At 44.8% G+C, this 203,609-nt stretch overlaps 2 protein-coding genes across 5 annotated transcripts; both read left to right on the top strand.

Annotated features, from left to right (window-relative positions):
* Window positions 1-43,132: 43,132 nt before the first annotated feature.
* On the top strand, window positions 43,133-174,188 carry LOC146833596 (short-chain dehydrogenase/reductase family 42E member 1-like). Of its 3 annotated transcripts, none has more exons than XM_085601467.1 (5): window positions 43,136-43,356; window positions 75,638-75,718; window positions 76,501-76,535; window positions 166,997-167,098; window positions 168,238-174,188. In XM_085601467.1, the coding sequence occupies exons 4-5, from the start codon at window positions 167,031-167,033 to the stop codon at window positions 169,331-169,333; spliced, it is 1,164 nt and encodes a 387-aa protein (XP_085457593.1). In that variant the 5' UTR covers window positions 43,136-43,356; window positions 75,638-75,718; window positions 76,501-76,535; window positions 166,997-167,030; the 3' UTR covers window positions 169,334-174,188. The 3 variants fall into 3 exon arrangements, with proteins under 3 accessions (XP_085457592.1, XP_085457593.1, XP_085457594.1); XM_085601468.1 differs by lacking the exon at window positions 76,501-76,535 and adding an exon at window positions 159,808-159,875 and having other exon boundaries at window positions 43,321-43,356; XM_085601466.1 differs by lacking the exon at window positions 76,501-76,535 and having other exon boundaries at window positions 43,133-43,356.
* On the top strand, window positions 43,301-92,274 carry MOCS3 (molybdenum cofactor synthesis 3). 2 transcript variants are annotated; one of them, XM_085601464.1, is made up of 3 exons: window positions 43,301-43,356; window positions 75,638-75,718; window positions 90,345-92,274. In XM_085601464.1, exon 3 carries the CDS (start codon window positions 90,374-90,376, stop codon window positions 91,799-91,801), a length of 1,428 nt encoding a protein of 475 aa, XP_085457590.1. In that variant the 5' UTR covers window positions 43,301-43,356; window positions 75,638-75,718; window positions 90,345-90,373; the 3' UTR covers window positions 91,802-92,274. The 2 variants fall into 2 exon arrangements, with proteins under 2 accessions (XP_085457590.1, XP_085457591.1); XM_085601465.1 differs by lacking the exon at window positions 43,301-43,356 and adding an exon at window positions 76,501-76,535.
* Window positions 174,189-203,609: the final 29,421 nt, after the last annotated feature.

Consider the following 203,609-nt stretch of genomic DNA (forward strand, 5'->3'; position numbering starts at 1 on the left):
CACATTTATTATTATTTTGTTGTAATTGAGCGTAAGAGATCATGATCATCAATCGTAAGTAGCTGCCAAGATTCCCTGGGCCATGAGTTACTAGTGCGTCCATTTTTTTCTTAGAGTTCTGGGACTTGTAGTTCTGGATTTGAACTGGATTGTATAAATTCCCAGTCTCGGAATTAAAAGAAAACAAGCTTTGGCATAGCCAATAGATCTCGCCTCTGGGACCGTATAAGTGTTTTGCCAGAGACTAGCACAGAAGTAAAGAGTGGCATACAAGCAGAAAGCCCACACTTGGGAATGGGGGGAGGATATATCCAAAACAGGCAGGATGGGGGGGAGGTATATATAGGGTGACTGTTGCTGCGTGGAGCATCAAATTCCCCCCTTCGTTGCAGCCCAAATACCTCAATAGCAAATTCACTCAAATACATTCATTGGTGGGGCCCATAACACCAACACTCATACTTCGTTAATCTGCTTCCCTAGAGGAATAAGCTTCCAAACGCTGACATGAAAGGAATATCTTTACCTAACTCTAAATGCATTGACTCCAACCTCGTGATATTCCCCTCATTAGGAGATGAATCATTTAGTTTTTTTTGTAGTTTAGTGAACCACTTCATTTATCTATACACTACTCTTTATCCTAGTTTTTCTTCTTCAAATAATCGACACAACACATTTATCAATTAATCAAATATCATTTATCTAAGAAAATTGCAAATTCTTAGAAATCATCATCAACACCGTAGAACATCATATTTACCTAATCTGGCTAATAGTCGTCCTCTTAAGTCAGTCAAGTCGTGGAAAAACCTTTAAAATTCATCAAAGTCAGGCCGCAATTCAGTCTCTCAAAGATTCAGGATAACAGCTGTCCAGCAGTGTCACCGTCCTCTCCGTCAGCATAACGTCAGGAAATCGAGTTTGTCAAAGAAGAAGAGTTTTTTAGTTCAATTCCCTACCTACTTTTATAATGAAATAAATGTCAAAATGTATCAAGATTGGGGTTTTGGAAAGTTCTCATTGGTGGACTTGGGGTCGTCCGGTAAAGTTCTCACATAGTCCGCAAAATGAAGTCATCGCACTTGCTGGTTCCGGTTTTAAGACCGTTCTTTGTATTGTCGTTGGCGAAGCTCCCAGAGTGTCCTTGATAAGAACATCTTCTCCTGGGGTCAGGACTAGGCCATTGTTGCTGGCGGTGACGTATGCGCACTTCACCCAGAACCTCGTGTGTCAGGAGCAGTCACGTTAAACGTCTCGTTCAGACATCTTGGATTAGGCCGAGATAGTCAACTTAAGCAAAACAAACACAAAAACATAATTAAAACATGGAAATGGCTAATAAAATGTTAAACCCTCACTAATACCCTTATGTGTAAGTAATTATCTAGCAGAATAGCAACATCCAAAGCGTTTATACTCACTCAATGATGCGCAACTTACAATTACATCACAAAAGCAACATATATCATGCAATATTCTAAATTTTCTACTATTAGTATGCATACAAATGTTAGTTTACAATTAGTTTAGCCATGCAAAGTGCAATTCCCACTTGTAATTCTTTTGTTAATATAATTGGTAAGTCTTTCACTGCAAACAAATTAATAAGATTACTATTAGTTGATTATTCAGATTAATATAAACATGCAGAATGGGGGGGGTATACAAAATTTTGTACTACCCGCTCCAGCAATCCCCCCTTTGGTGATTATATCACCACACCAACAAAAAATGTTGTATCCCCTTAGACGGAATTTCAAAGTGATTTCTTGTTTCATTCATATTTCAGTTTCCCCTGTTTCTTCTCTTTTTGCTGTTTTATACATACTCTCCTTGCTTTCTTCTAATTCTATTTCTTCAAATTCTCTTTCTTGTTTCTTATCTCTTCTCCTTAAGTTTTCTCTTTTTAATCCTTTCTGATTTTTATCCTTTCTACGACAAATACATCCTAGTCTAATTATTAATACTAAGAAAATCACACATGTTAATGGAAATAATATCTTACCTAAGAATGTACTACCTAATTTAACTACAAAGTCTTTAATAGCTGATATTTTCTTACCAATCTTCTCCCAAACACCTTCAACCTCCAGTGGTGCAATTTCGTCATGCAATTCTGTAATATTCTTAATATAACTTTTCAAATCTCTACTTTCGTCAGGAATGTAAGTACAACAATGTTGAACTCTCAGCATTCCACAGACTCCACCCTCTTTTGCCAATAAAATATCAAGGGCAAGTCGATTTTGCATTACCATAGCGCGCATGGCAACCATTTCAGTATTTACCAATAAGAATCCTCCAGCGGTGCTTGTGGACAAGCGATCCACTACTGTTGAAAGTCTTCTAATTTTGTTTGCATTCAGAGATATTCCCACTGCGGGTATTAGTGCTCCAAAAATGTCACCCACAATTTCAGTCCAAGATTCTCTCTTACTTCGTGCTAAATAACTACCTAAACTATGTACACCATCTTCTCCTCTATCCATATGAAAAATCTTTGGAAACACCAGGCCAACATAACATGTGCCATACCAATGGTCTGGCAAACGATAATACGCCCTGTTCCCACAAATGAAATACAGTCCTGGAAAAACTGAATCTTTTCCACCTTTAAATCCCCATCCTCCCATGATTCGGTATGTATCATGGCACTCACTATTCCCTACAAAATAATTATCATACGCTGTTTGATTCCTTCTTATACACAATTTCCCTTTCTGAGGCCAATCTAAAGCCATAGTTGGACTTGTTTCCCCTTTCAAGTGTTTCTCCATTTCTACATCCCAAACTGTTTTCTCCACTTTCTCTTCTGAAGCCTTTCTTTGCATTTTCAATCTCCTTTCTTCAACCATATCTAAAAATGTCTTCTCTTTCTTTAAACTGCCAGGCAAGTTATTTCTAAATATGTATTCTAATGTTAGTTCTTTAGTCTCTAAGAACAATTCACCTAATACCTTTGCAGGTTTTACCTTGTTTAGTTAGTTAATTGCTGGTACTTGTGAAAATATAGTATCTACATCTGAAAAATAATATTCTAATTTACCTGTTTGATAAAATAAACTAGCTATTACACTACATGTTATTCCATAAGTTACGGGAAAGTGATGATAAGTCACTCCTTCAGATACAGATGCAGCTAACTGCATACATACGTAGCAATCCTTTACGTCCATTGTTTTTACATATTCATACAGCAATTTTGAAAACACATTGTTAGAAAAATCTGTTATAGACCTGTCTTTATGCAAATAATTTTTTTTGAATCTTCCCTATATTAGTTATGTTATCACTATGTCCTTCTAAGGTATCTATAGTAACTTTAAATGAAATTAGTAGAGAAAGTATACTCCAAAGAAGCATTAATAATCCTGTACAACAACAACACATTTTACACCATCTTCTAAAGAATTTACATCTATCTTTGCTACTATCTATGTTTGCCATCTTTGCTAAAATGGACTGTGTCTTTTGACTTAGGCTCTTCTACTTCACAACTAGTTTTCTAACCCAAGGCTCTAAGCACCTACGTGGTTCTATCAGTTTTTGTCTTTCAGTATTTTATTGTCTTTCCATCAGTAGTTTTCTTGTCTCATTCCGTTTGGCATCTCATCATCTTTCACTTTTCATTCGTTTTCGGTGTACAGAATGTCCTGAACATCCGCTTCTTCTGCAATATCGGACAATTTAACTCTAAGGATTTCCAATTCTTCGTCTTCATCAATCACTTCCGGTACAACCACCTCTGGATTTCCTTGGCTATCCGCCTCTTCTTTTACTTCAGGCAGGGCCCCATATGTCCATTCCGGTGATTTATACTTCTGGTTAGGTTTCCTTGTTGTTTTGCTTTCTTTAACCACACTCGTTTCTTCTCCTTTCAATTTCTCCTGACTCGTTACTTCATTCACCTGTTCAGCCCTTGGCGAATTTACACGTGTCAGTCGATATCTCAATCTTTTTATTTTATTCGGCCAAACATCGTCTTTTGCCGCCCTTTTCAATTTACACCTTTTATCGTTCTTTTCAGTCCTCCAAGCTCTCTTTCTCAGAACTCGGCCTTCTGGTACTTCATCTTCGCTTTCCTCTGACTCTGTTTCAACTTGCTTTTTACTCTCAACAGTTTCTTTTTCCACCACGTCTTTTGTTTTCCCTACTTCTGTCCCTCCTCGAATCTCCGGCACGCAATCTTCCTGCTGACTACTTGTCCCTGCTTCTAACTGGATGTTGGAGTTCCCTACACCTCCTCGGGGGTCTTCCGCAATAATCTTTCCCTCTCTCTCTGTATCTGGCACCTGTTCATCTAAGTGTGTTATTTCAGGTGGAATTTCTCTCAATCTTTCATCTGGCACTTCTTTCTCATGAATCTCTTTTATTGTCTCTCCACTGTCCTTTTCTTTGTTCTTCCCTTGTTCTTTCCTGGAAGAGTGTGCTCTTTGTTCTGTCTCTGAGTCTGAACTGGTATCAGAAATCTGTAACCTTCTCCTCAGGGAATTACTTCTGGGGACAAAAGTTAAACTCGGCTCTGTTTCCCCCCTTTCAGGGTTTTCTTTGTCTTTTGGCTCTCCGTCATCCGACTCAGTACTGGATTCTGATTCGTCAAAATACTCCTTTTCTTTGCTGTCGACTGGATTTGGAATTCTCAACGTATGGCTTGCATGGATCCAATTCTTTAATCCAGCACACTTCTCAGCTATCGTTGTCGTCAAGATGACTTGTCTTGGTTTTCCCCACCTGGGAACCAAACAGTTTCTTCTTCTGTGGACTTTTATCCTTACTCAGTCCCCTGGGCTTAGTTCATGGGCTGGCTTCTTTTCAAGGGTGGTGGCATCCGCCTCAACCTGATGAAACACAGAATGAACTGCGTCAGCCAGGCTTTTACAGTATTCCAACACCATGTCATCAGTTATAGTCATCAGCTTGTTGACTGGTATAAAAACATGACGCATGGCTCGTCCCATGATGATTTCATGTGGACTCAACCCTGTAGTTCTGTCTGGAATTGATCTAATAGTCATGAGTACTAGAGGCAAGACATCAGGCCATTTCATACCTGTGGCTAAACACATTTTCCCTATCCTGTTTTTGATAGTACTATTCATTTGTTCTACTACACCAGAAGCCTCTGGTCGATAGGCACAATGCAGTTTTTGTCGTACATTCAATGCTTCACATATCAGTTTTATGATCTCATTATGGAAATGTCCTCCTCGGTCTGATTCAATTGTCACTGGGAACCCACATCTAGGAATAAATTCCCTCAAAAGTAATTTTGCCACTGTCATTCCATCATTTCTTCTTGTTGGGAACGCCTCTACCTACCTGGAAAATAGACATACCATGACCAAAACATACCTCAACCTGTTACAGGGAGGCATTTCAATGAAATCCACTTGCATTCTAGTAAAAGGCCCTCCTTCTCGACCTATTGTTCCTAGACTCACTACCGTCTATCTTCCTGGATTGTATTGCTGACAAATTAGACATCTCTGACAAAGACTTTCTGCTACAAGTCAGAATTTTGCATTATACCAAGTCTGTTTAAAGGACCTAATTATAGCGTCTCTGTCTATGTGTCCCTGTCCATGATACATCCGTGCCATGGCAGACATCATGCTATCAGGCATGACTGGTCTTCCATCTCGATAGACCCACACATGATCTTTCTCTCTTGGTGCACATCCTGCTTTTACCCACTGTTTAATTTCTTCCTCTCCTGCTTCTTCCTGCAATTGACTTACTTCTTCCCATGTTCCCACAGTGTAAGTAAACATTGGGAAACAAGAAATCAACTCCTTTTCCTTTGCCCGATTGATTGAATTCTGATTTCGTGCACAGTATTGCGCCATGTCATTTGCAAATTTGTTACCAGTGGCAATGTAATCACCACTGCGACTATGGGCAGCACATTTTACAACAGCCAATTGCCTAGGCAACTGTATCGCCTCAAGCAACTTTCCAACCACTTCAGCATTCTTAATGGGAGTTCCACTCGAGGTTAGGAAACCTCTCTGCAGCCATATTTGGCCGAAGTCATGGACTACCCCATAGCCATACTGGCTATCAGTTATCACAGTCACTCTCGCACTTTTCCCAATCTTGCATGCTCTTGTCAAGGCAACAAGTTCAGCTACTTGGGCTGATTTGACTCCTTTCAAATAGGATGCTTCCATCACTGCTGCAACTGTACATACCGCATATGCTGCACTCAACACTCCATCATCTGTCCTCAAACAGGATCCATCAACAAACATGACATAATCACTTTCTGGTAAGGGTTCATCTTTTATGTCAGGTCGTGGTTTTGTACAAAAATCAAGTACATCCAAACAGTCATGATCTGCTTCATCTCTTACTTCCACATTCTCTGCATCTGGCAACAATGTTGAATGATTCACATTCACACATCTCACAAGACTCACATTCGTTGCACCCAATATGACCTTTTCATACTTAGCCGACTGTGTGTCATATACTGAGTACGACTCCTTGTTAAAAGGATCGCCACATCATGGGGTACAAACACTTTCACAGGATATCCCATCACAATTCTCTCACTCTGTTCCAAACTTCGACATGTAGCAGCTACTGCTTTCAAACACCCAGGAAGGGCTACAGCTACTGGGTCCAACATGGATGAAAAATATGCAATTGGTTTCCTCAGTTTTCCATGCTTCTGTACTAGAACAGAGAGTGCACATCCATTTCTCTCACTGCAATACAACTCGAACTCCTTCTCATAATCAGGCATTCCTAATGCAGGTGCTTCACACAATCCTTCTCTCAATCTTTTGAATGCTGTCAATGCCTCTTTGTTCAAATCAATTGGATCTCTCACATCACTTCTTGCCAATCGTACCAAAGGTTTTGCAAGCAATGAGAAATTGCTAATCCACTGACGACAATATCCAACCATTCCCAGAAACATTCTCACTTCTCTTTGGGTCATTGGTGGACTCATTCTCTTTATGATCCTGATTCTGTCTGTGGTTATTCTTCTCAGTCCTTTTTCAATGTTATGTCCTAGATATTGTACTTCCGTCTTACAAAATTGTAATTTCGATGGTGACACTTTTAGTCCTCCATCTGCCAAGTGATCCAGCAAGGCTACTGTATCTACCTCACATGCTTCACGAGTTTTTTCGATGCCACAAGCAGGTCATCGATGTATTGAACTAATACATAATTTTCAGGCATTTCTAGACTTTCCAAAGACTTCCTCAATAGCTGATGAAATATTGAGGGGCTTTCTGTATACACCTGTGGAATTCGGCACCATGCCAAAATACGCTCACCGAAATGCAAAAATCTGCTGACTGTCATGATGCAAAGGGATGGAAAAGAAAGCATGGCATAGATTAATTACTGTATACCATTCTGCGTCATGAGGGATCTGATATAAAATCACAGATGGATTCGGTACAATGGGACAACACGGTACAACAATTTTGTTTATCTTTCTCAGATCTTGCACTATCCTGAACTTCCCACTAGGCTTTTTCAGTCCCATTATTGGTGAATTACTTGGGCTTCTCATTATTTCTCTCAAAATTCCTTGTTTTATCATTTTCTCAATCACAGGAGTAACTCCTTCAATTATTTCAGGTGTCAATTTATATTGTGGGACATTTGGGTAACTTACTCCTTCTTTTACAGTTATTTTTACTGGGTCTACATTTTTCATCAATCCTACGTCTTCTCCTGTGAAATCCCACACTTCTGCTTTAACTGATTGTTTTAATTATTTTGGTAATTTATCAGGGTTAAATACAGCATAGGTTCATGTAACCTCTCTCTCCCTGTTTGCCATTGTCATTTTATACAGCACATCATCATCTGGTGTTTCAAAGGCTATTCCATCTGGAGTACAAAATATAGTGCAGTTCATCTTGCACAATAAATCTCTACCTAACAAGTTCACAGGACTGGTGTCGCACACGACAAACCGGTGCATTTCAGAGAATTTCCCTATACTAACTTTCACTGGTTCTGTAAGGTAAGTTTTAATCTGTCTGTTGGATACACCAACTACTTGGATTGTTTCATCAGAGAGAGGGAGATTCTTGACATCAGCTGATCTAACAGGTGATCGAGTAGCACCAGTATCAACTAGGAAAGTAATATTTTCATTATGAACTTTTCCATCTACAAATGGGCCTGTCTGGTCTACTTCTAGAGTTGCGCCAAGCACGCACTCTTCTTCCTCCCTTCGGCACCGTCAATAACCCTCTTCTGAATCGCTTTCATCGCGTTGCAGCCAATACTGCGAAGCAGCGCTAGCGCGTGGCGGCTTATTTACCTGTCCTTCGTTGTAGAATCCATTCTCTTTACTATACTTCTGGCAATTTTTGTTCTGTGGAAAAGGTGGTTTTGGCACCTGATTCTGTTGTGTTACAACCTGCTGTTGTCACTGCTGTTGACCACTCACCTCATTCTGCACCTGTGGATTCAATGATGAATTTTCATCGTTAGTACTCGGAGGAAATTTAAATAACACTCGGATTTCCAATGCCCTATCCTACTGCAATTATGACACGGAAATTTCTTTTTAGCTTCCTCTATATTTCCTTTACCTTTTCCAGGATTAAATTTTGGTCTTGACCCTGCTTGTTCTGCTAATTGAGCTTCCTGTCTCTCTGCTACCTTTACTTGTGCCCACATAGCCTTTTCTTTCAATTTTCGCTGTTTTGCTTCAATTTCATCACTGAAATATTTAGCATGTCTCAATACTTCGTCTATTTTCTTATTTTGCCAATCTACGGTATGCTGCTTTATCATCTCACTAATTTCTGGACGAAGACCATATATAAATCTGTATACCAAATGACTCAAATCCTTGTCACTTAGATTTTCATCTCCACTGAATTGTTTAAAGGCCAAGATTAACCTCTCATAATAGGCATGTACTGATTCTTTGCTTACCTGATGTGTTCTGTCAATTTTTACCCAGTCTGTCTCTTAAGGAGGTACCTTGTTTTTCAAAAATGCCATAACCTGTTCGTATTTCTTCATTACCTCGGGGTCTGGAGCCCCTGTTTTTGGATCCCTTGGGTATTCCTGTGTCGGCCAATCTATCATGATTTTGCACTCTGTCCATAGATCTGCTGGTACTATTATGTCAAACAAGCTATTTAGATCAATCCACAATACTTTGGATAATTTTACAAATCTGTCCACCTGTCAATACCACTCGACGGGTTTTTCACGAAGTCGAGGGAAGTCATTCGTAAATGACAAAATATCCTGTCTAGTCCATGGGACATGTACATATCCTCCTCCTGGAATCTCTCTCATAGGGCATTCTGTAAAAACCTTCTCTTTCTCTCTGACAGGGAAAGGTAAAAAAGTTTTGTCTGAAACTTCATCTCGTTTACGATACCATCTACTTTTCCATTTGTCCACATCTCCCCATTTTCTCAACAAAATAATTATCTCTTTAATCTGACCTATTCGTCCTGTGGTATTCATGTTTTCAATGTCTTTTGCAGTGAAATCTACTCGATAGGGCTTCTGTAGTGCTTTTACCTTTTCAATATCAATACCCATTTCATTCGCCACTTCTTCTAATCTTTCATGGAGACTTTTTGCTCTCCATGTTACGCTTTTACACAGAAATAACAACTCCTCATCTTGGTAAGTTTTTTATTTTTCCGTAGGGATAGTTCCTACTATTAATTCTTCCAGTACCATTCGTAGTTTGGCCACAACTATTGACTGCGATTCTTTCTTTCTTCTGCATGCTTCTCAACCATTGACTCAATTCCTCTGTAGATGGTCCTACTGGCTTCTCTACATTTCCTTGTCCAAAATCCTTTTGTGTTCCTGATATTGACTCTACTATCATCATACGCTTTTCTGCACAGTTTTGACCTACAAACGAGTTATTTGAAAAATTCGGTTCAATCATACTCATTGTCTGTCTCCATGGATTCTCATTCTGACTTATTCTTGGTTGTTCAACTGGTTTATTACTTTTATAAGGGACCGTCAAACACTGTTCACTATCTTTCCGTTTATCAAAAATAGGCATTACTGGACCTATCGTTACTGGAACGGTTACCGCTTCCAGATTTTTAGTCAATTCTCTTATTTTCTCTGTTAATTCTAGGGTTGTTTTTGCTAATTCTGCTGAATTTTCATCGTTTACTTTACCTCCGGACTTCTTCTCTACCTCTCTAATAGAATTGTTTCTTCCCAAATATTGGAACTCTGGTTCCGATTTTATGATTCGTACTGTTTCTTTCACTGGGGCACTTGGGGTTAATATTTCTGGTTCTGGTCGATATGGAGGTGGATTTTTATAGAGCATGTCATCAAGAACATCATCTTCTGATTCAGTCACTCCATACCCTCTCGGTTCTACATTATGCCTCTTTTCTACACACTTTCTTCCTTCATTCTCTCCTGCAGTTCTTACGGGAAACAAACCCTCAGTCATACTCGCATTCCGCCACCTTCTCATTCGGTCATCATGCGTCTCATGTCCGTATGACCTACCAAACATGTACCTATATCCTCTACCATTTCTCGGTCTTTCTCGGTCATGCATCTCGTCTTCCCACTCCGTCAATGCTTCAAATTGAGTCGGTCTAGGTCTTGGTTTTAAATTCATCATTTTCTCTCTTAAATTTCTCAACACTGCCAAATTAAATGAACCATGTTCTGGAAAAGCCAACACTCCATCCTTTTCGGTATACTTGACCCAATTATCTAACCAAATGCAGGTGTGATATCCATATTTCGCGACCATAAAGGATGCAGGGGTTTTCGGTGGAGGAAGTAACTGTCCTTCCCTAGTTACAATCGGTTTGTCCTTTTTAAACAACTTTTTAATTCTACCAAACCAAGACTTTTTCTCCTTCTCTGGTGGATCGTAATACATTTTCCTGTATCACTAGTCTCTCCTTACAACTGTACTGCTATTCTGTCCAATCGTAGCGCGACTCACACTAACGCACCAATACGGAGCGTCTATGTCACTTTTGCAATTCTAAAATCCCAGCGCGACTCACACTAACGCACCAATACGGAGCGACTACGTCACCCTGTACTTCGCCACTCCTAGCGCGGCGCACACTAACGCACCAATCCGGAGCGTTTTACGTTTCTGACCGACTGTCCAAACCCAGCACGGTCGTTCTGACGTCAGCAGCCGCTGCCGCAGCTCCTGCTCCTGTCTACCCCTCCTTTACAAAATCCACTCAGTAAGTTTTTGTTTCAAATTTACAATTCTGTTAGTAACAACATAAAAACACCACCATTGTCTGCTTCGCTAAGCAAGGAATAGCAATAGACCTTTCTCACGAGAATTCTGTCTTTCCCGAGAGCAGCGCTTACCTCTGCCCTACTACGGAATCGTTACTTCCGTTGATAAAGTAGCACATCCCTCTACCTTACCCTTCTAACAAGCATTAGCTAACCGTTTCTCCAGAAATAAGACACATAGTTGGAGACCCAATGCTCCTGAGAAATAAAACTAGAGTTTCACAATTAACCCGATTGCCTTTACATTCACGCACTTTCACACAAGAAAAATGTAGTACATTCACACAGAATCCCGAGAACAGCGAACAGTCTTTCCTACTTCAGAATTATAACATATGTTAACAAAGCAGCGCTTCCGTCTACTTTGTCCTTCTAGCAAGCTCAGAGAACACCTGTTACCTTTCCAGTGATAAGCGTTATCGGAATGCCATTTGGACTCCTGGTACCTAAGACCAAAATTTCACAGGTGACCTTCGCTATCATACACACTTCGCTCACACAGAAAATGTCTCTAATGGCAACACACGGCGATGTCACCGAATCGAACCCAGACAATGCGTCGTGCAACTTCAATCGTTACACGTTTCTCCCTGTGTACCTACAGGGCAACAACAATTCCGTCTTTCCCGAGAGCAGCGCTTACCTCTGCTCTACTACGGAACCGTTACAAACTTCCGACTTCCTACATCCCAGAAGCCGTGCAAACAACATAAAACTCAACGCGACTCACATAGAGTGTTAGTACATCAACCAATAATCAATAAGCAATTTACAAGCAATAATCACCAAACTAAAACAATAAAAACCATAACTCTGCTACCAGAAAAACTGTTGCAGCGTGGAACATCAAATTCCCCCCTTCTTTGCAGACCAAATACCTCAATAGCAAATTCACTCAAATACATTCATTGATGGGGCCCATAACACCAACACTCATACTTCGTTGATCTGCTTCCCTAGAGGAATAAGCTTCCAAACACTGACATGAAAGGAATATCTTTACCTAACCCTAAATGCGTTGACTCCAACCTTGTGATATTCCCCTCATTAGGAGATGAATCATTTAGTTGTTTTGTAGTTTAGTGAACCACTTAATTTATCTATACACTACTCTTTATCCTAGTTTTTCTTCTTCAAATAATCGACACAACACATTTATCAATTAATCAAATATCATTTATCTAAGAAAATTGCAAATTGTTAGAAATCATCATCAACACCGCAGAACATCATATTTACCTAATCTGGCTAATAGTCGTCCTCTAAGTCAGTCAAGTCGTGGAAAAACCTTTAAAATTCATCAAAGTCAGGCCACAATTCAGTCTCTCAAAGATTCAGGATAACAGCTGTCCAGCAGTGTCACCGTCCTCTCCGTCAGCATAACGTCAGGAAATCGAGTTCGTCAAAGAAGAAGAGTTTTTTTAGTTCAATTCCCTACCTACTTTTATGATGAAATGAATGTCAAAATGTATCAAGATTGGGGTTTTGGAAAGTTCTCATTGGTGGACTTGGGGTCGTCCGGTAAAGTTCTCACATAGTCTGCAAAATGAAGTCATCGCACTTGCTGGTTCCGGTTTTAAGACAGTTCTTTGTATTGTCGTTGGCGAAGCTCCCAGAGTGTCCTTCATAAGAACATCTTCTCCTGGGGTCAGGACTAGGCCATTGTTGCTGGCGGTGACGTATGCGCACTTCACCCAGAACCTCGTGTGTCAGGAGCAGTCACGTTAAACGTCTCGTTCAGCCATCTTGGATTAGGCCGAAATGGTCAACTTAAGCAAAACAAACACAAAAACGTAATTAAAACATGGAAATGGCTAATAAAATGTTAAACCATCACTAATACCCTTATGTGTAAGTAATTATCTAGCAGAATAGCAACATCCAAAGCGTTTATACTCACTCAATGATGCGCAACTTACAATTAAATCACAAAAGCAACATATATCATGCACTAGTCTAAATTTTCTACTATTAGTATGCGTACATATGTTAGTTTACAATTAGTTTAGCCATGCAAAGTGCAATTCCAACGTTTAATTATTTTGTTAATATAATTGGTAAGTTTTTCACTGCAAACAAATTAATAAGATTACTATTAGTTGATTATTCAGATTAATATAAACATGCAGAATGGGGGGGTATAGAAAATGTTGTATTTCCCGCTCCAGCATGACCAGGCGTCCCGGATTTGCCCGGACCGTCCCAGTTTTTCAACAGTTGTCCCGGCAGATTTCGGTAAAAGTGGCTCCTGTCCCGGTTTTTTGAGAGGGTAAACTGAAAACAGTGAGAGTCCGTTTTTTAGGTGTTCCAAAGCAGGGCTAGTAAGCAGTTGTTATCAGTAAGCAATGTAATTAACGGGTATGATGCTGGTTTTAAAATGTTTATTTTCTTAGTGCCTTTTCTGTGTTTCTATGAGGATGAGGGCTGTCATTCTTTGCCACTTTATTGATGTACATTTGTAGTCCTTCCTCTATTTTTGTGAAATGTCCCGGTTTTTGGGTCACACGATCTGGTTACCCTATGGATATACCTAAAACAGACAGTGGGATGTAGGGTTTTAGCCACAGCAGTGGGTGGGATGGAGGGTTTTAGCCACAGCAGTGGGTGGGATGGGGGCTAAAGCCACAGTAGAGGGTAGGGGGAGCGGATATAGCACACCTTGTTTGGGGGGGGGAAGGTGCCACCCTCTACCAATCTTGGGGGAAGAGATGTTGCAAACATCACCTCTGTGCTGTGAATGTGAGTCACAAAGGAGTATATGCGAAGGTAATATATTGTTTTGGAATTATCCCCTATGAGGGAAATACAATTTTTCCGGCTGATCTGAATCAGCGTGGAGCATAAGTAAGTTCTAGACTACATATGACCTCCTGAAACAAAGGCAGTGTGACTAAAACATGGCACATGTCTGAGAAAGCTATTATGCGAGTAAATAATGGATATAGGATTTCTTGTACATCAGATAAGGAACGTGTGCCCGCACTTATACAGGTTAGCGCCAACCCAAGGCAGACTGCTTGATGGTGGAGGGAGGGTAAATATAAAATACATGGGATATGTTGCTACATGTGTCATTTCGTAACAGGGAGCTTCCCTCGTGACGGTCTTTTAAACCTTGGAACATCGGCTGCTATCACATTTGAATACTTGCGTTTGTAAAGTTCATTGCAAGCTGCAGCTTTTTTCCGTGAAAGAAATGAGCCATACAGCTTCACGGACTCTAAACTCGTTACAATGGAATTTAGTCAGATATTAATCTGCGTTATCTACTACCAAGTAAGGGAAGGTTACGGATTCTAGGAAGGGTAAATATAAACTACATGGGAAATGTTGCTACATGTGCCATTTCGTAACGGGGACATTTTCACCAAAAGAAACTGTCGTGCATATATGTTCTTCAAGGTAACTGTGCGACCTCCGAATAGTCTGGAATTGTGCTCCAGAGGTATGAAGGCGGATTGAACAACAAGTAACTTCGTCTGCCACTTGCAAATCATGGCCAAACTTGTCAGTATAAGCCGTTATATTCAAAGGGTGGCGGCAATCATAAGCTTCCCTCGTGACGGTCTTTTAAAACTTCGAACATCTGCTGCTATCACATTTGAATACTTGCGTTTGTAAAGTTCATTGCAAGCTGCAGCTTTTTTCCGTGAAAGAAACGAGCCAAACAGCTTCATGGACTCTAAACTCGTTACAATGGAAGTTAGTCAGATATTAATCTGCATTAGCCACTACCAAGTAAAGCATGTAATGCATGGCATATAAAATGCGGGTTGCAGATTTGTATTTTATATAAATAGCTCAAACGGCTAATGCATCGAATACTTACAGGTAATCTTCATTACTCTTAGTTCTACTCGTCCTCAACCCATTCCTTTGTTGCCCAACCCCAGGACAGGAAACAAAACAGCAAATGCTATCTAACCCCTCCCATCCTGCAGTGAGTACTAATGGAGAGTTACCTTCCCCCAGTACTTCCTGTAATACCACGCCTCTTATCAAAGGCAAAGATACGGAGAGGGTGGGTGGGAACGAATGACTGGGTCGAGGACTAGTAGGACTAAGAGTAATGAAGATTACCAGTAAGTAATCGGAGCATTACCTCTATGTCCCTCATCCATGACCCAGTCCTTACCAGTAGGTATAGCAGTAGGTATAGCAAATCCCAGGAGACCAAGACATAATGCAACACCACGTGATTTAATGCCAAAATCGCCTGACCATCAATCAATAAAACAAAAACATCCCTCATGGTAATACTGAGGGCAAAACACCAGAGCCAAAATTCTATTGGACACCCAGACGTTTGTGCAGCTTGTAATGTTTCATAAAGGTGTGTTCTCAGGGCCAATGTTCCAGCTCTACAGATTCCATCTAACGCACCACCTAAGAGGCAGCCACTTCTCTTGTGGAGCAACCCTGCAGGCCTGGAGGTTTTAGAAGACCAGAGCTGGTATAGGCCAAGGCAACAATCTCTTTTATCCAGCTGCTCAGCGTGACCTTGCACGCCTTCTTACCTTTCCTTGCCATGCCAAAAGTGACATACCGAGAACTAGATTTTCTGTATTCCTTGGATCTTTTACATGGAATGCCTTAATGGCATACCATTGTGATCTTAAACTAGAAGGGGAAAGATTTTTCTGAAAGCAGTCGAAGAGAAATTGTAGAATAGAAAACACAGAGCATTCTACCAAAGAAGACCCTTGTGCAGTACCCCAAGAACCAATAGCTTTCCAGTGTTTACAACAGGCAGCAAGAGTGGAAGTTCTTCTTGCTTTCTGAACCACATCAATAATACGAAGGGGGTAAACCTTGCTCCTACAAACAAATGTTTTCAACCTCCAGACCGAGAGGGAAAGACAAAGAAGTTGTAGCAGGGTGCAAACCCGCAGTGGAGCAGGAGAACAATGGAGGAACCACAGAGAGAAACATGCCATGTGTTTCAGGAGTGAGAACCATGTTTTTCTGGGCGAATATGGGACCACCACAATTACCTGGGCCCCCTCCTGCTGAATCTTGCATAGGAAGCAAAAGACACACAGTTGATGAACGGAATGCAGAACAAATCAAAACATTCTCCCCCAGTCAAAAGATCTGGGTTAAATCCATCATTCTTTTGTTCACCATGCCACCGCAGTTTAGACCTGGCCATATGCAAATCAGTCTTGATCCTGTGCCTCATGGGAACAGTCCAGCCCGAATTGCCAAGCCAGGTCCTCCCTGGACCGGAAACAAGCATCCTAGGACCGGTTTCGTGGTTTCACCCCTCATAAGCCAGGATAGCTTGATTTCAGTAGCACAGTGAGCCCGGGACCCACGTCTGGGCATACCCGGCGCACTTAGGGCGAGGAAGCAAAAGACATACAATTGATGGATGGAATGCAGAACCAATTAAAACATTCTCCCCCAGTCAAAAGATCTGGGTTAAATCCATCATTCCTTTGCTCACCATGCCACCCCAGTTCAGACCTGGCCATATGCAAATCAGTCTTGACCCTGTGCCTCATGGGAACAGTCCAGCCCGAACTGTCAAGCCAGGTCCTCCCTGGACCGGAAACAAGCATCCTAGGACCGGTTTCGGGGTTTCACCCCTCATCGGCCAGGATAGCTTGATTCCAGTGGCACAGTGAGCCCGGGACACACGTCTGGGCATACCCGGCACACTTAGGGCGAGGAAGCAAAAGACATACAATTGATGGGTGGAATGCAGAACAAATCAAAACATTCTCCCCCAGTGAAAAGATCTGGGTTAAATCCGTCATTTTCTTGCTCACCGTGCCACCCCAGTTTAGACGCGGGTCCCGTGCTCTCCATGCCACTGGAGTCAAGCTATCCTGGCTGATGAGGGGTGAAACCCCGAAACCGGTCCTAGGATGCTTGTTTCCAGTCCAGGGAGGACCTGGCCTGGCAGTTTGGGCTGCACTGTTCCTCTTGGGCACAGGGTCAAGACTGATTTGCATATGGCTGGGTTCAAACTGGAATGGCATTGTGAGCAAAACAATGATGGATTTAGGCCCAGATCTCTGTACTGGGTGAATGTATGACATTGTTTTGCATTCTGTCCATCAATTGTTCTTTTTGTGAATCTTGCATAAGAGTCTTTGAATCAGAGGAACTGGAGGAAAGTCAAAGTGGAGTCTTCCAGGCAATACCAGGGTCAAGGCATCCACACCCCAGGCTTCCCGTTCGAGAAACCTTAAGCAAAACCTCAGAAGAAGAGCACTGTTCTTGGAGGCAAACAGGTCCAGAAAGTGAGTGCCGAACCTCCTGTAAATGGCTTTGAATATGGACCTGGTCAGTTTCGAGACCTGAGATTAGGGACATTTCAAACTCAAGTTGTCTGCTGCCACATTTTCCAGACCCTTGATGTTAACTGCTGATAAGGAAACTAGATGAGTCTCTGCCCACACTCCCAGACTTGTGGCCAACTCGTTCAGTGATCGGCAATTGGTACTTTCTTGATGGTTAATGTATGCCACTGACACTGTGTTGTCGGACCTTATCAACACATTGCGGTGGTAGAAATATTGACAGAAGTGCTAGTGGACTCGGAAGACTGTCACCAATTTTCTCCAGCTCAATTATCTCCATCCCTCTGTCATAGATAACTTTGCACGGGTTGTCAAGCTTCCCAATGAAGCACCCCAGCCCAATGCACTCACATCTGTTGTCAATGTTTCCGGAGGGTCTGGACACATCATTACCCCTTTGCAGATGTTGTCCATGTTCATCTACGACGGCAGAGCGTGCTTGATGTCTAGGGAGACAAGAACCACATAGTTAATATTCCTCACTGAAAGGGCACTATAGCTTTGCAGATGATACAGCAGAGATCTCATATGTAGTCTCGCCTATGGTACCATGAAAACTGCACCTCCATCCACTTGAACAGGGAAGCCTCCTTGTTCAGAAGTAGATGCTTTAGCAGATTCTGGAGACGGATCACCTTTTCCAGCTTGAGAAACTCCTTGACCAATCGATTAATGAATCGTGCTTCAAGAACTGAAAGTCCCTGGAAGGAAGAACATGGCACTTCAGTAGATTCAACAGGAACCCATGATGGCTTAGAGAAGCAATGGTCAAGGAGAGCTGTTGCTTTAGAATCAAGATTGTTTGAACTTGAACCAACCAGTCATTGAAACCCCATTGAGCCATGGGAGCCATAAACAGAATTGAGTATGTGGCTTTTTCCTCCTCTTCTATTTGGACTGGAATGATAGCCTTATATGGACCACTGAAAGAATGCCCTCCTTCAGTTTTACCTGCTTCTGTTGAGACCTGGGTAATGAGGTAGTGATGTTCCCCGAACAAACTGGCGGAGAGAGAAACTTGATCTTGTAACCTCTCTTGAGTATTTTCAAAACCCACCTGTCCGAAGTTGTTGCCATGCCTGTTGAAAGTAATGGATCCTGCCACCAACTTCATACTTGAAACTATCTACTTCCTTTTTTCCAAGATAGTCAGGAGTGCTGATTGGGGTTTTGTAGATCCTGTTTAACTTCTCTCACGAATTTCCTGGAGTAGGATCTGACTTGGAATCTTGACCCCTGCTCCACATTCTGCTGACTTTGAGAAGACTGTCTGAAGGATTTAGATTTATAAGGAACACATTTTTTAGACTGTTCTGTCTGCAAAAGGAAAAGGAATGTTTTTGCTCCTTAAAAATCGTATGCAATTTTTCTTCTAATTAAGAACCAAATAGCCGATCACCTTTGAAAGGCATTCTCAAAGCAGCAGCCTTTTAAGTAGTGTGTGTGTTCCAGTTTTTAAATAAAAGATTCCGTCTTTCAGCCACGGATACTCCACATGATAATGCAACTGTGCGGACAGCATCAAGGGAAATATCTGATAACAGTTCGACCTGCTTCTCCATGCGTGAGAGGGAAGGGCGGAAAAAGAAGCGAGGAGGCTGAATGTGTTTTTTAATGATGGCTTATTTTCTTAGTAAGACGGTTAAGGCTGATATCTGGATGTTTAATTGTGAAAAAAATAAACTCCTTTTTGATTCTTCTTTTTTTTCTAGGTCGTCCACGCTGCCCAGAGGGGAATCACCCAGAGCATTGAGGCAAAGGAACAAGAAGGTAGCGGTAGGTAAATGTACTTCTTATAATTTTCATCAGGATAGGTACCTTCACCACATCAAGAGATAGTGAACATCTTGTCTATTTGTCTAATATGGAGGCTTAAAATAAGCTTATGGCTGGAGGAGAAGAGAGGATAGGTTATTTCACTTTTATTCATCTCATTAGCTATTCCCAGTGTCTTCCTGGGTTTCACTCGTTTCGGTGGGAAAAGAAAGACAAAACTACCGAAAATAGGACTATCAACTATGCCCTATGGACTGTATCTGTTGCCCTATGCCCTATGGATTGTATCCGTTTCTAGTACGATATTTGGTTAGATGTCTTCCTTTTTTAAGTAACTGAAAACACGAAGGCAATTACAGTTTTATACTGCAAATATTGCAGGATAGTGTAGGAATACAGAAGAAAACAAAGGAGGGAGTGGAGAGTTGGTGTTCTTCACGAACACCTCGGTGGATACGGCCTCCCCTTGCAAATATTAGTACACAAAAAGATCCACCCAAAGAAAATTGCAATTAAATGAAGGTTGATCAAAGGACAAGTGTGTTTCCTACATTGGTAGGGAGCACATTGTGTTTCTAAAATACCCCTCACACACCAAAAGGGCCCTTTTGCTTCATCATAGGGGTCTTCACATCCCTCTACGGGACGCGGCGTGCTACTACCAACGAATACGTGAGAGCACTGATGTAAACTCTATGTGTGATGTGAGAGAGGTGGTGAGAGGTAGGGTCAGGAGTGAATGGTAAGTGAATGTTAAAAAATACGTAGCAACATAGGAGTAACATTTTTTTAATTAAGCCTTGGTTCCGGTATTATTAAAAGGTGTGGAGTGGAGGTGTGTTTGTATTAATGTACAAAACCTCCTGCGTGTGTCTGTGTCAACATGTTTCGAAGCCTGCTGCTTCTTCTTCAGGACGGGTACACAGATCCCTACTCTACTCACATATATGGTGTGACAATGTCAAATGTACCAATATTATGTGTAGCCAGAGGCTGCAAAAATGGACACAATGGTCTCAGCACTTAACAAGGAAATTCCTTAGTCGCAATCTGAAAAGAAACACAATGTAGGAAAAATTCAGGTGTATAAGTTATATTACAGATGTAGTATTCGTGAAATGTATGAGTGAAAAATACAGTGTCTATACCTGAAGCAAAACTACAAGTTATCCGTGCTAGTGCAGTGTCCTGTAAAAAAGGGAACACATACTCACATATAACAAAAAACACACACACTAAATGAGTATTGTCTTAGGGTTATTTCCATAGTGCCTAGAGATTGTTATGAAAAGTAAAACATCAGTTTAAGAAAGAGAAGGACCACATACTTGTTGTTTTTGAAGCCACTGGCCTCATGGGCCTTTAGAACGAAAGGGACCCTGTGCACATTGCACTCTGTGAAATAAAAATGATCTTCAGTACTGCAGTAACTGGTCGATGCATCCTGTCAGGGGAACAGATCTGGCCAGTCTAAAGCAGCTGTGCCGTACTCACATATACCGGTTTGCTGCCTCGCCTGGAAGTCCCCTTGCAGCCCCGTCGATACAATCATGCCGACTGGGTTTTTTTTTATACTCTGCTTAATTGGCCTTATCGTTCCCGCCATTGACGGTGTGTACGTGTCTTGCGGGAGTGCTCCATTCCTGAGCAAACGGAGGGTTTGTCTACACCCCGGAAGTGTAAACGGAATCGCCCGGAAATGTCTTTAGAACTAGAACGCTCACTTACACGCTAAAGTTAACATGGAGCGCTTCACACTAAGTGCATTACGTAGCGTTCGGTAGCAAAAGGCGGAGTGGCAAAAATGGGGGTGATTACCATGAGCGTTGTTAACTAGTGGTTAACCCGGATAGGCAAATCAACGCCTGCATTTGTTTCAATGGAAATGTTGGAAACACAATTCTTTTTTTTTTTAAAGTCCATACTATTTGTGGGATGCACTTATCCCAGTGTAACTGAACAGAAAAAAGAGAGGTCCTTTCTTTGGCAAAAATTGACTAATAATACTCTCATAGGCCCTAATTAGTAGTTGCAAAAGTGCAAAGAACAAAAGACATAAAAACCACAAGGCCATCGTGGTGGTGGTAAATGTAATAGAAAGTGAGGCTATCTTAGTCCCCATTAACTGCAGTACCAGAATTGTAGTGAATAAAGATCATGAACACGCCTCCACTCCACACCTTTTTCATAATACCGGCACTAAGGCTTAATTAAAAAAATGTTACTCCTATGTTGCTACGTATTTTTTAACATTCACTTACCATTCACTCCTGACCCTACCTCTCACCACCTCTCTCACATCACACATAGAGTTTACATCAGTGCTCTCACGTATTCGTTGGTAGTAGCACGCCGCGTCCCGTAGAGGGATGTGAAGACCCCTAGGATGAAGCATGACACCAAGGGCCCTTTTGGTGTGTGAGGGGTATTTTAGAAACACGATGTGCTCCCTACCAATGTAGGAAACACACTTGTCCTTTGATCAACCTTCATTTAATTGCAATTTTCTTTGGGTGGATCTTTTTGTTTACTAATAGTGTAGGAATACAGCGGGTGTGCAGCAAGAAAAAGGGGGGGGGGGAGAAAGGTGCCAGAAAACAACCAGAAATCAAGAAAACCTCACCTGGTTAGTTCCCTGTCCCGACCTCCCTATATTACTGTAATCTACCCGCCCCACGCCCTTTCAGTTTCCCCTTTCGTGTCCACATACTGCTTCTGTCGCAACTTTCCTGAGTTTCGGCAGCTTGTGTGCATCCTCAGATGGTGTCCACCACTCCTCAGGAATCTCGTCTGGTCCGGTGTCTTTAGTCCTTCGATCGACTGGATAGCAGTTCTTGGCGTCCTCCTGCCACTCCGACACGGGCTTCTTGCACTCCGCGTCTTCCGGGGTCCTCTGGCCACTCCCACGATCCTCGTCTTTCGTTCTCCCCTTCCCGTGATTGGCAGCCTCATTTTCTTCCCCATCCATACCCCTCGCTCCTTGACTCGCCTGCTACCGCCTTCAAAGGACAATGACAGTCCTCCTTTAGTTTTCCTAATTTTGTTGTATTTCCTCCCCTTTTCCAGCTTTTTCAGGATTGAGTGGAGCAGGGCAGTGACTGGGGTGGTAAGGGGGATCCCTTCAGAGATTTCCCGTGGTATCTCACACCATGTTTTCTAATAACTCAGTACACTGCATACCCTCTGGCGTTGTTTTTAAAAGTTCTTTAAAATCAGACAACAAGGACTGGACAGTGTAGGCTCCTTATATTCACAACTTATCAGTAACCAACCTAAAGTCCCAAATGTAGTAAGCTGGGGAGTGCTTGCCCTCACTTAGATACCACCTATCTAGATGTGGGAAAGGAAAGACTTCCTGTCCTTTAAATAACTCTGACACACACTATTAGTGTCATGCTTCATCATTGGGTTCACCCCGACTCCTTAGGGTCAAAGTAGGCTCAACCATCTGTCTGGGGATGCTGGGCAGAGGTCTTTAAATGTTTGATATTGAGTTGCTTGCAAACCTGTATCATCAGATTAGATACAAAGGGTGTACCTTGGTCCCTTAGAACTTCTGGGGGGAACTTCATACTTGAAAAACCCTTGATTAGATGTTGTACAATGATGTTGTACTTTTGTGGTGGTATCCCGTAGGGGAACAGCTTTGGGGTAACGGGTAGCATACGTATTGGAACCCTTTTGATGAGCGAGATAAAGGTCCTATAAGGAGCATTCCTATTCGATCAAAGGGTTTCCCTACAAAAGGAAGGGGTTGCAATGGCACTCTTGGTGATGGATAAGAATTTGTTTTTGACATATTTAACTTGTCTGGCAGTACTGTTTAATTTGGTGTATATACCCGACCAAAAGAAATGTCACAATATGGATTGGCTGGTCTTTTCCACCCCACAGTGGCCATCAAGTAGATGTGACAAGAACTGGTCTCTAAAATCTACTGGTACCATGAGTGGGGGGGGTTCTTCGTTTATTTTACCTACTCAATATAGCAAACCATTTTTTATAATGAATTGAGCGTAAGTGGTACTAGAATTGTCTTGGTTATCCTGTGCCGTTTGCCAGGCATTCTGTAACAACCTGTCATTTAACTGGGTCGCTCTGAATTGTTTGTCTAAAACCCAGGGTTCAGGAGTAAGGAGTGCGCCTTGGGGAAGGACCTTCCTAATGTCTCAGGCTTCTGTTTTCAATCAATCAATCAGGATTTATAGAGCAATACTTATCACCCGTGAGGGTATCCGGGTGCTGGGGGGAGGGGGGTGCCACTGCTCCGGGCTATCTAATGAATAGCCAAGATTTCCCTGAACCCATGAAGGGTTGGGGCTGTTCGGAGTGGAAAAAGGAGATTGTTCCAGTGTTTTGCAGCCACGTGGGAGAAGGAACGGCCACTGCTTCTGCTTCTGCTTCTGAGTATGGCAGGCGTATGGGCAAGGTAGAGAGACAAGGAGCATAGTTGTCTGGTGGGTTGGTGGAAGTTTACTCTGTGGTTCAGGTAAGCGGGGCAGTGTTATGCAAGGCTTTGTAGGTGTGGGTGAGGAGTTTCAACTGGCACCATTTGTTAACGGGAGCCGGTGCAGCGCTTTGAGGTGGGGTGTTATGTGGGTTCATCTTGAGAGGTTGTGAACGAGCTTTGCTGCTGCATTCTGTATGATCTGGAGCCGTTTAGTAGTTGGGTGGTGATTCCTAATTGTACGGTGTTGCCATAGTCCAGGCGGCTGGTGACTAGGGTTTGGATGATGGGGCTTCTAGTGTCGATGGGGAGCCATTTGAAGATTTTCTTAAGCATGCAGAGTATGTGGAAGCATGCCAAAGAGATGGCATTTACCAGTTTTCTCATTGAGAGCTTGCTGTTGAGTATGATGCCTAGGTTTTTGACGTGGTCTGTGGGTGTGGGCGGGGGGCTGTGTTCGGTTGGCCACCAGGTGTCGTTTCAGGGGGAGGTGGTGCTTCCGAAGATGAGTACCTCGGTTTTGTCGGTGTTGTACTTGAGGCACTTGCTTTGCATCCAACTGGCGAAGCTGGTCATGCATCTTTTAAAGTTAGCTTTGGTGTTGTTGGCGTCTGAGGATAGGGACAGAATGAGCTGAGTGTCATCTGCGTAGGATATGATGTTCATATTGCGTCATCTGACCAGGGCGGCTAGCGGGGCCATGTAGGTGTTGAAGAGAATTAGGTTTAAAGATGATCCTTAGAGATGCGCAGATAATGTCCTTGGGCGCCGAGGAGTAAGGTGGGAGGAGGATGATCTGTGAGAAAGGAAGCAATCCACTTGAGGCCGTGTTGAATGCTGCAGAGAGGTTGAGAAGGATAAGGGCAGTGTTCTCTCTCTTGTGTATGAGGGCTCTGATATTGTCTGTGGCTGTGATAAGTGCTGTTTCCGTGCTGTGGTTAGCGCAGAATCCTGTCTGAGAGGGGTTCAGGAGTTTGATGGTTTCCAGGTGGTTGGTAAATTGTATGTTTATTGCTTTTTCCAGGACTTTTGGCTGGAAAGGGGAGTAGGGAGATTGGTCAGTAGTTTTTTAGATCTTTCGAATCTACAGGTCTTTAGGAGAGGTTTGACCTCTGCATGCTTCCAGCCTGCTTGGAAGTATGCGGAGGAGATGGAGGTGTTGAGGATGGTGGTGAGCTCCTGGCTTATAGTGTTGATTCCCTTGTTGAACATATGGTGGGGGCAGGGGGTCCCTGGGTGTTCCTGCATGTATGGAGCTCATGAATAGTGGCAGTGGTCTGCTTTGGGAGAGTGTCCCATGTAGTGATTGTTGCTGGGTTGTGGTCCTTGTTGGTGGGGAGTGTGTTGATGCTGTCTTGCGGTGGTTAGGGGTCAAAGTGTTTGTAGATGGTTGCAATTTTGTTGTGGAAGAAATCTATGAGGGAGTCGCAGAGGTCCTGGGAGGAAGTGATGGCATTCTCTGTTGCTGTGGGGTTGGAAAACTCCTCGGCAATGCAGAAGAGTTCCTTGCTGCAGTTGGAGCTGGCTTCAAGATGGGTGTTGAGGGCGTCTTTCTCGACATTCCTTAGTTGAGTGTAGTGGTAGTTTAAAGCTAGTTTGAATTTTCCTCTGCTGGAGGGAAGTCTTGCTGGTGCACTAGATCCTTTTGAATTTTTTGCAGTTGCATTTTGAGTTTAGGAGTTCATCTCTGAACCAGTTGGCATGGCAGGGAGGTCTAATATGGTTGGGAGGATTGAGGAGTGAGACTTTGTCAGCGTAGTTGGTAATCCTTGTCTTTGATGGCTTCATTTGGGTTGGAGGAAGAGTGCGGTGGTGATGTGTTGAGGGTGTGAGTATCAAAGTCCTCTTTTACCTTACACCAGCTCCTAAAGGGGATGCTGGAGGGGTCGTTAGGAGGGCTGTTCGTGCAGGAGATGTAGAAATGTACTATTGAATGGTTGGACCAGGTGACTTCGTTGGCATGGCAGTATCTGACAGTGAAGAAGACCGAGACCGATCCCGGTACTTACCTCTTCAGCACATACAGGCTCACCATAAACAAGAAAGAATCCCCAGGCTGAAAAATCAAACCGAAACAAAACCAAACACCAACTATATTAAAGAATCCTGTTTCCTTAAACAGGAAGGCGGACCCTCCAAACAAAATAACTAATCTCTACTAAGGAGTGGAGGAGAAAAAGGCCCCATCAACATAGACGAAATACTATATGTCCGGAAGTAGGACGCCAGAAGAAGGAAGAGCGTTCCCAGATCCCGGGAGTCGGAGAAGACATCGTGGACCAAGAGGACACTTTGGACCAGGTGGACACCACGGAACAGGAAGACAGTGCGGAGGAGTGGAGTGAGGAGTGAGGACTGGTGGCTACCCCCGAAGGATGCTGACAAGCCCGCCGCAACTCAGGAAGTTGTGGCACAGCGGGTGAGTCCTGTTAACAGGAGTTGGAGAGGGAATGTTTTTCTTTTCTTAGTGATTCGGGTGTGGTCACATGTGGTTATTTTGCACATTGAACATAGAGCTTGAAAACATGTTTCCCCATTCTTTCACTCTTCCCCCCCCCCTTGCTATAACAAAAGAAGACAGTCATATCTATATGAGCGATAAGGCTCAGAAACAACCCTCATTCACTAACAATATCTGTGCTACCAAACTGTATATAATAGTTTTTTTTTCTATCACCAATACACATTATGATCATACGTTCATGTGAGAAAGCCCAAAAGTAAGGGATTGAGTCCACTATCAGGGGAAGTCATCCCTGTATAGGTCAGACTCCTCATCAAAGGAGGGAAGAAAGTACCGAATTGCAGTTGTTTTATATAATTTGTGCACATTTAGACACGGTGAAGGGACAGCCAGAGAAATCAAATAAACCCCATACTTACCGCTATTGTTTCTCTTTTTCCCGAGACTTCAGGCTCGTACCACCTCATGGAAATCCATTAAACCAAGAAAGAAGAAGAAGGGATCGCAAATCACACCGCTATTCTCCTGGGTGTTGATCGGAAGAATCATCCTTGATATTAATTTCTTTAAGACCGGAACCTTGAATAAAACAATCATTGACAACAAACAGCTGCCTTCTCGTCTATATATCCACCCACACACTGGCCCTGTTGCTGGCAGAGAATATGGGGTCCAGTGTGTGTCCGGCTATGTGTGTGGGGTCAGTGACTAGCTAGGAGTGTCCGAGGACGTCCATGATTTTGAGGAGGTTGGATGAGTTGGCTTTGGTGGGGTCTTCCAGGTAGTAGTTGAGGTCCCCTAGGAAGAGGAAGTCTTTTGAGTGGAAGGATAGGGGGGTGATGAAGTCTGAGATGGCTTCGCAGAAAGGTGGGGCTGGGACTGGGGGATAAGAGTATTTTTAGGGTTTTTAGGGTTTAGGGATGGGTAAAGGTATTGGGTAGTAAGGGTATTTTTATGATTTAGGGGTGGGTAGGGGTATTAGGTTGGAAGGGTAAATAAAAAGGGGGTAATTGGGTGGTCTCTCCTCCCAAAAAAAAAATATATATATATATTCACAACGAAATCCCGAAGGTACGACCAACCACAGGAACGGCGCAACACCAGGACGCAGACTCCGTAGGCAAAGTTCAATAGAGAGTGTTATTTATTCACACACATCAGATGTCCATATGACGCGTTTCGGCCACCAGACATGCTGATGCTATATATATATATATCCATATATCCATCCAAAGGACTCGAACTCCCTATATATATATATATATATATATATATATATATATATATCCATATATCCATCCAAAGGACTCGAACTCCCGCAACCTCCAGGCGGCGATGAAGGAGACACAGACCTCGCAGTATCAGGCAAGATGTTGATTTATTAAAACCTGTTACCCACGAACGATGACGCGTTTCGGGCTCTAAAAGCCCATGTTCCCATATACACTCCTTCCAGGATCAGTGGCCCGAGGCAGATGGCGGCGGAGCCAGCCGTCCAACGATCACACACAAAAGGAAAGGATGTCCGCACACTCAGGTCGTGCCGCATATATATTTATATGTTTTATCGTAAAATAAAAATGTGTATATATAAACTTACCTTATTAATACTTATCTTAAAAAGACTGTCAATTTCGTGGTAAAGGTATGCTTTGTAAAAGTATATGCGTGGTAAAAAAAATGCTGTGTAAAAAATGTGTGATAAAGTCCTGCTATGTGTTTTAACGCATTGTAATGTCATACAACGGTCCCAGGTAGACCTCCCAGGCTAGACTGCTCAACTTTAGGGACAGAGATCACATTCTGCAGGTATCTCAAATACACAGTCCTTGGTACATGGAAGGAAGCAAAGTGAACATTTTTCCAGTCTATACCAACACATCGCAGAAGCAAGGTGGAGCCTTTATCAACATCAAGAAGTAACTACGTCAAGTACATTTTAAGTATGCATTATTTTATCATGTAAAACTGCGAGTGACAGCATATGGCATCTCACAATTTTTCTCTTCCGCTACTGAGGTATGGGCGTGGCTGGAATCATAAGAACATCCCATACCAGCAAATTTGGCAAAATATGAAAAGGCAGGGTGGCAGCAACAAGGCACTAAAATGTGTCCCAAGAAAAACGAATAAAAAAATGACGACAGAGCACGCAGAGCAAGAAAGAGCGCATATAGTGCAGGTATTACTGTAATCTGAAAGGAATTAATAATTGTACTGCGCTTGGAACTGAAACTAGAAAAAATGGAACAGGCGCTACTAGGTCTGAAGCTCAAGTTGAAGAACTTGCTCCAGTGATTACCACCATGACCTTGGACTGCATTATTTGATGAGCACACTGGTGGGACTAGCAACCATTGTATAATATTAGGAGAGAGTGAGCAGTAAGGAGAGTGGGGCTGATGTCTTTCTGGGGGAGAGGGGTTCCTGTACTAAGTAGGGCTGTTTCCCGAAATTATATATTTAGAGCACCCCCCTATATGATATGGTGTGTAGGGTCCAACCAGATGAATGTAAAGTAATTGTTTGTTCCTTATGTTAATGAGGAGGGGATCTGTTGTGATCAGCTTCTTGGTTGAGTAAGTTTTTTTATTGTTTTAAAGGTCCTGGGATGCATATTAATTGTTATACTGGAGGAGTGTAATGTTATGTTGGTGTGATGCATTGATAAGTAAGTCTAGAGGATATCAGTGGCGGGAGAGGAAGCTTCTGTCAAAATGTGATTGTTGTACAAAGTACCTAGTAATGGGCTAGTGCACAACAACGTTATACTGACTTGGAATATGAAGGGAATAGGTGCAGCTACCAAACAGCATCAGACACAGAGCAACTGCATCAGTAGGCACCTGGACACCACGCTTGCCGCTTGCTGTAGCCGCCAGTTCCTGCTTGTTCCAGCCTGATCCAGTGACACCGCTGCTGCCCAGGTCTTCCCACTCACTGTTCTTCCGGCCAAAAGAAGCTCCACCCACGCCAGGACCTACTAAATGCAGGGCGCATGCGACCGCGCAGCGGGTGCGCTGCTAGTGCACCAAAGGCAAGCCTGTCTGTGCTTGTCAGTGCCTGGACCGTGCCCAGCAACATGACCCTGGTCCTACCACCCCGAAGATACACCATTGCAGAACTCTACACCCTCGACCCTGGACTCCGCAACAAAATATGCCACCGTACCAACCCACACTCCACTGTAGGACCTTTCACCTGCACCCACTGCCACTTTACCTGCCACAGCGCACACACCAACCCACTGACAAGCCACACCCCGAACACACCATAACCCGAACTCACCAAAGACACCACCTGAGCAGGAACACCTGCTTACATGTGCCTTTCTCAAAACATGCTCACTATACAAACACACCACTGAGATTTTGGACCTCATCTTCACCCTTACACCTCTTCCTCACTGAGACCTGGCTCAACCCTACTTCCGTGCCCAACATCGCCACTGCGATACCCAAAGGATACAAGATCACCCACTGCTACTGCATCAACAAGCCTGGTGGAGGGATTGCCATCATACACAAGAAATCCATCCACTGCACCACCACAAATGATGACATAACCCCAGCCATGGAACACCTCATCTTCTGACTCCAGACAGACAGCAGACCCACCATCAGTGGCACCCTCGCGTACCATCCTCCAGGACCGCGTCCAGCCTTCTTCAACTTCATCGCCCCCTCGCCATAGACTCCAACACCTAAATTTTTCTCAGCAAACTCAACTTCCGTCTTGAAGATCACAATGGCTACTCCTACTAAACGGTCACACTTGCACGCTCTTGATTTACTCTGCTGAGACTGTTTTTAACTTGTTCCTTACTCGTTTTAACGGATTGCCTTCTTATCTGTCTGTCTCTTGATTGCGAATTAATTGCTGTCTTTAGCCACTTATTTTAAATTTTGCATCGCACTGTTTGAATCTGAATATGAACAAACGATAATTAATCTGCTTACCGGCTGGGAAGCAGTATTCGCATTCTCACTTTCCTAGGGGTGGGATCTCAGTGTTCTGAGCCTACATTACTTCCGGGAGCGCCGGAAATACTCTAGGGTGAGAAAGCCGGTCAGCACTCCAGATGATGACTTCCGGGGGCTTCATAAGCTCAGGTGCAGCGTGAGCCTAGTGACAGCTACTCCTACTAAATGGTCACACTTGCACGCTCTTGATTTACTCTGCTGAGACTGTTTTTAACTTGTTCCTTACTCATTTTTAACTGATTGCCTTTTTATCTGTCTGTCTCTTGATTGCTAATTAATTGCTGTTTTTAGCCACTCATTTTAAATTTTGTATCACACTGTTTGAATCTGAATATGAACAAATGATAATTGATCTGCTTACTGGCTGGGAAGCAGTATTTGCACTCGCACTTTCCTAGGGGTAGGATCTCTGTGTTCTGAGCCTACATTACTTCCGGGAGCGCCGGAAATACTCTAGGGTGAGAAAGCCAGTCAGCGCTCTAGATGCTGACTTCCGGGGGCTTCATAAGCACGGCCGCCGGTGCGCCAGAGGCGCGCCAAAGGCAGGCCCATTTGCGCCCAGCCACGCACAGCACTAGCCATGCTGCCGGTTTTGGTCCACAATCCCCGAGAATGCTCGCCAGAGTTATACTAGGGAGCAACTCATGTTGATTGGTGAGGGTAGGGGTGTTGCCCCCCTCCACACCTATTCCCCACAGGTGAGAGCACCACCGGAGAAAAGTGGACTGGACAGTCTCAATTGTGGTCTTATCAACGCTAGATTCCTAGTGAAGCATCACCAGGAGATATATATTCTGATTGATTCCCTCAACCTAGATGCACTTTTTCTTACGGAAACCTGGACATGCCCTGATTCAGAGGTCGAATTAGGACTCGCGTGTCAACCAGGCTATAAGGTGCTACATAAACCACGGGCAAATGGGAAAGGAGGGGGAGTTGGTTTGATCTTTAAAGACAGTTGGAACTTTATGCAAATCTCCATTGATGAAGCAGAGGGCATCGGGCTCATGGGGTTCTCCTTGTTGGATCCCATGGGGCACCTGCTCTCTGGCATGGTATGTTATTGTCCCCCCCGGTGCAGTCAAACCTCAATTTCAGACTTTTATTAATATTCTTTACGATATGTCCCTCACTTATTCATGTATGTTATTTTGGGAATTTTAATCTCTGGGCCAATGAGAGCATAGGGTCGACACATAAAGATTTCCTTCAATTCTATGAGAATCTGAACCTGCAGCAACTGGTCAAGGACCCTACTCACCAGGGTGGTCAGATTTTAGATGTAATTTTCGCTGAGGAAAACGTGGCCAAAGTGGAAGCAGTCTCTCCTCTTTGTTGGACTGACCACTTCCTTGTCACTTTTTTGGTGGCCATCCCCAACAAGAGCTCACACTCCACATTCACGCTTAACTACCGCCGATGCAGGGAATGGAACAAATTGCCTGAAACATCCAAACAACTGCCAGTATTCACTAATGACGCAAATAAACCTGTGGAAATAAATTACTCAGAATTCTGTAATCAGATTACTAAGGTCCTTGATCTGATCATTCCAACAAAAATTCTTAAGAATAAGCGCACGTTATCTGCCCCCTGGTTTAACAAGAACCTAAAAGACTTTAAAAAGGGCAGTAAACAGGTGGAAAGAAAATGGAGGAAATGTTATGATGAAGTCGATAAATTAGCTCTGAAGGTTATATTGGGCAACTATAATAGGGAAATGCAAAAGCCGAGTTTTTTGCCAACACAATTCTAGAGGCGTTCAACAAAGCTCGAAGTGTTTTTAAAATAGTTAATGATTTGTCTAAACCTGACTGCCTAAAAAAGAAGACTATTGCGACTCGAGACCTATGCGATAGCCTTGTTACTTTTTTTGAGGAAAAAATCTCTAATATAATCAGTAGTCTTACAGTGAACCAGGAACATATGAGTGATAATGAATCCAGTGTGTTGACACAACTGCTAGTCTATCAGAAAGAGGATGGGGCAAGCGAGGACAAGCTAGTAACTCTAGATCGTTTCAAAACCCCTATTGAGGAACAATTCTTCAAACTTGCTATGAGCACTGCTTTTGGGTCCCTTCTGGACCCCCTCCCTCATAGTGTTTGGAAGGAGTATGGTGGGGAGCTATTTCCACAGCTCCGTCAGATCTGCGGCCAATCCTTGAGCAGTGGGACAGTCACTTCCTGTTGGAAACAGGCAATAGTGACACCCCTGCTGAAAAAAGTCACTATTGACCCTCAGTGTCCAAATAACTACCAACCTATTTCCCTTCTTCCTTATCCTGTGAAAATTTTAGAACGCCTGGTCGGCAAAACCCTTTCGCAATTCTTGGAAACTAACCTGGGGCTTGAAGACGTGCAATTTGGTTTTCGCCTGGGTCACGGTACGGAGACTGCCCTAGTAACGGTCCTAGACGAGCTTAAAATGCGGGCAGACAGGGGTCAGTCGGCTATTTTGATCCTACTGGACATGTCTGCCGCGTTCGACACGGTCAACCACAAAATCTTATTGAGGCGGCTTGCTGAAATAGGGTTTGAGGACCTGGCACTGAAATGGCTTCAGTCTGATCATGAGAACAGGCAGCAAGCAGTGGCCCTTTCCCCCTTTCTATCGAAATTCTGAACCATTCAGCATGGTGTCCCCGAAAGTTCGTCAATCAGTCCGATCCGCTTTAATATTTATATGAGACCGTTGATCCCCATCATCAAATCTTATAATATCAAGCTGGTGAATTATGCAGATGACACGCAGCTTATTCTGTCTCTAGAGGGGAATCAGTATATTCCACTTAGTGACTTTCATGAACGCATGCAAAAGACTACTAGATGGCGTACGGACAATTCCCTACAGTTCAATGGGGGGGGGGGGGGGGGAACGGAAATCCTGTACTGCACGGCTAAGAAAGTCCCTCGCCCGCTTCTGGCCAATTTCTGGCCTATTTCGGCAGACACACCTCCTACACCGGCTGTAGCAGTGCGCTATCTGGGGGTAGTTTTTGACAATAAGATGAGTCTAGAAAACCATGTAAACAAAACGGTTGGAACGTGCTTCTCCCTTATCAAAGCATTGTGGAAAATTCTCCCTATGCTACCCATGTCAGCTAGGGCTCTCGTGGTGAGAAGTGTTATTCTGAGCAGTCTGGACTACTGCAATGCCCTGCTACTCGGTGTGCCTAATTTCTTGATTATGAAACTTCAAAGAATACAGACGATAGCCGCAAAGTTAGCCTTAAAGAAGCCACATAGTGCTTCTGCCTCTGCGGCTCATAATGAGCTCCACTGGCTTCCTCTAGCACAGAGAATACAGTTTAAATCACTATGAATTGTTTACAAGGCTCTGCATGGACTTGGACCAGTGCCACTGCAGGAAAAATTTGTCTGGCATTCCCCCGTAAGGAATCTTTGATCCTCTACTGCTCATCTGGTCTGTACTGCCAGAATTAGAACCTCTAGGTTTGGAGGTAGAGCGTTTAGCTGTGCGGCCGCTCATCTATGAAACAATCTCCTGCCCATCCTCCGGCAAACAGAAGAGTTCCTTCACTTTAGGAAGAAGCTTAAAACCTGGCTCTTCCCTAGGATGTAGTGCGGGACAGTCATCTGGTTGGTAAATATGTGCATTTAGGGGAGCTCTGTAACCTCAGCGCCAGGATACCCGTGGGGTGATAGTTGCACTTTATACGTTTGCTTTACATTACATTACATGGCATCAATACTACCAACCTCCTTGACAGCATGAACAACATCAGACTCACCCAACCCGTCCATGACCCCACTCACACCGCAGGCCACATGTTAGACCCCATCTTTAGATGAGATTAGATTAGCAGTTTATAAAGTGCTTGGTTACTCCAACGGAGTGCTCTGCGCTAAGAATTCTTCCTCCTGGTCAGTAAGCAACCCCTATCCGCTGCCTCAAACACTAATCAGCCTGGGATGACTTAAAAAAACAAGTTTTTAACTTCCTACAGAACAGCACTTCTGTAGGCTGTATCATAAGATCCAGTGGTGGCTGGTTCCACATTTTTGCTTCTAAAAAGCCAAAAGATCTACCTCCCAACCGGGCTCTTTGCACTTTTGGAATTATCAGCCTAGCGGTTCCTGCAGACCTGAGATTCCTGATAGGTCTACAAGGAGTAATTAGGGGAAACAGATCGCGAGGGCCTTTCTCATTTAAGATTCTATGACAGAAGCTTAGGGCTTTAAAAGTCACTCTGTCCTGCACCAGGGGCCAATGCAGTTCTGCGAGAGCCGCCCCAACAGGGGCATGCCTTGAGATGTTTAGTAACAAATGAGCTGTGGCATTCAGCACTCTCTGAAGCATTCTCATTCTGCCTTTAGTAGCCCGTAGATATAAAACATTGCCGTAATCCAATCGGTAGATAATCACTGCCTGGATGAAGGCTTTTTTTTGCTGCCAGAGGCAACCGATCTAAGATTTTATGTAGCATTTTCAATAAGCCAAAGCATGTACCGGCCTAGCCTGATATCTGTTCATCAAACATTAGCGTGGTATCAAACCACACCCCTAAGTGTTTAATCTTGGATTTAGGGACTGGAGTTGGACCTAATTCAGACAGCCACCAAACATGAGACCAGATGGAAGGTTGTTTGCCAACTACCACAATGTCGGTTTTACCTGCATTTAATTGCAGACAATTGAAATTCAAACAATTGGCCAGATCTAGTAGACAACCTCTAAGTTTAGGAGCGACTTCAGCTTAATTCTGTTGCAGTGTGATAATCAGCTGAGTATCATCTGCATAAGATACTAGCTTCACCCCGTGTTTAGCTACTACAGCCTCTAAAGGGCGTATGTGAACATTGAACAAAGTTGGGCTTAAAGTTGAGCTCTGTGGAACCCCTAGCAGCAGCGATCACGTTTCAGAATTAAACGGCCGCTGGAAGACTTGGAAGGACCGGTCTTGAAGAAAATTAGTAATCCAATCCAAAGTACCACCCGTGACTCCAATATCCCATAGTTGTTCCAAAAGAAATCTGTTGGATACTGTATCAAAGGCAGCACTCAGGTCCAGCAAGATCAAGTCTACCATCTTACCTTCGTTTGCGGCCATTTTCAGCGATTCGGAAGCTAAAAGCAATGCTGATTCCGTGCTATACCAGGGTCTAAAACCAGATTGAGTCTCATATAGCACATGATTTTCTTCAATGAATTTGGTCAGTTGGAGATTAAGACATTTTTCTGCTATTTTAGCAGAAAAAGGAAGCAAGAATACAGGTCTCAGATTTTCTGGGAGCGCGGGATCCAAGGAAGGTTTCTTCACCAGAGGAATCACCATAGCATGCTTCCAGTCACTTGGGATTAGCCCCGAGTGGAAAGAAAGATTCATCAGACATGTAAGCACAGAAGCACTAGCTTCCTTTCCTTGTAACAGCATGTTAGGGGGAAATTATATCTGTGGGAGAGCCAGATTTTATAGCTGAAAGAAGCTGAAATGTATCCCCCCGCAGTAGGCACTTGGAGATTAAATAGCCCTTCATGTGCTAATTCATCATTTGGGGGGGAAAATGTCAAGTTTCTGCTGGCCTCTGGAAAAGTGGCATAGATTGTATCTATTTTACAGGCAAAAAAGCTGGCCACTTGATTACAGTATTCTGTGGAAAAAGGCATCGATGCCGTAACACGCTTAAGGGAGGTGAGCTCTTTTACAATACAGAAAATCTCTTTAGGAGCACCCCTAGAAGATTCAATGTTATGCGCGTAAAATTCTCCACGTGTTCCCCTAATCTGCTTGTTATCATTTTTTTAGAGCTTCTAGGTAGCTTATTTTGTCCTCTGGCTGATATTTTCTCCTCTAAAGATGATCAAGACATTTACAGTCTTTTTTTAAAAACGAATAACTCCTTTGTAAACAATTCCGCTGAAGGATTGCGGCAAGAACAGGGTTTCAATGGCGCTTAGGAGTCTAGTACTTCCGTGATCCAGGATGTTATTTGTTTGCTGGCTGTCTGAGGACAGGCATCAAGCATCAGAGTACTTGATGTCAATTTAGCCTTAAAAGCATCTGGAGATAGTTGCGACCATTTCCGGGTCATTTTAGGCAGAGTATGTTGTTTCAATGGGTCTGCGCCATTCCAGGATTCCATGACCTGAAAAGGAAGGATGGAATGGTCAGACCACGCAACAGGAATCGGGGGCCTTCAGCGACTCCATCAGGTACAGCCACACCAATGAACTCACCTGGACTGACCACTCTATCGTCCACTTCAAATCACCAGCTCGTATAGGTCCGCCCCCAGTTCCAATAACAGCAAAGTACTCTTCAACATCATCATAGATTCTCCAACCCCTTAGCTGCAACAAACATTACCCCATCACAGGAACTCTGCGACAACCTTGCAAACATTTTCCACGACAAGATCGCCAACATGTACTGAAACTTCAAATCTCAGCCCAAGGCCACAACTTCTTCAACAAACCCATTTTGAGCCCGCTACCACCACAGACATCCGACTAACTGAATGGGGACAGCTCATCCCACAGAACAGCACCTCCAACATGAATTCAGTCCACTCCAGGGCCCCAACCGACCCATGCCCTTACCACATCTTCTACCTCAGTCACGTACTCACCACCTTGTTCAACCTCTCAATTGTCACGGCCACCTTTCCAGAGGGATTAAAACATGGAGAAGTCAACTCCCTACTAAAGAAACAATCAGCAGACCCTAGCAAACTCAACAACTACCGACCGATCTACATACTCCCATTCCCGGCCATGAAGTAGAAAAAGCCATCAACCAACAACTCTCCTGACATCAGGAATGGAACCGTCTACTCGACTTCTCCCAATCTGGAGTCTGCAGCAACCACAGCACCGAGACAGCCCTCATTGCGCCTACCGACGATATCCGAGCCCTACTTGATTAAGGAGAGACTGGAGCTCTGATCCACAGACCTCTTGGCAGCCTTTCATGTGGTTTCCCACCACACACTTGTCACAAGGCTGCACAACATAGGCATCCAAGGAGCCACTCTCAGATGGATCGCCTCTTTCCTCGCCGGAAGAATGCAAAAAGTCCACCTTCCCCCTTCAGCTCCGAACCCAAGGAAATCATCATTTGAGTACCATGAGGATCCTCCCTCAGCCACACTCTCTTCAACACTTATATGACACCTCTGGCCAGCATCACCGAAATCTACGGACTCAACGTCATATCCTACACAATCACACTCAAGTTTTCCTCTCCCTCTTCGAAGACACCACTATCACCAAGAGCAACTTCCAGTAACTGCATGCCAGACTTCGCCAATAGGATAAAGGACCACTGCCTGAAGCTCAACATGGGCAAGACAGAGGTACTGATTTTCAGAAACAGAAGCTCCCCATGGAAGCATTCTGGTGGCCTTCAGAACTCGGACCTACCTCTACCCCCACTGACCACTCTAGGAACGTTGTCATCATTCTGGACAACAAGCTAACCATGACGACTCAGGTCAACTCTGTCTCCTCCTGGTGCTTCTTCATCCTCTACGTACTTCGTAAGATATTCAAATGGCTCCCGCAAAGCTCAAGATGTACCATCACCCAGGCCCTCATTTCCAGCCGACTGGACTACGGCAACGGTCCCTACGCAGGGATCCTAGCTCACCTTCTCCGATGACTACAGACCAAAGGTACATTAGATAAAGAACCGCTGGCACTGGTTTGAATTTACACCCCCAAATCTAACCATTCCTCGTACGAATTGCATGAGGGAGGGAGACTTCAACTCTGCTCATGATTTAGACCTAAATCAATCATTCCCACCACTACAAAGAGCAGAGTGTTGTAGCAGTATAATTCATTTTAACACATAAAGGGGGGGACAGAGGCAACTGATGGACATTTGGCGAAATATGTACCCAATAGCAAGAGAGTATTCTTTCTTCTCCCCAGTATACCAATTACACACTTAATGTACACCAATTGCACACAAGAATAGATATGTTTCTGATTACACAGAGCCAAATATTTGGGTCATACAATATAAGACCACATCACTCTCATAATGACTTTGGGTTGGGAGGTTGTGCTTACCATTCCCACTTGGCAGTTTCAAGAAGAAGCACTGTTGAACCCTCTTTATCGAGAGACCGTCTATCAAAGCATTCACCAATACTTCAACGAAAATAGGTGTACGTCCTCGGATGATAAAATAGAATGGGAAGCTGACAAGTTGGTCTTGAGGGGCATGCAAAGAAAGGGCCGTGCCTGTGGTGCCCTGCTCAAGTAAAAGTCATCCCAAAGCCCCAGACAGAAGAGGTGAACTCCAAGAGTCATGTTACAACCCAAGGGCCACAAAAGCTAAAGAAGCCGTCTCAGCAGAGTTGGAAGCCACAACTACTTGTTCCCTTCTGCCCGCTGAAGTTCAACCTGGGAGACTGAACCCTGAAATTCAAAGGTTGAACTTGAGTCTTCCGGGTTTGGGAGAGTCGTCAAAGTGCAGTAGGGTCGCCCCAGACAGACACTAACCGCAGTTAATTGGAACTGCTAGTTTTGATGTGACAGGGGACTAGTAGACCACTGGCAACAGGTTTTTGTCTGGACTTCTCGTGGACTTCGAAGGACATTGACCTCAAGGGCCAAAGTTGTCCCACTGTGTTTGTGGACCGAAGGGTGATTCCAGGAAAGCTCAAGTCGACCGGTTCAGCAACCTCAGCATAATCAGCATCCTGTATCCCTTGCATTAGGACCACTCCATTGATGTCAATGGGAATGTTCCCATAGAGCCTGGAACTGGACTGGAGACTGCTTTGACTGTAAAGTAACTGTTCTGCTAAGACTTACTAGCCCCCTTGACTTGCTCCATGTTGAAGTTGGTTACCCAAAGCGGGAAGAAGTACCCAAACACCACTTCCTATAAAGGATTCAAAGGTTTTCAAAGTAACCGTGGTAGTTGCAAATGATTATTTTCATTTTTAGTGAAAGGCTGTGATTTACGATTTACTTAATAATTCATCGCTGTGGAACCTTTCAGTGGATTTTGCTCACTTTGGTGTCTATAATTCATAAAATTAAAATACATTTTTATACATTAGTGTTGAATTTCAATTGTGTCTCGGTCCCTGCTTATTCAATTGTTTTGAAACTTCTAAATACTTAACACTAGCCCCTTTGTTAAAACCTGGCTGCTCAAAGCCACAGCTACGGTTTTATAAACGAGCATGAATAGACCAAAAAGGGTTAGTGAGTTTATTAGTTAGTGAGCACTCACAGCCATGTCATATAATAAACTGCATTTTCTCACACTAACTCCTTCCCAAATTGCATGACTCTTAATAAGTTTTCTACATACATTGCTGTAAATGAGAAGACGTGGCAGGAGCTGAAAACTCAGATTGCAAGATCACATTCTCATGAGAAAAGTGCAAAAGGACATTGAAAGAGACACAAAATATGTAAACTTCCAGACGCAGAGCAAGTAATTTTTATAAATCCTCACTTATTAGTGGCAAGAATGAAAGGGGGGCTAAATACTTCAGAAGCAAAAGAGAAGAACAAGTTGTATATAACATACGAAAAGCCAGATTATTATGATGATTTAAAGCAATTGGTGTGTGATTCCTCAAGGAGATAAAACCATAAATGAATCAAAATATTCACTCATCCAATATCATTATATGGTATGTCCTATTTCATGGGCCTTGTGAAAATGTATAGTTATTATTCTGATATCTTTCTGTGAAAATGAATTGCTTTAGGTGACCTGAGGTCCTGATATCTTCTGCTATGTAAACACTCATGCAGCAATTTTTACTTTTGTATTTCATCAGTGCCAACTATTCGGTACCTCAAACAGATTGTTTATTTCAAGTTTCTTACACTCAAGACCATTTTGGTACTATTCCATTCTGGAGTTCATTTTGAATTGGTTTCCTTTTTTTGGCTATTGGTAAGACTGGTCAGCAGCCATCAGTCATAAGACTAAAAAACACAAATGAAGGATGGAATGCTGAACAAATCAAACATTTACCCCAGTCACAGATCTGGGTTTAATCCATCATTTTTTGCTCAACACACCACCTCAGTTTGGACCCAGCCACATGCAAATCAGTCTTGACCCTGCTCCCCGTGGGAACAGTGCAGCCCGAACTGCTAGGCTAGATCCTCCCTGGCCTGGAAACAAGCATCCTGGGACCAGTTTCAGGGTATAACCTCTCATCATCCAAGCTAGCTTGAATCCAGTGTCACAGTGAGTACGGGACCATATCTGGGCATACCCTTTCCCATGGGAAGCAGGGTCAAGACTTATTTACAAATGACTGGGGCCAAACTGGAATGACGTGGCGAGCAAAATAAACAATGTATTTAACCCAGATCTGTGACTGGGGGTGAATGTTGGATTTGTTCTGCATTCCACCCACCATCTGTTATTATTGCATTTGACACCCTAAGTGGGGAGAGTATGCCCAATCATGGGTCCTGTGCTTGCCGTGCCATCAGAATCATGCTAGCATTTCTGATGAGGGGTGATACCCTGAAACCAGTCCTAGGATGCCTATTTCTGGGAGGACCTGGCCTGGCAGTTCGGGCTGGACTGTTCCCATGGGGAGAAGGGTCAAGACTGATTTGCATATGGCTGGGGCCAAACTGGAATGGCTTGGCGAGCAAAAAGAATGATGGGTTTAACCCAGATTTGGGACTGGGGTGAATGTTCGATTTGTTCTGCATTCTGTCCATATTCTGTTCTTTTTGCAGTTGTCGCCTTAAGTGGGGAGGGTATGCCCAGATGTGGGTCCCGTGCTCGCTGTGCCACTGGAATCAAGCTAGCCTGGCTGATGAAGGGTGATACCCCAATACCGGTCCCAGGATACTGGTTTCTAGTCCAGGGAGGACCTGGCTTGGCAGTTCCGGCTGGACTGTTCTCATGGGGAGCAGAGTCAAGACTGATATGTATATGGCTAGGGCCAAACTGGAATAGAATGGTGGGCAAAAAAACGATGGATTTAACCCAGATCTGTGACTGGTGGTGAATGTTGGATTTGTTCTGCATTCCGTTCATCATCTGTTCTTTTTGCGTCGGTCATAAGACTGGCAAGCAGTCTCTCCAGCACCTATCCCCTAAGCCAATGAGGTGAAGTTTGTATTGGTAAGAATTGAGGATGAAATGTGTAACTTATTAGTATGATGGGAAACCAAAGAAAGTGCAAGTAGAAAGTTTACTTCCAACCTCAGCTGTGAAAAAGTGCATGGACATAACTTCACCAAAATGCCAGGTATAGCGGAAGTGATATCACATGTCATTTGACCCCAATGACATCACAGGAAGCGATGTAATGTGGCATTTGACTCACTGTTATACTCCCCTCAACTGTTTATCAACTGTCTTTATTATCATTTCTCTCTCACCTGTTGCTGTCTCTTTCTCGCCCTCCTATCTCTATCTCAGCTGTCTTTCTCACTGATCTCCTTAAATCTCATTTCATCTTTTTCACCTGTCCCTCACCTCTCCAACTTCTTTGTCTGTGTCATTCTCACTTGTCTCCGTCTCAAGATCACCTCCATATCGCTCACCATTCCTCCTCCCCTCCTCTTCCTCAGCTGTTTTCTAAAATGTCTTTGTGTTCTTGTCACCACTATGTTTCTCTCTCTCTTTAAACTGTATATACCCATACTATTTCCCATTGAGCTCTTTCACATTATCACCACTCCCTCAATAACCTCCCATCTAACTAACACTTTTTCATCTGTCTCTATCTCACATCTTTCATACTGTCATCTCCTCTCAACTGCCCTCCCCTCTCTCTGTAACACAGCTGTCTCTTTGTCCCCTTTCGGAGTCTACCATCTATCGCTTTACCCGGTTTCACATTTTTTTTGCACCGGTTTATATCTCTTCCCCACCTTGATCCTCTCCCTGGTGTCTCTTTAATCCCTCTTTCAGTGTCTCTCATGAAAACACACCCATCTTTGTCTCTCGATTTTCAACCGTCTCACTGTAGTGGCATCTTCTTCCACTTCCTTTCATTGCCCCTCACAACCTTTCCCCTCTAAACCCCTCCACCCCCCTACTCTCGCCAGTATATCGTGTTCCATTCACATACTCAGGGGCAACAGGAGACACATGCACCGTTTTACTGGGGTCTACTCTACTAGCAAAAATAAATCATTGTTTTGCAACTTTGTTACATTCCTTAGATCAGCTGCCACTGCTGATAGTTTTATTGCCTTCTCATGCATAGGAAGTAAACAAGCCTTGTTTAACTTCTGTTTCTGACAGTGCCTTTACCACCTCTCAGGCCAGGGGGTAAAAATGACATGTCAGGTTTTGCAGGAGGCAAGCCAGGGATCACAGTTGTAACCCCTGGGGACCCCTAAATGACGTCCATGAGAAGGAGGCCAGCACAATTAATTACCTTGGTACTTCATGATGTAACATCTCAAGTTAATGTTTTACGGTTAAATTGGACAACTTTTCTTGTCTATCTATCTGAAGATGGTATCCTGATGTCAGTGATCCTATTGTGTACATTTTACGCCGTGCCTGTAGGGTTTCTTGGTTACAGCACTTTGTCCTTTGGGATGCTTTTTCGCAAAGTGATGTCCTGGGGCCCCTTTTAGCATAGGCCTTCATTGTGCTTAAATCTGTCCTTGTGTACAGTCCACCTTCTGCGCATGGTTCCCTCGTGCACACTGCTGTCACATCGCGCATTTACGCTTTTTCTCTGGGTCCTCGTGCACTATGCTACTTTCCTCCAGGGTGCCCTTGTGTACGGAAAGAAGCCTGTGATTTGTGCTGTTTTCCTTCTAAGATCTCTTTCGCACAGTGCTGAACGTGCACAGGGTGCTGTCCTCGTGCACGGTGCTTGTGTGCTGCTTAGTACAAAGTCTAAGATCGGGCACTAGGACCCGACTCCGAGCGAGCTCGCTTTATGTAAGGTGCGGGAAAAGGGAAGTGACGCGACTGCGGGGAGTTGACAGTTGAGTGAAGAAGCGAATGAAGTTTTGAAGCCTGTATGCCAAGCAAATCCAGCAGATACACCAGTGAGATAACAGGCCTGCAGTAAGGCGCCCCGATTTCCAAACAGAGCTGCCAGTGGGAAAGGGGCCTGGAGTGCGTGCCACGGTTGTCTCCCGGAGAAGCCCCTCCCATGTCAGCACAAGCGGGTGAGCTACCGTAACCGAGTGCACCACGTTGCTCAGTCCAAGGGCGCCCGGTGCACGGGTTTGACCTGCTAGGGCCCCCTTGTGCTCAGTGCAGATTTTCCCCGAGAGCTCCCGGTGTGCTACGGACTCCTTGTTTGCAGTCCCTGAAATGGAAAATTCGAAGTGCAGATTCTCTGTATCAGAGTACCTGCTCGTTCCTGGGAAGTGCCGGTACTCTCCACAGAGCTTTAAGTGGGATGAAAAAACGGGACGGGGGTGGGTCTCTCAAAGGGGCGTGGCCAATACAATTAAGGACGTGGCTTAAAACACATAAACTAAAAATCTGTGCTTAGCATAGTGTGCCGCCCGATATATATTTTGCTGTTTCTGTCATTGCATCCAGATATATGATACAAGAAGTAACATCAAACCTACAACAAGTGAGGACTATTGGCTTCGTCAATGGTTGTTAGTTGCACAAGATAAATAAGCATCAACTATGGCTTGTATATAATATTGAAAAAGCTTCCACTTAAAGCCCTGGTGACACCACGACAAAGTTGCTGCTCCTGAATTTCAAGAAGAGAAGCAGCAATGTGCAGTGTGCGCTATTCAATAGGGCCCCCTCATCGCAACAGCGCTCGGAGTCTTGTGTTTTAAAAAGCAGACACATGGGAGATGTAAGAAGCAAGGATTTCTCTTCCCCCTACAAAGCTCACCTGGCATGAGGTCATGCCATAACCTCTCCACTAGTGAGAAGTGAGCAGAGCGAGCTCGAGCACATCGCTGTGCCTGCTGTCACTGCATTCCGAAAAAAACGGACCGCCTGTGCCAGGGCACAAAACAGAGCCCCCTTTAAAAAACTGCCAATACTCAGACCCGGTGAGACCTGGCCCACTTGCAGCCCTGACTCTCCAATTAAAAGTATTACGTTTCCTTTGAGACATGCAGGTACTCTCCTTCTCAAAATAAAAACAAAATGCCGGTAATCAGTACCGAACAGTACCAGCCCATTAACAGCACTGCTTGTGTGCAGTGCTGTATTTGTGCACAGTGCTATTTTTGTTGTTCCTTGTAGACAGTGCTAAAGACTTCTGAACCCCCATGCCCAGAATTGTCCTTGTGATTAACACTGCAGTTTCCAAGTATATTGTTCCACACACTGCTGTCCTTGTGCAAAGTGATGTTTTCCCCATAGATGTCTTAGTGCACAATGATGCTTTTCTTCCTTGGTCTTTTGTGCGAAGATGTACTTGAGTATAATACTGCATTTTTGTTCCTCCTTGGAGGATAAGAAATGCTGTTGAACCCAGGGATACACACGTACAGACTTGATGCACTTGCGCACACCTCTGCTCAGTAATATTTACCTGCGGCTTCCTGTGTTGTAGTTAGTCCTGTTCTCGGTGTACAATGCTGTTTTTAGGTCTCTGCTCTAGACAGCGCATGCACTGTATCTAAGAGACCTGTTGTATATACTTTGTGGGCTTCAGCCTGCCCATAAGCTTCCCATTTACTGGCTCCATAGTCGCTCTCCTATTCTTTCTCCCCATTTGTCCATGCCATCGATGCGTCATGCCTCTTGCTGTGTTAAGCCCTCCCCGAGCCAGCCCCAGCACCCATTTAAGCAAATGTTTTTGGAAGTACTTTTTTCTTTTATTTGAAGACCTTTACACGGGCGCTCGTTTTTTTCAATCACCCCGTTCTATAAACAGGGCTGTAAATCTTGTTCTTATCTCGTCACAAACAATAATGCTCCTCTTGCCCCATGCACAGATTACCCCATCACTGCTTTTCCCATTGTTGCTGCTCGGTGTTTTCACTGAGGCTGCTGCTCCCTCTGTTACGCTTACGAGAACGCTATAGGGGTGGAAAAACTGGCTTTTTTTGTAGTATATGATATAAAATGGAAAATTCAGAAGACAATGATAACTGTAAAATATGATGTGTGTTGAATGAAATTTGCTGAAATTGAGAACTTTTACTAAAGCGAGTAGGGCTCGGATTAACGGCACAATTCCTCCCTCCCTCACATCAGGTTGGATCCTGCCACCACATTTACACACAACAAAGAGCGACGTTCCGTAAAGCATTTTTCTGTTTCTATTAGCTCGTACATTTCAGAAACTTCACTGTGCTCCTCCTACATCCTCTTTCACCAAGGCTGCTGCTCCCCCGTAGCGCTTACGAAGACGCCATATGGGTGGAAAAACTATGACTTTCTTGAAGTATATGATATAAACTGGACAATTCAGAAGACAATGAAAATTTTAAAATATGATGCATGTTCAATGACTATCTTATTCCTTGTATTAAGAAATTTGCATAAATTGTGACCTTTTTCTTAAGTGCAATTACTCCCTCCCATCAGGTTGGACGCTGTCTTTACTGCTACAACTTTTAAAGATGATCACAATATTTACAAACAACAACAAGGAACGTTTCTTAACACCTTCTTCTGTTTCTGTTAGCTTGTACGTTTCAGAGTCGTCACTGTGCTCCTTCCACATCTTCTTATCTTCTAAAATATGCTGCAGCTGCCGCCTACTGCTTGTTTCGCCGGTTATTACGGGGCTGCTTTCCACTACTGTGCCAGTGGAGCTGCCAGCGTGGTGAGCCCGCTTGGGAGAGGCAACCATTGCAATGCATCTTCCCTCTTACCAAATCTGTAGGATTATCGGCCTCTTGAGTGGCGATCAGGTGCTGTCACAAATACATTAACATTGACAGTGTCAATAGTGCTCGGATTGTGGAGACCTATTCACTTTGCCAGTGGTTGTTTCCCTTGGATCGGTTCATTCATTGGTGATTTACCCAAGGGCTCTCTTTCTGTACAGGGCTGCAGTCTGTGACTGTCTGGAATAAAGAGATACCCCTGCTTTGATGCATTGGGCAGGACTCGGCCCACTTGCGGGGTCCGCACTCCAACTCTGACGGGTTTTCAGTGCAGCATCTGCGGGGGGGCAGGGAGTGGGAAACCGGCAAGGTCGGATTTGGATCAAAATTCGGCCCAGGCACCCAACAAAAAGTGCCCCACATTTATGAATAATGCCCTTTCATGAAACATTGCTTAATTAGTATCAGAGGAGTCATTTTGGGAGACATCAGTGATAAGTTAAGCTTTTTAAGCTTGTAGGGAAAGTAGCATTCGCCAAACCTAGGACCAGCATCATTCCCCTGCAACTCACTCACTGCTCTTCACTGCTTATCTTCCGGCTTTTACGTTTCTAAACCTCACGTCCCTGAATATGTTAGTCACCTTCGGTTCCTTAGCACCTGATTTCCCTGTTTGCCATGAGTCAGAGGACCATCTGCATCCTTGTGTCTGGATGCTACTGTTTACCCTCCAGTAATAAGGGCCCCGGCTCATCCTAAGGCCTTGAGACTCTTGCTCATCATTAGTTAGTGTTAAAGCTTCTCACACCCCAACAGGACCCTTAAACTAATTTCCATTCTCCGGCGTCTTATGCTCCTGCTTACACTGAGGTCTCCTTCTCACTCTCGGATGCCTATGAAATTCAGCTCATCTGATTCCCCTCTTCTCTCTTATCCAGACACTCCAACTTACTCTCAGGATACTTAGAACCATGTTCACCTGAGATGCTCTGATTCGTATGTGTACCCTTTGGGTCAAATCACCAGGTGCTCTGCTCTGCTCACCCTAAGGACCTGAGGCCCCTGTTCTCTCCTATTTCCTACAAAGGAATGTGGGCCGAGCCGGAGCTTCAAGGGTATTGATCAGTCTAGCTCCCCAAATTCCAGGTTACCTTCAAGTCCCAAAAACAATTGCTCATTCTCGTGTCCCTGACGTTCCTGCTTTTACTCAGCCCTCTGCTCATCATCTGGCTCCTGGTCACCTTCAGGTAAGCAAGGTTCCTGCTCGCCTTTGTTTCTCTGAGGCTGTTGGGCACCCTCGGGTCTCTTAGAGGTTTCTACTCAGGACATACGTCCTGTAAGCTCTTGCTCACACATATTAACACATTGCATCTCTATACTAATGTTCCAGCACAAACACAACATGAGTTGGACGGAGAGGGTCAAGCAGATACATAGATGTAAAGTAAAGAAGACAATGAGTCCAATATGCCACAAACTTCACCGCAGAGGCAAAATAGCAGCCCTGAACATAACAGTCACACACTGCTCTTTGAAGAAGTATATGATGCAGGGAGTCCAAGTGTCACGGTGGAACCTGCAGTGAGGCGCAAACAACTGCACAGGGGTACCAGTGTCCGACATCGGAGTGTCGTTAGGCAGCCTAATTCCAGTTCAGGGTCCACATAAGACAATGGGCGATACCATACAGGTGTTTGGTGGTCTTGAATCCTCTATGATGAAGGCACAGCACCTATAACGTAAGCAGATGTGCAGTATAACCAAAAAGGTATTTGGATAGAAAGAAGCATCATAACTGTCTTCCAACATGCAGCAACAGCCATTGAAGGCTCCCACAAGCCTCTAGAGGCAAAAGTGGACTCTTTGACAGAGGCCATGAACAATCTATGTGGCCAAATGCAACAGGACAATGCAACGCGCAGACATAGTCAACATCATTTATTCCTCCTTATGGCTGTTGAGTCGATCAATAATAGACTTGCACAGACCACTTCAACACTTGCTCGCCATACTGTAGGTCGAAATGGGTCACTGTAGTGACCGTGTCGCACTTGGCCTTGTGCAAGTAGCCACTGCAGTAGAGAGCTTATAGACCATTCAGATAGCACGAAGTGGAGCATCTGGGCATGCCGAAAATGAGGACCCCTCCTGTATTAGCAGTCTGTCTGTGAATGAGGCAATGAATGTGCTTCACAGTAGATCAAGAGGTGGTGGTGTTAGTACTGATGATTCCACTACACCTGTGCAACAAAGTTCAGTTCGTAGTCGACGCAAACAGTAATAACTCGTATATTTGCACCACATATTGTTTTGTCATCTTTGCTATTTGAGTAACGCGTGTATTGATGTATTACTTTTCATTTGAACATTCTGGGAAGTGAAATGGATTTTTCAACTCCCTTTACAACCTGAAAAAGAAAGGTACATTTGTATTGCACTGCACTTCTTGTGTTTGGCTTTTTTCAAAATGTAATACACAACATCAATTAAATAACTTGACAGTAATTGTTGGCAATGGCCGTACGTCTGGCTTTTCCTTCTGCCGCCAGAATAACTTCCTGTGTTGCCTGTTCTGATGGTTTTGGGGTTCATCAGCATCAGATTTGCAATCTGACATGATTTCTGGCACTCCTTTCCGCACTGCAACATTGTGGAGAATTGCACAAGTTGCGAATATCTTGCAACTTGTCTCTGGTGAATTTTGTAGGGCACCCCCACTTTCATGGAGACAGCGAAATCTCCTCTTCCATAGATCAGATGTCCTCTCAGTGAGAGACTAGGTCTGTTTGTGGGCTGCATTGTAGCGTACCTCACTTTGGTTGGATGGATGTAGATAATGTCCATAATTTCATGTCATATGCGCTTTCACCTACAAAACAATTTGGAAATGAGGTTGTAATATATAACATTTATGTATTTAGGACATTTATGTCCCATACGTAGGCGGTATTTACCAAGTAGCTAGCCATCTTTCAACTCTCCTCTGAAAAGACGTGAGTAAATCACGCTTTGCCTGAGCATAAAGTCATGTCTACTGCCATGTTACTTTAATACGAGATCTGTTATGATATATTTTGCATCACACACCACTTGTATATTAAATGAATGGCTGTTTTTTTTCTAAATATGTACTCATTGTAAGACATATGGGAGCACGAGTGCCATCAAAACATCCAATTATATTTAGAAATTGGGCAGTATGGTAAAAATTTGATTTGGCTAATAGCAACTGCTGTGCTTGGGAAGGTTATATGATGATGTCCTCTCTGTATCATTGCATAAAGGAAAGCCTTAAAAAAATATAGAAGGGCATTCTGTGATAACCCACCAACAGTAGCAATGTCACCTTGGTAACTTGCAGAGGCTAAAACTAGAGTGAGCATAGTACCTGCACATGGGTGGGTATGGAATTGTTTCTCTCAAGCTGAGGCCTTATTTCTTTAATTAGGTCTAAATTAACTGGACTACTCAGCCTATATCTATCAAATATTTCCTCTTCATTTTATCCGTTCCTGTCTCCTCCTTCTCTGAAGGCCATTTAGAATCTGCATCCTCCTCACAATCATGTACAGCGGTGCCATTCTGGAACACCCTGATGCATTTTGGGCCTTTTATGTTGTTGCACCTGGTTACTACCTGATCAGAGTTGGTGGTAATTTGCACATGCAAAATCTACAATTTGCGACTCGTGGCAGAACAGTTAGTAGAGACAAATGGAACACTAACCTGGTATGACTTGCCGGCAGGGATGATGGCGTGAAGATAGTCCGACCACTCTCCTTGGTGTTACGATTGGAGTTCAGATAGCACTATTCTCCAAAACGTGCACCCAATGGAATGGGGGAGTGGATAAAATAATAAACAGACTGGTAGCCCACTGTAACTGGGAGGAACCTCCCTTGCTGTCTCTTCAGGGTTCTGTCCTCGGAGCTACCACCACCCATGTGATAGCTGCAACGAACGGAGAGAGAGGATGGATTAGCTAAAATGTTCCCCTGGCCACTCACTCTGTGTAAGCGAAGAAACACTCCTGTGTAAAGAATCATTAACATGCACAGTAGAGACCTGTTAACACTAATCCAAAAGCCATGATGGAGTGAATAATTGTCACTCCATTTTCATAGTATGAAGTAGCAATGATACATCTCATTGTTTTCCTTGAAAGTGCCTTAGTTTCTATAGCCTCAGAAATCCATGAAGCAACATGAAACGCCAATAACGAATAAACCACAAAGGTAGATCAGCATCCGGCACAATCAATGTGGCGAAATACATAAAGATTATTCAGATGGCATTCATACTGCCAGTACACTTAGCTGTGGTCTTTTATGGAGATATAGAGGACCACACCTCCACGCACTCTGTCGTCAGTGCAGAGCGGCGTCCATTACACCCAACAGGGTCTCAGGAACCATCCGCAGACTCTAGTTCGTTGCCGATAAGTCACAAGAGACCAAGCAGTTAAGCCTCCACAAGCGGCAATCCCCTTGATCGACTAGCGATGATGAACTGTTTCCAGATACGGGGAACACAGCCATTACCACGCCCCCTCAGGATGCTGGAGCGCTGTGGCCTTCAGGACGCGAAAGGTAGCAGGGGCTTGCTAGAAGTATGCTTAAATAGTTCAGGAATCTAATATTTCTCCCGCGGTATGAAGGGGGTCGATTCACCACTGCTCTCCCGTGATGGTTCCTTGTGCTTGTAGTTGTGACATGAGTCGTTCTCTTCTGCCACATGGAGGTCTCAGGCAGAGGTAAGTGACCCTTCATTCAAACGGTGTGCGATGAAGCCATACATTATATCACTGCCCTCAGGAGGAACTATACTAGGTCGGATAGTGCTGTGTATATATAGTGTCATGACACTAGTCGGTATTTGCAAATGGTTGATGCATACTATTTGCAAATCAGTATTTTACAATCTGTAACTGGGACTCACAAACTCTGGTCGCTAAAATACAGATTCAGTACCTTGTTGGATATGGAAAATGGAGCAAGAAATACTTTTGGTACTTTCGAAAACACAATTTTCGCTGTTTGTAAATAATTTGCGACTGGTTACCGATTTGGTAATGCTTTGTACCTCTAGCCTTTAGTCTCTTCTTCCCCTGACTTGAAACTTTCCTTCAGGCATACCCAATCTCACCTCTTCAGTCACACCAGTTATCTCCTGTGTCCCCTGCCCTCTGTCCAGTCATCACACTATGAGGGTGACTCCACACTCTGGACACAGGAGAGTTCTAGTAAGTCCTTCTCGCCCTTCTGGGTGCTGTACAATGAATAGCTTACCCGGAATTCTCCTGTTTGTTTTTTCAGTCCTCTGGGAGAAGGAATTTAGGATTAGAGGTATTTTCAGGGAAAGTGTGGCTTGCCTGCAGGACTTGTGAGCCTCACTCCCTCTGCAGAGTGGGATAGTGTGGTGGACTTACCACACTGGGCAGCAGTGCATGTCCTCTATCTTGACTCATTCTCCCAGTGTTGGGTATCAGTGGCGCTGAGTTTGAGAAGTTTTGTTTGGTTGTGTGTTTGTCCCCCACCCCATTCCAGGCCGTATCCTTTTCCTGGTTGACATGAGCAGAGAGTGGAGCAATGCTGGCAGTGTTTTGCGGCTGATGGCGGGAAGTATGCATGCACAGAACAGCAGAGTTCTGACTGTGCGTCCTTTCGATTCCTTTCCAGCTTGAGGATATTTCTCAGGGGGCAGTATCAAAGAACGCCTGACACAGGTAAGGTGTATTGTGGCTGATTTATTGATTCCTTGTAATCTGGGAGTATTTGCCTTTGTTGCTGGCACTTCCTGTATTTTCTTGGACTCCTGGTAGTTTACCTATCTTTCTGTGTGCGACGGGTAAGCACATATCCAAGAGGTGCCATACCTCTCTAACCAGGTCCCCTTTGTCCTACAGTTTGGAAGGAGCATCTTCTCCCGCCCCCATAAGGCATAGGAAGGGTGGAGAGAAGGAGAGTATTTGATTCGTAATCCTAGAGACTTTAAAGGCCCTGAAGGATGATTCCGTGGAGGGAAGCAGCAAAGGGCTCTGTTCAAAGCTTCTGGAGTACCCTCTTTCAGTATTAAATGTTTTCTCCAACAGCAGAGAATGCCCTCCTTCCCCAGATCTCAAGAGAAAATTTGTCTCAAAGAACGTGATGCAAGAGATCCTTTGTCAGATAATATGGGGTTTCCTGCTGTGTAGAGAGTTTCCTCTTCTCAGGACAATATGTTGCCGCAATTTAGCAAATCTCTTAATCAGGGACTTCCTATTCGTTTATATATTTTGGATTGAAGGATCCTGAAAAGTTCTTGTGCCAAGGTTCATGACTAAACGATATCCTTTGGAAGACTTGGAAACTGTTCTGCCTTATTCTATTCAAGTGAATTCAGTGATGGCCAGTTTGAGACGTTCCTCCTTGACGGAAGAGACACATTCTTAAAGACTTTGCGGAGCAGAAGGTGGAGTATTAACCCGTTCGAGGCATGTGGGCTGCTGAATTCATATCTGTGCATAGATCGCCGCCTAGTGTTGGGTCCGGATGTTTGCACGTTGTTGTCCTGGAAGAGTCTTCGAAGTATCCTTGGATAGGTGACTCCTCCCCTGGACTACAGTGCGCATGGGCATCCTCTCCATCCTCAGATTGTTTTTTTCCGCCATTGGGTTCGGATGTGCTTATCTTGACTCAAGTTAGGAAAAACTCTTTTCAGGCCAAAAGGCCTCTAGTTCGCGTCGGTACTGTTCCCGATCGGGATCGATAGTATCTTTGTTAGTTTACTAACTTCCAGAACCAACTTTTTCGCATCTTACCCGACATCGACGATGGAATCGAGGACACCATTCAAGCGGTGCCCTGTATGCAATGCGAAATATCCACACATCGACGTCCATCCGGTGTGCAACAAATGCCTTTCACCGGATCACGACGAATCTACATGTATGGCCTGTGCCCGATTTCGATCCAAGAAGACTCTCCGGAATCGACGAGCGGCGAGACTCGAGGCGCAGCAAGCGGCACCGGCCCCGGCCGACATCTTCAGCGCCGAGACCGAAGATGTCGAAGAAGTGGAGAACCTACCCTCCAGCCCCGCTTCCGAACATGACTCCGGATCGGAAGACGTCGACGAAACACTCTTTCGCAGAGATGAAGACGACACCGAGGTAGGAGACTACAATGAGGCCTTAGGGGCCGAAGAGAGTAGCTCCGATGACGAGCAAGGCCTACCCATTCAGACTGAGGAAATCCCAGTGCAACAGTCTATGGCACCGGTCGAGGGATCGCCTTCGGCCCTTACCCAAGACCTATCCCGCAGTTCTTCGGCCCCGACCTCGGGCCCGGCCTCGGACATTCAGCGGCAGCCATTAATGCCCAAACCGGCTGGTTTCCCGTCTTCGAAACCGAAACCAAAAGCTGTATTGGTTCAACTGAAACCGAAACCGAAAATGGCGCTGGTCGGATCGAGGCCCTCCACACCTTCGACGCCAGCAAAACCCGTCGGCACCGAGCGCAACAAACGAGACTTCGGTGCCGAGCTCGAAGCGGCCGACGTCGGAGTCGACATACGGAAAAAGACCTTCGGTGCCACCAAACCTACTCGGCTCCCGGCACCGACGCAATCGGCTCCAACCCCAAAGGTCAAACTACCTGCCGCGTCTCACACCGCTTCGACGGCACCACCAAAGCCACACTCATCGAAGGCGTCGACGGCCATTCCCGCCCCTCGACTCCACGACTCACCGGCGCCGAAAAAGTCCACGCCCGCCTCCACAGAACCGGTCGGCGCAAAGGAATCAAGGGCGCTCCAGGTGCCACCCGTTGCTGCGCAGCGCACCAAAAAAAAAAATGTCCTCCAGGACACGTCGGGCTCCAAGCCAATAAAAGCTCCAACAGCCTCTTCGGCACCAGCCAACATTACTTTTGGCCTGCCACCATCCACGGCCCCGTAACTGTTCCAAATCAGGACACGGGTCACCCACACCACGATCACGCCTGCCGAACACTCTGCGGAGACGTCTCCATCGCATATCATCGACGCCGACACCGGCAGGATGATTATCCACAAAAGGAGAATAACTTCTGAGCCAGCTTTGGACTCCTTCCGGATCCCACTTAAGAGAAAGCTGCCAGTGGCTTCAGAACCAGCTCTTTACGAACCTTTCCATTCACCCTACCAGGATCCACAATCCTTCTCTCCCACACACTCCGACACGGATGCGTTGGAGGACTACATGGGTGACCAAGTCCCCTACCCCGGAGGGATGGACCCTGATGGCCAACAGGACCCTGATCAAGCTTGGGATGACCCTGTAGACCCAGGTGCACCTATGGATGCACAGGACCCGCAACTCTATGGAGCAAAAACATCTCCCACAGAGGACGCTGCCGCGTTCAACGCTCTAATTGAATGTGCTGCGGCCAATCATGGGGTGCAACTTCACTCGGACACCATCGAGGACGACTTTCTCATGGATACTTTCGCATCCTCAGAAAGGAATATAAAGACTCTGCCCATGTTAAAGGGGGTCCTCAAGCCAGCAAAGGACATCTTCAAGGAACCCACCAGGGCAAGAGTGATAAACCCCAGGATCGACAAGAAATACAGATCGGCGCCTGGGGACCCTACTTACATTAGAGGCCAATTACCTCTGGATTCCATTGTCGTTGCGAATGCTCGCAAGAGGGCACACTCGCAAACAACAGGTGATGCTCCTCCCCCGGACAAAGAGTCCAAGGTGCTAGAGACCTCTGGCAAACGGGTTGCCGCCCAAGCAGCTAACATATGGCGCATTGCCAATACTCAAGCGCTCCTCGCTCGCTATGATCGAGCGCACTACGACACATTAGAGCAACTACTCCAACATCTCCCTGACCAATACAAAGAAGGTGCAGAGATACTCATCAGGGAGGGACAACTGCTCACAAATGCATCCATTAAGTGTGCACTGGATGCCGCGGATACAGCTGCCAGAGCCATAAACACTAGCGTCATGTTGCGGCGACACGCCTGGTTGCGAATCTCCGGATTCAAACCTGAGGTACAAAATAACATCCTCAACCAACCTGTCAACCCCGACTACTTATTCGGGCCGGAGGTTGACACTACCCTAGAGAAAATAAAAAAGGACACGGACACTGCAAAGTCCATGGGGGCCCTACAGACGCAGTCCTTTCGGAGAGGCTCCTTTCGTCGCCCCGGGAATAGAGGAGCAGGTAGAGGACAGGGGTCACAGCAAACATACAACAAGGGCAACACACAAAACACCTACGATAAAAACACCCGGGGTGGATATCGTGGCTCCAGCACAAAGGGCAGAGGACGCGGCTACGGCAACACCAGGTCCTCTCCCAAGAACAAGCAGTGACGCCCTCTCCCTTCCTCCTGACCACATAACACCTGTCGGGGGAAGGCTACAAAGGTTCCTGTCCACGTGGAACTCCATCACCACGGACAGGTGGGTCAAAGATATTGTCAAATACGGTTACTGTCTAGAACTAACCTCCACTCCACCCACCATACCTCCAAAAAACCGTCCTATGTCCTCAGAGCACTTAACGCTCTTACAGCAGGAGGTGCAAAGCATGCTTCTAAAAGGCGCAATCGAGGTCGTACCCATCCACGAGCAAGGTACGGGGGTGTACTCCCTGTACTTTTTAATACCGAAATGCACCAGCAGACTTTCTGATCTATCTGCCCACAATGTTGATAATGCCCCTGGAATATTGAATGAGCCAGCATTTGTGGAGAACGGCTCCAGTGGACTTTTCGAATCATTGGTCCCTACTGTTGGTAATGTGTTAGAATTCCCGATTGCAGTAGAGTCTGGAACCATTTCCTCTGACCCCTCTGGCACGGCAACTAATACCCTTGAACACTTGAGGCTAATTTACTGGAATGTTGCTGGACTGGCTAATAAACTGGGGGACCCGGACTGGGCAAATTACATTGAGACCGGAGATGTTTGTATGTTCCAGGAAACATGGGTCAGAGAGGACTATGGTCATCAAGGCTACATGTCATTCTTCATTCCAGCGAGGTGGGAAGGCAAAGGCCGCCCGTCAGGAGGGCTTACGATCTGGGTCGCATCTCATCTGGGCTGTGTGGCAACGCGGCTGTCGGCTAACTCTGAAGATATCCTTGTGGTTTCATTACTATGGCCTAACCAAGCTAAACTTATGTTTATTAACATTTATTCTAGGCCAATGGGTATTGCAAAGGAATCACCGACCATAGATGAACTCTCCAACTTTATATCTGACCTACCGAGTGATTCATTCTATGTAGTAGGAGGGGATTTTAATTCTCATTTTGAGCCACTTCCTGGCCTTCTGGACGGGTTATCACCGGAAGAAGAGGCCAGATGGGCCTTTAGTGGAAGCTCCACCCCCAAAGGCTTGGACCCCACTGGCACTACAAATTACAGCCCTCACCCTAAAGTTCGGAATCAGAGCTTGTAATGGGCGAATGAAATCCGACATACCCAGTAAAACCACTTACAACAGGCCGGGAAGAGAGTCCCGTCTGGACTATGTCTTGGCCCAAATAGTCAAGTGGCCGACAATCCAGGATTTTAGGGTGACGGACAGGACCGATAGTGACCATAATGCACTTGAGCTTGACCTTGTTCACCCTGGCCCCCAAGCTCTCGTGACTAACACGGAAGGGAACAACCCTGCGCTCCTCCTTGACAATAGTAGGAGAAGAATCAGGTGGGAGCACCTGGTTACAAGCAAGAATAAACTCCCCATGCTCTATGATGGGATAACTCCCATCTTGGAAACTGTGGGGAGCTTGGACACCGAAGCAAACAACAAAGACTCCCAGGGCAAACTGTACAAGGCTCATGAGGACCTGATAAAAGCTGCGGCACCTCATCTCACCAGTAGTTCACGAAAACTAAAAGGGGGGCGGCAAGGCAAAACCTCATGGTATAATCTAGCATGCAGAAGGGCAAAAACAGAACTCCTTAGACTAATCAAGGAGGGTCTAGGGGGGGATAGCCTTAAGCAAAGCAGGCGAGCTTACAAGAAACTTATTGCCCACGCTAAGGCAGAATGGGAGGAAAATCAGTGGGAAGAACTCGCCAAGGCCCTAGCGACCCAAAACCAACGCCTGTTTTGGAGGATAGTGAACGGGGGGGTCGGGGAATTTACAATCGGCACTAGAGCCCAACATTACCCCAGGGGTGTGGCAGGCTCACTTCCAGACCCTATACAGTTCTGAGCCGGGAGAATCTCCTGCTGTTGTTGAGGTGGGCTGGCCGGACTGTGAAGGGGAGCCAATAACGTTGGGCGAGGTCACCGCAGCCATCTCAGGACTGGCTTCTGGAAAGGCGCCGGGACTGGATGGACTACCAGGGGATATGTTTAAACAGGAGCCCATTGTTTGGGCCCCTTACCTTGCCGCCCTTTTCAATGGAGTTCTTGGGGGCATGGAAATCCCTAGTACTTGGCTGGGGGCAGAGGTGGTCCCCATCTTTAAAAAGGGCTCACCTCTCCTCCCAGCCAACTACAGACCAATCAGTTTAATAGACGTGGCACAGAAACTGTTTGGTAGGGTTTTGCTGAATAGGCTCCAGGACTGGATGGAGGAGGTGGGCGCCCTTAGTCCCTACCAGGCGGGATTTAGGAAGGGGGTATCCACAGTGGACCAGGTTTTCAGACTGAACCTGATCTATTGGAGGACAGCAAAATTCGAGGGCGGTAGTCTGTACACAATTTTTGTGGACTTACGGGCCGCCTTCGATCTGGTGCCCAGGGGGAAACTTTGGAGCGTCCTGGCAGAGATGGGCGTTCCCCCGGACATCCTATTGATCTTACAGAGGCTGCACCACAATAATTACGCCCGAGTGAGGTGCGGGAGGTCGGGGGAACTGACTGATAGATTCCCCGTTGGCCGGGGGGTAAGACAGGGTTGTGTGCTAGCACCAACCCTGTTTTGCCTCTTCGTCAACGGGGTAATCGCCCATCTGAATGCCACTGACTATACCGACGCCCCCAAATTAAATGGCAGCAGGGTGCCCGCAATTATGTTTGCGGACGACACCCTGCTGCTATCCAAAACCCCTATGGGTATACAGAGGATTCTCGACTCCTTCGTGGCCTTCTGTACTGATAGGGGGCTGGAAATTAATGCGGCAAAAACCAAATTCATGGTTTTGAATCCGAGCCAAAAACTGCGGCCAAATCCGCAATTGGGAACCGTACGGCTCGAGAGAGTAGCCACCTTTGAATACCTTGGTGTGACTCTCAACGAAACCATGACTTGGGGATCTCATCAGAGCAGGGCTAACCTCAAACTCATTCAAACTACTGGGGGTATCGCCCGGATGATGACTGGTTCATCATACCGTCCGTTGGGGGCACTAATCCAGATAAACAAGGCCCAGGCCAGGGGAGCAATAATGTATGGGGCGCAACTATGGGGTCACACGTCTTGCCGGAGTCTGTCATTAACGGAAAACAAGTTTATAAGACAGATAGCCGCACTCCCGCCACTGCACCCCGCTCCTCCCCCTGAGGCTTGATTTGGGTTTGCGACCGTTAGCTGATGAAATAAGCCTGAGACCCATAGCCTTCTGGCGTAGGCTATGGAGTAGCAATGATCTTGCAGAATACCGGGCGGAACTGGTCGAACTTCTGAATCACCCAAAAGTGCTTAATATCCCTTGGGTTAAAAACATCCTAGCCACCTGCATGGAAATAGGGCTCCCTGAAGAGACACTGGCATCTGCTTCAACAAACACCAAACCTTAATCAAGACCTTAAAACATATCCAGAGATAACATTCAGACGCGCCCCTAATCTGAAAGACCTCCTGTGCAAATCAGAATTTGTGGACAAAAGGAACTTGGTCAGCACCTTCCTGGACAGACCCCCAGGATTCCACATCTGTAGAAATTGCAATATTTGCAAGCTTAGCAACAACAAAACAACAAAAGTCCAACTAACTGAAGGAAGAGAATTTTCCATAAAAGAATGGATTGATTGTAACAGCAAATTCTGTGTCTATGTGATTATCTGTCCCTGCAATCTTCCATACATCGGAAGTACAATTAGACCACTACGGACCAGGATTCAGGAACATTACCGAAACATTCACAAACATCATTCAGGCCATCCACTTACTGAACACTTTGAAGACCATCATCCTCACAAAAAAGACTTTCGCTTCTATGGTTTGGAGATTGTACACCAAGCCAAAAGAGGGGGGGGACCGCGAACTTAAACTCCGAAGACGCGAAAGTGAACTTATAATGAACTATAAAACCACCAACCTGGGGCTCAACAAGGATGCCGAAATGCATGTATGGTTGGGAGAGGATTGATGCCCCAACATACTCTTACAACCGCACCACCTACTACCCAAGACTTAACACAACCTTTCTGTTGTTTACAATAACCCCTAATTAGTTCCCCCAAATACCATCAAAGAACTTACAGCATACCCTCCTGATTTTTTGCCGTTTTTTCAGTTGATATAAAAACATGTAGAAATATGTGATAACAATTTTTGGTGCTAAAAGGTCGCCCCAGTGTGACTCAACACGACCTTGTTCATCGATATGTGATAGTACCCTTTGTGCTTTAAGGGCGCCTCAGTGTGACCTAACACGATTCAGCTCTTTGCCCAGTTTTATTGATTTAGCTTCTTGTAGGCCTAGAGATATGTATGTTATTATTAATTACAAACTCCAATTTTGCACCGTAGTGTGACCCAACACAACTCTGCTCTACGCCGAGTTTATTGGCACAGCTTCTTCGAGCCTGGAGATATGTGTGCCATTCTTAATTGCATTCTAAATTATGCAGCAACTCATGTTCAGGTGATTTTTTTACCTGATACATTTACTCAATCTTGATTTTGGCTTTCCACTCCTCCCCGCCAAATTTTTCATCTTTACTCAGTTCCTACAAAAAACAACTGATCGTTATCTTTACATTAATACACACGGATACCTATTAGCATACTTTGGACACATGCTTGCGTCCACAAAACGTGAATGTATGTATTTAAGTATTGTTAATAAGTTGTTATACTAATGTTCAAATGTATTGCTTTAGGTAATTTAAATGTCCGACAATTTCGCTCACTCTCTCCTATTATTGATCTCTAAAACCCTTCTACCATCCCCTTGCACCTCACTCGGTTCATATCAATACTGATGATCGTCACCGTCTAACTTCACCAATCTCGATTTACCCCCAACCTAAAATGGCTCCCAGCAAAAAGCACCCGTTCACTTCCGGGTTTTGAACCGGAAGTGCTCATATGACTCCTTTATAACTTGCTCGCAACCACGCGTTGTTATTATCATCACGACCTTGGAAACTGCAATACCTGGCATTAGCCGAGACTTAAGGTAAGGGACTCCTTCCCACGCTCCCCCTCCCTGTAACCCAGCATTTAACAATGCCTTCCTCTTACATTTTCCTCTTCCACTTCCTTCCCCTTGTGTTTTCTCCACTTTTAGAAATCTTCGGGTTATCAAACCCTTGTCACTAAATACTGAATTACCTAACAACCCGGTAAGGAAGCATATCCAAATTCTTTTTCACTTAAACTTGCACAATTGATCGCCTAGAGCATGCGTATTCCCTACTCCATTACCTACACGATTCTGGACTCCGTATAGATTATACCCCCGAGTGCGGCTTAGAACTTCTAAAAAGATTTAAAAACATGCGCAAGCACTCCTCGCATTCGGCAATTACTGCACAGCCAAATAGTTCCCACCGATATTTTTACAAATTTCACCATCAACACACCGTTATTTACACCGCCCGAATCTACACTTGAGAAGTAATTGCCTCCCTTTCTCTACCCGCTAAAATATCCAAACTTTTCACATATGGCATGATACAGCAGTACCTCACACTTCACGAGGTTACTGATTCACAATTTTTGACACAATATACTAGTCATATGCCTTGACACAACTCCGATATTAAGAATTAACAATTAATATACGATGTGACCTAGAAAGCACCAGCACTTTATAAATATATGAATTCACGCAGTCACCCTGGCAAAAGAATCCCAAATCGTTCCTAGACTAATGCGAACTCTTCCTCCCTCTTCCTCGCGCTTGACCCGGTACCCGGATGCGGCCTCCTCATTAATGGAAACTGTAACTATAAATTCATTCTAATCGTCGATAACACTATACGCCCAAACATTATTTTCCTTGGGTTATGCATTACTGTCTCTAAAAATGTAAATAACAAAATCATGTAACCTACCTCTAATTTAATCTCACAATGTCATGCAAATACTTATAAATGCCAAATTCTAATTGCATATCATACTATTATACGATCCGCAATTCCCCTTGTATTCTTTATATATATGAACGGTTATTTTTCTTAATGCAACTCATTTTTGTTCTCACCGGCTTATATTCATACCGGGCAATGTTTATGACTGTAATATGTACTTTCATTTGAAACTTGTGCTAATACTCGCCACTAATTATATTGACCTTTGTACTCTAAACTCTTACTATTTTATCACAATTACTTATTCTCTCCCTCCAACTCGACAAAACACTCTGTACCATATTATTATCTATTTCTCTGTGTCCCTCAATGACATCACATCTTGATTCTTTCTACCTTCCATACCTGCCGCACGCTTACTTTGACCCCTTCCTCAATTTACTATTTTTCTCTGTTCCCTCACTTACTAATTGCCGTTCAATGCTACGTGTCACTATAACTTTACTACTCTTCCCAAAATTCACCCTCACTATATATGTATATATTATACACATGCCTTATGACACCATGTACTTTTTCTACCTTGGGTTAACATTGTCTGTATACAGCCCTGAGGAAGCCCCAGGCCTGATGGCCGATTAGGGGGCGAAACACGTGTTGGCTGTGCCATCCTTTTTCTTGCAGCTACCCAAAAAAGAATAAAAAATACTTATCTCACCCGGATCTGCATGTCGCAATTGGAATTTATTCCCAAAAACTGAAACTAAAACTCTAGCCCGGACACACCTTTTCAAAACCAGTTTCATTTTAGGGGGAAAGGGGTATCTCCCCCTGTCTCTGGGCAAGAACCATTACTTGAAAGCTTCATGCTTATTAGATGATGAGTAAGGGATGAGGATCTCTTTCCCCTCACACTCTTTCAACCTCCCTGAATTATGGACTGAGCCAGCGAATGCCGCATCAAACATCTCCAAAAAGTCCCTGGCTAATGCATACCACGAACACAAATTAGCCAGGGCCCAAGCCACCCAGGTAGAAGGGTCCTTATCCTCCGTGTTTTTGCAAAGCAAGGATCTCTATAGGTTTGAGAAGGTACTGGATCCTATTTCCCCTGTACTGGCCCGAAAGCTGTTTCTCCAATGGAGATACGGCACACTGCCCTTCCGGACTTTTACAAGCACCTGGTCACCGGCTTCCACTACAAAGCAGTGTCCGGTTTGCGATGCTGCGGAGGAAACTGACCTGCATGTGGCTTTCTTCTACCCAGCCTATAAGGTAGCACGAAAATACTGGCTCCTCCCGCTGATAAGGAATATGGGTTGCAAGGAATACGCACCAATGTACAGGATTTTAAAATCGGATGTCTCTGGCCCAACTGTCTTTGCATTAACAAAATTTCTTACCAATGTTTGGCACACGCGTAATCGCATTTTAAAGGCGTTGGGTCCCTCTTAAAAATTTGTTAGTCTTTTTTAGTATATACATTTCAATGGTTTTATCTTTTTATGAAATGATTTATTTGTGATTGTATATGTGTATTGTGTATCTTTTATAGCCAAATGGCCGAAATAAAGATTGGAATAATAATACCGAAAAAGGACGGGTCACTGAGACCTATATTAGACCTGAGACCCCTGAACCAGTACATTCTTTCCGAGCATTTTCACATGCTCACTCTACAGCAAGTCCTCCCGCTGCTCAAGCAGGGAGACTTTCTGGCCACACTGGACCTCAAGGATGCGTATTTCCACATACCCATTCACCCCTCACACAAGAAATACCTCAGGTTCACTGTTCAAGGGCAGCACTACCAATTCAAAGTCCTTCCCTTCGGCGTGACAACAGCACCCAGGGTTTTCACAAAGTGCCTAGCTACTGTGGCGGCACATCTACGGAGGCAGCACATACACGTCTACCCTTACCTGGACGACTGGCTCGTTCAAGCGAAGTCAGCCCAGCAATGTGCCAGCCACATGTCCCGCACCATCCACCTCCATCACAGTCTGGGGTTCTCACTAAATTACCCAAAATCCCATCTCCAGCCCGCACACGTACAACAGTACCTCGGTGCGACTATAGACACTCTGGCGGCCACAGCTCAGCCAAATTTAGTGAGAATCAACAGCATGCAAATGCTGATTTCCAAGTTTAAACCACAACACTCCCTTCCCGCGCGAGTGTTCATGCAGTTGATAGGCATGATGGCCTCCTGCATCTTCATAGTCCCACACGCGAGACTACATATGCGCCCGCTTCAGGAGTGCTTAGCACGTCAGTGGAATCAGGCTCAAGGACAGTTGAAAGACCTAGTGTTGGTGAGCGGTCGGGCATACAACTCTCTGCATTGGTGGAATCCACAAAACCTTTGCAAGGGCCGACCATTCCAAGAGCCTGTCCCACAGATAATACTGACGGCGGACGCGTCTCTCCAGGGATGGGGAGCTCATGTACTCCATTACACAGTGCAGGGACTATGGACACAACAACAAAAGAAGATGCACATCAACCTTCTAGAGCTGATGGCAATCTTCCTCGCTATGAAAGCATTCAAAGTACACTTGTGCAACAAAGTCGTGTTGATCCGGACGGACAACATGACTGCAATGTACTACATACAGAGGCAGGGAGGAACACACTCTCCACAGTTGTCTCATCTGGCTCAGAGCCTGTGGAAGTGGGCCATTCAGAGGAACATGTTCCTCATGGCAGAACACCTCCCCGGCAAGGACAACCAGATGGCGGATCTGCTCAGCAGACACAGCCACCAGATGCACGAGTGGGAGTTACACCCATCAGTACTCCAACCGTACTTCCAGCAGTGGGGTCATCCAGAGATAGACCTATTTGCGACAAGCGAAAACGCAAAATGCCAAAGCTTTGCCGCCAGGTTCCCACATCCGCAGTCGCAGGGCAATGCGATATGGATGAACTGGTCCGGCAGATTTGCGTACGCTTTTCCCCCAGTACCACTGATACCGCTGGTGGCACGTAAACTCAGACAACACTCACTGACACTCGTCCTGGTTGCTCCAACGTGGGCACGCCACCCATGGTACACCACCTTTCTCGAACTTTCCGTGGTGCCGCATCAAAGGCTGCGGATCAAACCCGCGCATTTGACGCAGAACCATGGAGAGATTCAGCACCCAGATCCGCAACAGCTGAACCTGGCAATCTGGCTCCTGAAATCCTAGAGTTTGGCTACCTAAACCTGCCACCTGACTGTATGGACATCATTAAGGAGGCCAGGAGACCCACTACCAGAGCTTGCTATGCAGCCAAATGGAAGAGGTTCGTCATTTATTGCAATAATAATGACATTAACCCGCTAGACGCATCCATCCAAAACATTATTTGTTACCTATTACACCTATACCGATGCACTCTGGCGTACACCTCTATACGTGTCCATTTGACCGCAATCTCAGCCTATCTACAAACCAGGCAGCACCTCTCTCTATTCAGAGTGCCTGCCATCAAAGCATTCTTGGAAGGACTCAAACGAGTCATTCCACCTACCCACCCACCAGCCCCAATGTGGAACCTCAACTTGGTCCTCACACGCCTGATGGGTCCACCCTTTGAACCTCTACACTCATGTGAGATTCAATTCCTTACCTGGAAAGTAGCTTTCCTAGTAGCGATAACTTCTTTACGAAGAGTTAGTGAACTCCAGGCACTAACCGTCCAAGAGCCATTCATATAGGTTCACGCCAACAGGGTCGTACTACGTACCAACCCTAAATTCATGCCTAAGGTGGTATCGCAGTTCCATATGAATCAAACTATTGAACTGCCTGTTTTCTTTCAAAACCCACAAACTGTCGCAGAAAGGGCACTCCATACACTAGATGTAAAAAGGGCCCTCATGTATTATATCGACAGGACCAAACCCTTTAGAAAAACAAATCAACTTTTCGTTGCCTTTGCCCCACACCACAAAGGTAACGCTATCTCCAAAGCAGGAATAGCCAGATGGATCGTTAAATGTATTCAAATTTGCTATCAAAAGGCTAAACGCACTTTAACGATTCCCCCTCGAGCCCACTCAACACGTAAGTTAGGGGCCTCCATGGCTTTCCTAGGAAACATTCCTTTGCATGACATATGTAGAGCAGCCACCTGGTCCACTACACATACATTTACCAAACACTATTGTGTAGATGTGCAATCAAAACAGCAGGCAGCTGTAGGACAGGCTGTTCTCAAAACTCTTTTTCAGACCGCTGCAGCTGGCACGGGTAGCCGCCGCTAATAAGAGGGCACTGCTATATATTCTATGCACAGATATGAATTCAGCAGCCCACATGCCTCGAACTGAATATGCTACTTACCAGTATGCATCTGTTCTTGGCATGTAGGGCTGCTGACATTCATATCGCCCTCACTCCTCCCCGGCGCCTGTAGCAGCTGCAGCTCTCAGAATTACTGTAAGCATGGTCATCACTTTCTGTATCTACTCCATCACGGCCACAATGGCGAAAAACAATCTGAGGATGGAGAGGATGCCCATGCGCACTGTAGTCCAGGGGAGGAGTCACCTATCCAAGGATACTTCGAAGACTCTTCCAGGACAACAACGTGCAAACATCCGGACCCAACACTAGGCGGCGATCTATGCACAGATATGAATGTCAGCAGCCCTACATGCCAAGAACAGATGCATACTGGTAAGTAGCATATTCAGTTCGACGCGCATGACGGAACGGTTTCGTCATGCACGTCGGTTGCGTTGTGCGCATGACGGAACCGTTCCGTCATGGCCCCGCCCGCGCACGGAACCTTCAGCGTGGCGCGGAAATCCGCGCCGCGCTGAAGGGGTTAAAGAAGGTTTTTTTTACTGGTTCTCAGAGCTGAGTTTTATGGGGTATACACAACACAATCTTTGCTTACAGACTTTAAGTCTGTATTTCAAGCCATTCAAGAGGAATTGAAGCATCAGATTTGTTTCTCTTTTGATGTGGTCAGATCCTCAGCCCTTGCAAATGGAGCATCTGTATCAACCAGGCGGAATTTGTATTTGAAAGACTGGAACTCTGATGCAAGCCAGAAGGCAATTGCCCTTAAGATAGCATTTAAGGGCCAGAAACTGTTTGGAGGATAAACATCTTTGTCTCTTCATGGAGAGTTAACATTCCTCGTCTTTTAAGAAGTAGATGTGTAAGTCTTCCAGGTCTTCTCCAGGCCTCAAGAAATCTATTCTCCCACTAGCTATGGTGTTACCGATTTATATCAGGGCAGGCTGTTCTTTGCTTTCAGAAAGTGAGTGAGCAATACAAATGCCTCTAGGTCATGTTTTTGTCTCGTCACATTTGCTCTGTGTTCAGAGACAGGTCAAACGTCAGCCTAAGTCTTACAATTTCTAGTTGGAGGAAGAAAAGTAAACGCAGGATAAAATAAGCAGCAAAGTTAAAGGGTTTTGTAAAGTGAACTGTCTGACAAGTGTTCTGTACAAAGAGAATGAAATGAAAGGCTGTAAGATGTCAGGTTTGTTTTCTTACACACCACATTTAAATATCTTGTAAATGAACTGTACAGACATTTCAAAATGTATTTTAGTAGTTATGAAAACACTTAATAGTTCTGTGTGAGGGGAAGTTTTTAATAGGATGAAAACAGATCAGAACACTTTACTGGATGATGTAAAAATGCTAACAATGTTTTGCTGAAAACCAATTTCCACAGATTGTTTATACAAGCTATAGTTTTTATCCGTATATCTGCATGCTAGTGAGAAAGTATTTGACCATTTCAATGGAAAATGTGCTGTTTGTAAATGACCGTGTTGTACCAAGTCATTCTTTAGCAGTACACTTATTAAAAGTGAGCATGAACTGAGAAACATTCTTGCCCCGCCCTAATGGCAATGCTATTAGTGAACTAAGTGGCAGGTAAGGGTTTATATGTGGGCTAGATTCTTGTTATACATGGAGCAAAGGTTTAGTCCATTAACTCAAACAAAATAGTTTTTTTGTACAACAGAAATGCTGACCCGGCATATTTGAAGATGCTCTCACATGTAATAATGAAGAAAAAGGCGCTCTGTAAAATAAATGCTAGGATCCGATTACGTCTCAAGTACATTAGAGTTAGGTCAAGTAGATTTTTCAAGTCACTAGACCTGCAGGTCTAGTAACATTTTTATGATTTGTTTCTTTTTTTTTTCTTTAGGCCTGTTCTCGATGGAATTTTTTTTAGGCAACCTTAAAGCAGACAAGATTCTGATCCTTCCTTCAGGCTCCAGGGCAAATCTTCTATTCGTTTTGTTATTTCAGCAAACAAATTGGACACATGATCCAAAACACAGAATTTCTGACTATGCCAGGTTTCAGGCTCCAGGTAGACAAGGGAGTTCTTCTGCGAATAGAATTCAATAATGCCAGACAAATTGGTTCTCAGCATTGTCAGAAGAGGTTTCCAGATTGAATTCTGGACTCCTCTGGATCCGTCAGGGATAATGCACACCACTATTCAGCTTACCTTTACCTCAATGACTGGCTTCTTCATGCTTCTTCAATTCAGGAGCACTTGGACATTTTGAATGCGCACAAAGGGAGTGTTGAACAGATTGAGCCTTCTCCTAAACCTACTCGGGTGTCGGAAGATTCCCTCTCAGGAGATCAGGTTCATAGGAGCCATTTTCAGGATGGATTTGGTCAAAATGTTCCTTCCCCAAGACAGCCTCATACATATGCAAAATTTGGCCAGGGCTCTCCTATCCTGTTCAGAGGTTTCAGCACGTTTTTGTATAAAGGTCTAGGGTCATATGGCTGCCTTTGTGTTCACAGTTCCTTGAGCATGTCTACACCTGTGTCCTTTCCTATGGCACCTGCACAATTTCTACTCTCAGATGACTCCCTCTTTAGACCGCTTGGGTCCTCTATGCGATAAGGTCAAGCAGGGGCTGGAGTGGTGGTTATATAAACACAATCTTTCCAAGGCATGCATATGCATCCAGAACAACCCGTCATATTAATCACAGATGCCAGCATGATCAGTTGGGGAGCCACCTGTCTCAATCAGTCATGCCAGCAGAAATGGTCATGGTCATAGCAGAGGAAGTCATCGAACAGGAGGGAGCTCATGCTGATCTACAGAGTACTCTTAAACTTCAAGGATCTCATCAGGCAGACGGATGTATTGGTCAGATCGGACAATACTGTCTCCATTTGCCTTCATAAACCATCAGGGTAGCCCTAGATCCAGGGTTTTCAGTCAAGTGGCGACATAGACTGGTCTTTGGACAGAGTCCAGTCTTCTGAATCTGGCAACATCTTGTATCAAAGGAATACACAACACTCTGGCAGATCAACTGAGCAGATAGTTTCCCTCGTCAATGAATCTGTTGTTGTCTCCCAGAATCTTCTGCCTGATATGCAGGAGATTTGGACCTCTGTTTCTGGACCTGTTCACTTCAGGGAGCAAATGAAAGGTCCCGAGGTTCAGCTTGAGGTTTCTGGAGGAGGGAGCATGGGGAATGGACGCTCTGCTCGTGAATTGGCCCAGAAATTGTCTCTCTTTTTTCCCCCTTTTCAACTAATCACAAGAACTTTGGCAAATATTCAACGGGGCGAAGGCAGAAGTGATATTGATAGTCCCTTATTGTCCTGGACGATCCTGGTTACCTCTTCTAAAGCAACTGGCGACTTGTCCTCCCCGACTTCTCCCATCAACCCCATCTCCCTTCAAGACTTCTTGCCCTCCTCATCTACTTCTCGTTCTCTCGGCTTGGAGGTTGAGAAGGTGTACCTTTTTAAGTAAGTGTCTCTGGGAAGTCTTGATCGAGACCATTCAGAATCCTTGAAGCCCTTCGACTCTCAAAGCCTCCTCTAGACATTGGTGTCCCCAGCATGATCTATTGGCTTCTTTCTGTCCCTTTTGTGCAGCTTTGCAATTTTTTGGTGAATGGCTATCTTTTGTTATCTACTCTTAAAACTCACTGGTTCTCTATCAAAGCCTTTAGAACTCAGGATGAAATTGATACTCTGATTAACAGTCTTTAGAAGTTTCTCTAGCCCAAGACCTATGGGGAAATCCTCTCTATCATGGGATTTTCCCACTGTTCTCAAGTCTTTGCAGGACCCTCGTTTCTAGCTTTTAGAGGAGTTTGACTTGAAATTTCTCTCCTTCAATGTTCTTTTTCTGGTGGCTATCACTTCTACACAAAGGACTGGTGAACTTTCTACTTTAGTCTGTTGACCTGACTTTCCTCAGATTTTTTGAGGCTTGGTTTATTCTCCGTCCGGATCCTTGTTTCCTACCAAAAGTCAACGCTTTTTTTGTAGTTTTTTGTTTTTCACAACTCTCAAGGTGATTATCCCTACTTTCTTTACCTCTCCTACCTTGGAGGAGGAAAAGTCTCTTCAGTCTTTGGATGTTATACATGCTTGCTCCGTTTATGTACACACATCTCAAGCATTCAGGAAGACAGATCTACTGTTTGTGACTTTTGGGGTAGTAGGTCAAGGCAGGAATGCAACAATGTTAAGTAGGTGGTTGAAGGCTACTATTATGCAAGCCCAGCGGGGCTCTTCTAGAAGTGGCTTAGCTCAGGGACGATCTACCAAGGGTGTGGCTGCCCCTTCTACAGAGTTCCAGGAAGTTTCTCTTCTAGAGGCTTGTAGAGCAGCTACATGGTCTTCAGACTCTACTTTTGTGGATCAATACAGACTAAATAATATTCCGGACTAGTAGGAATTTCAGTTTGGGGGTGCTAAGTTCAGTTCTTGATTAAGCTACTTGACTTATGCATTGTTATTTTATAGATTCAGTGTGCATTAAATCATTGGCTGTGCATACTTTGTGGTATGTGTTTTTATCAAGGTCTTCTAATTTGGTATGTCTCATTATGTAATGACTGAGACGAGGGATGTAGAGGTAATGCCCCAATTACTTACTGACAATCTTCATTCCTCTCAGTCTTGCTCGTCCTCGGCATTACAATCCCTCCCTCTGATCCTTTGAATTTTGCATGGATATTACAGGAGGATTCCGGGTAAGCCATTCCTTATATAGCACCCAGGAGGATGGGAAGGGCTTACTAGAATTCTCCTGCATTTTTCTGTCCAGAGGGTTGAGTCACCCTCCTAGTGTAATGTCTGTGACGAGGGCAAGTAGTATTAAGAGTAATGAAGGTTATTGGTAAGTAATTGGGTCATTCTCTCACATGCACCGACGCACCCACCAGTGAACAAGAAGCGAATTGGACACCAGCTGCTGTTATACTTGCATAGCTAAACAAGTATTAAATCAGTTCAGATGTGAATTCAAGATTCAGCGGTGGAACTACAAAACCCATTACCTCTTTCTGTAAATTCATGCATCTTTCCCTCCCTAACCCAACCCTTCTATAATAATGTGCATAGATGCAACTATAATCATATATTGTATTGTTTTATCTTTGAGTTACATTACGTATTGTTAATGTCTACCCACCCATCTGGAATAAGGTTTTTTACTACTTTTATCAGTAACTATAAAATAACGAATCACAATCGCGCTAACGTCCCAGGTTTGTTAAAACAAAGAGGTCAAACCCTCTACATATACGTGTGCTTAATACCAACTTTCAAATTGCTCTACACATTGCTAGTGCTTACAAGACTAATAATAGTCATCCCATAGCGATGCAGACTCGTCTGCTTTGGTTGGCTGATTGGTCCCGCTTAGATGTGTTACCACCTTATCCTGTGATAGACTGAAGGGCCAGTCTGACATGTCTAGCTGCTAATATGTGATCCTGTTACATGCTCCGCCCTGTGTTGTGCACTGAATGTCTGTGCTCTGATGGTTGTACCTTGAACCACATTCGCGGACCTACACATTGTGCTTGATTATCGTGCTAGTATTGGTGCACAAAGGTGACTCTTTGGGCTGGAGGCAGCCCTGAGAAAATAGGTATTAGCACAAAAAGATGGAAGTGGAGCCTCTTTCCCTTCATCCATGTCATCTGAATGTGGCAAACAGCCTTAAAAATGGGATTGCTCTACAACATGTAAGTTTGTTGACGTACGTAGCGCAGCGCCTAGCAGTTTATCAGCTCCAGGACCACCCAGAGCCTCGCAACTACTTTTCAGTATGAGGGACAGTGTGTTCTCCAGGGTTGTGTTCCCACTGCTTTAAGGGAGGTAGCAAAGCGTGGGATACATGGCTTGCCGGAGCTTGTTTTAAGACCCCTCAGGACAAAGGCGCTCAGTTTTTCTGTAAGCGAGGTATCTTAATCTTAAGAATGTACGGGGCCTTGGGCAAAGACACATTTTGGTGCCTCCTGTGCAGAACATTGAGACTTAATACAAGATAGAAATTGAAATTATAGGGATACGGAAGACAGACTTGAGCTGTCAGCTAACATACATAACATAAAGGCGGGAATGGCAAAATATTTAGCAGTTGCATTTGATTTGTTTCTCAAATGTTGAGTATATGGATTTTTGGAGCTACAGCAGTAAATTCAACTTGGTTACAGTAATAGTTTGAGGCTGTCCATAATTGCAGTAATCAAGCTAATTATGTGCTAATTCACCTAACAGCACTGACACTTCAAGAAGCAATGCTCGGCCTTCCTGTTCATGATAAAATCGTATCACTGGCACGCACGCGCATGCACAAAGTATACCGCAAAAAGTCTATGTAGGATCAAACACCTCATATGCCACTTAACAAATTCTAACCTTAAATAAACAATACCTCGAACCGATCAGCCCCATATTATGTTACATAGGGACCTCCGCCTTCCTTGAATCTGTCTGAGGAATCCCAGAAACAATACGGATAGGTGGCAGACTTTAAAAAACACTCCAGGGGTCATACCAATGACAGACGTGTGTTAATCAAACGTTAGTAACAGATAAAAAATACAAAGGACATGATACATGCAGACTTAATTTCATTTTATAGAGTGGTTTTAAGGCAGGCATGAGTCATGGAGTGGTACTTTCTATAGTGCTGGTTACTAGTTCCTACTTCCCTGCAGGGATTCTTGTGTTAGGTGGAGGTTAACAGATACACACAGGCCCTCATTTAGACCATCCCTTGATACCACCACAGACCTGCTATGGCTCCCTACAGAATTTGTTTGTCCTTGATGATATGGGCGCCTGGAAGATGGCGTTTGACAGCATGGCTTTTCTCACGGATGCACAAGTCTTATGAGTCAGTTGTATAGGCGTCCTGAACCTTATTGACAGTTGCGTTGTTGAACTTAATAAATAACGTTTCTAAAGTCACAGAGGTCTTCCAGGCTTAGGCTTCTGGGAGAGTTACCACTGGTTAAATTCACCAACAGGCATCGGAGCATCCTTTACGTTGCAGAGGCCTTCACGCATTGGCATATGACTGCAAGTTATCTTCCAGGTTAAGCACTTCTTGCATTGTTAACTAAGTAATGGCAACGCAACTCCTGTACTGGGCACAGACTTAACCCGTGCAAGGCAAATTCAACTTTTCTAAAGAAAACAGATGTTGTTAACTTTGTGTAAAATATAGCTCCTGGTGTCACATAACCTACGTACAGAACTGACAGAATAAATGGAATAACTCTGCAAGCTCATTTCACTTGCAGAACGCTGGGCAATGACAGACGTCTGACCACTGTAAGCAACAGGGCTTGTGGAAGGCTGAGTTTGTGGGACAACACATCATTTGCCTGTCCCTCAAGGCACCCCTGCTTAATACAGCCCCTAAAATATATTGGAGTTTGAAGTATCCTTTATGTCCACATTTTTGGGACATGTTTCTGTTAGCTAAAGTATTTTGTGTGCGTCCCAATGAAGTTTGTCTTGGGTTTTAAAATAGCACTAGTTTTTAACTATTTTAGATTTGTATAGTTTATATTTCAGCCACCACAAATTTTAGTCTTCTGTAGGTATTTGACAGTTAGGTGAAACTAATGTGGCTGTGCTCGGATTGTCTAGGTTAAGGAGGAATTGTCTACAAAAAACTGTGCTTGTTACCCATTCCCTTCTGTTTCCTCGCTTGATTTCACACTAGGCAGTGTGTTGTGCATACATGTCTATCTGGATAGCAAGCTCTCAAAGCATAGGCTGCAGAGGGTCTGTATCCCTATACCCTAAGATGGAACCGTTGCGTGTGGTTGAGAGGATGAGTTGTCTCCATGAACGGGTGTTGGTGGCTGGGATTGTTGTCTTTGTTGGGAAGGAACATCTGCAATTAACAGTGGCAGTCATTCCCTAAAGTTGCAAACCTGCTGATGCATCCGCCCCATTGATAATAAGCATGTATTATACAGATGTAGCTGCATGTGTAACTGAAAAAAGTACTATCGCCAAGATGTACAACACAATTAGGGCTCCCAGTCTCATGGTATTTATTTTTTTGACATTTCCATCTGTATGTATCCATATTTATTTTGGGTTTTATAGAAAAATTAAGCTGAAATTAGTACATTTCCACATTTATTTAAGCGGTAAATATGCGCTCATGCTTAAATGCCTACCAGGTTTCAATGCTGTAAACACCCACAGAAGATCAATCAATGCGCTTAGAAGAATACATGCAAATTTCAGTATCAACCTTGCGCACATCTACTGCTGATAAAGCCACTTTAATAAAATGTCTTTCTTTTTTTAGCCCCCTTATCTATCAATTCAGATAGCTATTGGTCTGGCAGTCATGGCAGACAGCATTTAGAATTACTCCAAAAGCAACCCAATTTGCGATATTTTTAACCAATTTAAAAATAAATACAGACCAGAAAATAGATTTTATTTCTGTATTTATCTATAAAAAGTAGTAAAAACTGAAAACAGGGAGCCTTAAACATAATTAAACCTACCCCAAAGTTTTTATTTTTATTTTACAAAATGACAAATGGAAAGCTACAATATTCCACACTTATTTATCTCCTGAACTTAGGAAATACGCATGTAATTGTCGCATCTTATCCTAGCTTGTGTGCAAAATAATAAGACTAACCTTGACAGACTGGTTTTCCACAACTCTGAGCGTATGCCGCAAGGAATTGATGAGCCAAAGAAAATGCCTTTGGTCTAGACACTGAACGGGCTCAACCTTTTTGATTTTTCTCTAAACATTAATACTGTTATGTTTCCAGAATGGAGCTGCCAGACTGGCACTTGTACATCAGCCATGATGCCATCCTGCAAGGCAACGCTCACCATAGGACAAACTGCACCATTGCCAACTAAGAGAAGGATATAGCCCGCTGCCAACAACACAAAACTCCAGTTCTGTTTGCCTCATACAGCCCAAACTCCTTATTAGGTCTCGCCTGAGACAGCGCTTTAGCGCTGCTCTCGTGAGAGCTTTTGTAAATGGGGGATCTGGAAGTGCAAACGAGTGCTTTCAGGCCTCCAAATAAAGTGCATGTGCGCCGGCCGGGCACGCGCACCATTTGGAGGCCTGAAAGCACTCGTTTGCTTTCACTTTCACGGGCCGCAGGGCAGTAAAGATCGGCAGTAAAGATTGCAATCTCTTTGTTCCCAGCATCAGTGAGATGCAAATGAACAAACAGCGTGAGGCCAAAGGTCTTATTTTTTTAAAAACAACCCAGGTCACTGCTACAGTGAAAGGAACAACAAGCATTTACAATGCAATAGGTCTCGCATTTACGCGAGTTTGAGCTATTCACATTGCAAATAACAATGCCTTTTATTAGTGTTTTCGTTTTTCAAACATAAATAAAAGGCATCGTCATTTACAATGCCAATAGCTTAAACTCGCGTAAATGCGAGACCTATTGCATTGCAAATGCTTGTTAACAGCTGCTTCCAGTAGGTACAGCAGTAAGGCTGCCTGGTTTGGTCGTATGGATGTCAGCAGGCACTTTGGGTTGGAATCTTATGCTACTGCTGGGTTCACTTTTGCGATTGGAGGGTTACCCTTGGAGTTCTTTTCCCTATGACTTCACTGGCTGCTATTTTTGTTTTGTAGTGCTTTATACCTTAGACTTGCAGTTTATAAGCGCAGTAGTTGAGTGTTGGTATTACTGAGCCAGAACACTTGCAGCACAAAACTGTGTAATGTCATAGGTGTAAATCTCTACAAGGCCACTCTCTCTCTACCTTTTGTTGAAATGAGTACTCTCGATCTAAACAATTTATACCATTAATTATCAAACCTACCTAGTCTACTTAGATTGTTTCGATTTGTATATGGTCAAATGAAATTAGTGTTTGCTTTAGCTTTTTACCCCCCCCCACCCACCACCACCAGTTTCCATCTGTTCTATTTTGACGTCTCTTTATCGGATCTTTGAGTAATTTGATGCTCCTGTCCTGCATCAACGCAGTAGCGAGACGGGTCACTTTTTACGTACAATAGAAGAAAGTTTATGATTTCGTAGAAAAGAGGTAGGTTGCTCTTGAAGCGAGATCAATTGTCCTATCAATTTCATTCGTAAATACCCAACTTTTCAAATTGAAACTGATTTTTTATTAGCTAGTTCTGACTACAGTTATGTATTTACATATTTATCAACTAACTGATTGTATTTTATCTAGGCTGCCGGCAAAGAAGCCAGACCAAAACCTGCCTGACTGCCAACTGCACCACGCAGCAAGGGTTCACATTATTGCCATAAGGTAAATCTCCGGATTCATTACTGTCTGCTACGCTTTGAATCAACCTATTAGAATGTCCTCGCCTTTGCTTTTGAAATCTCACAGAGGTTAACAAAGAGGATGGTAGACCTCTTTTGATGTCTTTTTAGCAACATACCCTTCCACCCAAGTGTCAGGTCACTTTGGAAGTGGACCCTTATGCTGCAGACAGCGTTTGCCCCTGATTGTTTGTGGGTAGACTATCAGTCAGTAAGGGTGCGCACAATCTCCTAACAATAACTGCACATTTACATTTTCTGTCTTTGGGTTGTTTTCAAGAAAATCTGCAATTTTTCTTTCACCGTTCACAAAGTTTAAATGTGCTTTTTCTTTTTAACTCTCAACTTTTCAACTCTCTCTAAGCTTCTGAATGTTATAGTGGCTAACTGCAACCTTAATGTCATATTGTGTTGTGTGCATTTGTCTAAATTTATATTTGCTGCAGCATGTCTGGACTGCCTCCCAGCTTTTATTTTTTATTTAAATTCTACTGGGGCTTCTGCATGCTTTCTTGTATTTAGAACAGACAGGTGTTGGAACTAGCAGTGACATTAAAATATGAAAAATTTGGCCGATGAGATGTGGCACTGAAACAGTATATAATTTCGGTAGTCCATTTTGTTTTCAGTTCCAATGTGCAAGTTCGCATTTGTGGTATTTTATAGACTATTTTCTGAATAGCAAATTGACAGCTGATGTGGAGGTGTGGGCAGAGTCTTGTCTCTCCCTTTTATACCTAATAGTTTATTATAATTATTTTTTAGGGTCGTGCTATTTATTTGCTTGAGAATTAGTAAAGGTAAGTTGCACTGGCTAAAGAAAAATGTTGTTTATTTAAAATAAAGTCATAGCAGCACAGGTTGGTGTACTGCATGGGGCAACATATCTTCTACTGGAGTGTGGTTCAAGCTGTTAAGTCATTTACCATGAATAGTAACCTGCACTGCAAGCCTCCAGCATCACCAAAATGTGGTTTGTGCCTCTATCTGTCAAGCAGGCACATAAACTCCTGCACGAAAAAAAGACATCTGTGTGTTTGTAAAAATGCATGTAACCACGGAAAGGTAAAACTATACTCATTTTGGTCCAGATGCTTTAATTTCTAGAGTGACATATATTTTAAGTATATATTTTTTTTAATAATACACCTGAGACAAGTCTTTATTTAGAGCAAGAACCATTGTGGACTGACCCTAAATAAATAGTTATAACATGGCTGCTAAAATTGTCACACTGGCTAACTTTTTTTTTTTAAACTGTTTTTTCAAGAAGATAATGTAGAAACAACATCACGGATGCAGTGCGATTAAACTTGGGTGCAGAAAAAAAATGTATAGAAGTACCATTTTACATTGTCAGCCATTACAATTCACATCAATCAAGGCACAGTACTTTACATAGGAAATACATCTTCAATTATGTAACAGAAAGTAAAGAACACACAATGATATTGGAGTAGCAGGGAGGCACACCCTCAAGACAAGCAAGAAACTGGATTACATTGGGTGAGACCTACCACAGGTCTATTTGTCAGAATCTACATCCTCTTCACTGAGGTCTCCCTCCGGAGCCATAAATCGGTCACACAATGATACCCATACATCCACATCATCCTGGAGCTTTTAGTCAGTTCTACTATTCTTCATATGTAGCTCCTCCGCCATTGACCACTCCACCACATCCTTTTCCCAGTGAGCCACTGCCGGTGACCTCTTTCACACAATCTCAACGCGCCTTCTGGCCAACACCAGCGCTAATTTCAGAAACTCATAAGCCATTTCTTCCCCTTGGGTCTCCCTAAGCTTCCCAGAAGGCAAAACTCGAGCATAAGGACACCCTGTAGTGTTGTGGTGCGTACAAGTCTCCACAACTTGTGTCCAATAAGCATGCCTCAGTGGGCATCCCCAACCCAGTTGTATTAAGTCTGCCCCTTCAAAACGACAGGAGCAGGTAGGAGCTCGATCTGGTAATATATGGCTCAATGAAAAGGGCATCATGTAAGTGCAGTGGAGGAAGTTAAAATGAATGAGCTTAAACTGCACATTACTAGAGACCGTACTAGTCAGTGCACAGACTCTCGCACAGACCTCATCCGCCATATGCTTTCCAAAGTCCGACTCCCAGGGCTCTCAACACCTCAAGAGCCCATCGACCATATGTGCCCTCATGGCTTTGTAGAGCAGCGATACCAAGTTTCTCCCCAGTCTGCAGGACAACACGACCCCCAGGGTGCCTAACACAGGAGAGACTGACGGGAAGGCCTCCCAGGTCTGTTGGGCAAACTCAGCCAGGCCCACATCATGTAGTGTCCAGGTCCCACTCCAAATGCCATGTGTACATCCTTGAAGGAGATACAGGATGCATCGGGGTAAAAGTCACCCCAATTATTGCAACACCCCTCCCACGACGCCTGAAAGGTCATGTTGGTTTCCATACAGTGTATCAGAGCAAGAGTCCTTATCAGCGGTTCTCGATAAAATGGCGCCCTCTGAAGCACCACGTGTACCAACCTCTGCCACACTCTGCCCATCTGCCTGACCACATATGGCCAGTCAGGTGACACCCCCGAATCCCTCCCACGGTCCCCTCCAACTGTTGTTTATCCCAATTACTTCCTTCTGCCAGCCATCGAGCCACGTGCTGCATTACTCCTGCAAAATAATAGAGCTCCATGCACAGTACCGCCAACCCTCCCTCATAGCTTCTCATCAGCGTAGCCCTGGCTACCCTACTGTGCTTGCCCGTCCATAACAGTGAAGTAAGCAGAGAATCCAACTGCCTAAAAACCCAAGAGGGCAGGGGGCAAAGGGAAGTCTATATCTTATAAAGACAATGCGGTAGGAGCACCATCTTGGAGACCTCTATCCAGCCCATAAGCTGCACATATCATATTGCATCTGGGCCTTCTTTGACTGAGCAACCACAATTCCCAGGTAGCGAAACCTACCCAGCTCCCGCCAGAGACCTAAGGACGGAAGGTCCTCTTGCAGGGTTCCCACCAGCGACACCATTGGAAACTACGGCAATTTCCTTTGGTTCAGTCGCAGCCCCAAAACCGCCTCAAATTTGTCTGAAATATTGAAAAGCTCTCCAAGCGACTCCCTAGGTGCCCTGATATAAAATAAGATTACACCCAACAAAGGGAGCCCTATTACCTAGAACCTGGGGACATTAAACAATGTGAAAACCTTAATGGTTCAGGAAAGATAGATATTCCATAAACAGCAAATATAACCCGAAAATTGAAAACAAGGTACTCACAAAATAAATGTTTTCATACAACAAATCTTATTGAAAAATGTGTACAAAAATAACACCACAATACAATATAGACAAACAATCTGTGCTCACAATGTTACACTAGACAAACACATAACTGACACGAAACAGTGGAAGAAACGGTCACAATGGCAAAGGGTTATTGACGCAAATGAAGTTAGTCCCTATCGAAAACAGGCACATGAGTGTTCATGCTTTCCCTGCCAGCATGAAAATTAAGGGTGTCATGTACCTGTTTTCTTCATGAAAGCATAATTAATTGAAACAGGCCAGGCTACGCATGTACAAGTGTAACGGGAAAAAAAGTAAAACGAGACCCCCGTGAAATTAAATTTAAAAAGTGAATACACAAGCTTTTTTTTATCAGCGAACAGCAATGTAGCTGTATCTAGTAAAGTGCACAATGTCTGTGCCCGGGTGGGGTATATGTGTCACACATTCTAATACCAACGCGGGCGAAAGTGGGGGTTCTTTACAGCCAGGGGTGCCGCACGGATTTTGTAACTGAGGAGTTATGTTCGTGTTTTGGCAGCGGCTCAACATTCTGTGATTTTGGGCAAAATACCTAAACTCTGTGCGCCTCCCCCCCCCCCACCCCCAAAAAATTGTGACCTAGTATAATGTAACTAGTTTCCATGCAAAGTGCTTCAGTACCTTCGGTCCAGTTCACGCTGTATAAAACTGAAAAAAAAAAGCCCTGGCTCCTATCTCATCTGTGCTTTGAGGCGCTCATAGGCAGGCCTACATTCAAAATACCACAAGGTTGCAAACGGTTCACCTGAAAGAAAACTAACCAAGTTGTTCAACGACGCTTTGCAGCTATAGGTTGAGCAATGGCATGGGCATTAAGAAATATATTCAGCATTTAGTCGAATTTCTAAAAATCTGTTTTCATCTAGGTGTTTGCAGCAGAGGAGCAAGTGAGACTGAAATGTTTCTTTTTCGTTGTTTGAAAAACTGTTCGAATCATGCTACGGCCAAGCACAGATGCTGTTACATTCCGTTTAATTTAGGGACAGCTCAGTGAGTGGGTCCCAGCAGGTGTTGGAAGGACATTTGGTAGAGTAGTCCATAAATCGGATCCAATCTCCCGATTAACCTTCAGGTCCCTATCATAAGGAGAGGATGTGGTATTGGCAGGGCCATTTCTACGTGTTTTGCCGCCCTAGGCGACAATTGAAAAATGCTGCCCCCTCCCTTTTACTACCATAACTCTCTCCCCCCTGTCATCCAGGCTAGAAGAATTAATCCATTAGATATTCCCAAACTCATCTTTTTTGCTGCCCTCCCCCTATTGCCACCCTAGGCGGCCGCCTAGTCTTGCCTAATGATAGAAACGGCCCTGGGTATTGGGTCCAGAGCTGCAGACTTTGGGACTTGGGAACCATGTTCGACTCCCGGCTCCGGCTCAACATCCTGTGATTTTGGGCACATCACTTAATCTCTGTGTGCCTCAATAATGAATGTGAGCTTGTGAATGTAACTGTTGGTCAGGCATACTATCCTGTCAAACTGTCATCTTGCATGTTTTTTTAACAATATTGATTTGAAGTCGACAAGCTGGTAAACAAAACCTGTAGAGACTGCTGCATACAAATGAAAGTAGAATTTGGTATATTCAGGCCCCTTAAATCATAACAAATGATACCAGAGCTACACGTCCAGTTACTTGAATAATCTATTCGACCTAACTGTAATGCTCTGGACCCATAAACTCGTCACAAGTTGTGTGATGCTAGGCAACCTTTTCCTTCTTTATCACATATGTGAGCGCCTTCGAATATGTAAGTTCAGCAGGCCGGATGTATAAAAACTCTTTTGTTTGATTTAATATACTAAACTTTTGCTTCATGTGTTCTAAATCAAGCCCCCATATGGTGTACACATGACTCCTAACTTGCCTCTTAGGTCACAACAGCATTGTCAGGGCAGGAATGTTTCTCCCCTCATGTTTAAAAACTGCCACTCTTAATGAATATACCACCTAAAGCATGATGTTCTTGTGCACTGTAACTTACAGTCTGCATATTACCCACTGAAATGGACCTGAAATTTCCAAATCCGTACCTGCCAACTCACATGGTTCTCCCAGTGAGAAGCCAATATCAGACAGTGGCAGGGAAAATAAGCTGAAACCCCTGTAGATGGTGGTTTTTCCAGCTCATTTTCAGAGGCTTTGTACTGCCAACGCCCATTAGGAGGAGTGAAAACACCCCAGTACATCGGCACCAGCCTCAGCAAGCTTTTTTATCTGAGGATGGAAGCAGTGGTGTAACGAAAGTTGAGGGGGCTCCCCTGCCACGTACACGGAGGGGCCCCACTCCAGATTTATTCTGGAGCTCTTGGCCCCGAGTATTGTGCTGAGGGGGCTCCCTGCAGCTCGGGGGCCCCCCACCCCGCACCGCGGGGGCTGCAGGGGCCTGTGTTATGCCCCTGGATGGAAGGAGGTGGCTTGGGGGCAGGGTGGGGTTCAAAAGCGCCTTCTAGGTACTTCTGGGCACGAGGCCTCGCCCCTCCTCACACGGTGAGATTGTTCTTCAAGTTGGCAGGTATGCAATTGATATGCAGTTTTATTGCTAATACTATAAAGCGTACAAACTATCATTTATATAAATCGCGTTTCTGCAAATATTTATCATTTGCACATCACCATAGCAAATGGGCAAGTAGATTTTCCGAGGCTTGATTTTCATTTTTAAAATGAGGGTGTTGTGTGTGTTCCATTGTAAGGGGACGATTCCAAGCTGCATTGCCTGGCACCTATCCCCCCTTGGCGGCCAGACTTGCTGGACAAATCAGAAATTCAATGAAATCCTTTGAGTGTTCCTTTATAAATTCTCATAAGAACTGTATATTTGGTCCATTTATCACTGAAACAATGCTGAAAATTGTACCAATATATTCCAATTTGTAAATATTCTCTTGGAGGTGGGAACTCCCCCTCCCCCCCTTTCTTCCATCCCCCAGGCAAAGTTTTTTTCCAGACACCTATAAACTTCTCTGGCTGATTGCCTAATCCAGCAAAATTATAGAGCTGAAAAATATTTGCTTTCCAAGTCCAAATAAAAATGAAAATCTTTAAAGAAATGTACAGTGCAGCAAAATAAAATTGTAATCACATAGTCTGCATTCTATGTATTTTTTTGTTTAAGCGGAGGAAATTTATGGAGTTGGAGGTATATGCTGAGCCCCTTCCAAATGCAATTGAAATCCTGAGTTTGCAAATATATTTCACGTATTTGTTAGTATTCAAGCAGTTTATTGTAAGCATTTCTCTCTTATTTTTGGAGGGGCACACATTTTCTTTTTCTCATCCCACCAACCTAAAATGCAGGAGGGCCCATTGTTTACAATTCTTGCAATATCCATTTTAAACATTATGCCCATGCATGTTTACAAGTCAGCCGGGCTAATGGACATAAGGGGAACAAAATGTATCTGATAGAGACTTCTGGCTGCAGATTCCTTGCCTTAGAATTATCCCCAGGCCTCAGACTGAACTCTGCAAATTTTTCGTGAGCAGTACCCCCTGTGCACCTGTAGGTGATGTCGTTCGGCTACTCATGGCGTCGTCCACTCCAGAAGTGACGTTTGTGGTGCCTATCGAGGCACCACCCCGCTGCGCTAATTTCAATCTTTGGTTTCCATGCCAGTCTGCGCACATCCGGGGAAGAGCTACCACCAGTCACCTTTTCACTGACCCTCTTTTCAGCCCTTTTATCCAAGATGTTTGTGACTTCGTCTCCTGGTGTGACTGGGATGTCCACAAAGGAGGCTGGTTTCAAGGCCCTGTGGAGGCTGTCATCGGGAAATGTTGGTAACTGGTCCACACCTAGTCTTCCTATAATGCCTTGAGGGTGACCATGGCGCCAATACCTGCGTTGATCATCTGGCCATGCACCCCAAGGCCTTGCGGGAGGGGTCCCCCAAGCTCCTTGCTGCTTGACGTGTGATGCCGCAACAGTCTCGATCCTGGTAGAGAGGAAGGTCCCGGGATTGGTTGCAGAGCTACTCAAGCGCTCATCGTCGTAATCGAAACCGTCTGGGCATTTGGGTAATTTTCACAAACTGAAGAAGAGCAAGAAAACAAAGTGGACTTCGCCCCGTCCGTCAAAGTCATCAGACGAGACAAGGGAGCATAGGTATTAGAGGCCTGGCTCTGCAGTTGAGCCTGAGCCATCTCCGTGCCTCTCCCAAGTCTCCAGGAGCTGGAGCAACCCCAGCCCAACTTTGTCAGTTTTAGGAGGCATGCATCTAATGTTTAGGTAGCCTATCTCTACTGGAGTGCCTTCTGGTCCGGCAAGCTGGGGGGTTGGGGTGTCCCTACTAGTCTTCCACTGACTGGTTTGCCACAGCACCACTCCAGGGCAACTTCCCTGGTGCCGCAGTCTCCATACTCATCCCTGACTCCGATACGGAGCCAGATGGCCATCTTCCAACTCCGACTGGGGGCAGACCACCCAGGTCAGAGCCTGTGCCCTATTCCTTTGGGCTAGGACTTGGGGATGACTAGGAGGGGCCACTGGACCTTGATGAATATCAGTCCCTAGATGTCACAGAGAACACCTGGTGTGAGGATCTGGCAGATGCCAGTGGATAAAATACTTCCCCAGATACTGGCTTGGTTTCTCCTCCTACTGAGGCTACAGAGGAAGGAGCCCCCTTTGCTATGGTGGTGATTAGGGCGGCTGAGGTCTTAGACCTTCAGCTAGTCACTGTAGCTGTCAAGACAAATGCCTTGACTGAGGTGCTTCAGCCAGGAGTCACCACATCTGAACCGCTTCTTCCGCTTAATGATTCCCTCACCGATGTCCTATTCGGGGCCCTTGTCCAAGCCCTGCACAGGAGCTCCTGTGAATAGGTTGATTGCCTGCTTCCATTGCCCTGCCCCAATGGATCCCAGTTTCCTTCCAACACACCCCTCCCTGGCGAGCTTGGTGGTCCAAGCCTCGCCTTCCAAAGTAGATCCTGGTGCATTCCCTACCGCTCCCCCCAGACAGGAAATCCAAGAGGCAGGATACCTTGGGGAAGATGTTCTCTTCCACCAGCCTGCCAGTGCAGTTGGGGAACACCATGTTCCTTTTGTGTGTATACTCTCACTCGCTCTGGGACTCGGTTGCGCAGGAGCTGCCTATGGTCTCGGAGAAGGCCCAAACCGTGCTCTCTCAAGCTATTGCTGACTGGAGAGATGCATCCATGTTTGCCATATGCTGTGGGGTGGACACAACCGACTGACTAGACAGAGCCATTTCATCGTCTGTGGTCTTACAAAGCCACGCCTGGCTGAGGGCGACTAGCTTTTCTGGGGATGTCTAGGCCTCACTCAGGGACATGCCCCTTGATGGCGCCCGTCTCTTTTGAGATGAAGTGACTTAGAGCTGGGGTGCTTCAAGAACAGTAATCATACGGCAAGGTCCTTGGGCCTTTCCATGGCCCTTAGTAAAAAACTGTCTGCCTTCCTCTCCATTCGTGGCCACGGACGGGGCTTTTAGCCACATCTCCAAATGTCCAGCAACCACGGGCACTAGACTTCAGTACTTACGTGGCTGAGGATGCAGCACCCATGGACCTCCTGGATTAGGTAGCCATAGCCCACGCCAGGGCACCACTCCCTCGGCAGCCAAAGCCTCCAAGCCCCTTTAATTTGCCTTTTGACCCTCATAGGCACCCTGTGGGGGGCAGGTTACGCCATCACCTGCACCACTGGAGGTCAATAACATCCGACCACTGGGTTCTCCAGATTGTCCAAACGGGCTGTTCCCTCCCCTTTGTGACTACCCCTCCACCCATGCCACACACATAATATTGGCTGACGTAGAACCACGTCCCATTACTCCGCCAGGAAGTGCAGGCTGCCTTGTCCAAGTGTGCCATAGAGAGGGTGCCGGCATCAGAAGTTGGATTGTGGTTGTTATTTATGCTACTTTCTGGTGCCCTAAAACGACAGAGGCCTTTGTCCTATCCTAGTCTAGCACCCTCTCAATTTATTCATCAAAAAGGAGAAATTCAGAAAACTCATGTTTGCTAGAATACTGTCTACCCTGGAACTGGTAGCTGGATGGTAGTGTTGGACTTGCAGGACGCATACTTTCCACATTCCCATCCTGCCTGCCCACAGACGTTACATGTGGTTCATGGTGGGCCACAAGCACTTTCAATTTGCTGTGCTCTCTTTTGGCTTTACCAGCACCCCACGGTTGTTCACCAAGGTGATGGCATTGGTTGCAGCTCATCTGCGGAGATCAGGGGTTTCAGTCTTCCCCTATCTCGACAACTGGCTGTTAAAGGCGGGCTCGCGCAAGGCAGCCATCTCCCACCTCCAGGCTACGGCGGACCTCCCACACTCGCAGGGGTTCACTATCAATGTGCCAATCACACCTGATCCCTTCTCAGATGCTCCCTTTCATCAGAGCCATTCTGGACACAGTGCATTTTCAGACTTATCCTCCCGAGCGGCGTGTCCAAGATATTCAGGCTATTTTTTTTTATCTTGAGCGTTTTATATAGCGCGAACAAGACCCTTGCGGGTATCAGAGCGCTTTACAAGGTAAATGTCGAAGACACATAGGCATATAGTAAAAAACATAAAGTTCCATACACATCAAGAGTCATATAATCGTAATAACCCTGGCTCAAGTGAATTTGTTTTATATAGCGCGAACAAGACCCTTGCGGGTATCAGAGAGCTTTACAAGGTAAATGTCGAAGACACATAGGCATATAGTAAAAAACATAAAGTTCCATACACATCAAGAGTCATATAACCGTAATAACCCTGGCTCAAGTGAATTTATCCATGAGAAGAGATGTCACTTCTTTTTTTTAAAGATGCAGTAGAGGGATTCAGTTTCTGGGGGCAGAGCATTCCAGATCCTGGGTGCCATCCCAGAGAAGGCTCGGTTGTATGTTTTTTTCTTGATGAATCTTTGTGGTTTCAGTAGGAGGTTACTGGAACTTCTGGATGCTCTATTACCACATGAAGGCACCAGAGTGTTGTGGTGAATGGCTTTATGGGTCATGCATGCGTTTTTTTTTTTTAATGAATTCTGGCTTCGAAAGGTAGCCAGTTAAGGGATCTTAGGTCCGGGGATATGTAGGAGTTTCTTCGGAGGCAGTAATAAGTCTAGCTGCTGCATTGATTGAAGCTCTTAGAGGGGCCGTTGAGGATCTGGGAAGACCGCAGAGAGAGACACTACCATATTCCACTCTTGGGATAACTAGAGCTTGTACTGCCAGTTTGAGGTCCTTTTCAGGCAGGAAAGGTTTTAGTTTTCTCAATTTGTTCATCTGAAAGTCTGCTCCTTTTGTTGTGGTGCTGATGTGTTTCTGCATATTTAGATTTCTGTCCAGAGTTATTCCCAGTGATTTCGCTGAGTCGACGGTAAGAGGTTGGCAGTCGAGTGCTGTTATGTGTTTGATCCAGTCTTGAATTATGGTTACTTGGGAGGGAGGAGCGATTAGGAGGAATTCGGTTTTCAGGGTATTCAGTTTTAGATGGTTTTCGGCCAGCCAGGTCTGAGTTTTTTCTAGAGTTGTGTTGAGAGACATGATGTCTTCTAGAGAATGGATCTTTAATTATAGTTGTGTATCGTCTGCGTACATATGATACGGCTCGTTAGAGGCATTGAGAATTTCGGTGAGTGATTCCATGAATGAATTGAAAAGTGTCGGAGAGAGTGATGATCCTTGTGGGACTCCTAAGGTGACAGGGGCGGGTTAGGACAGGGACTGATTAACCTTGAATCGTTGGAATCTGTTTTGGAGGAACGAGGTGCACCAATTTAGAACGGATCCCAATAATCCCATTCTGTTTCAGAGGGTCTAGCAGGTTGTCGCGTCTGACGGTGTCGAAGGCCGAAGAAAGGTCGAGCAGGATAAGTAAGCAGGCTTCGTTTTGGTCTAGGATTTGTAGTGCATCGTCTGTTATGTGGGTCATAGCTGATTTGGTACTGTGTCCTGCACGGAAGCCGGATTGGAATTGGTTGAGGAGATTGAACTGGTCTATGTGTTTTTCAAGCTGAAGGTGTACACATTTTTCTAAGAGTTTGGCCAGGGTAGGGATGTTGGATATTGGGCGGTAATTGTTTAAGTCTGCATGGTCAACCGTTGGTTTCTTTAGGATGGGGAATACCTGCCCAGATTTAAGGATTTCCGGGATGGTTCCTTGAAGGAGAGAGGTATTTATTATCTTGGTCCAAAGAGGCAGTAGCAGTGGGATGAAGTCTGTTAAGCAGTTAGCGGGAAGAGGGTCAGTGAAGTGATTGGCGGGATTCAGGGCCATGAGAATTTTGATTATAGCTTCTTCACTGTAGGTCTTGAAGGAGGACCAAGATGCATTATTTTTGAGGTCGAGCATTGGTGAGCTCCGGTGTGGGACTCCTGGAAGGGATGATGAAGATTCAATACATGAGTCCGTATGTGTGATTAAATCGTTAAGTAGGTCCTTCTTTACATTTTCGGTCTTTAGAGAGAAGGAGGAGGCAAACGCTTCGCAGTTGGGTAATGAACCTGTGTTAGTTTGGGTGGGGGGAGGTGCATCCTTAGATTGTGTTTTGATTAGCTCAGAGGTTATTGGGAGGCTATGATATTGATGTTTCAGCCTCTATCCTGGATTTTTGTGAAACAGACTCTGAGGCTGCTAGGCCTCATGGCCTCCTGTATCCTGCTTGTGGTGCATGCCCGCCGGTATATGGGGACTCTGCAGTGGGATCTGAAGTTCCTGTGGGCACAGCATCAGGGGAATCTCTCCAACATGGTCCAGATCTCGGAGGACACTGCATAAGATCTGTAGTGGTGGCTGATGAACCACAATTGGATCAGCGGCAGACCCCTGGACTCTAGTCTCCGGCGGAATCCGGACTCCACATCAAGCTGTTGAAGCTCCGAGCGATCTGTTTAGCATTGAAAGCCTTTCTGCCCTCTATCAAGGGAAGGCTAGTACAGGTATTCACATACAACACCACAGCCATGTGGTACAGCAACAAGCAGAGCAGGTTGAGGCCATGTATTCTGTCAAGAGGCCCTGTGCCTCTGGACATAGCTGGAATTTCAGGGTATTACCCTGACGGTTAAACACCTGGCGGTCTCTCTGAATGCCACAGCAGACAAACTTAGCTGAACGTGCATAGCGGATCACGAATGGCGTCTCCAACCAGAGGTGGTGCAAGGTCCCTTTCAGTAGTGGGGAGAGCCTTGGTTTGATTTGTTCGCCACCTCCAAGAACACGCAATGTCATCAGTTTTGAATGATGGAATTTCCAAGGCGGTTCTGCCTCGGAGATGCTTTTCATCTTGAGTGAAGCTCTGGCTTCCAGTACGCTTTTCCGCCAATACCACTCCTGCCCAGAGTTCTCGAGAACAGCAGGAACAACTAGGCCCAAGTCCTTCTTGTGGCTCCAGACTGGGCTTGGACAGTTTGGTATCCTGGGCTGTTGAGCATGTCCATCGGTCCTCCGATCAGGCTGCCCCTTTGGTAGGAGGCAGCTGCAGGGGAGTGTTCTCCACCCAAAACTGTCAATGCTCTACTTTTGTGTGTGGAGATTGAGCGGCGACAGTTGACAACTTTTGTCATTCCGCCCAAATTCTGTAATTTATTGTAGCAGCTCGACGTCCCTCCAACAAGATGGCATACGCCGGCCATTTGAGCAAGTTTGTGGCAAGGTGGACAAATAAGTTGACCCCTTAGCTGCACCCCTTTCTCAAATTCTTTTGTGCCTGTCCCAGCAGGGCTCAGAATTGGGCACATTGAAAGGTTATTTATCTGCTATCTCAGCCTTTCTGCAGCTGTCAGATCAGCCCTCCCTTTTCAAGTCCCCTATTGTAATTAGGTTCCTTAAAGGTCTTCAGCACATGTTTTTATGTTTCCTCCAGCTTCCTTCATTAGGCCTCAAAGGGACCTCAATTTGGTTCTTACTTGCTAATGTGCGCTCCCTATGAGCTGCTTCATAACTGCCCTCTTAAGCTCTTCACCATCAAGCTGCATTTCTTGTGACAATTACATCTGCCGAGGGTAAGTTAACTGCAGGTGCTGATATCTCCGCCTCTGTACATCTCTTTTTACACAGACAAAATGGTTCCTCGCACGAGAGTATCCTCCTTGCCGAAGGTAGTCACCTTTTTCCACATAGGCTAGTCCATCTCCTTGCTTACCTTTTAGGTTCTGCCTCATCCCTCTAAGGAAGTGGAGAGACTCCACTGGCTGGACCTAAAAAGATTGTTGTCCTTTTAACTTGACTGTACACAACCATTCCGGGTGGACAATCGGCTCTTCATGAATTATGTCCGAGTCAAGAAAGGGAAGGACATGCAGAAACTAACCATCTCCCGATGGATTGTGATCTGTATTAAGATCTACTATACAATGGCAAAGAAGCAACCCACCGAGGGCTTGCTTGCTCATTCCATCAGATCATTGGTTGCGACCACTGTATTAGCACACTGAGTTCCGGTCCTGAACATCTGTCAGGCTGCAACGTGGGCTTCCCTGCACACCTTCACCTAGCACAACTGCCTGGACAGTCAGGTCCGTCGGGATGGGCACTTTGCCTGTTCGGTCCTGCAGGACTTTCTAGTCTAAATCAGGTTTGCAGACCCTCCTTCGGAGAGGTGTGATCGGATATCGATTTTAAGGTAAGGAATCTGCGGCTAGAAGTTTCTATCAGATGAACAAGTTACTTACCTTTGGTAACACTTTATGTGACAGAGACTCTATCTAGCTGCACATTCCTTACTGACCCACCCTTCCTCCCCTCTCTTCAAACTGATTTTTAAGTTCCAAGGCCCTAGTTTCATACACCATCGGTCATTATTCTTCCTGGCTCCTCGCTCCTGGGGTGGAATGTCACGAAAAACGAATGTCAGCGTGCTGGAGTGGTTCCTATATAGGAATCCCACTCATCACTTCCAGAATGGACACCACCACGTGGGGCTGAACAACGCATAAAAATTACGGTTCAAGTTTGAGGTCTGGGGGTAATTCTAAGGCAAGGAAACTGTGGTTAGATCATTTCTACCAGATAAAGCTTTACCGAAGGTAAGTACATTATTATTGCATACACTATTTTAGATCCCCTTCTGTTTTTAAGAGTTGACTCCACCCCCCAAACAATCTTTATGGCATCACAACAGGTCTGTTATATATTTTTTTTTTCCACAAATATTTGCAGTGTATTTAATATTATTTGTGCATACTAACCATAAATCAGCATGCTAGTGACTGTCCAATACAGCAGGAACAGTGTGGCTATAGATGTTAACTAAGAAAGGGGGAATGCACGCAAAAAGGTGCATGTGCAACAAGAACTTAACATTTTATTTCCCTTGTACTGCAGGAAGTTTTTGAGGACTTTGATTTTGCCATATGCTGCCTGTGGGGAAGGAATCTTGTGTAACTGCAATGAACTTGACCGACATTGTCAAACTCAGGGAAGAGCTCTTGGCGAAAGAGGAAGAGGTGAATGCACTTAGAGAGAGACTTGTGCAGTTGCAAGAGGAGTCCACCCGCAGTTCGTATCTGCCATTTGTATGCCATCCACTGACAGAACTGTCCTCTTTAAAAGCGAAGTCCAGCCTAACGAATGAGGATATATTGCGGTATAGTAGACAGCTGGTTCTTCCAGAGATTGGTGTTAAAGGACAGCTCTGTCTTGCAAACTCTTCTGTTCTAGTGATTGGCTGTGGAGGCCTTGGCTGCCCTCTTGCCCAGTACCTGGCTGCTTCAGGCATTGGCCGACTAGGACTTGTGGATCACGATGTTGTTGAATTGAGCAATCTGCACAGGCAGATTTTGCATTCAGAGAACAAGCAAGGCATATCTAAATCTGTGTCTGCCGCATCCGCACTAAAACTATTGAATTCCTCTGTAGAATACATTCCTTACCATACGACTTTAAATTCCCAGACTGCACTAGAGCTTGTTAAACAGTATGACATCATTGCTGATTGTTCAGATAATGTGCCCACCAGGTATCTCATTAATGACGCATGTGTTCTAATGGGCAAGCCACTAGTCTCTGCCAGTGCTCTTAGACTCGAGGGACAGCTCACTGTGTATAATTATAATGGGGGTCCTTGCTACCGATGCATTTTTCCAAAACCACCTCCAGCTGAGACAGTGACTAATTGTGCAGACGGTGGAGTCCTTGGGGTCGTCCCTGGAATTCTGGGCCTGATGCAGGCTCTGGAAATTTTAAAGATTCTTTCGGGAATGGGCTCCTCCTTCAGCCAGGCTTTGATGATGTTTGATGCTGTCGATGGGCGATTTCGTAATATCAAGATGCGTCCTAAGAAAAGTGACTGTGCTGTCTGTGGAGAGAATCCATCTGTGCAAGTTCTACAAGATTACGAGGCATTTTGTGGATCCTCAGCATCCGATAAGTGCAGATCTTTGTGTTTGCTGTCCCCACAAGAAAGAATATCACCACAAGAATACAAGAAGATAATGGACAACCAGGTCGCTCATTTACTTTTGGACGTTCGGCCACAAACCGAGGTGGACATCTGCCACCTCTCTCATTCAGTCCACATTCCCTTGAGTAAGTTGGAAGAAAAAAATAATCAATATGTCCATCTTCTAAGGCAAGCAATGAAACAACAAAAAGAGTTGGCCAATGGAGTAGAACCTTTTCCAGTGTATGTTATTTGCAAATTAGGGAATGACTCGCAGAAAGCAGTTAAAATTCTGGAGGAATTCTCTGGAAATGAGCTGGATTACTTGATCGCAAAAGACATCATTGGTGGATTAATGGCTTGGGCAAATAAAGTAGATGCAACATTTCCTCAATATTGATAATCTAAGAAAATCGTGGCCGTATCCTGCAAAATGAAAGACTGGGAAAAGAAAAATGCTGCTAAATTTTGTTTTCCTGAAGATTAATGTTGTTGTCTGTATTCTGATACTGTCTACTTGAACATGTTTTAGAATGGGTTTTTAATCTACATTTTGCATTCATTTTATTGATTAAAATTCTATTGTTACTATGTTAAGATCCCTTAAATCAGTTGTCTTCAAAAGTTTTCAGATCAAATCCCGCGCTTTGTAAAATCATTTGGTTAGGGCCCCCAAAATTTCACACTATTTTCTCACATTCATTATGCACAATATTCATAATTAGTTTTCAATGTATCACAATACATATATACTTTAAAACCTTACAAGCGTACCCAACGGTTCAAGTGGTTGGTGAATCAAAGTCCAAACACTGTTTCTTTTTATGATAAATCTATGTTATGTGAAATAAAAATTAAGTGGCTAAACCAAAACCTCTAATGGTCGTTTGATTGGAAAATGGGAGCACAGGAAATATCCAGCGGCCAGAGCTTTTTAGGAGCAGTTAAATTTGTTTAGACTCGGTGCATAAAAAAGTAACTTCCTTAGAAAGCTTCAATACAATATATGTAAGGCCCACGTTTATCCCCAATTATTGGCTAATCTTATCTTCTTTTTTAGTTCTCTTTTGTTCAGTACCAACTCGTTAACTTTGACTCGTGGTCTATCATAATATCATAAATATCTACCTCAACCTAGGCTGAACACTCCCTAGTTCATTTAAGAAGATGTGGGGTAGTTCTCATTCTTGAGAAACATTTGAAAAAGAAACTGGGCCAGATGGTGTATTTCGTAGCACAATATTTATAGATATTTTCTTAAATTCCAGAGCTTTTGAAGACGCAGTAATGCATTTCTGCAATAACTTTGAGGTTTGCCAGGCAAGCTTTTCCCTTGATTTTTTGGGGGGCTTGTTTTTATTAGAAAATAGTGACAAACAGTGAATTTTCAGCAATTTCCTGAAATGCTATAAATAACTATAAGGAGTCTGAAGCAGTTTAAAAAAAGCAGATTGTGCAATTTCACGTTGTGTATCTTTAAAAAATGTTTTTTATTTAAAAATATATATATATGAAATCTTTCTTTGCTTCGTTTGTCCATCCTGCCCTTTCCAAGTAGATTCCAAGAAGTGTGTTGAGACTGAGTCAACTTGGAAGGACATGGAGCAAAATTGGAAAGTTATACAAATCTTTCAATTGCAGACCACAAACAGTAGAGATGGACAAATCCTACAGGCTTGAATAGTGAATCTCATGGACGTCATTTAGGGGCCGCAGTTGCGTCCCCTGCCTTACTCCCTGAGGCCCTAGCCACTGCCTTTGCAGCCCCAAAAAACAGGGGCGGCTTCATCCTCCTACGTTTCAGCTTGTTTTTAATTACCCTAACAGTCAATAATTGTATATTGGTGGAGCACGTCCATGGCCGTCCGATTGCGAGAGGTCACAGATATGGTTAACAATATCTGAGAAGCATTCATGCTAGTGTAGCAGCTAGCAGAACGCTAAAACGCATGCGATACATGCTTTGGATTCATTATATTAGAGTATTACTTTGGATTTGGCCAATACCGCACGGAAGTCCATGAGTTTACCCTGATGAAGGGCTATCCGGAAATGCATTGGGTTTTGGATATGACTGTTTAAATAAGATTTGTGCATAGTCAGTCTTTTGCCTGTTTAAATGTAGAGCAACATTTTGTTCAAACTACTGAAAACATCAGTGCCTTCATTAAAGCATTTGAAGTGCTGAAGAATATAAATTTTGATTCAATGAACGGTTTAATTATTATTGTTTTGTTATATATTAAAGCCGGAGAGCTAGAAAGCTGTGCACTTTGGAACTGGTCCTCCGTTTGGTGTCCAGCTATTTACCGTTGCTCAACACAAGCACTGGGCAGACCTTGTACTATTGTTGTACACTAAAGATTGGTTGAAGGCTGCCAGAGGCCCCAACCCGCACCGGATTCTTGCAGCATCCATCTGGGGTGGGACCCGGTGCCCCCGGCATTCCACCAGAGGCAGGGGAGGCGGAGCCAGCCCTCCCAACGCCACTAAGGCTCCCTTGCAACCCCACAGCGCGGCCCCATCTGCGCCTGTCAGAGGCTGGGCTGGGCCACCCCTCTAAGCCCTTGAATCTGAAGGTACTGTACTATTTTATACATGTCCTAGAACTGTGCTTGTTGCTTCGTGATTTTTTAGCTGGGGATCTCCATATAATCTACCTAATCGGTCATGGAGAAGAGTAAAGCGACAAAGTGGTTCCGGGTAGACACACCCAAAATTTAAAAGTAAAAAAGAAGGGCCTGAAGCATGCGGGGGGAACTGTGTTCTTGATGGAATAGACAATCTTGTGTCTGAATGTGCGGAAATATCGGAGTCCCCAGTCAATACTAGCGCTATCAGCCCTAAGTCCTCACCGGCATCAGTAAATACCAGACCACCCAAACATATTCTTCATATTCCTCACATCTTCAAAAAACTTACTAAATGTGTGGCAGGGCCAGAGTCACCTAAATCGCAAATGAGCAAGAAGGCTTGGCCAGAAATTCCAGCCACCACAAAGTCACGTGACCAGATAGGTTTAGTTGCCATCTGTAGCAACAGATTCGCACCCCTTACCGCCCTGGCAGATAATCTCCAAGATGACATGGTTGGCTGGACTGCAGAGGGTGAAAGTATAGGAGCGAAGGCAGAGTTGGGGGCCGAATATGGGCCCGAACACACTGACCAGAGGGAGCCAGTCATGCCAGATAATGTTTTATCAATCCTCAGCAATCTAAGAGCAGAAGTAGACTCCTCTAATTTATTAATCCTTGGGTTGAAAGACCAGGTCAGCTTTCTCTTGGCCAAGAATGGGAACCCTTCCATTAAACCATCTGTCCCAGCTCTTCAGCCTGTCAGACTTGGAGAGGTAGACTCAGTCCTGCCTCACCAGTGCTCGACCAGATTTAGCAGCATAGTCTACAGGCACAATAAGAGCGAGCTAAGGAGTAATAAGCTTCTGGATGGTCAGGGGGGGAGGCATACTGAATGCAACCAAACTGTTTCCTGGCTGGGGCGGAAAGCCTTATTGTAATGATACCCAGCCCAGGTGCAACCGTAATAATACTGTAGCAAGTGAGGAGAATAAAGCCCCTCACACCCCTAATAGGATATAAATGACAAATATCCCAAAAAGCAACACCACCCAGAAGTGGGAAGGCGAAGATTCACTCAAGAACAAAGTAAATACACTGGATTAGGCACACAGAGGCTGTTGGTCAATAATTAGGGAGGACATCTTACGAGTAAGAAGGTTTACCCCCCCCACCCCCCATTCAGCCCCAGTGACTGTATTGAATTGATCTTGATGGATGACCGGTTGGTCCATAATCTGATAGCCCTGGAAGCCAGAACGAGCTCCCCTGTGAATACTAGCATTCAGTTTAAAGACCAACTCTCCTCCGCCCCCCTTCACTTTGCCCAAGACTCAAGCCTAGCCACCATCAACTGACTAAATCGGACAATCCTAACTTCCCACCCACACTTGAGAAGATTCATACCCCTCTAAGCTGTGTAAGTTCAGGATTGCCCTGGGGCTCACTTTTCTCTCCTCCTAGGGCACAGCCAGTGGGGGGTGTTTTGCCTCCTGTAATTAGTATCCATCAGCTCCACCCAGATTACTTGATCTTGAGACCTAGCCCTTCCAACTCCCCAACGCCCCAGGCCATGCGCCAGCTAAAGCTGGCATCTTGTAATGTGGCAGGGGTAAAGAATAAAATGACACTCCCGCATTGGATTCACTTCATGGAAACCTTCAATATCTGTCTACTCCAGAAAACCTGGAGCACCCCTCCAACTTTAATGCCTGGGTTTCTAGCATACCATCGCTCAGCGATTCAGGTTAAAGTTGGTCGCCCTGCAGGGGGATTATTAGTTTGAGTGAAGGTAGAGCTCAATTGCCAGATCCAAGAGCTTCCTTTTAATGACCCTGATATCCTCGGCATACGTCTAAAGGGCAAAACAGGCAGGCCCCTGGACATCCTTAATGTCTATGCGAGAGCAACTGAGGGGGGCGGTAGATATACCACCTTGCAAGATCTCGAGGAGCATCTTGAGACAAGAGACTCCTCGTACCCTCTGATCTTAGCGGGGGACTTTAATGTCACCTTTGAATCCCTGGTAAAGGAGGACAACACTGAGGAAATGGACTTGTGTCGCATTACAGCTAAAATCCATTACATTGGGGTACGGACTGAGGGCTACAAATGGGCGGAGCAAGTCGGACAAAAAGGGTGCTAACACTTTTAATAGATCCAAGGAAATTCGTTGCATAGACTGCTTCTTTCGTGACCTAAGGCTTTGGCCTCTGCTTATAGATATGGTTGTGGGATCAAGTGTAGACAGCGACCATAAACCCTTAAGCATGAGTCTTACATCACCCTGGGAGGTGACTTTGATTATGCCTAGATCTTTCAGAGTGACTAAAGAACTTCTTCCCTCGAATGACAACCACCGCTTAAAGTGGCAAAAGGTGATCCTATATGAGTCCAAGCTTCAAGCCCTTAATCACCAACTAGCTGGTCTGATGGATTTCAAAGCTATGCTTGGGGTCCCAGATGGTATGGAGGTTATCTCCCGTAGACATTCTTGTCTTTTTAAACAACTGGCAGCCCAATTTGGTGAACCAAAACCACACCAACGGCACAGCCGTCGGGCTCCACCGCAGACCACTTGGTTTAATCATGAGTGTAGGCAACTTAAATGACAACAAGCATCTGCCCTTAGATCCCACACGCCCAAGACAGTAAGGGATACAAGAAGGGCCTATAAAAAAGCCCAAGCTAAAGCAAAATCGGAGTGGGATGAGAATAGGTGGAGGGCATACGGTGAGGCTTGTGCCGCCAAAGACTCTAAACTGTTATGGCAGATTGTATTGTGAGGCTACGCCCAGAGGGCCCCCCAACCAGCAATATAGCAATCTCCGACTGGCAAGATCATTTTAAATTTTTGTATACCAACTCCGTGTCCTCAGATATAGACCTGTCCCAACTTGCCCTGCCCTTCACTTATAACAAGGAGCTTTTTACTAATGCCGAAATACTGACCTCTGTTAATGCAATTGTTCAGGCAAAGGCCCCCGGACCTGATTGCATTTCCAGTGACTTATTTCTATATAATAATGAGAAATGGTCGGCCTATATCACGATCCTATCAAATGCAATCGCAGTAGGAGCTTCAGTTCCCCCGTGATGGAAAGGTGCTGAAGTGATACCGATCTTCAAAAATGGCAATGGATCATCTCCAAGTAACTACAGACCGATAAGCCTTATTGGTTCTATTCAGAAAGTGGTTAGTCGAGCACTACTGAATAAGATACAGATCTGGATTAATGAGAACAACATCCTTTCTCCCTTTCAAGCTGGCTTCAGAGCCAAAACGGGAACAATTGATAGGTTTTCCGCCTAACTCTCGTGGAAGACCATGGTCATTGGCTGGGGAAGCCTATACGTGGCCTTCATTGACCTCAAAACAGCGTTTTATCTGGTCCCCAGACATAATTTGTGGCAATGTGTAGCGGACATGGGGATGCCACCGGAGATATTGTTCATAATTCGCCTCCACGAAGCAAATTATGCAAAAGTCCACTGGGGCAACCAAGGGCATCGCACAAACAACATAGTCGTTAATAGGGGCGTCCGTAAAGGATGCATGCTAGCCCCTACACTTTTTGTAATTATATATGAATAGTGTAGTTCAATTCTTGCAGCAGGATCCTTCAGATGCCCCATTGCTGGGGGGTGACAGAATAGTGACACTCCTGTTTGCGGATGATACCCTGCTGGTGTCTAAAACACCTGGGGATTTACAGAAACTACTCTCTTGCGTCAAGGACTTCTGCGACATGAGTGGTCACGAGATCAACAACTCTTAAACTAAGTTTCTAATGATCAACCCTCATAAATCTTACAAGGGCAGACCTTCCTTGGGTGGGACCTTGCTAGAGAGGGCAACCACCGTAGAATATTTGGGAATTACTCTTTCTGAAATCATGTCATGGAAGCCCCAAGTGGCTAAATCCACTCTGAAACTTTCTCAAATAGCGGGGGCTATAAGTAAAGAGCAGTGCTCCTCCCATAGTAAATCAGTGGTGGCACTTCTACAGCTCTATAAAATGAAAGCGGTGAGCGCCGCGCTTTACAGAGCTGGGCTGTGAGGCTTCGACAGGATGGATGATCTTTATAGGGCAGAGAACAAATTCCTAAGGAACTTAGTTCAACTTCTTCAGAGTACCCCCTCTTCGTCCCTAAAAGCTAGACTTGGGAAAGAAATCAATTGTCGATAAGGTAAAGCTCCGCCCAGTTATTCTGGCGGAGAATATGGACAACCCCCGAGTTAAGCTCCTACGCCAAGTCCCTGGAAGAAGTTATTTCCCTAGATAAACAGAACAAACTAGAGTGGCTAAAGAACTTAAAGCATGTGTTAGCTCATATAGGGCTTGGGGATCATTTGGAGAATAGGGACCCTGCATCATTCCCTTCTAAAAATCTGATAAAACTACAGTAGTGGGGTTGGATTTCCCAGCAAGCCGCCGTTAGGACTAGTGATGGCCGGTTAAGCAACAAATTTGCAGACTTTAAGTCTGACACACTCCTAGAACCCTTTTTTAGACATTATTATAACCCCACTAGATAGGAAGCTGTACATGGAGTTTGGGTTCAGCACGCTTCCACTTAGCGCTAATACTGGTTTATGGCACAACACCAGCGTCGCTACACGGTCCTGTCCATTCTGCACTGCATCTCCCGAATCCTCAGGGCATGTCTCTCTGCCTGCCCTACCCATTCGCCCCAGGACTAAGTGGCTTACACTCCTATGCAAATAATTGGGGACTCGCGTCCACACTGAAGCAATGTGCATATTAAGAGCAGACTCTCGACAAGTCCACGCTTGCTCAGTTACAAAATGTTTGGGCCACATGTGGGACATAAGGAGGAAACTACTGCAAAGAGGTGGAGGTTGACAAGTTCCTACCACATTGTATAAACCTACTGCATGAAGTAGCGGTACAGTATTTCTCGTTGGAACTATACATGTTTGCGATGCTGGCTATCCTACAGTTCTGAGGCTTAACAAGTAACATGGATAACTTGATTTTTAACAGCGTGGTCCATGTGATTTGTGGATAACTTGCTAGAGGCCCTTCGAATTGTAAATAATGATCAAGTTTTAATTGGTCCCATGCACAAGCCCCATTTTTACAATGTTATCTTTTTTAACTTTTTAAAAAAATTGTATGAAATCAATTAGGAAATGTATTTAATGAACTTGCAATTTATGTCCATCCAATCATGGGATTTGTTGTGTGTGTAGATGTGCACATTGTACTTTTATGGTCCGTGACCGAATAAAGTTGATGATGACGGATATTATTCATTGATCGTTTAAGAAAAACTGGAGCATCAAGTAAGTTTAAAATATTTATGAATGTATTGTGCATGCTTTCGGGTGAGTGTGTTTATTTGAAAGAGGGAGTGTTTGTGTGAGAATGTGTGTATGTGAGTGTGTGTGTGTGTGAAAGTAAGTCCGTGAGAGGAGTGGCAATAAATGAGATTAAATGTCAGTAAGTGGTTGAGTGAGTCGGTGAGTGAGAATTATGAAGTGAAAGTAAGAGTGAGTACAAGTCAGTGTGAGTAGATGTGAAATATTCAGTGTGAGAATGAGTGACAAATGTGTGAGTGAGTGCAAGACTGCACACAAGAGAGTGAGAATGAATGAGTGCAAGGGGGCAGAAATGATTGATTAAGAGGGAGTAGGTGAGAATAAGTGTGAGTTAGTGTACTGCTTGATTTTCCCGGCCCTATTGTGTTGACGGGTGATTTTTTGTGACTTCAGTCTCTTACCATCCAAGTCTAAGGGTTAGAGTAGTGAATGGAGCCTATTTACTAGGCACTTCGACATGATCCTGTGTTCTTCCCCATAGATTAGGGCTTGTACACATATCCTAGGGGATACATTCGTTAGTATGAGGGATAACCTGTCCTGTAGTGAGGGTATTTCATGGAGCCGTGCTGAATTCAGGCCTGGTAGGCCTCAAACGGGAGAGACTCCATCTTTCTTTCTGCTCCGGCAGCTTGAGATGCTTCTAGGTTAAGGGTGATGTTTTAGTTATGAGGTGTTATTCGCTTGGAGAGAACCGGTTCAGGCCAGCCCTTATCGAAGGATTGTATTTTTCTTCATGCCGAAGACACTACATCAGGCCGGCCGGCTGGGAACGTGTCCTTGGTACGGGGAGGTACAAGAATTTGGTGGGCGGCAGGTTACGGGCCGGAATTTTCCATGAGGAAATGCACCTCTATATTAGTAAAAGTCTGAGGCAGATACGGGGCACTTACTTCAGCCCGTAGGCGGCATCTAGCCGTTAGCAGTAAAGCTACTACTTATTCCAGGGAAGACAGACGACAAACTGGAAGGCGGAATAACCAGAGAGGAGAGAGTAGCCGATGAGGACGAGGTCCCAGTGACTCGGAGAAGGGAGGAGGGAATAGATCCGTGACTGCGGAGGTGTGACTTCCAGACGAGCCGAGGCACAGACGAGAAGGGAACCTAGATGACCATTGAGTGCAGGCTACACACGACTAAGGTGATGTCGACCCCTTTCTTATTAGAGTGTACAACCTAATCTTTCACTTTTCTTTGCAGGTTATGTGTTACATAGTAATGTTATGTGATTGCGTATGTAATGAATAATAAAATACCCAGTTTGTAGTGAATCAACATGTGCTGCGTGTTCTTGTATAAGAGGGTAGCCTATTCTTCTAGTCAGCTGTGACTTGACATGAACAGATGTTAACCCTGATCAGGTAAGTGGTAACTGAATAAGGGAGAGAGGAGCCCCTCGAACCAGAGAACAGGTTGTGCTCAAACTGGCAGTTCTTGTGTGATCTGATAAATAGTCCCTTGTTGTATGTTATGGTAATCATAGGATGAACTTGTGCTGAGGCTGCCGTCTGGGTAGGAAGTCCTGGGTCCGTCTGGGACCGTGAGGCTGAGGCTGCCGTCTGGGTAGGAAGTCCTGGGTCCGTCTGGGACCGCGAGGCTGAGGCTGCCGTCTGGGTAGGAAGTCCTGGGTCCGTCTGGGACCGCGAGGCTGAGGCTGCCGTCTGGGTAGGAAGTCCTGGGTCCGTCTGGGACCGTGAGGCTGAGGCTGCCGTCTGGGTAGGAAGTCCTGGGTCCGTCTGGGACCGCGAGGCTGAGGCTGCCGTCTGGGTAGGAAGTCCTGGGTCCGTCTGGGACCGCGAGGCTGAGGCTGCCGTCTGGGTAGGAAGTCCTGGGTCCGTCTGGGACCGTGAGGCTGAGGCTGCCGTCTGGGTAGGAAGTCCTGGGTCCGTTTGGGACCGTGAGGCTGAGGCTGCCGTCTGGGTAGGAAGTCCTGGGTCCGTCTGGGACCGCGAGGCTGAGGCTGCCGTCTGGGTAGGAAGTCCTGGGTCCGTCTGGGACCGCGAGGCTGAGGCTGCCGTCTGGGTAGGAAGTCCTGGGTCCGTCTGGGACCGCGAGGCCGCCACTTGTATTGTAAGAGGTCTAGATATATATATATATATATATATATATATATATGTATATATATATATATATATATATATGTGTATATATATATATATATATATATATATATATATATATATATATATATATATATATATATTAGGAATTCCCTGTCCTTAGGTGGTATACTTGTTGTGAATGGGCCCTAGGGAGAGGGTAACGTTCTGACTGGGTTAGAGAGGCTCTGATGAGCGGGTTCTATCTGATCCGAAAACCCAAGCAGAACATTTGGCGTCACGAACCGTTTTCGAAACCTGTGTGCGTCGTATTGTCTCGTGTTTGCTTTCGGCGTGTCCGTGGTTTTGTTTGTATATTATTTGTGTTATAATTGTGTGTATAATTTTGCTTCTTCTTTCTTTTCTTCTTTCTTTTTCACGATGTTTTCTAGAAAATCTAAATCTACTTTTAAGTTGCCCGTTGATATTCCCGGCTGGGATTCAACGCCTTATGAAGCCTTAGCCCGGGAGTGGGCTGATTCTACTGGTTTGAGTGAGAATTGGAATTCTTTTTTGGAGCTGGCGGAGCCGGCTAATGTGATTACTTGCTTACAGAAGGCGCCGGTATCTAAGGGTGATGAGCTTCCCATTTTAGGGCGCAGAGGTTGGATTGTTCTGTCTGCGTACAGGCTTCTCCATGAGCGGTTGTTGAAGTTGCAGAACTTGCATAAGGATTTGGAAGTGAACTTTGTTGAGATTCAGAATGCTCATACCTTGTTACGGTGTCAAAATAAGTTGCTTGCTGACAAACTTGAGACGTACCAAACTATTGCCGAGAGAGCGGCTGTGCGAATTGCTCGTTATAAATACAAGAATCGGCGTGGTCGGGTTTCGACGCGAAAGGTGCGTCTGGTTGTGGCGAAAGCCGGACTGGATTGGAATCCTGATGAATGGGATGGTAATATTTGGATCTCGAGTGATTCTCCCTCTTCGGGTGAGGAGTCTGCCAAGCGCGAGTCCCCTCGCTCTGGCCGTGCTTGTAAATCTGCTTCTTGCGCCTCTGATGGTGCACCCCGTGATTGCGCTCGTCCTTCGAGCGGGGTCGATGCTTCTTCCACTGATTGTTCCTCTACGTGTACTGGTCGAGCTCCTTGTGATGCTCATCCCGCAGTCTCGGCGCATCCAGTTTTTCGTCGGAAGTTGCAGCAGTCTCCCGCTGCTCCGCAGGGTGTTTCTTTAGACTCTTTAGAGGACTTTACTCAACAAGAAATTAGTGATATTTTGCAGCGATTTCGGCAGCGAGCTGGGGAGACCTTGCTCACATGGATGGTGCGCCTTTATGAACTGGGCGCTGCGGGCATTATGTTAGATAATGGCGATTGTTTGAAGTTTTGTTCCTTGAGTTCGGATTCTACTGTACAGGATCATTTTCGTAACTATAATGGTGGTGGTCAAATTTCTTTACTTCAATTGGCGACTGAGGGTTGTAATCAAAAGTATCCTACTGAGTCTGATTGGCCTGTGAATGACAAACCGTGGTATACTTTGCGCGACGCTGCACAACGTCTCAAAGAGGAGGTGATGAAAACGGCAATTTTTCTAAATACTGCCGACAGGTTGCTTGATGGTTTCTTGACATCTTCTGTGCGGAATCGCATCATTCGTTCTTCCCCTGTTGCCTATAAGCAGGTCATGATGACTTTATTGATTAATCAGACTGGTAACGTGTTATCTACGGTACTGGAATCGGTACGCCAACTCGGTGAGTTGGGTGACTGGTTTAAACCTGAACGTCAGTCCCGGCCTGACACTCGTACTCCTGGTGACAATAAACTTACTAGACGTGATATCTTTTCTGGTCTTCTGGCCGATGGTGTGCGGAGGGAGGACATTGACGGTGAGACTACTGCTCGTTTGTGGGAGTTGTTTCGCAAACGTGGCTTGGATCGGAAGGAGGGTGCCCGGCGTGTTCGGACGACTGAGTGTGATCGTGGTAGTTCTGACGGTAGCGGTGATGACGACCGCCGTGGGCGCTCTGTTCGTCGTGATGATCGACGTTATGTACGTGATATGTTCCCCCGTCGTGAGAGAGACAGAGAGGGAGAGGAGGAAAGAGAAAGGGGGAGACATGATTATGTTTACAGCAGACGTAGAGATGATAGGGATCAATCCCCTGAGTTGAGGAGGAGAGAGGATCGCCATAGTTTGGCCGATCGAAACCAGCAGTGCAATGCAGAAGACACAAATCCATTTCGTACTGGGAATGGATATGAACAGGAGGCACCGATACCTAAGAAACGTGAGAGTCTTTATCCTGATTTATCCTGGTACACAGAATGCAGTAAGCATGACTAGGAAATAGGTCAAGCTCCTGTACACAGATGGGCTCACAGAGATAATAGACCCTATGTAGATATTGATATTTATTGGAGACATCGTAATATCCAAAGGGCCCGAGCATTGGTAGATACAGGAGCGGAGGCCACTCTTATTCATGGAAAATCAAAGAAGTTTACAGGTCAGCCTTTTACAATTACCGGATTGGGTGGAAAGGAAACTCCTGCCGTTCAAACTTTACTTGAATTGAGAATAGGTAGAATCCCTAGAAAAGAATACTCTGTACTAGTGGTACCACTCTTAGAATTCATAATTGGAATTGATATTTTGAAAGGAATGACTTTGCATTTAGATGATGGATGTTACCAATTTGGAACTACGCATTATATATCGTCCAGGCCTATACGGGTTGGTCGTTTAAGAATGCCCCCCATAAAAGTTCCTCAGGCGACAAAAGTGGTTTGTCGGAAGCAGTATCGTATTCCAGGTGGTCATGAGGAGATTAGTACCACTATTCAGGAGTTGGTGGATGCAGGTGTTATAACCCCAGTTACTTCTGCTTGGAATAATCCTGTTTGGCCTGTACGTAAGAGTGATAATTCTTGGCGTATGACTGTTGATTATCGAGAATTGAACAAACACACACCCTCGTTGACCGTTGCAGTACCGGATGTCATTACTCTAATTGAAAGAATCCAAAAACATCCAGGTACATGGTATGCGTCCATTGATATTGCTAATGCTTTCTTTTCAATTCCGATTGCCCCTGAGTGTCAGGAACAGTTCAGTTTTACATGGAATGGACGTCAGATGACGTTTAGAAGTCTTCCTCAGGGCTATGTGCATAGTCCTACGATATGTCACCGGCTGGTGGCAGAGCATTTGGCTGAGGTACCGGTTCATCCACAAATTCAGATGTGTCACTATATTGATGATGTTTTGATCCAAGGCGAAACACAAGAGGAAGTTCAGACCCAATTGGACAGAGTCATTGAGTGCCTGCGTGAGAAAGGTTGGGAAATCAACCCGGATAAATTACAAGGTCCGTCCCAGGCTGTAAAATTTTTGGTTATTAATTGGCATGAAGGGCACCGTGAAGTGATCCCTCAGGTTAAACAGAAAATCCTTGATTTTGCAGTTCCGAGGAATAAGAAAGAAGCCCAAAGCTTCATTGGTTTGTTTGGTTTTTGGCGTCAGCATATTCCTCATTTGAGTCAAATATTGGCCCCCTTGTACCGTGTCACTCGTAAAAAGAATGCATTTGAATGGGATAAACCACAGCAAGATGCGTTCAACCTAGCAAAAGAGGCAATTCAGCATGCTTTGGATTTATGGCCCGTACGTGATGGTGAGGTGGATTTGAATGTGTCTGTACAGGGCCTTTATGCGAATTGGAGTTTGTGGCAGAAGCAAGGCAGGAGTAGAGTGCCGTTGGGTTTCTGGACCAAAAAGTTACCTGATGCTGGTGAGCGTTATACACCTTTTGAGAAACAGTTACTTGCATGCTATTGGGCTCTGGTGGATACCGAGCAACTGACTTTGGGACATGATATAGTTTTACGACCTGAAATTCCTATCATGCAGTGGGTTATGAGTTCGCCGAAAACTCACCGAATTGGACATGCTCAAGAGGCGAGTGTGATTAAATGGAAATGGTATATACAAGACAGGGCACGTGTGGGACAAAAAGGAGTTGCATCCTTACATGAGCAGGTGGCGCGAGCGCCATCGACTGAGACTGAGAGTGAATGTTCCGTACCTTTAGTACAGGAGTCTCCTGTCAAGTGGGGTAGACCTTTTGATGATTTGTCCGCAGAGGACAGAAACCATGTCTGGTTTACGGATGGTTCAGCAAGGTTCATAGGGACGAAACGGCACTGGAAAGCGGTGTCCTATAATCCGATCACACAAAAACTGCTGAGCACAACTGGTGAAGGTAAGAGCAGTCAATTTGCCGAACTTTATGCTGTTTATCAAGTTCTGAAACAAGAGTTACCTGGCACATGTCATATTTTCACTGATTCTTGGTCTACTGCCAATGGACTGCCGGTTTGGTTACCGACTTGGCATTCCCATAATTGGACACTGCATTCAAAAGAATTGTGGGGAAAAGAATTATGGCAGGAGATTTGGGAGATGCTCCCACAGAGTACTGTTACAATCTTCCATGTGGATGCTCACACCCCGATAGATTCTCTTGACAAATTTTTTCATAACATTGCAGATGAGAAATCTAAAATTGCTGAGGCAGTGGTGGACAGGCAAGATTCTGATATTGCGGGATTGGCGAAATGGGCCCACCAGAAGGCAGGACATTTTGGAGAGAAAGCCACTAGCAGGTGGGCTGCTGATCGAGGAATTTATATTCCCCTAGATTTAATCAAAAATGTTATTTTACATTGTCCCATTTGTCAGCATATCAGACAGCGCAAAGTGCCCCAAATTGTTAAAGGTCATTTACATCGCGGGAAACTGCCCGCTCAAATTTGGCAGATTGATTACATCGGTCCACTTCCCATGAGTAGGAATTGTCAATATGTTTGCACTATTGTTGATACATACAGTGGCCTGTTGGTAGCCCTTCCCTGTAAGCAAGCTACCCAATTGAATACCATTAAAACATTGGAATTGATTATGATGTATTATGGTGTGCCATTCCAAATTCAATCTGATAATGCATCCCATTTTCGTGGAAGATTGGTACAGGAATTCTGTGTGGAAAACAATATTGACTGGGTATTTCATATACCTTATTATCCACAGGCCTCGGGTCTTGTGGAGAGATTGAATGGTCTGCTGAAGGAGCAACTGCGTAAATTGACAGATGACAAGTATAAGAATTGGCGAGACTTTTTGCCCCAAGCGCTAGTAATCTTGAATAATCGTCCTTTTCTAAATGCTGAATCTCCACTTATGCGTTTGTTTCCTCCGAATGTTAATGCTCAGCCAAATGAAATCAGAGAGACTGTGATGTACTGGGAAATTACTCCCGGAGCTTTGGCTCCATGTAGAGCGACCCCAGGGTCGGCAGGTTTAGACTTGCATGCCATGGATGACACCGTTATAAAAGGTAAAGATCGGGTCATCATCGCGACCGGTGTTGGTGTTCATATACCACCCGGGAATTTTGGATTAATCGCCCCTAGATCTGGGCTGGCTGTAAAAGGCATTCAAGTGCTTGGAGGGATCATTGACAGTGATTATCAGGGAGAGATTAAGGTGCTCCTGCTGAATAGCAGTGAGGCTGACTTACTGATACATCAAACTGACCGAGTGGCTCAATTACTCCTAATGCCTGTCTTCAGCGGTGAGATGGTAAAAGGCACTGCCCCAACTTTGCTAACTGTACGAGGCCAGAAAGGTTTTGGCTCCACAGACAACCCTGGGGCCAGGGTTTGGGTGCAGTCGCCTAAGAATCCCCCTGAACAAGCAGAGGTCATCGCCACCGGTCATGACAATACCATTTTAGTTATGAGACCAGGGAAAGATAGCTGGGAAACGGTCCCGGCTGACAAATGTTACTTACGAGAATGAATAATGCCTGTATTTGATTCTCTTTCAGATCATTCTTTGGACTGTTGCTGCAGGATGTGTCGGCGTCGGACTATTTTCGGGTTGGTTCGACGAGAGAGGAGGGATCCCGTCAACCCGGGATGATTTACGCACCCGAGTGTCGCGCTCCTTCGCTGCGTGGGATTCGTCATCGAACTTTTGGACCTCACTGGCGAAAAGGGTGACTGATGCCCCTCACTTCTGTTTGACGCCGATGAGATCTGTACACGACATCTTGGCGACCTGCCTGGTTGCTGTCCCTGCTTCACTAGAAACTTTGACTCATATTTTCAACATTTCAAAGGCTCGCCCCAATGTTCTTCTGGGCGATTTTGCCACCCATGCGTATTGCCCCTTATGTACTGAACTACCGGACCAGATACCCCCCATCCAGTCCCAAATAGTTACCTATAATATCACACAAGGAGATTTATGTTTTTTCCTTACGTGTAATCCTAGTGCAATTTCTGAATGTCTGCGTCTAAAATTGAAAGGTGCTACTTCCTTTACCCTGCATGAGCGAACTTTGTGCTTTCAAAGGACACCGAAAACATGTGCTTCTGTCCAAAACGATATGACTTGCAAGAGTTTGGTAGTTACCCCCAGTCATTATCGCACGATGTTACTACCTGCTGGATGGCTTTTCTCATGTGGTAATACTTCCTGGCCATATGTCCCCGCAAATATTTCTGGAGGCCCTTGTGCCATTACGAGACTCAGTTTACTGATGTTCTCGTCACATCCGAATGCCAATTCTCGTGTGATTCGAGATACAGTGATGTTACAGGAGGATTGTGACTCGTCTTTGCATTTATATTCCAAGTCTGAATACCTTAGCCTGGCTATTTCAATTATTGGTGTTCCTGCTTTGGCGGTTTATAATGCCAAATCTATTGGGAAAATGGCCTGCTGGATGGTAAAATCCATTAATCATACTTCTACAGTCCTGTCTGACATGTTAGACGCCCAGGGTGAACGCAGAGCCATCTTGCAAAATCGAGCGGCCATTGATTATCTTTTGCTTAAACATGGGCACGATTGTTCTGCTTTTGAGGGTCTTTGTTGTTTTAACTTGTCTGATCATACACAATCCATTCGCGCTCACATTGACAAGCTACATGACTTGACAGAAGAAGTTAGAAAACACATTGACCAGGGCTGGTTTGACTGGCTCTTTAATTGGTTACCTGATTTATATCTGTTACGTCAAATATTAGGAGGTATTCTGATTACCATCGCTGTTTTGATTTCTATCTGTTGCTTTATTCAGTGTATTCCTTCACTACTTCAATTCTGCACATTTGGTTCTAGACATAGATCAGTTAGCTTTGTTTCATATTATTCTTCCACAGATGTTAGTTCTGTTTAATTAATGTATAATAGACTGAAGTCAAGGGTGAAATGTACTGCTTGATTTTCCCGGCCCTATTGTGTTGACGGGTGATTTTTTGTGACTTCAGTCTCTTACCATCCAAGTCTAAGGGTTAGAGTAGTGAATGGAGCCTATTTACTAGGCACTTCGACATGATCCTGTGTTCTTCCCCATAGATTAGGGCTTGCACACATATCCTAGGGGATAGATTCGTTAGTATTAGGGATAACCTGTCCTGTAGTGAGGGTATTTCATGGAGCCGTGCTGAATTCAGGCCTGGTAGGCCTCAAACGGGAGAGACTCCATCTTTCTTTCTGCTCCGGCAGCTTGAGATGCTTCTAGGTTAAGGGTGATGTTTTAGTTATGAGGTGTTATTCGCTTGGAGAGAACCGGTTCAGGCCAGCCCTTATCGAAGGATTGTATTTTTCTTCATGCCGAAGACACTACATCAGGCCGGCCGGCTGGGAACGTGTCCTTGGTACGGGGAGGTACAAGAATTTGGTGGGCGGCAGGTTACGGGCCGGAATTTTCCATGAGGAAATGCACCTCTATATTAGTAAAAGTCTGAGGCAGATACGGGGCACTTACTTCAGCCCGTAGGCGGCATCTAGCCGTTAGCAGTAAAGCTACTACTTATTCCAGGGAAGACAGACGACAAACTGGAAGGCGGAATAACCAGAGAGGAGAGAGTAGCCGATGAGGAAGAGGTCCCAGTGACTCGGAGAAGGGAGGAGGGAATAGATCCGTGACTGCGGAGGTGTGACTTCCAGACGAGCCGAGGCACAGACGAGAAGGGAACCTAGATGACCATTGAGTGCAGGCTACACACGACTAAGGTGATGTCGACCCCTTTCTTATTAGAGTGTACAACCTAATCTTTCACTTTTCTTTGCAGGTTATGTGTTACATAGTAATGTTATGTGATTGCGTATGTAATGAATAATAAAATACCCAGTTTGTAGTGAATCAACATGTGCTGCGTGTTCTTGTATAAGAGGGTAGCCTATTCTTCTAGTCAGCTGTGACTTGACATGAACAGATGTTAACCCTGATCAGGTAAGTGGTAACTGAATAAGGGAGAGAGGAGCCCCTCGAACCAGAGAACAGGTTGTGCTCAAACTGGCAGTTCTTATGTGATCTGATAAATAGTCCCTTGTTGTATGTTATGGTAATCATAGGATGAACTTGTGCTGAGGCTGCCGTCTGGGTAGGAAGTCCTGGGTCAGTCTGGGACCGTGAGGCTGAGGCTGCCGTCTGGGTAGGAAGTCCTGGGTCCGTCTGGGACCGCGAGGCTGAGGCTGCCGTCTGGGTAGGAAGTCCTGGGTCCGTCTGGGACCGCGAGGCTGAGGCTGCCGTCTGGGTAGGAAGTCCTGGGTCCGTCTGGGACCGCGAGGCTGAGGCTGCCGTCTGGGTAGGAAGTCCTGGGTCCGTCTGGGACCGCGAGGCTGAGGCTGCCGTCTGGGTAGGAAGTCCTGGGTCCGTCTGGGACCGCGAGGCTGAGGCTGCCGTCTGGGTAGGAAGTCCTGGGTCCGTCTGGGACCGTGAGGCTGAGGCTGCCGTCTGGGTAGGAAGTCCTGGGTCCGTTTGGGACCGTGAGGCTGAGGCTGACGTCTGGGTAGGAAGTCCTGGGTCCGTCTGGGACCGCGAGGCTGAGGCTGCCGTCTGGGTAGGAAGTCCTGGGTCCGTCTGGGACCGCGAGGCTGAGGCTGCCGTCTGGGTAGGAAGTCCTGGGTCCGTCTGGGACCGCGAGGCCGCCACTTGTATTGTAAGAGGTCTAGATATATATATATATATATATATATATATATATATATATATATATATATATATATATATATATATATATATATATTAGGAATTCCCTGTCCTTAGGTGGTATACTTGTTGTGAATGGGCCCTAGGGAGAGGGTAACGTTCTGACTGGGTTAGAGAGGCTCTGATGAGCGGGTTCTATCTGATCCGAAAACCCAAGCAGAACAGTTAGTGAATGTAAATCAGCATGATTGAGAATGTGTTGTTATGCTTGCGAGTCTGCTTCTGGCACTGGCAAAATACTGGTGTTAGCATGCTGGAGGCTATTATTTACAGACATCGACCGGGAATAGTACATCCTTGAAAAAAGGCTGGCATAGGCATACTAGCAGTAATTCTTGGTCTGGGACGACCATGGCTAAATTCTAGTGCTAGCACGTTGGACGTGATTCTTGGCATAAAGGATGAAAGCTGTGGCACAGAGGAGGGGGACAGACATGACAAAATGCTGGCCATATCATACAAAAGGTAAAGTTTGACATAATGGTCACCCATGGTGCTTGCATAACATGAATAGCAAAATGTTAGGAGTGGCATATTTATTATATGTAATTGGCATAAGAGGACACCCACTGCAAAATGCTGACATTGGCACAATGGAGTTATTTTTGGTATATGGGGGCTCTTGTAGCACATTTTGAAAAAAGAAAAGGGGGTCAACTCCTGTGGAACGGTAGGATTAATTTGCATGAAGGGTCTTATATCTTTAACGAGTGCCCTTTCGTTGCCCATGGCTTTTAACAGATTTTTGCAAAAGGTTTACTGTAAAATACACTACTTGACCCAGTTGTGTGCAAACGTTTCCTGTGGAGAGTATCGCTTGCCCTCCGAAACCCATTCAGAAAGAGCTCTGGCTCATTTGCTTTGCTCAGTACAATTTAGGGCAAGTATTGTATTACACCCGATCACTTTTAAAGATTATGGCAGCACCCTAAGATAGGTGTATCCAAGAGAGGCGTTTGTGTTGTATTTTTATTAATGACAGTTATAATGTAACTTCAGTGATGTCAATTAAAGGAATATCATCCAGGTTAAGGTCAAGCAACATCACTTTCTGGGAAGAATCGGGGGTCAAAGGTCATATGATTTCACTTCCTTTGATGTGAATACGGTCAAATGGTATGTGATGTTACTTCTGCTGCCCTTGACATTTTGGTGAATCAATGTTCGTGGTAAATCTACTGCTCACTATAACCAAGCTTACAGGGCCAGAGAGCAGACAGAGCATACCAATATGAAATGCTAAGGCCAAAGAGAGCATTAGTGTTCATATCTTATTAAGCATCAATTTAGATGATGAAACGCCTCCACTCAAGTGAGCCAATAACTGTTGCAGAAGTAAGTTAATTCTGGTAGAAAAGTACCAAAATCTGCATAAATCCTCCTGAGCTCTGCATCTGTATCCCTCAACTATCCGCTTTAAATATACTTCAGAAATGTAACAGTTCTATCTGAATTATATGCCTGTTAGTTTCTGAAAATGTAGATATTCCACCATGAATCAAAAAGGTTCAATTTGGGCAAATATGCTTAATTATCGCAGAAAAAACCCCAATGTAATTGTCAGGAGAGAAAAGGGCTCCAAAATGCTAGATTTTCATTTTTAGCAAATACATGTTCGGCCACCAAACAAGAACTTGTCATTTTCACCAAGCACTGATTCTGCTTTTCATGCCAATTTATCATCATTTCAGTAACCAGTACCAGGGATGTCGTTGATGTGGCAAGGATTTTTACCACCACTGTTGGAGGCACAGCTAGAATTTAATGCTCGTTCAGATTCAAGATTGATATGTTACTAATTCTGCCCCATACCAACAGCCTTACATATGGGATTTTGAAATTTGACTGACTGCCCACCTGCTTCTAATTCAGTCACCGATCAGATGTGTTTGATACGTGGCCATAGTTGTCTTCTGGTATCGCACATGACATGGGGGCCACCATTCAGATATGTAATTCACTGCTCCCCAGCCTTACCAACCTTTCAGAAAAAGCTTATTGTATAATAAAATTCAAATTGTGATAGGCACTGTTGCGTGCCTAAAATAGTATAGGCACCTCAATGACAACTTTAAGCATTTAATTTCCATGCTTTTCATCGCTGGACTGATTCACTTCATTAACACAAGCAAAAGCGGTCAGTATCTGGTCACTGACAGCTGGCTTTCAAAGGTACCAGACCTACAGAATTTCAAAAGCTTCAAAGGGAAACTGGGTCAGATGTATAAACATTAGTTGTACCAATTTCCTAACGGATATTCTCTCTGAATCGCAATTTGGAAATGGGTATTCCTAATGCATGAAACTCATTAAGTTTCATTAAGGGATTCCTTGTGGGTCGCTAATCACCTACCTCATGAATATTAATGAGGTAGATAGATCGCACTTTGCGGCACATTAGAAATACGCCATCACAAGGATGGTGGCCTGCTGACATCGGCAGACCACCATGTCTGTGATTGCTTTTTAATAAAGCAATCCTTTTTTAGGTCTCGCGACCTGCCTTGCACTGCGCAGCAGTGCTCGCGCAAGCGAGAGTCCTTTTGTCCGGGGTCCAGAAATCGGCCCTGGAATCGCACACGCTCGTGATTTGCCTTTGCGTGCGTCTTTTAATGTGAGACTGCACGCAATTGGTCAAAGGCGGGCGCATTGCTCCGCCCACAGCCTATCGGTGTCTATTACGCACTTGGTGCGCGTAATAGACACCAATAGGCCATGTGGTTTCAATTATCGTGCGCCGACACGGGCGCTATCATTGAAATCACATGCTTGGCTAAGGTGGGAGCGCACGCACCCCTTGTTTTGCATCGTCTGTTTGCAGGTGAGTTTTTTCTAGTTTGGAATTGCAGCGGACTAACTTCCTGGGAGACATTGCTGCAAAGCAGGTGAGCTGTGGTACGAGAGAAAAATCTAATTGTGATTGCACTGCGAACTTGCTTATGCATATGGAATTCAAGATGCTTTTCCATGGGTTGCTCGATGTATTAGTGTCTGGTTAGAAAGATTAAGGCTACCGATCCACTCACTTAACAGGTCTCACTGCCTCAGCCAAGGAGGCTGCCATGTTTGTTTGTTGCGTGACGTCACACGGTGTGACGGATGCGGAAAGGTGGAGTTACAGCGGAAACCAGAGCATAAGCGCATGCGCAATCCCAGGCAACCGAAACAGAGAGCTCTGAAAAAGTCTGGCAACACTGCTGGGAGGGTGCGGGCAGTTGTCCAACTTTTAGCAGTGATTAACTTATACCTAATTAGCACGTAGGACAAAGAGACCATAGTTTTTGTTCCAGCCGTTGGCTTTCACGGCACGCGGAAGCACCCTCTATGTAAACACATACCATTAGACCCGATTCAGGTGGTCAATATCCATGGATTCCGCGGCCGTGTATGCCTTGACCAGCGTACTGGCTGACAGGATAGAACAAGCATTTGCAATGCAGTAGGTCTCATTTGCGAGAGTTTAAGCTATTGCCATTGTAAATGACTGCCTTTTATTTATGTTTTAAAACCAACACGTAAATAAAAGGCATTGTCATTTACAATGCCAACAGCTCAAACTCTTGCAAATGCGAGACCTATTGCATTGCAAATGCTTGTTTTTCTTTAATTCAGACCATTTTCCTTAAAGGAAAACGGGATTTATTTAAAAAGAAGAATAAATGTAACCTTGCAGTTAAATTTTTTTAAGAGTAGGCAGTGGTCCGGAGGACTACTGTCTGCTCTTAAAAATATTATTTAAATTCCCAAAAGGGAAGGGGTCGGGGACCCCTTGTTACCGCCAGTTATAAACTCGTGGTAAAGTATTAGTTTTTGCAACCAGAATTCAGCCGCTAAACAGTAATACATACGGTACTGATTCAGTATTTGTAAGTGATGCCCTAAATACATCCCTTCCAAATACCAAATCGTAAATGCAAAATTCGATTCGGTAACAAGTTACCGAATTGCATTTTGTACATTTTGTAAGAGCAATTTTCCGGTCGCAAATGGCCAAATTCTGCAAATTGCCCCGTTTACGACCAGAAAAATGTTCTGTACATCTGGCCCACTGTTCTTGGCAAACCTGCAAAGCCCAGTGGCCCAGTTGCCCAGTTGCCGATCAGTATGGTCTAACTAATAGGAAGGATAATTTTTGATTGGTTGTTTAATGGACACCCAATTTGGTTGGAATAAACAGCAGGTTGTTATAGCAATTCGCACTGACCACTTTTCAACCAATCAGAATTGGCCACTATGTGTAGACCATTTAGATTTAAACTGAGAAACTTCACCCTACTATGTAGGATAACGATACTGCTGTGGGTCTGTATTCCACTGCATGATTCAGTCTACTATTTGTCTGCCATTTTCCTGTTCGTGGATGCAAATCACATATATGTCTGCTCCACCTGGTGGCTCATGTCTTGAATCTCTGTACATCAAAATGTGTCTTGCCTTCTGACCTACTACTAAATCTGGATTTCTGTGGTCATTTGTGCCGGTACACCAAAACACGAGTCTGGAGGAGGTGTTGAGACTTATTCCATAGTAAAGAGCCAGATTTTGAGAGCTTTCCTAAAGGGCTGGTGCCGGTCTATAGAGTGGATGTGTGTCTGAGGATACCTGAACATAGTGTAATGTTTTTTCTCTGGAGAATTACTGTCCTATTAGGTCATGCTGATGGTGAGGGACATACAGATGTTGAACATTACGTTATATTTAACAAACTAGCAGTGTAGCCGTTCATCCCCAGGCCATGTATGGCTGTATTTGTAATGCTAAGTGCCAGATTTAGCATGTAAGTGGTACTGAAGTGATGTGTTCAACGGTTCTAATTTGAAGAGTAATTGAGCCGCTAGCCTAGTCCAGTCTTGGTTCCTAACTTGTAGATCGTGACTCACTTTAAAGCCTTGTGGATGCACTCTGACCCTTTAGAGACACTTCACACCCTCCCTGTGGAGCCAGGACAGGAGACAAAGAATATCTTCCTAAGGGGAGATATGCAAATTAAAAGTAGGAGAAATATTCATGGGTAATATTGGCAAACTTACAAAATGATAAGCGAAAACTAAGAAAGAGACTGGAATGAAACCCTCACAATACAATCCCATACAAGAAGCACACTGGTGGATCGTATTTAGGATTCAAACCCCCTTGCATCCATATGCCCTATTATTAAAGATTATCAGACCCAGTGGTGTCCCTGAAACATACAATTCATATAACTGATAATTTATTGGACACCATAAATGTCTGTGTGGCGAGTTATGCTGTCCATAAGCAGTTGAAAAGACTTCGAACCCAGTGGCTAGTGGACTTTTATAACCCGGCTTCCATTATCCCTAGCTGAAAATGAAAAGTTCCTCATTCTGGGATGCTTTTCTTTTCATCTGGTGGCTTTGGGATGTTGCTGGCCATCTGACACTGTGGACATATTGATTAAACTTACATTTACTTTGCTGGGAAGGGCCATTTTTAATAGGATCTTTCACTTCTATGTCCAGGGATTCTTGTGCCTTCTAGGTATGATAAACATAAACTTTATCAAAATCCCTTCTGTGACCTTTGATTGCTGTGACTCCAGCCATAATGTTGCATTAATGTTAGTCGCCTCAGAGACCAGTCTTCCTGGGGATGAGCCATTTTCCTGACAAAGGTGAGTGTCTAGTAAAGTTCTTGGAGGTAGGTCCTGGGACCCTAGGAGTTTCTTTCCTTTTCAACTTCTTTAATCTCTCAAAGGGACAAAGTTTGTAGATATGTCAAGTTTGAAGGCAAAACATTAGTAAACGGGCAAATCTGTTCTTAGCAGATAGCCATGTGTAGTCATCTCAGTCATACCCTTCCCAATATGCCAATGTGTTTTACAGAGGGTAAATCGTATCAGAGAAGACAGAATGTTGGGAGAAGGGGGTCTTGCATCCAGAGATGAATGTCCTGATATTGTACAATTATGAAATACAGCAATAAACTGTATAGCAGCATGTTTGCGTTTATGTAGATTGATTTTGTCAAAGTAATCAAAAACAACCAATTCGTGAAGGATTAATTTGAAAACCAGCACAAAGTTTGGTTGATTGTTACACTTTTATTTCACTGAAGCTCAGAACCATAATTCACTATTGAAATATGCATTATCTTCCCCTCTCTAGAAGGCTACACTTGTCTGACAGTGTTAGCCGTTTGCCAAAATAGGTAGGGCTCGGTTTGCGAACAAGTGTGAATCCTTCCTTCATATGTATGGCACATTCTCACATTTCGGCTTCACAGAAGAAAAAATGTATTTAGCACTCCACTTGTTTCATCTCATCAATAGCAAGATAACAAAATCCTAAAATTAGCTTTGCCTAAATATCACTATATCACAGAAATGCAATAAATGAAAGACATCCCTACAGTTAAATAACAAGAGCCTGATTACAAGTTTGACGGGGCGGCATGCCACCGCCCTGAATTGCCAAACTCTACCTCTGCCAGCCCACAAGATTAGGGGTTTTCTCCTGGTCTGGCAGGTGGTCCTTTAGCGTTCCCACGACGGTGCCTTTGAAAAAGGCACCTCAATGGGAACGGCAAAGCCCTTTTCTGCACGGCATGGACTGTTAAGTTAATGCCATGCAGAAAAGGGGGTATATGCACACAGTGTGGCACACCATGTGCTTCCCTGCAAGCACCAAAGACCCCAGAGGCAATAGAGGGCCCCTTTTGTTTCCTCACTGCCAGAATTTCCGGGCGTGAACACGGCCAAGAAATCCTGGTGGTGAGGAAAACTCGTAATATGCTTGGCGGGCCGCAGCGGCCCTGCCAAGCATATTGCGGCCTCACACTGCCGTGCAAGGGACCGTGGCTCCCTGCCCGTTGCAGCGGTCCCACAACAGCCCAACTGCCGTACTTTTAAAACGGCGGTCGGACCACTGGTGCGGCCACCACACCTCCACCTCATCGGACTGCTGAACTCGTAATCAGGCCCCAAGTGTTGAATATTCAAGGGGGAATCTTGGATGCAACTGGTTTATTACCATGACATCATCTTTGAAATTGGAATTAAAGTGCATTTTCTGGTTTAATATCAAATTTACAATTTAGTTATCAAATTACTCATAAGTTGGTAAGGAATCATTTAACAGAAGATTATACCTTTGTTTTTAGAAATACAGTACATCAATATATGGAAAAAGACAATTGTTTATTGACTTACAATACCTGGCACAGTAGTCGTAGAGCAGTGTTGGAAAATTAACAACATTTAGCAGGGACATGGAATTCTTGATTGCCCAACACCCAGGACATATTCTTTGGGGTCAAAGACAAAATGTTTTCATTTTTATCTTGTTCAATGGGTAAGTAGACCCAATCCCATTCAGCACGGAGCTTTTGGATGCCAGTTTACAGTTCCACAGTATGGACCTGTCCAAGAGGATTGTCTGTGACTAAACCAAGATTTGTGACCACTTGTATATGTTCAAAACTGTTTATATAATTAATTAGTACAAAGCTTTTACTATTAGGACACATGCTCCAAGCAAATATAGTGAGCTGTGAGCTTAGCGTGCATTATTGATAGCGGTTCCAGTATAGAAGCATGTGCACGTTTGCAAACTTTACTAATTTTAGGATACTTATAACGCTCCCTGATTATGTGTAAATGCATGTCAAAGGCTGAATCAAGTCACAGTTTGGGACTTGAACATTCAAATAAGGTCTTGAGTTCTTGTGACAGTTTAAATGTTCTACCTTCATGCACTGATCTGGATAAGAGGTTGGTAAGTTATCAAGTGATTCACAGATTCCCTGGCCAAGAGAATAAATGAATTAGTTGCAGAGGTATGACAGTCTGCATCAAGATAGTTACGCACTGCTTCTCAAGCCCAAAATCCAAGTACTGGGAGAAGGGAGCTTGCTTAACCACTTTATGTTAACTAAAGGCTGAGAATTTCAATAATCTTTAGGAAAGGTTTTACTCCAACTTGCTACTGATCTCTACCTGATGTCATGTGTTTATGCTCATGTCCCGCTATGTGTGGATTTCTATGGTGCCTCTCAATGCGTCCTTTACAGCAAGAGAAGATTTTTCCAGTTGGCCATTTTCGATGAAGATGACAAAGCTAACTCCCAACCCTTCAACTTCTTGTTTCTATCTAAAATTATTAGTGGTGTATATCTATGAACATCTTCAAGATTTCTACTGTGTTTACTCATCAAATTGTTTAGTGATAACATCTAGACACTCATTCCTTCTAAGCACCCTCAAACGTAAATGGTTATTGCTAATTTATTTACGTAATCTTTCACTGAATTTTGAAATTTTGGGTAAGCCATTTTGGAAATCTATATATCTGTGCTCTATTTCTCATGGGCAAACACAAGCCATTTATGTATCTTTAATAAAATGATCATTAATTGTATTTGGCTACTTTGTCATCATTAATGTTTGTGGCTACTTTGTCAGAGATACATAAACTAAGTAAATCTGGATTCATGAGTCTGGGGTTTCATAGATCTTTGCGGAGTATTTTTAGTCAGGTTGTCCTTTCTTCCAAACTGGGAACAGATTGCATCCCAGATTATGTTTAACTAGTGTTCACAAGTAGAAGATTCCACATGGACGTTTTATCTTTTAATTAGATCTGCAACTTTGCCTGGAGAAATGGAAACCACCGCTTTGCTTCCAAGCTATTGGAAGGTTTTGTAGGAATTAAATTGTTAATGGGTTCCCATCATCCAAAGAAGCCGGTTTTCAAGTCACTTTCTTATAGCAGGCTACTAACTCCAAGCAGTTAGTTGATGTTTGTATTTAATAAAGCTTAAAGTACTTCTCTTCTCATGTAAAGTGTAATGCATATTTCCACTTGGGTGAAAAGTGTACCCCAACCACTAAGACCACACTACTTGAATGTTGTTCTTCACTGAAGCGACCATCCCTCAGTTACTGTGATTTACATGTATTATTTATTGCCCGTCTACTGCCTAAGGTGACACTGAAGGGCACATGGTACATTGAGTGGTAATGCTTTGTTTTATATACTCATTTATTTTATCATTGGATTGGCCCTAGTCTAACATGATTCAGTTGAACAAAGTAGTTATTGCCTTGTCGTGCAGGTCCATTATCTTGCAAAGCTTTGGAATATATGCCAACTTGCTACCAACTCCAGGAATTTGTCAAATCAAATGACAGTCACTAAAAGGCAATATTGCTTTGATTTACCAGACTTTTTCTACTGCTTTTGAAGCTGTGGATCTCTCCATCATGGTGGATCTTCTATACTCTTCCGGAGACCAAGACTAAGCCTTGGATTAATTCAGATTTTCTATTCATCTGCTTTCTGCCATTATCTTTTCCAACTGCACTGTAGAATGGGATGTATCTCGAAGGTCAATTCTTTCGCCAATTCTATTCAGTCTGTACGAGAGCTCAAAGACACTTCTGGTCCTATTCTGTGGGTTTGATTTTTTTTTTCTTTCTCCATGTATGCAGATGTCACCAAGCTGCTGCTAAGGATGGAGTTAGACTCCACATTTTTGGTCTTTCTAAGACTGTCTTAGAGCAGAGCAGGGTTCAATGTGAATCAATTGACTTGAGGTCAATAGGCATCAGATGGATGGTCTTACAAGTTCTAGACATCTGGATAGGTGTGGCTACTGCTCTTTGAAGGGATAAACATCTAGACGTAAAACAGATTCAGGAAATTCTGTATTCTGGAAATTGAGGCCGCAGTTCGGCTGTACTTATACCAACTTTGAATACATTTACTTCTTCTTATTACATTTACAAACAAGCGGACCTTAATGAATGCTTTTGGGCCTTCTCGTTCATAATAATGAAATGGTCTCCAACCCTTTCTGTAATAAGAGCTGCTTATGTTCGATGAGTGGTTCACTTACACTGTGATTTCCCCCCTATACGAACCAGACTGGATGTGTTCAATAGTCCCCCTCTGCACACGGTTTATTTACTTCTTTATTCTCCTTTCATTTTGGTAACTCCTTTCGTTATACGGATGTTGTTGTTGTATTTTTTCTCTTATTTAGCTAATAAAAGCAGCGTCTTGATATGTATGACTGTTATGCTTGTATCATTGATGGACATCCCCATGGTCAAGCTATTGTGCTCAAGTGTTAGTGGACCAAGTACAAGGAACTGTAGTCACTGCCAGAGGTTGGTGACGATTTATTGGTGCCTTTATTTGAGGGGTGCTACTGTATATTTAGTAGGTACAAGAAGCAGCTGGAGCCAGGTCTGGACTCCACTATTGTATATATAGCTCTGCACCTTTGAGCTGTGATGTAACCACCACCTGTCACTTACTTATATGTATGAAGTAATGTATGTTATTGAATGCTCATTGAAATATTGCAAAATACCAATAAAAATACTTTATAAAAAAAGAGCTACTTATGTTCAATTTAAATCATCACAAGCTGCTGATATTAAAGTTGGCTTAGTGACAACATCAGACACGACTACAATAGTCGCCACCATATGTTTGCAAGATTACCATCCGTGATCTCCTCGGTGCTTCAGGCACAGTTAACAAATGTGTAATATAAAAAAAAAAAACCCTTGTCAATGTGGATTCCCTTTACAAGGGAAATACATAAAAGCCAAAGCTGCAATGCTATGGCCCCAAGTTAATAATATTAGTGATAAGTCTCCCCAAAGTTGCACGATTTATCAACCCTATATCTGCTTTAAACATATTTTGGAAATTCAACCATTGTTCTTTTAATATAAGGTTATGAGTTCTAAAAATGCACACATTTCCATCTTGAATATACACTTTTGAATTTAGCTATTCATATATTCATTCAGCCAAGCAAAAGCACACAGGAGAGCGAATTACACGTCACTGGAAAGCTACCAGTATTTTACACGCTACTAGTTGAGACGCCTGGACTAATGTAATGCAAAATATTTACGAGTACCTAAGAAAGGGGCAGAACATTTGCCTAGCTAGTTACAATTATGTGGAAGTTACTCCCTTTCAATTGGAGAAGTAAGCCAATATTCTTATATTAAAAAAGCAGCTTAAACACTGGGTGTTCGCTCAATACACTCAGAAATTGTAGTTGTCTGTAGATCTTCTTTTAGTGCCAACACCTCTTTGGGTAAGCACACACTGTACACATGCCCTAAATAAATAGAACAATTTACAAGCTGCACAATGCCACTGCTTCTAGTCTGTTGAAGCTAAAAATGCTTTACCATATTAGTTGCTAGTGGCAAAATGGATCACATTTAGCCGCAGTAATTAAGAAACATCTCATATTTACTACATTAACTCCTCTCAATGCACTGGTGTAGATAGCCTAATGGTCAGACCTGGTGTAGATAGCCTAATGGTCAGACTGGAGTCTTTGGCCTCACCACCCATACGCATCCTTACTTACAGACCTCTTGACTACACGCAGCACTTTCCACAGCTATTTTCAGAGCTAATTTCCCCCTCTTTATCAGCATGCAAAAATTGAATTAGTTGGTGACTTTAATTAATGGGCCAACGATGAGAATGTAGGGGTGTAATTTTATCTCGTGGAACATCGCAGGGCTTGTGAGCTAGACCAATGATCCTGGCTGGCTACCCTTTGTTAAATACTTTGACGTGATATGCCTCCAGGAACCTTGGGCTGTGGAGAATATATTTTACTTGGAAGGCTACAAAACCTTCTTTGTGCCAGCCACCCCCTCTTGGGTAGACTGAGCCAAAGGGGGTCTTGTAACCTTTGTCTCAGTAGCAGTTCAAGGTAGCTCAGTCGTCTCTCTCTACACTTCTTCCACCTTACATGTGATGCTGCTTTTGAGTGGAAAGAGTAAGCTTTTGCTCTTAAACTTTTATAATGCCGGAACTGCCCCCAGGAATGAATGCAATATAACAATGCTGGGGTCTGTATTACGGAACATCATTCTAAGGGGACAGAGCTACCATAACATCTTTCTAACGGGATTTTAACATTCATATGTGCAGATATATCAGTCTTGTGGGGTGAAAGCCATGGGCTGTACGCGAGAGGCTGGTTTGCACATGGAACATTCCCCTCAGGGAATCAAACTTAATGCCATATTGCATGAATTCGACTTAATATCGGCAATGAATAAGCTGCCCCTGGAGAAAACTGGCATTGTCCTAACATTCATCGGGAGAGGGTGCGAGTCTTTTATTGATTTTACCTTTGCCTCTGCCGCATTTTTTCTTCAGATTAAGGCCTTTTCGGTTAAGGCGAGCGCCCATAGTGACCATAATCCCATATGTGTCTTAACAGAATGGCCCAAGTTAACAAGTCTACCAAGGAGGCCTTGGGAGCACCTCTAATAGCCGTGGATGGTGGGAGGAGATTAAAGTGGGGTCCAATTGTTCCGGAGCAGTTTCATGAATCCCTTTTAATGCAGTGTCACAAGGAGTTTGCCATCTGCCTAGATAGCGAGGCCCCCCCCAACAGACATTATGGATGCCTTTGGAAGTATTTCCAGTGGCATAGTGAAGCTACTACGGGACCCAGGGGGGTGCCCTATGCATTTAGGACTGAGAAGATTTGACTCGGAGTGCTCTTGTGCCTCCAGAACACTGAAATAGGCCCTGGGAGTGATGCCTCGTGACCAGGTGGCTGTTAAGAACCTTCGGAGGGTCTACAAGATTGCCCTAGCAAAGCGCAAGTCTGCCCTGAAGGAGGAGGCCTGGTCAGAACTAGTAGAGGCCAGTACCCTGAGCAAAAGCTCAAAGATTTGGAGCATCAATAATAGCCCATTTTTAACAGGAGACACTGGCAACCTAATGGATGCCCACATCCTAGAAGACGACTGGGTAAACCACTTCGAGGGCATTTTCCAGACCAATACCATGCCGACAAAAGGGCAGGAAAGGGAGGAGGGCAAGTCTGAGGTTATTTTTTCAGCTCAAGAGCTAAGAGCTGGTATTATAGGACTGTCCAAAAACCCCGGGCCCAGATGGGATTCCAGACCTTTACATCGCGAAGTGGAAACCTGGGTGCCAGTACTGACAGCAGTCATTAATGCATCTGTTGGGGCTGGTTGCCCAGATTCTTGGGCCCTACTGACCATAGTCCCAGTTTTAAAAAAGGAAGATCAGGATAGCACTCTTTGCTATAGGTCTATCTCTCTTTTGGATTCCGTGGTAAAGCTGGTGGGTCGCATGCTTTTGGACAGACTTGAAACCTGGGCGGACGAAAATAACATCTTAAACCGAGGTGCAATACGGTTTCCGCCCAGGGAGTTCCACAGTGGAACAATGTTTAAACCTGCATATGTTTTGAACAAGTACACTGTGGCTCACTCCGGCTCTATCCATCTAGCCTTTATGGATCTGTCTTCAGCTTTCGATTGTCTTAATAGATCGAAGCTCTGGCAGATGATGATGTCCTCTATTGGCATTGACAGGGACATTGTTTTGTTTCTAAGGAACCTCCACAGAGACTCAAAGGCGGCTGTCCGCTACTCAAAAGATCTTAAGGTATCCCGCAAGTTTGATATTAGGAGAGTGGTGCGCAGTTTATTTTTAAGGTAGGAACTTCGTAAATCCCAACGACAAATGTCTTTTCTTACCTGGGAGTAGTGTTTGACGACGCTCTGAGTTGTTCCCCCCCCCTGATTACCCGGAAGAAAGAAGGGGGATCTGGTCAGAGCAACTGCAGCTGTGTTTAACCATGCTTCTAGAGTGGGGGGGGAGCGATAGTAGCCCTTTTGAAGATTTACAGAGCCAAATGTATCGAAAGGCTAGTTATGGGAGTGAGATATGGGGCCACACTGGGCTGGTGGCTCTGCAAGTTGCAGAAAACACTTTCCTGATATGGGTACTCTCATTACCGCAGAGTGTCCCGTCTTACGTCGTGCACCAAGAGCTGGGATGGGTTTTCTCTCAGACGAAGTATTGTCTTTCCCTTGACAATGTTTATTGCATCCATTGGCTAAAGTATGCAAGAGACTGCCTTCACAGCCTGGGATGGGCAGATCTATAGGACAACCCAGATGGTGTATATAAGAGGTATTTTACTTGCATAAAAGAGTGTTTTCTTACAAGGCATTGTTGTGAAAGAAAAGCTACAGAGCGGAGCAAGCCCAGTGTGTGCAGGTACATTGGATTAAAAACTGTGCCAACTACTAAACCATATATTTTAGGGATCAAAAGCAACCATGATCGTTTCCTACTGACCAGATTTAGTCTCGACCTCTTTCACTACCTCCTGGCCCAACCCCGTGGCGCTCATAGAGGCCAGTGCCTCATGCCCTGTGGCTGTGACGGTCGGTCTCTTCGAGACATGATGCACTTTTTAATGTTTTGTAGTTTTTATCATTCCTATTCTTAAAAATGCTTGTTTTAGAAGGGTGAGTCCTGCTTTTATCTTTTTACAACTTCTTTCAAACGATACCGTGCTGTATACCCTCAGCTTTTTAAGGTCGGCCATCCGACTTTGGTCAAGCTGTGATTAACTTTGATAGCGGGATTTATTTTTAAACTGTAATTAGATCACACTCGCCACATTGTTTGGTTATTCTGTACATATGTGGAGTTTAATTGATGTTTGTATGATTTTTATGGTTTTATCTGGAAAAACCGAATAATGTTTGATTTGAGAATGTAGGGCAAACATCTATGGACCCCTCAAACCACCTCAGTAGTTGAATTTTGAACATGTGTTTGCACGTACTCACAATAAAGGACACACATTAGATTGTTTGGTCCACCAATCTACTTTTGTCCAACTTCACAGTATCTTCATATGTTTGGTCTGACCACTATCTCATTAATATTTCATTGGCTGGGCTGTCCCCCCAAAAAACACTACTTCGTCCTGGAATACCATCCAAGAATTGGTCTCTTGTTGAAATGAATTCCTTTTGTAACTCCTTGGCTGACTCTATACCCGATTTTAAACCATAACATCGATCTTTATGGATATGAGCTAGTTGACTGGCTAACAACTGCTAGTAAGGTCCATACTTCTCCACGTAAATCCACATTGTCCAGACAGCACAACGCATCTAAATGGTTCACTGATTATCTAAAACTACCTAAGCTTGAACTGAACCATTGTGAAAGCAAGTGGTGGAACGACTATTCTTCTGAATAGAAAGAGGTCTATAGAAACAATATCTGAGATTATTAAGTCCATATTCTGCAAGCTAAATTCTCTTTCTTTACAAATAAAATTCTCCTCTCCATGAACAAATCTGAGATCTTGAAAATTGTGTCTGAACTCTCTAATCCTGATAGTCACATTACCTATCACCTCTTCTCAGAACTTCTGTGATGAACTCAACACTTCTTTTGTTGACAAGATAATCAAAGTCAGCATTCCATCAAGCTCATTTTCAAATGAATAGTATTACACAGGAAGATAGGAATTCTCCCACTTAAGCCACCTTTTTCCACTATCAGCAAGGATTGCCTCGTGCACCTGCTGAGCAAAGGAAAATCGGGCTCACCTTATAACACTTGCCCTATTAAAGTCTTAAAATCAGTTTTTTCCACCTTTCCTGGTCCAGCCTTATCCCTTCTCAATCTTTATCTTTGCCAAAGTAAATAACCTAGTTTGTTCAAATAGACTGTAGTGGTTCCCCTCTAAAATAAATGTGGGGAGGATCCTCTTATATTGAAAAATGACTGCACCATTCCACTGTTACTCTAATTAGCAAAGGTACTGGAGGCACTTGTTCTTTTTGGGAGGAGTCCAATCTTTTAGACCCCTGTCAGGCAAGCTTCCACCAGGCTCACTCTCAGTCATTCTCTCTGAGGTTCCACACAGGCTCTGGTTCTTCTGGATCTCTCTGGGCCTTTGACATGGTCAACCACAATTGTTTGGTGCATAATGTCGAGGCTGCGGTCCTGCAAGGCCCGGCACTCAACTGGATCACTTCTTTTTGTTAAGGACTCATCTCACTCTGTTTGCCTTACCCCTTTCAGGTCACCAAAAGTCCACCTGGACTGTGGAGTACTGCAGTAGTGTTCCCTTTAACTAGATCCCTTTAAAATATATATATATATATATATATATATATATATATATATATATATATATATATATCCCTTTAGCCATGCTCTCGCAACAAACACATGAACTGTACATTCTCCAACTACTCGGTTGATATGCAATTACGCTTTAAAATTGATGACTCCCCTGCATCAAAGGAAACATTTCAAAACACTATGGGGCATATGCATCAACCAAACTAATACCGATTCCTTAATAGCGAAAAATAAGGAATCGCCATTAAGGAATCGGTAATTGGCATGCATCAACAGATTCGGTGAAATTTAGCGATTCCTTAAAAATCGCTAAATTTACCGAATCCTTAATAGCGGGGCACGCAAACGGCCTCACTAGCAAATAGCGAGTTCGGTAATACCGATTTGGCTAATAGCGAGTTCGGTAATACCGAATTAGCTATTACCGAATCGGTAATAGCGAAATCGCAAATTGCCGCGTCGCTCCGGGAACAGGCTGATGACATCACCAACCAGGAAATACTGCTGCCCCACCCACATAGCCTCGACAGAGGAGCAGACAGGAGCTGGAAAGAAGGACAGGCTGTGCAGAGTGAGGCCACACAGATTCTGCCATTCACATCACACAACCATCATGTCGCAGGAAGTGCCATCCAGCGCAGAATCTGCACGCAAGCGCAAGAAGAAGTTTTCGGACAGGGAGCTGGAGTACCTCATCGAGGGAGTGTCCAGCAAACACGACCGCCTCTTTGGCAAGCTGTCCCTCAAGGTGCCTGAGACCGAGAAGCGGCGCATCTGGCAGCGCATCCGTGAGAGGGTCAATGCGGTTGGCGTCACTAGCCGCAGCATCGACGACCTTAAAAAACGGTGGTATGACCTGCGGAAGCGCGCAAAAGAGAGGATTGCTGAGAGGCTCCGGGAGGCAAGAAGGACTGGAGGCGGAACAACCACTGCACCATCCAACACAGCCCTGGAGGACCTTGTGGAAGGGACGATAGAGCGGGAAGCCGTCGTGGGGGTGATCCAGATGGACACGTCCGGCGCAGCCACAAGTGCCCAAGGTAAGATGCATGCCTGTGCCACACCCAGCATAGCGTAAATCCATACCCATGCCCCCAGCCCAATCTCACTGTGTCTGCAGCTCTGGCACAGACAGCTCCACACATGACACTACTGCATCTTGGGAGTTGTAGTCTAGTCAGCCCAGAGTGCAGGTACAGGCGTAAATCCTCTGAGCACACACCACATATTTCGTACATGGCTGTAGACTGTTCATTTGTTGGACCACAGAGGGACATTAATGGGTACAACACTATGTAGGTGTAATCATCCCACTAATCATGCACTGTTTCACACACAGATGCATCACCTGGGGACTCTGACGACAGCGACCAGCTGATCATTTCTGAGACACCCGTGGAGTCAGACCAGGAGACTGCGCAGGATGCGCACGCACCGCCAACACCTGCCACCCCACCAGCACCACCTCCACCAGCGCCACAATCAACGGCACCAGTGCCACAAGCCAAGGCACCAGCACCTGCGCCACAAGCCAAGGCACCAGCACCTGCGCCACAAGCAACGGCACCAGCAAGACAGCCTGCAGCTAGTACAGCCACAATACCGCAGAGGCACAGGCACCAAGTTGCGCCCTTGCAGGAGATGGCAACCCCCCCCCCCCCGCAATTGGCACCCACGCAGCGCACATCCACACCACCTGCTGCACCACCTGGAGGCTCAAGACACGCACGGCGTCACAGGGCCCGTCGCAGTTCCGTCTCCTCAGCAGACCAGGACGTCCCAACAACCTCTGCAATCGAGGAGAGGATGCTGCGTACACAGAACCTGCAGGGAAGACATGTGGCTAGCATCAGCTGCAATATCGTGCGCCTAGCGAGGGAGATGCGCGCCATGACTGCAGCAGTCACCGACATGGGCTCCGCGGTCAGGGACATGGGCACGGCGGTCAGGGACCAGACCACTGCGGTTGCTGATGGCAATGCTCAGCTCAGGGAGGAGGTACGTGAGCTCACCCGTGCCATCAGGGAGGGCCATGAGTCCCAGAGGAGGAGTAACCGGCAGCTAATGTTGCGTTCTGCCGCCGCTACCAAGGCCATACAACGGCACAGCAACTGCACCGCTGTGTTGGCACGCCGCACAGTCTCCCTGCAGGTGGACCTTGGGCACTTCTGCGGTGATGTGGCCAAGTCACTGGGACACATCACCACTGCTGTGGAACAACTTCAGAGCAGCACATGCAGTGCTGCAGCATTGGGAGGGGATGACACCAGTGAGGCTGCCTCCAGTGTCAGCAGCGTGTCACTGGCAGAGGCCAGCACCAGGCGCCGAAGTTCGCGTGCCTCCACGGGGACAGGCCGTGGTGAGGCTTTGGATGCACCTGAGCGGAGGCTTGGTGTACGTGGCAAGCGCCACTAGAAATTTGGACATGCTGCAGGTCCATGGTGGAGCAACCATGGCCATCCAATTATTGTGTTTGCACAGGCCTGACTTTAAGGAACATTTTATTTACATTTATGCAATCGGAGCATGATTCACAATGCTAGTTCTGTTGCACAATCCTCAGTGCTACTGTGCATTAAACAGTTGCACCCAACACCAACTTGTAATGTCTCATTTTACCCAGGGTCAAAAATGATTTTGCATTATGTCTGTCCGCCTCCTATGGCCCTCTGCTGTGTTTGGGATGTGTGCCGGTCGTCGTTGGGCGGGTGGTTGGTCAGCCTGGGGGTCGTCATCCCTGTCCACCTCCATGGGTATCCCCCTTCTGGTGGCAATGTTGTGCAGCATTGCACATACAGCAATTATTCGACAGCATGTGTCTGGTTGGTATAGCATGGCGCCGCCAGTCTTGTGGAGGATACGGAAGCGGCTCTTGAGAATCCCAAAAGTCCGCTCTATCACATTCCTCGTGCTGATGTGTGCAGCGTTGTAGCGATGTTCCTGCGGGGTTGCTGGATTTAGGTATGGGGTGAGTATGTATTCCCGCAGGGCGTAAGCACTGTCACCTAGAAGATAGAAGCATAGACTTAGCATTGGTGATGTACATACATGTGTGGTGTTGGTGTGGGGAAGCGTAGTTCTACGTACCTAACAGGAGTCCCTCTCCAAATTCTCCATTGAGTAGTCGCCTGTGCATTCCACTGTTGCGGAAGATGTATGAGTCGTGTGTGCTCCCTGGGAATTGTGCCACTAGGTCCGTTATGATGTTGTTGGCATCGCACACAACCTGCACGTTGATCGAGTGGTATGACTTGCGGTTCCTGAAAAGGTACTCATTTGCTGACGGAGGACATATGGGGATATGCGTGCAGTCGATGCATCCAATCACATGTGGAAATTGTGCCACCTGGTAGAATGCCTGTTTGGTGCGGTCCAACTGCTGTGGGGTTGTGGGGAAGCTGATGTGTGTGTGGAGCATTGTCAGCATGGCATCTAGGAATTTTTTGAAGAAGCGTGACAGTGCGCTTTGCGAAACACCTCCGGCAACCGCAATTACCCCCTGGAAACTCCCTGAGGCCAGTAGGTGCAGGCTGCATAGGACCTGAACGTGCGCAGGGATAGCATTTGTCCTGTGTGTCTGGTGCTGCAGTAATGGTTCCAGGTCTGCAATCAGGCGCATGATCATAGCGCGATTGAGGCGATACTTCTGGTACACCTCGTCCTCATTCTGGCCAAGCAGGGTTATGCGCAGTCTGAACACTCGCTCCTGGACCCTTCTCCTGCGCTGTCCTGCTGCATTGATCCGCATCCTCCTTGCAAGCACGTAGAGGGCAGCCATTTTGTGGGAGCCAACAGGGTCTCCTGGGCCACATTTGAGGGTTTAGTGATTGCCTCAATCATTTGCACATGTAGGAAGTTGTTTTTTTTTTTTTTTTTTTTTTTTTGTGACTTTACCTCCAGGTTTTGATTCCCCTTATTTAGCTCTGGCAAAATAGCGATTTTTGGGATTTTCGTTATTAGCGAGTTTTGTTGCATTGGGGTGCGATTCGTTATTTGCTATTGGCAATTTCCGGGAGCTAATAGTGATTTCGGTAATTGCGAATTCGGTATTTAGCGATTCGGTAAATTAGCATTTTGGGTATTAGCGATTCGGTATGTTCGAGGTTATTTATTTAGCGATTCGTTATTTGCTCGGGTTTTGGGTTGATGCATTGGGATTGGGTATTTTTCACACAATACCGGGAGCTATTACCGAATCGGTATTTTACCGACTGGATTTTGGCTTGATGCATAAGGGTGTATGCTTTTAATCCGTGTATGGATGAACAGTAAACATTTTCAACTTAACTCAGACAAAACGGAGATTTTCATCACGAATAATAGGTTTGATTATTGCAATACATCATTTTGGTCTTCTGAGATGGGAGTTCCCTGTCCCCTAAGAAATCTGTAAAAAAAAAAAAAAAGTCTTGGTGCTTTTATTGATGATGAGTTATCAATGAAGCCCCAACTTGGGACTGTGATCTCCTGATTTTTACTGCCACATAAAGGTATAGATTACTCCAAATCCCTTTATGTGGGTCTCCCTAAGTTTCTTCTGCACAGGCCTCAAAGTGTCTAAAACTAGGCAGCCCGAGTTATATTTCAGCAACCTAGACATTGCTACATTACCCCTCTGCTGAGGGATCCCCACTGGCTGCCTGTGTAACAAAGGACAGTTTTCAAAACGGGGTGTGTTATTTTTAAAACCCTTGACTGCAAACGTCCTTCCTTCATTAGCCCCGACTGCGGAAATGCATTCTTGATAGAACACTGCGTTCCTCCCTCAAGAACCTTCTGTCGGTACCCGAGTTTAAAAAAAAAAAAGAGAATGGGTGGTTTAAGATTCCTCAAAAATCCAATGTGCTTAAATTCAGAAAGACTGAGAACTTCATTATATAACCATACCAATTTTCAATTTCTCTTTTGTGTTGGCTCGAGTTCATGATGCCAAAAGGGGAACACAGTGTTGTATAAAATAGCCAAATGCAAATTCTTTGTCCATCACATTTTGCATATGAGGCAGAACTTTAGAGCTTGTGGATTTCTAAAATCCTTAAAGAAATTGCATGTCCTGTCAATTGATTACGATTTCAGGAAAACTAGGAAACGGTAACACTGCAGTGGGGATAGCTTTCAACTTAATAAAGAGAGCAATTTCTATAAATTAGTTGACTGTTTTTGTTTTATATATAAGACTAGGCCTTGAGTTGGGTAATAATCAATGGTTGAAACCCAAGATGTACATCTTCCACAGATACGATGGTGCTGGAATATCTTTTGTAAGTGCATAGGTTTACCCATGAGTGTTTTTTTTCTGTTCACAGATCTCACATTAAAGTGTCATCTTTGGGAACAAGCTAACTATAAACTTGCAGTAGTCTTCACAAATTGCTAACACGCAGTAACGGTTCGAAACAACACATTACTCTATTGATCAACGCAGGAATTATCTAAAGTAGAAACAGCCAGCCATATAGAAGTAAACAGGCCATATTTGTAGAGATCTCTCTGTGCCTTAGATAACATAGGAAATGTATTGCTGAACTCCTGATTTAAACTTGTTTAGTCCTATTTTTTTTATGCCAAAAGTTTTTAACCCCTAAACCGCTGAGCAAGATGATTCAAGGAATAGATAACACATCCCATATGTGGAGTGGGAAAGCCCGGCTTCCATCAAGTGTTCTGGATATGCTTGCAAATTTAGGAATATTGGAGGGCTATGTTCAACATAACATCCAAAGCAAACACAAGGAGATGATGGGCGGAGAGCTGAAACTTTTCAGACCCTCACCCCCAGTCACAGATCTGGGTTGAATCCATCATCGTTCTTTAACTCACTTTGCCACCCCAGTTCCGACCCAGCCATATGTAAATCAGCCCTGACCCTGTTTCTCATGGGAACAGTCCAGCCCAAACTGTCAAGCCAGGTAACTTAGGGTAACTTACGGCTTTGTTCACCCTAAGTTGGCAGGCTACGCCCAGTCGTGGGTCCCTTGCTCACTTGGTTCACCCAGTTTGAGCTGGACTGATCCCATGAGGAACCGGGTCAAGACTGATTTACATATGGTTGGCTATGAACTGGGGTGGTGAAGTGAGTTGAAGAACGATGATGGACTCAACCCAGATTTATGACTGCTTGGGAGTGTCTGAAAAGTTTCAGCACTCCGTCTATCATCTCATTGTGTTTGCTTTGTTCAACGCAAGTTCCAAACTTACTCGCTAAGCAATTTTGTGTGCCCTTAGGTCTTTTTAGAGAGCAGGCCAGATCAAAGAAAACTGCATTAACATTGAACCAGAGCTTGTAATGGCAGAACCGCATCTGATAGGGAAGGCAAACATACTTCTGATCGTCCCTCTTGCACCACCCTGATTGACTACATTTTGGTGGATGTGCGGGTGTGGCCTCATTTAATCTACATGGTAATCTTCCCAAGTCACTGATCACAATGCATTTTCTAGTATCATAGCCCTTCCGCTCTGTGGCATGGCAGTTGACTCCCCGTCCCCCTATCTCTGAAGCCGGATGTGGCAGTTTAGAAAATCATAGCAGAACACCTGGAAGGACTACTATCCTTGCCAGGGTTGGCAGACTTTAGTGATAAAGAGGAGAAGATTAGCACAGGACACACTAAAATGTTTGAAGAGCTTTGTAGAATCTTCTTTGTGGAAACCAAAAAAGCTGCATGGAAGAAGCCTCCCCAATATGGTTTAACCCTTCCTGCAGACGGGCTAGGATTGCTCTGATGCAAGCCATCCAGCAACACAACAGGAATGAGATTCATATTAGGAGGGTTGCATATAAAAGGGCTATATGCCATGCCAAAAGGGAGTGGGAGGCCAAGAAGTGGGAAGGACTTCTAGATGATGTGCAAAAGGAGCCTGGTGTCAACAGGTTCTGCAAAAGGGGATTCCGCTTTGTGGAGACCAATGTCCCTGCTGCCGATTGGGTCACACACTTTTCTAGCCTATACTCTGTAATCAGAGAGGCTAGTCCCCTTTTGGTAGCCCCTAGCTGTGAGACCTTAGTGGACCTAAGACAAGTGCTCGATAGAGAGGAGCCTCCTAGCATTACACCACAAGAAGTTCGACCCTAAATCCTTAGGAGTATTCCCTAACAAGGCACCAGATCCTCATAAAATTCCAGGCGACCTCCATTGCAGTGAGATATACGTTTGGGGTCCCTATTTTACAGTGCCTTTTAATGCTATATTAAAGAGTGCTTCCATTCGCCTACCTGGCTGCGGGCAGAAATCGGTCCCTTATATAGAAAAAGGCTGCCCATCACTTCCAGCCAGTTATAGGTCTATAAGCCTTATTGACTGTTCCCAGAAGTTATTCAGCAGAATCCTCCTAGAAAGGTTACAAGAATGGCTAGATGTTAAGGAAGTTCTCACCCCCTCCAGGCAGCCTTTTGAAACCGCACCAGCACGCTGTATCAGGTCTTTGCCTCCGAATGCATTTCTGGAAGACAGTGGTTATGGGAGGCAGGAGGTTGTATGGAGTGTTTGTAGATCTTCGTTCTGTATTTGACTTTGTTACGAGACTCACACAGTGGCAGGTGCTGGCCGATATGGCTATCCCTAAATACTTACTGGCCAACATCATAAGACTTCACAAGCACAACTATGCCTCGGTGAGGTGTGGTCAATTAGGCGAGCTGACAGAGCGCTTCCCCATTACAAGAGGTGTCAGGCAAGGTTGCGTCTTAGCACCTACCCTTTTTACGATCTGTGTTAATGACCTAATTGACCACTTGAGTGGGTGTGAGGGAGAGACTCCAAGCCTTGCAGGCATCAGGGTTCCAGCCCTCAAGTTCACGGATGACACCTTACTAATATCTAAATCACCCATGGGGTGCAGAGGACTCTTGACAGTTTTGATTTGTTTTTGCACCAAGAGGGGACTGGAAATCAACGTCACTAAAACAAAATGCATGGTACTCAATCCTTGCTACATCACTAGACCCAATCCAAAGCTTAAAGGCTCCTCTCTGGAGCGTTTGCCTACTTTTGAGTACCCTGGACTGATCCTTACTGAGCAGCTGGACTGGTGTTGCCACATTGAGAGATGCAGACTTAAACTCGAGCAACATACTGGGGGGGGTGTTAAAGTACAGGGAAGCTCCAAATTCTGACCAATTTCCCTGGTGCTGCAATTTCATAAACAGGCCATGAGGGCTTCCTTTTATGGAATTGAGCTCTGGGGCCGCAAGGGTGCAGTGGCCCTTACTCTAGTTTGAAATAGACTACTATGCCAGCTGACAGGCCTTCCTGTTGGCACCCCATTGCTTCCACTCAGGTTAGATATGGGTATTCAGTAGATGTTCAGTACACACCTGGCATCTGCCCTGGCTGGAGTTTGGAAACGAGTGGTAGGAGGCTTTAATTGTCAATTTGAACCCCTTGAGGGCAACTTTGTGGCTTTGACTAAGGAGGAAGATAGTGCATGGTCCATCCCCAAGCTAGTAACACTCTAATCAAAAAATGGTAATCTCGCCCTTCAAATAACTGCAAATAGCAAGTCTAGCTTACCAAGCTGACAAAATGGGCTGAGGCAGAGAATGAGTCAGTTGCTCAGTGCTATTGGAGAATAGTAGGCCAGTTAATTTTACACTGACTGGGATTGGTTTCCGCTAGCAGTAGCTGACAAATCCCACCTTTCCAGTCGCAAATTAGTTGGTCTCACGATCTGGAGACTCCTACTGTACCAGTCATTTGCATTTTCTTTTTTTACCAGTTGAGGGTTGTCTGTGTGAGCAAAGGATTATCTGAGAAAATTGTTGTAATTTACTAGATGAGAATTGGTTGGAGTAGTGGTGATCATGCTTGTTGGTTTTTAGTATTGTTATCCCTGAGCATCAATTGACCTATAAGTACAGAAGGTGTATAGTACTCTAGATACTAGTCCACATGCCTCGTTGTTTGATGAGGTAAGAGAAGATATATATTCACTCAAAAAAGCAAAGGTTGCAGGGACGTTATAGTTAGGAAATGGAATAAAAAAAAAACTTCGAAATTCACTGAAAAAACAACGGTTACAGAGACATTCTTGTTAGGCTCCGGTTTCACTTGTACAAAACCAGTGTCATTCAGCAGTTCTAGTTAGCTAAGCTAACTATAACTCGTGCGCTGCAATGCACTGCTTATGACCTCACATATTACATCACTCATGACATGGTCAGTGACATCACAGATGACATCATCCACAGAATCTCTGATGCACCTACTCACACCCCATATAACATTTTATACACCCACTCATCTTACATACTAACCTTCTCAAAACCATTGACACACCCATACCAGTACCTACGCACCCACTCATTGATTCATAAGTCTACAGACACATCCACTGTTACCAATTCAGCCACTCATACACCAACTCACTCACTAATAAAGTCACAGATCTATCCACTCGTGCACCCATTAGGTTTTTCCAATTCTTTTTCCCAACTATAACGTCCATGTGAACTATGATTTTTTAATTTAATTTTTAAGGTTTTTAAATTGTATTTTCTGTCTAAAATGGCTCTATAACATGAATTTTTATGAGCTTGTATTTTCTTCAGTGTATTCAAAGCGTATTTTTTTCTTTACATTTTTTATATTTGCAATGACATTGTGATACCCGCGGTGACGTCGCAAATGGCACATGTTTTTGAGGTAGTCTTAAACATATATATATATATAGACTGATTTTACTTAAGAGCAGACACTATTTGTTTAGTAATGTACAGTTTATATTTGAGTTTGTGTGATGGTTTTGTGAAAAAAACTCTTCAATGTGGTGTTTTATATATTCGCGGTGACTGTGCACTGCGGCGTCGTCTGTAGTTGCGAAGTGTGTGTTTTTTTATTTTATTTTATCCGGGGATACATACTTACACATTTTTTAATTATTATTAGACACAAGTTGTTTATTAATATACTCTTTAAACCTAACTTTTGGAAGAATTTTTTCAATTAAAAGACTTTTACTTGGCGTTTTGTGTGATTGCGGTGATGCTGGAGGTCGTGGTGATGTCAGTAACCGCGATGAGCGCGTGTTTTTGGTAAAGTGTATAACACATATTTATACATATTGCATTCTATGATCTTCTTATGGAATATATAGAGGTGAGGGAGTTCACTTTCCAGACAAAGGGAACTGGGTGTTTCTAGGCAACCTGATACTTTGCATACAGTCTTATATGTAGCTGTCTTAAACACACTCTCAACACAAAGGCTCTTGTCGGAGCCACCCAAGAGCCCAAAATGTTCATTTTCTTAACAGATTTCTTAGGGGAATTTTTTTTAATTCGCTGCGACATCGCGATGTTAGCGATCATGTCGCAAAATCGCAAAACAAATGCAAACATTCACTGACCACCACCACATTAAAAAATTATAACTTAAAAAATTATTTCTATTATCATACAAACATTACCACATTACTAACTTAAAGAACATGTTTGTACGCTTATATTTGTAGTAACGTTTTAAAAAACTTTGTTTGGACCCTACTTCCTTTTTTACAATGACGCCAAGAGTTGCGATGACTTCGATAATCGCAATGATCGCGCCTTTTATAAGAGGTGTAAAACACATATGTGCACACATTTTACAGTATTTTAGACACTAGGGTTTTATTACTGCACTGTTTAAAGTCATATGTTTGTAGGGAGTTTGTAAGGAGTTTGCCGGGCGTCACAATAATATCTATAGCCGCGATCGTCGCAAACACGTTGTGAAATGACAAAACAAATGCCACCACCACATTCAAAACCTATAACTACAAAATGGATTATAACCAACAGACTTAACACATTACTATCTAAATAACTGTATACTAGCATGACATTTCCCTTAACATCTCACACAGTGAATATCTTTTTCAGTGTAATCTATAACTGCATGCATTACTGTATCAGTAAGTCTCTCATGCACTGTATAAGTGTTTGAGTGAATCTGTAAGACAGTGCATCAGTCTCTCAATGCCTCTGTAACAAACTGTGTGACTGCCTCTGTGCATCTATGAGTGGGTGCATAAGTGTCTCAATGGGTCTGTGATTGGTTGCATAAATCTCTCACTCAATCTGTGAGAAGGTGCATGAGTGCCTTTGTAAGTAAGTATATATCTGTCTAACTGGATCTGTGAGTGGATACATGAGTGTCTGAGTGGGTCTGTGAGTGAGTGCATAAGTTTCTCAGTGGGTCTATCAAGTCTCAGTGGGTCTATCAGTGGCAGTGTGAATGTCCGAGTGGTTCTGTCAGTGGGTGCGTGGGTCTCTGAGTGCACTGATCAGCAGTGGCAAAGTACCCAAAGCATCTAAGCCAGCAAAACAAAATCCATCACAGCATCACAAATAGAGTAAGTAGAGGCAAAAAGTCGGGGGTAACCACACCAAGAAGTGCCAGGTCTAACAGCAACCTATTAGGGTGTCTCAGTGTACGCTTAAGTGTGTTCTTGGGTGTGTCAGTGTATGCGTCATTGTGTGTCTGGGTGTATCAGTGTATGAATGAGTCTGTGCCTGGATGTTTCAGTGTATGCATCAGTCGGTGCCTGTGTGTGTTCGTGTATGCCTAAGTGTGTTACTTGGTGAGTCAGTTGATCCATCGGTGTGCACATCAGTGTGTTAGTGTTTGCTTCATTGTATGCCTGGATGTCTCAGTATATGCATCACTGTGTGCATGGATGTGTCAGTGTCTGTATTATCGTATGCCTCACTGTGTCAGTGTATGCTATAATGTATGGAAGGTGTTTCAGTCTATACATCAGTGTATGCTTGGGTGTGTCAGCATATGCATGAGTGTGTCAGTGTTTACATTGTTGAATACATGCGTGTGTCAGTACATACAACAGTGTGTGTCTGGTTGTTTAACTATATGCATCAGTGTGTGACTGGGTGTGTTAGTTTGTGCATCAGTATCTGCCTGACCGTGTCAGTGTATGTATCAAGGTGTGCCTGGATGTGTCACTATATGCATAAGTGTGTCCTTGAGTGTGTCAGTGTATGCATGAGTGTGTGTGTGTAGGTGTCAGTCTATCCATTAGAGTCTGCTTGGGTGTCTAAATGTGTATGTAAGTGGCTGTATGAAATGTTTAGTGGCTGTATTAATTAGTCTAGGGGTATGTAACTGTGTGCAACTGCTTCTCTTACTGTTGGATTCATAAGTGCTGTGTGGGTGAGAAACTGAATGTGTAAGTGCCTCTGTCTATCTAAATGGGTGAGTGAGTGGGTGGATGTGTTAGTAGCTGTGTGGGTAAGTGAGTGAATGTAAAGGAATGGAAGAGACAATCACACTCCTAAGGGTTAAACAATTATTATCCTTGTAAACACTTTGATGGGTGCCAATGGGTATCGTCTTTTAATCAATAGGCTGTAAATCAAATAATGATGCGTCTTCCTGGAAGGGAGACACGTCCCCACCTAGCATACCTTGGAAAAAGTTTTTAATGAGTATGTTTCTTTTAAAGTAAGCAAAGACTATTTAGTTAATGGTAGTTGATCCAATCTTCATTTATTGATGTTGAATTCATCAATGGTATAGCGTTGTCTATTCACTCTATATGGACAAGTGTTCATTTGTTATCCATACTAACACAACCCAATGCATTTCGGGACCTGCCCTTCATCAGGGGAATAATTCCTAAAATGCAATATACCTCCAGTTAATCAACTAATCTGGGTACTGCCAAACAAGCAATCAAATCTATTATGAAGAGGGTAAAAGAACGTGCAAGAGAAAGTGATGAGAAAGTGACCGCAAACTATTCTCAAGCAGTACCAGCCATCCTTAGCTAGCTGAATGATGTTCAAATTAAATACAGCGTATAAAGGTGATCACATGAATAAATGTATGAAAAGTTGTGATGAAATGAGTGATTGTTTAGTGCACGAACATCAAAAATCTAAATAAATAACTGTGTGATGTAAGTTAAGTGACCGTCGATAATGTGAACAAAAAAAGTGAAGCGTCCCATGTCCAACAAGTCGATCTTATGCAGGAAGATACAATAGGTACTCAGACATAACCCCTGTGTCAGCACGACAATCACCATGCATATTAACCGAGGCATGCCCTGAAATAACCAGAAATTAAAAAGCTAATACGTTAGTGAAAGCGCAAAAGAGCCTGTATTCACATACCTCCTAGCAGGTTGTGAGAGTGTTTTCCATCGGGAAGGTAGCACCACGAGGAGTGCCATGTTCTACGTGGCTGGATGTAATGTGACCAAAGCATACAAATAGAACGAAGCATACGAAATAGAAATAGGCTGAAACAAAAGAGGCTGAAAGAAAAGGCCTCAGTAACTGACAGATATAAAGGTACCTTGTAGGACGAGAGGAAAACTGAACTGGAATCCAGGTCTACTCTGTATGCGATCCTATTTAATGAACAATGTGAACAATGGAAATAAAAAACGTGTAGTGACATTCAAATACAGCTAAAGAAGGCTCAAAGCGATGAAATGGCAACAAATTGAAAACTGAATAAATTACAAGAAAAAATCAATGTCAAGTTTAGGATCAAAAAAAGTAAACCAGAGGTATCATAACAAGTGAGTTCTCTTAATTCAAGCAGAGTGTAAGCAGACTCAAATGAAAATTATAAGTAAGAACTAAAATCTAAAATTAAGTCCCTTCGGGCTGACTGTGTCAAGAAGTTTCATCCAATAAATTTCGCTGTGTAGAAGATATTTTTGATTATTTCTCCCTTTCTTTATGGGTATTGTTTCCAATATAAGGAACCTTAACTGGCTTATATTATGATTGTGGGTGCAAAATTGGACAGCGATGGTTGATTTAGGATTCTTGGTACAAATATTACTTTAATGTTCTGTCAACCTCAAATTTTTTGTAAAGTCTTACCCAGTCCGCATGGACACTTTAACAAGTAGACAACATTCTTGGAATCGCAAGTTGCTGTAATTTGCATTTTTATGGGAGTTCCTTGAACTAGGTGCATGATAGTGGTACCCTTTCTAACGTTATTGCAACTTGCACAATTGAGACAAGGTATAGTTCCTTTTTTTATTCTTTGTCTTTTTCTCTCTGTCTTTTTTTCCTGCAGCAGCTGCCACCATGGCCCCTCCCCCCCAGCGTGTTCCCACTCCCGCCTACCAGCTTCTCACCTTCCCAGACCTTTACTTAATGGTAGCCTCGCTCTTGTAACCCCACCTTAATGGTGGCCACTGCTCGCCAAAGGCAAGCCCATCGGCGCCCGGGGCCCTGGTCCACGATGCCCCGCCACTATGACCCCAGCCTTCTCCACGCACTCAACCCTGGATGCAACAACAACTGCCAGCTCTCTACGCTGAGCAACACCCACGGCCCGATCTCCTGCTGCCACACCTTCACCCTCCTCTGGACCCAGACAGCCGCCCCCAACCCACCGGACGCCACCGCACACAAGCCCTTGAGCTGCATCCTCCGCAATGTATGTTCAATGCACCTGAGCTGCATCCTCCTCAACGTATGTTCAATGCACAGACACGCCATAGAAATTTGGGACCTCCTCAACACTTTATCGCCTGACGTCGCCTTACTCACAGAAACCTGGACCAACGCCAGCTCCGCTCCAGACATTGCAACCGCCATCCCAGACAGATACAAGATCCTGAGGAAAGACCGCCCATATCGCCCAGGAGGAGGCCTTGCCATCGTCCACAATAGTTCCCTCCGACTAACAACAACCAACTTGGACGACGCCTTGCCCCTCATGGAACACATCCACTACCAGATCGAGCCCAACCCCAGAATGACGCTCCGCTGAACACTCGCCTACAGGCCTCCCTGAGCCCGCTCCTCTTTCACCAACGGCATGACAGATTACATCTCTCCCCATGCCCTCGCCTCCGCTTACTACATACTGCTCGGGGACCTGAACTTCCACTTAGACAACCTCAACAATCTCAACGCCCTCCTGGAGAACCTCACCAACATAGGAATGAGTCAACTTATCTCCACCCCCACACACACAGCAGGACACACACTCAACCCCATCTTCGCCGGAGATTACAAACATTCGCTTCAGCAACACCATGGAGCCGCTCGGGTCAGACCACCATTGCATCCATTTCTCCGTCTCGAAACCCACCGCACAGAAGCGCATGCCACACCTCCCATGTAGAAACTGGAACAAAGTCTCTGAAGAACACCTCACCTCTGCCCTCAGCTGCACTCCTCCCCCCTACTACGACAGACACGAACACAGCAGCAAGCAACCTCCACCATTCGATCTCCAACTGCGCCAACACTCTCGCCCCCTCCAGAACACCACCAGACAACACAGCACAAAAGCCATCTGGTTCACCACGGACCTCCGAGAATCCCATCGCTCTTGCCGTCGAATGGAGAAAACGTGGAGAAACAGCAAAATCCCAGAAGCACGCTCAGCCTACAAGGCTGCCACCACGGCACACCCCCAACTCCCCAAATCAAAATAGAAACGTCATCCAAGACAGAATCCTCTCCAACTCCAAGGGGCTCTTCGCCATCATACAAGAATTCACCAGACCCAACAGCGAAACTACCGACGTCCCCCCTCCCAAGACCTCTGCCAGAAACTCAGCGCCTTCTTCCACTGCAAGATCAAGACACTGTACGACAACTTCAATGACCAAGACTACGGCATCACCCCAGCAAACCCCCATCCCCTCCCCCAGCAACACTATCCAACAGACCCTCCTCACCCGGACCCCTCTCACCACAGAAGACACTGCAAAGACAATGAATAGCATCCACTCCAGAGCACCTACTGACCCCTGTCCGCCGCACATCTTCGACAGGGCAGCCACCACCATTGCACCTGAACTACACCGAACTATCAACTGCTCCCTCGAGACCGCCACATTCCCCGATGACTGGAAATGCGCTGAAGTCAAACCTTCCTCAAGAAGCCCTCCGCAGACCTGACTGATCTCAAGAACTTCAGGCCCATCTCACTACTCTCTATCCCCGCCAAAGTCATCGAGAAAGCTGTCAACACCCAGCTAGCACACGTCATAGAAACCAACAACATCCTAGACACCTCTCAATCTGGATTCCCCAGCAACCACAGCACAGAGACCGCACTTATAGCTGCTACCGACCACATCCGCGCCCTCCTCGACCAAGGTCACACAGCAGCCCCCATCCTCCTGGACCTTTCAGCAGCCTTTGACACCGTATCCCACTGCACACCAGCTGCCAGACTCCACGACGCCGGCATCCATGTAACAGCCTTAGACTGGATTCGATCTTTCCTCTCAGGCAGAACACAAAGAATAAGACTCCCTCTCTGAACCTACAGAGATCAGATGCTCCCTCAGCTCCACGCTCTTAAACTTCTACATGGCCCCCCTCGCAACCATTATCAGAAAACACGGACTCAACATAGTCTTGTACGCCGATGACACCCAGCTCATCCGCTCCCTCACCTAGAAACCCAACATCACCAGGTGCAGTTTCCAAGAAGGATGAAAGACGTCACAACCTGGATGAGCAGCAGCTGCCTGAAGCTGAAAAGAATACAGAAGTCCTCATCCTCGGCTCCACCCCCTCCACATGGGACAACACCAGGTGGCCCCCAACCCTTGGACCCCACCCACCCCTACAGGACCACGCTCACAATCTCTGCATCATGCTCGACTCCTCACTCACCATGAACTGCCAGATCAACGCTGTGTCCTCCACTTGTTTCAACACCCTTCGCATACTTCAAATGGATCCCCCCGATACCAGGAAGACCGTCACCCAAGCACTCATCACCAGCAGACTGGGTCACGGAAATACCCTCTATGCCGGAATCAACAAAAACCTCCTCCGCAAACTCCACTGTCCAGAGCGCCGCAGCCAGACTTAGCCTCGACATCCTGCGACATGACCACATCACCCAACACCTCCGCGACCTCCACTGGCTCCCCGTCGAAACTGCTCACACACGCCTACAAAGCCCTCCATAACACTGGACCCCAATACCTCAACGAATGAATCTCCTTTCAAGCCCCCAAGAGAAACCTCCGCTCTGCCGACCTAGCCCTAGCCACAGTCCCCCGCATCCACAGGGCCAGAGCGGGTGGCCCATCCTCCTCCTACCTCAGGCTTCAAGACCTGGAACAAACTCCCCCATTGCATCAGACGAAGCCCGACCCTGATTGATTGACCGACCAGTGTGATCGTCTGATTTGGATACTACTTCTTTCCTATTTTTTGTTCTTTGGAAAGCGAAAAGTTGCTGGTGATTGAAAATACCTTTGAATTCCACTTCTGTTTGTAGCATTCAGCAATGCTTTAGAATAATGTTGTTCTCACTTTTTGACTTCTCGTGGAATATTTAGATACAAACACAGTTCTTTTGCTCTTGTCTTTTGGTTTCTCCTCTGGTTAGTTTTCCTTTTGGTAATATATAGGCAATATATAGCAACTGTTTTATTTTGCTTTGAATGGATCCAGTGCTTGTAGTGGCATATTTGTTGATAAAAGAGTAGATACGTTGTGCTTCATTAGATTGAAGCAAAATGTGTCCGCTCTATTTTCCGTTAGATTAGAAATTTCTTCGTACGATATTGTAATAGTATTGTGCGTTATCTTTGATCAGAAAACTGTAAATTAAACGGATAAGAAAAGACAATGGCACTCCTGAGGATTGAACAATTATTATCTTTGTAAACACTGTGAAGGGTGCAAGTGGGCTCGCCTTCTAATCAATAGGCATGTAAAACAGGCAATGGTGCGTCTTCCTGGAAGGGAGAAACATCCTCACCTAGCACAACTTGGAAACAGTTTCTAATGAGTAAGTTGTAGAGTAAGCAAAAACTATTTAATCAATGGTAGTTGATCCAATCTTCATTTATTCATGTTGAATTCATCAATGGTATAGTGTTGTTCATTCACACTATATGGACAAGTGTTAATTTGTTATCCATATTAACACAACCCAATGCATTTCGGGACCTGCACTTTATCAGGGGAAATTCCTAGAATGCAATAAACCTCCAGTTAATCAACTAATCTGGGAACTTCCAAACAAGCAATCAAGTCTATTGTCAAGAGGGTAAAAAAACGTGCATGAGAAAGTGATCTTTGGTACAGTAGTATCTATACACAGGCAATATTACTTCATATCCAATTCTTATACATTTCAGAAACTCAACCGTATCTCACATTTTCCAGCCAAACCTCAGTAATCATCGTTCTAGGCCTGCTCATGTATCATATTTGAACAAAGAATGTCCCTATGACCTGCCTCTTTCATTATGATGTCCCTCCCCCTCTTTTGTCTCCACACCCTTTTCAGGGCTTACAGGCAGACGGCCCCGAATTGGCCGACTCCTGTCCTGCCTCACCCCAGACCCTCTGCAGTCATGTAACCTGGCTCTTTCTCGCCCCCACACCAAATTGGCAGTTTTCCAGGGAATCCTACTGCGTCCCACCTGGACTCCGTCAGGCAACCACACTGTGGCAGATCATCTAATGCCATGATTGGATTGGTTTCTGACTGCAGCATGCTTTGGATCTGACCACGAGCTGTTGGCTCACTGCAGGGTGTGAGTCATACAGGGTCAGATAAAGTATGGTGTCTTTTCGAACAAAGCAGGACAGCAGAAGAGGGTACGAAGGAAGTGAGAAGCAAGAACAAATGACTTCACTAACCAGATGGCACAATATGAATTACACACCGGGCAAAGTGATGGATGAACTTTGTGGATTTGGTCCTTGTGACAGGTGCCAGATCAGAGGTACTAGGACCCTGATATGGATCTCATAACTAATCGTCGGTACCTTGAAAATGGAACCCTTATGAACTCAATTAAATTGACAAAAACATGTTCTTTTATCTCAAGCTCCAGCCACAATAAATCACTGGGGCATGGAATTCCCACATCACACTAGACTTGTGCTATCAGATACTGATCTAGATTAAGCCCTTATGAAGTTCCTAGAGTCTACAGTTCTTCTGCCATTAATCACATGTTGACAGGAAGAATGTTGATTGTAATGGATATTTGGCCTTTAAGAGGAAATGGATCATAATTTGGAATATACACAAATCATCATTAACACCCTGTGGAAAGAATTATTTTACAAATACATTTTATGCTACGAGATAACTTGTGATGATATGGGATTACAATGTTTTGTTTGACTACATTTATTTTCACCGACATGACATAAATAAATATATATATACTTATATACTGAAAAAACAGTTAAAGTAACATTATAGTTAGATGAATATGTCAGTGACAACATTAATGTTTTAAACTCAAAATACCACAGTAATTCGCCGCATAACTTGCATCCCCATAATGCACTTCTTATGACGTCACATATTACATCCCTCATGACATGTTCCATTACATAAATTGACATCACTGATGACATCATCCAATGAGTGTGCTTGTTTGTTTGATACTTTACGTAGTGGTGGGTTGCTACCATATTACTTTCCTGCCTAATTTTGTACAGCCTGTGTCCAGCTAATCGGTGTCTACAAAATGCATGTGCTTCTAATGTATCATAGGCGAGTAGATGTATTGAACAAGTTGAAAATCTTTGTAGTGAAGAGTATCTTTGTGCAGATGACGGTTGACGACTTGTGTCCTGTATGTTCCACACAAGTATTTTAGTTTTGCAGAAAAAGTTTTCAACAGGGCAAAAATTCTACCTTGTAAGCAGCCTTGAGTTGTTAGACAGAATCGTCTCAACATGATTACTTCTACATAAAATAGAAAGACTGGGGGGGCATGGCTTGCTGCCACGGAAGATGGCCGCAGCCTAGAGGAGCTCCTTGCCTAACAGGGTCGCCCCAAATATTCCTGACCTTCATCCGGCGCTCAGAGTCTCCCAAACCGGGAAATATAACCCCGGGCCTCCAGCGCTAACGTTTCTGAAGATCTGGCCTCTGAGTAAGCAGCGGAGCCGTGGTGTGAGGCTAAGGCCGAATAACGTCAGTGAAACCGGGACCTCCCGTTATTGCAGGACCGGCCGCAGCAGGGATTGCAATTCCCCCCCCCCCCCCCCCCCCCCGTGCGGACTCATTCCTTTTGAAGACTCCTGTTAATTACCGGAGAAAGCCCACGACAACAGGGTGCACCGGCATGTGCAGATTTGAGGGCAGCATCGTGGCCCCGTGGTGAAAATGGGATCTTGGGGGGCAGCCGAGCACAGCGAATATTATTAATTAGGTAGCTCTTGCCTGGTTAAAATGGTGAAGATACCCTTGTATTGAAGCAATGTTCCTAAAGGGCTGCAATGGTGTGAAAGGTCAACATGTTTCGTGCCCTTGCTGCCCAAACGCGTCAATTGGCACTTCGTCAGGACCATAAACTAAAGGTGGTGTCTGCACTACCGTCTGGCCAATGAGATTAGTAAGCCAGAGGCGGTAGGGAGTATACTGACTAGCTAGTTCTGGGGTATACTTAAAGACCCCTAGCTAACTAGTCCAGGTTGACGGGGGTAAACCGGAGCACGTCGTTGCTCCGATAGTCGGTGTAGGCGGGCAACTAGCGATCGCCCTACCCAATGCTCAGGACCCCGGGCACGAAACATGTTGACCTTTCACACCATTGCAGCCCTTTAGGAACATTGCTCCAACACAAGGGTATCTTCACCATTTTAACCAGGCAAGAGCTACCTAATTTATAAAATTCACTAGAATAGGACCGCTTTGAACCTTTTTAAACCACTAAACCCGTGCACTACCTAGCCCTCAGACCCACACGCACCCTACGGCTTCTTCAAAAGATCCCCGATAAAGAGCCCCGGTAATGGGAGCCCGTCGGACATTGCAGTGCCAGCCCGATGAGGGGCAAATGCCCAAATGATGAAGCATGACATCCCTTGGGGTGTGTGTGAGGGCATTACGAAGAAAGACCTGCCTGTCCCAGGTTCTGTCCCCCAGGAATTGCTCACCTCATTGTGATTGTTCTCCCTTGGGAGCCAGTGAGCAGGCTCTTACAAACTCGGTTCCCGTCCCTCCTTGTTGACAAAAGCTCACGGAGGAATAACATACGCCTGGTTGGGGTTCTGGAGAGCGTAAGAGGACCGGCCCTGGACCTCTTCGTGGAAGACCTCATCAAAACCCGACTCCAACCGTGTGGACTCTCTAGCTTCTTCTCAGTGGAACGAGCTGCCAGGGGGTAGAGCCCGACCGGGGGGGCCCCCCCAGACCAATTTTGGCTCGCATGTTCAACTTCAGAGACCGGGACGCTCTTCTGCAAGCAGCACGCATAGCACCCCCTATCCAGGTGGACAACAGCACGGTATCCATGTTCCCTGACTACACGACAACAGTAACTAAACAGCGCCGCTTTTTTCTGGACATCAAAAAAGAACTAAGAAACAGAGAACTCAAATATGCGATGCTATACCCGGCAAAATTAAGAGTGGAGGCAGAAGGTAAAACGTGGTTCTTTGAAACACCGTCTGAGGTGGCTGAATGGCTAGAAGGCTTGTGACCTGCCGGAGGTCCTAGTAGGCAGGGACCTAAACCACGGCAACACCTCGTAACTACAGAACGCCTGACCAGGAGAGGGATGGAAGCATTGGGTGATCTACCCTAGCACAGGGTTGAAAACTCAGACTGACTCTGGCAATCCTAACCAGTGAGACTGGCCGCACTATACGTTGAAGACCCTGTCTGAGGCCAACATAGACTCTTGCCGTTATGTCCCGGACATTGAATGGGGCACTCTGATTGCAGTGGACTAGGATCACAGGGGACCCAGTGGAGGGCAGTGAGCAACTCCCCCCCCCCCCTCCCAACCCCCCCTTTACGCAAGTACAAGTTAATGGGGACAAAGCACTCTGCTAAGTTGGAATGGCGGGTAGTTTTAAGTCCGCAATGCAGGGAGGCAGGGAGGGGGGTGGAGGGATGGGTTCAGTTTTATGGGTTGTTTTTGTATTTAGTATTGATTTGTTACACGCTATCTGAATGCATACATGGTACCTCTATCCTAAACGCAACACAGGACATTTCTCACCCAGATACAGATGGAACCCACCATAAATCGCATTGACAGGACATCTGACGCTCCAGAGACACAGGCACAAACTGTCCGGTCGACAAATCTTCCCTTTAAGGTGATGTCCTGGAATGTGAATGGTCTGGGAGACCAAATAAAAAGAGGACTGGTCCTCCAATACCTCAAACGCAAAGGTCCTGCAGTTGTATTATTACAGGAATCTAACCTGATGAGCTCAGCCTGTAAGGCCCTAGATAGGTGGGGTTTCAAAATGGTTGCACACTCCGCCTTTACGTCAGGATCTCGTGGGGTGGTAATTTTAGTTAATAGACGCTTCCCACTGATGGCAACCGAGTCCAGGACGGATGAGCTTGGTCGATTTGCTGCGATATCATGCCATTGGGAAGGGCGACCGTATAATCTGGTGACGGTCTACATTCCCCCAACACTGCACCAATCGACTTTTCCGGCTCTGGGACAGTTTCTACTATCGCTCCCACAAGGGGATTTAATAATGGAGGGAGATTTTAACGCGACAATGGAGCCATCCATAGATAGAAAATCACCTAGAGACCCCAATAGCGCACACCTCAGATTGATAGACTTTATTGAGGCGCTCGGCCTCGTGGATATATGGCGGACTAGATATCCGATGGGACGGCAGTTTACGTTCCATTCCGGAGTCCATAATAGTCTCTCACGGCTCGATTACATATTTACACTAATCGATGGTTTAGCACGAATCTCGGAGATCGTACACTTACCCAGGGGCATCTTGGATCATTCCCCGGTACTCCTTATGCATACGTCCACCCTTCCGGTTAGACGCCGACTATTTCCGATCTATCCTGGCTACCTCAAATACCAAAAGACTGGTAAGGGCCTCCTACAGGTGACAGAGCACTATTTCACTGAAAACCATCACTCTGTCTCATCCCCTGCGACGTTATGGGAAGCGTACAAAACTGTGGTTCATGGACAAGCCATCTCCTTGATCGCGGGACACAAGCAGGCTCAGCGACAAGAGATTGACAGCTTTGAGCAGGGGGTGCCCCAGGCAGAAGCCAATCATGCCACAGACGCGAGTGAGGAGTCCCAACATAGGGTGCATTTAGCACAGCAAGAATATAAAGCCTACACATGGCAGGAGGCTAGAGCCAAACTCACCAAAACGCAACACACGGTTTATGAATTGGGTGATAAGGTGGGCAAGCTTTTAGCATGGCTTTATAAGCGAGAACGAGCTAGTAAATGGGTAACACAGATCCAATTTGAAGATGGTACTATTACGACAGAGCCTCACCAGATAGCAGAGGCATTTGCAGCCCATTATGAAAAGGTATATAAACCCACGGCCACCAACACTGTCTTAGAAAATCTTGATTTTCTTAAAGATATAAGGATGCCTGCATTGTCCCCGATCGAGTCGGAAGCTCTTGAAGGCGATTTGTCCCCCGACGAAGTTGCCTTGCGATTGGCACACTGCATACAGGCAAAGCCTTAGGGCCCAATGGGATACCGGTGGAATTTTTTAGGCAGGCCTCATCTCAACTGGTACCACATCTACTCAATATGTACACTGATAGCTTAGAGAAAGGGATACTGCGCAATGATAGTAACGAATCACAAGGCAGGCAAACCACCACAGGACTGCATGTCCTATCGGCCGATTTCCCTCATTAATGCAGAATCCAAAATACTTGCAAAGTTGTTAGCCATGAGCCTACAACCGTATCTCACCACATTGATTCATCCGGATCAATCCGGCTTCATGCCCAATCGCAACACCGCACTTAACTTACGAAGGCTACATAGTGTCATTGCGCGTAAGTCCACTGTTGAGGAAGACGCAGTTATCCTATCGCTAGACGCTCGTATGGAATTCGACCTCGTCGAATGACCTTTCCTCTTCGCGGTCCTCCAACATCTGGGTTTCGGTCCCAAGTTTTGCACTTGGGTACAGTTGTAATTCACGCAGCTTTCTTCAATCTTGCTTGAGGGGCTCGGGGCTGGGCGGGAAGGGGCTGTGCAGGGCGTCCCTTCACACTATTGTCTTTCTTAAGAGTTGGGCTTCTACCTCTTCCTTCCCCACGTATAACTTTTCGTTATGGACTTAGTTGGCCTCTCAGCCTTTAGTTGGTTCCCCATCGGAACTTGTTTGTGGTGTTGTTTGGACAGGATGGTTGTATGTCTCAGTATTTGTGCTTTTGTTGTGCCTTTGTTTGTTTGCCGGTGCTATTTATGTGGCACAGTGGGGCATGCCTGATTGTAGGAGGGTTTACTGCTGGCTGGATCACCGGGATGTCTTTCATCTTCGTCTTCTCACATATGGCCACACAAATTAAATTGATTACATGGAATGTCCAGGGGCTATCGTCTCCCTCCAAACGCTATAACGTGTTCTCCTACTTGAGGCATTTGGGGCCCATAATGGCATTCATTCTGGAGACCCACCACACGGAATCCGAGGGCCACATCCTCTGGGGCGCTGGCACGGCCAGCTCTATGCTACCTAATATTTTGTATTTTTGCGGGGTGCCCTTATCTGGATGCGGCAGGAGGCGTTGCTAGATGGTCTTCTGGGTGAGCTGAAGGGCAATCCAGATGGTAGGAGACGACAGCTGGAGGAGCAAGAGAGGCTGTTTTTTCGAGCGGTGCGACTCCGCCACTTTGATTACAAGGCCTATTTGGATAGGGCTCATGTGGAGCAAGATAAATCCGGCAAAATTCTGGCATGGCTGCTGCGGGAAGATTGGGGGAGGACAGTCTGTCCTTCAGTTGCGAGTCCCTTCGGGATGAGATGTGTTCACCCAGGAAGAGCTCAACGGGGTCTTCCTGGAGTATTATCGCAATCTCTACTCTGGTGAGGAAAGTAGCGAGCGGTATATGCTAGACTATATTGTGGATGCTTCTCCAGTGGCTCTTGATCTGGTAGTGGCGGATCAACTGAGTACAGATAATACTGAGCAAGAGGTGAAGGGAACACTTAAGGATATGGTGAGGGGTAAGGTGCCGGACCTAGACTGGTTTCCGGTCCAGTGCTATGCAGCTTTCACGTCAGAACTTGTTCCTAGGCTTGTGTAGCATTTTAATGCCTCTCGGCAGTGTGGCTGACTTTCCACATCACTGAGAGAGGCTGCCTAGAAAAGGCAAGGACCCACTTCTTCTTGACACTTACCGACCCCTGTCTATGCTCAATGCAGATTATAAGATCTTGAGTAAAATCCTAGCAAATTGGCTACTCCATCACATGTGTTCCCTCGTCCATCCAGAGTAAAGGAGCTTCATTCCTACACGGGGCACCTTGCCTAACATTCGACAATTGTTTCTGGGCTTGGAAAATCTCTCGCCTGGGGCACTGGTTATCTCGGTGGATATTAGGAAGGAATTCAATTTGGTCCACTGTGGGAGTTATTTATGCTACTATGCTTAATATGGGCCTGGGCCTTCCCTTCGTTAGCTGAACTAAGCTTCTTTACACGGGCCCCGGGGCTAGGATTCGTACTGGAGCCTTGATCTTGGAGGCCTTCCAGATGGTGCAGGATACTTGGCAGGGTTGCCACCTGTCGCCTCTCTTATTTGCGTTAGCCATGGAGCCCTTTGTCTACTCGGTCTGCTGGGAAATACATTACCAGGGCCTACACAGTACCTCTTGCTGTACCTATCTTTCTCTCTATGCGGACAATATGTTGTTGTACCTTAGGCGGTTGGACTCTGACCTCTTAGGAGTGGTATCAGCTTTGTCAGACTTTGGGACCCATTCGGGACTCAAGATAAATTGGACCAAGTCCCTAAAGGATGCCCCGACGCATGGCCCTATTCCCACAATCCTATCCCCTCGGCTCCAACAGTATCTAGGAGTGGCTGTTTATCACTCCCCAGATTAGCTATATGCCGGACATTTCGGCTGTGTATTAGCTGGGTTGCTGCGCTCCGTTCACTTCTTGTCTATCTTGCCTCTATCAGTGAATGGCCATGTGGCTGTATCCAAAATTATCCTACTACTGTGTCTTCTTTATCTGTTTGCTGCCCTCCCATTGGAGTTACCTAAAAATGTTTCTAAGGAACTAGACTGTTTGCTTCTCTCGCTTTTACTGTGGGTCCTCACGACGTCGGGTGGCCCTCTGGAAGTTATGCTTGCCGGTGTCTGGTGGTGGGTTAGCTGCACCTGACCCGGAGTTATATTACATTGTGGTGCAACTCCAGTGGGTGGCCTGTTGCCACGAGCGTGCCTTCCTAAATATCAACAGGGGTGAAACAGGTAAATCTTCCCCTACTATTGGGTCTGATTTTAGGATTCGCCAAATTCTTCTTAGCAGATTCCTAATATCACTTGCATTACTCGAATAGTTGGTAATCATTCTGAAATCTCTTTGACCTTTCATTCTCGTTTTTTCTTTCCTGTAACCTTGAGAAACTAAAGAATTGCATCCCATATGGAGAGCTATTACATATTAAGAGAAATTGCACAGGGAACTGTGATTTCCAGGCGGCAGCAGCAGACAGCATTAAAAAGTTTATGATCACGGGAATACTCAAGAGAAGTTCTAGTTGAGGCAGAAAGAAAGGTGGAAGGAAAATCCAGATTAGATCTAGTGAATGATAATCATATATATATTTTACCTACTGGTGGTCGGCAGTAGGTAGTTATAGTTACAACCTAGTTTCCATAAGAAAAGCATTTTTTGTTTGCTAATAACTGTGGTGTCGTTTGACGAATCTTTACGAAATTCTCCAAAAAAAGTCTATTCAGGTCAGCTCCTATCCTGAAAGTTTGGGGGTCATTCGTCAAGGGGGGGCTGAGAAAAAAAGGGGTCCTAAAACACGTTTTCCCCATCTTAATTTCCATAGGAAATTTTGCGACGAGCTACAGCCCGAACTGCTGAACGGAATTACCCCAAATTTGGCAGAAAGATAGAGCTTGGTTCAGAAAGCGACCTTTTTTTAAATGGTGTAAATCCGTTCAGTAGTTTTTGAGAAATTAAAAAAATCAATTTCCCATAGGAAACTTTGTGCAAGGCTGCAGCTTGAAACTACTGAATAGAATTACCCCAAATTTGGCACAAAGGTAGTTTGTGGGTCAGAAAGCGACCTTTTTTTTTAAATGGTATAAATCCGTTCAGTAGTTGCTGAGAAATTAGAAAAATAAAAGTTTCGATATCTGGGCGGAGCCTAAGTCCTGTGTACGAGCTTCACTGTGATTAACTGCCAACACTCCACACCAGGAAGTGTTGGCAGCCATCTTGTGGCTCGGTAGAAGCGAGTCGCTAGAAAACAGAGAAACAAAGGTAGAAACACCCTGACCCCCTAGGCCTGCTCAGGGAGTCCCTGAAGGGCCCCCAGGGCCCAAAAAAACATTTTTTTTAAAATAAAAATCGGCGCAATTCACGCTGGGGTCGCGGGTTCCCGTGTTTTATTTTAATGAGACTGCGGGTTGGGCTAGGTCCCGGGGCATTTCTTAAAAAATATTCGCGGGGGCTCGCTGGGGCTGCGGGGGCCCGCTGGGGTCCCCGCAGTCTCGGGGCTTTACTCATGTTGGGAGGGGGGTTACGCGGCCCCCCTCTTGGAGCCCTCCATCTGCTTATAACTTTGGCGTCGTTTGACGATTCTTTACGAAATTTTCCAAAAAGTTTTTCTTTTTTGATCAGCTCCTATCTTGAAAGTTTAGGGGGGGCTGAGAAAAAAGGGGGGTGTCAAAACGTGTTTTCTCAATGCATTTTCCATAGGAAACTTTAGACAAGGCTACAGGTCAAAGTGCTGAACGGAATTACGCCAAATTTGGTAGGGAGAAAGGTCTTGGTCCAGAAAGCGCGGTTTTGTAGAAATGGTGTAAGTTCGTTCAGTAGTTTTTGAGATATTAATATATCTGATCGTTGCCTAACTTCCGAACACGAGCTTGCCTCTGATTGGCTGCTAACACTTAAAAGCAGGAAGTTCCCTCTGATTGGCTGCTAACACTTCAAACCAGGAACTGTTAACAGCCATCTTGTGCCTCGCATCGAGTGAAAATATAAAAGAAAGGTTCCGGGGGCAATTTAATGTAGCGGAGCTCTGTGTAATGATGATTTGGACGCAGTGAAGGTTTAAGATTTATTAACAATAAAGGAGAAACAGGTGAGCGCCAGGCAGCACGACTTCCACTTCAGGACTCCAGTAGGAAGATAACCCTTTCAGACTCCCTGTACCCAACATCACCACTTCCCAGCTATGCCTTTAGAAGCCAGTCCGTCGGCTCGCAGCTGTCTACCTTTGCGAGCTAGTACGCTGCTGTGCCTCTACCTCTGCGAGCTACTACGCTGCTGTTCCTTTGGGAGCGGACGGCTTGTAGTTCTGCCTCTGTGAGGCGAGCGGACGGACCGCAGTTGTCCCTCTGCGAGCCTGGGTACGAACTGTTCATAAGTCACACTATATGAGCATTGAAAAGCCATTTTGTGATTCAGTCCGTCAGCTGGCATCTGTCCCAGGCATATCTGAAAACATACCGGAGCTCTTTCTGTGAGAGATACCCCTTTCACGCTGCGTCTCCCCACATTAGCAGGTAACGCACCCTCTTCCCACATCACCAGCATACCCCCAACAACCTTCTTGGGCCCGGAAGTGTCCCTCTATGAACTATTAATGAAAAGGTTGGAGAAATAAAAATCTTAGTCATGTATAGCTTTACATATAAAACACATTTTATTAAAACAAAACAACAACAAATAAAACTATGTACAGCCGTGGCGTGTCATCACTGGTCCATTTGTGATTCACAGCCTGCAAGACAAAAAGAAAGATAAGATGGTGCGTCATGTGTCCAGCAAAGGAGATCGAGAGAGAAAGAGTGAGAGAGAGGGAGAGAGGAAGAGAGAAAGAGAGAGTGAGAGAGGAAGACCGAGAAAGAGAGAGAGAGCGAGAGAGAGAGGAAGACAGAGAAGGAGTAAGATACAAGGAAGAGAGAAAGAGAAACAGTGTGAGAGAGAGGAAGACAGAGAAAGAGTGAGAGAGAGGAAGAAAGAAAGAGTGAGTGAGAGGAAGAGAGAGAGTGCGCTACAAGGAAGAGAGAAACAGTGTGAGAGAGAAGAAGACAGAGAAAGAGAGAATGAGATACAAGGAAGAGAGAAAGAGAATCAGTGTGAGAGAGAGGAAGAGAAGGAGGGAGAGAGAGAGGAAGAGTGAGAGGGAGAAAGCCAGACAAAGAGAGAGAGAGTGAGACAGAGAGGAACACAACAAGAGAAACAGTGTGAGAGAGAGGAAGAGAGATAAAGAGAAAAACAGTGTGAGAGAGCGAGAACGTTGGAGAGGGAGAGAGAGGAAGAGAGAAAGAATGAGAGAGAGGAAGAGACAGAGAAAGAGAGAAAGTGTGAGAGAGAGAGAGAGAAAGGAAGAGATGGAGAGGGAGTGTTGACACTGGAAAAAATCTTCGCAGCTCACCTTTGTGCCACCGGTGTGTCTCCAACCACGTGCCGGAACATAGTGCACCATCAAGTTCAGTGATCTGAAAGATAGTATAGATTTAGTTATTGCAGAGTACATACAACTGCACACGCGTAATTCTCTGTTTCAAGGAAGAGAGAAACAGTGTGAGAGAGAGAGAGAAAGAGTGAGAGAGAAAATGAGAGAGAGGAAGACAAAGAGAGAGTGAGGGAGAGAGAGGAGAAAGAGTGAGGGAGAGAGAGAAGGAGGAAGAGAGGGAAAAAGAGAGAAAGAGTAAGATACAAGGAAGATAGAAAGAGAGAAACAGTGTGAGAGAGAGGAAGAGAGAGAGAGAGCGAGAGAGGGAGAGAGAAAGAGAGTGGAAGAGAGAAAGAAAGAATGAGAGAGAGTAAGAGACAGAGAAAGAGAGAAAGTGTGAGAGATAGAAAGGAAGAGATGGAGAGTGAGTGTTGACACTGGAGAAAATCTTCGAAACTCACCTTTGTGCCACCGGTGTGTCTCCAACCACGTGCCGGGAGATAGTGCAGCCCTCAAGTTTAGTGATCTGAAAGATAGTATAGAATTAGTAATTGCAGAGTACATACAACTGCACATGCGTAATTCTCTGTTTCGCTAATTCGCAATGAGGCTTGTGCACCCCATCCACTCCTACTGCTCGGAGGTGTCTGTGCGCTCTTGTGCACCCAGACTGCTGCACACTATCCACTCCCACCTCCCAGAGGTGACTGCCCGCTCCTGCGGAAAGAAGGCTCTCTGCTCACCTTCCGCCACCGGCATGTGTGTAAGAGGGTCCACCACGTGCCGAAGCAACTTTGTCATGCGTTCAGGATGGCCACGCATCATCGCAGATTTTTTGCGCGTTCAGCTTTGGTGGTGTTGGGGGGGGGGGGGGGGGGTGAACGTCGATTCGTGATTCACAGCCTGTTAGATAAAAAGCAAGATAATATTATGCATCTTGCGTCCATCAAAGGAGAGAGGAAGAGAGTGAGAAAGAAAGAAAGAGTGAGCAGAAGACAGAGAGAAAGAGTGAGAGAAAGAGAGAGAGAAAAAAAGAAAGAAAGTGAGAAGACAGAGAAAGAGTGAGAAAGACGAGAGAGAGAAAAACAGTGAGAGAGGAAGAGAGAGAAAGAGTGTGAGAAAGAGGAACAGAGAAACAGAGGAAGAGTAAGAGAGAGAAACAGAGAGAGAAAACCGAGAGAAAGGGAGAGAGAGAGAGAAAGAGACAAACAGTATAAGCGGAAGCGGGAGATAGAAAGAGTGTGAGGGGGAGAAAGGAAGAGATGAGGAGGGACACTGAGTGCCCACACTGGTTACAAAACCGTCACAGCTTACCTTTACGCCACCGCTCTGTCTCCAACCATGTGCCGCGACCTAGTGGAACTCTCAAGCTCCCACATCTGAAAGATAGTACAGAATTAGTAATGGCAGAGCAGGGTTGGATTAGGATTCAAAATCGACCCGGGCATAATGTCTTTCCTCAAAACACTGCTTCGGCGAAATTTTTATTTAAAAAAGGGGGAGTGGGTGGGATACAAAAAAATGCACGGGTTCGTTTACACTGGTGACTTAAAAACAAGTGAGGCAACTTCTACTCAGGCCCCCTGCCCTGCTAGGTATGCATACATTAATGGGCGGCCCTGCGAGAGAAACAAAGTGACACCTCTGCCGGTTGCTAAACGTGAGGTAATGACGCTGATCTGCCTCCAGAAAGGCCATTCAGATACCCACTGGCTGTATCGAAACAACAGTGACACCGCCCAAATCTGCCCCCAAGACTGCTCCAAAAAGCAGCCCACAGTTGGAACTTGGCACCAGCTCCTCGGGCATTGCACCAGTGCCCGCGTTACCAATACGACGCTGTGGCAGAGTATATACGAGTGCGTACGCTTAAATCGCTCTGCCGTCTTTCTGCATTCAGGCTGCTGTACCCCATCCACTCCCGCCGCCCAGAGGTATCTGCCCGACGCTGCGCACCTAGGCCTTACTGCTCACCTTTTCGCAGTCATGGCACCCTCCACATCATGCAGCTCCGTTCTGCAAGCTAATAGGTCTCACATTTGGTACGGAGTCTTAATATTGCCATGGCAGAGGACATACTAGTGCGCCTATCATCATCGCAGGTTGTACACCCGCTCAGTGCTTGCGGTGCTACTAACTCAGTGAGAAGTGAGGCCACAAACGTGGCGGTAGGCCCTCGCTGTTGGGCTCAGGCCTACACTGCGGTGCAGCAGAGCACACAAAACATCAAGTGTCCGGACCACCGGGACGGGCCATCACAGTGGCGGTGTGACTGTGCCGGTCGCAGTGCATGCGTTGCGAGCAACTCTAAAATGACGTAGAACACGTGCGCCCGGTCTTTTTTATTAGTAGGGTCACGTGTCCGGTGACGCCTGTGCTGGATGGGTGTGGTGTGGGTGTATATCAGCCGTGAGGGAGTGGCTGTGGCAATGCTGGTGTCCGTGTTGGAGTGCTACTGTCACCCGGGTTGCAAAAGCCAAAGTGTCACTCTGTGTGCCAAGTCCAACAATATGGCCATCATGGAAGGTACAGGGAATTACTGACCCTATATTCATCCATAGTTCCACACAAGAAGGATGGTTAACATGAGACATCTGTGTGTATATGAATGTTTATTGCACATTTAGTGGAGAGTTGCAGCTGTAGCAATACAGAGCCATGGAAAGTTGAAGTTTCAGTTTTTGGCACATGGCGGGCAGCCAATTAGAGACAAGCTTGTTGTCGGAGTTAGGCTGCACCAACATATGTACTTATACAATCACTGCGACGATCCTCACGCACTTATAAATTCACTATACACTCTGCTTGCAGTACTCTAACGATGCAGTCTCTACGTACGTACTTGCACAATGACCGAGACAAAGTTACATAATAAAAGTTTTCCCCTACTGTCAAAGGTAAGATGGTTGCATACGCTGTCCAGAGCACTCTGTAATGTGGTAGGGCCTAGGGGCAGCATGTTGCATACATAATGAACACACGGACACAGATAGATAAGGGAACTGGGTACGTGCACTCGCGCTCGACTCCTTTTTATTACCAGGGTCACATGTCCAGTGATGTCTGTGTTGGATGTGTGTGGGGTGATTGTAAGCCAACCCTCCAGGAATGGTTGGTGCTGGCAACAAGTACAACAGTAATCATTGGATCAGACACAGATTCAATCATAAAGGGTCAATGATTTGTGCTGCACTAAGGTACAGGTACCAGATATGAAATCATGCAGAAACAATTCTATTGTAAAGGGTTCATGACTTGTGATACACTGAGGTAGGACAGCAAATGTGAAATTATTCACAAAATATTGTATCAGAAAGGGTGCATGAGTTGTGTTGCACTGAGATAGGGGCATCAGAAGCAACTAACGTCTGCGCATCCAGCAATGATACATGGTGCGGGCAAAACACAGAATCGCAACTCGATGTGAATTGTGAGCCCTGCTATCGCTAGTGTACATCGAAGGCAATAGTCAGCACAGACATCGAGGAATGTTTTTAGTCACTTCCTCTTGACAAAGTTCGAGGACATAGAGTACAATTCTCTCTAATAAATAAATCATGTTTCAATTTAAATTGTGAGCTCTGCTGACCGCAGTGTAGGTGTATGGAACAAAAGATGAAACATTTATGGAATACACTGAGGAAATCTTGGTTGTTCTGAGTACAGTTGTAAAGTACGGTATTCTGAAACTAGAATCTGAACTGGTCGTTCATCATATTGTCTACCTTTTTCAGTAGGGAAGAGCTGTGGAAAACAACAAGCTTCCAAACTTGTTTCCCACACACTCATGGGAGTTCGTTTTGCTTTTTTCATCTGGAACAACTCAATAGTATGTCCTATCAGTTCTTTTGAATGTAGAGGATGTATAGTATAATGTTCATAAATTTCTTCTTTTCTTGAATTGTCCACTTGAAATATGTGTTTCATCTTCTAAAGTCATTTCTTCTCCTACATTTACAATTTTATAGTAAATATTGTTTTGCACCAGTTATAATGTAGCTTTTTGGACTTTCGTGACATGTACTAACTCTTGCCATATTTTCCGACTCTTTGTGGGTACACCATTAACAAGAATGACTGCAGGTTCAGTATCGTCTCTTTCTACACCAACAGTTTCAACAATTTTCTTTAAATCTAAAGGTAAATACACAACTTTTCCTTTTAAACCTCTTTATAGATCTGTTGAAGGCAGCTTACCTGTTTAAGGCTGCATACGAATTATAGCCTGAAAAGGGTGCACAGATTGTATAATGATGGCCTTATATGTATTTAAATCTGTAAGTTTTGGAGGTATAGCAACTAATTCTAAGTCATTATGGACAGCTCTAGCTGGCATTTTGTTTTGTTCAAATTTATTGTAACAATATTTACAAATACATTGTACAGTACTTACTTAAAACGAGCTTCCACACACAGATAAGCAGGATATTCTTTCTATTTATCATTGTTATCCTTTTCACTTTTTAAAAACGCATCTACATTCCTAGTTTGAATTTTATAATGAGTACGTCGAGAACAAAAACAAACATAGTTGAGATTTTCAGCAGAAACTACTTAAAACTTTATTTCTTTTTCAAACTTCACATCAGTATTATCTTCCATCTCTTCTTCAACACGTACACTTATCAAACTTATTTTCTGTACACTTCTCTTGACTAGCAAAGAAACGTAACTCTATATCATCACAAACTTGTTTTATATCATTTACATTAAAACTCTATTTCGTGCCGCAGCAAGACCTAGACTTATCCAGATGATTCCTCTTGACTTAATATAAAGTTGCAGATGTCTATCGATCCGAACATTCGTAGGATCCAATTTCTCTATGTGAAAGCATCTTCAAGCTGAAGCTGTACAATTTTTTGCTAAGTGTTTCCTCCTGTGAAATTTTTTCCCAAATTTCTTTCAATTCTGTCTTCTCAGACTTGGTAATATATGACGTGACATAGCGAGAAACAGCAATTGAGTTATCTGCAACATAGTGTATGTCCATATTTGCATTCCACATCTTCAAACTCACCGGATTGTAATCATTAATGTACTTCCATTCTTCTGTTCTTTTTATATTATAAGTATTTTTGGGTGATTTTCGAGGGATAGTATGCCTCAGTGCTGAAATAAAACTGTTCACTCTTCCTTGCAATGACTTATGGTGCACTGAGTTAGTAGTACCTTTGGCGCTCAGCGTGTACGTACCCTGCGATGATGCGTGGTCCGGGAGGGCCGCACTAGGAGCAGTGTCTTTTGTCTATTGAATTCTGCCTCAATAAGGCCACGTGGCGATGACTTATGGTGCACTGAGTTAGTAGTACCTTTGGCACTGAGCGTGTATGTACCCTGCGATGATGCGTGGTCCGGGGGAACCGCGCTCGGACCAATGTCTTTTGAATTCTGCCTTAATAAGGCCTTGTGGCGATGACTTGTGGTGCACTGAGGTAGTGGCACCTGAAGCACTCAGCGTGTGTGCACCCTGCAATGATGCGTGGTCCGAGAGGGCCGCACTGGGAGCAATGTATCTTGCGTACTGGACTGCATCATCTGCAATCGCTACTCCATCTGAATTGTGATGCCTGCTGTCCGCAGTGTAGATCGAAGGCAGTAGTCTGTACAGACATAAGTCTGCGGTGCTGTGCCGCTGGGTTTGCAGGGGGCCTGTGTTGAGGAGACCTGCGGTCATGGCGGCAGCCACGTGGCAGGGTGAGGACCGCCGCTCTGGCAGACTCATTGGTCTTCACAGTTCGCAAGTGAACCATGCCCAGAGCCCCGACTTATTTATTCATACTCCTACGCTGGAGTGGCGTACGTTGGACCAGACCACTGCGCTTCCGCTTCCAGGGGAGGACAACACAGCTACATGTCAGATCTTCCCCACTGCCTGAGGTAACATGGTTGCGTCTATTGTGCACAACACTACAAGCACCAGCAGTATATGTATAGATGGAGAGGTTTATGATCTGTATAGTGAGGTCTGTTCAGCACATCACCGCTACACTTGGTATTGTGTGCATTATTATTATTGATGGATGAGTTGCATCCTTCACACATATTTGCTTGCCATATCTGCCAACATTCAAGTATTGTGTGGCTGAGGGACCATGCCGTTTTTGGAAGGTCTGCTGTCCTGATCTGCGCTGCCTCAGTGGTAGTAGGGAAGGGGGAGGTCAGGGGGGGACGTCCTGAGGCTGGTGGCAGTGAGTGTTGTGGCCTACATGGGTGTTTGAGCTGCGTGATCAGTAACTCTATGACGTATGTTGCGCTTCAGATGTGATTCTGGGCTGCGATCCCTTTCGCATTGTTGGTAGTCGTCCTGGTTTACACCAGTAAAATGCAGATGTTAGATACCTACTGCAAACGTGGCTTATTCCCTGTTTTTGGATCGCACCCCAGATTTGGCTGCTCGTTGAAAATATCGGGAACTGGTGCTTTTGTGTTAATTTTTGCGCAGGGACGTCTACTCTGTATATTATTACCGTTAGTTGTTCTCATTTGTGACAATTGTTTTTTTGTGGAAGCTATTGCTGGAAAACGGGGGATATTGGCTGTTTTCACTAGGTTGACAATGAAGTGATAATTTAAAATCACTGAAAAAACTATAGGTTTAAAGAAGAAAATAATTAGAAATTAGCATTTAAAAAACCTTTGAAATTCACTGAAAAAACCATAGGTTTCAGGTACGTTCTAGTTACAAATTAGCATTTAGAAAACCTTTGAAATTCACTGAAAAAACCATAGGTTTCAGGGACGTTATAGTTACAAATTAGTATTTAAAAAACCTTTGAAATTCACTGAAAAAACCATAGGTTTCAGGTACGTTATAGTTAGTTGGACATTTCACTCATACAAAACCATAGAAATTCGCCGTTATAGTTAGTTGAGCTAACTGTAACTCGTGCCCCCGCAATGCACTGCTGATGACGTCACATATTACATCATTCATGACATGGTCAGTGACATCACTGATGACATCTCAAATGACATCACTGATGACATCATCCACATGACAATCTGCTGCACCTCCTCACACCCTAATATAACCTTTGATACACCCCCTGTAAAATACAGACTACCATTTACAAAACCATCGACACACCAATACCAGTTACTACAAACGCACTCACTAATTCCTAGGTCTACAGACACATGCACTCATTCATCCATACAACCATTCATACATGTAGTCACTGATCAATACAACACTATCATGTGCACTCATACACCAATACAGACACTCACACACCACCACTCATCCTAGTCAGTTATGCAAAGAATCAATCACAGTTCCATTTACTCACCTACACAGTTATACACACACCACCTCATTTATTCATACAGATACTAACGCATACTTACTCTCTTATATAATCACTAATACAAGTATACACTCATCCCACAATCACTGCCTCTCAGATATAGTCATTTATATACTCCAACTCGCACATACATTGCCTTTTACTTTTGTACTTACTTGGACATCTACAACTGAGACATCCAGTCATTCACCAACACATCCATACACACACTCACTCACCCATAGAACTGTTTCCACATACACACTTAAAGTCATAGACCCAGTCAATCAACCACTCACACATCTATGCAGAGTTACACCCCCCACCCAACCACACACACACACAATCAATCTCCCATACAATTACTCAGACAACTAATCAATAACCCATATAGACACCCGTGGAGCTACTGAGCAACTGATGCAGAAGGTTATACAACAAAAGACAGACTGATACAGACATTCACACAGTTTAGTCACTAACCTATGTATTCAGTAAGACACGTTTAATCACTCACTTAAACAGTGAGTCACACACCTACTAAATCCTCCATCCAGACACTTATACATCCACTCATTCTTCAATACAGCTTGGTATTTATATAATACATATTTAAATTTTAAACAAAAGCACATTCACTGGATGAGGTCATCAGTGATGTCATCAGTGATGTCATTTGAGATGTCATCAGTGATGTCATCAGTGATGTCACTGACCATGTCATGAATGATGTAATATGTGACATCATCAACAGTGTATTGCGGGGGCGCGAGTTATAGTTAGCTCAACTAACTATAACGGCGGAATTTCTATGGTTTTGTATGAGTGAAATATCCAACTAACTATAACGTCCCCCAAACCTATGGTTTTTTCTGTGAATTTCAAAGGTTTTTCAAATGCTAATTTGTAACTATAACGTCCCTGAAACCTATGGTTTTTTTCAATGAATATATATATATATATATATATATATATATATATATATCAAGGCTCGTTGGGGTGACCAAAGGGTAAGCAGCACTCGAACACGACACTCTTTTCCCCAGTAAAAGCATTTATTTGGTATGCTCAGCTTCGCTTCTCAGTCCATTAGCATACGACTGCCACCTGACGCGTTTCGTAGTTCACTTCCTCAGAGGCACCGCAGTCGAAGGAAGCAAGCCGGGCCACATCCTCCTTTTTAATCCAATCGTCCGCTGATATGCAGCTGCTTTGGATGAGACAAAACGCAATGATTAATGGGAGATATAGTCCGTAATTACTTTTCCATAGATGGTTGCTTCCTTAATAATTGCCAAGTTCAAAGCTCTGCATTGAGGCCCAAGGAGTGAAGCCGCGCTCAATCCACACACCGTGCTCCACATTGAGCCCCGTGCTTCGGAACTCGTGGCCCCCTTCACATGGGGTGGTGCTCGCTCAGCGGCTGGTCTGCCGCTAGTTACATCAAGGCTCGTTGGGGTGACCAAAGGGCAAGCAGCACTCGAACACGACACTCTTTTCCCCAGTAAAAGCATTTATTTGGTATGCTCAGCTTCGCTTCTCAGTCCATTAGCATACGACTGCCACCTGACGCGTTTCGTAGTTCACTTCCTCAGAGGCACCGCAGTCGAAAGAAGCAAGCCGGGCCACATCCTCCTTTTTAATCCAATCGTCCGCTGATATGCAGCTGCTCTGGATGAGACAAAACGCAATGATTAATGGGAGATGTAGTCCGTAATTACTTTTCCATAGATGGTTGCTTCCTTAATAATTGCCAAGTTCAGGAACGGGAGGCAAGATGGCCGCTGCAACGTTGTGCTGAGAGGTCGCATCCTTTCCCTCTCCCACACTCATGAATAATTTGTTGTGTAAGATGCTGTGCTATCCGGGAAAATACCCCTGATGGAGATCGTACGATGGTGGCACAAAGGGCTACATAAAGTTCAGCGTATTAAGGAACAAGTGCTCTGGATCGGACAGGGTTGGATTCGAGTTAAGCAAGCAACTAAGAGATATTTAGACGGACATCCGATGGCTCCTAAAATACCCAACCGCGCAAATCAAGAGAAGGCGAGTGAGAGGGGGAAAAAGATATCGGATCCGTCAGCCGCAGTGAAGGCTGGAACAACTGCTAGCTTAAAAACAGACACTCCCGCAGGGAAGAACACCGGCGCGATCAAGAAAGTGTTGGAAAAAGTGAAAAAAGGAGACACGCGGAAACCGAGCGTGGCTGCTAAAAGTAACAGTGGAAGTACTGGGGATGACCGCAACGCGAATAAAGTTAATCCCGGGAAAGGAGACGGGAAAGGAGATGAAAACAAGAATCGGGACGCGGGAATGCGGCAACCTACCATGAAAGAGATCCTATCAGTGAAGCTCCTCGAGACGCCAGAGATACCGGATCCTCTCAGTGAAACTGACGGCGCTGTCATTCTGGCCTCGGGAAGCGTCCTCGAGGACGTAACTGACGGCGAAGAGAGTCTGGCTGCTAGGCAACAAGGTGAGCTGGTGCCGGTGCCGAGAATGAAGCAGAACACTGCAGAAGTGCAGATACATGCGGCAGGCGGATTAGACGCTGGGGGTGAGCAGCAAAAGGAGTCTAATAATGGAGGCAAAGAGGAGCCCAGAGGTCTGGCTACTGGTATGAGGAGTATGGGTGGCACCACTGCCGATATGCTGGGAGCTTTAATGTTGATGGAAGAAGAGATGAATTCCTCTAAAAAAATGATCGGCACCTGGGGCAGCAGGGACAGTTTAGTAAACCAGAACTTTTTAGGGGGGTCAATTGCCGGTAAGCACCCTCAGGGGGGAGGGGATTGTACCTCTCTAGAAGGGGAAGGAGAATTTTATTCGGTGAATGAAGACTCGGGGTCAGCACTTTCATCGGAGTCCAATACAGAGGAGGATGATCAGGAAGGTACTGAGTCAGATATCAGCACATCAGGGAAAGAATCCACAACGAGGAAAAGTCATGTAAAATTAAGGAGACAGAATCCTGACTCACCTAGACACTTAGAGAAACGGCTAATGTGGGATTACTCTGCAACCTCGCAAGTATACCAGGAGGAGAGCAATTCCGGCAATATCACTGAAGGTGCGGCAGTTGGCCCTACTCCTCCCCTACAGGACCCCTTTCATACTCTGTTTACCACTCTTAAGCAGATGCAAAGCGAAGCAAGGGCAGAAAGCCGCAGAGCAAGACAGGCATCAAAGAAAATTCAGAACAGCTTAAGAAAGGTTAATAAACTATACGATGTCCCCCTACCATTTTCCACCCGACACCAGCTGCAACTGAGTTTATATGTATGGTATTATCTACTGTAGTATGCGAATCATGTGTAGCGAAAAATGTAAGTGTTGTGAAAGGAAGGAAGTCTTCCCAGACATACAATGCTGTGCCATACAATTCTACAGAATTGTAAAGAATTTAAAAATGAAATGAAATGAAAATGAAAATGTTGCATTTTGGGTTGGAAGTAAAGAAAAGGAAACATTTTATTTTGTCTAATTGTTTATCGGCAATATTTGCAGGATGCAGTTTTTGGTCTATGATGCGATTTCAGCTTTCGAAGGTTGAATGCGACCTAATTATGTGGAGTGCGTAGTAAATAGGAAACATTGCTTGAAATAAGTTAAAAATGGAAGAGAGGAATGATTGTTAATTTAGCTGAGTTACAACTGTTTTTAAATAATTTACTTTTTTTTGGGCCGTGACTGTGTGTCCTCCCCCTCCCTCCATCCCTTTTCAATTGAAGGACCCCAACCCTTTTCATTTGAAGCATGATTTTCTTGCTATGGTCCACTTCCTGTTTTGACCAGTGAATGGAGGGTCCTACAAGCTTCAGAGTTTGAGATTTGACTCATAACAGTTGTTCCTATGGTGGAATAATTCTGGCTATGGTTTATGCCAGGACAATATTCCCTACAGAGGATCTGTTGGGGAAGCTGTGCAAACCACTTCACAGTGTACTATCTTGTGTTTCCTCCCTCCAGGTGTAGTTGATTTAAACATTCCAAAAAACAGGACATGGCACGTGCTGCAGATGTTCAAGAAACTGTCCTGGTTACCGGAGGAGGCGGGTACTTTGGTCATCGGTTAGTATAGCTTTGTTTTCTGTTATTTTTAAATGTTTTAATTCAAAGGTTTCAAAATTAGAAGGCAGCCTGTTGTGTGACAGTGAATCTGAGTATTTGTTGTATTGCTCAGTAGTCACACTAACATCCATTTAAGGTACAGAAGTAGGTGCCAAGTTTGAAGCCTGCATGAGTATTCCCGAATGATAGTCTCAACCAGTTCAACACATCTGATTTCCAATTGCATTTATATAGTGCTTTGTACAGCTAAGGAGCCTGCTGAAGCCATTTCAGTGGACGAGCGGCATGCTACCCTGTACATTTTGGACCCCGAGTCATAGCTCAGTGTGATAAATTAATGAATAAATTGGAAACCCAATGGCGGGCAGTCCTTCCCCAGTACAAGGGCTGTTTGATTCTCCCGGTGATCCAGTGTGCACTGCCCTGCGCATTTGGCCATTCACTTGTTAGCATCTACACTAGGTTCACATAGAGGAATATTGGGTATGTTTATTATCTATTTTATGTATTGGGAATTTAAGCACACACTATGTAATTTATCAAGGTGTAAACTTTAATGCATCTTTGAAGCTACTCTATGAAGAATATAAAAATGTGATATGCACTTTGATTCACTACTGATGAAGAAGCTCTGACACAAGAAATACAAATAGACATAGATGTTTACCTATCTGGCCCAATGTGGTTGGTTGTTCAACCTATGTCTTCCTCTAGATCTGTTCTATACATTAACAGAACACGTTACTCAGAACAACCTATTAAATGGAAGTGATCCCCTATCTCTTATCTCAGTTCTTCATAATACCTAACCCTTTCAGATAAAGGCTTCTTTTAATTAAGGATAAGTTACTCCTCAGGTTTTTCATTACTGTGGATAGCTAATGACATCTGTGGCCATTAGATCACTCCACTATAGAAAGTTTGTTTTAATTGAATTAACAAGAAAAGTCCCAAATTACAACAGTTTGAGCTAGGAAAGCACAGTATTGTACGCATTGTGTCTGAGCTACACTGAGCGAGTGATCACAGGACTCACTAGATAAGGGAGTTACAGGCCCACAGAGAATGGATGTCAGAGTTTGAGAATTGGGCAACAATCCCCCCGTGCCTTTTACTGATGTGTAGCTTTTGTTTTGCAGGTTAGGTGTTGCTCTGAACAAAAAAGGCGTTAACGTGATTCTTTTTGATGTACGGAAGCCAGTCCATGACTTGCCAGCGGGGATGACCTTTGTTGAAGGAGATGTTCGCTGCCTAGCTGAAGTGGAGAAAGTGCTGGCTGGTGTAAGCTGCGTGTTCCACTCCGCTTCCTATGGGATGTCAGGAAAAGAGCAGCTCAACAGATGTCTGATAGAGGATGTGAATGTGAAAGGTACAGCAAATGTCATCCAAGCTTGCATCCGACGAGGCGTCCCAAGGCTTGTTTACACCAGCACCTACAATGTTGTGTTTGGGGGTCAAGTTATAGAAAATGGGGATGAATCTCTACCTTACCTACCTCTGCACCTCCATCCAGACCACTACTCGCGGACCAAGGCTTTAGCAGAGATGAAAGTTCTTGAAGCCAACAACATGATGCTCGAAGGACAGGATGGCGTGTTACGCACATGTGCCCTTAGACCAGCCGGGATCTACGGGCCTGGGGAACAGAGACATCTCCCAAGAATAGTCGGTTACCTTGAGCAGGGGCTCTTCAAGGTCGTGTATGGAGATCCGAGCAGCCTGGTAGAATTTGTTCATGTTGATAATCTAATTTCAGCTCATATTTTGGCCTCAGAAGCTCTGAAGGAAGAGAAGGACCACATAGCTGCTGGCCAACCATATTTCATTTCTGATTCTAGGCCTGTGAACAACTTTGAGTTCTTCCGACCTTTAGTGGAAGGCCTGGGTTACACCTTTCCCACCTTGCGCTTACCTCTGTCTCTTGTCTATTTCTTTGCTTTCTTATCAGAAATGGTTCACTCTCTTGTGAGTCGTTTTTACAACTTTCAACCAATTCTTACACGCACTGAGGTGTACAAAACTGGGGTCACCCATTACTTCAGCATGGAGAAAGCCAAAAAGGAACTAGGTTATCAAGCTCAGCCCTATAGCCTCCAGGAAGTGGTGGAATGGTTTAAACACTTTGGGCATTGGAGGAAGAAACCTGAAAATATCCAAAATAATCTGATTTGGAATATAATGTTTGTAGTACTGTTACTGGTGGCGCTCCTTGCTTGGCTGCTCCAGCAATTGTAACTTAACCCTACTGATTGTCCGGTGCACTATTTCAAAGTACTGTAACTTCTTCCAAGAGAGTTGAGATGTGTCAGTGTCCTGAAATGGTTATCCTCTGTCTTGATTTAATAAGTCATGATTACAGACATTATATAAACGATTTAAAAAGTTTGATTTTTAAGAACGTTCAATGTTTTCCAAAAGGAATTTTAATGGGGCATTTTAGGCTGACACAATTTAGGGCTACAGCAATACTTAAGTTTACAAATTCAGGATTTATTTGTGAGGTTGTATTTCTTGTTACCTTTATAACATTCCATCCGGAGTGACACTCGCATGATTACCTGTTTTCCTGAAATACTTGCCTGTGCTAAAATAATGCAGGGCATTGTCGTGAGGTATTGTAAATGTTTTCTTGAATGGTGCTTTAAAAAAAATAATATAGTAATTCAAGAAATGTTTGTATATTTTTGCGAAGTACTTGGTCATCTTATGTGGCTAAAGTACAGGGTCATATTTTTCTCAGGGACAAAATGTGCCATACTGGTTACTATACTAGAAGCTTCACAGTAGGCCCTGTTTCCAGTGAACCTCAGTGTGGGGAGCTAACTTCTGACCATGTTTGAGTTTATGAACCCTCCATTTGCAACTGTTTAATGTTGGGGATAAGGGTATGAGACATGCTCCTCGGAACATGTACACTCACTGACCCTGATAGTGCCATGAGCTATCTGCTTCATGGAGCTTGTAAACTCTCTGACCCTTGACACCGCCAGAACAGAGAAGGTCAGAGAAAATGTAGTCACCGTGATCTAGGTTAGTGTCAGGCTAGGCCTATAAAGAATATTCAATTACTGCACCTATTGCAATAAAAAAAATCCGATTTCTCTGACCCAAGCATAAATAATTATAATTATATTCTAGCCATCAGTAAATATTTTTGTCTAATTTAACAGAAAATTTTGCAGTGATATGTCGTTCTTAATACAGTCTGTAAAGATGGACATTAAAACCCAAACGATGAAAAAAAGGATAAACGGATATTGTTTTTTTCCTCCAGACGTATTCAAACATCCACCTTTAATTAAATCAGTAACATAGTAATTGATCAGCAAATGCAGAAACCACTGCGACATTAATTCTTCAACAATGCTGTCCTTGGGTGTATGATTTCTTATACCTCAAAGTCCGATACTGTGGCCGAAATGTTAACGCGGGCAAGAGATTTTGCAGATAGGATGTTACACAAAAGGTGAAGAATTAGGTCTGGAAGAAAGATTCAATTTAATGACACACTACTAGCCCAGGGAACACAGCAGCAAATTTTAAATTTAATATCTAGCACTTTCCATTGTTCTGCAGTATTATTCTTGGTCTTCTAAGCTGTATTTGTGTACATGGACCAAATTTCTCTTGAGATGAACATTTATTACAGATCACCTTGAACATTAACAATTTTTATAAGGGACATTTAGACCTAATAAAGGGTCGCATCTTAAGTCTGTATAGAACGCCAAGAAGCACAGCATCGGCTGTCTGCTCCTCATTGGCCGGTATAGGCGTAGGAACAGACGTGGTGGAAGTCCATTTAGAACTCCATATTACTACCTCCTTTACAACGTCTTCAGGCATACTTGTAGCAGAAAAATATTGTGCAATAGAGACCAAGCCAGGGTGAGACTGGGACAGAAAATTGGCTGGGGCACCAAAATAAAACTGCCCCATTAGTGAATTATAAAGCTAAAAAAATGGCCCATGGTTGCAAATTGGGGACTTTTTTTGTGTTCAAATATCTTTATTGTTTTGATTAAAAAGAAAATACATTTACATTGCAATAGCAATACATAAAATTCAGAAGCCAATATATAATAAAGTGGAATGCGTAAAAGGGACTGCATAACAAAGGAACATCTGGACTGGGATAAAAAGATATCAAAGTTAACACGGAAGAATGATCAGATAAATATCAGAACTAGTGTTACAAATTCATCTAGTATAAGACTAAATCCCAGGAAGATGGGCGAGGTGGAACATCTACATATAACCCATCACATGTATTAGTATGTATTGCTTGGTAAATAGTATACATCAACAGGGGGAAAAGACAGGAGGAAAGGAGAAGAGAAAGAAAGAGGAAAGAAACTAGAGGGAGCAAATTGGGGAAGTTTTGAACTTGCAAAGACACATTGGATAAGTATTTGCAAGGTATGAGACTGCATGGATGCATGGATTTGAGCTCGCTGTGGGCAATCTATGTTTTAATATCGTGGAAACTAACAGTAAAATCCAGACCACCTGGCCATAAAACAGACCCACAAACAGCTCAAAAAACTGGCTGACCTGTCAGACCAGCCCATTGAGCACTGCCCGATTGCCCTACAAACCAGTCCGACCCTGGACAAAGTTTACACAGTAGAACATGTAAAGTAAAATTTTCTCCCTGAATACCAAAGCACAGAAGTGAAAAGACAATTATTATGCATATATCCACATTTCCTCTGTAGAAATGAAGACAAAGTGGTTTCATTTGTTGCACTATTTTGCCTTAAAGTATTTTCCTCAGTGGGCTGTGAAGGATTCTGATGCATGGTTTGCATGTGGCTGGTGCTCTCCTTCCTGATATATGCCGTATTTATGAAGAGGTGCTCCTCACCCTGCAGTGCAGGGAAATAATTTGCCTAGAAATAATTTTAGTCACAGGCTTTGTGTTAAGTATAAAAACTATCTCACTGATGATTTTTCCCGGTTCTAGCTTATGTGAGATAGCCACAGAGCACACATTTTGTCAGACCTTCTTTCTACTGAATGATGCGATGGGCTCATTTTTGCGTATTCCATGCATCTCATTGTAGTTTCTTGCTTTCTCTTTGGAGTTCCTCTCGTATCCTGGCTCACGTTTACCTATGGTGATTTCTGAGGCGGAGTGGGAAGTCATTATATAGTATTTAATGTTATAACCTATGAGCTTTTTCTAGTACGAAGAAACTGTAAAATGATTAATTTCTGTCTTACAAATTTCCCTCTTTGGATGATCACAGATTTGCAAATGTGTTCCATGGTCATTGTTGTATCTGTAAAGGTACACTTTGGTAACAAAGGATTTAGACTTATTAGCCTGCTTTGAGTCTAGTTAACTAACCCTTTGAGTCGGTCTGACTACCGCAGAATAAACTGGAAATGAAAAGCAGACATGTTTCTATTGGGCATACTGCCTGCCTATGGGTGCAGTCCTGAATGACACCTTCCATCTTCCTCTTATTAAAAGATACCACTGTAGGGAGCACTGCCGAAGCAGGAGTAATGAGAAAAAGTAGGTCTGGAAAAATAGTGGTTGGACGTAAAAAAAAAAGCTTTCATCCTCTGCAGTCTAAACCCTTGCTACAATATTGTTATTGGGAGTTGGATGGTTTAGCCAAGCAATGGTTGATGATCAAAAAATGATAACAAAACTATTGTCTGCAGTCCTTGCTAACAGAGGGGTCTATTACCATAAGACTTCAGGTTTAGAATGTTCAAATGTGATCTACATAGGTCAGCATAAGGAGGTTATTTAAAAGCTTCAAAGGGTACAACATTTCACAATCCATCAAGGTTCTACATTGTCTTCCTTTGGAACCACAGAGAAACAATCTACTATGCATAATGCCTATTCTACTTTGAGTAACAGCTTCGCGAATGTGATGTTTACCCTACAACATTCTTTCTCGCAGAAGTCTAAAATCACCAAGTGCGACTTCCATTTTTGCCAACTCCTGTGGTGGGTTTCGGTGGACTATAATTCTGTGATTACATTAGCGTAGGATTATGTCTTGACTTTCGTTTTCTAAAGGATTACACTATTGTCTCAATTAAACTTTGAGGTCTTTGTATTGTAAACCTACTGATCTATGCTGCCTGTTACTTTTGTTCCTCTCTTTACTTTGTCTTGGTCTGGTTTCACTCCCTAGGTTTTAACTCATGTTTTACGACATATTACAGGTGTCGTAAAATCTACAGTTTTTAGTTCTGTTTTGTAGAAGTAGCAGATTTGTCCTTGATAATGGGACCCCAACATCATGCCATCATCAGTTGAACTACAAATACTTTCATGATGCAGTTCGTAATGGGGCTATGTAGATAATGACACTGTGTTTTCCTGAATACCTCTAAATCTCAGTGACTAAGATCCAATTTGTTGAGTATTTTTAACACGTGTAATTATTTTTCTTAGAATATTGACACAACTAAACAAATCAATTATGTTCAAAAACGTGATTAATAACGTCTAACCTAATACATCATAAAAGGTAAGGTAATGGGGTTGGAATGGAATTAAGTGTCAACCTCTTTTTCTTGGTTCTGATTGTCTGCTGTTAGGGCAAAAACCACAATAATGACCTGTAAATGTAAATTGTAAGATTTGTCTCATCATGGGTACTATAGACAGACTCTTCTAAGGGTATGTGAACAAAACATGTGTTGCTTTATTGTGATGAAAATTTATACTAACAATTCCCATATTTAAGGATATTTCTCGTTTACAGGAAAAAAAGGACCAGCTCGGATTTGCTGTTTTACTTAACACACAATATATATACTGCCCATCGTGAAGCTTCTTGTGAACATGTGATTGAACAGATTGTTATGAAACGCTTCACAAGTTGAGGGCATTTGTTGGGCTGTGGATCTTTGTTTACATGTAGGGCTCTGCCTTTCAGTACATGAAGCACTGTTATTGGTATGATATGCAACCGTTCTACCTGCTTAACATTCTAACTCATTTATTTCTTTATTTTTGGGGATAAGAGATTGTATATTTATGTGGTCATGGGTAACATAAACAAGTGTCATGAAATCAAATGCTACAGTGCAATAAAGTTCATTTTGTGATGTGCAATCACTGTTTTATGTGACGCCGGCTTTCTTTTTGGGGATATGCATTCCTTGTGGAATGAGAATTTTTCATTCTGCTCAACTGCAGGGCTGTGGCCTCTTGAGTTTTACATAAACCTCAGTATGCATTGCAACAAAGGATGGTGCCGGTGTCTTTGTTTTTTAAAGAAAGAAGTGGGTCATGGCCCCGGGTTTTAAGAAAGGCATTACATTTAGTTCTAAGTATTTTATAGCACCACTAGCAGAACTTGATATTCTCCAGCATTGACTTTTTCTTCGATTCAGTCATTTAATCGTCACCTGTCGTCAACCTGTGAATCCGCAGTAACTTTAAATAACTAGTAAAACCGCCTAAGGCCCAAGAATAGTGTTTGTTTAGTAGCACACCCACCTCATTTGAAGCAACCTGAACTTCAGCCAAGGAAGTGGAAGTTCTGAGCTCTCTACGTGCCCTAGAGGCCACCATAATACAGATCTACAGCACATCATGTGTGAGGAAGTCCTTAAGAGGTGCTCTGCTCTAAACTGTGATTTACCTTATACTGGTTACAAGTCAACTTCTTTTTTTGACTTCCATGGATTTGAGCCGCCTTAACTTCAGTTTTCATCAAATTGTCAGTTTTTTTAGGGGATTTCAGAGATTTTTCTCTTTGTTACTGGTCCAGCTGGCTGTAGCCTGTCATAAACTGACACTACGGTTGAGAAAGAGAAAAGAGCTCTCTTCAAGCCCAGTTCAGACTGCGGACAAAGAAGATCTACACTGATGATCCTCATGATCAGTGTATTTGTGTGGACCTCACTCAAACACATTTTTTGCCTTCACGTTTACAAGACGTTTCCTTCTAAGACGTGTAAGGACAGAGAAAGGAAGTTAGCTCTGATGTATTGTAACAGAATAGATTCCACCTTCAAAAAGAGAGCCCCCTCACCTGGTGACGATTACGTGAAAAATGCTCTCCAAGCACTTCCATGAAGGTGGCGCAAAAAAGCAAGTATGTGGAATTTCCACAATCGGAGTTTACCTCTGAAGCACATCCTCCAAGGAAAAAACAAAGTCTTCCTCAGAAAAGGTGTCAAAAAGGGCAAAGTGTAGCCTGTGCACAAAACTGCGGAAACATCCAATGTTGTTGATGTCTTGTAAGGCATTGACGACAACCAAGGCTCCAGTGCAAAATAAGGGGATCCTCTTATCAGTGACCATCCCCTCAATGGGCATATCACCAGCAAAGTCAACTGGTAGTGTTCCTACATCGACGACAAAGAGGATCCTGTTGACAGTAGTAACATTGACAACTTCATCATTGATGGTCCCTGTGGTAAGTCACCTCCCCATCGACGGAAACCCCGAGTTCAACCACCATCAATGGCTGTTACTACAGCAACGCTTAATCCATAAGTCTCCTTTGACAAAATAATTTATTTTTCTGTCTTTAAAGTTTCTGCACTCATCGTTAAATGTTTCAGTGCATATACTGGAGTTGGAGGCTGAGGTCAGTGACCAAAAGTAAACTTCTGACAGCCCATTGTCCTCGATGTGCACCTTGTAGTGAATAGGAGGAGAAGGCTTGTAAAGATTACTACCAGCAGGAGTATTATTGGGAGTCTTGGTCTTTTGCAGGTGAAGACTAACCAAGATGTCATTGCCAGCCTTGCAGGCTACAGCACACCTGCAGAGGACCACCTATGATGCTGGTATCTGTGGTATTCATGCCCACTCGTCAACAAATGATGGGCACATTCCAGAGACTGTTTCCTCAGCAACCTCCGCCTTAGATGCCAATGAGTCCACTACCTGGCCCGCAGATACCATCACCTCCTCTCTGCGCCACATCCTCATCAGCTGCAACTGGGGGTACCTCTTTTTCAGCCTCCACCGGCTCCCACATCAGTCCCAGTACCACACCCTGTCCCAGCACCACCTAGGGACATGGTAGAACAAGATGTATTCTTGACACTTGTCAGACTTGGAGGTGAACTTTTCAAAGAAGGACATGATGATAATGGGGGCAAGCACAATGAAGAGAGGGAAGACTACTTCCTATGCAACAGAAGGTGATAAAACACCTATGCAGCCTGATTCACCCCAGATGACATTCCTTACTTTTACACTGTCATGGAAAGGGTAGCCGAGAGGATCCCGTGAGGAACTCTGCAAGTACTTTTTCCTTATAACTTGCATTAACAGCATAGTACATTTAGTAGTAAAACCTGGAACCATGAGGTCCATTGAATGACATCTCATGGTCCTAGAAATCGACCTTGCTTCATAATAGTCTTCTCTGAGGGAACAATATCTGTAGAGATAGCGCTTGCCGCTAGGCCCTTGTCTCCAGCTGTTGCTGGTTAGCTACCTCAGTGCCCATTTCATCCCATTTCATCTTTGCTGGAAATGCACAGAGGCCTGTATAGGGGTCATATGGAAGTTCCACAAATTTTCGTTTGTGTTTTTTACTGCCACACTGACATTAAGGGCATTAAGAAGGGGCCGTACATCGCCAAGAAAGGTCTGCTTCATCCGCACTTGCTAGGGCAACCAGGCATCCCGGATTTACAGGAACAGTACCCGTTTTTCATCATCCATTTCAGATTCTTGGAAGAAGTTATTTGGAATAGCCTTATTTGTCACAGGGCCTTGCTGAATCTCTTTTCCCTGTGCCTTGTTGTTTGTATCTACAGTTTTAAGTGCTCGAGTATTTATTAACAGACTTGGGGCGCTAGGCGCAAACAGCGAAAGTGCACCCTATTAAATAGATGCGCTGCTCCCAGGGCAGACTTTTCAGGTGAAAAATAGAGCTGGTTCTCGTTCAATGTGCAGGGGGCAACCCGCCCGCACTTTTGAAGGTGATTAGAGATTCCCTTGCAGGCAGGTGCAGTGAGTGACTGCACCCACCGGCAAGAGGATGTCTGGGGGGTGCATAGGACCCCCTTCTCCTCCAGAAGGATGCTTTCAGGGGACGCACTGACAGTGCCCCACCATTTTGGCGGGGCACCGTCAGTGCGCACCCTCACAGCTTCTTTGCCTCTGCGTCCACATCTACAATACAGTGCGTGCACAGAGGCAATGAGATTCCCTCATTTGCATGGGGCCACGCCCTCTTGAGAAAATGCTGGTGCTGTTTGTGCGCCAGCACTTGCAGTACTTCAGAATGGGCTGCGCAAGCATTTGCAGCCCCTTCTGTAACACCAAAGTGCCCCAGGGGCATTTACAGTGGGCGCAAACATCCGTTGCGCCCCGGGGCACTTTGTGTAATACGCCCACTGTTTTTTATCAATATTATGTTTGAGTTTTTGCAAATTCTGTCTTTGCATTATGAGAATATCTTTCATCGACTCTGGGCCTGTCTTATGCTTTGTTAGCTCATCCTGGGTGATAGTGTGCTCTACAAATTTGCGTAACATACCATGTATAAGAAAACGTTGACAAAGCCAGTTGATCTCGAATAAGCAAAACCTATTGGCTTTGCGAACGCCATGCAAAATCAAAAAGGGTATGAACAAGGCCGAGCCTCCAAAGTCGGGTGCATTACATCTCTTGCTTACATATGGGGCAAAGTAAAAAGGCCATTACAACATTGCAAACCATGCTCCTTAGTCAATACCTGTAGGAAGATCAAAGCTTAAAACTGAATTTAGAGACGCAGACTCTTTATATGATTTCAGATGACCAATGAGGATAATGTTTACAATATACTGTTTTTCAGAACCCATCATTCAGATACACTCAGGTCACATACTTTCACATACTTTTCGCACAAGCTTATTGGGCAAATGCATGAAGGTGCGGCCTTGGATTGCGAGAGGTATTGTGTGGCGTGACTGACACAGACTTTTACCACATGGTATGGTTATGTCCTATTATTGTGAACTACGTTAAAGAAATTATAGCAGTATTCTTGGACATAACGGAGAAGCTGATACTGCTGACCTGTCTATTGGACTAAATTCCAAGATCAAAACAAACCACATACATATGTAGATTTGTTGACTTAACATTAGTATTGGCAAAAAGGAGAAAACCTATGGCCTGGAAAGCAACTGATGCGCCAAATATCTGATTATGACTGAGGCATGTTAAAAATGGACTACAGCTGAAGCAGATACACTGAAGTTTAATCGCAGCCTAGGAGGAGAAGCAGTGGCAAGTGATGATTTGAATACATTTAAGGTAAAGTTAGAGGCAAAGTCAGATGAACCCCCTGTTACTCACACAGGAATGGATATCCTAATTGGAAGGAATGTTAAGAGGATATACTATACTTCTGAATGGATTCCTATTCTCTTCCTTCTGCCTACCCCATCAACATGTATGATCATGGGTTATTTTGTTTCTTATTTTTCATAGCCACACAGGATAGTGCTGCATTATAATGTTGTAAATATTGCCAACTACGAGGGCTCTATCCTATCCATACTTTGTACTTATTGGTCCAGGACCTAATGTTTGACATTATATTTTGGTGACGGTTTGTTGAATTTGGAAAAGTATGGCTCTTGAATATGCTACATACAGAAATTACAAAAGTGCTAGGTTATGAACTATGCCATGTGTGCCGTATGTATGTATGTATGAAAATCAATAAACCACTGTGGAAAAAATAAGCAAGCCTACAAGTCTTAGAATTCAAACAAAAAAAACCGGGACTGTAGTAGCTAGTCATGCACAGACCTGGGAAACTTGGCTTGGCTGTGGTGGACCCAGCCATAACGGAAATAAGAGGCCTTCACCCACTGCAGGTTGCTGCTTTGAACCCAAAGCAAACCGTGTGGGTGCCACCAAGTGGATACTAATGTCGACAATTTGACACAGGTTAAAGCACATTTCACAGGGCAGGTCCAGATCTGCCTCAATATTAGCTGCTGAATCAGACTAGAGGACCCCCTCTTGCCGCCCCCCCCCCCCCCACACACACACAACAGCACTGCAGGCTGCTAATAGAGAGGTATGAAATATACATTCTCAAGCAGAGGTTCAGCTCTGTGGATATTGCATACAGACTGTATCTTTATTTATTCTTTCATTTAAAAAAAGCATAATTACAGTAGTTCACCTGACATCCCAGTTGACATTCAAACAAAGACTGTTAATGAAATATTTTGCACAAGCTTTTAGAAGCAGTGCCAACAATCTCATCATGAAAGAATAGTGACTGCAGGTGTGCCTTTCACCTATGGTTAAAATGGGGTGGGTCCTGCCAGTGTCTCTTATGACAGCTTCCCCTTTGATTAATAATATGGAAGAATCTAAAGCATTGAGCCTAAGTGACTGACTGGTTGGAGGTATGGACTGACTGACCTGTACTACATTGTCTAATTGTACCTTAAAGCATCTCCCCTGAAGGGTTAGTACTTCTTCAGATTGCACTCCCTCCTTAATATTATAGTAGGTATTCACACTTCTCCCTATTAGCTTCTTTACAAGTTGAATGGATTTCTAAAACTGCATTTAGCATGTCACTTGGAATGCCCTCCCACCCTTCACAGGTGTGTCTGAACAGGCCATGTTCAGGGTGTTCAGCACTGCAAGAGGTACACCCTGAAGGTGTTCATGTCTTGGACAGGTCTTGGAGGTTGTATACAGCTTCCTTCATTATACAGTGGATGGTTTGAAAGAGGATGAGGAAAACGAAAATAAAGGGCAGGTTTGGGGTGGGAAAGAACTAGAAGAATGAAGAGGTGACCTTGAGGAGAAAGAGGATTGGGCAGATGAAGAGGACTACCGAGGAAGAGGAGGACCAGAAGAATGGGGAGATATGGCAGAGGATCAGGAAACGGGCAAAGACCAATAGAAAGAGGCAGGCAAGGACCATCATGAAGACTGTTGACCAGCATTTAGGATGCTTCTACTCACATTTCAGTGTTTAGAATTTGATATGCTGTGTCTTGCAAGAGGGCCAGTAAAAGCAAGTTACAAAGCTTGAACAGACCCTTTCACCTGCAGTACTGATGTCTGTGTTTTGTGTTACATTGATCTTATGACAAACTTAAAGATTAGTAGAACTTGACAATGAGTGTACCAACTACCTTATATGTGAGATGCTTGAAAACAGCATCAGATGCCTCTATGGGGTTGCCATACGTCTAAAGCTCAACTCTTATGAGAAACATGTCCTCTGCAGCACCAACAGAACATGTGGTCACAGAGCCGGTGAGGAAGCCTCAGTGCATTTAGTCAACCAAAACTCAGGGAAATAAAAAGAGAAGTTAGACCTCAATTATAAGTGTTACAGGTGATATTATTATTCCTGTCTTCTTCAGACTACAGTGGCATCCACATTTATGACTGAGCTCCTGCTCCCAAGTCCCTGCTCAGTGCCTGAAATATGAGAGATCGAAGTATACAAAAAAGTGATGGATGAAATGTTTGACTTAATCTCAGCCACTGGTAAATACTCAGGCCACATCCCAGCACATGGTTATTTTGCAAACCATGCCATTCAGTTTGGACCCAGCCATATATAAATCAGTCTTCAGCCTGCTCCAATGGGAAAAGTCCAGCCTGAACTGCCAGGCCCTCCCTGACTTGGAACACAAGTAACCCAGGACCAGTTTTGCTCTTATTAGAGCTCTTTAGCCAGGCTCAGCTTGGTTGCAGTGGCACACTGTGCACAGGACCCACTTCCTAACATACCTGTTCCGCTTAGGGCGACAAACTGAAGTCTACAAAAAAGTGATGGAGTGAATGCTTAAATTAATCCTAGCCACTAGTAATTCTATTCTGATGTATTTGTATTTTACGTAGCTTACCAACGGGCCTTCCAGTGCTGAAAATAACACATCTTCCAGATATCTCAAATGCACTTGAAAATAGGTGATAATTGAACAAAGTGGATTTTTTAGTTTTTAGGTTTTTTCTAAAACTGGATTCAGACTGGTTCATTCTAAGCACAAGGAGGGAGGTTGTTCCAATGTTTAGGAGCTAGGTAGGCAAAGGAGCAACCCCCTGCTCCTAGCCTTGTTTATCCTATGGACTGTCAGCAACCTTAAATTCCAGGACCGCAAGCACAGTGCCTTGAAGTGGATTATTTTTTCTGCACCGGCAGCCAGTTCAGGGCTGCTAAAGTCGGAGTGGCCGACTGGTGCATAGGGATTTTTTTAGAAGGATCCCGGCTGCCTCGTTCTGGGCAACTTATAGTCTTTTTATTACGGACTCTGGAATTCTGAGATAAAGGGAGTTTCCATAATCTAGGCAGGAATCAGCCAGTCCCTGCTCAACCACTCTACAAGGAGAAACCGCTCTCTGCAAGTTTTCTGGCTTGCATTTCCATGGAGAGTTTGTCAACCCAGAAGCCCAGACTTTTAACTGCTGGAGTGGGTGGGGATGCTCCTCAAGGTAGTGCGGCCACAAAAGTTCAGTCCACCGTGAAGGATTGTTGTTGATGACTAATACTTCTGTCTTTTCACTGTTCAGTTTTAGGTTACTTGCGTACATCTAGTTTGTTACCTGTATTCGAAAGGAGTTCAGTTAGTTGGAGATTTTCCCTATTTTGATCTTATGACAAACTTAAAGATTAGTAGAACTTGACAATGAGTGTACCAACTACCTTATATGTGAGATGCTTGAAAACAGCATCAGATGCCTCTATGGGGTTGCCATACGTCTAAAGCTCAACTCTTATGAGAAACATGTCCTCTGCAGCACCAACAGAACATGTGGTCACAGAGCCGGTGAGGAAGCCTCAGTGCATTTAGTCAACCAAAACTCAGGGAAATAAAAAGAGAAGTTAGACCTCAATTATAAGTGTTACAGGTGATATTATTATTCCTGTCTTCTTCAGACTACAGTGGCATCCACATTTATGACTGAGCTCCTGCTCCCAAGTCCCTGCTCAGTGCCTGAAATATGAGAGATCGAAGTATACAAAAAAGTGATGGATGAAATGTTTGACTTAATCTCAGCCACTGGTAAATACTCAGGCCACATCCCAGCACATGGTTATTTTGCAAACCATGCCATTCAGTTTGGACCCAGCCATATATAAATCAGTCTTCAGCCTGCTCCAATGGGAAAAGTCCAGCCTGAACTGCCAGGCCCTCCCTGACTTGGAACACAAGTAACCCAGGACCAGTTTTGCTCTTATTAGAGCTCTTTAGCCAGGCTCAGCTTGGTTGCAGTGGCACACTGTGCACAGGACCCACTTCCTAACATACCTGTTCCGCTTAGGGCGACAAACTGAAGTCTACAAAAAAGTGATGGAGTGAATGCTTAAATTAATCCTAGCCACTAGTAATTCTATTCTGATGTATTTGTATTTTACGTAGCTTACCAACGGGCCTTCCAGTGCTGAAAATAACACATCTTCCAGATATCTCAAATGCACTTGAAAATAGGTGATAATTGAACAAAGTGGATTTTTTAGTTTTTAGGTTTTTTCTAAAACTGGATTCAGACTGGTTCATTCTAAGCACAAGGAGGGAGGTTGTTCCAATGTTTAGGAGCTAAGTAGGCAAAGGAGCAACCCCCTGCTCCTAGCCTTGTTTATCCTATGGACTGTCAGCAACCTTAAATTCCAGGACCGCAAGCACAGTGCCTTGAAGTGGATTATTTTTTCTGCACCGGCAGCCAGTTCAGGGCTGCTAAAGTCGGAGTGGCCGACTGGTGCATAGGGATTTTTTTAGAAGGATCCCGGCTGCCTCGTTCTGGGCAACTTATAGTCTTTTTATTACGGACTCTGGAATTCTGAGATAAAGGGAGTTTCCATAATCTAGGCAGGAATCAGCCAGTCCCTGCTCAACCACTCTACAAGGAGAAACCGCTCTCTGCAAGTTTTCTGGCTTGCATTTCCATGGAGAGTTTGTCAACCCAGAAGCCCAGACTTTTAACTGCTGGAGTGGGTGGGGATGCTCCTCAAGGTAGTGCGGCCACAAAAGTTCAGTCCACCGTGAAGGATTGTTGTTGATGACTAATACTTCTGTCTTTTCACTGTTCAGTTTTAGGTTACTTGCGTACATCTAGTTTGTTACCTGTATTCGAAAGGAGTTCAGTTAGTTGGAGATTTTCCCTATTTCTGGTGTAAGAGATATGATGATCTGGGTGTCAGCTGCGAAGGATACTTATGCGAGGCCATGGGCTCCCACAATCTCTGCTTTGGGAGGCACATACATATTCAATGATGTGGGGCTAAGAGAAGAGACTTGTGGGACCCCACATTTTAAGGGTTAACTGGCAGATATAGAGCTTCTTTGCGGTCCAGAAAGTGCTCTTTCCAGGAAGGCTACAAGCCATTTTAGTGCAGCCCTGAAGAATCCAGACTTCTCCATCATTTGAATAAGGGCAGGATCGGAGACGGTATCAAAGGCCACTCTCAAGTCTAGCATTATCATAGCTGCTGAGCCACCTTGATCCAGAATTGACCTAAGTTCTTCTGTGGCTGCTAGCAGGGCTGTTTTTGTACTGCTGCCCATTAAGAAGCCTGTTTGGGTGGGATGGAGAATGGCGTGTGTCTCCAGATTGAGGAAGAGATGTTAGTTCACATACTTTTCTAAGGCTTTGCTCGCTACTGAAAGTAAGGAGATTGGTGTATAATTTTCAGCATGTAATGGGACTGCTGTGGGCTTTTTCAGTAAGGGTCTCACCCCTGCGTGTTGCCACACAGGGGGAACATTTCCACTATCCAAGGAACGATTGAAATTGTCCATTAAAATTGGCTGGACTGTAGTGACGGAGGGATTCGGTTATTTTGGGATATTCGTCACGACAAGCCCAGAACTTTTCTATGAATGTAAACTCCTTGGCCCACTGACGCGGCTGCAAGGAGATGTGCAACATTGGAGATCACTGCCGCTGTCCCTACTGGTACGAGTGGCGCTATTGAAAATTATGGCTCTGCCTCATTTCCTGTATGCCCGAAAAATACACCATACAGAGTACCTGAAGCATATTTCAAATCAAAAGACGGAGAAGTCCGAACCCTACTATGGGATGGAAAACCACCTCATATTACAGCCCATAAATTGGTTAGGGGATTGTATGATGGGGGATTGTTTTGCCTAATATCTGAGCACCCACCACCGAGCCCACCACTCCTGCGACTACCACTCGCACCAGTCGCCTGACCGTCTGGTCCAGCGTCAGCGACGAAGACACCATCAAAACCATGAACTCCATCCACTCCGGATCCCCATCGGACCCCTGCCCTCACCACGTCTTCAACAAAGCCAGCACAACCATCGCGCCCCACTTCCGAAAAACAATCAACTGCTCCTTCGAGACAGCAACCTTCCCAGAAAGCTGGAAGCACGCCGAGATCAACGCCCTTCTGAAGAAGCCCAAGGCGGACCCCAAGGACCTCAAGAATTTCCGGCCCATCTCCCTGCTCCCTTTCCCGGCAAAAGTGACTGAGAAGATTGTCAACAAACAGCTGACCCGCTACCTCGAAGCTAACAACATCCTGGACCCTTCCCAATCCGGGTTTCGCAGCAACCACAGCACCGAGACCGCCCTCATCGCTGCCACTGACGACATCCGGACGCTGATGGACAAAGGAGAAACAGCCGCCCTCATCCTCCTGGACCTATCAGCAGCCTTTGACACGGTCTGCCACCGCACCCTATCAGCACGCCTCCATGACGCCGGCATCCAAGAGAAGGCCCTGGCCTGGACCACATCCTTCCTCTCCGGCAGAACCCAGAGCGTCTGCCTCCCACCCTTCCGCTCCAAGATCACCAAGATCATCTGCGGCGTCCCACAGGGATCCTCCCTCAGCCCGACGCTGTTCAATATCTACATGGCTCCTCTCGCCCACGTCGCACGACAACACAACCTCAACATCATCTCCTACGCCGACGACACCCAGCTGATCATATCCCTCACCAAAGACCCCCACACCGCCAAAGCTAACCTCCACAGAGGAATGAGGGCCGTAGCCGACTGGATGAAGGACAGCAGACTGAAGCTGAACTCAGACAAGACGGAGGTCCTCATTCTCGGACCCACCCCATCAGCCTGGGACGACTCTTGGTGGCTCACATCGCTAGGCACAGCCCCGGAACCCACGGACCACGCACGCAACCTGGGGGTCATCCTCGACTCCACTCTCTCCGTGACCAGGCAAGTCAACGCCGTCTCCGCGTCCTGCTTCAACACCCTCCGTATGCTCCACAGGATCTTCAAGTAGATCCGCCTCGACACGAGAAAAACCGTCACCCAGGCCCTCATCACCAACAGACTCGACTACGGGAACGGCCTCTACTCAGGAACTACAAACAAGCTTCTGAGACTACTCCAACGCATCCAGAACGCCTCGGCCCGACTCATCCTCGACGTCCACTGCCGCAGCCACATCACACTCCACCTGAGAGGCCTGCACTGGCTCCCCGTCAACAAAAAGATCACCTTCAAGCTCCTCATCCACGCACACAAAGCACTGCACAACACCGGACCCACCTACCTCAACAACCGACTCAGCTTCCACACCCCCACCCAAAGCCTCTGCTCAGCCAACCTCGCCCTCGCCACACTCCCCCCGCATCCGGAAAGCCACCGCCGGCGGCAGATCCTTCTCCTACCTCGCCGCCAGGACCTGGAACACTCTCCCCACCATCCTACGACAGACCAAGGACCTGCTGGCCTTCAGAAGACTCCTCAAGACCTGGCTCTTCGACCAGTAGCACCCCCCCTCCCCCCTCCCCAGCGCCTTGAGACCCTCTCGGGTATGTAGCGCGCTTTACAAATGCATGATTGATTGACTACTGGGCAGCACAACTATCTGTCATTAACAAGTGTATACATCACGAACCGTCCTGTCGTATGGATAGGTGGCTGATGGGAGCGGGTGGGCACAGGGAAGCCTTGTATACGAACCCCTATAAGCAACAGCTCACAGGACTGACAGCCCAAACGTTTGCTCTCTGGCATAGAGTTACAGAGCAACTGGGCTGGCATAACTCAGTGACACTTAGTATGCCCCTTTGGCAGGCAAGGAAACTGGGGAGATTAGGCCGTTACTAGGGCTTCGATAAATGGGATACCATCAGCATATCAAAAGTGGGTGATCTGTGGGCAAGAGGTAAAATACTCTCATTTACCGACCTACAGAAAGAATACGAGTTGTCTGAAGGTGAAACATTTAGATACTTACAAATTAGGCATGTGCTAAGGGCTGCGGGTCAGGCTGAAGCAGAAATACCGGAGGCCTCGCCCCAAGAGGACAGACTCCTGACAGAATACGTGAGAACCGTAGGGCTATTTCCCTAACCTATCGGAAAATAATAAATCATTTACCTGACCCACTTCAGCTTCTCCGTGAGCGCTGGCGGCAGATATAGGAACACTGGAGGAAGAGGACTGTTGTGATGCGTTATCCTCCCCACGTGAAGTAGCTATATCATCGCGGCTGAGACTAATTCAACTAAAAATACTTCCCTGATCATACGTTTCCTGTGTCACACTGGTCAAAATGGGACGGAGTGATGAGGAATGGTGCAGGAGGCTATGCAGGGGGGTCTACACCTTCTACCACACCCTTTGGGACTGCCCGGCTTTCAGGGCATATTGGGAAGCAATAATTACCCTTATGATAGAAGTCATTGGTGGAGCAGTTCAGCTAGCACCTAAACTATGCATGCTTAGCATATGGGAGGCAACCAACATGACCTGCATGGAGCAACTTTGGATCACTATGGGTTTCATCATTGCAAAAAGAAATATAGCCTGGAGATGGGTTGTAGATGAGTCAACAACCCTAGTGGAGTCTGTGGCAATGCGGTTGCAATCATAGATTATACCCTCGTCTCAAAGCCCCTTTACAGCCATGTTTGCGGTAATAGTATATCCCATCGTGTTGAGAGCTACCACAATCCTCCGGTCATCACAGTGAATGCAACCCTGTGTAAACTCGAGGTAGTTCGTACGTTGTCGGGGGGGGGAAATTCGCTCCAAAAACCTGAAACGCCTGAAGTGGACTTCTTGCTCTGTCAACTCCATAGCAGAGGATGCAGTTTCAAGTTTACAGGGCCTAGCTCAAATGGGTCCCAATCCGATAGTGACATGGGAAATTCTTGCCAATATATAACTCACACAATATATAGGGTAGCAAGAAGGAGAAAAGAAAAGGAAAACCGGGGCACAACAGAGTTGTGGACGGAAACCCTCACTCACCCGAGGGTGACATGCTTCATCATTGGGTTCCTCCAACACACGGGGACCGCAAGGTACCCCATGTGGGCTACAACTTACCAAAGAGGGAAGAAGCAGGAGTGCAAAGCACGTGTTGGATCTACCAGCTCGAGATGGCAAGGAGGGACAGAGTGCAAATTAAAGAGGTGATTTAAAAACTACCTACGTAGGGGCAACAACTTTATTCTTCCTTCCTATGTGGTAGAGGTTAAAAAGCAAGTGAAAAGTAGGGTTAAAGATATATACCCTATCTATTGGTCGGTCAACATGTTTCTGCCTTAGCGACAATTAAGTTCTGGGCATTCATCAGGACCTGTATATTTTAAGTCACTCTGCTATTAGAAGTGCATAAATGATAAATAAGTGGAAGGTACTTAGGCCTCTATACTTGACCAAAAGTTGCATATGTTCATCAATATAAGTGGTCAGAAGGCTCTGTAAAATAAATGAACAAGGACACATATTACCAATTTAAGTGACCTGTCATCGATTTGCACCATCAACCTTCACTTTGTCCCCAGTGAAATAATAAAATAAAAACTCTTACCTAAACATCACTGTGTAAATTCCAACTCAACCGTCTACAGAGTCAGTCACCTTATCGGTTTCTCTAGGAGGGGGTACATTTTGGATAATAAGGACACAGTTTAGAACTATATGATCCAGCACAAGTTACAAACAGCATCATAGTGAAGCGTTTATGGGTGCACGAGCTTATGTTGTGCTTGCAGCGTTTGTAACAGGCAACGCAGCTAATACATTTCATATCACCCTGGTTTGTAGGCTCTCGTGATAATGTCCTGTGGCGTATTAGTATTTTTTCATAGCTTTCCTATGGATTTCTTTATTAGGTTCATTGTATGTTTTTCTCAATATCCTTTCCATTTTTTAGCTTCCATTTTTTAGAGGTGTGAACCATGGGACATGTCCGCCGGGCAAGGTCCTTTGAAACCTCCAGGGGACAAGGGTATTCTGGGAATTGCTTAGCAAACTCTCAAATTTGTTGTTTCTTTCTGTGGTATCCCCCTCCACAGTTGGGGTGTTAGTCAGCAAACAAGCCTTGCTTTTTACTCGGGCCGCATCTCAGTTCATCATTATTTTGTACAGTACGCCACCTCAGTTTTGACCCAGCCATATGCAAATCAGTTTTGACCCTGCTCCTACAGAAATAGTCCAGGCTGAACTGCATGCCAGGTCCTTCTTGAACCAGAACACATGCACCCAGGACTGGCTGCGCTTCTATTAAAGCTCATTAGTTAGGTATAACTTGGTTCCAGTGGCACAGTGTGCACAGGACCCACATCTGTATACTTTGGAAATGAGAGAGGTACTGACAGCCTGTTCCTGCCTCACTGTGCACAACTAGAATACTCCACATCTGCTTCCCTGCACCTACAGACTAAACACTCACTGGTGCACCCTTGCACAACTTGTGCTTCAAAGAAGAGATAAGTGCATTACAAACAAGCACTGGCATAGCCAATAGGTCTCGCCTTTGGGACCCAAGTGTTTAGCCATGCAGTACATTATCCTTGGTGCTGTGCCACTAGAGAGTGAAGAGCTATATAATTACTACACACTGAGTCATGTAGTCTTTTTCAAGAATACATGATGTAGGGGTGTGGAATTCCTATAGCCCGATGCCTAGGGCATATTGTTTGGAGTCAGGGACAACACGTTTTCATGTTTACCTTGAAACAAGTAGGCCCAACCCCATGCAGCACAAACCCTTTGGCTGCTGGATTACAGTATCACATTATGGATCAGGAAAGGGCATTGTCTGTATTTAAGGTAATATTTGTATCCATATGTTAATGCAGTTTGAACTTGTATTAAAGGTTCATTAATACACAGCCTTTGTTATTAGGGTGAGTGCTCTAAGGAAATGTGAGTTCAGACTGCACTACTGACAGTGGTTCCAGTATAAAAATGTGTACACACGTTTGCAAAGTTGAACAATATGAAGCTACGAAAATAATGCTTCCAGGGTGACCTCTGGTTAGATGCAAATATATGCAATAGATTGAAAGCAAGTTTGAGGATTCTTTGCTTTCAAAATAAAACGTTAATTAAAACAAGGCAACTAGGGGAAAAAAAAGGTTTTGCTAAACTACTGTGAAATTTTAGGTACCATGTCTTTGAAGCATCATTTCACAGTGTTTATTATGATTATTATTAACTTTCACCAAATTTGGATTGTTAGAATTTTTTTTCATGTGTGTAGCACTTACTATCCTTGAGGAGAGGTTGATATGGAGAGCCTTATGACTCCATACCACCAGGGATGTAATTCTCCAGTAACTTTTTTTCTGGTGCCCAAGTTCGGCAGTAGTAAGGGAAGCATGGCTGGACTACAAGTTCCAAAATACTTTAGGGTGTTAAACAAAAGCCCTTAAGTGGAGCACTGCCTCCTTGATGACACAGAGTCCCCTGATCAAATAAGAGAACTACAATGTAATACATACTATGGAGTGAGTGAATTGTGCTAAGCAACCTGGGGGCAGTGTAAGATTTCTGAGGTAGCCTCCTCACCTCAACAATGCTGGTCTATTCACAGGAAGTGTCAACATCCACAATAGCTGCCCCCCCCCAGCCCCATTGAACAGATTCATTCAGCCCTTCCATCAAGGGGGCACACTCCCCTTTGGACTGCTGTATGATGGCTGCCTGTGTACCCTCAATAGAAAACAAAAACATCAAGTCATGTGCAAAGATGTGCAAAACTGCATTGTTGGTACGAACTTGGTGTGTAAAAACCACAAACAAATAAACAAACTACGGACAGTTGTTCATGATGTGAGCTCCACCATGACTTACCATACTCTGAGCCCACGGGGTGCCATGACAACAGAGAGTAGCTTATCCAGAATCTGGTATTTGGTATGTGTTCTGGGATCTCGGGTTATAGAGACTGGGAAACACAAACATGCGTAATAACATCCAGAGCTACCTACTTTGGAACTGGGGAACCGGATTTTAGTCTCGGCGTTGGCTCTCCCCATGCTTACAAAAAAATTAAAGTGCTGCAAACAACAACTGCTTCTGTGACGTGGCAGGGGCTACTGTGTGAGAAAAGCTTACAAATAAATACACCGCACAAGGTCACAACAGAGCAGGCCATGAGATGCTGTCAAGCAGACAAACCAAAGTATGTGGGAGACATGATGCTCAGAGACATGCCAACTGAGCTGACCAGCCCGCCCTCTTTGCTGTGTAGAGTGGAATCTGTTTCCTACATAGAAGCCAAAGGCATTTGCAGCACAAGAATTGCAAAGTTTACCTACATGGCTGAGCTCTTTTAGAGAAAACAACCCTTTGGGGACTGTAACTGTGAGTAAGACAGTGGGAGATGCACTGACTTTGAAGTAATGCGGTTTAATAGTGAATTATCGAATTGAAGCACTCCTGATCTACATAGACTATTAGTCCTATGCAATAACCTCTCTGTAAAAGCACAACCCACCCCTTACCTATCTGGTGCATATACTGCACCTTTTCTCCAGGAAGTTACGGCTGTGCGGATGAGCACAGGAGGGGGCGGGAAGAAAGGCAACAGAAAGTATGGTGGGAAGAAAGACAACACGGACAACGGGAGGGGCGGTAAGAAATATAACATGGACAACGGGAGGTGGGCGGGAAGAAAGGCAACAGAAAGTACGGCGTGGGGGCGGGAACAAAGATAACACAGACAATGGGAGGGGGCGGGAACAAAGGGAATATGGACAAGGGAAGGGGTGGGTAGAAAGAACACAAACTACGGCGGAGGGGGCAGGAACAAAGTGAACATGGACAATGGGGGGGAGGACAGGAGCAAAGTGAACACTAACAATGGAAGGAGGGGCGGGGGCAAAGTGAAACACAAACAGGAAAATTACAAAACAAGCTGAGGGAAAAGAAAAAAAGTAATGTGCATACCAAAACGTATGGCCCATATCGAAAGGATCCATGTAGCAGGGGCAGTGCGCAGGGCGGGAACAAAACAGCTACAAGGTGGAAAAAATGTGCTCTAATCACGAACAAAAACTATGGAATTTATAAAGGCAGACCAAGCAACCAATGAATAGCGGTGGGCGTGTGATGGGTGTGTTCAAACTCCACAGAGGGATTACAGCATGCCTCACAGAGCAGCACTGCCTCTAGACTCGACCTAAATAGGCACTGTTGGTCACAACAGAGATAGCGGCCACACTTGGTTGCACAGCACTTAACTTGGTGTATGTGCATTAAATACGTTTTCCTAACATTGTAGATATAGTCCTTGGATTTTTAATTTCCTCTTTAATCTTCATTTGAGTAGTTAATACTGATACATTTTCAGGTAGTTAATCTTTCATTTAAACAGTATAGTTCACTTTTCACTGAGGTAACCTCCTGATATTATGGCTTTTTGCTTTCATTAATTCAGAGCATAACCTTGTTGGGTGCTACTAACTTTGCATGCAGAAGATTTTTTCAAATGATAAACCGTACCTGTTCCAATAAAGGAGCAACCCCTCGCCACTTTGCGCAGGTGCCGACCATTTACCCCAGAAGCATGTCGCACTCATTTAAAGCACAGTTTATCACGGGTGTGTGCCTTTAATAAGGTCCCATAGCTTTGCCTTAGATATAGTGCTTGCATTTTTCATGCTCCTGCCCAGAAAAAGATAACGGCAGCAAACACAATTAAAAAGGGGAAACAGAGATCCAGATATGCCCCCTTCTCTCAAAAGAAGCCTCGCTCTCTTAATCCTTTGGCTGTTCCAAATTATCAATAAGACAATCCTGTCTTATGCCGAAGCCCCTTAGTCCAACACCTCCGTGAGCAGAGGGACATGAAGTAGCAACCTTGATGTTATTTAGGTATTTGTCATCAGCCGCCCAGTAGCCTGGTAGACAGCAATACACTTTTGGTCTAGATCAGCACAAAATGGACCTCCAAGAAGCAGTGTCCGGCTTACGAGTGGATCAGGGGATACAGAACACCTTTCTCAAATGTGACCCAAAACAAGAAAGCCTCATCCTGGTTCTCAGTAAGCATTAGCACTGAAAGACACTCTATATAACCCCCAATATAAGAGCTTGGAGCATACCAAGCATGACCTGCTAAGTAACCAAGCACCACTAAATCATCTCGCAGAACAAGCCCCTCTCAGCTGGATTGAAAGAACAGAAGGTACAGAGCACTGGAGTAGCATCTTGGCTCAAACATTTGCCTGCTACAGCAATTCGTGGAGATTTCTTTCCATATTACATGTTTTGCATTTATATTGACATTAATATGCAAATGTATTAATTGTGTATTATTTATAATTTAGATTTTGCACAGCTAATGTAGGCCTCGATTGAAAATGGCAGCTAATGTAGGCCTCAATTGAAAATGGCTAACGTCTGGTTACCGTCATGTTTAATTTCATGTGTATTTTTATTTCTAGGAGAAGCTAAAGTCACAATTAACAAAAGTGCTCTGTATTTGTTTACTTTTTCATGTGATGTTTTCTTTTACATGATAACTGTTGAACGTTTTAATGAGTTGCAATCGTGCACCTACAGGGTACAGGCTTGTTCAGTGTACCTTGTTATGTTGCAGATTAGTATTAGTTTGAAGGACACTTAGAGAATCAGCATTATGGAGGATTCTTAGAGAATAATGAGCTAACTACTGTATCTTTCTACTTTAACCTGATTGGTTTGTTAGATGGCAACTGTGGGAAGGTGTATCAAATGTTGGAACTGTGTGGTTTAAGCTAGTGCAGAGCAGAACCGTTCCAGAAGATGCTTGTGGCCCCTTTTGAGACAACTTAGAGCAGGGCAGGGTTCTGTTTTTATGGGAGAACTGGTTTTACCTAACAGTTTCTAAAAGGTGATACTATGCTAATTCGTCCTTTTACTTATAGACTTTGATTTACTTTGAATTTTACATTGAGCAATTCATTCATATGTTGATTTATTGATTAACACTGACTTGCTGATATTACCTTTGTAAACGATTAACCTTTTATCAAACCTTTATGGTTTGAAAATGTAAACAATCTGTCTTCCTTGTGGAGCCTAATGTGCTTCAATGTATTTAAATGTATTGATTTCATCACTAGCCTGTCGTAGATTTTGATTAATCAGGTAGCGCTCTATGGGCCCCAGATTTGCATGAAGAAAAGCGCTACCTCAGCCTGCCCAAGGGCTAAAGGAAATACATCAAGTTAGGGATCCGTAGAGGCAGGGGAGAGGACACCGCTGCATGGATTGGGACCGAACAGGATGTTAGGTCATAGAATGTACCAGTCTAGGGACTAGAAACTCTAGGGTGCTAAACACCATCCCTCCACTGATCTATATTCCCAGGACCAGCTTCAGGGCGGTGCGACCGGTGCAGCCGCACCTGTCACTGACTGGTGGGGCTCTGTGTTTAAAAATAACTTATGGGTTTTAATGCATGTGAACTTCCTTCTGTGTCCAGCAGTTGTCAGGCAACAATAAAAATGTCAAGATAGGGGGCGTGGCCTGCAGCCGATCATGATGGCCGCGACCTAGAGGAGCTCCGAGGGAAACACCGGTTCCCCGATCAATCCGACATAGAATCCAGACACTAATCCTACCTCAACAGCCATTTCTCGAAAGCCGGAGGTGAGGGGCATCGATCGCGCTGTTTCCCGGTTGGAACGAACTGTAAACACACTGACGGATGCGCGCCAAAGGTTGAGGTCTGGACGCACGAAGGCAGCCATGGACTGGCGTACACTTAAGGCCGTCGGAGGTGAACGGGAGCAGCGGGGCTGCACAGAAAACGATTGACGCATTGGCGGACGGCAGCTGCAAGAAATAGTGCACGCCCGCACCTACCGGGCACATCTGGAGATTCCTTCTCTGCCCCCCCCACGCTCACAGGATGCATACGGGGCTGATTCGGGCCTCGAGTCAAAACGTGAAGCACGAAGGAACAAGCATAACGGAGGGGGCACCCGACTGACCTGAGGCAATGAGATTGAGGTGCGCACACGGAGATAAGCGCGACCTGTGCTGGCGAGCGCGGGTGGGTGAGCGCTGGTGCGGAGAGGGGCCTGGGCACTGAGAGACAGCTGAAATTTCGCCTGCAAAGTATGCCTGTGTGCTGGTACACAAGGAACCAAGGGGGCTTTCTGGTGCAGGCCTGGTAAAGGTGGCGGCTGGCAATATCCCTGCTGTGCTGAGTTATCTGGGGCACACAGTAACACTCTAGACAACCCTTGCTGAGGGGAGGTGTTTAACTAGCCCACAAACTTTGCCCCTGGACCCCAGCTGATACCATTGACGGCGTCTGCAGCACTATTGCCTATAAGGCTGGCATGACCCGAGGGGGTGGCTGCGCCTGCTGACCTGGAATAGTCTCTGAGGCATCGGTGCGCATTTACTGACGACGCTTCAACAGTCCAAGGCCCCGCCTAATTTCAACTACCAGCGTGGCGGGAAACCCGACAGGCCGCGCGCTGAGTGCACTCCCGCGGCAGGCGGCGGCGACTACCGGCTGGTGCAGTACGTAATTGGGCAAAAATGGGGGGCAGGGCCCTCGTATGGACTCACAGGGCAAACTGGATAAATACGCCTACCATAAAGACCTTCCCGCTCTGCCTGAGCGCAAAGATGTACCTGATAAAAGCTCCGATCTGGAGGGAGCGACGAAAGTGACGCTGGAAGATATTATGGCGGCTCTCGATAAAGTGCAATCAACGGTGGGGTCCATCTCCAATGATGTCTCCTTCCTGAGGGCAGACTTTCAGAAGATGACGGCCAGGGTAACGGAGGTTGAGCACGTGACAAAATATCTGTCTAAGGACACCACTGCACTGCTTCAAAGGGTTGGTCATTTGGAAGCAGAAAACAGACTTATGGCGGAGAAGCTGGACGACCAGGAGGGGCGCTCTTGGCGCAACAACGTCCGTATCATAGGTATTCCCGAAAGCGAAGGGAGTCCAGCCATGGATCTGTACGTTGAGGATCTCATAAAACACAGACTCCAACCCAGAGGACTTTTGGATTTCTTCTCTGTGGAAAGGGCACACAGAGTGCCGGGGGGTAGACCCAAACCGGGGACTCCCCCTAGACCAGTCCTGGCTCGCATTTTCAATTTTCGGGACAGGGATGCTATACTACAAACGGCGAGGGTGGCTCCACCGCTATGTATCCAAAACTCAGTGGTGTCCTTCTTCCCAGACTACACGGCAGCAGTAACTAAGCGTCGCAGGAGCTTTTTTGAAATAAAGAAAGAACTTAGACGCAGGGAACTATCATACTCCATGCTGTTTCCGGCAAAGCTGCGTGTCGTGGCGGATGGCAAAACCTGTTTTTTTGAGAGCCCTGAGGAGGCCCATGACTGGCTCGAGGGGTGGCGGCGTGTGGAAGGACCCGGACGAACGGAGAGGCGGCAGCAGCAACGCAGAGATGACGATTCCAGGGACAACGGAAGGGAGCGTGAGGAAGGCCGTACGCTACAGACTCAGACTGAGGATTGAAGTAGGGAAACATGGCTTACCTGGGTCACGTCTTCATAGTGAGATGTTATACGGCTTCATCAAAAATGAAGGGGACAGCTGCTACATGGCCCAGATATGAATAACATGATCCTCCCACTTGAAGTTGGCAGGTAAAGCACCAAAATGACAGGACTGAACGACAGGCTGTAGCACGCTCTTGCTGATAATCTATCTTTGAGGAGGGGATGAACGGCGGTGTTCCACGGATTTCTCCTCCCTCCGCACGCAAGTACTGTTACTGGGAGTAAAGCACTCTAAGTTGGGGTGGAGGATAGTTGGGGGTCCATCTGGCAGGGACGCAGGGAGGGGGCTGGTAGAGGAGGGTTGTTTTTCATTTTGGGTTTGTTATGGTTTTTACTATTGTTCATGGGCTAGCCGAATTGTGATGAACATGCGATTGCAGATACTTCGGCTGGGGTCTTTACTAAAACGACTGATGGATATGCTATGTACCCCACAAGAGGGACCCCTGAATACTGTCTGCACTCATGCACACCCACCTCGAAACCATGACGACCATGCGTTCATCAGTAGAAGTTTGGTTTGGGTGAGCTGGGAGGTAGGGAGGTGGGTGGGAGGGGAGGAAATAGTGTGTTGGTGTTTTCTGTTCTTGGTTAAGATTTGTATAAGGGCAGGCATGGCACACTTCCAGTATGTGATTAGAAAAAGTTTCTGGATGCACAATGTAAATGATCCTGAGAGAGGGCAGACTGTGCGTGATGGAAAGGGATGACACAGACACGAATTGAGTCGAATTTGCAGATACCTTCGGTGTCCCCGGTTGCCCCATTAACGCTGCTTACATGGAATGTGCATGGGCTGGGGGATAAAATAAAGAGAGGTCTCGTTCTACAGTATCTAAAGAGATGCGCACCGGCGGTGGCTCTGCTGCAGGAAACGCACTTGGTGGGCTCGGCTTGCAGGGCTATGGATCGATGGGGGTACAAAATGGTGGTGCACTCTGCGTTCTCTTCAGGCTCAAGAGGTGTGGGTATTTTAGTGCGTAAACAGTTTCCGCTGATAATACAGCATACTCAAATGGATGATCAGGGTCGCTTTGCAGCAATTTCCTGTCAATGGGAAGGGAAACTGTTCAATATTGTGTCTGTATACATCCCCCCAGCCCTTCACTCAGTGGCTCTCCCGGCGCTTAGCGCATTTCTATTAGGTCTTTCAGAGGGTATGATAATAATTGGTGGGGACTTTAATGTTGTTATTATTGGAACCAGATATAGGCACCCCCCCAGGCAGAACAAGACAGGCACTGCGTGTCTAGAGGAGTTTTTAGAGGCTCTCGGGCTTAGAGATGCTTGGAGATACAGACATCCAGAGGCGAGGCAATACACTTTTCAGTCGGAGGTGCATAATAGCCTTTCCCGTATTGATTATTTCTTTACAGCCGCAGAACATCTCACGAATGTGGTGGATGTTGAGATCCGCCCTAGGGGTATTTCCGAGCACTCACCCCTAATGCTAAAATACACGAACCATCACAAAGCGCGGAAGCGTGTCTACCCCGTGTTTCCGGGATATTTACAAATCCCTAAGATCTCAGAAGACATAATCACGACGACACGGCATTACTTCCAAGAGAATGCTTCCTCAATCCAGTCTCCAGGTAATCTTTGGGAAGCATATAAAACGGTGATTCGTGGGCAGGCCATTTCTTCTGTTGTAGGCCACAAGAGGGCAAAACAAGCTGAATTAGATACCATTGAGTCCGAACTGCGCACTGCTACAGATCAACCCGCACAGAATCCGTCATTAGAGGCGGCCCGAGCATTCCGCGCTAAACAATGTAAATTTAGGGAATACCAGCTGGAGGCGACTAGGGCTCGGATCCAAGCCACGCGGCACACAATATACGGATTAGGTGATAAGGCTAGTAAACTTTTAGCCTGGCTTGATAAAAAGGAGAAAGCACAAAGAACGATAGCGCAGTTACGGACGCCAGATGGCTCATTGGTGGCTGCGCCGGAGGAAATAGACAATACCTTAGCCGGGCATTTCAAACAGGTATACGAATCACAGACAACGATAGAGGCTCAAGCGTATATTAAAGATGTCCAGTTGCCTAAATTATCCCCAGAAGAAGCCCTCACCCTGGAAGCCGACCTAACGGTCGATGAATTGCAATTGGCTATCGGCTCCCTACGGTCTGGGAAAGCGGTGGGACCTAATGGTTTGCCCATTGAACTATATAAAAAGACGGCCGCTATGACTGCCCCTTATCTTTTAAATATGTATCTTGAGAGCCTGGCGGCGGGGGAGCTCCCCCGAGATCAACAAATGGCCACCATTGTGACGATCTCGAAACCCGGAAAACCCCCTGAAGAATGTGCCTCTTACCACCCGATACCATTACTTAACGCCGAAGCCAAAATATTAGCCAAACTATTGGCGACACGGTTGACCCCCCATCTTGCAACCTTAATTCACCCGGATCAGTCTGGTTTTATGCCAAATAGGAGCACTGCTCTCAACTTGCGGTGGCTGCAGGGAGTAATAGCGCGCATGTCCCATATTCGGGAGCCGGCGGTTATCCTCTCCCTTGATGCGCGGATGGCGTTTGATATGGTTGAATGGCCGTATCTTTTTACAGTCCTTAGGAATTTCTGCTTTGGCCCAAAATTCTGTGCGCGGTTACAACTGCTCTACGCTAAACCAATAGCGCATGTAGCGGCCAATGGACATATATCTGGAGACTTCCCGCTGGCGCAGGGAACACACCAAGGGTGTCCACTGTCCCCGTTGCTCTTCGCATTGGTGTTGGAGCCACTGGCGGCATGGATCAGATGGGAGCCGATGATTCGTGGACTTAAATGGACACCACACTGGGAAGACCACATTTCCCTTTATGCGGATGATGTGCTACTGTATCTGACATCCCCCGAACGTTCCATCCCGGCACTCTTAAATATTTGTATCCGGATACACCATCAACTGGTCCAAATCGGTCCTATTTGTATTGCATGGTCCGACGCCGTTGCTTCCCAGGGATTGCCCGTTGCAGGTCACGGAGGCGACCTTTAAATATCTAGGCATTCATATTACACCCAAACCCGATGAATTCCTTCAGAGAAATCTAAGACCTCCCTAGGAGCGGTTTCAGCGCGACGCGTTGGTATGGCGCGGTCTGCCGTTATCAATGCTGGGAAGAGCGGCGCTTTTTAAAATGATGGCGCTCCTACGCTTTTTGTATGTTTTGGAGAATACACCGTTTCGAGTACCACTGAGTTATTTGAAAACAATCGCTTCGGAAGTTTCCGGTCTGATTTGGGGGAGTAAACTGGCGCGCATTGGGCAGGATAAGTTGGTCAGGAGTTGGTATGATGGTGGTATAGCCCTCCCTAATGTACAAATATACTATTTGGCGGCCCAATTAAAAGTGATTAATAGTTGGATGCACACTCCTCATGCCGACCCAGCGTTTCAGGCGGATAGGCAGGGCCTAGGAGAGTATGGAGTCCTGTCGGTACTGTATAATAGAGCTAAATCCAGATTATTGATTGGGCCAACAGCGCACACTGTTCACATATGGTACGAGGCACATGCCAGGCTGGGATGGAGGTGGGTTATTACACAAATGACACCACTCTGGACATCTCAGCGGCTTGGACGATTAAAGAACAGTAAAGGCTTTGATAAATGGGATGCGATAGGAATATCAACGGTGAGCGATCTCTGGAGAAAGGGTGCGGTAGTCTCGTTTGAATACCTGCAGGCCCAATATGAACTTGCCCCGTCGGAAATTTACAGATACATGCAGGTGAAACATGCGCTACAGGCGGCTATACCTGCAGGTACCATCTTGGCAGAGGCGACTCCCTTAGAGGATAGATTGCTGACTGAATATATGCATAAAAGGGCCACTTCTCTCACCTATCGTAAGTTGATAAACAACTTGCCTGACCCCATGTTGGCACTTAAACGGAAATGGGCTGTAGATTTGGGAGAATTGGATGACGAAGAGTGGCAGGAGGCACTGTCGTCTCCTCTGGAGGTTGCAATACCGGCGCGCCTGCGGTTGATACAACTGAAAGTACTTCATCGTACGTATTGCACCAGAGAGACCCTCTTTAAAATAGGGATGGCTACACACCAATTTTGTCTGCGGGATTGTGGGGAAGAGGGTACTTTCTATCATACGATATGGGAATGTCCGAAGATTAGGGCATATTGGGTCAAGATAATGAGGACTATGTCTCAAACTGTGGAAGAATCATTGCTTCCAGAACCGAAACGATGCTTATTAAACATGTGGGAGCCGACTGACCTAACCCACCCAGCGCAGGAGTGGGTAACACTGGGAATCATGGTTGCTAAAAGGAATATTGCAAGGAGGTGGGGGTCGGGCAAGTCCCCTACGCTGCAAGAATGGTGTAGGGACAATGATGAAGCCATGGTAGCGGAAAGGGCAGTATATGTGCATCGGGGATGTCCCCAAAAATGGGCAAGAGTCTGGGGAGATTGGAATAAATTCAGGGGGTATATTTGTGAACCACCAAGATCGGAAGCTGTTCAAACGTCAGATTAAGGGTGGTGGATGGAAGGTAACGGGGCTGGTATGTTATAATGTTGCTGTGATGGTTCTTGAAGTCATGTACAAGTATTGATTTAACAAGTTTAAAAAGTACTGGTGCTGCTAGAGGCTAACTTTTGTATAGATCATGCGAATTGGTGATGCCCAATGTTTCTAATAAAAATATATATTTTTTTTTTAAATGTCAAGATAACTCTGGTGATTAATGTTACTGCTGGTGAGAGGTCGGAATTTTGTCTGGTGACAATTTTTGCTCATCATAAAATAGCGCAGAGGTTAATAGCGCCTGTAGCTGCTGCAAAGAGTGTGTACCATGCAGATCACAAAACTGAGTGTGAGTTTAAGCACTTAAAAAAATGAAATGTACGTCAAGGAGTGGCAATGAAGAGGTGATGGGCACTATTGGAAGGTGGTAGTAAGGAAATTTGTGCAAAAAGGAGTGGAGGGACCAGAAAAGACTGTCGCACCAGGCGCCACGAGCGCTAAACCCGGCCCTGTTTATTTCTACAAAGAACTGAGTAGAATGTATCCGTATCCATTGAAAACCAGACTATAGAACATCTGAGCCATTTGACAGTGAGGAGAACAACTTCCACTCCCCCAGCTTCTCTCTCAAACAAAGCCTGACAAAATCCACCAGGAACTCAACAAGAAAAACCATTGTCCAGATTGCCATGCCATTTGAAGCATCTTTGTTATGTTATGTTATGTTATTTTTGATTTCTATAGCGCACGGCTACTCCATTGGAGTGTCCCGGCGCTTTTTATTGGCAGCTTGTAAACATAAAAACATAACACAGTGGGATAAAAGAAAAACAACAAAACTAAGGAGGGAACATGCTAAGGGGCAAAGAGCCAAGTTTTAAGGCCCTTCCTAAAGGTCAGCAAATTAGAAGTGCTACGTAGAGCCAATGGCAAAGCATTCCAAAGCTGCGATGCCTTCAGCTTGAAGGAGCGGCCCCCTACGCGGGCCCTCTTTACTCGAGGGACCACCGCAAGGAAGAGAGATTCGGATCGCAGAGATCGGGCCGGGCGATAAAAGGTAAGCCTCCGTTGCAGATATTTCGCGCCCGAGGCATAAAGAGCCTTATGAGCCAGCGCCAACGCCTTGAAGACTATCCGCTTCCGGATAGGCAGCCAATGAAGCGACTGCAAAAGGCCAGACACTCTGACTCGCCTATGAAGGCCGAAAATAGCCCGAGCGGCCGAATTCTGCACCACCTGAAGGCGCTGTAGTAGATACTCTGGTAGGCCCAGATATAGGACGTTAGAATAGTCCAATCTGGAGCCAAATAAGGCCTGCACAGTGATCCTCCTGTGCTCTTCTGAAAGCAAAGGAAGAAACTTCCGGAGCATCTTCAGGAGGCCGAAACATGTTCCCATAAGACCGAGGATCTGAGATCTCAACGTCAGAACATTGTCGATCTTAATTCCCAGATTTATTGCCTGCTGGGAGGAATGTGCAGGAGGAAACATATTAATCGGCCACCATTCCTGCCAATCAGGATCAGAGGTACAACCGAAGAAGAGTACCTCAGACTTATCTGAGTTGCATTTGAGGCTGTTCAGCTGGAACCATTTGAAAACAGCCCCAAGGCACTCACGAATACTCTCTCCATCAAACTCCTCTCCTTTCCCACACGTAAAGAGGAGCTGGGTATCATCGGCATAGGATACAATCTGGGCCCCCAAGGACTCCGCCAGTGCGGCCAATGGAGTCATAAAGATGTTACTCACATTTGTAATCTTCGTTAGTAACACCACCTATAAGATCTCTGAGCGTTTCTACCAATAGCACAGGCTGAGAAAGGACAACCTGTAAGCTGGTATGTCCAGAAGCCTTCTCATTTGCAGTGGTTACATAGTCAACCGGACACGGTTGATGTAGGTTTAGGGAAATCAAGTACTATTTCACGAGGGTTTAGTTGTAGAGTCCTATCATCCTTGGAGTATTTAGATGTGCGTCTTTGTGATAAAATATCTTGCAGGCTTGTTGGAACAAATGCAGAGTGCGGCTGTTCCCAGTCCAATGTCTTCCATGCAGCTTCCATCACACGGCTTTTGAACATCCCACTTCTAACACCATTTTATGGCCGTACACACGTAGAAAAGTATTGTGTCAGTAGATTTCTTATCATTCATATTATGAAGCCGAGCCTGAAGTTGGCAGGGCCCCAAACCTGAATTAGTCTCTCGATATGCCTTACTCTGTCATCCTCCTGAGAGCCAAAGGATACTCCTCAGAGATGATTATTTCTGTAGAAGAGAAAGGGAGGTTGGCAGCATATATCTACCTCCTTCATTGATCAGTCACTTTCACTCCCTTCTAAGAATCAACAACACTTGTTGAAAGGATAAATGTAAGGATATGGCAAATCAACTTTACTCCTCCCTCTTAAATTAATTCTAAGAAACTGCCACACTTGTGTATGGAAGAGAAAGGAATAATTTTGCTAGGATACATCTGCCTCTTTTCATGATTAAATTGTACTCTCTTGGTGGCTGTCTTGTGAAATCAATCTTCTCCAATCCTCCCACCCCTTGTCATGGATGGACAGATGCCTACCCAATGTGTATTGGACTAATCCCTAACACTGCGCCTGCGATGGGATGGTCAGGATCCTGCCCATTAAACAATACTCTTGGAGTGAATTCTGCCTCTTCTGTTTGGATACTCCCCGCTCCCCATGCCACATGACCCTTGGGATCCTCTCTTGGGAATATGGTGCCCACCTCACTCTATGCCATCACAGACACTACTGTCAGTCCTGGGGTTTCAATCCACAAATAATGACTTTCAAGTGTGTAAGTCTAGTTACATCAGTGGATGGAAACCAAGTCTTATACAACACCGAGATTGCAGTCGTTTTTCACATTAAAGGACAGGACTAGAAACAATGTCCATGGTGACATGGACTTAAGTGGCACCCTACCTGGAACTTTGAGCAAGAGATATTAAGATTGTGAGTTTTGACTGTGTGGCCCAGTTAGGAGTAAGGACGCTTTACCATAAATCAGAAATTCACAGGTACACCAACATGAGATACTGATCCTATGTAGGGTACTCAGTTTCTGCAGTTTGGTTGGATTTTGCGTTTCCAGTGTGGCGCAGGGCTGGTCACTTTTGTAGGTTGCTCTGGTGAACTAGCCATCTGACTATGAGCTGTATACCCTAGGGAACTTTGTGATTGCAACCCAACACCTTTGGTTCTGGTCTCTTCAAATCCGCACAACTTCTTTTGCTGAGCAGTTCCACCAGACAACACGCTAGCAGGGGTGTGA

The sequence above is a fragment of the Triturus cristatus genome, chromosome 4_2 (assembly GCF_964204655.1).
Source record: "Triturus cristatus chromosome 4_2, aTriCri1.1, whole genome shotgun sequence".
Taxonomy (NCBI): domain Eukaryota; kingdom Metazoa; phylum Chordata; class Amphibia; order Caudata; family Salamandridae; genus Triturus; species Triturus cristatus.

Coding starts and splice junctions, on each gene's coding strand:
- MOCS3 (XM_085601464.1), top strand. CDS start 90,374: ATGCTGCCTGTGGGGAAGGAATCTTGTGTAACTGCAATGAACTTGACC.
- LOC146833596 (XM_085601466.1), top strand. CDS start 167,031: ATGGCACGTGCTGCAGATGTTCAAGAAACTGTCCTGGTTACCGGAGGA. Junction 167,099..168,237: donor GGCGGGTACTTTGGTCATCG/GTTAGTATAGCT, acceptor TTTGTTTTGCAG/GTTAGGTGTTGCTCTGAACA.